The sequence below is a fragment of the Arctopsyche grandis genome, chromosome 5 (assembly GCF_051622035.1).
Source record: "Arctopsyche grandis isolate Sample6627 chromosome 5, ASM5162203v2, whole genome shotgun sequence".
In the NCBI taxonomy this organism is placed as follows: domain Eukaryota; kingdom Metazoa; phylum Arthropoda; class Insecta; order Trichoptera; family Hydropsychidae; genus Arctopsyche; species Arctopsyche grandis.
Window position 1 is genome coordinate 4,190,120 of NC_135359.1, and position 288,358 is coordinate 4,478,477.

Here is a 288,358-nt window from a genome sequence, read left to right on the forward strand (position 1 = left end):
TAAAAATAAAAAAAATAAATATAACATAATAACATCTGAGCCCAATTTTTGATTTTTGCAAAATGCATAATATATCTAGTATAATACATATAGACAAACAAATGAAAAATTAAATAACAAAAACTAAAATATGACTAAATAGGACAATGCATAATTAAACATAAAGTGATATAATATAATTGGAAAAAAAATATATAACAGAAATAGAAATGGATCAATCAATCAAGACTCTCCTGATGGTAGTCCTGAATTGACATACCGAATAGAGCAAACCCATTCAGCTCCCTATTAAGCATACGATAAACACGCTGTAAATAGGAATATTTTAGGGAATTGGTTTTGAAAGGATTAAGTGAAAAGAGTGCAACGTGTCTAGAATACCTAACTAGGATCCTGAAACCAACCTTACTCAGTAAATCAGAACAATCAAGGAAACCATTTAGGACATTAAAAAGAATGTACCATCAGTGAGTCGTCGCCTGACAGAAAGATTGTTAAAGGATAGGATTTTTAAAATATCGGGAACAGTAGTATGGGCGTAGGTAGGAAAATGGTAGCGTAAGGATTTAATACATTTTAGTTGGACTTTTTCAACACAATTAATATGGGTTAAATAAAAAGGTGACCAGATAATTAAATTCATATACACAGTGGCGGCTCGTCCATACGCACTGCGGTACTGCAGCACCCCCAAGGAAATTGATAAAAATTTAATATTGTTACGTACGCCGTGGATTGAGCGAATTGTACTTAGACCAACGGATATCTGTTATCGGTTAACTAAATGCATGCACTTACTTCCAAAGATTATATCTGGACTCAGTAACTAAGTAACTAAGTGCATTTAGGCTAAACAATGACCGTTATTAGTTATTTCTCAGAATCGGTACGGGAAGACCCAATATCTTGGAAATACATATCCGAATACGTGACTATACAACAGGTAAACAGATTAGGCGTCCTGAGAGATCTACCCTTTATAAGGCGGTACGTAGGCGATATAATTCATTCTGGACTTAGCAGTGACACTGCGTGTATCTCCTGAATCATCAATAAATGCTGTGAAACGACTGTTGGCTTTTACTTGGATCCTCCACCCACCCCTACGCAACAATATTATTATATACATAAATGTATGTATATTATATGAAAATATCAATATTATTTAAGCGTGTATTAAGCTCGCCCGCACACCGATACATCCAATAATGATCATACATCGCGGTACTAATATCAGAAAGTGAGGCATTGTTTATGATTTTGTGCAGTACGGTTTTCGATGGAATATGCCGAGTGGGCGAAGGAGGGGCGCGGGGGCAGCTAGAAGCTTGATCGGTACTGCACTCCCAACAGTATTCGACACGCTCTCGAAAAAAGACAAAAAAATCAATTTTATAATGAAATAAAATACATATAATCATTTTGATGTTAATAGTAAAATATAATCCAAATAAACATTTATTTTTATTTTTAATCAACCGCAGCACCCCCAGATATCTTATCCACGAGCCGCCACTGCATATACACAAAATCTATTATATTATATTAGTATACATGTAGCCGACGTATATATACATATGTAGGTCTGGTTATTGAGACAGTTCAAAGACAATGGACGGCTATTTAAGGTATTCGCCTTAAAACATAAGAAAAAGAAAAGGTTTTTCCGATCTTTTAAAGGGAAGTCTCGCGACGAAGAGGACGAGGAGCGAAAATAAAAAAAATTGCCTTTCTTCTTTGCACGTAAACGGGGTTATTCGTTTAAAAGGATAATTTATCGGGTGGTGAACGAAGCCGCAAAGAGTGGGAGGCTCGGTGGGGTTTGGGGGAGTTGAATTTTAAGATACGAGCCGGTAATTTGTCACCTATTGGTAGGCTTTGCTGCGGCAAATTGACTCTTACTCCGTGCGGTAATTATCCGCATAAATTTACATCAATTAATCTCGATTTTGTGTGCAGTAATTCGATCCGAAACGTCAGAATTACCGCGTATAAAATAAATTTCATGAACTATACTCTTACACAACGTGGGAACAAAGGGACTTTTTTTTCGAAAGCCTACATATACCTACATATATGTATATCTCATAAACTCATAATGAAGGTAATAAAGTATCCGCAAAATTACCTTCATTCTCTTCACGGCGTAGTTAATTCAAACTTTTTTGTCGAAAGCTAATTAAGGCATAAATAATATTAAGAATTTTATTTTACCACCATATCATAATTGAATGAATTATATTTAATTGTTTTATTTGTAACATGCTTGCCAGTCTGCTGTGAAAAAATAAATAATATTATTTTTTTTAGTGTTTTTAACGTAAAATTTCTGAGCATATTTACATATTTATAAGTCAGCAGCATGACTTGGTTGTTGCGTTGATATTAAACAACGAGAAGTCACCGGGTTCGATCCCGTGAGCTGACTGTGAGTGAAAAGAATTTATTCTGAGTATAATCTTTAATGTTGCTGGTTAGACTTGGATATTTGTGACCCAAAGTCGATCGTTTCCTATCAGAATTTGCCAATTTACCTGATTTTATTGTTGAAACGGTTCCTCCATCAAATTGGCAAAAACTATCCTACCCACTATGTCACCACTATTTGAATATGAGTTAAAAAATGTATTATCTATATTATAAAACTAAAATATAGATTCTTATATATACATGCTTATACATACATATATCTGATCATAGTGACGCGTTAGAACATTCTGTAAGGTCACTGTGGCTAATATGTAAATAAATAAAATAAAAATTATGCGCATATTTGTGTTATAAATTAATTACTTACTTTTTGATCAATAATATTTTTGAAAGCCTTTTTAGACAAAAGAATTCTTTTATATGAATAAAATGGACTGATAAATATTTACCGTAAGACTAAATTGAAGCTGTATGCGAAATTTTAATTCAACTTTCGAACTTTCATCACGGATTAACTCGAATTTCAAAAACATCAATGTTTCATTTACAATTAATTTATTCAAAGTCATTTCTTTATATAAATTAATTATCTTTGCTTTGGTTATTACGTGTTTAATTTATCTTCATTCATAATAAGCAAACAATTATTCCTAATATATACTTTTCAATTCGTTCTCTCTCTCAATTCCTGTTTAATTAGAAAATTTAATTTTTAGATGAAATATATTTTGAATATATAATTTTCTTTAAATAAATAAACGAAATGCTTTCTAGTTAATTAAAGCTAAATATTTAATCTAAAACAAAACACACACAATAAAATTAAGCGATGTAATAAATTCAAATACTGCATATAACAATATTTTACTACACAGGCGGATGTGATTGTATCAAAGTGAATAATTCAAAAGGCTAATCGCATTCAATTAGCATTCAGAAATTAGCACAACAAATAAATTTTGATAAAATAGGACGTTTTACTATCTAAACGGCATACAATAATTATAAGAAAATTACGTTCACCGAAATTTATACCGAGCGCGTTTCACGCATTTTTACTATCAATATATAACGCAAAATCATATCTGAATCAGTTAAGAGCATTTTCCCCAATACATTATAATACACATAGTGATATATTGAACAATGTACGATTCGCTTGATGTATAACTTATACTTTGATCATAAACGAAATCTTGAAATTCCACTTGAATCTCAAATGCAATATATGAACCGCTGAAAAGCTTCATTATATTTTGAGAGCTTCTATTATTAATTTCGATATTATATCAACCAGTCTATTCACAAGTCATATTTGTGGTATAGTTTCAGAAGTATATATGTAGTACTAGATATAATATTGACGCATTTTGTGTATTGAATAATTACGTGGATGAGTTTAATTAAAAAAAAATAGGAATGCGTGTTTATTTGTTTACGTCATTCACTCAATGATGAATAATCTTCTTTAAAATGATTTGCAGGTGATTATAATGATAAGCTTCGTCATTGAAGCAAAAATCGTATCGATTGTAAATTCAAATGTGTTTTGAAATTAACTGAGGGATTACATTGTGGGTTACATAGACCAATCAATAAACTGATACATTTCAGCTGAAAATACAATGAAGAGATAACTGCTGTTATTATTTATTTAAGTTAAAGTTTGGACCATTGTAGCATTACAGGAGTCCCTAATGCGCCATAATGGTCGAAAAAATGCAGATAGATGAGAAAAATAAAAATTTATACACAGAAAAAAAATACATTTAAACATAATCATAAAAAAACAATAGCAGAAAAAAGTAAAAATATAAAATAATAATAAAATACAAAGTAGGGAATGTCTTGTGCCTATAGCCAGCACCAATATATAAGAACCAGCCGCAAATACAAAACATCCCTGCGAGGCCCAAATTGAAGAGAGAAGATCAAAATTCCATATATCACATTAAATTATGAAAATAATGATCAGTGCAGGCTACCAGACAAATAGATTAAAATAATATTCGATAATCTACGCTTATTGAGGTGGAGAATTTTTTGTATATATTTTGTATGATAATGAATATGTACATATGTATGTAGGTATGAGTAAAAATTGAGTGTATTTAATATTTAATGAATATCTGAAGCCAAATAATAAAATTAAATTCAAAAGATTCTACCTTATGTATCCATACAATAGAATACATTAATAAATTATTACGATACAAAAAAGATTTTTCATCATTTATAAATCGAGAGTTAATATTATATTTTGTCTGCATACTTAATACAAATATGAATTGTAAATCCTTCGAAGTATTGTCTATTGTAAGCTGGAAAATATTTATGTATAATACTTGGGCTATTCTCAAACCTTTCTTTAATCTGTAATAACAAAAACAATCAAACAAAGAGTTTTATTTAAATTTGAAAGATATTTTCAATTGTTACAAGCTTTGAGTACTACAAAATCCAAATGTTTTATTAAAATATACTCTGTTGTTTCTTCGAGGCCCTAGGCAGTGAATATTATCTATTCATGATCGGATTACTTAATTATTAGATTTACATTAAAATCTTCTTATAATTCCAAAGCAAGAAAAAAGGAAGTTTATAGAAAAAAAAAACACGGTATCTTTTTTTTCAGTTTTTCTTTCCCTATTTTTATTTTATAAAACTCTAGTTGTTTTACCCAGCTTCGCTCAGTATTTATAAACAGCTTAAACATGGCGAATCTAATAGTAAATATTCATTTGTTTTTTTATTAAATTTATTTAAATCGAAAAAAAGATAATACTCAATCATATCGAATCGTCGTCATAAAAACTTTGATTTGTTTTTCGATTACCAACAAACCTTACATACATACATACATACAAAGTCTCTTTCACTGTATTTAAATCAATGTATTTCCAGAAGCCAAAGAACACGAAATAACAATCAATTAATTAATCACGGAATTAATCCATTGAGAAATCTATGGATTTAGATTTTGTACATAATTTTTACAAATTATACACACAATAAATACCGAAGATTCGTGACAACAGAAAAGATGATTTTTGTCAATTTTAAGGAACCGTTTCAACAATGATCTGATAAAACATACACGCTACCATTAAGCCACACTGTTGGCTTTTATTTTATTTTATTTATTTATTTTAACAAAAATCATATAATCAAGCACACTCGTCTAACAGATTGCTCCAAAGCGACGAGTGTGCTAAAAAGATTAAGAAGTACAATAGTAAAAAATATAAGTTAAAAAACAAATTAAAACAATCCGCGAGGAATGGGAGAATAACTGAATGCCACAGTTCTAGCCAAAGGAGTGTGAAAAAGGGGACGATGGCGGGTCCATATCACACTCTCTGGAGCATGAAGGCCCAACTCAGCCAGGATAGACGGACAGGAGATACAGCCTCTAAATATGGAAAACAAGAACTTGATGAGGGCAACACTCCTCCTGTGGTCAAGAGAAGTGTAGCCAACCATACCCATGATGAGTTTAGAAGGAAATAAGTATGGGTAAATCCCATATTGCTCCTTATAAAGCAGTCTGAGAAATCGTATTTGGACAAGTTCAAGCTTCATAGATAGAGACTTAGTGTAAGGATTCCAGATTATAGAGGCGTATTCCAAGATACTCCTAACTAAAGCATTGTACAGAAATCTCAAAACAGCGGGATTATGGTAGTATCGAGAATTACGAAAGACAAACCCAAGCATACGTGAGACAGAGGAACACACAGAGTCGATATGAACAGAGAAATTTAGGTCACTCTGGAATGCAACCCCAAGATCAACAGTTAAATCGATCCAGTTCAATAAAAAGTTACCAACAAGATATGGAAAGGTACGATCGGGGGTGGATCTGGATCTGGAGTAACACATAACCTTGCACTTGGAGACATTAAGAGGCAAACAGTTGGTTAACGACCAATCATGAAGAGCATTTAGAGGGCTGGACAGCAGCACCTTGTCCATACAAACGTACTATTCTTCTCCCTTACTCAATTATGGCACTAGAGAATATATTTTTTAATATGCTATAGATATCCACCATTGGGGTGCATCTATCGTTTTATTTTTTTGATTAATTATTTTTTAAAGGAGCCAGGAGCAGCCAAAAATCTATAAAATCGCCTCTTTTTTACACCCACGAAACGAGTCCAGCGTGCTTATTTAACGGTCGATTTTTAAAAAAATACGCCAAAAGATGCACAGAAAATATCTTTCTCATACCGATGATGAAATTTTTTTAAAAATTGGTCCAGTTTTGGAGGAGAAAATAGTAGAATACGAAAACTCGATTTTGTCAATTTAAAATACGTTTTATCTGGTCGAAGCGCAACTGTCGCATTCACTCTATATATATATATATTGATATATATTGTCGCATTCACTCAATATATACATACACTCAATATATATATCGAAGAAAGGAACGGTAACAAAATTAAGGTTTCGGGTGTACAGCCCTCTTAAGATCATCTTGTAAAAGCTCACAAGAACGTTCAGAATCGAGACTCAAATAGAGCTTTAAATCATCAGCGTATAGTGAGAAACGACAATTGACCAGTTTAATACTAATATCATTTACAAATAAATTTCTTTTTGCAATCTTAAATTTCTATAGTTATTATTTTGTTTCTTTTCTGTTATTTTTTTGACCATTGTGGCGCATTAGGAATTCCTGTAATGCTACAAACTTAAATAAATAAATAAAGCAATATATATACGGAAAAGAACTAAGCATATTTTTAAGATTTTATTGTCAATTTTAGCCTATTATTTGTAATAATAAAAAGCATCATATTCACATCTGCTGATATGCAGGGTCAACGGAAAATCTACGGTCTTTGGTCGCATTTTCCGAGCGCGCGTATGCAGCCGCGTCAGCGTCCCACCGGAAACGACACTCGCAGCGGAAAATTCTCCAGCATCCAGTCTGATTCTGGACTCCCACCGGTTGGTTACTACTACGAATGTGGTGGTGAAAACGTGTTTTGCACATCTGCACCAGCACGCAATCGCAGATCGCAGCCTCCAGTCAGTTCGGCGCGGAGCTTCGCCGAAGCGCCAGGCGTCGCTCGCCCCCGCACAATCAACACCACACAGCGAGCGCGTTGTATTCAATTCGTAACCGACACATCGCACATTGTAATCAGTGACTCAGTGTTATCGAAAGCCGGCTTTATTTCCAAAAGTTTTTCCAGTTTTTCGCGTTTGTTTTTGTGCACTTTCAACCGAGGAGCTGTTACGATGCATGCGTCGAAGACAATGCACAACTTACAGGAGATGCACTTTCGGGTAAATTGCATTACATATTCCATAACACATCTATAAATAATACATAATTCAAACTTGAAGATTTAAAAAGACAATATTTGATACTTATTTTTATTATTCCGAGCACGTTTTCCGTTGACAGGGGGGGTTGCGTATAAATTTTCCGGAAGACACCTTTGAAAATAGTGGTTATGAGATATTTCCTATGAACAAAGTGTAACTTAATGCTCCTGCGGACTCGTAAGTTAAAATATACGGTCACACTATCGCACAGGGCTTCCCAATCTTGGTACCGCAGACAAAGGTGTTCCCCCGTGTATAAATCGCCTATAAATCAAAGCTTTAGCAACGCTATATTTTCACTACACTAATATTGTATAAGTTAACTGAAACTTCCAAGCATAATTCACAAAATATTACACCACACTAAAAAAATATAATTAAAAGTAATAAAAAAAAAACTAAGAAAGGTCATTTTTCAGTACGACGCGGCTTCTTTTGAATATTTAAAACGCCGCTATGAAAAAAGAGTGTTTACATTTTTAATTAAGAAAAGTTATCACCTACGCTGATGGTAAAGTTTGTTTTGTAACATTTCAACGCCCGTTTAAATATTCAAAGACGTTACATCGAATAAATTACTGATAAAAAAAAACTAAAACAATTGAGCGACAGATACAATGCAAATCTGTCTGTGTTGTTTTAAAAGTCGTCAGTTGTTTTCATCGAACAGTATTTTTTTTTTTAATTCAGCGTGCAAAATTATTTTCAGTACAGTACAAAGGAAGACCGTTGTAAAGGTGTATACAGATATAGTAAATGTTGACATTATGGATGCTGAAATGATCATAAAAGCGACTTCAAAGCGAAACTTTAATATTTATTTGTTTAAAATTAAAATGTGTTGCTTTCTGGGACGCGCTAACTTGTCGCTTTGTATGAAACAGAGTCGAGAGCTTTTTTAATTGAATTATTCAGGGAATATTTTCAACATTTAAAATAAATTCAAATGCACACTATGATAGTATAAATATTGATAAATCTATGTATTTATCAATATTAAAATTTGGCTACAACATATTTTTTATTTTAAATTAAAACTTTGGATGATATCAATGCAGAGGATTTTAACCAAAAAAATTGTTCTTTCATTAGCGTCGTCATATTAAATTTTTTAGAGAAAAGCACCCTTCAGTAGTTTTACGATGGCTTCTGGACTGGACAGATATGATAGGGTAGGGGTTGGGATAGATATGTATATATGTAAGTACAGAGAGGAACAATGAACTATTGAATAAGGGGAATTAATATTTCGTTCAAACTTTGTATGAGACCGTTCCGATAACTAGCTGAAAGGAATTATGATTTTAATGACATTTTATAACAATACATTTATGAATTAAAGGTGGAAAACTGCTATGAGATTATATATAGAAAGGCGCAATTATTTTTTGGAAACCATTAAAATTACGATAAAATAAATTAAACTCGGGGATTAGCAATCTTGATTTTAGTATCAACCAGATAATGAATTATAATTTGCTCCTGTTTCGATATTTTATATTTTAATGCACATATGTATTTTCATTTATGCAGAAAAAATTGGATAAATGTATTTACATTTTACTATTATTGTACTACACTAGTATATTATTTGGCAAAATAGTTACCATGAAGTCATTTTAGTACTCCATTATGCAAATATGTACTTAAACGTGATATTCAATACACGAATTTTTAATTACTAATTCATTATTCGGCTATTTTGTACGTTAGAATTTTTAGGGATGTAAAATTATCGTTGGAATTATTAGTGATATAAAAAAATTAATTAATTAATAAAATTTTCAATAGATGGCGCTAAATGCTCGGAGACTTCTATTAGCCTAGAGGAAACATTGTTAGCAAACAGTATATATAGAAGTTTTTTCTTTTGTTATTATATTCGTATGTTTTGTTGGCAGTGTTTTAGCTGTGACCTACATATTATATGTATGTCGAATTTAAACGAATATTATAGCACGGCAAGCGTTAACTAACAAAGACACACAGAAAAGCGATAATATATATATATATATATATATATATATATATATATATATATATATATATATATATATATATATATATATTACATTATAGCCAGTAGTATAGCTCCGTCGTAAAGCTTCTGCTTAACACCGAGAGGCGATTGAAAAGAATTTTACTGAGCATATCTGTAGTGCTGCTGGTCAGACCTGAATATTTGTGACTCCAGGTGGATCGTTTCCTATCAGAGTTTGCCAATTTTCTCTGATTTCATTGTTGAAACGGTTCCCGATTAAAAATTGGCTAAAAACCTTCCAACCTACTATGTCACCACCATTTGAGTATGATTAATGTACAATAAAATTTATATACAATTAATAGATGTCTCGTTAATTTTTGGGTTTTCAGTGTCTCGTAATTCAGCGACTTGTGTAATAAAAATGCTGTATTGTTTGTGATTGGCCAGGAAGGCGCATTGGGCTTAGTAGCTTTGTAGAAAATGTAATAAAAAAAATAATGATATATATGTATATACGCCTCTAGAATTTAGTGTAGTAATAATATACACACATAAAGTATTTTTCAACAGGGTAACTGGGAGATTTTCATGCTTCGGAAGAATTTTTTTTTAGCTTGAATCAGGATTTGAACACTGAGCTGGATTATACAGCTTATAAACTGTGTATAAAAAAACAAAATTGCTGTAAAGAGACACTGCTTTATTGCCGTGTACGTTTTTTTTTGTGTCGAATGGGATAAGGGAAATAAAAGCGCAGGTGAGACGCTACACAAAGGGATAAACCGTAATCGGAAAACATTCGAAAATTCAACCAAACACTGCTTACTCTTGCTTTATTTTTTCCTCTCGTCTCCACTCTTTTCTTAGGTACATACATGGGTCCATTTCTGTCGTGTCTTTGTCGAGGGGTTCAGCGGGGTACTTTTGTCCAAAATTGAATTTCTGTGTTAAGCCCCGTTACACACATGTGCGTCCATTAACGTTTCGGATTCGACATTAGCCTCGCCGAATCCCACATTAGGCCGCACGATTTTGATCGTCCAGGATTAACACAGTGTGTAATTTCTGGGACGAAGGCGTCTGCTTCGAAATCCCGGTGTAATGTTAAATCGACGGCACGTGAATTCGCACTTAAACATTACGACTGCGATTTCGTGACCTTTGGCTATGCTTTCGACGATTAAACGGCCTCGAATTATTGCTTGTTTCGATGGCCGGTTTATGGCGGCAGGCTGAGTGGATAGCGATCAGATGATTATTTATATGTATATATATATTATCACTAGATCGCGAAACTTCTCAAGTCTCCAATATTCAAAAGACGTGATTGTTCTGAATCGAGTGTATATTTTTTGATTTTTAAATGCTTTTATTATTACAAAATTATGTTCACAATACATATTATATCTATTTTAATAGCTACTGATCTACTGATCATTTTCTATTTTACAATTTTAATTTAATTTTGTTATTAATCATAGTATTATATTATTCTAATAATGTACAGCATAATAGGAAAAAGACCTCAAAAACCTATTCACAATTCTTATAAATGCTCATAATACATCTAATACATAATATTAAGACTCTCTAAAGTCGATGACCTAAAGCAGATTGTGTTTAGGTAATCTGTGTTTATACCTGAAGGGTATAGACATTTTGTTGTAATCACCGAGACTCTTCACAAGTGTTAGTATGGTTATTAGTGATTATGTTATATAATCTACTGGTTAGTTTGTTAGTAATATCTGTAACAAACGGAATATTATTTATGGCATGCAGTTTTTTTTGTTAGTATATATGGGTATATTATAAAGTATTTTAGGGATTTATTTTGTATTACTTGGAGCTTGGAAAGTTTAGTATTCGAAGCATTATTCGAATCGGGTGTATATGATTAGTGATCTTGGTGTACTTTTTGACAGTAATTTGACATTTAAAAACCATATTTTAAATGTTGTCAATAGGTCTAACCAATCATTAGCATTTGCAATCAGGCAATTTAATTTGTTGTTTAATGATTTCACTCTACAACTCTTTTGTCAGGTCCATTTTGGAGTTTAACTGCATAATTTGGTCACCTAACAAAAGATTGTATATTAATTTATTAGAAAAAGTTCACAAACAATTCTGTCGGTTTCGCTATGTATTATAAAATGTATGGATACTATCTTTGGTTATATCCAAGCAAATTTATTTTGGGAATGACGGGTTTAGTCAGTCTTGAATCTCGTTGTCGTTTTTTATTATTACGACACATTTTCTTTGTTCTTCGTGGAAATATTTATAATCCACCAATTCTTAGCGAATTCACTTTCTATACACCAGAAAATTATTTTAGAATACGCAAACCTGTTCTGTTTTCGCCAATTATAGCGAAAACTAATATTATTTTAAATACTTATTTGCACAGCCATAGGGTATTTTAAACATTTAGCTGATCAGACGGATATTGACATATTTAATATTACTATTGGTCGGTTTATAGGATCCGTTCAGAATATTGTGTTTCCTTAATATTTACTATCTTTTCTAATTTTATTTTCTTTTATTGTTAATTTTATATTATAAGATTTCATTATATGTTTTTATTATTTAATTTACTTAAATGGGTTTTTACCTGTATAAATAAATAAACAACTATCAAGCGTTACTCGGGAGGATAGAGGTTCTGGAAGAAAAAAACCTTCAAAGGGCTCCATCCCCATTCAAAAAACGATTCTATTTTGAAAACTGTGGAATTGCATTGCGGAAAAACACATTTGCCTAGTGTTTTCCTGCGTTGAAAGTTGAATGTTAGAAAAAACAATTTAAAGGACTCCGACCAATTCCAAAACTCATAGACCGTCGAATTGCTAATGCTTCTCATTGACACTTTCAAGAAATCATAATATAATTACCTTAATTTACAATATTAATAACGAAGACCTTATAACGAAAAAGTGTGCAAGAGACTTGGGTATTATAAAACATCGCAAACTGTCATTTATTGAGTATTTTAACCATATAGTCACTAACTGATATAAGCTATTGGGATTTATCTGTCGAGTTGCGAAGCCCTTTAAGAATCCGCATACTCTGATATTGCTCTGTAACAGTTTGGTTCGTAGTAATATGGAGTATGTTTCAGTCATATGGTCTCCTTATTATCAAACCCAGATATGTAGATCATTTAAAGACAATTCAGAATCGTTTTCTGCGCTATTTATCCCATAAGACTGGTCTTGTAAGATTGTTGCCAACTTCTAATGACAGATTCTCTTTTTTCAAGATCGCTAGTTTGTCTCGTCGCAGAAGGGTTTCTGATTTGTAACTTATATACGATATTGCTAATGGTATTTATACAATAAACATCCACAGAGACATATGTATATGGAGAGAAACCCGGTGAATCTTGAGATATAACAATAACTCAAGATTTTGCGAGAGAAATGAGTAGGGAAAGCCAATTTTGCAGGAATCGTTTCAATGAAAATCAGAAAAATTGGCAAACTCTGATAAGAAACGACCAACCTGGTTACAAACCAAGGTCTAGCCAGCAGCAAGCAGTGTGACCATAGCAAGATATAACACTAGTCCATGCTGCTGGTTCAGTAACACTGTTCGACAAATGACGATTTTATCAAAAATACCAAATACATACATACATATATTATAGTGGTCTCCGTGACGGGCCGGAATGTAAATTTACCGAAAACGCAAATATCGAAAATCGAAAGATCTTAAGTCGAAAGATAAAAAAGGGTGATGGTAAACGGTACATACTAACGTACATACTCACTTAATTTGCGCGAGCAGGATACAACAGGAACAAGAGGAACAGGCTTTTCCTCCCGTATTCTGCGCGCGCACATTAATACGGGAGGAAAAGCCTGTTCCTCTTGTTCCTGTTGTATCCTGCTCGCGAAAATTAAGTGAGTATGTACCGTTTACCATGCACCCTTTTTTTTGATCTTACGACTTATGATCTTTCGATTTTCGATCTTTGCCTTCCGATATTTGCGTTTTCGGTAATTTCACATTCCGGCCCGTGAGGTAGACCCATATTATAGGTATAGCATTTCACCTCGTTGCATGAACCGTAAATAATTCTAATATTTATATGACTTGTTTACTCAATATGTATTTCATTTCATTCTGTATTGGAATATTTGATTTGATTTCAATAAACACAATATAATATAAAGCAAATATTACATATTTGCTTTTCATTCAAAGTATGAAAGCTATTGAATGTAACGTAAGGAAATCTGGTATACAAATACATACTACAAAAAAAAATACGTATTAATGTTTATATTTATTCAATAATATGTATATATATACATACATATATATTTTTTTACTTATTTTATTTCATAGAACATAAACACTCGCCTTTACAGATCGCTCCAAAGCGACGAGTGCACTTAAACAGATACCATACAATCAATATATACATATAGGTACATAAGCATTTTATACAATGTGAATTCATACAAACATCCATAGTGACATCTATTGAGAAATTTTTACTGCATTTTATAATCAAATTGGCGAACCTCAAGACGCTGAATAACTCGATGTTAACGAGAGAGATATGAGAGGAGATGCCAATTTTACAGGTACCGTTGAAATGAAGATCGTTGAAAAAAATTGGCGAACTCTGATAAGAAACGATTGACCTGAGGTCAAAAACCGAGGTCTGGTCAGCAGCGGGACTCTAGTAGGACTCAAACCCGTGACCACTCTGCTCGTAAACATAAAATGCTAATTACTAGTCCACGCTGCTGTTTATTATTGATATTATTGTGCACAGTCTATCGATTTCCTCTGTGCATATATCAATGGATGACATACCTATGTTTGTACACATAGTAGATAAGCAATCAATTAACTCTGGATTGTGGATTACGGTGCACAGCTTCATAGATTGTTGATGATGTAGTCATTTGAAATATCCCGCACTTAATTGAATTTTCCGATGGAAAAATCCGAAACAAGCATCGTAAAATGCGAGGGTCGATTTCCTTTTCCGATGAAAAGGGCCAGTATTAGGTCATCCGAGGACTTTCAGCTTCCAGTAGCCACTTCAAAACGGTTAAGGAGCTTAACGGTAGCCCCTTCAACAAACTGAGATTATTTCCACGTATCGTCGATAATACGATATAAAATTCGCGTTATACTGTCGAAGTTTATTTTTTTGTTTCGGAAAATACCTCGTAAAAGATAAGAGAAACTTTAAGAAGGTTCATAACAAGAACTGTGATTTTTTTTTACCTTATATGAACATATTGTAGAGATAAAAATAATATGCTTAAAATAATGGCGAATATCGATCCAAATGAAATATTGCTTGCATATGATCATGCAAAGCGTTGGTTTCTTAATGAATTAGAATAAAATATAAATTTAATCGATTTTAGATTTTTTGTAGATCGTTTTTACAAGTACATAATCAACGCTTTGCAGGCAACCTTCACACGACTCATGTTTAATGTACAAAAATGTAAAATAAAATTATATACATTGTTATATAAACATAAAGTTTCAACAACTGGAAGTGATGATGTTACTCGAAGCTTATGAAAATAAACTGGGATATTTTCTGAAGCAGTTTGAATGCAGCTGTACAGTTTTCATAAAAGATATCAAAATCGTTAAAGTTTTGGCAAATATCCATCGACAAAAAGTCGTAGAATATTCTTGTACCAAATCCTATCCTACTTCTTAATACATATTACGTATAATAGATTATTATTCATTATTTTTATTAAATGATTTCAAACATTTTGATTTTTTTCTTTTGAAGCATTCAATACTTAAGAATTAACCATAGTTTGAACAACAACTTTAAGAGTTTAAAATTTAAATAATGCATGGCTTTTTACATGCAATATGTAATAAATGAATAGAAAATATTGTTGTTGCCGTAAATAAATAACATTTATTAGTATTAAATAAATATTAAGTAAATAAATAACATTTATTATTCAGGTAAGATTAATTTTTGTTTTTTGTCATTCTATGTATACGTCTTTTAAAGTGTGATGATTATTTATTTATTTATTTAAAGTTTGGACCGTTGTAGCATTACAGGAATTCCTAATGCGCCACAATGGTCAAAAATATAACAGAAAAGACAAGAAACAAAATAATAAATTAGACATAACAAAAACAAAACATATATATACACAAACAACTAAAAATAATAATTATTATTATTATATATCAAAGAGTTTCAAAATTTGTCATCCGGACTGACCGAAACCAATCACGACAAGCAAATAATACACCACCACTACGTCGATCTACTCTATCGCGACGATGCAGCCTCCAGGAAGAATCAAAAAGTTCAGCATCAAAAAATGATGAAGTCAACCATGTTTCCGTTAGTGCTACCATATCATCACAAATATGTAGTAGAAACGGCTGAATTAAACGCAGCCAGCTTTGTCCTGAGACCTCGTGCATTTTGGTAATAAATTACCAATTTTCGGTCTCCCAGTTTGGCGCGTGACTTTCTTTGAGACAAGAAATGGCAGTTTTGATTGAGCCAACGGAGGTTGAGCCAATGGAGACGAAACGGAAGAGGAAGCAGAAGAAGAAGCCAACACAGTCACAACAGAATCACGACTATCAGGACCATTTGAGCAGGCAGATGTAGGAGAAGAGGCAAACATCGACGTCACTGCGACCGTTTCCATAGAAGATTCACTAATACTTGCAGACGTAGTTTTAATATCAGGCTTCAAACATCTATATAATGATATAATGCCTTGATAAACATGATATAATGCCTTGAACAGAGTGGTCACGGATTCAAATCCCACTGGTTTCTGCTGGTCAGAATTTGGATTTTTGACTCCAGGTCGATCGTTTCCTATCAGAGTTTGCCAATTTATCTGATTTTCATTAAAACGCTTCCAACAAATTTGCAACCGTACCATTTTTCTCGCAAAATCTCGAGTTTTCATCAATCTTGAATTTCGATGAATTGTATTGGATTTTTCAAATTTACAAATTTGGCCATAGATGTCTCCGTAGATGTTAATCGATATGCATTTACTGAATTCCGCTGAATTGTTTAATAAGAGATAAAAATGACCACTAACACGAAAGCCATGTGAAACGTAAAGGAGGTATGTAAAAATGCTGCAAATTTACAAATTTGACCATAGATGTCTCTGTGGATGTTAATTGATATGTAATTATACTACATAGTATCAAATATACAATTTTTCTGGCCAGCAAGGTGTATTGGAACTACCTGTTAGGCGTTCCTGGTATAAATTTGTATATTGTATATGGTATAAATCTATATATGTATATACAAATGAATGTCTGTGTGTGTGTGTCTCGAATAGGCTGATAAACCACTGAACCGATTACGATGAAACTTTCAGGATTTGTTGTGTGCATGTCCGGAAAGATTACTGTGAAAAAAAACGGGAACGGAAACGGGAAAAACGGGAATGAGTGTCATTGCAACGCAATAATTTCAAATGTGTTCGCTACCTGCGTTTTTCCGACAAATGGGAACGGAAACGAAAACGGGAACGGGAACGGGAACGAGAACGGGAACGGGAATTGCATGCGTTATTATGGCATTGCAACGCATGCAGGGGTTCAGCTATGTAGTTGTATATAAAAATGAATGTCTGTTTGTCTGTCTGTTTCGTATAGGCTCCTAAACTACTCAACCGATTACGATGCAACTTTCAGGATTTATCGTGTGCATGTCCAAGAAGCTGACTGTAAAAAAAATCGCGCAAAAAACGGAAAAAAGGGAATGAGTGAAATTGCAACGCAATAATTTCAATTGCTTTCGCGTCACGACCTGCGTTGTTAGGGTAAAATAAATAAAAAATTGAATAATTTCAAATGTGTTCGCTGCCTGCATTTTTCCGACAAATGGGAACGGGAACGTGAATGAGAACGGGTATGGGAACGCAACGGGAACGGGAATTGCATGCGTTATTGTGGCATAGCAACGCATGACGGGTTCAGTTAGTAAATAAAATAAATAAATCGACACTACTACTTGCACTGTTCAAAGCCCACAAAACGTATACGTAGTATTTAATCTTGATAAATAATTTGCAATTTATTTATTTATTTAAATAATTTTAGCTATTAGCTAATTTAATTATACATGAGCACACCCATGTGAAAAACACCCCCAGCTGTCTTCTTTTTTCTTACTCTACTTACAAACAATTTGTCCTTATTTCTAGTATAAAAACTATGTCTGTATTACTTATCGTATAATCATTAAAGTACTTGGGTAATAACCTACGATCTAACTTATAAACAAAACACAATGTACTAAGATTTAAACTAGTTCTAATACTCATCCATTCCAATTCATCTAACATACCTCTAATACTTCAATTACGATAACACTGCAAAATATACATGGAAAATGATCAATTTATAAACAATACCAACAGATTATCCAAATACCAAACATGCACTAGCCCAAAGTGAATCGGAAATGCGCTCGTTGTTACATAGGCATGTAGCTTGCGGAATACTCTACGTACAAATTAGCCTCATCCATCATTTCCCAACAGCTGGGTGGGGTGTATCTTCAATGGGAAGATGAGGGTGGCAGTGGGTGGCTTATACATATTACAAAACGTCCCGTCTTAGTCGGATCGTGGCAGCTGAAGCTTCATAATAAGTTTAAACTACCCGACAAAAGATCTATCCGAATAGAAACTTGATAGCGGATAAACGGCGAGTTGTATCGCAGGCCCCTTTACAGTAGCTTTCATTCAAGCCCTTTGGAAAGACACGCACACATACAAAAGTGTCCCACACGTGTGTGAAGGCATATTGAGGTTTTCCTTTAGAAATATGGCTTTGTATAATAAATTTTGTGACGGATTTCACGTGCGAATTCACCGAAAAATTCGATTGAAAGCGAACGCGTTTCGTGACTGTACCTACCAGATAGATCAAAATCATTTACTTTGATGTGATAAATATTGTATCTCGACTATTGCGGACAGACAAAAAGCACCCTGACATAACCATCCCGACATAACCACGCGGCAACAAAATCGCCTCAGGAAAAAGCGCCCGGGGACCAAAATTAATTAAAAAAATGAAATATCAATTTCGACTTTGAGTTTCGTGGGAATCTTCAAAATAAAATCTTTCTCCGATTAAATAGTCGCCCCCCAGTGTACATATTTCCAAGAAAATTGACATCAAACGGTGCCAAGAAAAACTAAGAAGTTTTATAAAATCAATAATGACACTAAGTGTACGTAGTTAATAATAATCCACCTTTCAGGTTGACAAAGTGATAGATGAGCATTTGGACCTGTTTGATTATCATGTTGAGCTGGTCAGTTTCACGATATTCAACACGATTCTATCTTATTTAAATGAGATGAATGATTTCTAATTTGTTAATGTTCTTATTTTTCAATGTGAAACTGGTTTGATGCATTGAGGCAACCTTTCAGGTCACATTGGTCATTAATTTATTATTGTCATTATTATTATTTATTTATTATAATAATAAAATTAATTGATTTTGATTTTTAAATGCATTTTATTATTACTAAATTATGTTCAAAATCTTATATATATTTTAATAGCTACTGATCTACTGATCATTTTCTATTTTACAATTTTAATCTAAATTTTGTTAGTAATCATAGTATTATATTATTTTAATGTTAATGTACAGCATAATAGCAAAAATAGTTCAAAAACCTATTTAAAATTCTTTTATAAAATAAATAAATATATACATTGATTTCATAAATTTTACGTATTTTAGTTTTTCGATAAATTAAAACTGTGATCTCATTAAAAATAAATATATTTTTATTAAACATTTTAAAATTTGTGGTATTAATCTTATTATAGGATTAGGTGTATGTATATATGTGTTATATTTCTACAATACCATTTTAATTAAATTTTTATTTAACAACTCGTAGGATACAAGAGCATGCGTCCCGATGCGTTGCTTAAGTTGACTAATGGATTATGCTTTAGTTATATTAATCACTTCGAAGTCCAAATCGATATTGATGTTTTAATTTTTTCATATATTCTGGCATGGTTTTATCGTCGAGTGCTTTTTGCTGAGGCGGTTTTGTCGGCACCCGGTTTTATCGCCGCGCGGTTATGTCAGGGTGGTTAAGTCGGGGTGGTTATGTCGGGGCGGTATGTCGGGGTGGTTATGTCGGGGCGCTTATGTACCGATTTTAACTGGACATCGTTTTACATGAGATGATTTACAATTCATTAAAAAAGTGTAATAAAAAGTTTTTTTGATAAATTGCAGAATATATATGTACATATTTATATATCAAAATGAACATAATATACTGAATCTCGCACCAAGATACTGTATTTGTCAGAAACCAAAAAAAAAAACAAACAACTTCTATCCACAGTGAAGAGTAAAAAAAGACCAAAATTTAAATTTTTGCTTTTAATTTACATACATATATAAGTACCCACCTTTGTACAAAAGTTAAATGAAATGAATACATTTAAAACAAAACTTTTAATATAAGAAACAAAGTGTATATACATACATAAAATATGTATGTTCATATGTACAAAACGAGTTCGAATTTTCGCATGATCACAAAACTTCATCTATTGTTACTACATACATAGATAAAGTAAAAAGTCAAAGTATGAAATAAAGTACAAGACCTTAATATAATTTTTATAGTCGAAACTTTGAAAGATTATTTTAAACTTTCAGGTGTAACTATTATGGAACACTATTTCATCTTCTTATACTTTCCATTATAAAACAGCGCTATTAACATGGAAAACTCGCTGTCGACGTTCTTAATATTAAGGTAATCCAAGCTCGATAAATCAGCTCAGTGAAATTTCCCTGCAAATATTTAAAAAAATTCAAAATATAAAATCAACACGCTATGAAAAAATGTTTGCGCTCGATATAATACTGTTTACATAACAAACCTTCACATTGAAATTTATTTTTTTACAGTCGGTGTTTTTAAGCCAAAAATAATATTTATCTGTATTGTTAGTGCGCTGGAGTGTTCGATAAAAATGATGTGGAGATATTTGGTCCATGGGGTATATGTATATTTTTTTTCTCCCTACACTTCCAATGCTTTTTCGTCGCATGTTAAGAAAAAAAATGAGAGCTTCTATAGTTATCGCGAAGTAAACAACAACAAACAGGATATATCTTGACTATAGAGTGTTTTTACTATTTTTTGTAATTATACATTTTTTTCAGATACGAACAGAGAAGATTCAAAAACGAGTTAATCAATATAAACGAAAAATTTTTCTCAAAAAAACGTTAAATTTCTCTGAATCAAGCCTCATGTTGTAAAGAAAACGCTCTGCGTTATTAAATTTAAAAAAAATAACTTACACGCAAAAGGGTAAGTTACGTCGCGGCGAATGAAAAGCGACAAGAATTTTCTCATACCTTTCTGAAAGTAGAGAGTGGAAAATTTTCCGAAAGATACTTTCCATGAATTATTAGATTGCTATTTATCATTTCGCCTTGTTTATATGACGTTTACGCGCGAAACATGCCCCTCTTTAAGGCCATTTAGTTAATACCTCTCAAAAGTATAAACACTACGATATTATATTTTTTACACGACGATTTTCACCCCCTGGACCAAAATTGAATTACGAAACTCGCAGAACCAAAGCTGAAAAAGCTCGCAAAAAATATATTCACACAACTTGATGAACAATCGAAGGCTTGTACGCCCCGAGGCGAGTTTCAAGTTTTGCGGTGAAACTTCTATGAGAACATTTGAAGACATGTACATACGTATATAATACACATATATATGTATGTATATACACAACCAAACTGAACTTCCGGACGCCTAGCTTATTCCGTTTCGACGGGGGTCATAAAACCGAGAGAATTCTAAGCGAGGCCTCGACATCCGGAAAACTTCAAAAGGTCATCTAACCGGGTGGCAAAGTCATAATTTCTCTAGTGAATGTGTTAAGTGTGCGTGTGTGTGTGTGTGTGTGTGCATCCGTTATTTCATTACTCGGATGAGGAAGTCAAAATGGAGCTGGAAAGTCAGTTTTAATTTGGCTTTGGTCGTTTAGTCTTCGCGCGCGGGGAGCTTTTGCCTTGAATTACAAGGTGGGATGATTTGCTTAATTAATTCAGAATGCATCTACGACGTGACGTGGTTTGTAGAGTTGTGTCATTGAAAGCTGACCTGTATCTCGTTAGCTTTGTGGTAAAATTTCAGACCAAGCCCAAACGTTAATGCTTCATTTAAACCGAATAAAGCGGACTCGTTCGTTTCGGATAATAAAAGTTTCATACTGTACAGTTGATCGTATGGAATTATACACGCTTAGCCTTCGTCGGTTTCCATTAGCTCCAGGATTTATTCCAAAGTTTTAACGTATAAATAATGGAATAGCAAATTAATACTTTAAACGCAAGTTTAAATTGAATTGAGAAAGTTTGCGGTCCATCTTTGCCCTTTAAAATTTTGTGAAAGTGTACTACGACTTTCAAAAGTTAAATTTCTTAATTTAATATTTAATGTAAAGAATTATTTTCACTATAAATTTAATGTTTTTAATTTGGATTCATCTTAAACTGAATAAGAATATACTGCTTATTGATTAGAATATATAAAAAATAATAATATTTAAGTATAAAATTTGACTAATGAAAGCAACAAATTTGACCCGTGAGTATTCAGTTTATTTTATTTAAAATCATCAATTAATATACATTGTTGTGTGTAAAAATTAAGCATTTTCTGATTTTGTTCTATAAAAATAATAAAAAGGTATATTTATATTATTTGTATATACTCAAACAATGTTCCAATCCATTCCAATATACATATATCTATTATATTTTACAACATATCTTTATTTAAAATATATCTAATTCCGATTATTGTTTTACCTTAAAAAATAATCGGAATTAGGAATGCTGAAATTTTCCATTTGAATATTGCAATTTTAGAACGAAATCATCAAACCAGCAACATATATTAGTGGTGAGCGTGTAATGCTTTCAACAGAATGGTCACGGGTTTAACCCTTGGAACGGTACTAATGGCCAGAACTTGGTATATAACTCCAAGATCGATCGTTTCCTATCAAAGTTTGCCAATTTACATGTTTTTATTGAAAAGATATCTTGAATTTTCTGATTTTTGAAATTATGCAAAAGCGTTTGTCAAATTTATCAATAGATGTTTATATCATGCTGTGCTAAATCGCTCTATATATTGTTTATCGAAGACGCCTGGCCATAGGCCTTCCTTGTATATATGTACATACATATATTAGACATATTGTTGCATAGGGGTGGGTGGAGGATCCAAATAAAAGGCCAAAGTCGCTTCATATTATTTATCGGGTGATCAAGGAGATCCACGCACTGCCAGTGCTCCGTCCAGAATGCCTTCATATGGCCTAAGTACCTGCTTATAAAAGGCAGGTCGCTCACTGCATCTTCCTTGACGCGTTTGTTTACCTATTGTTATAGTCCAGATATGCAGTCCCACGGTCTCACGCTGCCAGTTCTGAGAACTCTAGTGGGAAGCAACCGAATGCCGTTACCGACCACTAAGACCATTCAGGGGTTTCCATTGCTAGCCGACAGCACTTAAGCCTGGAGATAATCCTTGAAAACCAATTATAACGGCGGCTCCTTTTAGCATATACTACAATATGTTTAATAAATTGAAATCAAATTTACTTATCTTCTATTATATACATTGTTGATGAATGTGTGCTATGTATGTAAATCTACTGTTTTCAATCTTATTTTACTTTGACTTGGATCGTAAACTACAATTTTTTTACTTTTTTTTTAATTTCACCAATCCAAGTAAGGCAGTCTAACTACACTATTACTGTTTAAATTTCAAATTAAAAACAAAGTTTTTTTTCATACCGTATATGTATGTACATATAATATTTCCAAATCCAAAATAACGATCGCACATCATATATATAGACGGTAATCTGTGTGTGTGTGTGTGTGTGTGTGTGTGTGTGTGTCTCTCGCCGAACATAATGAATGAATCGATAAATACGATAAATTTATTTTTCGACGAGACGACTTTGTCGCGACTCGAACCGATAACCCCAAATAGCCTGAATATAGGTCTAAATTGAGCTAATGGTCACGAACATCATGCCAAATCCAATTCTTCATTTTGCCTTTTTTTTTAAACATTAATTGAAATATTCCTTCTCGCCATATAAAAATACGTAATTTTAATAATTTCATTTAGCGAGGTTTTGAACCATTTTTTTATGTATTTATTTTCAATTAAATTATAATTATAATTTAAATTATTTATATTTTGACGATATTCGAGAAAAAAATTGATTTCATTCACCGTGGGCGCCGGGAATCGAACCTCGGACCCTCCGATCCAAACGCAATGTTCTCATGAGCCCGCACCACACGCCATATCCTCGCCCAAAATACGTGTTGTAAATACACATCATATGCATATGCACTTAATTTGTTATGTGGAATAATAATATTCAACGTTACGAGGCCAATGACCGTTTGTGTATAATCGGAAAATATTACATTTTGTTAACGTTAACTTTAAGAATTGAAAATTATTACAAATAAAGAATTGAAAACTATCTATGATAGTCTACAAAAATAACGGTTCTGGTTCCAGATTTTTTTTTTAGTTTTATACGAGTATATAATAATTTTATACCCATGCGATGATATTTCATCGGGCTATTCACTAGTACTACATATAATTCCGATATCATTTCAAATTATTGTTAGTACAACCGCCAACATTTATAGCACCGCTTTAACACACTAGAAAGTCAATGCAATTTTTAGCACACCCAACTATGCATTGAAATGCATTCATATTGTGGACAAGCCTTAGATATGCATGGCGCTCACATACGCACAAAGGGAACACAAACCGTCTGTCTACTTGTTGCAACACATTTGCGCAAATATGGTGCATTAATTTTAATGGGTCCATATATGTACATATAGTACATGATATGGACGTAAATTTCAATCGGACCATACGTTTCCAAATGTCATTATTGTTTGTTACCGAATGGATATACATATGTATGTTGCAATTACGTGTGGCAAATTTTAAATGCGGTAAAATATTGTCGACACAAAAATAGAGTCAAACAGCTGATCTACATATTTTGTAGAATGGAGTAATGAATGTCATTCAGTGCAATTTATACCTAGTTAGAACCCAATTTAATCTATTGAAATGTGTATAAATGTGATTAAACATGTACGTACATATGTATATTTTGTTTTGAATTTGTTCGTACGTATACATTACAAATGTATGTACAAATATCTCCCTTTTCTAGTTCATCACAGTATGATTCACGCACGGACTATTCATCAAGGACCATTCATCAAAGGGACTGTTCAACAAGACATTGTTAGTTAAATACCTATTCACCATAGCATTCGTTCACTGATTTACATAGTAAACCTTGAAAAACACACTTTGCCTACATTTTATGTCAAATATACATACATCATATGTACCACGACAGGAATTACTCCAAGGCGACACATATGGTTAGATTATTACTTTATCTATGTACGTAGTAACAATAGATGAAGTTTTGTGATCATTCGAAAATTCGAAATCGAGATTTTGACTGATTCGAACTCAGAATCGATCACTGATCAGGTTTTCATGATCTAGTAAAAATCTGTGTCTGTGTGTCTGTGTATTTTGGGAATTTTTTGAACACCGTTAGTCCTATCGAACTGAAGCTTAGTATCGGTTACGGAAATTCTTATCGATACGACGTAAATTTTTAAGTTGACCGGAAATGGTACCTCCCCTTATAGGTATGCTCTTTTTTTAAGTTTTTGAATTTAATTATCTCCAAAACCGCTAACTGAATCGGACTGAATTTTTTTTACATTTAATAGAAATAATAATCTTCATAGCCTTATATTTTTATCTGAACTGGAAGTAGTACTTTTACTCTGGGGAATCAAGGTTTTTTATATTTTTCTCAGAAAATTTTTGATTTATTGAACTGAAATTTCATATCTAGAAGTTTAAGCTTAATACCAAGTTATGTATAAAATTAAGTAAGCATCCGGCAACCGGAAGTGGCAGTTTACTCTGTGAAGAAGAGCATGTGTGCTCTTCACAAAAAAATTCAAGTATAATTCGTGTATCAATGTGATGAAAATAGAAAAAAATGACTAAATTTAATAAATCGGAAGTTGGAATAGTCAAAAATGTTGTGACCGCGATTCTTTCCACACCTCTGAATGCTGAAATCAAGCTGAAAATTTATTTATTTATTACGTGAATTATTTTTATATAATTTTTTATTACATATATCGCTGAATTTCGAGATGCTGTAGAACACGGAATTAAATATTAATTAATTAATTAATACACACATTTATGGATTTAGACTTGTACATACATGAATTTTTACATATTGTACATAAATTAAATTCAGATATTTGAGACATATCGGGTAGAATGGTTTTTGCCAATTTGATGGAGCCGTTTCAACAACGAAATCATATAAATTGGCAAAATCTGATAGGAAACGATCGACATGGCACGTGCCTAGTCTGTTGCCCCTTTGAGCCGACCCTGACAATGTATAGTATAGAGGCTACCATGAAATTAATTGAACAAAATTAAAACTTTATAACGCAATAAGTTGAATATACAACTTTTGAGCAATGATTCATTTTTTTAAATGAAATTCGACTTATTGATAATTTTTATATAAAATATTGTAAGAATTGTAAATAGGTTTTTAAGCTCTTTTTCCTATTTTGCTGTACATTAACATTAGAATAATAAAATACTATGTTTACTTACAAAATTAAATTAAAATTGTAAAATAGAAAATGATCAGTAGATCAGTAGCTATTAGAATAGATATAAGAACATACATACATAGTTTAGTAATAATAAAAGACATTTAAAAATAAAAAAAGTAATATTATTGATGACATTGAAGCTACAGATCATAATGAAAACGGCAACATGAAAAACACACATAGCCAAACGAAATTTGCTCAACACGACCACATCCTTCATTACAATACATATCCATTATACTCGTATGTAGTCGCGCCTGAGAAGACTTGCAAGAGACATCTTTATTGGATCCAACGCGGATCTAACACAGTATATATTTTATATATATACACATTATTTGCGGGCATTTATTTGCGGCGAAACATCAAAAGATATTTATGTCTGGGGAGGGGAACGGGCACCATTAAGAATTTCAGCAGGGCACGTAAGGGATGGCGAATATTAACGCACAGCGCAGACACAAGAAATTAAATACCGTTTATTTTCTTAGGTCACGTTTGGCGAGACGTGACTTGCGACCGCGAAACAGTCACTACTTACGGCCCACCCCAGTTTCAGACGGATTGATAACAATTAGAAGCTACCACGCACTTCCCCACCCCCCTCCCAAATCCTCCGTTTAATCTTGCTCTGTTCGCTTGGCCTGTGACGAAGGGGGTTGTTCTGGTCTAATGGACCCCTTTCCCCCCTCACTTTTATATATATTTTTTAATTTGATCCGACGCTCATTTCGGCGGAGTAATTGCACGCATTAATTGCCAGTCTGGTGTACCGTCGGGTAAAAATGGCACGCGCTGTTGCAAAGCTCTCAAAATTCCTTTTTTATGGCGATGTGAAAAGTCACCCTCTTTGCGAATTATGTATATTAGAGTGGTCCTCACTTCGGCAAGAGTTTCTGATTTTCCAATAAGTGCTAGTACTACTCTTATGTTATGTATGTCTATAAAGATGTAGAAAAGTTAATATTGAATTGTCAATTAATAGTAAAATTTCAATTAATTTTCCTATTTAGAATTTGAATATAATAAAATTCGATTCGATTTTGATTATAAAATTAAAATTTTACTACTAAATATTTTATTTTTAATTCTACATGCTAATTTTATATTTAGTTTATAAGAGCTAGTCTCTTATGCTATGTCTATAAAGATATTTTGATTTTTAAATGCTTTTAATTATTACTAGATTATGTTCAAAATACATCTTATATCTATTTTAATAGCAATTGATCTACTGATCATTTTCTATTTTAAGATTTTTATTTTATTTTATTTGTAATCATAGTATTATATTATTCTAATGTTAATGTACAGCATAGTAGGAAAAAGAGCTCAAAAACCTATTTATAATTCTTGTATATGCTCATAATACATCTAATACATAATATTAATTAAAGACTCTCTAAAGTCGATGATCTAAAGCAGATTGTGGTGTTCAGGCAATCTGTGTTTATACCTGAAGGGTATAAACATTTTGTTGTAATCACCGAGACTCTTCACAAGTGTGTTAGCATGGTTATTAGTGATTCTGTCATAAAGTCTACTGGTTAGTGTGTTAGTAATGTATGTAACTAACGGAATATTATTCATGACATACAGTTTTTTCAAGTTAGTATATATGGGTGTATTATGAATTGGATTTATTTTGTATTATTTGGAGCTTGGAAAGGTTAGTATTCGAGGCGTTACTCCATACTGGTGAAGCATAGGTTAGTAATGGTAATATAAATAGAATATTATATTATATTGAAATAGAAAAGTTAATATTATATTGAAATAGAAAAGTTAATATTATATTGAAATTCTAAATTTTTTTGCACTATTCTACATCTCTATGATGAAATTATCAAATTAAAATTCTAATAATTACATTCACCAAGAGCATAATATTATTGAGCAACAAAAAAAAATACTAGAGCAAAGACTAATCAATGTTTACTAAATTTGACTCACTGAATACAAATATGACAATGATTTTGGTTGATTTAATGAAATGCGCAATTTTTACAGATTTAGCGTCTTTAACTCAAAATTTGATATAGTTATGGCAAAAATGAGTATTGGAATCAATAGTGAAGTGTTTTTTCTATTGATTGCCATTTATTTTTGCTTTAAAATATGAATAATTAATTATTTAGCAAATTTTAAAGGTCATGGGCCAAACTCAGTAAAGATTGATTAATCTCTGCTCCGGTAAAAACGTGATTTTTTGTTGCTCAGTGTAATTATCAAAAAAAAAAAATCAAAAAATTTCAGCAAAGTGAGGGTCACTATTATATCATATATTGTACAAATGATACTGGAATAAATACATAATTATTTTTAAAATTTAAATTTCATGCTACAATGAATTGCTGTATAATTTTCAATTATTATTGCAAGTAAAGCCTCCATATATCGATACTAAATAAACAACGAGAGGCGACCAAAATTTGCCATTATTACATATTTGATGTGATTGGTATTAATTAAATTCAATTATGATGATTGAATAATTAAATTTATTGTATACGTGTCTATGTAAAACTGTGAAATGAATAATATCGCTTGTTTCAAATCCACTTACAAATATATGTATTATGATATATATTTGATAAATATGTATTATTTATAAGGCAATAATTACATCATAAAACGGTTAAAATTAAAGCTAACATATGTATATTATATAGGTTATATAATAAAATACTATTAAAACAAAAATTCACATTATATTGATGGCTATCAGATAAAATATTATATGATGTTATATTTTGTACACTAAACTTATGTAATCATTCTCCAATATTAGAGATATATTTTTTAAATCATAACTACCAAAGTAGTAAAAAGAAAAACATGATAAAATAAACGATAAAAATTTTATATGGAATTTATATAATAAATAAAAGGATGAATCTAGTTGATTTTTATTATGGTTCAATTTGAAAGCTATAAATTTTGCAATGTGCGTGAATTCTCAGTTACTCGCGAAAATTTTAGTATCATAGAGATGTTATATAAAACGGCTATTATTCAATTCTATTTATATTATGTTTATGTACATGCATACATATGTACATATGTTTGTATGCTTATTTTTATTTCCAAAGTGACGAGTGCACTTAAGCAGATACAATACAATCAATCAATACATCAATACATCACTACATACAATTAATATATAATGCGAATTCATACAAACATCCACAGTGACATCTATCGAGAAATTTTTGCAGCATTTTATAATCAAACTGGCGAATCTTAAGACGCTAAATAACTTGAGATAAGCAAGAGAGATAGAAAAGGAGATGCCAATTTTCACATTTTTAAAATCATTTTCATACGAATCCGCGAAATTCGAGATACAGAAAACTCGAAAATTGTGAGAAATAGGTAATATGAATATGAATTCTATTTTGATTTTGATTTTTAAATGCTTTTTATTATTACGAAATTATGTTCACATAACATCTTATATCTATTTTAATAGCTACTGATCTACTGATCATTTTCTATTTTTCAATTTTAATTTAATTTGGTTAGTAATCACAGTATTATATTATTCTAATGTTAATCTAAAGCATAATAGGAAAAAGAGCTCAAAAACCTATTTACAATCCTTATAAATGTTCATAATACATCTAATACATAATAATAATTAAAGACTATCTAAAGTCGATGACCTAAAGCAGATTGTGTTTAGGTAATCTGTGTTTATACCTGAAGGGTATAGACATTTTGTTGTAATCACCGAGACTCTTCACAAGTGTGTTAGTATGGTTATTAGTGATTCTTTCATAGAATCTACTGGTTAGTTTGTTAGTAATACCCGGTGAGTAAACATGCGTTGAATATTTTAGATAGTGAGACTAAAGCTTTAAATGGAAGTTGTTTGATTGTGATGTTATCTATTGAATCTCGCCCAGGTGCCTTTTTATTTTTTAAATTACGTATTATATTTTGGATTTCACACGGATGCACCAATTTTATATTTTTAGTACTGTTAGTGGGAGTTTTTGTGATGATTTTAATGGACCGGTTGACTTTATTATGCGTTGGTATGTGATTGTAATGTTGTGTGAGTGTGTGATGTTTTTGGAAGGATTTTGATAATAGTTCTGCTTTGTCGCAATCACGCATCACTGAGATTCCTGCATCATCTAATGGAGGAATCGAGTTTTTTGTCCTGCGATTTGCTTTAGCTAATTTCCATAGAAAGCCATCAACTGAACTCAATTTTTCTAATATGAATTCTATGAAAATGAGATCTCTGATAAGAAACGATTGACCTGGAGCACAAACCAAAGTCTGGCTAGCAACGGAACTCTAGTGGGACTCGAGCCCGTGACCACTCTGCTTGAAAGCAAAATATGCTAATTACTAATAAAAACCGCATAGAATACATATTTTATTTTGATTTTAAAATATGCAATAATATACAGTTATTTGTAATATAAACAGCTTATCTAATAGTAAACATTCATTTATTTTTTTTTATTTATTTGAATCGAAAAATTAATATTCCACGATATCGATATCGTTGTCATAAAAAAAAATGATTTATCTTCGATACTCCCAACCAAACCTTACATAGTTACATACAAAGTCTCTTTCTAAATTATATTGTTGCGTAGGGGTGGGTGGAGGATCCAAAGAAAAGGCCAAAGTCGCTTCACAGCATTTATTGGTGATTCAGGAGATACACGCACTGGCAGTGCTCCGTCCAGAATGCCTTGATATCGCCTAAGTACCTGCTTATAACGGGCAGGTCGCTCACTGCATTGTCGACGTCCGGTTATTTCCCTATTGTTTAGGCACGTACCCGGATATGCATTCCCACGATTCAAGGCACTCAGTCCCATACTATCACACTGTTAGTTCTAAGAAGGGACCGGGTGCCTTACTAAGCCAATTCGGTGGTCTCCATTGTTTAGCCTACTTGCACTTAGCCTAGAGATAATCCTCGAAACCAATTATAACGGCGGCTCCTTTTAGAATATGCTACAATATATTAGATTACCTATAACCTGCATACATATATGTATATATTTTATTTTAAAGTAAATATTATTTTTCAATTTGTTACAACGAAGTCTATAAAATAAATCTTTCCTTGATCAATATCTATAAAAAATAATTGGGGTTTGCCTTAATACTTGGCGACGTACATACATACATATGCACATACGTATTTGTAAGAATCGTAATAAGAGTTTTATGGGCAAATAAAGACTTTCCGTTTAAAACCAAAGCACTCAATTGAAAGCGAAACTTGTAATTGACACCATTAAACGGCGTCTAAAACATTAACACACTAATTGCCCGAAGAAACATGGTTGAATATCAACCATCTAGGCGGAGAGATTGCAAAATTTGCGAAAAATTAATTTCACACTAACGATAGTTTCACCTTCGCGAGAGGCTCATGTGGGATTCGTCGCACTTTGAATTTTACGACGGTTGTGTAAAAAAAAAAGTTTCACCTTCCCTGAATAAAGTATGCGGCGAACCGTGGCACGAGGCGTTGTCCTCGTTTTGGCGCGGAATTTTAAATTTTATTAGAAGGACGTGCCGTTCATTACCACTTAAGGAGTTGAGGAAACTTCCCGGATAAGCGGTTGACACTCAGAATATATAAAAAAGGAGGAAAAAAAGGAGACACCGCCATGTAACGGAACTGGGACGATTTTCCGCTCATCTTTGATGAAATCTGCGGAAATTTAATAAGAGTGCTTTCTTTTTTCCTTTAAAAAAAAAATCTACAACTTTATTCAAATAATACAGTATATATGTATGTACATATCGATTGAAACGTTTAATTGTTCACGAATGGTGGCTATTTATTTTTGTCCCATATATCAAGGGTAATATATAACCCAGTTCGGTTATAACGTCAAAGTTAATACGCGTAACGATGTAATGGATGCTAATAAAGTGAATTTATTTCGTTCGGCCGTTTTATATTTTATTTAAGTCTCATTTTAGTTATATGTATGTATGTATATAGGGGTTCCAAAAAACCGTCCGAAAGAAAAAGCAGGTTTTCGGTTTTTTTACAAATAAAAAGCCGGTTGACCGGCTTTCACCGGTTTCAGAAATTTAAAATTTTTATATCGAAAAAATTTGCAAATATACATATTATATTATGCGAAAAAATAATTTCTTATAAATTAAATTGAGTCATAAACATTATGAACTTTCATAAGATCATTATTATATATTATTATTAGAAATATTACAAATAATAAAATTTGTATTATATATCAAAGCCGTAAGTAAAATGGTAAATGATTTAAATAAGCAACTATCGAGAATACAAACATATGTATGTTAAAAAAATAATGTCTTACTTCGTAGAAAAACTGTAGTCGTGAAATCGTGAATAAGAACACTGCTGAGATGAATTTGTGTCCTAAAACGTAATGAATTATGAAATATTTCCACCTATCAAAGTTATTTATACAAATATGTATGTTCTAGCTTAGAACAGCAAAAGCTTTTCGAACTATTGCAATTTTTGGAAACTAATTAATAATAACTTACGATAACGTTTTCTATACTTTTTTATCCGAACACGCAAAAACTACAAATTATGTATGTAAAACCCAATTTGTCGAAATTTTGAAAGGCCTTGTGTGGGTTATTGAAACTACTTTCAATAATATTTTATTGGTTTATGACCTGAACTTCGTCCGTAATTCAATCTCAAAGCCACCGCTGAGTGCTGTACCTTTTTTTGTTGTTCAAAGAAATATACGCCTATTAAAGAAGAAAGTTTGGATATGCACATTTCTTTTGATCTTTCATAGAAATTTGAAATTTATAATTGTTAGTTTTGAGGAAAAAAACATGAATAAAATAGCCTTAACCTTAAAAAGCCGGTTGATCGAGCCAAAAAAGCCGGTTTTCGGTTTTGGCTTAAATCGGCTTGGAAGCCCTAGTATGAATAATATAACGTACATATGCTATATAGAAACGTGAAAAAGATCACATTTCATTTAAATCAATATATGCGTTTGTTTCCAACATATGTACTTTTATATGTATGTATGTATGGACTGCGAGCGTTCTTTTTTATTTTTTTTCATTATAAACGGTTCTTTTAAAACCATTAGAACTTTTATTCTTTAAGGAAGTTGTTGATCATCAATTTTTGCCCACGTCACACGCTTTTTTTTCGCAGAGGTGATTAATCTTATTTTTGAAAAAGTTTATTGTTGGATTCTACGGGAGAACGTATGGAAAACTTTGCTTGAATTTAATAACGTCAAGTTTTCCTATTCATCATTCCCTCGGACCGAAACCGCACAATGATAAATTTAATATGAGATAATCAAAATTTGTTTTATCACTGGTAGCCGACACCATTCGAACAGAATTGGACATCCGGAAATTATAACAACGGATGAATCAGATTTTCTGTATAGTCTTTAATTTAAAAACACATCACTCGAACGCTATTTTCGATATACATACATATAATAAACAAATACAGTTTCATCGAAACTTTGCTCCTAAGAAATATTTTATCATAAGCTTCTTACCATAAAGCTTACTTTTCATTAAGCTTACATACTTACTTACATTCATGTTTTAATTAAGTCTTTATATGTAATTTATAATTTCGAAAGAGACTTTGTATGTATGTAAGTTTTGGTTCGTAGAATCCGTGACGTTAAATTTGATAAAAAACAAATGAATGTTTATTATTACATAGATAAGCCATGTTTGTGGTTAAGTCAAGTTGTTTTTATTACAAATACTGAGCGAAGCCGGGTAAAAACATTAGTAATTTATAATTATGCAGATAAAAATGTACGTACATGTATGTCCATGTTTACGACTACTTTGGTTTATATTCTGCTTTCAACTATTTGAATCTAAATTAATAATTTTTCATAATAAAATATAATTTTTAATCAATTGTAAAGTAAGTTTTACTTATTTAAATGTGATAAAACATTGTATAGGGTTAATTTTAAATGTAAAAACATGTTTGAAAGTCAATAGTTATGTGCATACATATATGCATGAGAGTGTTTTTAATACCGTGTAATTCAGCACTGTTGGAATTATGCACATTTTGAATATCATAAATTGAATTTTCCGCTATAAAACAACGCTGAAGTATGCGAAAATTGTTGGAAAATTTAAATTTTAAGCACAATAAGCGAAAATTTTGCACAATAAAAAGAAACAACTATTTTTTAATACATAACATGGAATATTAAACACACAACATTGCAGACTGGCTCTCGTTTCAAGGAACTAAATTAGTATTATATTTTGAAGCTTCAATACGTCATGGAAAAAAAAATTTGAAAGACAAGCATAAATAAACTAAAAAAAAATAATATTTCATCCTTATATGGGCATGGTTACCCATTTAAAAGGTTGATAAAAAATTGCAACCTTTTAGTATTGAAACACTTTCAATAAATTATGTTGATTTTAGATTCCTAGCAGAAGATACCTTTACGTATAAAATAACAGTTTTCAAAGAAAAACGTGAACCACTCACTGTGTAAAAGATACTTAGTTATACAAGCGGACTAAGTACTAAAATTCACGCTATTTTTATACGATTTATTTAAATGAACTTTAGTTTTCAAGACATTTTCCAACACCAAAACAATATTAAACCACTTACTTCAAGAAAATCTTTTGACATCACAAGTGCACTCGATTTTCCTCTGACACCACACTATACACAAACATGTACATATGTATTACAGATTATACTATTGAAGCTACATCAGAGACTCCGCAACGTGCATAATATATAATATATTCTACATAGATAACACATACATACATAGCAGTATCTCCATGTCACGTTCCATAACACAATATAACCGGTGAATTAAGGGGCGTGATTGCGTACTGGCATAGCTACCAAAGCACGTCATAATTTACTTACGCAACAGTACGTAATCATGGGGAGGACAAATCGAATTTGCCACAACCGAGACACACCAATCAAACACTCCTTTCTAGGGGATAATATTGAAAGCATACCCTGCCTATGGAAGTCCGCGATGATCCTGCGAAACGCGAGCTTGATCCCCGTTTCAATTTGCGAAAACAACACGACCAGAATAACGATTATCTCCGATTTCACGTGCAAAGTATCCTCGGTAAACACGCATGATTTGAGGCTGGAATTATTCATTCCGTGGGAACAAAGAGGCGAAGATTGTATCGTGACTTTTTCGTTTCAGATTATATTATGATAAAGGGACGGTGCGTGGTGCGGTTTATTGCCTACAATCAACTGTTAGGTTCGTGGTTCGTTTTAATCATGTTTTATTATATATATATATATATATATATATATATATATATATATATATATATATATATATATATATATATATATAATATATATAAAGTGGGTGCTAATGTGAATTAACATGGTGTTTATCGTTTGATATCCGCATTTGAGACATAATCAGGTCATATTGGCTATTTTCTGGGTTGGCGTGAAAATATCCAGTTTCTAGAAATCGGGGCTAAAATAATTTTATGACGAGGTTGATTAATTGGTAAAGGCGTGATATTTTAATATTCCTGTCCCAAATGGGCTTTTAACAAACTGCATATCTAAAATATAATTTCGAAAGAAAATTTGTATGTACAAATGTATAAGTTTTGGTTCGTAGATTCCGTGACGTTATCAAAAAATCAAATTAATAAAAAAGCAAATGTATATTTGAATAAACTTAATAAAATGTTTAATATTAGATATTAAAAATACAGAGCAAAGCCGGGTAAAACCACTAGTCTATTGTATAGGTACATACAATACATTGTCAAAGTTCAATCAATTTTCCTATTTGGAATTTGAATGGAATAAAATTCGATTTTGATTATAAAAATATATTTAGTTCTACGTGCTAATTTTATATTTATTTGATACCAGCTTTGTATTTAAAAAATATACATAAATACATAGTAAAATTATGTATATTTAACTTGAATGAAGTTTCATTAATTTTTAAAATCGTTTAATCAAATTTTTTACTCATTACCGTATTTAATAATTCTAATGCAATTAAATATCAAAAGCATACAATGAAAATTCAGTAAGCGACATACATACCATACATATCTCGTTTGATTTTAACGTTATTACATTATAATAAAACAATAAATATTTTAATATAATTTTGATGATTGTTTATATATTTACTAGTTTTGTGCCCGTTGATTTTAACGGGTGGTTTCGGAATGAAATTGATACACGAATTAAAATAATGTTGTATGTTATAGATAAATATAATGAATGAATGTGTGTGTGGCTTTGTGGATGTTTGTATGTGTGTACGCTCTCGCGCAGCGCATCTGACGCTGACGTCACCCGTTCCAAGTCTGGTGCTCAATATCAGGAGCACATGTCAGACGCTCCACATCCCCCCCCCAATTCCCCACTACCCCGCTTCCCCGCGTCTCCTCGACACGAGCGGATGTTTAAAATTCTCCCATTGATCATAACGATTCGCAGTTGCTCTAATTGGCCAAGAGTTTTAGTCCACGTGGACCACTTCACGCTGATTGGTTGTGTGCCTCGTTCACGTGTATTTATTTTATTAAATATCTCTAGGCACAACACATAATTGTGGCATATACTGGTCGACGCTTCCGCCATATACCCACGTCCACTTTTATATTTATTATTATTACATTTAAAAAATCCTCACATTAATTCGAAAAACATACACAACTACGAGTGTGTTTCTAATACATATTAGAAATAAATTACTTTACTAAGTATCATATTTAAAAATTCAGTCAATATTGAGAATGAAATTTTTTATTTGTTTGTGATTATTAAGAATATATGTATGTGTGCTAACTAAGGCTTCCAATCCCGGGATCCCGGTGTTTTCTGGTACCGTGAATCCCGGTGCTGAAACTAGTCTGAATACCGGGATTACGGTGCTGGCAAAATTTATTTTTAAATATTATTTTTACAAAAATAATAAAGAAAAAACATAAAACAACATTATATAATGAAAAATGGTGGAATGAGCAATGACAGTCATAGTCCATTTGTTTTATTTGACCCGTTTTGACGCCGGCTTGCCGTTCTCACGAAATGGCATCAACGGCCTGTATTGTGTCGCAGATTTTATGCTCAACTGCAATGATATTTTGACTAATTCAAACTCAGAATCGATCACTGATCACGTTTTCACGTGTGTCTGTGTGTCTGTGTGAGTGTCCGTATGTGTGTCTGTAGGTCAGTGTATTTTGGGGATTTTTTGAACACCGTTCGTCCTATCGAACTGAAACTTAGTAGCTCTCTTTTTTACTAGCCACTTTTCAGCTTGCTTTCGATTTTTTCGTCTGACAATATTTGGGTTCTTATCCACACTCTTTTGTGTCGATGAATGATTACTAGACGGTACAAACTATTTGTAAAAAACGAATCAATGAATCAAAGTGATGTTTTTTTACTTTATTTGATTACATTAAAGGATGTCTTTTATTTACTCTTAGAAATCTAGAAATGGATGCGAACCTAAAATTTAAAGAATGTAGCCAAACTCTCAAAACAAAAGCGCCAATATGAGGAGTATTTTTTGCGTGAAACATCGGGAGAGTTTGCAAAATGCAATTGAACGGTTTTGAAATAGGAAAATATGCAATTGAACAATTTTTTTCTTTTTTTGTTATACATTTGATTCCCGGTGCTAGCACCGAGATCCCGGGATTGGAAATTCCTGGCATCGAAATCCCGGTGCTGAAGTAATCTTCCGGGATTGGAAGCACCAGTGCGTACCATTATATTTGGATATAAATATAAATATTAGGACTTGAAGTTGATGAATACTTTTTAATTTTCCATGATCATTTTACACCTCGCAGAAAATTCGATATTATTCAGTTAAAATCTCTAGAAAAAAAATCTCGTTCTATTGTAAATTAAATAAAATATATATGCACTTTATATATAAATATCATAGATGACCGTTTGATTTCCAAATTTGTGGAAAAGTTTGCGAAAAGTCACGGAACGGAAATGGTCTGTGCGTTCGCACACAACACCCCCGAAAAACTTTCACACTTTGAAAGCATCGATGACGCAATATTTACAAAGTTTTGTACAAATTTCAACTACGTGCCCTCGAGGAGGGGCTCCGAAAGGGTGTCAAGGGAGAGCCGGGAGGGCACGTTTCAAATTTGAATAATTTCATATTTTCCGTGAGGCAAGTCGGAAAAGGTGAGTTTTCCCGAGAGAGCGGCGCCAGATGATACTCTGTCTGTCGGAGGGGGGATGGACACGCACACTTCATGATTTTTGATAACGAATTTCAGGCCTTCCCAACCGGTGAATCTGCGTGCTGACCATCTTATGTACATACTTCGGTACATGTATATATGTATGTAGTTAGAAAACGGTCCAATTTGCATGACCATCTGACGCCGAGGACGTTTACGAGTACAGTTTTGAATGCGAGATGTCACATTTCTAACATTAATTTATATACAAAAGTCTACATTCATTTTGAATGTCAATTCTATATATACATAAATATATATATATATATATATATATATATATATATATATATATATATATATATATATATATATATATATATATACATACAAATATAGTTATAAATATACATAAGTATGTATGTTTAATAGAATAGGTGTGTAAACGGTTATAATATAAGTAAGTAATATCGGTATTATTTGCTTGTATTATAATAACGATTATTGATATATAATACGATTTGTGTTAAAAGATAAGTACGTTATAATAGCAGACTGTCTGTTTTATGTATACGTATTGAGATATGTAAATTTTCACACCATTTGGTTGGAGACAAAACTTTATAAACGTATTACTTATGATCCAACGGATATCAGAAAGTTATTTGATGTAGTTGAATATTATTTTCAAGTACATTTCAAAAAGATTTATATAAAAGTTGGAAAATAAAATAAAAAAAACGACGTTTTATTGGTGTTTTAAAAAATGTTCATATTGTTTTTAATTATATTTTCAAGATACATTGTGACTAATTGATCCTTAATTTTGTCTTTAAATCGTAAAATAAATAAGGATAAAGAAATATCATATTAAACTATTTGTATGGTCGACTTTGAATACAAAAATAATTTTTTTTTTGGTAAACAACGAACGTTGATTGTGTTGTATTGTGAAACGTTTCATTCTTAATAATAAAACGTATACGTATCTTGAATGGTTCGGAGTTTTCTCAGAAAACAGCACGACAAATTGAAGTCGTATCACATTAAATAAATAGTGTCAAACACAAGAACGACGCATGGTAAGCGAAAAAAATATTTTATTTATTAAATACAAACACGCTTGAATTTGAATATGAAAGTTCTGCGGATGACATCGAATCAAGTTTTCAATTTTTTTTATTCACTTCATTCAACTGACGTTAGTTTTCACTGAACGTGAACTGAAAACAAATTGTTCACATTCTCCCATACAGAAAAAATACATAAATACAATATAAAAAAAAACTACATAATGTGATTTAAAATGAACCTTTCAACGGATCGTTCAGAGGACGTTTAGAGAGGGGTTCGATTGTTCTAATGAAGAATTCGGACTTTGTAAATGTTCCCATTTCACCCTCGGGAAAATGAGCTTAACTGTAGTGCTGTATTGGCTATTTGCATTAATGCTTACCGTTGGGTTCTCAAACATGTGCGTCCGTTACATTAACTGTTGAAATTGTATAAACTAATGCGAAATATCCGTAAGTGTATAACTTAACATGTGATACGTATGTATGTATGTATATATACGAAATTATATTCTACGTATGTATGTATGATTGTACCCACATACATTGTAGGTGGGCTTCCAATGTCGAATTTTGGGGTCGAAAACTTGATTATATAAATATATATTGCCGAATTATTACAATATGAAATGTCTGAAGATTCTTGAATATTTTATATCATACGGTTTTTTCATGTCGGATATTTGAGTGGCACATTTATTTTACCGCGCAATGAATTCGTTTCATATTGAGAAAAATATACCTATATATATATATAAATGATAAAAATTTTATGTACGTCAATATCAGGATTTCTTAAGAATAATTAAATCTTATATGCTTAACATAAGTACATATGTTATATTTTAAAAAATTAGGATTTCTTTAGATTTTATTAGATTTTTTCGTATAAAATGTTCAAAGGAATTTGAGGTCAATTTATCAATATATGAGGTGGTGTTAATCCAATTTTCTGTTCCCAACACACTATTTCTGTTTGACTTAATTCACTAATTGTTATCAATTATTTTAATTCGATTTGTCCAGAATCTTTGAATAGCAGAATAGTCGTATTAATAATGGTATCAAACGCAAAACATTATATTTAATGTTTGGCGAAATAATTCTCGAAGTGAAGAAAAGTGGAACATATTACAGGCCACCAGTATTTAAAAATATTGTTCAACGCAAAAAAATATATTTAATGTTTTGCAAGATATTTCTCGAAATGAAGAAAAGTCGACTTGTGCCACTTTCAATTATAACGGCTAATATTATTAATATAATGAAATTTTTATTGATAAAATTGAATTAAACACCAAATTCGATGGTTCTAAATTGAAAACTGTAGATTCGCATTCTAAGAAAATGGCCAAAAAAAACACAAATTCAGTCATATATGTACGTGGATATTTGTAAATTTTTGCTATCAAGTTAAAATATTTTAATGTAATTTACCATCGAAAAACATACGTATATACGTATATATATGATAGTTATTTTATCTCTATTTGCTTTATTTCATTCCGTCACAGATAATAAAGCAAATACAGTTGAGATATGTCATTTTCAGAAGATTTCATTGCATTTAAATCTGTCAAAAATGGTTGAAGTGAAGCAGAACCACTCAATATCATCTTAATAATCATATTACAAGTACATACTATAAAAAACATATGTACTCAGTTGCTTTAGATCGTCGACTTTCTAACTAAATAGTAAACTCTAAGAACATGAAAACTTCAAAAACAAATCGTTGGATTTATATAACTTTTCTAAGTACATCCTTTTATTTTATTGTTTCCTCTTGCGATGTAGACAAACCCCTTGGGCCCATCATCTTTGCCGAACAAGCATTTTAAGTAAATAAAAATCTACGGTTATTAGAACGAGACACTCGATATTCTTTAGTGTTAGAAAACATAAGCCAAGTTCAGATCTGAAAATCCCCTCTGGGGAAAGCCTGAAATGGCAATCAGTAATAAAATATTTAGGAGTAACGTTCGATAAAGGAATGAGATGGGCACCTCACATTGCGGCAGCGAAATGCAAAACGATGAGGAGTATATCCTCAATATACCCAATGCTTAATCGCAATAGTTCTTTATCAACTCAAAATAAAATAAAATAATATCACGCGCTCATATTACTATAATTAACCTGTGCTTCACCTGTATGGAATAACGCCTCGAATACTAACCTTTCCAAGCTCCAAATAATACAACATAAATCCCTAAAAATAATTTATAAAACACCCATATATACATACTAACTTGAAAAAACTGCATGCCATATATAATATTCCGTTTGTCACAAACATTAATAACAAACTAACCAGTAGATTATATGATAGAATCACTAATAACCATACTAACACACTTGTGAAGAGTCTCGGTGATTACAACAAAATGTGTATACCCTTCAAGTATAAACACATTACCTGAACACGACCTGCTCTAGATCATCGACTGTAGAGAGTCTGTAATTAATATTATCTATTAGATATATTATGAGCATTTATAAGAATTGTAAATAGGTTTTTGAGCTCTTTTTCCTATTATGCTGTACATTAACGTTAGAATAATATAATACTTTGATTAATAACAAAATGAAATTAAAATTGTAAAATAAAAAATGATCAGTAGATTAGTAGCTATTAAAATAGATACAAGATGTATTGTGAACATAATTTAGTAATAATAAAAAGCATTTAAAAATCAAAATCAAATATGTACCCAGTTGATATTTTTATTTATTCTCAACACAAAAGCAAGTACCAAATTGTTGTCAAGTGTGTTGTAAGATATTCATACATATTATACACGAATGATGAAAATCACTTTATAAAATAACGTGCAAAGGAAACTTCTGAAATCAAATACCATACTCCACTACACGAAGAAGAGCGTTTTAGCTTAATTCGGTTTTTAATACATTCACGACGTTTCCGGTGTATTATTACAACCTTTTTCAGTATGTAGACGTTCCAGAGCGCACTCTCGAAAATAAACTATATTTGTCGAGTTTCTCGAGCCCGAAATTCCACAAGGAATATGAGCAAAGAGACCCGTTGTATACGTGTGCACAAGATCGGTCGCATTTTTGTCGAGTGGCTTTCATAGAGTGGGGTCTGAAAGACGCTCTGAAAGCACCCCGTTACGTATTCATGGCATTTTTAATGAGAAAGATTGTGCAACAAAGAAGCTGACGGCTGGATAAGTGAAAATATAACAGGGTTAAATTGCGAATGTCAAATTTAAAAATGGCCAATACTGCACGTAGTTCTATATTATATTTAACACAACATACATATATGTAAGTATGATATATAAGATAACGTATCTGTACAGCCCCAACTTAACAAGGATTCTTTTTACTTTCCGTTTTGTACGTTGAATTTCCGTCGCTGTTGCTCTTTTCATTTTAAATTTAATAACAGATAAGAGCAACCTTTGCGTCGGCGGTTAAAATGTGAAAACTTACAAAGGCCACCATCGTCAGTGAGATAACAAATTAAAATACAGATACATTTTATGTTATATTTATATGTATAAGGTACATATATATGTATACCTATGACAAAATATTTACTTAAAATGTACCTTAAAATTTACAATTGCGACAATTTAATCGTATTAAACTAAACGTAAATACATATAATGGCCACTGCTTTTTTTACGAGGGCGATTGTAAAATTCTCCCCACTTTTTACTATGTAGCGTCGAATGTTAATTTTACAGGCAATTGAGTTTTATTGTGAAAAAAGCTAAGATAAATTCTCGAGGCATCCGTTTTTATTTCTTTTTACTAAGGAATCGTCACCAAAATGCCTTTAAAAAATTATTTACACACACATACAAAGTATAATAATCTGTTAAATTCGTTTATATGTATACGTATAATTGATTTAATTTTTCAAATTAATAGATAAATAAAATTCCTAAATTTTCAATTCAACCAAACATATGTACATATGTATAAGGTAACAAGCGATCCCAGTCAGCTTTATTCAAATTTCAGAGAATGGCTTCTATTTTCAATTCGGAAAACATTTCTAGTTATCTTTTAGATGAAGCATCTGAATATTCATCTATCATCTATTATTATTATATTAATATTAATATTCATCTATTATTATTTGATTTAATTTTTTGAAACTAAATGAGAAATGTCTTATTTTGATTTTTTATTCCGTATTTCTGTCACCAAAGATCAAAGTGGTTCTTACATTTTTGTACGGGTTTTCACATTGATCTTCGTGATTTAAAAATACTTAAATATTATAGCTGCAATTTGAAACACTTTCTGGAAAGCCTTTACAAAAATTTAAAGTAAATAATTATGATAAATCCAACCTACCAAATATTTTTTGTTGATGATTTAGAAATAAAGCCCAGGAGTTGGAGCTTTAATATTTGAACTATTTTAAATACAAATCAATTTTATTCACATTTTAAAGCAAAAATAAAAAAGTAAGACTAGGTCAATGACGGTTTATTTATAGAACGAGATTGTATGAATCTCGAAAAAAATAAAAATAAAGATACGAATATATCCTATCCATTTCGCTGCGCCATTAAGTGGCTCTCACTAACCGTAACAAATTTCCCAAGAAACGTTGCCCGAAATGTATTCTGATTAATTTAAAAACGTTAAGAGATGAAAAATTTCAACTTTCACATGCGGAAAACATATTAAATAAGTTTGCAGGTTGTGAAAGATGCTCCTTGTAGCAATTTAACGAGTATGTACCACCCAACCGGCAGTTAGTACTTGCCCTCGAGAGGACTTCTATACATGTATGTATGGACGCAGTCCGGCTATTTTAATTAGATTTTCTCCGTTTTCCCATTTGGCTGAGAGCTACTGCCATGTAATTGTATAATGTAATCAAGTACAAGGGTGCCCTGTGGAGAATTTTCCGCAACCTTGATTGCGCCTGGTGACCTTAAGTTTATTAAATAAAATTTTAAGTGTGAAAACTTGAAATTCTGATGAAAACGCATACATTTTCCATATATTTCCCCATTGCTATTGCACATAGACTTAAGTGCAACAGCACATTTATTTATTGAAAAATCAACAGGCCTCAGATGTAGAGATTCATAAAAATAAAGAATAAATATAACGAAATAATATCTGGGCCCAATTATAGATTTTTACAAAATACATAATATATCTAGTACAGACAAACTAGTGAAAAATTATGTATAGACAAACAAATGAAAAAGAATAGAATAAAAACTAAAATATGACAATGTATGTATAATTAAACATAAAGTGATATAATTTAATTGGATAAAGAATATATAATAGATATAGAAATAGAAATGGATCAATCAACCAAGACTCTCCTGATGGCAGTCCTGAAGTGATGTAATAATATTTTTGTTTTATATTTAATGAAAATAAATCTTGATTTATAACCCACATAATACAATTCGGTGACCGTATACATTAAAGGTGTTAAAGAGTGAAATCCAAATATGTAAGAGGGTAAAGTAGAAGCCTAATCGGTTTTATATACATACATATTCGTAATATAAACCGCTTAAACATGTTTATTCTAATAGTAAACATTAATTTGTTTTTTAATTTAATTTATTTGTTAAAAAATGCTAAAAAAATAAATTTAACGACAGACAATCAGAAATGAATTACACACACACGCAACCAGAACTGAAAAAATAATCCTGATCTGGAACTGAAAAATAAATTCGGAACTAGAACTGAAACACAAATCCAGAACAGGAATCTGGAACCGGAACTGAAAAAGGAATGCGGATCCGGAACTGAAAAAGGAATTTGGATCTGGAACTGACAAAGGATTAAGGATCCGGAAATGACAAAGGAATCGAAATCCGGAACTGGAAAAGGAATCCAGATCTGGAACTGAAACAGGAATCTGGAACCAGAACTGAAACATGAATCCGGATCCGGAACTGAAAAAGAATCAGGATCCGGAACTCAAACATGAATCGAAATCGAAATTTGAACAGAAAAAGAACCGAAATCGATATAGATATCGTCCTCATAGAAAATTAGATTTTTTCGATAACGTCACGAATTCTATCATCCAAATCTTACATAAATTAAACGTTACAAAGTCTCTTTCGAAATTATATATTAGATGATACGGAAATTTAAGATCTCAAAATGAAGATATGCCCAGAATAAAGTAAACAGTTGGTAGCCCATATTTTACAGATTAAAATGAGTGTCGTTTTAGTAGATACATTTTAAAATATCAAATCATTTCATACTAAACGGAAATGTTTCATTTGAAAATTCCAGCAGGTGCGGGTGAGATTTCCGCATTTCGTCTATGTACAATACAATATCCAATATGAAACTTTGTAGATTGTATAAGTGACACTCTAGCTTTTCCTTTTATTTACGTTGTTCTCTCGTAACAAATTGGAAAACAGTTTTCACGTCTTACATATGAAACTCTTTACTCTTATACTTAGTCTTATGCAATGCGAAATTTCTAACTTTACAGTGAGATACATATTTCGATGTTTTGTTTCGCTTTAGAGTTGAGAAATCTTGAGCAGAATTGCGACGAAAATACGTTCGAAGGCCACTCATGGACATCTGGGGAATAAATGCAGATTTCTGGGAACGCTATCTCAACGACTCTCCTCGAAAAGTATCCTGTTGCAGGATTACGGGAACGAAATCCGAACGTTTCCTTTTCCCAGAATTGATCCATTTGCATTTCGAGTTTTGACCTTTGCTTCGAATAACGCGGATAAGATTTTACCAACCATCTCGTCCAAAGATAAAAGCTTCCGAATTACGTAATATGAGAGGTCGATTTTATTTCTCGCAAAATTTATGCTAAATATTCAAGAGTCGATTTGCGAGCAAACACACAAAATGTCGAGAATGATGTGTTAATTTTCCAGATCGTTAATCTTCCACGCCTACATACATCACTTATCAAAATTTCATATTGATTTTCAAACAAACTCTACGTCATGTGAACGTACGAGTTATACATACATCCATACATATATACATACAAATGGAAAACAAATACGAACATTTAATTAATACATGCACAACTGTACGATATCTTAACGGAATCAAGACGAAAAAGTATGATGTGGGTTGAAAGTCAGAAAGTTATAATAGGGGTCGTGTTTTCCCATGTGTTTATTTGAGTTTGAACCCCTTCGGCAATCTCATCAACACAATACATTTTTATTTTATAAATAGCGTGTGTATATACATAGTGCTTTATATTGACATTGCCGTAACTAGTAAGGGATGTGAACATTGTAAACAGAGTGGCAAGTAAACACCGTCGAATAGTAAAGTTAACGCGCGGTCGTGACAAAATTTAAATATTCATCCATTAACATTAAAATTTTGACGAGAGCAACACTCCACTTTCTCTATGTTTAAAACGATCAAATTCAAACGAATTGATGCAAATAGATGAAATAACATGCAAATTATTCACTCTTGCTTGACTGACTTTGATGGAAAATTTAACCGTTTCATTATTATGCTACAATATTATCTATAAAGTCAAATATAAACGTTGGAAAATCCGAGAGGAACACCTAAAACCCACCATTTATATAAAATCTTCCGTGAAACTTACATATATTTATTTATTTATTAAATATTTATTATATATATTTATTTATTATATAATTAAAGCACCACAATGGTCAAAAAATATAACACAAAAAAAAACAAAATAACAATTAAACATAAATTAATACATAACGAAAATAATATACTCATCAATTATACATAAAAAAAATACATTTGAACATAAACATAAATACATCCATACATAAACATAAAAAATAGCATTTAATAATAACAGATAAAGTAAAATATCAAATAAAATATAGCATAAGGAATGCCTTGCACCTACAGCCAGTTTCAATAAATATGTAAGAAACAACTACAAATACAAAACATCCCTGTAAGGCCCAAATGGAAGAGAGTTAATCAAAATTTCACTCATAAATCACAATCAATCATGAAAACAATGATGAGCGCAGACTACCAGATAAATGGGTTAGAGTAATTTCCGACAATTTACGCTCACTAAGGTGGAAAATATCGCATTCAGTCTCGGCAGCAACGATTTCATTATAAAATATGCAGTATGAAATAAGACTTGACTACAACTAAATGTATGTATGTATGTATGTTATAATTTGTATTCTGGCAAAAATAAAAATAGAAGTAATACTACAGAAAATAAAAAAAACTTCTAAATATGTATAGTATATACATATTGTATATATTTAGCCATAGTGATAACAGAAAATCTAACAGGCACACACCAATTCGCCTTCCTAACCAATTACAAACATTGCAGCATTATTTTTATAATGCATATAACGCATATAACATAATCTATCAATTCAAATTAATAGTTAATTAATTAATTTAATAAACAGAGAGAAACTTAAATCTAAAATAAAGATAATAAAACAAATAGTTAAACATAACGCAATTAAAAGTTTCTTCAAATAGCATGAAAGATGAAAAATGGAACTTGCTATGAAGGCCAATAAAAAAGAACAAAAAATAACAATACAAAAAGATAAATAATGACAAATTCGTAAAAAATAGTAGAAAGTAATAGTAGATTGGTGAGTAACAGTAGAAAATTAAGCAAAAATGATTAAAGTAAAAAACAAAAGAAAAAAAGAAAAAAAGAACGGGTTAAAAAAAAACAATCTTGCAAATAAGTTCCTAATAGTAATTGAACTGTCATTAAATAGGTCAATATTCTCATCTAAGCCATTGTAAAAATTGCACACTCTGACGATATAAGAGTTTCGACAATAATTAGTGGAGGCAATGGAAGCACGCAAAAGGGACCATTTTCGTAGGGACCGATTTGGTACATATAAAGAAAACTTACTTAGGATAACAGAGCTATCCTAAGTAAGCTTTAAGTCGATGTCACCTCGTAGTATCCGTGAAGGTAAAGTTATATCAGCTAAGTTGCGTCAATAATACAAGGGAAGGATATGAAGCCTACGACATTGGGATTCGTAATTTCTTTTCTTTTATATTAAATTTTAATGACAAATACCTAAGAAAACGTTTTTGAATAGCTTAAATACGATCAATATATGTAAATAACGTAATGAGGGTTCCAAATTTGGCTGGCATACTCAAGATGGCTACTTATTTAATTAATTAATTCTTTCGTAGAGACATCAATGGATTTAGACTTCTACATAATTTGATGGAGGAAGCGTTTCAACAATGAAATCAGATAAATTGGCAATATAGACTGTGTATATGAACGTAAAATCGGTATTTACTTGGCTGAAAATTTTTATATCAATAAGTCTGTTTTTTCTGTTTGGAGTTTTGAATAAGTAAAATAAATTTGAAAAAAATGTATATCTGCATACATATGTATGTATATTCAACACTTTAGTAAGTAAAATTTTGTTTTAATTTAAAAACGATTCAAAACAAAAGTGAGAATTTCAAAATTTGATAATGAATAAAATTGTTTATGAAAATTTCATTAAGAGATTTGTACTATTTGTTAGATAGTCAAGAAAAATAGAAAAGAAAAATATTTCAAATGTTTTCTGCAGCAATATAACAATGTATATTTGCACCATGCGTGAACGTTTGGCCGACGAATGCTTGACCGAAGAGACATTAGACCGATGGACTTTTGGCCAAACGGAAAATAGGATAAACGGACATGTGGCCGAAGGAATGGACATCCCACCGATGGACTTTTGGCCGAGCGAACGGACATTTGACCGCTTGTCCATCGAAATTATTCAAAACTCATTGAAATCAGATGCATTATTCAGAAATCACCAAGATTTGATAAATTTAAACAATTAAAAATTTCATTCGGCCAAAGAGTCCATTTGGCCAAATGCTCGTCCGCCAAGTGTCTATTCGGCCAATAGTCCATCAACCATTTGCAAATATCGAGATAAAATAAGCTTTTTGTAAAAAACTAAATGTATGTAGCTTATTGTAAATCATATTGACAATTAGATACAACATAACTTCTTATTGAATACTTATCTCGCAGATAAAACCAACTGAGGAGATAAACAGTGAAATGTCAGATCTGACATATTTGGCCAAAAATCAATATATATCGTGTATTACCTTACAAGAAGCTACACGCCAAATTTGAAATTTTTATATACATATGAGAGTTAAAACTATAAATATTTATATATTAGAGAAAACGAAAACCTATAGAGCAAATTTTATAAAATATAGAGTGAATTATAGGCGTTAAAACAATTAAAATCTGAAATGGCCATATCAAGGCGAAAAGGTTGAAGATAGATTATGGTAGCTTGCCGTACCGTCATAGATATCACCGTACCCGAGATTCTGGATATTTAATACGCATTGTATACGATATTTTATCTCCAACGTAATGGCAGACGATACATTTACGTATATTGATGACCAAAATGAGCAATATGGCAAAGTATGAAAACGATCGGATAAGAGATAAAAATGACCACTGAGACGAAAGCCATGTGAAACGTAAAGGAGGTAAGTAAAAATATCGAAAATTCATTTAAAATTTTTAATAAAAACCAAAAAGAGAACGTATCCGATGAGTTTTATTTCATTAGTTTGTTTACATCAAATATACAATATAGAATATAATTACAAAAGAAAAATAAAAATATGTGCGTAAGCTGATTATGCGCGTTTTCTCCATGAAACTCAAGAGGATATATTAATTAAAAAATACCTCACTTAAAACTGTCGTTCGCACAAATAAATAGGCATGCAAACGTTGTTCGATCGAGGTAATGAGATTACTTCGGGCAAACAAGAACGTTTTAAAACATAAGCTAAAATTTTAGCCCCCGTCTCTGACCGAGACCTACAAATTTCCCTCGCGTAGGCAAAATTGTGCACGCTAAAATATTCGCAAGCGAAAATTCTTCCGGACGACATTAGCTACAATATTTATACATACAGATATTAAACGTCAGTGTAAAATTGCAACTCGAGCACGGTCGTCGTTTGAAACGAAGAAACGTCGCCGTTTGAAATCTGAATGTATGTACATATTATTTGCGCCAGTCGCGTTCAAACGAAACATTTTACTGCAATACGAAATAAGGGCCTATTCAATACAGTATGTACATATTTATGTATACATACATATTTTCCGTCGCGGTCGTACGCACTCGTTCGGAATAAGTCCATCCTTTTTCATTTCGAACGTATGCAAAACGTATGCGGAAAATATCGTGAACGAAAGCCATATTTTCAAAAACCGAATCGTTGAAATCCGAATGAGAGGCGTATGAAAATATGATACGTGGGAAAAAGTCCCGCATAAATATAATGCGAGCTGAGCTATTTTGAAAATAAATAATAAACAACATATTCCATTGAAATTTCGATAGTGCGAGATTTTTCTGTGTGCATTGAGTTGCATTTTTGAATTGTAAAGTAGCCCCCGAGAGTGCAGAGCTACATAAGATGCAATAAATTTCATCATCACATTTTTGAATTTAAATTTAAAAGCACTTGGGATGTTTTCAACTAGTGATTCTGTAATAAGGAAACGAAGCAGAAAACGTAAAATTATTGACAAATTCAAATGAGGGTGAATATCTGAGTTACTCTGACCATACGTTCTATATTTAAGAGGAAAGTCTTTTATTTCACTGCTCTGTCCTCCAGATATATTTATATTCTAAAATTGCCCTTTTGACCTTTATTTTGTAATATGGACTATCGCTAAAAATATTAACGGCAAAAATATTTAAAGATGCAATTCACAGATTTTATCAAATCTGTATTGAAGACACAGAGCAACAAAAAAAATTCCCGGAGCGTAGATTAATCAATCCTTACTAATTTTGACTCACTATGACAATGATTTTTGCCAATTTCTTTCTGTTACATTTACAAAAATGCGCAATTTTAACAGTTTCTTGGTCTTTACAGTATTTATTACATATTGCTAGTCCGAAAGTGACCATAGGAATCAATATTCGGATGTTTTTCCTATTGATTGTAGCTTTCCAATGCTTTAAAACACTGATAAATGATTATCTAGCGAATTTTAAAGGTCAAAAAATATACTTTTTTTCCGTGATGTTATTATTATCATTTTATTTCGCTAACTTTTCACTTTGTCACGTTTATAAAGATTGGTTTTCTATCTCAATATTTTGTTTTTATAGAAACGAACGTTAATATCATTTAAATTTCAATACTGTGCAATAAATAGATTTCAAATTCTAAATTTTGTATCCTACTATTTTATAATAAATGTTATAAACTTACAAAGCGTTTTTTTATGTTATTAAATGATTTTTTATACGTCGTTTGTTTTCTCTAAAAAAATATGGTCACCGTAAATATGATAAAAGCTATTTTTTAGAATAAATAATATGTTCGAAATATTTTTCCAGAAGTTACTTATTCACTTTCATAAAAATGGCCACGTATGTATGTATATATATATAATTTTTATACACAGAAAGGTTATTTTGCTTAAGCAAACACCGAAATAAAGTAATAATATTATTTTAAACAATATTTATTTTTTAAACAAAAACGTTCAACAAACAAACGGTTTCGAAGTTACAAAATGGAGTTTGGCGATTTTATTCGAATTGTTTTTGTAGATTGCGGCCCGACCCAACTTGAGCTATAATAAAAATTCAATGAAATGTTAAGACTTTAGCTATAATAAAAATGTTCGTATTGAGCCCAGGGGATACAGGTATACTAATAATGGGAATATAACGACGTATTCTTTGTTAGATATCTGGAAAAAATATTCCGTTATAAATAACTGCCTGCGAACATGTTCATAATCGAACGCATATACATATGTACATACGTACATGTAATACTCGTAACGAGAAAAACAAATCCCGGTGAAAAAATATTATTCTCAATGGTATTGAGTTAATCCAACGATGAATAAAAGACCTTTATTTATATTAAGCTCAGAAAGGAAAATAAATCAGCATTAATCTTCGACGACGATTAATGCTGATTTATTAATCGTCGTCGGCTTACAGCATTAAGACGACGTCTTTTCATACGTTCCGAAAATGGGATTGTCGAATTTTCAATATTCGCCACGTCCATTTTCGCTGCAAGAGTTTGGTTATAATTTAAATTGAAAATGCGAGTCGACCTTTTCGCCGAACAAAGGATTCTAGTCAAAATGGAATCAGTTGCCCAACTTGAAATAGTAATTACCGGTGAACGAAATTAAGCGTGGAAAGACCGAGATTGCCATCCACTCTAGGACTTTTCGCATCTCTACGAAAATTATTTATCAATTTCCCAATTAGCGAAAACCCAGCGTTGAGTATCAAAAATATCGAGTTTCATTCGCAGAGGCTAAGTAGCTGCCCGAGTAATGTACGAAATGTTTTGAGACAGGTGTATCTATATTTAGGTTTGACAAAACGCGATTTTGAAACCACTACCGGATGGTAAGCCAAATTTTGGTAGTTGGCAAACCCGGCTTGGGTTGTGCGGCTTCACTTTGTATAATTTACATGAACAATATATTACTTTGTTCAAATCCGAGCGAGTGGACATACTAGAAAGTACGTATATGTATGTATTTCCCATGCAAACATTGCGTTGGAATATTAGAAAATCCCTCATAAAGGTTATTCAATTTGAAAGTTCTATTAATGAAATTTGCACAACTTGCTTAATAAACTGTTTCACATTTAAAAATGAAGGTTGCAGGATCCGTTCATATAAATCACACACATTATAATATATTACATATATACAAACAGATACACATTTGTATCTAAAATAAACAAAATACCATGTAGCTTACATCGAAATATCAAATTTAATGTATTACAAAATACTTTTTAAATATGTATGTACATACTTATCTAAAATATTCAATGAATAATATCAGTTTAATCAATTATTAACACTATATTTTGTCTGTAGATGAGATCCAAACCATTTTAGTAATATTCATTGTATGTTAAAGTTTGAAAATAATTTAAATATATCAATGGCATAATTAAAATACGCTATTATTTATATGAAAATCATCGCATGAGGGCAATTCAATGTACATTCACATACTTCTATATAATGAAATAAATTTATAGCACTTACAAAAGATAATTTCAATCTACAATTTTTATATTACCATGCTTCACCTGTATGGAATAAAGCCTCGAATACTAACCTTTCCAAGCTCCAAATAATACAAAATATATCCCTTAAAATAATTTATAATACACCCATATATACCAACTTGAAAAAACCGCATGTCATAAATAATATTCCGTTTGTTACAGACATTACTAACAAACTAACCAGTACATTATATGACAGAATCACTAATAACCATACTAACACACTTGTGAAGAGGCTCAGTGATTACAATAAAATGTCTAAACCCTTCAGTTATAAACACAGATTACCTAAACAAAATCTGCTTTGAGTCTTTAATTACTATTATGTATTATGGGCATTTATAAGAATTGTAAATAGGTTTTTGAGCTATTTTTCCTATTATGCAGTACATTAACATTAGAATAATATAAATACTATGATTACTAACAAAGTTAAATTAAAATTTTAAAATAGAAAATGATCAGTAGATCAGTAGCTATTAAAATAGATATAAGTTGTACTGTGAACATAATTTAGTAATAATAAAAAGCATTTAAAAATCAAAAAATATTTTGACGTAATTAGCCATACCCAAATCAAGCCTGAAAATATACATAAAATGTAGCACAGAATAAATCTTAAACAATAACAAACTATTCCTCATATCTATGAAAGTCGAATGGGTTAAAAATAAAAATAAATATTGCGTAAAATAAACAAAAATAATACGTGAGAGCATTATCACATCCGTGCGCACAGACCTAAGTTCGACCGTTCATGAAGACCAGACAAAATCATTGAAAAAAATTGAAATAATTCTCGACCATTCTAGATACGTTCCACAACATAATTATTATACAATATTAATATGTATTCCATTTTTTTACAGACGCGTAGCCAGAAAACGCGCACCGTGAAATAATGATACACACGCAGAGGCAATGGACGGCGAAAACAGAATTATACTCAACGTGGGCGGTATAAGGTGAGCAACGTCTTGTGCCACTTCACTTAACTCCAACACACTTGAACTTGAATTTATTTAACGTGTAAACACATATATATAAATATACATATGTATGTATATAATATATACATACATATGTAATATAAACGTGTGTTTTTTCTCGTACGTAGGTACTTTCGACGCATCGTCATCCACCTTCGCAAAGGGGGATCAAATATTAATATATTCCATTTAGAAATCCCGGCTAGCAATCCATCATACCCAAATTACGCGTGATTACCACTCGACACTTCAGATCCGCAAACAACTCGGAAAATTTATAATAATAAAAAAGAATTACGACCAAAATCCGCCCACTTCCGATCTGTATGCATTCACGGTTCGTTATTTGTGGGTGTGTATGAAAATTTAAATAAAGATTAGAGATACATTAAAAATTGTGAATAAATATACATTTTTGATTTGCATACATTTACATATAATATTTTAAGATGATTAAAGTATATTATCAATAAGTAAAATATATTCTTTTACGTTTCAGTAAAAAAATCATCATATCGTTAAAAATGAGCATAGAACGAAAACCTATAAACTGGTCTATTGAATAAACGAGAGCATACGGATTTTCGTAATTTTAAGCAGTTTTTTGTCTGGGAAATAAAATATTGGCACATTTGAAAACTAAATTATTCTTCCTTGTAATAAAATGGCAATTTTGTCACATATAATAAATTTATGTATATATGTAAGTTTTATATAATTTAATATTCAGAAAATGAGCTTTTACTGTATATGAATGTTCATATTTACATATATGTATAATATAAACGTACAAAGACAAAGAAATTTTACACTTAACGCATTAATAATTCAATATTACAAAAACTCTTAGCTAATCGACTTTCGTTGTATGCTGATGACATATTTTCTACGAAAAATTGATAAATACATAATTCAGTTATTTATTAGGCATTTAATCATACCCCTTAAGATTATCTGTATATGTACTTGGTTTAAAAAAAATAGATATTTCTTTTATTTCATTTTATACAGTTAAAAACCCATTTCAATACATCGTATACAGATAAGAATATCTCATTACGAATGCTTAATTTTCTGTCAAAATGTACATCAAGATCACAAATCTCGATTTAGAAAATATAAAATAAATATAAATATAAACTCGATTTAGAAAAAACTCACTCATTGAATATTGAAAAAAGTTTCGCGATCTAGTGAAAGTGATCTAAAATATCAATAAAATTAAAGTTAATATGAAGTTTCCATCAAAATTTTATTACAAATCACCACTAATTTTACACAAATAAATCATTTTATTACATTAGTTCGATATGATATGTAAAATAATCTATTATGTTTTGGTACACCTTTCCAAAATACGCTCAAAATCGATAAATACAACGGAAATAATTAGACAAATTAAATATTGCCACTTTGGAACAATAATTCATTTAAGAGAGATATGTACGTATTACTTACATACCAACGAAAGGTCGCATTTATAAAATAATGATTCGGCTTCCGGAATGCTAATTAAAATTAAATAAAGCGTAAACATTTCAAATACAGCTTTGAGCGCTTTTAATAAATGGCCTAATAAAGATCAATTAAATCGGAGCACCGTTCAGAAACCTGAGCCTATAAAGCGCATTTAAGCCCTTTATAAAACAATATTTATGTAAGAGTGGTCCTTAATTTAGCGAAAAATTGTACCTACACATATGTATGTATATTTAGGTTCGAGATTTTTATTTACATATGTTATATTAATGATTGTCTTATGGCCAATTGTGTCAGATTTGACATTTGGCGGTTGACGTCTCTTCGAATGGGGGTGAATTTCAAGTTGCAAATAACTACTGTGTGATTTGTACCGATTGATAAATGGCACTAAAACTATTTCAGATACATCTTACCTCACCGGTGTGTATAGTTTCGTATAGTTTCTTCAGTCTGAAGTCTAACCTAAATAATGTTGGGTCCATTCATAGTATTGATTAACTTTTCTAAACTTTAACCAAACTTCAAAGATTTGTTTTAACCTTTATATTAATGTTGTGTTTTATAATTAGTAATTTAAAAATGAAAATGTTTTCAATTTGAAATCATTAGAAGAAAGCGAACTATGTACTATACCACTAAATATACAAATAACACAAAGCGAACAACTTTCATTCGCGAAATCGCAACACGTAAATATTAATGACATCGTAAATATTAACGCGTTATAATAATTCGGAGCGAGTTTTTCCAACGCGCGAGCTTTCGGTTTCGAAATGTCAACGCTTTTAATTGAACACGTAAGCGAAAAATAGGCGATTAAGTTTTATTGCGGGACGAAAATCCAATTAAAAATAACATCACCGTATTCATATATTCTAGACATCGATGACCATATCCGAACCGGTTATACGGGACAATTTTGTATGTACATACATACATATATTCGATAATAATGTGCATCGGAAAATTTCCCATTTGCATTCGGGAAACTGGTTCATTCCTTTCACATAACACGGCCAGTTATATTGTTATATAAGCGGGGTGTTTGGGCTCGTCGTAAATCCTCGCCTATCTCAGGCTTTGGGTCTTATTAATTATTATCGGACGGTTTTGAACGCCACGCGTTGAATTAATTCGGCGGAAAATCGCGACGATATATGTATGTACCTAACATACAACAGACAACTAGGCGAAAATCTGCCACTGCTTAAACCGTGATAAATATGCGGTTTAGACGATGGAAAACAGTCACCCTCACCTGTCTTCCTCACATGTACACAGTACACAATACAGGGTGGGACGGGAGAAATAAGACAATTAGTAGCATAGACATGGAGACTGCGCTTGATAAAATGTTCTATTTTGCTAGGGCTTAATTTAAATTATGATAAAATATTATATTTCAATTTGAAATCAATGTGTGTGAGAAATTTCAAGAACATCAACCGAGTGAAAGCTAAGATTTTATTTAAGTTTGACCATTGTGCCTTTACAGGAACCGCTTAAGAGGGCTGGACAGCAGCGCCTTGTCCATACAAACGTATTACACTTCTCCCTTCCTCAATTATGGCACTAGAGAAATTATTTTTTAATATACTATGGATATCTACCATAGGCATGTTTCTATTTTTTTATTTTTTTGAATAGTTATTATTTTTTATAGGAGCCACCAAACATCTATAAAATTGCCTCGTTTTTACATCCACGAAAACAGTCCAGCGTGCTAATTTAACTGTTGATTTTTAAAAAAATAAGAAAACACAAACATAGAAAACATCTTTCTCATACCGATAACGAAATTTTTTTTAAAATTGGGCCACTTTCGGAGGACAAAACTGGAGAATACGAAACCTTGATTTTGTCAATTTAAAATAGGTATTATCTGGTCGAGGCACAACTGTCGCATTCACTCAATATATATATATATATATATATATATATATATATATATATATATATATATTTTTTTTTTTTTATTTTTTTTTATTTCATACCAGGAAGGCATTACAGGTAAAACCCCAATGCGCCTTCCTGGCCAAATTACAAACAATACAGCATTTTTTTATTATATACATAAGTCGCTAAATTACGAGACACTGACTTAAACTCGACAATTAACGAGACATCTATGAATTGTACATACATTTTTATTGTAATATTTACATTAATCATACTCAAATAGTGGTGACATAGTGGGTAGGAAGGATTTTTTTAGCCAATTTTTAATCGGGAATCGTTTCAACAATGAAATCCGAGAAAATCGGCAAACTCTGATAGGAAACGATCAACCAGGAGTCACAAATCCTGGTCTGACCAGCAGCATTACAGATATACTCAGAAAAATTCTTTTCAATCGAGGTCAGCTCAAGGGATCGAACTCGGCGCCTCTCAGTGTTAAGCAGAAGCTTAACGACCGAGCCACGCTGCTGGCTTATATATATATATATATATATATATATATATATATATATATATATATATTTATGATATATATTGTCGCATTCACTCAATATACATACATATATATCGAAGAAAGGAACGGCAACAAAATTAAGGTTTCGGGTACCCAGCCCTCTTGAGAGGGCTGAACCCCAGCGCCTTATCAGACTTCTCCCAATTACAAACGTATTAGACTTCTCCCTTCCTCAATTATGGCACTAGAGAAATTATTTTTAGTATGCTATTTATATCCATCATAGGCATGGTTCAATTTTTTTTTTTTTTGATAAATCAAAAAATCAATTAATCAAAAAAATAAAAAAATAGAACCATGCCTATGGTGTATATCCATAGCATATTCAAAAATATTGTATCTAGTGCCATAATTGAAGAAGGGAGAAATCCAATACGATTGTATGGACAAGGTGCTGGGGTCCAGCCCTTGCGCCACAATGGTCGAAAAAAATTGTTATATAGGGTGAGAGTACATATGTATAACAAATAAGATGTAATTACAAGTATGTTTAAGAGTAATAAATATTTGCAATGCGCAAGTAAAATAAGATCACACATTAGCACAAAAAACTGCGTACAATCGCTTTATGTATAATAATCAATAAATATTGGACATAGCGCTTTTGGACATAGTAGTTTTTTACAGCACGATCTCTGGGTTTTTTTTTTTCTTAAATTTTAGAAAACCAAACTATTTTGGAATGGGGTATATGTAGTTTGGTTCTCAAGATGGGTTAGAACTGCGATTATCGACTAAAATCATAAATAAATTGCATCATGCCAATCATGCATAAATTTTCAAGAATATCGTAGAGAAAATGTTCGCACAACATTTCATTTCACGTTTAGGAAATGTTGCCAGGTTTTCTAGAATGCAATTTCACCTTATGAGAATATACACTCAAAGGAGAAAATATACGTTCAACTTATCAACTAATTAAAACTATTGCAAAGTCAAAAGATATCATCCGAGCTGAAATTTTACAAATTTCAAATTTACGACAACCTGACTAGTAAATACTACATACACTTTTCAGTTTAAGTCCATTTTTAAGTCACCAATCGTATGATTGTTTCCAAACCACCCGGTATATAAATTTATGTATGTACATACATATAATAACATATCCAACAATATGCGTGTGTGCGTTCCATGAGAACTGAGCTTAATTAATATACTTGCGTTTACTTGATTACGACGTGCCCTTTAGAAAGTCAGAGCGCTTCATACGCCTCGTAAATCAGAATTTATTGTATTATATAACATATACATAAAGTATACGTACACAAATATATACTAATAGTATTCATTTCGGTAATGTGTGTTCAGTGTGATGCGAATACGTCTCTCGCCATTGTTTGCCGTTATTTATTTCAGGTGCAGCTGGATAACCTACCGTAAAATACTAACGAAAATAAAACGAGAAAAGTTATGCGAACAATTTAAAAGATAACGCTAAACGGTATTCGAGGAAACGCGAAAAATGTCTTGATAGCGCTTTGCTAAAAAAAATAAAATAATTTTTTTCAGCTTAGAAGAAACGGTTAATAAATTTTGTTTCACTGTCAGTATTTTTGTGCCATGTTTTATTAAAAAATAATAATAATATGTGTTTTGTTTGCCCGAAGACAATTCGTTGTATATATATTTATGAGTTTACGGAATTCGTTTGTGTTTTTTTAAGCCGTAAAAATAATGAAATTCACTTAAAATAATAAAATGCTTAAAATATATGAAATTTGTAAGAAAGAATACACTCTAAGCCACAAAGAATGATTGTATTGTGAAGTAAAAATTTCAATTAAAACTGATTAATTTATTTAATCAATGGCGTTGACAGATAAAAATACAACTTGCAATGCCTGGCTTTACCTGAGAATCTATTGAGTATTAATCTTATTGAATCAATGAGCCTTTATATTTGAAAGTGGCGAAAGTCCAATTTTCAGTTCCAAAAACACTATTTCTGTTTGACTTAATTCACAAATTGTGATTACTTATTTTAATTCAATGTGTGCAGAATCTTGGAAAATCAAAATAAACGTATAACAGACCACCAGTGCTTTTAAATATTGTTAAACGCAAAAAATGATACTTAATGTTTTGCGAGATATTTCTCGAAATGAAGAAAATTGGATTTATGCCAATTTCAATTATAACGGCTCATATGTGAAATTTAAACTAGTTTAAATAAATTGATAATAATTTAAATTTATTATCAATTTAAAAACACATATGTATAAAGAAATACTTTCAATTTATATATGTACAAGTATGTATATATTTTGATTTATTTTATTTTTACATACATACTTTTATTTTACTAAATTGGGATGGTTTTTGCCAATTTGATGGAGGAACCGTTTCAACAATGAAATCATATAAATTGGCAAACTTTGATAGGAACCGATCGACTTGGAGTCAAAAATATCCAAATCTGACCAGCAGCATTAGAGATTAGCACGGAATCGAACCCATTAACCTCTTGGTGCTTAACATCAAGGCAACCACCGAGACATACTGCTGGCTATAACATAAATATGTATGTATGTACATTTGTAAATGTATAATATAATATATGTACACACACACACATATATATATATATATATATATATATATATGTATATATATATTTTTTTTTTTATCGTACTAGCTGTATTACCCGGCTTCGCTCGATATTTGTAATATAAACCGCTTAAACATGACTAATCTAATAGTAAACATTTTATTAAATTTATTTGAATAGTTTTATTTTATACAAATTTATTTGAATACTCATTTTTTTTTTTTATTAAATTGACTGTCACGAACAAACAAACATATGTATATAGTAAGTCTCTTTCGAAATTATATGTACACCAGAATGCGGCGCCTGGGCCCTTGCAGCTACGCCTACTAGGGTTGAGACCCCTAAGGCTTCGCCCCCGGCGCAAAGGTGGCTTCGCCCCTGGGGACTTCGAATCCTTTGAATCGAAAAAAATCGAATTGGCGCCTATTCATCGAAAAAAAATACGAACCATCAAACGAAGGTTACATACATACAAAGTCTCTTTCCAAATTATATATTAGATTGTATATAAAATTGGTTAGTTGAATTTATCAAATTATTTTTCATTTTGTACAAGGTTAAACAATCTTACACAATTTAAGTGCGTCATTTTTTATTTGTGTATAATTTATTTTAAGCATGTATTTTTTATATGCATAAAACGTTTTCAAGTATATAATAACAATTTTGCAGCACGCAAAACCATAAAACTTCACATTTAAATTAAAACTTATATTACGTTCAAGCTTTTTTACATTAAAAAAATCCGCCGTGACGGATCCAATTCCGCCATAACAAACAGCAACGGAACGTGTGAAAATACACACGCAGAGTAGTTTTGAATTTTCACCGCCATTTTCCCAAATCCAATTACACGCACCACACAGTCCGAACACACTTGGGAAAATCATTTTCACGTACGCAATTTCTGCACACGCGTTGTCGGGATTTATCTCACGTTGTTAGCGGCAATTATTTAGATCTGGCCGGAAAATTATCACAGACGGGAAACCGTAAATTGGCCGACGGGGGCCCCGCCTCGGGGGCTACGCCCCGAAGCTGGCACCCCACCGTCGAGTTTTCCCGGACGTCCGGCGCAAAAGAAAAACACCACCGAACAATTGCGGAAAAACCGTCGACGGTCGACGGCGTCACGTGGAACCAAAATAGTACACCATTAGCAGCAACGTCCAGTAAGTGAAAAAACGACACCAAAAGACAAAAGCACTGGTTTCATATGAATTACGCTTTCCACTATGAAATATACGAAGCACTTCAGATTCAAACTGCTCCTGACGCGGAATCACTTAAGTGAAATATTATAGCTGTCTAATTTCGGTCTAGACTCGGCCTAGAGTGGGTTTCATATATCACGATAATTTAGTACAGGAAAATTCACCACTCATACTGCTCGATGTAAGAATAATGGACCATTTCGTAATATCATATATGAAGCAGTGCTCATTAGCTATTTTACCGTCTGCCATAATTATTTTCTTTGTGATAGAGGTTGAGCTTTGAGAGGAAAGACTGGAAAAATAAAAAAAGACGTTTCAAGAATAAACCTACATTTACATATATATGTACATAAACGAAAGTATTTAGAAAACAATTTTCTGTACGAATCTTTATATACATATGTAAATTAAAATTATATTTGGGATTTAACAAATGCAAACTTCGTATTAATGTGAATATAATTTTAATTGTTCTACCTATTTAATTTATTTAATCATGAATTTTCCTAATTTTAAATACAATACAAAATAAATCCTTAAAAAATAATTTATAACCCACCCATGTATACTAACCTTACACAGACATTACAGACAAACTAACCAGTAGATTATTTGAAAGAATCACTAATAACCAAACTAGCACACTTATGAGGAGTGATTACAACCAAATGTCTATACCCTTCAGGTATACATAAGCACAGATTAACTAAACATAATCTGCTTTATATCATTGAATTTAGAGAGTGCTTACTTAATATTATGTACTTTTTAATGATAATAATACATATAAACTTTTTTCCCATACGATAGGGAGAAAAGCGCGATCCCCATCGTCCATATTAATAATATAAAGATAATAATAGATAATTTGAATGACGGAACAAACATAAAAATAATGATAACAATATATAACATTCAATATATATATATAATATAACAATATATAACAATATATAGGCATTCCTTATGCTATATTTTTTTATTTGATATTTTTACTTTATCTGTTATTATTAAATGCTATTTTTTATGTTTATGTATGGATGTATTTATGTTTATGTTCAAATGTATTTTTTTATGTATAATTGATGAGTATATTATTTTCGTTATGTATTCATTTATGTTTAATTGTTATTTTGTTTTTTTTTTGTTATATTTTTTGACCATTGTGGCGCTTTAGGAATTCCTGTTATGCCACAATGGTCTGTTAAGAATAAAATAAATAAATAAATAACAATAATGACAACACAACATGTATTATATTCAATCAATTATAACATATATTATGAGAATTGTAAATAGATTTTTGAGATTTTTTTCCTATTTTGCTGTAGGTACATTAGCATTAGAGTAATATGTATAATACTATAATTACTAACAAAAAAATATATAAAATAGAAAATGAAAATGAATTGAATGAAGTAGTAAGATGTATCGTGAATATAATTTAGTAATAATAAAAAAAATACAATTGAATATTGTATAACAAAATCTTTCAGTACATAAATGTATTCGAAAAAAAATCTGCTTTGAATGCTTCTTTTTATATACGAAAAGACTTCATATGTAATTAAAATTAAATTAAGCAAGTGTGTTGTAATTTGAAAATAATTTTCATGGCTAGACCCATTTTAAAAGTTCATTATCACCAAAATGTGTAGGAAAATTGTAATGGAATGTGTAGAATTTCAAACCGTAAACAACTTTTTGTGTAGACGTACATAAATATGTACATAGTTCTGCATAATTTAAATTATTTATTTAATAATTTTGTTATATTTATTGTTTGTTTTTATGAATGTCTACATCTGAGACCTGTTGATTTTTCAATAAATAAATAAATAATGAAAGTCACACAATTTTTTGACATACAAAATAACTATATAAAATCTAATGACAGTAAATACAGATAGCTATCATCTCCTTCTCACTTAAATTAATAAGTTTTTTTTCACTTATTTTCACTATAAAAATACAAATGTGTACATGTCGAAAGATACGGGTTTCCATTACCTGGAAGTTCTTTGAAAGCTTAATAATAAAAAAAAATCGAATACATAATTAGAAAAATTGAATTTTCAATAGTGGAAATACAGCATTATATTTGTATTGAAAGAGCATACATACTTTTACAATATGAACGTACGAATTCCATTACGCAAGAAAATTCTACACGTAACGCTTATAGAAGCACTCAAACACACATCCGCAAATAATTCGATCGAATTTTGATAACCGAACGCAATAATTTCGTGTAGACTTTTTACGATCGTGGCGTGTCGTAAATCTTTCGCAACATTTGAACCGTTTATACGCCAATTCGAGTTTTGGCCGACGACTCTAATTAATAGTCCCGATAGACACGTGAAAAAGGCAAACTCGTATGTGTACACATACGAGAATATATTGCATTTTATTTCGAGCTTTTAACAGGGTATTGTATGTAGTTGAAGCTTAAAACTCGTCTTTGCGCGAAACTTTATTCGGCGGTTAGTGTCGTGTTTATGCGCCTGTTAAACGGTGAAAGATCCTCTTATAACGGTATCGTATATAACGAGATTTTGCAGCGTCAACGGCAACGTTATTAAAATTTGACTAATCTCGGATTATAACAAAACGTGCGTTTTAATTGCGGCCTTGAAAATGCGAACGTAAATTTGGCTGAAAGCTTTTAGCCCGGTGATCAATAAAATTTCGCTATTGCGAATGCATTGCATACTTAGAGTGTGCCTAAAAGTAACAGGAATTTTTATTTTATAAATCGTAGGATCAAAAATCCATATTGGGAATTTAATCATAATTACAGGACTTCCTATTACACGTAATACTATTATTCTTATATTTTTTCCGATTCTCGAAACAGGGTTTGAAACACTTCAAGTTTATGTTCTTTTGTGCTTCAGTCTTCCTTCAGTTTAGCTTCGTCCACATTTTAATACCGTTTTTCTTTCAGTTTTATTTTCATTCAAGGGAACAGTATAAATTCACACAATGCTAGATCCGTCATAATTATATAGAGGGTGAAAAACAACGGTCATTTCACTTTTTGCCAAAAAAAATTGCGCATCGTGTAGTTTATACAGATATGTAAATTTATAGTTTGTTTAGTATTGTACTCATATTGAAGTTAACTTATTGTGCTTTTTTGGGTCTTGGAAAACTGGATCATTTCCACATGCTTGATTGTAGCTTTATAAGCTTATTGACGCATTACCAGCAGAATAGCAGAATAGACTAGTGGTAGCCAGACCTTGGATTTGTGACTTCAGGTCGATCATTTCCTATCAGAGTTTGCCAATTTATCTGATTTTCATTGAAACGGTTCCAAAAAATTGGCAACCTTACCCATTTTCTCGCAAAATCTTGAGTTTTCAGGAATCTAGAATTTTGCTGAATTGTATAAAATGCTGCACATTTACGAATTTGACCATAAATGTCTGTGTCGGTATTTATTGATATTTATTTACTGAATTTCGCTGAATTGTTTAAAATGCTGCAAAATTTACAAATTTGACCATCGATGTCTCTGTGGATATTAATTAATATATATTTATGTACTTTGTAGAATACTCATGATATTTGTATAAAAATGTACAATTTTTTTGGCCAGGAAGGCGCATTGAGGTTACTTGTTAAGCCGTCCTGGTAAAAATTAAAAGATAAAATACGAATTTTCCCAAATAGAAAACAATGGAAGTGCTATTTATTTTTTATTTATATAGCAAACTGCTAATGCATATAACAGAAAATAACAACTAAAATTATAAATCATCTTCCACAAAGGTATCCATTAACACCCTTCAAGAAAGCATCAATGTTATTAGCACTTCTAATGCTTTCAGGAAGGGCATTATACATTTGAACACCTCCTGCAGTTTTAGCTTTCTTAACTCTACCTATGTATAGTTAATTTATTTATTGTTATAGGATATAAGTTTGAGGGGTTCCAACTGTTTTGATAATTGTGAAAAATGTAGATATAAGACTACTACATATGTCTGACAAGGGATCTTTTCAAGGGTGTTTATAATATAGAAGCATATTATTGAACACATAATTTGTATAACAAAAATCCCAGTTACTTATTGTAAATTGTGAAATTGAAATATTTTCAGCATATTTTCTGATATTATTTATATATTGTGACACATTTTCGTTTTCTTTTTGTACGTAATGTAATAATAATATTTTGCAGTGTATTTTTGTATTTAAATTTCGACAACGCGAAAAAATCCTTTGATATTAAAGCGTAATAGAACCAGAGCGTAAGAGAGGGAGGGAAAGTTCATTTTGAACGAACCAAAATTTTGATACATTTCTTCGACGAATTTTTTTTAATACATTACTTTATGTAGAAGCGAAGAACGAATACGACAGATTTCTTTGAGAATGGCGACTGATGCGTTTTTATTTTTCTGCTTTTTGCAAAGCTATATTACACACATATAATATTTATATTGGTATTTGAAAAGCGGGCGAAGGCTGTGGAAAAAGTATTGTATGTATATAAGGAATTGAAAATATGTATCGGTACATAAGATCATGCGAGGAAAATGGAAATTCTCTTACAGAAAAGAAAAACGAGCTGCCGAGTTGGCGTTCCTTTAGAAAACATATTAAAAGGACTGAAGCGGTACAGTTCAGTTCGGTTACAAAGAATAAATACCCAAGTTGAGAGTATGGACTGAGAATGGCTCTTTGCCCTTCTAAACAAACAACATTTCTTAAATAAATACTGACACATTCACACTCTGGCACGGTGAGTGTGAACACGGCTTCGGAATGGATTGAAGAAGAAAATAGGGACATGCGGTATTTTTAAATATTTACATGTGCTCGAACGAACGTCGAAAATTCAAATAACGACAGTCTTTGATGAGGAATGAAATCATTTTGCATATTATTGGAAATTTAATTGACTTACAAGTGAATCTGCATCATTTACTATTCATCTTCTGATTATTTCAGGGCTGTTTGCTGAAGATCGCTTGAACACATACATACACTTATATACACTTCACTGAATTTACTTAATGTTCACAATTTCACAATACACGCACTGTTTGATTATTTGAATGTTAAAAATTATTTATTTTAAAACAAATGAAATTTTCCAGGGAAAATTTCGTTGCTTTATTCAACAACTGATTTAAAGACATAATTATATTGAAAATTACTGAATTTTTAACTGTTACTTAAAGCGCACTATTGATTATTTATGTTTTGTGACACAAACACCTTTATATGTTTCAAATATTAATGATTTGACTCGAATAACGGACGATTAAAATTTTAACGTTGTTCACAGTTGTAAGGTAACCTGGCAACTAACAATTATTTATAGTTCAATCGTAACACTTTATTATTTGACCATAATCTATTTCAATATATGCAAACATATCTTTCAAGAGGATAGGTTTCCTTTGGTTAATTTTTGGATAAAATATTGTATGGAACTTTGTATGCTCGTTATAACGAGGAAAGACAGAAACAGGAACACGTGGATAGAGTAACGAGATTTAAATTGCAATGGGCGGACCACGTGGCTAGAAGAATGGATAAAAGGTGGACAAAATAAGTGCTAGAATGGTACCCGATAGAATGCAAAAAGGTGAAAGTAAGACGGCAGGGAAAATCGGTAGATGAAATTAGGAAAGTGTGTGGGCTGAGATGGATGAGAGTTGCGCAAAACAGTCGAGTGGAAGCGTGTTGGAGAGGCCTTCATCCAGCAGTGGATAGTGAGCGGCTGTAGTGATGATGATGATGATGATAATGTAAGCGGTAGTATATTTTTGAGCGAATACTCTTTTCTTCCCACTTGTAGAAAAAGTATTGCCGACTTGTAGAAAAAATTGTAGAACCATTGATATGATATAGATTTATAAATAGATGCTTCGAAAGGAAAATAAACACATTTTAAGCTTTATTGATCTCTTTTTAAGTGTCGTCATACTTAATTTTAATCTGAACAAGCTTAAAAAAAATATATCAAATGCGGTACGTTTCGGCTTGTTAAATAGCATAGATTTGGAAAATTTTAATATAAGCCTAACGTATAATAAAAAAAATAGACGTGAAATGCTACATATAAATAGAACTGCTTAAAAAACTCGTAAATACTTACATACATACATACATATTTGAAATAAAATCATGTTAAAATTTTAAATTATTACACATGGAAGCACCCACTTCAAATATACTTCCATAATACTATTAAATACGTACACTATATAACAATATTAGGCAAAATATGTAAAGTTTGGGTCACATCCGACCCGTTTCTTGAAAGGGTTCTTTGAAAAATCATAAACTTGAACATCTTATTATGAAATATATAAAGGTGTAAACTTTCATCCAACTTTATAGCCCTTCTATGTAAGTTTTTTAATTAACTCCACCAAAACATATATCACATGTATATTATAGAATCTAGAATATACATATGATATGTGTTTATCATATGTATGTATATTATAGATATATCTACGATATAGATCAACACAAGTTACTCGTAATTATTTAAGATATGCCAACATTTTGACACAAATCAACTGTCTGAACGTCGCACAATTAAAATCTATAATTTAAGCGCGTCTCCGCATATTGCGCATTATTTGCAAATTAATGTTTGCCACGGCGTGAAATTTGGCATATAAAATGTATGTAATATTGATATGAATGAATATATGGTGGTTGTATGAAGTGTTATATCCAACATAAATAGCGGTTACTAACGGCTAGTATGCTAGCAACTATTAAACAAGATAGTAATTGTTATTTTTGGTGGAATTTCGTGTAAGTTTTTAATCAAGTATTTGTATTAGAAGTATATAGAATGAAGAATTGATTTTAGAACGGAAATCACATGATGCGAAGTCATTGTTTGCGCTATCTTTATTTCACGATTCGGCGAAACGAGTTTAATTGGAAAGCTTTGAGGTGTGTATGTATGTGTATATGTACTGTAAAGGTGCGATATTTGGGCCGAGGAAATGTGTGAAGTTAACGAATTTATATTTAAATATATCCAGAGATTGGTTGAGACGTATCTTGGTAGTGAAAGTGTGGAAAAAGGAACGATTTAGTGCGTGTTCAATCGAGAGCAGAAGGTGTAACGAGAATTGTGTAAGGGTCGACAACAGGTCACGTCCCTTAACAACGGCGTGACGTTTCTGCAAAATATATTTATTCAATGCTACTTAAGAACAAGGGACCGGAAAAAGTGGGAAATTTAGCCGTACAGTTTCGCAAATACGATACGGCAAAAAAAAAAAAACATTCCAAGCTGTCGATGTTCGATTTTATTGCGTCTAATTGGAACGGCATTGTGTGAGGGCGAGTCGATAATTGTTTTCAATGTTGTTCTATCGGTCAATTGTTGCTTTATTAATTTGCTTTTAGGATGGGAAATTCAGCTTAATTCGACCCATATCCAAAAAAAGTGATTAGGATATATAAATGACTATTATTTTGAAAACCAAACAGCATACTCGTACCATGATATTTAAAAGAAATTTTAGGTGATTGAAAATTAAAAAAAAAACTAGTGGAAAAAACATTTCCAATAAGAAAAAATATTTTTATAAAATTCTCATAGTGCTGTGGAAGTAGAATAATTGAAAAAAGTAAAAAAAATCGCATTGATTTTGAAAATGTTTTTTTTTAATGAACAGTCCTTCCATTTAAAGATTTAGTTCTTAAGAAATTCATTCTTTCAAATAATATCTGGGTTTGTTTTGGATAACATTTGATTTTGTCGCCGCGCTATTTTGTTTTGCGCGGTTTCGTCGAAGCGATTTTGACTCCGTGATTTTGTCCCGCGCGGTTTTGTCGGGACACCGCATAAAATATGGCATTAAAAATATTGAATTTTTATAATGGATATTTTTCAAATGAACTGAAACGCTTCTTATTATTATAACCCTAAGAATGCAAACATAAATCTATTAATGTATGTATGTATTTATTTATTTATCTAAGACATGGGTTTGGAATTCATTAAATACAGTATATTTTTATTTTATTTTATTTTAACATAGATAAAGGAAGGCTTGACAGGAAGACCTCAATGCGCCTTCCTGGACAATTAATTACAAACAATGCAGTATTTAATGAATCACTGTATTTCCAGAAGCTGAAGAACACGAAATAACAATTAATTAGTTAATTAATTGCAGAATTAATCCGTTGAGACATCTATGGATTTAGGTTTTGTAAATAATTTTTACAAATTATACACACAATAAATACAGAAGATTTTTGACAACAGGAAAGATGATTTTTTGCTAATTTTGAGGAACCGTTTCGACAATGATCAGATAAAATTGGCAAACTCTGATAAGAAACGATCGATTTGAAGTCACAAATACCCCCAAATCTAACCAGCATTATGGCCGATCGAACCCACCGATCACTAGGTGCTAAACATACACGCTACCATTAAGCCATACTGCTGGCTGATTGAGAGAGCAGATTATGTTTAAAGATACATATATGCGTTGCCGACAATTCAATATACGTTTATCTATGTACAATTCAACCTAAAATCTTTGCTAAATATATACCTATCTAATCTATAATTTGGAAAGAGACTTTGTATGTAAATATCCTTGGTCGTCGTCGTCGTCGTCTTCGTCGTCTTCGTCGTCGTCGTCCGTAGATCGGTGACGTCATCGAACACGTGATTCGATTTTTTTTTTTTTCGATCCATGGGCGCCGATTTGTTTTTTTCGATTCAATGGATTCACCCCCGCGGGGGCGCAAAGCGAGTAGTTTCATGGGGCCCCGCCAGGGGCGCCACAAGGGGCGCAGCCCCGTGGGGCCCCAGCCTCATGGGGCGCAGCCCCATGGGGCTCAAAAGGGGGCGCCACGAGGGGCGCAGCCTCATGGGGCGCAGCCCCATGGGGCTCAAAAGGGGGCGCCACGAGGGGCGCAGCCCCGTGGGGCCCCGGGGGGGCCCAGCCTCATGGGGCGCAGCCCCATGGGGCTCAAAAGGGGGCGCCACAAGGGGCGCAGCCCCGTGGGGCCCCGGGGGGGCCCAGCCTCATGGGGCGCAGCCCCATGGTGCTCAAAAGGGGGCGCCACAAGGGGCGCAGCCCCGTGGGGCCCCGAAGGGGGCCCGGGGGGCCCAGCCTCATGGGGCGCAGCCCCATGGGGCTCAAAAGGGGGCGCCACAAGGGGCGCAGCCCCGTGGGGCCCCGGGGGGGCCCAGCCTCATGGGGCGCAGCCCCATGGGGCTCAAAAGGGGGCGCCACATGGGGCGCAGCCCCGTGGGGCCCCGAAGGGGGCCCGGGGGGCCCAGCCTCATGGGGCGCAGCCCCATGGGGCTCAAAAGGGGGCGCCACAAGGGGCGCAGCCCCGTGGGGCCCCGAAGGGGGCCCGGGGGGCCCAGCCTCATGGGGCGCAGCCCCATGGGGCTCAAAAGGGGGCGCCACAAGGGGCGCAGCCCCGTGGGGCCCCGAAGGGGGCCCGGGGGGCCCAGCCTCATGGGGCGCAAGCCCTAATAGGCATTAACTAAGGGGGGCGAAGCCCTAGACGGCAATTAATCTTGGGGGCGCGGGGGGCGAAGCCCTAAAAGGCAACTGATCATGGGGGCGAAGCCTTAGACGGCATTTAATCATGGGGGCGCGGAGGGGCGAAGCCCTAAAAGGCATTAACTAAGGGGGGCGAAGCCCTAAACGGCAATTAATCTTGGGGGCGCGGGGGGCGAAGCCCTAAAAGGCAACTGATCATGGGGGCGAAGCCTTAGACGGCATTTAATCATGGGGGCGCGGAGGGGCGAAGCCCTAAAAGGCATTAACTAAGGGGGGCGAAGCCCTAAACGGCAATTAATCTTGGGGGCGCGGGGGGCGAAGCCCTAAAAGGCAACTGATCATGGGGGCGAAGCCTTAGACGGCATTTAATCATAGGGGCGCGGAGGGGCGAAGCCCTAAAAGGCATTAACTAAGGGGGGCGAAGCCCTAAACGGCAATTAATCTTGGGGGCGCGGGGGGCGAAGCCCTAAAAGGCAACTGATCATGGGAGCGAAGCCTTAGACGGCATTTAATCATGGGGGCGCGGAGGGGCGAAGCCCTAAAAGGCATTAACTAAGGGGGGCGAAGCCCTAAACGGCAATTAATCTTGGGGGCGCGGGGGGCGAAGCCCTAAAAGGCATTAACTAAGGGGGGCGAAGCCCTAGACGGCATTTAATCATGGGGGTGCGGAGGGGCGAAGCCCTAAAAGGCATTAACTAAGGGGGGCGAAGCCCTAAACGGCAATTGCTCATGGGGCGTGGAGGGGCGAAGCCCTAGAAGGCAAAGGCTCAGGGGGGCGCCGAGGGCGAAGTCCTAGAAGGCAAAAAAAAAATTTGATTTTTTTTTTTGATTTTTTAAAAATTTTTTTTTTAATTTTTTTTTTATTTTTTTTTTAATTTTTTTTTTTGATTTTTTTTTTATTTTTTTTTTTATTTTTTTTTTTAATTTTTAAATTTTTTTTAAATTTTTTTTTTTTTTTAATTAAATTAGCTTAGTCATGTTTAAGCGGTTTATATTATAAACACTGAGCGAAGCCGGGTAATACAGCTAGTCTAATCTATAATTTGGAAAGAGACTTTGTATGTATCCTTGGTCGTCGTTTTCGTCGTTTTCGTCGTTTTCGTCCGTAGATCGGTGACGTCATCGAACACGTGATTCGATTTTTTTTTTTTCGATCCATGGGCGCCGATTTGTTTTTTTCGTTTCAATGGATTCACCCCCGCGGGGGCGCAAGGCGAGTAGCTTCATGGGGCCCCGCCAGGGGCGCCACAAGGGGCGCAGCCCCGTGGGGCCCCAGCCTCATGGGGCGCAGCCCCATGGGGATCAAAAGGGGGCGCCACAAGGGGCGCAGCCCCGTGGGGCCCAGCCTCATGGGGCGCAGCCCCATGGGGCTCAAAAGGGGGTGCCACAAGGGGCGCAGCCCCGTGAAGCCCCGAAGGGGGCGCGGGGGGCCCAGCCTCATGGGGCGCAGCCCCATGGGGCTCAAAAGGGGGCGCCACAAGGGGCGCAGCCCCGTGGGGCCCCGAAGGGGGCCCGGGGGGCCCAGCCTCATGGGGCGCAGCCCCATGGGGCTCAAAAGGGGGCGCCACAAGGGGCGCAGCCCCGTGGGGCCCCGAAGGGGGCCCGGGGGGCCCAGCCTCATGGGGCGCAAGCCCTAATAGGCATTAACTAAGGGGGGCGAAGCCCTAGACGGCAATTAATCATGGGGGCGCGGAGGGGCGAAGCCCTAAAAGGCAACTGATCATGGGGGCGAAGCCTTAGACGGCATTTAATCATGGGGGCGCGGAGGGGCGAAGCCCTAAAAGGCATTAACTAAGGGGGGCGAAGCCCTAAACGGCAATTTATCTTGGGGGCGCGGGGGGCGAAGCCCTAAAAGGCAACTGATCATGGGGGCGAAGCCTTAGACGGCATTTAATCATGGGGGCGCGGAGGGGCGAAGCCCTAAAAGGCATTAACTAAGGGGGGCGAAGCCCTAAACGGCAATTAATCTTGGGGGCGTGGGGGGCGAAGCCCTAAAAGGCAACTGATCATGGGGGCGAAGCCTTAGACGGCATTTAATCATGGGGGCGCGGAGGGGCGAAGCCCTAAAAGGCATTAACTAAGGGGGGCGAAGCCCTAGGCGGCATTTAATCATGAGGGTGCGGAAGGGCGAAGCCCCAAAAGGCATTAATTATGGGGGGCGAAGCCCTAAACGGCATTTAATAATGGGGGCGCGGAGGGGCGAAGCCCTAAAAGGCATTAACTAAGGGGGGCGAAGCCCTAAACGGCATTTAATAATGGGGGCGCGGAGGGGCGAAGCCCTAAAAGGCAACTGATAATGGGGGCGAAGCCCTAGACGGCAATTAACCATGGGGACGTGGAGGGGCGAAGCCCTTATCGGCAACTGATCATGGGGGCGAAGCCCTAGACGGCATTTAATCATGAGGGTGCGGAGGGGCGAAGCCCCAAAAGGCATTAGTTAAGGGGGGCGAAGCCCTAAACGGCAGTTAATCATGGGGGCGCGGAGGGGCGAAGCCCTAAAAGGCATTAGCTAAGGGGGGCGAAGCCCTAAACGGCAATTAATCTTGGGGGCGCGGGGGGCGAAGCCCTAAAAGGCATTAACTAAGGGGGGCGAAGCCCTAGACGGCTTTGAATCATGGGGGCGCGGAGGGGCGAAGCCCTAAAAGGCAACTGATCATGGGGGCGAAGCCCTAAACGGCAATTGCTCATGGGGCGTGGAGGGGCGAAGCCCTAGAAGGCAAAGGCTCAGGGGGGTGCCGAGGGCGAAGCCCTAGAAGGCAAAAAAAAAATTTGATTTTTTTTTTGATCTTTTAAAATTTTTTTTTTTGATTTTTTTTTTGATTTTTTTTTTATTTTTTTTTTATTTTTTTTAAAAATTTTTTTTTAAATTTTTTTTCAAAATTTTTTTTTAAAATTTAAAATTTTTTTTTTTTTTTTAATTTAAATTAGCTTAGTCATGTTTAAGCGGTTTATATTATAAACACTGAGCGAAGCCGGGTAATACAGCTAGTATAATATAAATTCAGACCAAAAAGTGGTAGTAATGAAGCCAACCGAAATGGAATTAGACCACCGTTGAGCGAAATCATAGATTCGCCCTCTTAATAGACGCGAACACAATACATTCCAATTATGAGAATCACTTGTGCATACATAACGCTAATTCGCAGGTTTTCATAAGTAGGATTTATCGAATCGAGTAAATTGAAATGCGGGAAATAGCTTTTGTCACCGATCCCTTCAATCGTACGAACCTGGTATATACATATGTACATTTGTATGATCTTGCATCCATGTATGCGAATTCAGAGTTGAAAATCATAATCGATACTTATCGAGGTATTGTCGCGAAAATTCCACTCGCTTGGTGAATTTGTTTTGAAAATTCCGTACGTTACGTTCCGCGCGTGAACCGCATACAAAATGCTTGATAAACGAAATGCTTTGCATACTGTGCATTATATTAGTGTTAGAATGCTTTTGTTCGGAAAGAATATTCCAAACATGCGACTTGTTCAAAGTAAAAATTCGTCAATGTTTTTAAAAATTTCGTCTTATTTGGATATATAGTGAGTGTTCACTTCATGACTTGCGCTCTTTAACTCATCCGCAAGGGTCGTTAAAATAAGCTTTCTCTCCTCTCCCACTCTCTCCCTCTCTCTCTCTCTCTCTCTCTCTCTCTCTCACCCCCATCTCTGTGTTTAAATTTGAATCTATTAAATTTTATATGCGATTGCATTTAAAAGTGAATTTATGACTTCATATTGATATACGACGGCTCCGTTCAAAAACTTGAAATCGCATTTAAACGGCAATTTCCGTTCACAAATTTAACGATCGATTTTATGGACATCTCTTTGGTGTTGGCAAATATATTCCAGAATAGAATTCTGCAGAGGTTCTGTGCCCCAGTTAAATTGTAAAGAAAATGTGCAAATTTCGCGTATGCTGTGATGCGAATTATGTACATGCTATGATGCGAATTATGTACATGCTATGATGCGAATTATTATATTATGTTTTTAGACCGTCGAAAATGTTCGTATTCGGAAATTAATAAGCTTTGTATGTCCACTTTTGTTTAATAATTAAACAATATATTATATTATATTTAATCAAAGAATCTAAATATTGAAAGGTTGAAAAAAATATATTATAAAGTCATATGATTGACGGACTATTGACCGAGTGGAAACTTGGCCGACGGAAACTATGTCAAATGTAATTAATTGTTTAAATATATCAAAAATATTAAAATTTTAAGAAATATTAAATAGATTTATAAATAATGTTTCCATTTTTAGTAATTTTTGGATGATTTCGATACGAAATTATAAATTTTTATCGTTTTATATAATAAATAAGCATTTTTTTCAAAATAATATTTGTATATAGTAATTAGTAGACGATAAAAACGATGTTTAAGGAACTTAATGGGCTAGTGGCAGCTAGCAAAAATGTGCGTGCGTCATTATTGAATATTGTTTTATTTTCATTTTTATAGATACTCGTTCAACAAAGCAAATTATATTATAATTAAAATAAATTAGATAAAATCTGTAACAATATTTTGTTTTTATTTAATTTTTCCCTTTTTTATCGTCATTATCATTTACAGCTTTGAAATAAATTAAAGCAATCGGCCAAATGTTTGGCCAATAATCCGTCAACCGAATTTTTAACCTGTTACCCGGCGAAGCCAAGTATATTATAATATAAGTTTTATAATATACATATATAAGTTTTACCCAGCGTTGCTTGCGCCTATGAAAGTTGATTTTCAACCTTCAAATGTTGGAAAGCGGGAGACCGTGGAAGTGCATATGTATAATCCATGCATACATATTATATGTGTGTTATTTATAAAATTAATATGTTGCTTGGATAAATATATTGCGTTTGTAACTGTCTTTATGAAAATATATGATAAATGTGCACGTTTTGTAAATTTTATGTAAAAATAATACGATATGAAAACAAACTGATCGGTTTTAATCCCAACATACATATTCCTTGGGTTGCAAAATCAAAACAAACGCGCCAAATTGAATCTATTTTGTGTTTCAGTATACATACATACATATATTTACATAACCAAATAATATTTTAATATAATAAATTCATATAATAGTTGTTGATGGAAATTTTATATGTGTACATAGTTACGTTAACGAAGCAGTGTTTGTATTAGATGTAAACTAAATACGTACATACATACATACATATGTACATATATATGTAAGGCACAGGATTGTTTGTTCGTGCTGGAAAAGTCTACATTGTCTGTTTTTACATGTAGGGTAGGTTTGTCTTTCTTTTTTGTTTTTTTTCTTTTACATCGTAACATTCGTGTCACCTGTGCGTCGTTTTTCCGTATGGCCGCGTTTAGCGTGCGATGTCCCAATTTGTGTTTTTCCCGGTTATACGTTTGGGTCTCATTTTCCCAGCCCCCAGGGGTCCGAAAGCTTTCGAAAATGGAGGCTGGAAACGTCTGATGATTCCCACAATATTATTTTAACCTACGTTTGCGGCCCAAGGCTCTGCGCGAAATCGCTCGCTGCCTCGTATTTTTCACAAAAATAGAAACGATTCTGTATTCTGAAAGTGTAGTGCGTTTCGAAGATTAAAGTAACGCAATCAACGCAAGTAAGAAATATTGTAAATAAATTCGGGACGTTTTTATAATAGGAGCGTGTATAAATGTAATGGATTTCTGGTGAATTTTATCCAATGTTGCGAAAGATTTGTTTTAACGGTTTTGATGCTTTATTACGTAAATAAATCGATAGATTTAGAGATTCTGCTTATTATTATTTTAAATAATAAAAATTCGAATTCATATACAATACATATGTAATATGTGATTATGTGAAAGAATCACTAATAACCATACTAACACATTTGCAAAGAGTCTCGGTGATTACAATAAAATGTCTATATCCTTCAGGTATAAACACAGATTACTTAAACACAATCTGCGTTGGATTTAGATATTATGTATACAATTTATTATGAGCATTTATAAGAATTATAAATAGTTTTTTAAGCTACATATTTTTTCTATTATGCTGTACATTGACGTTAGAATAATATTATCAAAATCTAATTCCCAACAAAAAACAACATAAAAATGTAATATAGTAAATGATCATTAGATCAGAAGCTATCAAAATACATAGATATAAGATTTATTGTAAAATATTTATGTTTGTACATATCTTAGAAAATATACATTCATATATCGTTCACATGAATTTTTATTCACAAAAAAATAATACGAATTTTTAGCAGTGTGCTTTTTTCCAATTGAAATAAAGTTTTTGAATCAAAATAAAGCAAATAGTTATGAATAGATTTTTCCTTATTAACAAATTAGCGAATTTATATAATATTTTGGTAATTCACCGTTATTTTTTCAAAAATACTCAGGATCTAATAGAGAGCTTTCGGAATATTACGGGGGTCCATAATGTCTAGATTGCACCAATTTTTTTCCCAGAAATAAAAATATCAAATCGCATTGTTTAATTCATTTTAAAGTACAAAACCAGCAGTGTGGACTAGCGGTCAGCAAATCATGCTTTTGAGCAAAGTGGTCACTGTTCGATTCCCACTAGTAGTAAAATATGTTAAATTGGAATTAAAGTAATATGATCAAAAAAAAAAAATAAGCAATTCGTTTGTAATTATACGTTTAAAAATATGGGAAGAACCCACCTTGATCCTGATCGTATTTACTTTATGTACATACATACATATACATATACATATATACGTACTGTCATGTTCCAAAACGCAGTTTATATATTTTTTAAATTACTTGGTTTTTAAATTTTGGTTACATTTATATTATCGTTAGATATATTCGAAAAAAAACAGATTTATATAATTATGGAACGATGATGAATTTAAAATGAGATAGACGTAGAATTTTGTTTCACTAATTAACTTTGGTTCACTTTGTTCTGCTGCTGTGCTGACTGTCACTTGCGGGGTCGATATTAATGACAACCACTCTCGGAGTCTCGATGGTGATGACTAACTTATGTGATCGAGTCGTGATCCATTTAAATGATTTTTATCTTTTGGGTTAGGCAAAGTCTGTCATTCCTGGGTCGAGCAAAGTCTGGCACTCATGTCTTATCTAACTATCCCTTTACAGGAATTTTAATGGACTTGTTACTCACGTTTATTAATGTGAGAAAGTGAATTCGATTAGTGTGGGAACTACATTGATAAGCGAGGTATGAGGTTTTGTGATGATGAAAAAAATCGTCCTAGAAATTGGATTGATATGTTTTTACAGTAAATAATAAATACAAAGTGACGTATATTATTTTTTTTTTAATTCCAGATACGAGACTTACAAAGCCACTTTGAAGAAGATCCCGGCGACGAGGCTTTCGCGGCTGACGGAAGCTTTGGCCAACTACGACCCCATCCTCAACGAGTACTTCTTCGACAGGCATCCGGGTGTGTTCGCCCAGGTGCTCAATTACTACAGGTACCTACAGGAGCTTGGAATTCGATCGTCACACATCTCAGCGGTCGCGACATGACGGATAAGGGGTGGAAAACCGTGAAATGAAAAATTGCCGAGCGTCACTTTGGACCCATATCACTTCGTCGTCATCGACGATATTTCGCATTGCACGCGTGTAGTATTTTTCACCGGTTTTCCTCGCTCTCGATTATTGCGCTCTTTTTCGAAATGCCACACACACATTTTATACAGGGTGGACTGTAAGAAGCGGAGTGATTTTCTTCACGGAGAAAATTCTATGAGTCTTTTCTACAATTCCATATTCCAAATTCGATTTTTCATTTTTGAAATTTTTTCATTGTATACTTACAATTCGGCATTGGTGTTATTGGATAAGTGGCTGTCTTTGTTATGATTTTTACTTACCTCTTATTAAGTTCACATGGTTTTCGTGTTAGTGGTCATTTTTTATATCTCTTATCTCTTATCCGATCGTTTTCATACTTTGCCATATTGTTCATTTTGGTCATCAACATACGTTAATGTATCGTCTGCCATTACTTTGGAGATAAAATATCGTATACAATGCGTATCAAATATCCAGAATCTCGGGTACGGTGACGTCTATGACGGTACGTAAGGCTACCATAATCTATGTTCAACCTTTTCGCCTTGATATGGCCATTTCAGATTTTAATTGTTTAAACGCCTATAATTCACTCTATTTTTTATAAAATTTGCTCTATAGGTTCTCGTTATCTCTAATATTTAAATATTTATAGTTTTAACTCTCATATGTATATATAAATTTCAAATTTGGCGTCTAGCTTCATGTAATGTAATACACGATATATGTATATTGATTTTTGGCCAAATATGTCAAATCTGACATTTCACGGCTAAAAGTATATCTCTTCACGGAGTTTTGTCTGCGAGATAAGTATTCAATAAGAAGTTATGTTGTATCTAATTGTTAATATGATTTACAATAAGCTTACATACATTTAGTTTTTTACAATAAGCTTACATATGTACATACATCACATACTTTATTTATTTATTTATACATTATTTTTAGTTATCAGCTGATTTTTATAATTTTCCTTTCTTCAATTAACTTTTGCGTTTTAAAATACATAGTAGAGAAAGTTTGAAAATCTAAAATTGTATGTACCTTTTATTATTTAAACCTATTGTAAAATTTGAGCTCATTTCTATGGCTGAATTTCAGAAGTTCTATGAAACTTTAGTATTCAATCCTTCCAGTTTTATGTTCAATAACACTGTTCGACAAATGACGACTTTTTTTTTTGGTTCAGATACGAGATATAATTTTTCTTATAGATCTATGCCCAGTGAACACAAATCTGGTAATAAAAAATGTTGATTGGCTCGAGTTTGTATATGTGTTTTTTTAAATCGCGCAATTTTTCTATATCTTGGTGTTGTTCGGTCGATGTGTCAAAATCTGTCAATTTCCTGTTCAAAATGAATATTGGAATCTATAGTCGGGTATTTTATCTTTCATTTGTAGTACTTTTCAGTTTTCAAATCTCTCTAAGTAGTCGTCCAGTTTAAATCAAAAGTCAAAAGTATGTACGTATTTTCACTTAGGATTTTTTCCCACTGTTAATAATATTTTATATTGAGTATTCACTATTTTCTACATTTTTTATTACCAGATTCATGTTTACTGGGTATAGATCTATAAAAAAAGTCATATCTCGTCTCTGAACCATTTTTCGTGTCGAACATTGTAATCTTCTGTTCATATAGCTTTTTAAAATATTCTGTTTGGAAAGAATTCAATCACTAGATTACTTTGTTTTTCTCAGATTCTGCTATATATATGTATATACATAAATAAATACACATCAATTTGCGACGACACATATTTATTTATTTAAAATACTATGAAGGAGCGGCATGGCATGGACCCAAGGGGCGTAAAAAACAAAGAAAGAAAATAAAATATTTAAACGCATATATGTATGTAGAAACAATAAGAATAAATAAAGTAAAGAGAAAGAAAATATGACTGATAAAAACCCATTTATTTCTATAAAATCATCAAGTTTACTTTTACGATTGTTTAGGTTACTGGAAGCTGATGATTCATTAGATAGACTTCTCCAAACTTTAACCACTCTATTAGAAAAAAAGGAATATTTAACTTTTTGTACAATACATACATATATAGATATATCTTTTTGAAGACTGAAAGTATGACCTCTCAGATGAGTGCTTTTGGTTTAGTGAAATGTGTTTTTAAATATTTTATATGTACATATGTATGTATGTTTATACAAAATGTATATCAATTATGTATTATCTGGCCACAGTGTCATTTATTTGTTTATTTGGTTAATACACAAGTATATTGGAGTAGCCTGTGAAGACACTGGTATACGTTTATTGAAATAAAAAATAAAGTATATTAGGAAGTTAATTGTAGAGCAGTTGTAGTGGTCATTTATAATTTTGTAACCTTCGATTAGATCATTTTTTCCCTTTCCCTTTCATTTTTTTCGGCTCCAATTTAGATTTATTCAATCTTTTCAATCTCGTATCGTATGATAATCATTTAAGTTTGAAAGACATTTTTGAAATACTTTTTTGAACCCCTTGAGTACATATGTACATGCATATAATATCCTTTTCAAAATGAGGATTCAAAATAGTACATACATACATCGTACATATACAGGATTTCATTCCAGATTGAACCTGCTTCATTTCAAATTGATCTCTTTTCAATATAAATTTGAAATGAAAAAGGGTCAATTTGGAATGAAAAACCTATATTAAAATTCTAATTTAGGTCTTATGATTTCAAAAGCTTTGGCCAAAAGGTTAGCACTGGGAAAATAAAAAAGCCTCGGTTCTTTCAAAAAGTATGATCTTCAAAAAATAGATTTTTTTATCTAAATATAATATCATGTGCATACATGTAATGTGCAGACACATGTCATATGTCTTTTTTTTGTGCTATATTGTGGATAAAGTGCATGTTAATGTACTCATAAGATATTCATTGTTGAATATTTGGTATTTGATACGTGGAATGAGCTAAAAAGGGGCACTGCATTTCTATTATAGAAAAATTCTCCATATGTTATATTTTTCGCTGAAAAAAGGCATTGCTCTGTTACTTATGGTTCCACCCAGGCTGTGTACGAAACCAATGGGGGTCAGTTTATACATTTCTTTATATGTATGTATGTATGTACATACATATATAGTTTGCGGATCGCACCCTGCGTAATATTGCGACCGTCCCTTATCCGATGAATGCTGCTAGACCCTTTGGCTCACTAAATCATAATTTCCAATCATACGGGTATTTCTGACCGTCTCGAACAACGGGAAAATGTATACATTCGTGTGTGTGTGTGTGTTTCTAAAATTCGACTTAATCCAGCGAATTTATGGGGTCGGTTCACGAATTTTCTTTTTCGTGTTTTGCGTATTATTTTATTTTATTTTTTTGCCATCCGTCTGTCTCACTTTGCGATCGCGAAAATAATTTGAATATTGGAAAAAAAATCACGAAAATAATATAAATTGGCTTTTAGTATAATTGGAATGGAAATCAACATAGTAAATTGTGTTTTTATTCTACTCGCGTACTCTCATCTTGTTTTACTTCAACGGAGAGTCTTTGAATTTTTTTATACTTTAATAATTTTTTATTCAAAATATAATATAAGCAAAAAAAAATCCAATTACATTTTTATTTTTATTCGAAAACCAATTTATGTATGTATATTCATATATACATATATATTATAGGTATGTACATATACGCAATCGTTTTGTATGCATAATGATACTTCAAAGGCAGAATTGTCTTACATCTTATTATTAGATTTGATTCAATTTATAATTCACTTTTAAAATTTACAACAATCCCCCAAGTATCAAAAATTCTGTTTCATATATAATATTGTACAGGTATAATGAAAAAATACGTTAAAATGATGTGTGTATATTTACAGTGCATGTGAAAACTTTCGGAAAATGCGTACGTTCATAAATTCTTATTTACACATGTTTGGTAGAAAATAAGCAAAGTTTCTCTTCGCAAAAATTCTTGAAGCTTTCATATAGTCGTATACGTTTATATGTATATGCACATATATATAAATACATACATGTATGTAGAAGCTTAACAATGAAAAATGTTCTGTGGCAATTTTCAATTTGAAATCTGCTTATCGAGCGTGCCTGGCCTGGAGGAGAACTCATTTTTATACATTGGTCGTTCATGCTTGCGATTTCAATTCAACAATTGCACTCTGCGATGCTAAAACCCACGCAAATTTTATCTTTAAGATGAATAAATACGTGCGATGTTTGTATATATTTTTAATGTATATTTGCTTCCAAGCATAACGGATTTTAGCTTGTTGAATATTTAAGTGAAGTGTTCTTTGGAAAGGATTTTTCTTGGAACTCTAATTTTGTTCTTCTTGCTAAAAGTGTGGCCCTTTGCAGATCTACCTTGACATTTACGATTTTAATATTTTTCCGAAAAGTTATTAAAATTTCATCGTTTTATATTGTTGAATACGAATTTTCAATAAAATTTTATTTAGTCGTGTTAAAAATCCGCTACATATGTATAATCAAACTGAGACTATTGATTTGTATTGTGTTTTTGTGGCATCATGATTGGGGGTCAATTGTGGTCTTATTTATTTATTTTATTTAAATAGGCACACATACAGAATAAAATATAAAAAGAAAGTTGTATAATGAGACAAAAAATAATAATAAACATAAATAAAAATATAATATTCCATTTACAGTGAGCACCACATGGTGATATAAAAAAGTAAAATTACAAAAACATCAAGATTTTAAAAAAAAGAAAAGAAACAGATAAAGAAAAAGATACAGATAAAGTAAAAAAGAAAAAGAAAGACTATAAGGGTGAAGAAGCAAATCAACCACATATTATTTTCTTCACCTTTGTCCTAAAAATACTAAAAGAGTCTCTAAAGAGGTCAGGACAATCATCTAAGCTATCGTAAATACGGCATATACGAACGATTGCACTATTGAAAGAGGTGTTGCTTTGACAAATAGGTGGATAAAAAAGATTAAATATTTGGGTCTAATCAAAAGCATTATTCATAATTTTTCTATTGAATATTTCTTAAAGAATATATGTTCTCTATATTTATATAATTAAAAGTTTTCCAAAAATATAATTACTTTTGTAGAAATTTTGATTAGAATATCCGACCCTGAGCATATTTTTTGTAAAAATTAAAAATTTCATGAATATTTTAAAATAGTCTGCCGTTCGATTCCGTTATGATTTTATTTTATTATTATATTTGAATTATTTAGCTTTGGAAAATTGCCAAAATTTGCTGCCACAAAGTATTACAAAGTCTCACTTTTTTACGTTTAACTTGTATGTTTATTTTGTGAATTGCAACACCGAAAAACAAGTTTTGACTTATTTTGTATGAACATTGATTGAAACATAACTTTTCTGATATTTTTTTCCCGCTGAATACGAATATGATAATGAAATATATAATACATCAATCTTATATTATAGTTTTGTAATGTAAAATACAATATTTCCCCTTTTAGGAACTTCATAGAATAGGGTACAGAGTTCGTAAGTGGAAAAAATCATGTTGAAATATAACCTAATTTCTTTTTAAATAAAGTGAAAATGGAAAATCCCTGCAGCAATAAGCTCTGATAACCAAAATTAATTTATTTTTTTACAAATCATGGAAAGCATTCCGATTTCATTAGAAACGGTTGATCTTGATTATGTAATCTAAATTTTGCCAGCAGCGACAGACACATTCGTAGCTATAAAGAAAATCTCGAAGAATAATGTTCCGTTAGTTGTATTTGTGTGAAACTAATAAATTAGCTAGATAATTCAATGACAGAACTATCCTAATATACTGGAACTTTCACTAATATATTAGTGAAACGAATGAAAGATCTCCTCGATTACAGCAAAGTGTCACTTCCCTTTAAGTATAAACAGTGATTAATACAACACATTTTGATTTATGTAGATCGTCGACTCTTTAGAGCCAATAAATTTTAAATATTATAATATACTTACATATGTATAAAATGTGATATGAAGATTTAATTAGAATTGTAAATCGGTTTTTGAACTATTACTGCAATATTGACTTACTCGTATATACATACACTAACATTAAAAATACCTATAAGAACATTAGAAATATTGACAATTAGGTGTTATTGCATCGGTAAATATTATACTAGAATATAACTAATCCGATATATAGGTACATTTTAAATCTGAGGCTCTTAAACTATCGGCTATGAAATATTTTTAACAAAAGCATGTTTGAAATAAATATCATTTTGGGTCTACTACCTTTACATATCAACTTTAGTATGCGATCTACCTTCACGTTTTTACTTTAATATGCGGTCTCACTCTGTCTCAGTTCTCGCGTGTGACAGTGAGACTGAATAATACCGACCCTAACAACCTAATCTTAAATGAATAGGGCCAACCCTAACTTAACCTAACCTTACCTAAACTGACCCTTAAATAAATAGGTGTTGGCTGCTAACATATGTTTTCTTGTAAAAATATTAATGAAATAAAGCATAAAAAAAAATATCTTAGCAGCAAACACATATTTATTTAAGGGTCAGGTTAGGTTAGGTTAGGGTTGGCCCTATTCATTTAAGATTAGGTTGTTAGGGTCGGTAATTTCTTCAATATTTGATTATGGGGCGGCTGGAAAAAAATATAAGAAACAGGTCGTTGCTACGATACAAATAAAAAAAAATAGTCGACTGCGATTCAAAGGTAGATCACATGCTAAGATAGACCGCATACTAAAATAGCACCAATCATTTATAGTACCTTTCTAAAGAGTGTTTAAATACGATTGGGTACTAACATTACTTGTTTGAAAATTTTTTTCAATGATAATCTAATATATAGCCAGCAGCATAGCTCGGTCTTTAAGCTTCTGCTTAGCGTCGAGAGGTACCGGGTTCGATCCCATGAGCTGACCTCGATTGAAAATAAATTTTCCGAGTATATCTGTAGTGCTGCTGGTCAGACCTGGATATTTGTGAATGCAGTTTGATCGTTTCCTATCAGAGTTTACCAATTTTCTCTGATTTCATTGTTGAAACGGTTCCCAGTAAAATTGGCTAAAAACCTTCCAACCTACTATGTCACCACCATTTGAGTATGATTAATGTACAATAAAATTTATGTACAATTCATAGATGTCTCAATAATTTACGAGTTTTTCAGTGTCTCGTAATAAAAAAAAATGCTACAATGTTTTTAATTGGCCAGGAAGGCGCATTGGGGTTATCTGTAAGGTCTTCCTGGTATATATGTAAAAATAATATAATTTCGAAACAGACTTTGTAAATATTGTAAAATTTAAATAAAATAAAACTATTCAAATAAATTTAATAAAATGTTTACCATGTTTAAGCGGTTTATATTACAAATACCGAGCGAAGCTGGGTAAAAGCGCTAGTATAATATAAGGGCGAGTCAGGTACTTTTCTTGTCTTGATTTGGGCTAGGTTTGATTTGAACGCAAGACCTCTCATATCGTAAAATATTGTTTGACCAGTGAGCTATGTTGTGGTTTCTTTATATAAACGATACAAAAAAATGTGGGTTTTTTTTCGGTGGCATCGATAAATCGCAACACACCCAACGAGGGATTGCTTTCAAGGGAAACTGCGGAAGGGATCAGAAACACTTCCAACATTTATGAAGATGGTAAAGGGAGGGGCAAAGGGAGAGGTCTGAGTTTATTGTGAAGTTCACAAGACATCCCTCCGGTTGTTGTTGCTCAGTCATCCCCCCGGGGGAGGTTGGGGCATGACGCTCTTGATAATCCGAACTGAACCTTTTTTTTTTTCGTTTGCACCGGCTAAAGCTCTCTCACCTTTCGATGGGGGAGCTTTTGTTGCAGAATTTCGCTGGTTAACTTTTCGCGCAACGGTATAAATATTAATTTTGCGAATTAATTGCTTGAATTAATATCAAGCCGTTTTGTATGTTCTATGTACGAGCCGTTTTAATCCCCCGGTGGAATAATTAACAGCACTCTTAATAATTATGATACCTTCTGCTCGAATGCCATGGTATTGGGACGCAGTTGGTATACGGATGAAATAATACGACGTCTTGGTGAATTATGATTGTATAATTACGGCCGGAGAATATACCATTTTCTAGCTGGAGCCCGGAGGATGAAAATTAGCTCGGAAAATGTGATTGTACGATGTTGAAATTTCCTTTGAATTAATAACTTAAATCGATTGATACTTCCGTGATGTTTCAGTGTTGCTCTTACTCTATCCAATGAAAATGGAATATGTTAATATAAAATTTGAATGGGATATGCTAATAATAATAATCATTACGCATATTAATATGGGTATATATATATATATATATACATATATACATATATGAATATTGGAGTAGTCCTAATTTTTCTCCGAAAAAATGCTTTGTAGAAATTTATTAAATTTTTGTCCATGTGAGACATGTATGTTCATACATATATGAAATATATTAATGAATTATGTATTTATTAGCTCTTATTAGGAGCAAATTATACGTAGTATAAAATACATATTTAATTAGAGCATTCTTTGGGAGTATAAATTTATAAAATGGATCATTTCGAATATACTTCATTAATCCATTGTGAACATTGTGATGAAGTATCAAGTTTGATAGATATAAATTAAAAACTGTAGATTCTCGTATCAACCTAATAAAAATCAATACATTTTGATTGAAATTTAAGATTTAAATGTTAATGGGATTGATTTAATATCCCATATGGTTTAAATAAAAAGGATATTTGTTTGATGTTCAAAATGTCAGATAAACACATTTTTATTTCTGAACGTTTAAATTATACTCAAAGAATTCAAAGCAAATCAATCAAAATCACGATTTTTTACGACCTTGAATGTTTATTCGCGTGTAAGTTTTATGATCGCACATTTATTTTAAAGTGAAAATATCAAAAGGGAATTCCCAAACCGATTCGTTTGATTTAAAAAAAAAACACTTTGAAGCTTTTCACCTGTATTTCTATATATAAACGTGTCGTTAAATTTGATAATAGAGTGCCAAAGTGGTGCTTTTGTGTCACTTTATACGTATATACATAATAATTGATCGCTTCCAACCAAAATTAGATTAGACTGACCCAAATTAAAGAAGCGGCCGCATCGAAAATAATACGCAAATTGACTTGCAAAATATATATATTTTAGGATATTAAAGGGCAATTTCAGAATCGCATTCCAGAATCAATTGGGGCGAAATGGTTTTGAAATAAATTAAAGAAGCTTTTGGCACCGAATCGAAGCGGACCGCAGTGCGCGATGATCCTCGAAATTAGACCGTTTCCGAAATTGTAATTTATCAGCAATATATTATAATATATAAGGGAACATTAAACGGGCAATTTGACACCGTTATTGAAGATCTAGAACGGTGGAAGCGAGCGAACGAACCGTTCTCCCAATTTCCAAGTTAAATTTTGTGCTCCTCCCGATTCCTCGACGGTTAAATGGAAACGAGCTTGAGCAGTTTTCGCGTGGATTCATAAAAATTTCAATGATTTACTACTTGAAGACTATTTGTCAAATGCAAAACTTGACCCGGATCACGCTCGAGAAACAATGGGGAGTCCTGCTCAAGGAAAATTATGCTTCTCTTTGGGTCTCTTTATATTTTTCTCTCCGTCTATATTATTTTCCCTCTGCGGGGATGGAGGGATTCCTTCTGCTCGTTTTTTTCACACCCTTTCGCGTACGAATGAATGTTGTATTTTTTTTTTTGGACCGATGGGATTTTTTTACATAAATAATGTATCGTGATGTGAGTGGCGTGTATGTGGAAAATTTCACGCGTGACATTTTACTTCGTGTTACGTTTTTTCGAGTTTTCCCCAAAGGAAATTCGAAGAAGCATACAGCAGTAGCATTTCCGTTCATTGGAAAAATACATCGCTGAAGAATTAATGGTGATTAAAAATAAAAAAATCGACATTGGTGATTTAATAAAGGATTCAATTATATTTAAAGTAACGTGATTGGTTGTTTTTTTTATTTACGAAAAATGCCTTTCAAATCAATTTCTGGTAAAATATAGTTAAAATTTATTAAATTTGTGGATATAATGATTTATTATAGGTTTTTCATTCAAAATTTAACCCTTTTTCATTTCAAATAAAACCTTTATAATTTAAAATTGACCCTTTTTCATTTCAAATTGACATTGAAGCGGGGTCAATTTGAAATGTAAAAGGTTTAATTTGAACTGAAAAAGCGTCAATTTGAACTTAAAAAGGGTCAATTTGAAATGAAATAGGGTCAATTTGGGGTGAAAAACCTGTATTAATAATAATATCTGTAATTCCAAAAAATAGATACAGGATACTAACATCTGTATTTGTTACAGTGAAATTATAACGGAAGTTAAATTATAATTTCACTGATGTTACAGCGAAATAATATCCAATTACATTTTCACTGGCCCCTATTAATGAAATTATAGGGCTGGATGTGGAAGGAAACACATCATGATATCTTAGCAGCCAACACTAATTTATTTAAGGTTAAGTTAAGGTTGGTTTCATTTATTTAAGGTCTGGTTTGGTTAATTTAAGGTTGATTTTATTTATTTAAGATTAGGTTTTAGGGTTGGTTGTATTACAAATTCACTGACATTGAAAAGTGAATTTGTAATTCTATTGTTATATCCTTATTCACTGCTTGAGTCAATGAAATTATAATCTCTGTATATAATATAATATTATGATAGAAAACTGTCTCGTTCTCCGAAGAAAAAGGTCTTTCAGACTGTGTTTCTTAAAAGAGGGTGGTGGCCTCACGTTAAAGGTTTTATAGACACTTTTTGTAAACATTTGTATATTATTTTACCCTTTAGAACTACTATACATACATATTATAGATAGATTGAAACTGAATAAGTGTTTTAAAATGTAAAAAAAAATGAAACTGCTAAATGACAAAATTAATATAAAACAATATAAAAATTAATTGAAAGATATATTATTTTGGAATTACTTAGATTATAAGTTGTTGTAACGTTATATAAAAATAATCAAAATCCTTTGACAATAAATGAATTTATGATGTACATAAATATGTATATAAGAAAAACCACTCGTAAATCTTTCGTGAGCGGGAAAAGTGCCTTGCAGATTAGCTACGCCATGGACATAATAATTCGATTCAATTTCCGAAGAATAAAGTAATTACGTAAGAATTAAACTTTTAAGAAACGAAAATGAAATTATTATACACGTCGAAAGCGATGTACTTCTCCTTAAATATTGAAGAGAAAATCTTCCGAAAGAAAGTTTCTTTTAAAGCGCACATAAAAAAGCACAGAGTAAGTTGAGCAATATCATCAAACTTGATGAATATTATAAAGGAGGTCAAGTTGTGAGAAAAACAACTTCGTAATGGAGGCAAAGTGAAATTTTGCACGCTGCGTAGATTCAACGGCCACGTGGTATACCTTGTTTTTCCATCTTGAAACAAACACACACACACGTCGTGCAAAAAACGGCATGGTTTTTCAAAGGAAATGCTATTTAAGCCACACTATGTATTATGCGAAGGATGTAGAGTCATACGTAAGCCCCTTACGATGGGGGAAAAAAACCCAAATGAAAAATTATACGTATTATGTACCTACGTATATAGTATGTATGTATGTGTAGTTTGATATTTGCACCGTTCGCTCTATATTTCACGTTACACAACATTTCAATTACTCGTAATGGCGGTCGGTATCTTTTCGACGACTCCTATATATTATTACGACGTCACATCTGATGAAAAAACAAAATTCGGTCTCGGGGACTTAATGGTCCATTATGGTCACCGTAGGCCGAAGGATAGTCACCCTAATTGTCGCAGAAAGCCGACACGAAAGTCGTAGGAGGTTTTTAAGTGCGGCCTATTTAAAACATGTCCCTTGATTTATTTTGTGAAAATGTTTAGAATAGTTGAATTTAAAAATAAACTAATAAAAATATTTCAATACTATTGAAGACGTACGAACTGCAATGGCTTTTAATGTATGAAGATTAATATTTATTTATTTGTCCTGAATGTAAGTCGACAGTTTTTTTTTTACCAATTTTGGTATACCATCTCATGGTACTATAGTCCAGACTAAAATTCGGAAAAAGTTCAATTTTTATCCGTCTGCAGTTAATATAACTAACACATTTGGTAATAATGACTAAACTTTGGTTAGTTAGTTGGGATCGTGTTTTATATAAATTTTAATGTTTTTTTATGCAAATTTACGATTTTCAGTGTATAACAACCAGATTTGGTGTTCTATCTCAAGTTCGTTTACTTTATGTCGTATTTAGATAATGAAATATTCTGAAAAAGTTCCATTTAATATGTTTTGTTTCCAAATATGTAAGCAATGTTTTTATTAACGTTGAACAATGTTAGTATATGATAAAAACGTGGGAAAGTATAATATAAGGTTCTTCTGTATATACATAGGTATAATATAAATATGGTTAAACATATATTTCCTCGTATTTTATATCAAAAGTGAGGCCGTATTACGATCAAATTGAAATAATACACATTTGTAATTATTGTCGCGTATGTTTGTGTTTATTCTTATTTTTTTTTTTTTTTACGTCAACCGACCGACAGGATATCCTCGGGGGAAAGTTTGGAAAAAACTTGGAATCGTTTTCTTTGTTCGCATCACCAAAATTTCCGCCACCGAAAGGAGAAAAAAAATTCGGATACAAAAATGAAGCGCAAAAGGGAATCGAGTCCGAGCGTTTTTTTCTCCTTTTATTTTCAACTTATTTAGGCTGTGCTTTGTCGGTAAATACTGAATAAATACATGAATTAAGTTCTTTGAAGACTGTGTAGAACAGAAATAAAGTAACCACATCCTTTGTAAAAATTAATGAATTTTTAATACACGAAAAATATTTACAAGCGACTCCGAAATTTTATCATGCGAATATTGTGTGCTGAAATATTTTTCGGTAATTTGCACATATGTATGTTGTCAACGTCGTATTCGTGTGTGGGTGTCCTTTCATAAAATGCGGTAAATTATTCATTAAATATCATAAAAATCAATTTACGGTCGTTTTGTCAGTTGAAGGGGGGAAGGACCGGACGGATGGGAAATTGATGAACATTTTTTTCCAGGACGAAACGCTTTACGCCAGAGAAAACTTATTAAAATTTTAATTGAAACAATTTCGTCCTCGCTTCGAGTTTCGCCTAATTTGATTATTTCGTCAAACGTTTTTCATCGATGTTTTCTCACGGCGAAATAATATCGAGATCAAAGCGAGCCACAATAATACGGTCTCCGCAATCTCAATTGAATGAATCGAATTACATTTTTATATCGTTGAACAAACGGCTCTTCGTTTATGTATATAAATTGAACAATGATGTACATTGTAGATAGTGTTTTCTGGACGTTAATTTGTACTTTGATTCATTTCACAGTATCGACCTGTCGAGATCAGACATCTTGTAATAATTAATTGAACCGACCATTTAGGTAATGTGTGCACTTAACCGAACACTTGACAACACATTTATGATATGTGAACACCGTAGAAATAATGTATACACCCTATATTATATGATACACTATTAAAAGACTACACCACTCATTAGATATACCTACAAATCATAATTAATCAGTATTTTTACATGATTTTTAATTAAACACGACTAATCTTTTTATATGGTTTATATTTTGTAGTTTATCTTTGACCTATTTCCAATTTCGTGCACATGTATTTTTAATTAAAATACAACAAACTATCAAAAGTTGAATCGATCCCAAAATGTATCAGTTAACAGAAGTCCAGTTGGATAAATGATATTTGCTCATTTAGTTACCATATAAATTGATAAAATTCAGTATTTTCATTATAAACGTGTGTGAGTATGTCATGTTTAAACCACGTTGTTTAAAAATGTTTTTATTTCAAATTCTTTATCAATAACTCCGGTAACAGAGCAATTTCATGGTAAATTCAGTTAAAATAACCTTCCACTATCTTATATAATAAATCTGAAATCCGTATGGAAATATGTATAAGTATTATGATTATATTTATAATTTGGCGACCTTATTATAGGAAATTTTCCATAATACCACTGTTATATTTTGTATAGAAAAACAAAAAAAAAATTTTTAGGTTCATGTGTATACATACATAGATGGGGTTAATTTGTAGATTTTTTGACTTTTTTGCGGTGGAAAATGTAAATTCGTCATTCAGTATTCGGCCCGAGGCGTTAACCGGAAAATTCTGGACCTAAACGACCGTTATTATTGGCGTTTTCTGTCTGCGCAGTTGAGCGTGACGATTGCGTTTGCAAATTGACGACCCCTGACCGTTTGGCGTACGAAAGAGGGTCGCCGGTGACCCTAATTGATGAAACCAAAGCTAAAAATATATTCTATAATAAAAACTTTTAGCAAACTACTCCGGCTTCAGATGGTGGAAATTATTTGTATGTATATAAAAGTATTCTGGGAGAAATTGCATTCGAATTTTATATATAATCTTGTGATAAAAGTTTGAAATAATAAATTTAATTGGACTGAAAATATTGAATATTTTGGATCGAATTGAATATTGATAAATGGATCGAATATTTTGACTACAAATTTTTGTGCGTTTTTTTATTACCAAAAAGTATAACAATAACAAAACAATATTTTTAGCGGAGTAAGATTATGATCTTTATGAAATTAAGATGAAATTTTATTTATGGATTATGATTGATTTTTAAATGCTTTTTATTATTACTTAACTATGTTCACAATACATCTTATATCTATTTTAATAGCTACTGATCTACTGATCATTTTCTATTTTACAATTTTAATTTAATTTTGTTTGTAATCATAGTATTAAATTATTCTAATGTTAATGTACAGCATAATAAGAATAAGAGATCAAAAAGCTATTTACAATTCTTATAAATGCTCGTAATACATTTAATATATAATATTAACTAAAGACTCTAAAGTCAACGATCTAAAGCGGATTGTGTTAAGGTAATCAGTGTTTATACCTGAAGGGTATAGACATTTTGTTGTAATCACCGAGACTCTTCACAGGTGTGTTAGTATGGTTATTAGTGATTCTGTTATATAATCTACTGGTTAGTTTGTTAGTAATATCTGTAACTAACGGAATATTATTTATGGCATGCAGTTTTTTCAACTTAGTATATCGAACTATGGCGATTAAATATTGGGTGTTAAATATTTCGCTGCCTCAATGTGAGGTGCCAATCTCATTGTTTGGTATGTTTGTATGTATGGCATAGAATGAAAATGTATCCATTCTTTTATCGTAAGTAATTATTATGAAAGGGAAATAATTACATTTCTTTAGGGAAAGGAAAAAAACAAAGAAATTTATTTAACGTGATCAATCAGCAAAGAGTGATTAATTGTAGCGCATAAAGCGCTTTATGATTTTTTTAAAACGAAATCACCAAAATGTGATTTACCCCCATGTCCAAGACGGTTAAAAAATGCGAGCAAAACCGGCATTCTCTTGTGTTTCTCCGCGAATAACCGATGGGGGGGAAAAAAAGGTAGACAGATCTGACAAAAGCCGATAAATATTGTGTAAGAGAGGCGTACAATTCAGTGCGTACTTCTTTTCGACTTCTAGAGGATAATAAATAAAAAAGAGAAGCTTTTTCATATAAATTTACTTCGAAAAATGTTACCGTGTTCGCGGTCGATCGAACGCATGTTAAGAGTTATCGCGCTCTCTAGGTTAACTGAAAGCTTTATTTTTTCGAGTTTTTTTTTTATTATTATTTGAGAAATGACACTGTAAAGACTTTATTTCATCGCTCAGACGTATCGATCACGCAAGAGTGACTATGGAACCCGATAAAAAATGAGCGCGCAATGAAAGAACCGAATGGATAGGCGAGGGCGTGACAGATGAGATTTTCCTCACTACTTTTCCACGGAAAAACGCCTCATAAATATTATACACTCCCCCTTCCGCATTAAAATCCCCTTCACTCGGCGAAAGTAACCGGTTTTGAGGGCGTTTGCGTACTTACATACATAATGTAGGGTAATTTAATTTTCGGAGTGAATTATAAGCGCTTGATAACTTGTAGAAGTTAAGTAGTTCTTTAGTAAGTTTGTTCGCCAGATGGTAACCGGTTATAGTTTGTTTGGTTTATTCGCTTCCTCATAAATCAATATCCGACAAAAGTTTGCACGCGTTGGCAAAAATACTACACAAGGGCTCGTACAGATGGCCTCAGAAGTGAGACAGTGTTTTAGCGAAATTTATTTTTGCTGAAAACGTGACGATTCCTACTACATGAATATCAAATCAAATACATAATGTATTGTTCGGGGGTGTAAATTCACTCAAGTTTTATCTCAAAATTTATATTCAAATCTGTTACGTTGTAATCGCATTAATAATTTATTTGAAGGAGTATATATAAGGCTTATGAATAGTTTATTATTACATTTTTTGTAATTCTATTAGCCTTTCCACAAAGTTCGTGCGTATTTCGAGCAGACATTTTGCAGATTATGTTTAGAAAATATATATATAATGCTATTATAATTTAAAAACTACATTAATTATATTTGACAACTAAAGAATTTGAGGCAGCTTCCAAGATAATTCCAGAACAAATTTTGAGTTTATATTAAAAAAAAATAGTCTGGATATCCACCATAGGCATGTTTCTATTTTTTTTTTTGTTATTAATTGTTTTTTGATTTTTTGATAAATCAAAAAAATGAAAAAAATTATAAACATGCCTATGGTGGATTTAAATAGCATATTAAAAAATAATTATTCTAGTGCCATAATTGAGGAAGGGAGAAGTCTAATACGTTTGTATGGACAAGGCGCTGGTGTCCAGCCCTCTTAAAAGGTATTTGAAAATAAGCTTATTGTAAAAAACTAAATGTATGTAAGCTTATTGTAAATCATATTAACAATTAGATACAACATAACTTCTTATTGAATACTTATTTCGCAGATAAAACTCAGTGAAGAGATATACTTTTAACAGTGAAATGTCAGATCTGACATATTTGGCCCAAAATCAATATATATATCGTGTATTACCTTACATGAAGCTAGACGCCAAATTTGAAATTTATATGTACATATGAGAGTTAAAACTATAAATATTTATATATTAGATATAACGAAAACCTATAGAGAAAATTTTATAAAATATAGAGTGCATTATAGGCGTTTAAACAATTAAAATCTGATATGGCCATATCACGGCGAAAAGGTTGAAGATAACCAAACCGTAACCAAAATTGTGGATATTTCATACGCATTGTATACGATATTTTATCTCCAACGTAATGGCAGACGATACATTAACGTATATTGATGACCAAAATGAGCAATATTTCAAAGTATGAAAACGATCGGATAAGAGATAATAGATATAAAAAATGACCACTAACACGAAAACCATGTGAACTGTATAAGAGGTAAGTAATAATAAGTAAAAAATTGACCGCTTGCGGATCGATCACAGGACAGACAGATTTTTTTTATTTAATAACTTAATATGCCAACATGCATGCGATGATATTTCGGTACAACACTATTATGTATATATTATTATTATTTATTACTTTTTCATATTATTTTATATTATGAATCGTATAATAAACTAGCATGTTATACATATGTACATACATATACATGTACGTTATAATCGTCAGGAAAAGTTTAAGAGTGGCATTTTTTCGTGAAGTTACGACCTGTACGTAATCTCTTCGCGGGAACGTGGGAAATTTTGTGTTTTATTTGAGTAGGATCCGATTTGACGAGTCTCGTACAAAGAGTGCTCAACAGACAAACACATTTTCAAGTGAACACACGTATCGCTTTGTTGCAGAACCGGAAAATTACACTATCCGACGAATGTTTGCGGTCCTTTGTTTGAAGAGGAGCTGGAGTTTTGGGGCCTGGACTCGAACCAGGTGGAGCCGTGCTGCTGGTCCACATACAGCATACACAGGGACACGCAGGTAAACTAACCCACATACATAATGAGGTATTTATAACTACACGAGTCTAACAATAGTTCGGGCCGGAATCGAATTGTCTTTTATAAATTACGGTAGTATCGTTTCGGGTGTATTCATAAGTAGTACACATTATAAATAGGCGTTGCTGAAGATGGTCTTGCTTTCATCCCACGTTGGAGGACTTTGGATCTTTGGCCGGGCTGACGAACGCTTGTAAAACTGACGCTTAGTTCTAAAACTTGAAATCGAAAACTTTCTCCGCATACAAGTACTTAAATCCATTAACAGAATGCTCAACAGTTCCCGCGAAAACTTTTGGCACTCGCTCCCAATTCAATGTAATTGAATTTAGAATAAATTACTTTGAATATGTATGTATGAATGCGTAAGTGAGCTCTTACATGTGTAGTGTTTTGCATCTTGCTATTTTTTTAGTTCAAGTCCTCGACTACAATATGATTTTGACTACAATATGATTTTGACTACAATATGATTTTGACTACAATATGATTTTGACTACAATATGATTTTGACTACAATATGATTTTGACTACAATATGATTTTGACTACAATATGATTTTGACTACAATATGATTTTGACTACAATATGATTTTAAAATAATAATCGATCTGCATTGCTCGTGAATTTAATCAAGGAAATAAGTCGTCGGAAGGAGAGTGCTTTTTATGTAATAGTATATTTAATTTTAAATGACGCCTATAAAATTCTGATCGGATGAGATGAAATAATTTATATTTGCAAAGTACGTATTACTTTGATTGCTTCTAAGAAATAACTGTTCGTTTTTTCTCAATTGAGTTCATTATGTGGGTTTAATTAAAAATTATTATCTTAAGACGAGTTTTTTTGACGAAAAATGTCATGTTTTACATTAAAATAGGTCATTTTGGCCATCTCACATTTCATGAAATATGTAAATTTTTTCATTTTTTTTATATTCACATTAATTATAGATACTCAGAGAAGCCTTCAACGATTTTTATTTTCAAAATTATCACGGGAACATGAAAAATATTACGATTTTTTGAAAAGGACGCTTTTTATATACAAACACCCTATGCGAGCGCCGCGCTCTTTGTATGGAGATTTTCGAGTGAAATGGCGACTTTGAATTATCGCCAATGAGTTAAAACTCATTAAAATGGACCCAAAAAAAACATAAATAGATTAATATTGGGCGTTAATTATTTAAATTGAAAAAAACAATCGAAACTATACTAAATAAGTAGTTATTTGCAAAGAGCCGAAATTTTCGTCGAGATCAATCGATTAGTTAGAGGCACAAAACATAAGTCGATGATTTTCTTTATTTAATATTTCCTTGATACGACGCAAGTTTTCCACTAGGTTCATCGATGGAAATCCATTATTCGCTATTTTCACTCTGACTTATTATGATTGCAATGAAAATTGAAACGATATATTTGTTTTTTTTAAAGCTTAATTATTTACATAAATTTTCAATCAATATAAAAGGGCATTACAAAATCTCTCTGTGATATACAAAATTGTGTCCTGGATGGTGTTCTTGTTCATTGTTAGGTAGTATTAAGACATTTATTGACGCTAGTTTATGATTTTAATTAAAGTGACAATCACCAAAGACTGATGTTTTATTAACTTGAAGGGTTTTCATTCAATTTTCAGACGCCATTCAATTTATACAATGTATTTATACAAAGTCAACAAATACTTCTCAATATATATGTAGGTACATATGTATGTATGTACTAAGAAATATGTATATTTCAGATGTAAAAAGTATTGATAATTTTTTATATAAAAATGTAACACTAACATTGTATGAATTTTGACGGAATTATCGTTTTTGCAATATAATTACGCTTATTACTTCCGCTATCAATCATTTATCGCAATTTAGCTGGCTTAAAAGATTAGAAGCTAATGCTTTGATATTAAAAAAAATTTCAAATTAAATAGCTTATTAATATATGTATATTCAAGGACTAGACGAAACGTAATCCATTTTCACACGATCTGAAACGGCATCGTCAAATTGGCACAGGACGTCGTACCTCGTCAACGTAACTAGGTTTTGGGCTTTGGCGGATGTCCTTAATCAAGCCGCATTACAAAAGGACTATTAAGGGCCGATTGTGTCCCAACCGGACGAGATGGTTCATTCCAATACAATTTCGAGACCTCCTGCGGAGGAGAATTACCGGTGCTAATTTTGGGCACACAACAGTTGCGTGCTCTAATCTGGTCCGCTTATTTCGGAACAAAACCGAGCTTTGTTACGTTTCACCCACCTGGATAACCATGCCTATCCAAATGCGGAAAAATCCGCACAAGTAGGTGTATTTTTCACGTCAAAATGGTTTTAATTTAAGTTTCTTCATCTTTCTTTCGAACGTTGCATCAAGCCGTGGGAAAAGTTTGAGTTCCGTTCCCATTCGGAAACTTTGTCGAATTTAATATTCGCCGAGGTTGTCTGTTTTCACATTGTTTCTTGCGAATGCAGTGACGTATTATTTGCGTTAGAAAAGTATTTTTAATCAATTTTTAATAAAGTAAACGTCTCTTTTTACTGTCGAAGATAGCGCACGATGTTTTATTGTCGTCAATTTCATACACGCGAACTATGTGGGCCCTGGCCGAATGACCCTTATGGCTCTTTTATAGCCCCCTTTTCCTCGTTGATAACAAGATGTGGTCTTCAGGGCAAATTAACCTTAAAAAAGACGAGGAAAAAGTCTCTAAAATATCTCATTTCTCCGTAACACTCTTCGCAGCCATATGTACATATACTTTATGATACGTTTGAATGTCCCGAAAAAATGTTTGTTCCGTATATGTACATATGTACGTTGAAGATGTTCGTAATAGAGTGTGTAATGTATTGCTCGTGCTGTGTGTGAAAATCTTTTTGTTATATCAACGAGATTACCCTCAGACATGTCCAAGAATCATGATGGATGTGTAATCGGGATATTCATTCTGCGGATACAGAATAAACGCGATTTCCAACATTGATTAATTGTTCTCGAATTGCGGTCTTACTATGAACACGCTGTGTAGATAACAGTGTTTCTGTAATGTTTTTACAAAATATGAATACAATCGAATTGAAATATGTATGTATTTCTTGTGAAAATCGAGCTAAGCTGCAATCAATATGTACACTATTTATAACCCAGTCTTTTGCTGATCGGCGTTTTACGAGATCATCTCCAGATTTTCGTCGATAAGATTCGCCGAATGAGATTGCGTCATTGTGTGATTTCGTTTGGTATGTTTTTTTTTTATTTTCAGAAATGACGGACAAGTCTATTAGTAATACGCATATGCCCTGTAGATCACAAGCAGTGATGAAGTTCGGCTGTCGAGTGATTGAAGTTGTAATATCAAAATCGTATTTATAATGTGGTATTGTATCAATGAGGAGTTTACGAATATGTAAAATCACTTTAAAAAGTTTCAAAGAACATCAAATTAAAGAAAAACATTAAAAATGTCATAGTATGAATATAAAATACTGTGATATTGATTTTGACGCGTTTTTATTTATAATTTATTTTATTTTTATTTCAATAGAACATGTACACTCGCCTTTACAGATCGCTTCAAAGTGACGAGTGTACTAATACAGATACAGTATGATCAATAGAGTTAATACAAGCAAAGTGCCATCTATGAAGAAATTTTTGCAGCAAGTTATTAATGAAATTGGCGATTCTCAAGACGCTGAATAACTTGAGATTTGCAAAAGAGATTGGAAAGGAAATTCCAATTTCCAGGAATCGTTTCAATGAAAATTATAAAAATTGGCAAACTCTGAAAGGACACGATCGATCTGGAGTCAAAAACCGAGGTCTAGCCAACAGCTATTAGTTGGAATCAAACCGTGACCACTCTGCTCGAAAGCACTATATGTTTAGCATTAGTCCACGCTGCTGGTTATATATCACAATACTTGTTAATGATCATGTCACCTCTTATTTTTTGTGCGATCGGTTTTTCCTTCAGTCGTTTTATTTTATTCTAATTTTACACAGTTATAAATACAAATTAAGATATAAAAAAAGTGTTTTCCGTGCTAAATTTAGCTTTAAATGTTTTCGGTTAGTTATAAAATGAATGGTCAGAATAACAGTAATATAAAGACCAAGTTCGTATGAATATATAATACATAGTTACTAACCATTCAATGTTGTTAATAGCTGACCAAAAATTTACTTGCTATTTTTAATACTAGCTTATACTATAGGAAGCATTAAAATTCAACGGGATAATATTCTTGGCACGGCTGTAAAATAAATTACACAACAAATGTTAAAACGGCATTTAATGTCAAATTAACATCTGTAAAATAGCTCGCACGACAGAATCGGCGTTCGCCCGGAAAATCAAACGTCAAACGGGTTGCCAGTAACAAAAATAAAATTTTTCGTTTCAGAAAAATCATAACTAGTTAAATTTTCAATGGGTAATCATAATATCTTAGTAGCCAACACTTATTTATTTAAGGGATAGGTTAGGATAGGTTAAATTAGGGTTGGCCCTATTAATTTAAGATATGTTTGTTAGGGTTGGTATTTATGTTTGTCAAATTTTTATTTTTATTACTGGCAACCCAGTTGACGTTTGATTTGCCGGGCGAAAACCAAATATACATATCTGGCGAGCTATTTTAGAGAGGGGCATTATTTTTATTTGCCGGGCCGATAAATGGTACCCAAATTCAACTATCAAAATTATCTTGAATACATATGTAGGTATGTATTATTCTAATAAAAATGAATATTGCGTTTATTCATTACTAGTTTTATGCCCGTTGAAATTTAACGGGTGCTTTCGGATAGATACATAATTTAAAATAAAGTCACAATATGAATAGTAATAATTAATCGGAATCTGAACTGAAACAGAATCGGTTATGCCAATATGCAGAATCGAATCGGTTATGCCAATTAAATTATGCAATAAGAAATAATAATAAATTAAAGTCGAAATCCGAATTGGAATCGGATAATATGAAAAGTACGTATTTGTACATCGCGTGACGTAAGCAAAAATGTATGTTTAATTAAAAAAAACCAATACCCACAATTATGTATGTATAAACAAACCCCGGTCATTGACCTCGCAACCTTTAATATTATAAATTACAAATATGTAGATGCTCTAGTCGTACAGGAGTAGGTTTGATCCCGTGATCTGGAATTAATGTTATTTTTCAAATATTGTTAAAATATAAATTAATTTCAATTAAAAATATATATTTAATTGTTTAATATGAAAACAAAAAAAGGTTCGTTAAATAAAATTATTATAATTACCTATTTTTATATGGCGAGAACGAAAAATTTCAATTAACGTTTAAAAAAAAGGACTATTTGAATATTGGAATACGATGGCGTAATTGGTTAGTTCGCCGAACTCGGATAAACATATTTTATTTATTGAAAAATCAACAGGATGTAGATTTGTACATTATAAAAAACAAATAGTAAATATATAATCTATGTAACATCCGAGTCCAATAACAGATTTTTACAAAGATTATAAAAAAATGAAAAAGATAAATATAAGGAAAACAAATGAAAAATAAAAGAATAAAGGCTATAATATGACAAAATAGAACATTGCATAATTAAGATATAGTATTAAAATATTGGAAAAAGGTTATAAAATAGAATATAAGAAGAAATTGAAATTTACAAATATAAAACAAATGAAAAAGGTAAATACAAAATAAACAAATGAAAAGGAAAATAATGAAAGCTATAACATGATTAAATAGCACATTACATAACTAAACTAAAGTATAAAAATATTGGAAATATTGGAAAAAGGCTATAAAATAGAATAGGAGAAGAAACCTATAAGAGGATATATGTGTTCGCGGGTTCACCGGTTCGATTCCGTGGCAAAGTGTCAACGAAATTAATTATAGAATAGCAATAGCAATAGCAATAATATATGAAATAAAGAATAGCGTATTTATATATGCTCGTAAAGTTACCGATATATAATGCTATTATGTAGATTGTATGTTCGATATTTCAACTACGTAAAATAATATTTTTTTCTAATAAATTTTAGTATTGTGTATCACTTTTGTACCACGATACACATACTTATAAGAGATGCGAATATATATGTATGTACATACCTAGGTGTATCAATTGCGGTTTCTGAGAATTTACTCTAAAAGCTAAAGGTACATGGGCCAGCTCCCCATGGGCTGGAGAGAGCTCTCGATGTGCCCATTCCCTCTCCTTTTCGTTCTGTCATAATATAAGCTAAACTATATATTAACCAGGCCGTAAAATAAGAAAATAATATACCCTTATATTGATCGGAAACGTGTGCGTATAGCTATACGTAATATTCGGGATGGAACCACCCCGCCAATAATGTCTTAATAAAACATTTTACGATACAATGTTTTTGTACGACTCTTATCGTTGCGTGTTTGCCCACATAAGTATTATATTTATGCTTTTATACGCAAATAAACAACGTGTTTTCGGGATTACGGATAGTGGAACACGTGAAAGGTTGGCTTTATGTAATCAAAGATTCATGTTTGTCGTAGATTTAGCGGGTCGCTGGACGTTTTTACCCGGATCTAATTTTTTTATATTATGCGAGAGGGTGCCCAAAAATGACCGGAATTTTGATTTGAAAAAATCTGTGTTCTATTAAATTCTTTCATAATTTAATCACCCTAGAAAGGACTTTTAGTTAAACGTAATACTATTTTTTCAACATTTTTCCAGGTCTCAAAACAATTCTGGAACTCATCAAACTTTTGTCGTTTAGTATATCTGTCGTTTAAATTTGAGATAACTTTGTAGTGTTCAAGAAGTTTATGGGGAAAAGCCACAATCAAGCAGGTGGTAATCTTCTAGTTTCCCATAACCCAAATACCCAAAGTAAATGAAGTTCAGTTTGAAGCTCTTTTGTTTTTTTAATTCATTTTATCTGGAAACACTGTCAAGCATCAGTAATATTTTAAGTTTTGACGCAATTGCAGAAACAGTCTCGAATTTTAGCAAACAATAGGTTCTTGTGCCACGACAACGCACTTGCACAAATCATGGAACGTGTAAAACGTTAGACTAAAAAACCAATTTTCCATTATCTCGATTTGCCTTATCTAGAACTTTGTGATTTATTTTGTCCATCAAATAAAATAATCTTCGATATGTAGGATGACAAAAACTTATGGTCCTTTGAATATTATAAAATTATGAAAATGTTTAATTGGATAGACAATTAACAAAAAAATCCGGTTATTTTTGGGATACATTTCTCGTATACTTAACGTTTGGCTGTTGTTGTCCTTATCTCAGGGATTTTGCACACGTTTAGCTCGACAGTGGTTATCTGGTGTCCTTTGTCTCGGTGACTTACAATCTTAAAGCTGTCGTCTGTAATCTGAGCTCTGATCGCATGTGTGTGTGTGTTTGTGTTTATTTTTCCGGGAAAATTAAACGACTTCGATTAGGGTATTGGATATTGGTCACAAATCACTGGAACGTGTCGTGTTTGTGATCCGAATTGGATACCAACGTGGACGTGGTCGTTCAAAGGAAGTTTCTGTAAATATTGTCGATATAATCCAATAAATTGCCGATGAAGAGTCGTGCCAGTTTAAGTAGTGTGTCTAAAATGGATTTGAATTCATTGAAAGCAATTTTTTTTCGGAAAGTCTTTGTCTTGAATTTTTCGGTTGATTAAATGAGAATTTTCTAAAGAGGATGATATAAAAATTCGATTAGTGTAACGTTGTAGGTTTGCGAGTGCATTCATTCGAAGGAAATGTCTGTTTGAGTGTTTCAGTTTAAATAGAGTTAGTTAATGAGGGGAAAATTTTGCATGCCGAGTTTTCGTGAAAGTGCAACGTAAGAGATAAATTTACGTCTATTTGAATTTTAAACGTGGAAGATTCTGGCACAATTTTATTTTTAATAAATCCTAATTAACATACAGCAGTGTTTGCTGTAAATTGTCTACTTTGACATAATGAAAGCAATTATATAATACAGTCAAAAGTCTATTCAAAAGCAAAATTCAATGTAATAATTAAGGTTATTCACCAGGAAATGTAAGCAATCAAGAATGTTTTGTCAGAAGTTGATTTTCGATTCAGTCATAGTATTCACATCGTGTATACAGGTGAAGTCAATTAAAGTCATTCATTGAAAATATTCAATTTATTTAAGCGTAATGGATTTTTTTGATAAATATTCGTGTTGCGGAATGAATGTATCTCGATACTTTAAAAATACGTACACGTCAGTTTTGAATACATAGATGAATATAAAAGTTATGACAACCTCTGAAAAGTCTGAAAACGAGATTTTCAGGCGCTTTGTTACGCGTCATTTATTTATTCGACGTTCGTACTTGCCATAGTACCGCAAATGGAGGACACTGAAAACGAGAAAAATCCGTGACATTCATATAAAGGAATATTTTATGTTTGCAAAGCAGATTCCTTGAAAAATTTTTAAACAAAAAAATTAATTCTTTTTTATATGTGTTTTTACATATATTTTTTAATTATAAGTGCGTATTAGGGTAGAAAAATTAATTATGTTAATAAGTATGTGAAAATCGTCAGCGGTGTGTGATTATGTATTTACTTTATACGTTTTAATTACACGTTTCCATTAATTTTTTTTCAATTGATATTCAACAGGGGTTTGGTGTTTTGAAAAAAATTTATTTTTATGAAAGACTTTTAAATTTAATTAATTCAATTGGATACTGCGAGTGAGTAACTCTTGAAGAAGGTACCGCTTCTTTCTTTGCCGAGCAAAAGTCCGCGAATCCGCGAATGAAAGCCTTCGCTGATCGACCGGAAAAGGTCCGCTTTATTACGTCAAGATTTTTCCTTTCAAATGTACCGAATTCATTTTGGAGAAAATTTAGAAAATCGAACGCAGAAGTGGAACATTTTATTCCTACTTTTGTACTCGTCGAGCGGAACAAAAACTGGCGCGAGTTTTTCTTTATAAATTCGACCGATAACCCTATTTACTACGGACGAGCATATGTGCCCTTGCTAAGAGGACCTTTTCCAGAAATTTTCGAAATAAAAATCAAGTCTGAAACGAACACCCCCATTAATTACGTCGAAGTTGAAAAAAAATAGCAATTTGCTACCATTTCGATCAAAATTGAGCATTTGATGTTGCAATCCAATCTAGCTCTAGAAACTTTTTTTGCCAGTAAAAACCAAAGTCAATTTTTTCATGAATTCGTCTCTATCTATTGGTATCGATCATTTTGACGTATCTGTAATGGAAGATCTCAAATTCAAACGGTATTTTCATATATTAACCAGCAGCGTGGTCTAGAGGTGAATGTTGAATTATTTCGTACTTGATGTTACGAGTTCGATTCCCCGCTGAGTCTCGTTGTTGGCCAGACCTTGATTTGTCTAGGTCGATCGTTTCTTATCAAAATTTGCCAATTTTTCTGATTTCCATTGAAACGATTCCTGTAAAATTGGCGTTTCCTTCCCAATTTTCTGTTGCAAACCTTTAGTTATTGTTATATCTTAGGTTTCGCCATATTGATCACCATAGATGTCTCTGTGGTTGTTTATCGAATATAAAATTCGTATTGTTACATGAAAGTTATTCATCGTTATTTATCGTATTAATACGATGTTTGTAATATATGTATACTGACCATAGATGTCAGATATTTAGATTTACATGTATCTATGTAATAATTATGTGGACCAGGAAGGCGCATTTGGGGTTTACCTGTTACGCCTTCCTGGTATATTTGTATATATGTACATATGTGAAAATATGTATGTAAAATAAAAATAAATAAATAAATAAATATATATATATATATATATATATCTATATATATCGCTAATTATAATATATATATATATATATATATATATATATATATATATATATATATATATATATATATATATATATATATATATATATATATGTATATATATATATATATATATATATATATATATATATATATATATATATATATATATATATATATATATATATATATATATATCGCTAATATGCACCCTCTCACAAATCGACGTACTTATCTACAAGTAGCGTGCGGTGACTTTTCAACCAGAGGATGCTGTTCAAAAAACGACCAGTTTATTTTTTTAAATTTTATTTTATTTATATTTATTAAAATTTCTTTGATATGTTTTCGTTTTTGAATGAATATTCAATATTAGTGTGGGTTTTGGGCTCTTAACAACTTTTTCATTATATGGTAGAGAAGCAAATGTCCTTTTCAGTACATTTTTAATTAAACAATTGCAATTTTTATTAACAACGGCGTTAAATCCACTTGCATTGTTACTTTGTCTATCTATATTTAGAGCCATAATAAATAATAATTTAGGACGTAATAAATTACAATAAAATAATAAAAGTAAATAACTTAGGACGTAACGTACGAAATATCAATCAACGAATCAAGCGAAAGTCCATACATAAAAAGCGAATCAAGTCCATACATACGCAACAGGAGACTGCTTCCAGGGCAAGTGTCGCGCGAGCGAGATGACTGAAGAGTCGTCTCACTCATGCGCATACGCAAAAGTGAGAGCTCAATTGTGCGCATGCGTACAAGATTTGTAGAGAACTTCAGCATCCATGGTGATGCGAGCTTTCAACGGGAATGCTTGTTTTGTCAATTTTGGATCAGACAAAAAATCGTATATGTATATGTATCATAATCAAGTAATCAAAAATGAATGAAAAATAAATAAAACTAAGAAATTCAGAAAACAAACCGTATGAAAATATTTTTGACGTAAATTTTAAGGAATGCGCAGCATCCACATCATCCATGGACGGCACGCCACTGGTATCTATGTACGTAGTTCTGTGTCAAAAGTGTTATAATATGCTTTTGGTTTCATTTAAAATTGTTAATTTTGTCAAAATAATCTAAGCAGACCTGACTCGGCGCAAAATTGAATTTAACTCGAGCGAATTTCATAGTTTAGCATCGAATTTGAATATATTCTCATTCGTTAGAAAGTTTGTTAGAAAATTACAGCTTTATTTGATTCATATGCGAGGGGTTTTAGTGACCCTCGTCACATTACGGGGGTCCTAATCACTTTACGCATTTATATATACACACATATGCATATGTAAACTTTAATGTGAGGCTTTATTTGAATGTAATTAATGTTTTGTGTTCTGTTTATTTGTTTCGCAGACGACGCTGGCCATTCTGGACAAGTTGGACATAGACAGCGAAAAGCCTTCCGACGAAGAAATCGCAAGGATATTCGGCTACGAGGAAGCTTATTTGGCCGGAGAGCTGTCGTCCTGGCAGAGGCTCAAGCCCAAAGTTTGGTCCTTGTTCGATGAGCCGTCAAGTTCGACGGCGGCCAAAGTACGTACACGTTTGACGTTTAATTTGACTTTAATCTCGAGAAAGAAACCTCCGACGAAGCTTTGAGTGACGTAATAGTCGAGCTATTCGCTTTATGTAATATTGAGCTTCCATTCATATTAAAAGGGAGTCAAAAAAGATGAATACATATTTCAGCAGGCGACTTTTACCCATTTTAAAGGTACCTACGGATACGGATATTTTACCAACATATATGTATGTATGTAAATGTTCATGGGTATTAGAGTGATTAGTTTTCTAATAAGTACATGCATAGTAAAAAGTTAATTGTAAAATTATTTTCGTTTGGATATATGGAATAAAAAATCATTTTAAAATTTCGTCACCGATAGATCCAATAGGATTTTCTTTTAGAGTAAGAATGAATTGCTTACACAAATATGTAACCTTTATATAAAGTGGCATAAGTTTACTTTACTTCATTTCAAAGCTTTAAATATAAACTTTTGCGTTTAACAATATTTAAAAATACTGGTGGCCAGTAATATGTTTATTCTGCTTTTCCAAGATTCTGGACCTATCAAATTAAAATAAGTGAAAAAAATTTGTGAATTAAGTCAAACAGAAATAGTGCTTTTGGAACTGAAAATTGGACTACCCCCACTTTTAAATATAACGGCTCATATACATACATATATAAATGGCCTTGAATTGTGTTTTAGGAAAAAATAAGACAAGTAAAGTGACAGTAAAATTTGAAATCTTTGGTTATGAACAAGAAATTTTTAAAATATCAAATCACGCTTAAAATTTGATCAGAAATCGATACTGACCACAAACTAGTCAAATTATCTCACTATCACAAAGCCACATTTATTAATACTAATATAAATACGTAGATATAATACATTTTATAATAATATACGTATCCTACGTATTTATAATAATAATATATATAAATACGTGGATATAATACATTTTATAAACTTGGTCGAAAATAATTAAACATTGGTATAGTATAAAATAATAAGTTTATTTTTTGATTTGGTGAAAGTATACCTACATAAAGTCTTTAAATAAAATAATAGAATCTGATTATTAATTAAACGTAGTCTATTGTGATCATATTTTTGAATTACATATTTAATTATTTTATACATTTAGTACATAATAAGTTATATATGTACATTCATAGGTATGTAAGTAAGAATTCGGTTGAATAATGCATTGAAATATACCTTCATAGATGTATGTATATTGAAGCTCCCGTGCAAATGTGTAGTAAATTCGTTCTTAATGATGGGATTGACGTGGAAAGTTCACACAAAAACAAAGTCCGAAAATAGAATCTCGAGGAAAAACTTTCGGTTTATCGTTTTCCGAACTTTAGTATGGTTAGACTAGAAGACGATATCTTTCCGATTGACGACTTCCAATTTCAGCTGTTGATACGTCCAGTCCCAAACAATGTCAGGCGTTTTTCCATTTGCCTTCGGTTACGTAATATAATATATATATATATATATGTTTTTTCCCCGGGCGTCTTATTTGGATTTACGCGAATTCAGCCAACTACGCCATTTTCCGGCACATTTAAGTCCTCTCCGGCTGTCGCGGAGTAAACGGTCTCTCGACCCTTTGGCCGTGTGACCTGAAAATATCATAATTATTGTTATTAAGCATTCCTCGGCTAGGGTAGTGGGGTACCAGACGTGATCCTCATGCTAATATAGGGGACCCCAGCTTCCGGTTAATATCTCTGGAGCGTCCCCGGGTACGATTTTCCGGTATCGTGCGTTGCACTTTGCATATTTGATCCCGCAGTAATTCACGGGGTGAAAGTTTTCGCCGTTCTTCACAAGAGTAATTTCCGTTGTGAATTGTACTTTTATATATATATGTATGTATAAAATAATTCCATTACATAGAAAGTTTTACGTGTGGATATTTTTCAATCCACGATTTATATGTACTAAAGTTGAATGTAATTTAAAAAAAAAATTTCACTGAATCTTATTTTTGACACAAATTGTTATTTGTCATTTTAAAAATTCTTTTCAATGAATATTAATAAATTAACTTCATAAATACAAAATTGTTATTACGCAGAGTGAAGTAATTTTGAAACAGAAAATATTTTATTTTTATTTTATTATTATAATAAATACATAAAAATTAATAAATAATAATAATTTAACAAATTAATGACCAATGTGACCTGACAGGTTGCCCAAATGCGTCACACCAGTCTCACAAAAAAAAAACAAGAACCGATATGTGAGTGATTTTAAAATTTAATGCATCATTATACAGCTATTATAAAGCAAAGGGAATAAAAACAACATCCTCGGACAAATTATGAGTTAAAAAAACTGTTGAAAATGTATATTTTGAGGAAATTTCGGACGAAATACTAAAAAAATCGTATTGTCCGTGCGGGCACATCTAGAGGCCGTCATTAATGGAAAGAGAGCGTCTACTAAATAATATATTGTTATTTAATTTTATCATGTGTCCATTGCCTTTCTATTTGAATTCATAGAAAAATATATACTGTAATATTATTTTAGCTAGAGACATTTGAAATACATATAAGAAAAATGCCCTATTGTGCATGTTTTTTTTAAATTCGTATCTCGCCTTAATTTAAAAATATAAATAATCTTTTTTAATCGTAAAACATTTTAAATAGTTGAAAGCAAATAATAAAACCAAAAAAACTCGTGTATAGCTTCATGTTTTTAAAAAAAATCGAAAACATCGAACAATTGAAAGTGATGCGATTTCTCTGCACGTTACTGTATAAGCTAGTTAAGAATCTATTACCCAAATATTTTAATAATCATATAGCTAGGAAAAGAGAATATATACATAATTATATAATAAGAAATAGAAATAAATAAATTAAAGGCAGAGTTAAGAAAGCAAAAACTGTAGGAGGTGTTTTCCACAGAGGTTTTCCAATTCTGACAGCATTAGAGGTGCTAGTAACATTGGTGCTTTCTTGAGGGGTGTTAATGGATACCTCTGTGTAAGATAACGTAATTATGTATATATGTAAGTTTAATAAAATTCTATGTTTGGAATTATATATAATATTTTTTTTGGGATATAATTTTAGTTTTGTTAATTTTGTTCACTATGTTATATTATACATAGTTGTTAGTTATGTCTGTCTGTGTGTGTCTCGAATAGGCTCCAAAACCACTAAACCGATTTCGATGGAATTTTCCGGATTTGTTGTATACATGTCCGGGAAGATTACTGTGAAAAAAAATAACCCAAAAACGGGAACGGAAACGGAAAAAAACGGGAATGAGTATTATTGCAACGCTATAATTTCAAATGTTTTCGCTGCTTGCGTTTTTCCGACAAATGAGTACGAGAACGAGAACGGGAACGGGAACGAGAACGGGAATGGGAACAGGAACGGGAATTGCATGCGTTATTGTGGCATTGCAATGCATGTCGGGTTCAGCTAGTAAATAAATAAAATCTAATTAAAGTTTTTATGGATATGTATGATAATGGTTACTAACCAACTGAGTAGTAAAGCCAATATTGAATAAATTGTACATACGTATAGAATAGTTTGAATCGAATCATCAAATTCGAACATGAAATGTTTGATTATTTGCGATGAAATAACAAACTGAAACTGATTTTAGGGTAAATTTCCTATTAAAACTTGAGTCGTGTTTTTGTAACGGTTAGTATTTAGTTCAAATTTATTACTTATTATTGTTGTTTCAAATAGGGTTTGTTATTCATCCGATCGATGCGATTATTTAGCATTATGCCCACTCATTTTTTCCGAGATCATTTCTCGGTTATAATCGCATTAGCTTCTAGTTATTGAATAATTGAAATTAATTAAATTTCCAAATTAAACCGAGAGCGATGTACAAGGAAATCTCTCATTTGGGATTAACATAAAATTTGAATAAATTCGCAAATTTTGCGCCGCATTTTTTTTCATCGTGCTCCATATATTTATATTTGGTTCAATTTGAATATGTATTTATGAGCTCAATGCGAATAAAATGAAAATGGATTATAAACGAGCGTACGAACGTTATATTCAGTACGGGAACAATTTATAATGCGGAATCGATTCGACCGCATCGATGTTTATTTAATGATGAGATGTTCTATTAATGAGATTAGGTCGTCTTAATCGCATCGGTCGCAACGCAAGTGTATAAAATAATAATTATTTCCGTTTGTGTGCGAAAACTTTGCGTGTTACTAACGTTTATACATTATTTAGGAACCCTTGCTAGAAACGCCTAATTGGAAAGGAATCGCAGTAACAGGAAATGCTTTTAATGCGGTATTGAACTTCACGTATAACTAATTTTTTAATTTTATTTTGGTTGTAAGAATCACTGACGTCGATATTCAGAGTAATTTAAGTATGAAACAGTTTCGAAAGAATCCCGTTTTTTCTTTTTTCGACTCGAAAGATGTGATCTTTTTGGCGACTTTTTCAGCTTCTTCTCTCCGGCTTTTTAATTAAATATCGGGAACGATACGTATTTCAAATTCCTCTTTTCGTTTCGCGATGAATATCGCAGAATCAGATCTGAAACAACGATTAAACGAACATAAACGTTTTGTTGAAAATAATTTTTATTCAGTTGAAAATGAAGCTGCGACTTGTAAATGGTAATATGACGACTTTTTTTGTGATTTTCGATTTCCTTATTAATTTTAATGTATTTTTTAACGAGGACTTTCTTTCTGTTACGTGTGCCAGTCGTGTCAGGCATCTTCCCATTGTTGAAAAATGTACGCTTTTCAATAATTTCATTATAAGATTTTTATTGTTAAATATATATACATATATATTATATAGCATACATCATTGTCGTCTAACAAAAGATGGTTGATCAATGAATGAACGCAGAGTTTCAATTGTTTAAGAACACTGTTGTAATTTTGAAACTCAAACGATTCAATGGCTCTCGAATACAAAAGGTAGAGGAACGCAATTCTTTCAGATCCTTTTCAGTATCTTGCGAAACTATACTATCCACGATCATTCCACTTATTTGAGTTTGGACCTTTTTAACTACTTTTTTATTCGAGTTCGTATATGCGTATAATTGTTCATTTCATTATACTACGTATGTATATATCGCAGCTATAAATCACAGCGAGTATAATTATCATTATATCGACATATTGACTCATAGGCTTTACTTTATATGTATAGGGCATGATGAAAACCACTAGAAAATATATGTCAAAGGTTTCAATGCCTTTTCTTTCAAGTGGTGTGCTTGAAGCATTGTCTAAACTCTTAGATATGCATACATAGGCGTCACTTTTATCAAAAAATGTATGTCTCAGCAAAATGGAAACAATATAAATATTTTTTTGGATTGAAGTAGATTTAAATGTACATACATACATATAGAGAATTACGTACGCCACAATTTCATCGTTTTCATCATTTGCTTAGTGAATATCATTGGAATCGACAATTGTTTGATTGTTATAGTTAGTCAGTTAAAATTCATACGTTTTTGAGTATCTTTTCCAAAAAATTTCATTTTAAAACAATTTAATAGTATCGTATTGAAAATAAGTGAAAGTGAAAGATTTTTCCAACAGATTTAAAAACATCTTAAATGTTTTAATCGTTTGTGCGAGAAGGAATGTAGAGTGCAGTTTGGCTGTCATATTTGGAATATTTGCAAGACTGAACGATGACGATGCCATTGTAAAATTGATTTTTTTTTATAAATTAATAAACAAGTAATATTACAGACTGGCGTTAAGCCACTAGGTTAAACTACATAATTATTTTAATTAAAAATCATAAATTTTATTCTATTAAACCATTACAGTAACATTGATATGCAAAAGATATTCCTAGACATACATATGTATATTAATTTAAAAAGCTATATATTTTTGTATAAATTCATGAATTAATTAATTGTTAATTTCGTGTCCTTCATTTTCTCGAAATACAGCGATTTATGTAATATAAAACGCTGCAATTTTTGTAATTACTTTTTTCTTGTTTTCCTGTTAGGCTTTCCTGGTATATATCTATGTAAAAATAAAAATAAATTAATATACTATAACAGAAATGTGCAGATAATAATTCAGCAAAGACAATTATTTTGATATGTTGTGGTTATAAAATCAAATACTCAATAAGAGGGAAATGAAAAATTGGAAAAACTTATTAGTATAATATTGATATCAAAAAGATGACACACAGACAAAAATGTATCAATGTGGAAAGGAATGCTATTTATTGAAGTCTTGGATATGTGTGAATAAATGAGTATTTTATAAAGTGGACATTCAAACACTTTCTAGTTTTTTATATAATCGAACTACAATATATACGTATATTTCGGTCGGATAATGAAATCATCCATATGAAAAGTGAAACGCGAGATGGGAAATTTATGAATCCATTTTGCGTGTTATAAAAAAACCCTCCCTACCCCCTTTGGTGCCTTCGGCCCGATAGATCTGCGATACGTTTTCTTTTTTTTTGGTAATATTTTTTGAGCGGCTGTCCTTCGAGATCCGCCCTTTCTTATTCTCTTTGTTGGGATTTCTCAGGCGAACGGGCTCCGAATGTAGAGTGAGAAAATCAAATTAATGAGTCGACGGCCCCCATTGTACGATGAAATGTTCACCTGACAATAGCGAGGGAGAGAGAGAGCTTCGAGTTCCCCCATGTTCGGGAAGGGGGATGCTGCGGAAAAGCGTCGATCGAAACCCCTCCGAGAGAAAGTTAAAAATTAGACGAACATTGGCTGTACAATATGTGTGAATGTATCGTCGCGATATGAAATACATACATTGTAGGTTCGTACGCGCCTTCAGCGTCGTGAAATATCGCTGTATAAATTTCTTTTGTGGTCCAAAAGTGAATACGAACATACCTACCCGAAAGTGAAACACATAAAGATTACGAGGCAATAAAAATATAAAAGCTTCGTGTTCAAATGCGTGCCGAATATAATATTGTGTACAAGACGAACATGTTTCGTACATTTGATCTGTGGGAATTGAAACGTTTTATGTATTTCATTTTCTTTTCCGTTTAATTTTTTCGGTGTTGGTTTAATTTTATTTATGTACATATGTAGATGTTATTTAAACTTTTATTTACCGACTGTTAAAAATTTATCGTTATCTAAAAAATAGGATTAAATAACTACTACAAATACATTCATGTTTTTTTATAATTTCAAAGTTTTAATCTATTATATATATATATATATATATATATATATATATATATATATATATATATATATATATATATATATATATATATATATATATATATATATATATATATATATATATATATATATCTATATTTATATATATATATATATATTTATATATATATATATATATATATATATATATATATATATATATATATATATATATATATATATATATATATATATATATATATTTATATATATATATATATATATATATATATATATATATATATATATATATATATATATATATATATATATATATATATATATATATATATAATCATCATTATCATCTATATATATATATATATATATATATATATATACATTATTATATATATATATATATATATATATATATATATATATATATATATATATATATATATATATATATATATATAATCATCATTATCATCTACAGCCATTTACCATCCACTGTTGGATGGAGGCCTCTCCAACATGCTTCAATTCATCTCTGTTTTTCGCCACACTCATCCATTTCAATCCTCACATTTTCCTAATTTCACCCATCCATCTTCCCTGCGGTCTTCCTTTTACCCTTTTGCATTCTCTCGGGTACCATTCAAGCACTTCTTTTATCCATCTTTCGTCCATTATTCTAGCCATGTAGCCTGTCAATTGCAATCTCTTTACTCTATCTACATACTATGTCCACTACCCTCGTCATACTTCTCACCCACGTCATATACATATGTACATACATATATATATGTAGGTATAAAAATGAATGCATGTTTGTCTGTCTCGTATAGGCTCCTAAACCACTCATCATATTACGATGGAACTTTTAGATTTTTTTGTATGCATGTCCGGAAAGCTTACTGTAAAAAAAAATCACCCAAAAACGGGAAAAATGGGAATGAGTGGCATTGCAACGCAATAATTTAAATTTTTTTCGCGTCGCGACCTGTGTTGTTAAAATAAACAAACAATTGAATAATTTCAAATGTGTTCGCTGTCTGCATTTTTCCGACAAATGGGAACGCGAACGAGAACGGGAATTGCATGCGTTATTGTGGCATTGCAACGCATGCTGGGTTCAGCTAATTAGCATATTAAAATAATAAATAGCATTAAAATAATATTGATCTATTCTTGGAAAAAAATAATTGCGTTTGAGCAAATTTAATAACGACAATTAAAAACAACAGTGAAATTCCCAAGGAAAATGATAGGTATCAGCATGACATGACATTCGATATCTCAGATATCGTTTTATTACATTTTTTTCTAATTAAATTAGTAGCTGAAAGAATTATAGATATAATATTTTTCTCTCCGATATATTTTGGTCAAATATGTTTAGGTTGTACTTAGGTTATAATTTCCACAATGTTTATCCCAAGATTCTTTCGATACATACATATGTACGTTTTTTTTTGACGTCGCCCAAATTGAAACAAAGAATTCATACAAAATCTAATAAAAATTGAACAAAAAATGAAAGCTCACGTTTATATACATCTAGTGAGACATAAAATAGAGGTTTTTTTCGAGACAAATCAATCTTGCAAAAAGTATTATATAACATATGAAAGATATTATTGAAAACCATTGTAATTTGAGTATATATTGTACATAAATATATGTATTATATAGACTAAATTTATAAATATTTTGTTATTTTTTAAAATCAATTGCTATAAATATAAAAATTGTGTATTATTTCTGTTAGTCTAATTAAGGTTTTTTTTTCGTTTCGTTTATGTTTGCGAAAAGAAATTCGTTATATTCTATACAAATGAATGCTTCGATTCAACAGCTCGCTGTTGTCTCTTTAAAATATTCTCAATTGATCAAAGTCAATTTCAAATTGTATAATAAAAACGTTTCACTCGAAATCGAAGCCTATCTGAAGCGCGATTGGTAATTAATTAAAGAAACACAAAGGAGTGTTCATAAATACGTATATAATACATAAATTGGCGAGGTTCGGATTTGATCAATTGATTTTTATTTTTTTCAGATAATATCCGTCATTTCGGTGTTCTTCATATGCGTGTCGGTGTTCTCGTTCTGTCTGAAGACCCATCCAGATTTGAGAGTGGAGTCCTTGTACAATCCTCTAATAGAGCAGTCTAACTTCACGTCGTCTTCTAATTCGACCAATTCGACATGGTACGACGAAATGGATTCGAGAGTGCGAATCGACGGCAAAAAACCGTTGGAGAAGAACTCGATGTCGAAAAGTATTCTCGTGGGAAACTTGACCGACGAGGGTACACTCACTAGACTGAGGGTGAGTAAGAGGAGTGGATCACCCGCTTATGGTCCTTATGGAAGGAGCAATCAGGAGAAGTTTCGCTTCCAAGCGGCCAATCCTAACAAGTGGCAGGAAAACTATGGTCAACCTCACAGAGCCTTCTTCTACGTCGAGCTCGTCTGCAATGTCTGGTTTACCATCGAGCTGGCTGTCAGATCAGTGGTGAGCTTATTTTTTATTTTCGAAAATTTACTACCTCTATCGTGTTTTTTTATTATTAATTATCAAAATTAATTAATTCATTAATTATCTCAAAGTAATTTGGAATACATGTACACAAATGGTGTTCAGTCAAAACCGCTCGGTACATAAGCGCCCTGACAAAACCACCACGATGGTTCTAGGACCTTACCCCCTCGACACATATACCCCCCGAATACATATCCCGGTCAAAAACCCCCGTTAATAATTAATTAACTTTAGCCCCCCGTGCATATAACCCCCCCCCCCCCACCCGTCAAGGATAAAAATATTTTATAAAAATTGACAGTATCTTTAATAAAAAGTCAGTATCAATGCTAATTTATTTCAGATATAAAAATACAGATATTAATAATACATATATCAGATTCTTTATAAATAATCAATAATAAAAATCAGTAATCAATAATAATAATTTAAAATATACAAAACTCCAAAATCAATTGTATTTTAATCTCTTTTTCTTTTCCTTTTCTCGATTTTACAAATTCCAACACGGATAGTCTAAAAATATTTAAAATATAATGATAAAATGGTGACTAAAAGTCTTTTAAATTGATATTTAATCTATTTACAACAATAGATTGATATTCAATATTTTATTTATTTATTTTTTATTTTTTATTTAATTTACACCAAGAAGGCCTAACAGGTAAACCCAATGCGCCTTCCTGGCCAAAGACAATTATACAAACATATATGTACACCATCCATATATACACAAATACACATACATACATACATAAATATAAAAATACACATATATACATATACATACATACACACCTACACATATATATATTCACATATACATACATAAACATATATATATATATATATATATATATCATCATCATCATTTACAGCCATTCGCCATCCACTGCTGGATGAAGGCCTCTCCAACACGCTTCCACTCGTCTCTGTTTTGCGCAACACTCATCCATCTCATTCCGCACATTTTCCTAATTTCGTTCACCCATCTTCCTTGCGGTCTTCCTTTTACTCTTTTGCCTTCTCTCGGGTACCATTCAAGCACTTCTTTTGTCCACCTGTCGTCCATCCTCCTAGCTACGTGACCCGCCCATTGCCATTTCAATCTCTTCACTCTATTCACTATGTCCACTACCCTTGTCATATTTCTCACCCACGTGTTCCGCTTCCTGTCTTTCCTCGTTATGCCAAGCATACAGCGTTCCATACTTCTTTGAGTGCATTGGATTTTATTTTGCATCTTGGCGTTCAGTGTCCAAGTTTCACATCCATACGTCATCACTGGCAAAACGCATTGATCAAAGATCCTTTTCTTCAGGCAGAGTGGCATTTTTGATTTAAAAACAGCATTCATCCGTCCAAATGCACTCCACCCTAATTTCATACGTCTCTTTATCTCTTCATTTTTACTACCAGACATGTCAATTATTTGACCTAAATATAAATAACTATTTACTACTTCTACTGGTTTATCATCTAAGGGGATGCTATCAGGCATGCAATAACTATTGAACATTAGTTTAGTCTTATCTACGTTAATTTTTAATCCTACTTTTCTACTTTCCCTATCCAGCTGTGTTATTCTGATAAGTAGGTCAGCTGAATCACGAGCTACTAAAACTATATCGTCTGCGAACCGAAGGTGACTCAAAAAGCGACCATTGATGCTTACTCCGGCTGTATCCCAATCCAATTTCCTGAAAACTCCCTCAAGCACCGCATTGAATAACTTGGGCGAGATTGTATCTCCTTGTCTTACTCCTTTTCCTATGCTAAATCTATCTGTACCTGAAAAAATTTTAACCGAAGCTGTGGCATTCTTATATATTGCAGCTAACAGTCCCACATAGGGTTCCGGCACTCCCTGTGTTTTTAGAGCGTTAAGTACTGCATTATGACTAACTGTATCGAAGGCTTTCTCATAATCGACGAAACCTAGGCACAATGGCCGTTGATATTCGTTGGCGCGCTCGATTAGTTCGCCAACTACTTGGAGGTGGTCCATTGTGCTGAAATTTGCCCTAAACCCTGCCTGCTCTATAGGTTGGTTCTCGTCGAGGATATTCTTCAGCCTTTCTGTAATAACCTTCGTGAAGAGCTTGTAGACCGCTGAAAGTAGACTAATGGGTCGGTAGTTCTTGATATCGCTTTTGTCGCCTTTTTTGTGTATTAAAATGATAGTTGCGTTATTCCATCCTTCTGGTATAGCTTGGTTCTGGATGCATTTGCTGAAAAGCCTAGCTAAGATATTAATTAGGGGGGGGCCGCCACATTTTAGTAAGTCAATGGGAATATTATCTTCCCCTGGGGTTTTACCATTCTTTGCAGTTTTTAGCGCGGCCTCTACTTCGCTAGGCAATACTGCAGGAACCCTTTGGCCGTGTGTCGATTCCAGAGTGGGGAATTGGCCGTTGTCGTTCTCGTATAGTTTTGCATAGAACGTGTAAACTCTGTCTATGATTTCTTCTCTATTCCTAATTATTACTCCGCTCTCTGATCTGATTGCGATCATTTGGTTTTTGCCTAAGAAAAGATCCTGTTTGCACTTTTTCAGGCTGCGGTTATTCTTAATGGTATTTTCTATTAGCTTGCTATTAAAATCCCTGACATCCCTGACTATTCTCTTCTTAATTTCCTTATTTACTAGATTGTATTCTTGCTTATTATTATCCCTATCTAAATTCCTTTTATGCTTAATTAGGTTTTTTGTTTCCGCTGAAATTTTGCTTAATTTAATCTGTTTCCTGAATCCACCTAATTTCTTACCTGTTGAGGTTAGAACCGAACTAATTACAGTGTTCAATTCCTCGATGTCTGCTTCTGGGTTTAATTTCCCGTATCGATTTCCAAGTTCGAGTTCGAATTCCTTTTTCCTAGACCTTAGTTGAGCGAAATCTGGAGAGTTACTGCATCCTTTTATTAATTTCCTACGTTCGCAATTTATATTAATGGCCATCTTGGCACGGACTAATCTGTGATCGCTACCTATATCTACTTTACTTAAAACACTAACGTCTTTAACGGAGTGCAGGGCATTTGTTAGGATGAAATCGATCTCGTTTCTGTCTCCTTTAGGACTCTCCCAAGTCCACTTATTGTTGGTGTTTTTCCTGAAAAATGAATTAGTGATGAAGAGCCTGTTGTGTTCTGCGAATTCTATGAGGCGATCGCCTCTGTCGTTTCTTTGGCCGGTACCAAAATTGCCTACTGCTCTTTCTGTGTTTGCCTTTTGTCCTATTTTTGCGTTAAAGTCGCCCATGATTATTTTAAAGTGGTGGCGGCTATTATCGTATGCGCCCTGTAGTTTTTCGTAGAAGTCTTCTATTTCCTCGTCTGGGTGGCTAGATGTGGGGGCGTACACTTGGAAGATTTGACAAGTGTACCTGCTCGAGATTCTTAATACTACATAGCATATACGTTCCGATATGTCGTTTATTTCTATAATATTTCTTTCTATTCTCTTATTGATAAGAAACCCTACTCCTCCTATTCTACCATTTGGTAGCCCTCTCCAGTAGAGACAGTTACCACTTTTTAGGATTATTTGGTTTTCCTGTTTTCGTCTTACTTCGCTAAGTCCTACTAAATCCCATTTGATACTTTCTAGTTCATTCTCTAATGCAAGCACACTTCCTTCACTCGATAACGTTCTTACATTGTACGTGGCTAAATACAGGTTTCTATTAGCTAAGCTATCATCCATCGTCACTCTTACCTTGTTGGAGGTTTGGATATTATTTTTCTCGCATTTATCCAAGATGTGTTGAGAAAAAGGCGGTACTTGAGAGAGATTTCCATTCAAGGAGTGAGTTCTTACCGCCATAGACTCTTCTCTGTGGTCAGCTTTGACAGATAGTCATCCTAGGTATAACTTGGATCACTTATGAGTTATTACATGCCATTTAACAGGGTTACTTTGTAAGTGAAAGTAGTTAGTTATGATAATAATAGATTAGCAATTGTTATACTACTTTTTTACAGATCTTTTTTACAGATCTTTATCGTGAGACGCCTCTTTGGAGACAACGGATTTATATATGTGAGTGCGGTTTGCAATTTAATATTTTAATAATAACTTTAGTAAAGAATATAAAATTACACGAATTACTTTAATATAATTTAAATATGAAAAAGAACTGATAGACAGTTGGGAAACACCGTTTCTGTTTGCTATTATTCTATTAAGTAAAGTTCGTTAAAGATTTTTGGCTGGAAGCAATTATGTGGAAGATTTATTGCTTCTGTGGGACCGACTTGACTGGCGAAGGACCCTTTTTTTGTATTCAGGTAGGGAGATGTATCTCGTTTGACACCGATTTGACACAAAAATTAGCACAAAATTTTTCGAAATAACTGATATAAAACCGCTTTTTACGACCGATTTGCTGTTTATTTTTACACTTAAATTATACTAGGATGCAATTAGTAAAATAAGTGATTAGATGGTTAAGTTAAATTTCGTGCAATAGCCAGGTTTAAGCGAGTAATAGCGGGAAGAACGCAGAAGCACGTCTTCCCCGCATGACACGAAAGACCGAACTCCCATATATATATATATATATATATATATATATATTTATATATATATATATATATATATATATATATACATACATATACACATACACATACAATACATATGTACATACAAACATTATACATGCATATACACATAAACACATAAATACACATAAATAAAGATAAAATACTCATATATATAAAAATAAAAAATAGCATAGATATATAAATAAAGATAAAACCAATATACATACACATTATGCTAAATAATAAAATTACAAAATGAAAACAACATGTGTAAATATGTATGTAGCTAGAAGTCATTTAAAATATGCTGCCTGATAGAACTGTATGATGCAGTAAAAACATCAAGGCTCCCAGAAAGCAGGTTAAATAATCGAATGGCTCTTGAAAGGGGTGAGTCATCAAGCACATTAGTTCTGGCCCGAATAGGCAGGAATAGAGTTCTGGAGCGAGATTATCTCAGTTTCTCAGGTACCCTAAGTTTAAGATTACACAGAACTTCGGGAAGATGACATTCACCCCTTAGAATTTTTATAAGAAGCTTACCAAGGTGATTGTTTCTACGTGAAGCTAAGGAGTCAAACCCCAAGGAGCCCATGACAAACTTACTGGGAAATAAGTAGGGATAGCGCCCAAACTCTCTCATGTAGAGATAGCGCAGAAATTTTCTTTGCACTCTCTCTACCACACTAATACTTTAGTTTATTTTTAATTATTAATTATTTATTACTATTTTTAAACAATTTTTATCCATGGCGGGGGTTATTTGCACGGGGGGTAAATGTCCAGGGGGTTTTTGGCTGGGGGTATGTGTCCGGGGGTACGTGTCCAGGGAGTACATGTCCGGATACCGTTATTTCATATTGAAAGTAAGATAACTCGTTAAATGTGGCATAATTAAGAGGCTAATTTTTGCTTATAGTAATCTAGATATAGTTGTTATGTTATTCTTAAAATTTATTAAACATCTCAACATTCACGAGTATATTCATATGTTACACTTTACCAAAAGCAGTAATTTATTTCAATCATTTGGTGCTCTCCGTCTTGTGTTTCACCGGTCTGAAAAAAAGCGTAAAACATAATATCGGATGTTTTCCTTCGAATATAGCTCATTTAATTCGCCTCTGAGAGAATGATTATGGTGATTCTTTCTTGTCGACATTTCATATAGGGCTTTGTTTCCTTCCCCCCATAAAGCTACTTTGGTCCCAAAGGACTCAATTTTTCTTACGGGTCGTACAAGAATGTTCCGCCAATTTTTTATCTCTCTTTTTTGCCCTCGACATTAATTTCGTAGACTCTCAATTAATCCACGCCGAATTTAATTTTGTGTTTCTAGGTCGCGCCGAATATCATCGAGTTCGTCAAGTCCCCGGTCAACGTGATAGACTTCATAGCCACTTTGAGCTTTTACATGGACGTCATAGTAGAGACCAGCATGGCGCAAAAGCTCACAGATAAAACTGACATCTTGGAATTCATCTCTATAATCAAGATTCTGAGGCTGTTCAAGCTGACGAGGCATTCTCCCGGTTTGAAGATCCTCATACACACCTTCAAAGCTTCTGCCAAAGAGTTGACTCTTCTCGTTTTCTTCTTGGTTTTGGGCATCGTCGTCTTCGCCAGTCTCGTCTTCTATGCTGAGAAATTACAGGTATGTGTTATTGTGGTGATATTTTTGTTGGCACTCTCTGTATATCGCGATCGTTGGATTTGTATCGGTGAGACCAATTCACTCAAATGAATTGCATTGAATGTAATTGCATCGGGTGCGAATTGTAGCCGGATGAAAAATCAATGAATACAACTGTACCGTCTCTTCTTCGTTTTGAAAGTTCTCAAAGTCAAATAAGTATCTTAGAATTAATTTAAATATCGACTATGTTTTTAAGATTGGTTTGTAATATTTATTTATTTATTTAATCTTTTAATTTATATCAGAAAGGTATAAATAAAAGGTAAACAGGTAACCTTAATGCGCCTTCCTGGCCAGAAATATTGTATGTTTGATACAAATATTATTTAGTATTATACAAAGTAAATCAATACATATCAATAATATCCACAGAGACATCTGTCTAAATTGTAAATTTGCAGCAATTTAAACAATTCAGTGGATTCAGTAAATTCAGTAAATATGTACATATCAATTAAGATCCATAGATACATTTATGGTTAAATTTGTACATTTGCTGCATTTTATACAATTCAGATAAATTGGCTAACTCGGATAGGAAACGATCGATCTGGAGTCACAAATATAAGGTCTGGCTAGCAGAAACCAGTGGGATTTGATTGATTGAACCCGTGACCACTTTGTTCAATGCAGTATATGTCAACCACTAGTCTATTTAAAATCGTTTATGAATTACAGTGTTATATTGTGTTAATATTCAAGTTTTAAATTATGCAACTATAAATTCAGACTAAAAATAGTACAAAATTATAAATTTTATATGTGATAAAACGACAAAAATACTTTTTTTAGAATTAAAATATATATTATTTTGTTTTTGAATGTATCCAATGATTGTTTTTGAATGTATCAGAGATATTATTTTATTAGTATATGTATATGTACTACATACATATGCAAGGTATTATTTTACCATAATCAATACTCGGCGATTTTATAAATAGAAAGTCTATTTGTTGGAAACCATAGCAAGTGCCGAATTAATTGAGTGTAAAGAAAGAACGAGTAGTTTTAGGTCGAGACCGCACGCTTTCGATTTCCGGCGTTGCGGTGTCGCTTTTCGATTTTTCCGGCTTTTCTTCGGTCGGACTTTCGTCGGTGCCCTTTGGCTTATCGAGTGAAAGCTCGCGAATCAAATTTACTCTTCATTCGTGTTATTGAATTCAATCTTCTAAGTGCTTCGTCCTGGCCTGTCGGTCCATAACAAACAAAAACCGAAATACCTGGACGCAGCTTTCACCTTCACCCCTCTTTCCCTTTCAAAGTATGTTTCACTTTTTTTTTATTATTTTCCAACAATCCCCTTCTCTCATCCCCTTGTACCGTCACCTGAGTGTTTTTTTTTTTTTTTGACGCTTTGTAGGGATGGCTATATTAAAAGCTTGCCGAAATTACTTTGTTTATGCGAGTATATGTATGTATGTGCATACATGTGTGATTGTGGTTGTGTGATTATTATGAATTTTATATTAAACGCGATTTAGAGACACAGGATTGTGAGAAAATGGGTTGAAATTGATTTCTGAAAATTTCCAGTAAAAATCTTTATATTTGTTCAATCTGTATTAAATTTTTAAACAGTGAATCACTTCAACAATTCATTAAGAATTTTCAAATTTGAAATTTTTGCTTTGAATTATCTATGTATGAAGTAAAATATTTTACTGCTTAAGTGGCATTTGTTCTCGGAGAATTTTCTCCTTTCAAACTTTTCGTTTTTCCATTATCTTTTTGATCACTTTTCCATTTTCCTACGTTGTTGTAACAACAAAAACTTTTAAGTTTTTATTTTTTCTTTAAATATAAATTTACTTTTTTAATTTTCTACGTTTCTAAGGAACACCGCGCACACACATATTATATATTATACAAGGTTAAATATAGCAAGCACATATTCTCTTGCATGCTTAAAAATTAAATAGAAGCCTCCGCCAAAGCACAATATAACTTCGCGTATTATACGAGCTACGACTTAACTTTCAACATTGTATATTATATTATATATACGCACATACTACAATATAACAGATATATACGATATAAAGTTTAAGCTTCAAACTTTTTTGCACTCCGGTATAATCTTCTGGAATTTATTTTGGTGTGAAAGTGAAAAAAAAGGCGATTCTTAAGCAATTCCTGAGTCAGCAAAGCTGCCAACGAACCGAACCCATCTTAAAAAAGCTCTTTTTGAACTCAAGAAATAATAGTGTCTCTTTGTGTAGGATGAATAGCGTATTTTTAAAGACGGAAAGAGGTAGATTTCATAGTAATTTGAAATATAATTGCAACAAGATTCGTACCTAGATTTACTTAGTAGATAGGTTTCATAAGATGGTGCCCAAAACGAGACAAAGAACTGATTCAAAATGAAATTATAAGCTCTGGAAAATTAAAGCTTACATTAAATATAATGAGTCTTTGAATGGTTTTTTTGTAATACATTTAAGTTATCCTTACTTTGAAATAAGAATTTGCATCCTATTGGGCTAGGATTATATTAGGCCGAGTTTGAACTTTCTTTGCTCAATAGCGGACATTTTCGATCAATGACGGTGTCGTAAAACTTGGACGCTGGATGCTCGAAGATTCAGTGCATTCAGAGAAGTATGAAACGAAGATTGCTTTGAATAATGAGAAAAGCACGGGTGAGAGGTATATTGAAAGGTAAAGGTATTGAATAAAATTGAACTGACAATGGATGGGTAATTTATACATACGTGTATTTATTTAAGTTTAATTTTGAACCATTGTGGCATTACAGGAATTCCTAATGCGCCACAGTTAAATAAGAAAAATAAAAATATATAAACAGACAAAAAATACATAAAAAAAACTTCGTCACACGATAAAATCGTTTCTATGAACTAAGAAGAGGTTAGTAAAAACGATAGCATTATAAGTAATAATAGCAGATAAAGTAGAAATATCAAATAATAAAGTACAAAGTAGGGAATGTCTTGCACCTATAGCCAGCACCAATATATAAGAACCAGCCGCAAATACAAAACATCCCTGCGAAGACTAAATGGAAGAGAGAAAATCAAAATTCCACTCATCCATCCATCCATAATGATGAGCGCAGGCTACCAGACAAATTATTTAAAATAATCTCCGATAACCTACGCTCATTGAGGTAGAAAATATCACACTCACAATCAATAGTAGTCTTGGAATAGGAGCCATTCGATAAAGAACTGTGCGAGCAAGAGGTACAACTATCAAATGATGATGTCTACCATGCACATAATTATTAGGGACATAAAATCCCAATTGTTCCAACAACGACGGGTTTGACGTATTACCACGTAGAAGTTGGAGAACAAAACGAATTAGTGAGAAGTTTCTCCGAAGTTCAAGGGAATTATACCCACGCATGCCCAAATGGAAAGGAGTAGGGTAGAGATATGGGCAATACCCATACTATTTCCTATATAGGAAACGAAGAATTGCACTTTCTCAATTATAAGAGAGTGATTTTCTTTAAGCGGATTCCACACAATCACATTATACTCTATCTTGCTTCCCACAAGCGAGTTGAAAATAAAGTGAGTAGGCAAAGACAAAGAAATGAAACTCCAATAGACATTATTGAAATAAAATGTGAGGTATATAAAATTTAATGTCTGTTTGTTTGTTTGTCTGTCTCGAATAGGCTCCTAAACTACTCAACCGATTACGATGGAACTTTCAGGATTTGTTGTATGCATGTCCTGGAAGCTTACCGTGAAAAAAAACCGGGATAAAACCTCATTATAATAATAATATTCGAAATTACGATTTTATCGACGTGAAAGTATGAAGCGCCAGTGTGTTAAAATTAAAGAAATGTATACGTTGGTAACTAACTTGCGCTCACGCATGACAATGTACACGTACATCACGTACCACTCATGTATATATATATATATATATATATATATATATATATATATATATATATATATATATATATATATATATGTATATATAGATTGATCTGATTGTATTTCGTGCGTTGTAGCGGAGTTATGGAGACGTACCGTGTAATATTGCCACAATTTATTTATTCGTAAGGTAGCCCTTCTATTATTATAACATTTCTCTGAATTCCACTGTCTCAAAAAATAATATTCTTATATTGATATACATATATAATTCTTGTCTTATTTTGGGTGTCTATATATGTATGTATAGGATGATCTCTATGTCCTTCATTTTATATTCCGTTTGATGTGAAATCGAAAGCGTACAAGCCTATGTGGGTGCTTGTAACTATTTCTAGAAATTGTTGGATCTTGCGCGTACCTACATATTACATGTAGACACGTGGAAAGTTTACATATACACGTTATCCAAGCCGGCTTTCTTGGATTGCTAACAATAGTGGTGCGGTTAGACAAGTAAACTATACGAGAAGGGTCTTGATTTCGCCACCAAATCCGAACCACAGCCAATCTCGAATTTGCAACGCGAACACGCCAGTTAGTACTCTCACGTATCCGTTAAACCCCACCGAAATAACCGGCTGCTAAAACAAACAACGCAACTACCTATGTATACAATAATAATATTTACAGTGCCTGCGTGCGTATGTATATCGTGATATCTATAATATAATTCGAAAGCGTATCCGTTTCGGATGAACATTCTGCTCGCGAAAGCTGTGCAATTCCTCTCGTACTGAACACGCACACGTAAAAAGGGTACGACAACAATATAAATTTGCCATACAAAAGGAGCACGAAAGCCTCTGAAGATTTAGTGGAATGCAGGCTACAAGCGAAGGTCGCTTTCACGAAATACGACGACACTATTTAGGAACTACGTATTATGGGGTTTCGGAACACGGGTGCGTATCCCTTTATCGCCCTATTCGTTATTGAGTGATGAATATTGCATCAGCTTTGAAGTCGTTTCGAGCCTTTTCCGAATTTATTTAAGCATTTTTTTTACATATCAGTACAAAGAATGCCTTGTTGTGTATTAATTCAACGGGAAAAATTTATGCTGATGGTACAATTGATGCTGTATTGAAATAGCACTATATGTGTAGTGCGTCAGAGAAACGGGCGGTTTTTAGAACGCGGTCAACGTTTAAAACTTGACATTTTTCTGATGAAAAATAAGAATTTTTATCGCGGTATATATTGCATTTTATTTTATTATTATCACATTTACGAAACGGGGTTAGATTTCAGTGCAACCACGTCTGTTATCTCGAATGGGCATAATTCGTTTAATGGCGTCGCGTCGCGTTGAAAGCTTCGTTTTCTTCTGTATAATCGTATTTTTATTTTATTGTGCAATTAAATTTCAACGTAGAAATGTTCATTAATATTTTAATTATCTTGATATCGTCAATAAATTCATGCAGAATTAGAATATGAAAAATTACTCGTGACGTTCTATTTTATGTTACAGTTGAAGTATATTTTCAATTGTAATATACATACATATTGCAACTGGCGTCTTAGGTCATTCATATTCGAATAAAATTCAACTAGTAAATTATATTTCTACAAATTTCAATATTGTGCACCAGTTGTAATACAACAGTTGAGTTTTGAGCTCTGATGTTTTTACGATTGATTTAGAATTCAATAATGCGTTAATATTTGCTGGGCATCACGAATGAAAGTAATGAATACCGTATTACGATAACTTTAAAAATGCTTTTAAAAGAAAAATCTGACTTTTCAACTCGATTTAGTAGTTGAGTGAAGTTTTAAGTAAATTGGTAACCTAACCTGTTACCAATTTACATATACATAGTTGAACTGTGCTTTCAGTTGTAATATATTTTGACCAGTTGGAATATAATTAGCCATATGAATCAACTAACGTGGGATGGACGGAATATATTTCAGATTAATCAGATAAATTGGCAAACTCTGGTAAGAAAAGATTGACTTGGAGCTCAAATATCCAAGTCTGACCAGCAACATTACAAAAACACTTGTAAATAAATTCTTTTCAATCGAGGTCAACCCAAGGCTGGAACTCGGAGACCTTTCAGCTATAAACGCAACCACCGAGCTATACTTCTGACTTGTTTAGCTATACTACTGGTCGTTTCCTATCAGTGTTTGCTAATTTCTCTGATTTAATTGTTGAAACGGTTCCCGATTAAATTGGCTAAAAACCTCCCTACCTACTATGTCACCACTATTTGAGTATGATTAATGTACAATAAAATGAATGTAAAATTCATAGATGTCTCGTTGATTTGCGAGTTTTCATTGTCTCGTAATTCATCGACTTGTGTAATAAAAATGCTGCATTGTTTGTAATTGGCCAAGAAGGCGCATTGGGGTTTAGCTGTAAGGCCTTCCTGGTATAAAATGTAATAAAATAAATATATATTTTTTTTACATATTGTACATAAACCAAATTCAGATATTTGTGACATAGCAGGTAGGATGGAATAGGCCAATTTGATGGAGGAAGCGTTTCAACATTGAAATCAGATAAATTAGCAAATTCTGATTGGAAACGATCAACTTGGAGTCACAAATAAACAAGTCTAACCAGCAGCATTAAAGATCAGCATGGAATCGAACCCGGTAGCCTCTCGGTACTATTCATAAATGCAACCATTTTATTTTTATTTATAGCTGAAACCTTTTTTATGTAGATAGTGAAAAACCGTCATCTACGGCATTCAGTGGCTATTAATTTCTTTTCAATTTTAATTTTATGCATTCAAATGCATGCTGCACAAGTTACATAAGATGATATTAAACGTGTTCGAATGATTTAACTTACATATCTCCCAGTAATTAGTTCTCGAAGTTAACCACGATGCATAATATTGTAGTTAAAATTGAGTCTACAAACGTGCGACATGCGAACGTTAAACTTAATCTACAACTAGAAAATACAATTTAGTCAACACGAGACGTTAACAATTATACAAACACACACACACACACACACATGTACGATATTCCGTGCAGGCTTCGTTTGCTACGAATTTAAATTCTAAATGGGCTACGACGACAATAAACGTATGCGAAAACCCTTTAGATACAACAACGACGCCATATTCGCAAATACATGCATACAATTGCGGACTGGAAAATTCCGTTTCGCGCGGTTCGAAGATTTATTCGGTTCCATTACGATTTCCGCTTCATTTGAAGTGAACATTATGAATTCATAGATGTTTCTCGTAGTGCGCTCTCGACAACATATGCGTTTCATGAATCTTGAATGGAAAAATCTTAGCGAAAGGAGAACTTTTCGTCAGATTACTCCAGCCGTGTCGAGACGTTGGGAGTGATTTCATTTATATTTGATTTCCCCTCTTGGCGAGAGTGCACCTCGAAAAAGCATCGAACACACCGGAAAGAAGCTCGATAATTATTTATGAAGGAAAGAAACAGTTTCCGTATAGTTTCCATCGCGGGACAATTTACTCGGAAAAGTCGAACGGTGATATATCACGCTTGCGATAATTTGATTTTCACTCTGTATTCGTAATTATTTAGAGCTTTTGATGATTCGGTCGGCTTTTGTATTATTCCGAGATACGCCACATTTGGTGAGAGATTTTCCACTTGCGAAAGCACACACTTTTTATGTCGGCTGCTGCCAAATTACAAATAAATGCGACCCTCGTACGCGTCGGCGAAAATTCCAAGCATTTTAAACGAACCACTACCAGAATCAGCTCTAATTATACAAAGTTTCTCAAGCAAGCGGTTTCCGACTCTAAAAATCGATAATTGAACTCGTTCACTCCTAGTACCTACATACATATATCTCAATCTGGATAATCTCGTTTAAGAGGTGTTCCATTGTTGGTGTTTAAATTTTCGTAAATAAAATTGCATGGTTGGAATGTTGGGAATCTTTAGTTTCGTTGAAAGTGGATGTTTTTGTGAAGCTTTGCTGGAATTCAAATTCAATAAACTTTTCAACCCTCCACACGTAGCTTTGTCGGAAACAATTCGGCATATCATTGACAGAAAGCTTACGAGCTTTGGAGAGATGTCAATACTGAAAGCTCACACAAATTACTATTCATTTTCGTTTAGTTGGAGATGAATGTGTATATAGAGTAGGATTTGGTATATATCAAAAATTGTTTTTTTTCGGTGTAAATTTGGTCATGTTATTTGACCTACAAATGCCTACAAACCAATGTCTATGCCTACAAACCAATTAATTTTCAACAAAAAATTCGAAAAAGTATGTGTTTTTTCACTATTTTGATAATAGTTTAATGTTTTTACCATTTAATAAAAATAAACGCTTAGTGTTCACCTATTGAAGTTTATTTAGGTCGATTTCGATAAGTTTTGACTAAAAAACGTGAATTCAAAGTCGGCGTTTAGCTCGAAACTCCCCATACAAAGTGCGCCATGCTCGCAATGAGTATTTGTATGAAGAAGCGTAGTTTTCAGTCGACTCAAAAAATCGATTTATTCCATGTTCCCGACATTATTTTGAAAACAAAAGTAGTTGAAAATTTTTCTGGGTAAATATATTTTATTTGAACACAATAAAATACTCATAATGTATACTAATTTTATGAAATATAACGAGGCTAAAATGACCTATTTTGACTAAAAACATGACATTTTCCATCAAGGTAATTTTGCTTTCCTTGTATTTCGTAAAATTCGTAGATTTTTGGGTATATTTTGTGTACAAATTATAACATATGTGCATACATATTATATAGTCAAATGTACATAATTATCATCATTAAAATTATGCCAAAAATGCTTGATTGCTGTTGAAAAAATCGTTTTTATTTATAGTAAAATAGTCTAATCTTTTCATATATGTATATATGTCTAATATATTTCCATCATGAAAAAATTATAAGATTTCTTATATTATACATACATACATACATATGTACATAAGTATTATATGAGAAATCTTCGTGAACTCGAAAATGTTTTAAATTATAGCCGTTAGAATTTTTTTCAGCAATTGTGTTGGTCTTTCCTTAATTCATTTTTATATTTCATAGAATGGACCTTCTTTTGCTGAAAAAATAGATTTTTTTACCAATTAAGTAAAAACTCCTAAGTGAAAGTTTCATAATGTGAAGAAAACAAAAAATCGTATCCATTTAGAGTTGAGACGTTATATTAATTGTTTTATTATCTTTCTCCATTCTACAAAAAAAAAAAACAAAATACAGCATTTTATAAATGTGCTATAGAAGAATTTCTTTAATTTACTGTATTTAACTATAATTTTATTTTACTAACATATTGTATAATATTATAATACACGTATGTAAAAGCAATACGTGAAACGTAAAAGAGGTGTGTAAAAATGACCACAGAGCTATACACTCTCCATTGCAAAGTATAATGCTGCTAGTTTTAAACCTAGATAGAAAATTAATTATTTAATAAAACAAACGAGCTTTCATCATGTAATTTTATTTCAACAATCACCTTTTACAAAACTCGTCGTCCTTTTGCGAAACAAAGTCGAACAGACGTATCAGGCCGACCAAACGGCCAAAGTTCGATCAAGTCTGCTTTTCAATTAAAAAGTGATTAATTATTTAAACGTGCACATACGAGCTTTCACCTTTCGTAACCCCCCCCCCCCCCCCTCCCACATCGTCACGTATATATATATAATAATACATTAACGTGATATAAAACATTCGCTTTAATAAATTCGCCGAGTGTGTGTGCTAAAAGCAAAAGTTGGCCGGCCGCATTTTAATTTCGTCGAAAGTTATTAAACGTCCATTTAACACGAGCCGGGTTTGGCAGCGGAAGTTGAGCGTGAAACGGCGGTTCCGGTCGCAAGAACATCAAATGAATCAGAATATTCGTTCGAACAGTGAAATTTTCATCCCGGCCCGTTTTGGACGTGGTTTTTCCTGGCGGTTATAGATTTTCCCCGAACTAAGTGGGCGTGACTCCGCTATGTCAATCTAAATGCAAAAATCTTCATATATATAAGTATATGTTGTCAGTAAAGCACAAACATATGAAGATGGACTGATGAAATTCTGACTGTGAGGGGTGGATCTTCACGCGATAGGGGTTCGACCGAATGTGCACACTCTAATCGAGTCATTCGGAATGCACGCGTATGTATATATAAAATATGTTTTTTCATTTGTCAAAAAAATCTGTCATCCTTCTGTCAATATCACGTTAAGGAAAGAACGCATCATAAGTTGACGTTAATAATTCTACATATTAAAACAAAACCTAGTCAACTCTTTGTTAGTACATAAAGAATAATATAAATTTTCAGCTTGATTGATACAATGTTGTTGAAAAAATCTTGTGGTCACAACATTTTTGACCTTTATAAAAGTAAAAAATCCCACTTCCGGTTTATTAAATTTGATGATATTTTTTTATTTTCATTACATTGATACAAGGATTATACTTGAATTTTCTTGTGGAGAGCACACATATTTAAAGGGTCGAAAAAATTAGAGGAAAAAAAATCTAACTACATACTATGTACTTCTATGTAACATTTCATTTAAGAGTAAACTGCCACATCCGCTTGACGGGTATTCACTTAATTTTAAAACTTTAAGATATGAAATCTCAGTTCAATACACTAAAAGTAAATTTCAATTTCTTCTTATATTCTATTTTATAACCTTTTCCAAATATTTTAATACTATAGTTTAATTATGCAATCTTCTATATATTTTGTCATGCCTTTATTCTTTACTTTTTAATTTGTTTTCCTTATATTTATCTTTTTCATTTTTGTAAAAATCTATTATTGGACTCGGATGTTACATATATTATTTATTTACTATTTGTTTTTTTATACATATCTATGTACATCCTGTCTGTTGATTTTTCAATTAATAAAATAAAATAAAAAGGTTTCTGAGAAATACATAAAAAAACCTCGATTGTCTAGAGTTAAGGTACTACTTCCAATTGAGGTAAAAATATTTTATTTTTTTATTTTATTTTATTTTATTAATTGAAAAATCAACAGACAGGATGTACAGAGATAGGTATAAAAAAAAACAAAAAGTAAATAAATAATATATGTAACATCCGAGTCCAATAATAGATTTTTACAAAAATGAAAAAGATAAATATAAGGAAAACAAATAAAAAAGTAAAGAATAAAGGCATGACAAAATATGTAGTACATTGCATAATTAAACTATAGTATTAAAATATTTGGAAAAGGTTATAAGATAGAATATAAGAAGAAATTGAAATTTACAAATATAAAACAAATGAAAAAGGTAAATACAAAATAAACAAATGAAAAGGAAAAGAATGAAAGCTATAATATGATTAAATAGCACATTACATAACTAAACTAAAGTATAAAAATAATGGAAATATTGGAAAAATAGAATAGGAGAAAAAATGAATCAATCGGTCAAGATTCTCTTATATTATATTAAAAATATATATCAGTATATGAAATGTATAATATCTATGAATTGTCAATTGATCCGTTAATGTATGTAAAATATCTAATGTCTATAGCTGCTAGATGAATTTTAATAATCCTATTAATAGTTTCATACATATGTATATATTTTATTATTTAATGAATTATAAAAAAATGTTTATATTTATCTAATTCTAAAAACAATCTTTCAAATGATTATAATATAATATATGTATGTGCATATGTACATAAATATATACAAAGGGCTGGATAAATGATAGGACAATGTTAATTACATACATATGTATGTATTTACATTATGTAGGTAGATTTAGAAATGCTAATTTTATATGAAAATATTAAAAGAAGTTGAGTTACTTTATAATTTCAATTTGTTGCCTATAGCTATAGGTATTCCCCTATCGACTAAGCCTTACGTAATTGTGATCATTATTTTTGAATATAAGTAAATTCTTATTGCAGAAGAGCTTTACAATTTTTATATTTACTTCAATGTCTTCTAAATCCGACAAAGCTGACACAAGTTGTCGTCACGTGAAGAAAGCGACGATCTTGCACTATATCGAGTGTTTTATTATTTCTATTTTCGGATTGTGTATCATCAGCCAGTAAACAAACTCTGAATCAATTTTCGATGGCTGAAGTAGCTTTTTTTATTGCTTTATATTGTATACGTGTATTTCAAACTGTTTGCAAGAAATAATATACAGACGGATTCATGACTAGTAATACATTTCACGATCGTTCTTAGAAAATAAAATAAATTAGCTCTCACCAAATTGTACACATAAAAACATTCGAGATCTTTTGATCAATTTATTTATTTGGTAGCCATTCGTTCATTTGTTACAGACGGGGATTTGTTACGAACAACACTAATTATTTAGTTCTTTTTTAGATGAGTATTAAGACAATACGGTAAATAAGTGCTAAATTTTATATATAATACCCAAATTACATAAACATATATATAAATACGAATTTTGACTCAAGCAAAGTTTAGTGTCTTCACTGGTAAGCCATAATAAACTTGAATAACACCTCTACTAAACCTAAGTTAATACTAAACGCTATTGAACCATAATAAACTTGTATACTAATAACTTAACTCCAAACTTCTACGCAGAATTCTCCAAAATCAGAATATTATAGAGTCTAAACTATTTTTATACTACTAAAATAGAACAATTTAAATAATATATATTTTGTTATTTTATTTCAATCGAACATAGAAATTCGCCTTTATAGTTCGCCCTAAAGTGACGAGTGTACTGATACAGATATAATACGAGCATTTAAACAATGCGAATTCATACAATCATCCAAAGTGACATCTACGGAAAAAAATTGCAGTATTTTACTATAGAAATTGACGAACCTCAAGACGCTGAATAATTTGAGATTTGCAAGAGAGATTGTAAAGGAAATGTCAATTTGTAGGGACTGGTTCAATGAAAATCAGAAAAATTGGCAAACTATGAAAGGAAACGATCAATCTGGAGTCATAAACCAAAGGCCTGGCCAGCAGATACTAATGGGAATTGAACCGTCACCATCCTGCTCAAAAGCATAATATGCTTATCACTAGTCCATGCTGCTGGTTATATACATATGCAAGAGGGATAGAAAAGGAGATGCCAATTTACAGGAAACGTTTCAATGAAAATCAGAAAAATTTGAAAACTATGAAAGGAAACGATTAACCTAGAGTCACTAACCATGGTCTGACCAGCAGCTGCTAGTGGGAATCGAACCGTGACCACCCTGTTCAAAAGCATAATATGCTTACCACTAGTCCACGCTGCTGGTTATATTGTACATATACAAGAGGGATAGAAAAGGAGATGCCAATTTACAGGTACCTTTTCAATGAAAATTAGTAAAATTGGTAAATCCTGATAAGAAACGATCGACCTGGAGTCACAAACCAAGGCTGGCCAGCAGCTACTAGTGGGAATCAAACCGCGACCACCCTGCTCAAAAGCATAATATGCTTACCATGCTGTTGGTTATATAAATATATATCTACCATTAACCCAGCAGTGTGGCTTAATGTTAGCGTGTATGTTTAGGACCAAGTGATCAGTGGGTTCGATCAGCTATACTGCTGGTTAGATTTGGTGGTATTTGTGACTCCAAATCGATCGTTTCTTATCAGATTTTGCCAATTTTATCCGATCATTGTTGAAACAGTTCCTCAAAATTGGCAAACAGTCATCTTTCCTCTTGTCACAAATCTTCTGTATTTATTGTATGTACAATTTTTAAACATTATGTACAAATCTAAAATCCATAGATGTCTCAATGGATTAATTCTGTAATTAATTGTTATTTGGTGTTCTTCAGCTTCTGGAAATACAGTGATTTATGCTATAATAAAATGCTGCATAGTTTGTAATTAATTGTCCAGGAAGGCGCATTGTGGACTTCCTGGTGTATATCTATGTAAAAATAAAATAAAATAATAATAATATCTCTATTATATACCTTAAGCATATTATGCTCAAAAGCATAATATGCTTACCACGCTGCTGGTTATATATATACATATACATATATCTACCATTAACCCAGCAGTGTGGCTTAATGTTAGCGTGCATGTTTAGCACCAAGTGATCAGTGGGTTCGATCAGCTATACTGCTGGTTAGATTTGGTGGTATTTGTGACTCCAAATCGATCGTTACTTATCAGATTTTGCCAATTTTATCCGATCATTGTCGAAACAGTTCCTCAAAATTGGCAAACAGTCATCTTTCCTCTTGTCACAAATCTTCTGTATTTATTGTTATTAAACATTATGTACAAATCTAAAATGGATTAATTAATTGTTATTTGGTGTTCTTCAGCTTCTGGAAATACAGTGATTTATTTAATAATAAAATGCTACAGTGTTTGTAATCAATTGTCCAGGAAGGCGCATTGGGGAATTCCTGGTGTATATCTATGTAAAAATAAAATAAAATAATAATATCTCTATTATATACCTCGAAAACCTTTTGACATTATACGCATGATATAATGAATGTTCGGTAAACATCAGATATTTTTTATATTAATATTAATGTAATGGCTATGTGATCTTACCTATCACCTTTGCGAACGTAAAACAATATAAAAATAGAATCGTACTTTCATTACTTACGCATCAACCATATTTGCGTCATCTTTAATAATATCAAATTCCCCACCCCAAATTGTATATTACACAGAATTATGTACAAGAAAACGCTCATATCGATTACAAAATACACGCATATACCTGGAAAACATCATACGTCTACAATGTGACACATATCACGTATACTGTTGACTTTTCCTCGCGTGCGTGCATAATCTCGTCGAGTTGACGTCAAATGCAGGGGCAAAAGCTTCAGATAAAACAAAAAGCATTGTGCCATTCTCTATCGGAAGCTTCCGGTGCTGATTCTGAGAGTCGACATGCAAAAGCATGAGACCCCGACATTACTATGAATAATTCATGGCGACTTTCGTTTCGTCGGGAAACTCTCCCCGAAGCGAAACATCATCAAAACAACCCACGCTTGTTTATCAACAATAATAAATTCCAGGGTTTTTCCTCACATTCGGTGTACTTTTCCAACCGTGACGGTTATTTACGCGCCACTTCGACAAAGTTTGACTTATTCGTTTCGGATACTTGGTTTTCTTTTCATATATACCCCTCGTTACATAATTCATGTCTCGGGCATTTGTCGTCGTTACGTTTGTGCGCTCTCAAGATTATCTTTACTGTCATCTTATACTTACGTTAATATTATCAGCGTGTGTAAATGTAGTCCTTTGAAGGTAATTTTCGTTTGAAATCAGCTCATTTTGTAGACCAATGACCGTTCTGCCAATAAACCGATTCTATTTGCCGATGAGTGTTGCTAAATTTCCGTTGGCCGGAAGTGATCGTTTACTCTGTTTGATTTTGTATTAAATGATTGAAATCGCAACACAGCCTATTTGCGAGGGAAAATTTGTATGATTAAACATGTTTTCCTTCGTTTAATTTTCATTCGATATTATTTAAATATCGTATTTCAAATTACCGGCACAAAAAATTTAAGGCGAATATGAAAAAAAAAATTTTAATTGCTTTAAATTTTTTAGAATAATTAATTTAATTTTCAAACATATTCAATGAATATTAAAAATTGATTGTGTAATAGGCAATTTATTGTAATAATGGTATACAATGTATACATACTATATGTACATTGAACATATTCAATTTTAATACTAATTTCGCAATTATACTGCTTTAAAATGCTAATTTTGGCATTGAAAAAGATACATTTGGTAAAAAATTTGTCATTTCGCCTATTTTTAATTTTTATATTGGATTTTTGCCATATTAAATGCTATACATATATAATTTGATCTGCATGGAAAATATTTATATTGTAATATGTACCTTTGTATGTATGTATGATATATTTTTTTGATTGGAAAAGTATGTTACTATTATTTTATTTATTTATTTATTTTACATAGATATATAGGTATACCCGGAAGGCCTAACAGGTATACCCCAAAGCGCCTTCCTAGACAATTAATTACAAACATTGCAGCATTTTTAATACATAAATCTCTGGATTTCGAGAAGCTGAAGAACAGGAAATTAGCAATTAATTAATTAATTAATTAATCCACAGAGATATCTATGGATTTAGACTTGTATATAATTTTTGACATATTGTATATATGTAAATCAAATTCAGATATTTGTGACATGCAGGAAGGGTGATTTTTGCCAATTTGATAGAGGAACCGTTTAAACAATGAAATCAGATAAATTGGTAAACTCTGATTAGAAACGATCGTTTTAAAGTCAAAAATATCCAAGTCTGACCAACTATATTAAAGATTAGCACGGGATCAAACCCAGTAACCTCTCGGTGATTAATATATACGCAACCACCAAGTCATACCACTGACTTTAGATCTAATATAAAAAAAAATATTTTATAATATTGCAACATTGTGAGACTTATTTATTTAATTATGTATTGTAAAATCAACAGACAACACATGTAGAAATGCATAAAAATAAATGTAATAAAATAAAATAACATCTGAGCCCAATTAAATAACATCTGAGCCACAAACAAACGAAAAGGAAAAGATAAAAAACTAAAACATGACTAAAGAATGAAATACAAGATTGAAGCAACTGAATTTAAAACAAGATTGAAAATAAGTGTGTTTCTCAGATAATATTTAAATTTTTTTGATAACTAGGTTGCAAATTTCAAAGAGTATCTTTTTACGATCCATTTGTTTTTATTAGAAGCGATTTCTGATACTAATTTGTTTATTATTAGTAAATAATATTATATTTATAAGTGGATTGTTTGGATGAAGCCGTATACTTTAAAGTCTTGTATCAAGTCTGGCAATGAAATCTATTGAAAATCACTAATTAGGGTATTCAAAGTGAACCTCTTCAGTTTCGAATAATTGATTCAACCTTAACCTACTAGAGAGTGAACCGAATTGCCCAAACTATTTAACTCTATTAAACGTATCGGGATTAGATCGTATCTCGTCCGATTCGTGCGAGGCAGAATTGAAATGCCCAAGTAAGTAGTTTTCGAAATCTGGGTCGGAACAGTCGTAAATTTGACAAAATGAACGAATTTTAAAGTTCTATATATTTTTCAATATCTAGTTATATTTGTTCGTCCGAAATATGAGCGAGAAATTTGCCAACGCTTTCGCTATTATTAAGTGCTTTTATGTGTTCCCCGACGAAGCTTATTTGTTGCGTAGTGAAGCGAAAGCTGTCTGCAAGCTTTTACACTGCCTTATTCCTCTGTATGTGTATATACATATGTAGTATAGCTCCTTACTACATATTGAATTTATTTTATTAAATTTTAATATTGTATTAACATTGAGGGAGGGGGACGATATCAAGCGCGGGAAGGATTCAATTTAAATATTGTACAAAAACAGCGAAGGGAAAAATGACGGTGAAAAAATCCACACTCGGTTCGCATTTAAATGGAAAAAAGTATTTTCCGACTGAGCGCGACTGGAATTTGCTCACTCTGTCGCATAATTAGGATTTTAAATTATGAATAACGTACGGAGGTTGAATAAAAAATGACGGCTTAAAAGTGAATTTGGCGTCCGTTCGTTTTTGTTTTGTTTCCTCTCGTTCACCGGCCAAGTTTTCAATTTAAATTTGCGTTCGGAAAATGCCACCGAAAAAAGGTCCTCGTCCAGGATTAAGGATTGAGGCCACTTCCGGCCAGTCGTAATGATCCCGATGAAGGCTTTTCCCAGCTTAACGAACTTAATTTCTTGCGTGTCCTGTTGCTCTCGATTAAGTTTACAACCGACGGATTAGCCGCAACAAATAAACCGCTTACGAAAACGTCGTTGAAAATTTCAAAAGCCTATCCCGTTTACCAGGAAACTCGCCCGTTTACTAAATATACATACATACATACATATATGCGTGTACTAAATGGGTGCTGCGACAAATGGCGAACATCCAAAAGGCCTACAGAGATAAATAGTCCGAGATGCGAAGTCCAATCTTAAACGACGAAAGGCTATTTGTTCGCATTCACGTGTAGATATAAGGCGATATTTTATATAGGAAGTTCTGGTATGATAATGAGCTAGGTAAAGCTCAATTTTAAATATATAAAATCATAAAATGTAAAAATTTATTATGATCACTTAATAATGTAGGGTTTTTTATTCGTTGTCGCATACAGAAGGTTAATATAAAAGCTAGGCGTCAGAAAGTCATTTTTGCGACAAAATATGTCATTTTGGCCTCCTTATATGTCACGAAATTCCTAAATTTATTGGGTAGTTTTTATATTAAAATTAAAGCTGTATACCCAAGGAAGCTCTAAACAAATTTTATTTTCATGAATTTTATTTTTAACATGAAAAACATGATGATTTTCTGGAATTGACGCTTTCTCCATACAAATACCCCTTGCGAGCGTGGCGTTCTTTGTATGGGGACTTTGGAGCGAAACGGTGACTTTGAATTCTCATTAATCGATCAAAACTTATCATAATCAACACAAATAAACTTTTATATGTGAATTTTTAATGTACATTTATATTTATCATTGTTGAAAGCACAGGACAGGACACAGGAGTTTAAAATCAATGAAGTTTTTATTTATCGTTCCCTTGATAAGATAAAAGCTTTCCACTACGTTCATTGATGAAAATCTAAAATTCGCATTTTTCGCGGCGGCCTATTACGCAATCATCCATTATACATATGATTATAAAAAAAATTGAAATTACATATTTATCCTTTTAAAACCAAAAATATTTATAAAAAAAATCTTTTCATCCATAGTTATCCACTCAACACTATCAAATTTGCTATACTATATCTCAAGATACTCCAATTTAGAACCTTTGGAACAGTGCAAAGTTCTACATCACAGGATTCCCATACAAAAAAAAATTATAAGCATCAATTTTGATCAACTTTTTCATGGCGTAACTAAAGAAGTTAAAATAGTTTTGGAAGGGCTATATTTTCAATATAAGTACATATGTAGAACCGTCATACTTGATACAATGTCGGAAGGGTTTTTTTATAATTTTTAACCGCCAGAGCAATGCCGGGCAACTCTATTAATTAAATAATAAATAATAATTTTATACAAACGAAACTTTAATACAATTCCAAAGAGGTCTAAGTGGCTATTTCAGTATATTTTAGTGAGGCCTATGAAATTTACATACTATGTTTAAAAACTTACAGATAGAAATTGTCGCGAATTTAAAATTATATTTAATAAAAATCTTTATTAAGATGCACTGAAAATGGCGCGTTTAAAAAAATCTAAAAATCTAATCTAATATTTTTTTACTTCGGTTTTCAGTCGTTATTTTACGACCATGAAGTTCTGTTGAATAAATTCGTTGCTAAGCTGAATTGTCATTAAGTAACAAGCAATAAAACTAGCAATTAGATAGAACGTACATATCTTGCACCATAAGACTAAAAGATGTTTTAATTAAAAGTTTAATTTTAATTTCAGCTCGAATTATTTCCATTTTCAAGTTTTTGAGTGTCATCCAAACGTTCATTCAAATGAAGTCTGACGTGCGACTGATAAGGCGAAATAGCTTTCATCAAACTACCCTCCCACTTAACCCTTTCATTTATTTAATAAACTCTTAAAGTTAATTTGAATTCATAAATATTCATTTTCACACAAATGCTTGCGTAATTTTACGATCCGCACATATGTATAGTCGTTGAAATAATATTGTCAATGTACGTACATACAAATATCAAGACTTTTAAATAGTTTTGCTTGAAATTTGACGTCATGTAATTAAAAATAAAATATGCAAAGCATCAAAAATGAGTCTGAAAAATGCAATTTAGCTGCGAAGCTATAGAGTGCAAGTTTAGTCATAAAACTTTTCAAATTAGCGCCGTCTAAAGTGTTAACAATGTTCAAAACGAAATTTGAGTTATGCAAAACTCATGCAAAACTCGCCCCTATTTACCGTCGACCCTTTCATTAAATCTTATTGTGTTTCTTCATAGCCTCAAAAGCCAAAAAAACAACTAAATTCACGGGACATTCAAATTTTATTACATATACGAGTTTATAACCGAGCGACGGGGGCTAAAATTGTTCCAATTTGCAGAAAGTTTTCGCGGAAAACTTACGCGCAACACCACGTAATCTATCATGTGAACACTAAAACCACTCCCACTTCTAAATATCTTATGAATATTTAGCGTACGAAAACGAAAACTCATCCCTTAAGTGCTTGTAAAACACGGCAGTTTCGCAAGAACATAATACGTCGTCAACCCACCCCTTATCCACCCCTCCATTTAGTAATCAACATTAATTCGAAGCTCTCATAATGGCTATTGTGCTCTTCGATCTCGATTGTGCAAACAGAGTTTTAGAATAATAGTGACCGCGTTCTCTATTCATCTTTTTCCATGTTGAAGCGAAAAGGAAAAAAAAAGCGAAAATAATAGCCCGGTGAAGAAGATGACGGAGGAAAACCGCTTTATGTATGAAATATGTTACAATACATAGTACAGATAATTGCTTAATCAGTTAGAGCAACACGCGAGCTTTGCGAATGAAAGGTTGTCTCGATTTATTGAAGGGCTCTCAGCGCAAGGGCATAAACCCTTTTCTCTTTCAGTAGGACCCTCGTCACAATCAAACTTAAACAGTTTCTTATATATATCTATTGTATATACACTTATTATTCCCTACCCTTTGTCTATTTTCAAGTAACGTGCTCTTCAGTTTCAATATTCGATACATTTTTACGTGTCGGATGTAAATTTCTGAACGAGAATTCTGAACAAGTTAAATAAGAATGAAAATTTTATTCAATACTTTGTGAAAACGAAATTTTCACTGTTGTGTTTGTTCAAATTTGAAATTGAACCTCTGTGAACTTTGAAATATTTTCATATCGTAATAATAACCTACCTGTAGAATACGATACATCATAAATATATTTGTAACATAATAATTAAATATACATACCTATAATACAATAATAGGTCATTTTGGCCCTTTATATTTCATAAAATTCGAAAATTTTTCGGCTATTTTTTGTGTTTAAATTAAAGTATATACCCATGGAAAATCACGACAATTTTTATTTTTTTAATTAATCACGGAAACATGAAAAAAATTACGATTTTCTGAAAATAATCCTTCCCTTACGAACACCCGTTGCGAGCGCGGCGCGTTTTATATGGGGAATTTTGAATGAAACAGCGACTTTGAATACTCGTTAATCATTCAAAAATTATAATAATCGACCCAAATAATCTTAAATATGTGAATATTGAGTGTTTATTTTAGTATAACGTTAAAAAAATCAAAACACTTATTGAAAAAGAGAAATTTTTGTCGAGATGAATCGATTGATTGGGGTACAGAACTTTGTTTAAAATTAAAGATTTTTTTGACGTTTCTTTGATACGATTTTTCTATACGTTCTATCGATGGAAATCTAAAATTTACGTTTTTTGCTCTGGCCTAATACACATTTATGTATCATACAAGGACACATATATGTACATAAATACATTTCCGATTGCATCCTAAAGATTATAAAAAGTAAAAAACGTTTCAGTTCATTTGAAAAATATCTATATACTGTTTGTAAAGAAGAGAAAATAAGAAAAATATAAGAATTTTGTAATCGTAAGAAGGCTTTTTATAATCTCAAAAATCTAATGCCAGAACGGTAGTATAATTTAAGATGAGAATTTGCCTTATATTATAGATATGTAGTATTAAGAAATGATGACTATTTTTTATCATACGGTTTTCCTTTATTTTGTGATTTCAATATGCAAAAACTTCAATTTATGTAAAAACGTGCTATAAAACGAATATACTAAGTACATAGTGAACTCAATTGCATAATTCGCAAAGTAAATAATTGCGTGATTCGAATTAACCTTTGAACGAGTGTCCCGAACCGGGGTCGAGTAAGACCCCAGTATTTTTTAATCAAAATACAGCTTTTCTCGATACAAATGGGTTCAATATATATCTTATTAATCATCAACATAAAGAAGTTTTAGTCCTATAGCATGTTTTTGACTATTTTTGGATTAAAAAATAACGACAAGCATCAACATGCAAACGCACATAGGTACGGCCAACAGGCGACTGCATGACTCAATAGCCATGCGCCAAAAGCAAACGAAACAATAGCTAACGAAAATATAGCTGTCTCTTTCTCTCGCATTGATTCATCGATCAACAAGAATATGCAAGCGAACAGTCAAAAACATGACATATGGCTACCGCCTTTAAATCTTACTTTGGAACGTAGAAATGTATAAATGTATTTTTTACGATGTACCCCTTTTCTAAAACATACAAAATCTATTCAAATAAATTTCTTGTAGTTCATTCTAGGAATACAAGAAATATAGAGTGTATAGCCTTGAAAACCACATAGTCATTATGATAAACGTAAAAATTGGGGCACTTGCATACCCCATTTCGGTGAGGGAGGGTTAATGAACGTTTGATTTTAATTCATTCAAAAAGTATCCGAATATATATTTCAAAATTTTATTTTTATACTATACGCATATGTGCCTATTGAAAGTACCTCTATATTTATACGTGTACATATTTTAAATTAATTTTCTCATATGTGATATTTCATATGTTATATGCCGACGTCTTACTTTGAAACGCGGCAAATTACTGTTAACGCAGTTTGGAAGTTGCGAACAAAACTTGGATACTCGGTTCGAAATTTGATAAATGTCCTCAGGCTCCTCGTATCCTCAGAGCGATAAATGAACGTGCTCTTGAAGGTTGACACTTCTTCAAAAGCCTTTGATAGCATTTTGCAAAAGCATTTTGTTGATATTTCTCATTACGAACGTACGTACACTTAAATGGAGTCGCACTTTGATAATGTGCACCACCTTTTGACGCTTATTTGAAATACGTTTTAAAATATTTAAACGTCGCGTTTAAATTATTATTATAATTATACAGTTAGTCTATGATGTGATTGATATTTCGGCATTATTTGAATGTTGTCGTTTAGAGTAACTTAATCTGTTGTTTAATTGGAATAGTTACTGCTGTAGTTACACTATACAGTTTCTCTGTTCGTGCGGTTCGTTAATATTATAAATAGAATTAACTGCAACGTTTTATAGATTATTAATTTGCATAAAAGCGAGTTTGCGGTTTTGAATAATTATTTTTGCAGGTTATTTTGAGCTGATAGGAGCTCAGGTTGAGCCTTGTATTGGACGTGAGCGTGAATATATCTACGAAGCGCGGCGACCCATTTGCGGATTTCAATAGTACGAAAACGATCTCAAGTCTCCAATTAAACCTAACGAGGGTTGAAAGTGACATTATATATTTTAACTATAGCCTGGTAAAATCGACGTATACGTATATATATACTGGGTACGTGGAAAATTACTATGCGCATGCTGGAACACCTGCTAAATATCACCAAAGTGCTCTATATGTATGCATACGTATATAAGTGTATATTATATAATTTAAAGGATGATCCAACTGTTATGTTGGAAGCTTTATACCGTATGTTTTGAATCTGGAATTTGTATTGTATCGGAAGGTTTGATTTATGACAATTTTAAGTGGAACAAAATTAACAGTACGTCTTCGTTTTCAGACAATTATAGGAAAGTCTAAATTTTTGTAATAAAAGTGTATCAATCTTCAATCAGAGAGACGAAATATGATTTTTCTAAGTGGAATTTTATTTAATTCTCATATAAAGACAATTTAATATATTATCCCTATTAATTCAATTCAGATTCGTGTAAATACGAGTAAATACTAGAACGAGCTTTTAGTTCGCAATTTTACCGATTTAAAATTCAGCACACTTCCAATTAACCCTTCTAAACGAAAACAAAAAATAGTGTTGCCAAAAATTTATCTCAATAAACATGTTTTAATGGAAAATATTCAATATAAAATAGTATTAACAGTGGGAAAATATCCCAAGTGAAAATACGTACTTTTGACTTTTGATTTAAACTAGACGACTACTTAGAGAGATTTGAAAGCTCAAAAGTATTACAACTGAAAGATAAAATACCCGACTATAGATTTCATTATTTATTTTGAATAGGAAATTGACAGATTTCGAGACATCGACCGAACAACACCAATGTATAGAAAAATCGCGCGATTTAAAAAACACATACATATATCGCCGAATATCAAGCCAATCAAAATTTTTTTTTACCAGATTCGTATTCACTGGGCATAGATCTATAAGAAAAGTCATATCTCGTCTTTGAACCAAAAAAAAGTCGTCATTTGTCGAACAGTGTTATTGGTAAATACTTTTCTTTTCAAATAGCCTCAAAGAAAGTAGTCAAATTTTAACATTCAGATACCATAAAGATTTCCGATCAAAAATATGTTCTTTGTTAAAAAAATATTTCAATATCGGATTAATATATCTACATGTGTATAATGCAGGTATGGTATATATTTTTCGTTGAAAATAGAAAATAAACGTAGATACCTAGCTTCGAATAAATCTTTCTTCAGATAACGACTCATTTAACAGGTCTTCGTTCGTTCGTATCATTCACACCCGTTTCACTCTCATATATCATATTTTCCTCTGACGCTTATTATTTATCGCTTCTTCCGAATTAATCGCATAGGATTTCCACTTTGTGAAGTTCCAGTTTCGATTTGGGTCATTTCGGATTGCGTTCGACGCAGTATAGTAAACAGGAACCGAAATCATTTCTCAAGAGTGGCGGTTTTTCGTTCAATTTAACCGAATGTATGTAATTTAGCAATCTCTCGTGCAATTGACCCATAAACTGTGTATTCGTTTGTAATACTTTTCTTATTTTTTTCAATACGCGTTATTAGATGTGGAGTATTGTTCGGCAGAGACGTGTATTGAAAGGCAATTTAATATCGATATTCAAAATAAATTGAACGCGTATTGAATCAATATTAAGCTCTTTGTTGTTTTGGAGGACATACACTTATGTTTGTATGAATTTGGTACCTTTAGTCGAACGATAAATGTTTTGCTTATTTATCAAACAATTTATGGAAAAAGAATACAAATGATACAATATGATACAAAATTATTCAGTTATATTATACTTGATTTGATTTCAGTTGAATTGATTTCAATTGAAAGTCTAACTAAATTGCTATATTACGTATATTTGGCTATAAGCAACATACATATTGTTGCGTAGGGGTGGGTGGAGGATCCAAGTAAAAGGCCAACAGTCGTTTCACAGCATATATTGATGATTAAGGAGATACACGCACTGGCAGTGCTCAGTCCAGAATGACATGATATCGCCCACGTACCGCCTTATAAAGGGTCGTTCTCTCAGGACGTCTAATCTGTTTACCTGTTGTATAGTCACGTATTCGGATATGTATTTCCACGACATTGGGTCTCCCCGTACCGATTCTGAGAAAAGCCTAATAACGGTCATTGTTTAGCCTAAATGCACTTAGAGTCCAGATATAATCCTGGAAGTAAGTGCAAGCACTTAGTTAATCCGATAACAGATATCCGTTGGTCTAAGTGCAAGCACTTAGTTAGTCCGATAACAGATAACCCTTGAACGGTCACATAGTCTCTGGGATTCTAGTCGCTTAGTCCGCGGCGTACGTAACAATATATTGCTTTTAATTGTTGTTATTAAGTTTTTTAAACCTTTGATAACTAAGTCATTGAATTGTGAAACTGACATGAAACTATTTTCGATTAATTCTATTTTATCATTTTAATTAGAAAGTGCATAATTAATTCTTTTCAATTACTATAGTGTTGTGATTTCTATTAATTGCAAGTATACATACATACGTATATGTATGTAAATATTGGTTTCGTAAATAAATTATTCATATTATTAATGTATACAAAGATGAAGCTTTGTGATCATTCGAAAATTCTAGCTCGAGATTTTGACTGATTCGAACTACATAAGAATCGATCACTGATGACGTTTTCATGATTTGGAAAAAATGTCTGTCTGTGAACTGAAACTCAGTATCGGTTTCTAAAATGCTAATCGATATGACGTAAATTTTTAAGTTGACCGGAAATTGAACCTCCCCTTATAGGTGTCCTCTTTTATTTAAGTTTTAGGATTGAATTATATTTTACCTTAACCGGAATTAGTACATTTAGTCTAGATAATCGAGGCTTTTTATTTTATTTTATTTTATTGTTACAATCAATATACACTCGTCATTACAGATTGCTCCAATGCGACGAGTGTACGTTTAACGGTCAGAAATACAATATACATATACAATCAGAATACATAGCATATAACAATTAATCAGAAATAATAATCATAGAGACATCTATGGATTATTTTTAGATTTTGTGTACAATTTGTATACATATAATAAGTACGAAATTATAGAGATGTCTATAGAGATATCTATAGATTTCAGATTACTGTGCATAATTTTTACAAATTATACACAGACAGATTTTTGTGACAACAGGAAATGATCTAATACCAATTTTTCAGGAACCGTTTCAGCAATGATCAGATAAAATTGGCAAACTCTGCTAGAGAAACGATCGATTGAGTCACAAAAACCCCAAACCTAACCAGCAGTTTGACGATGACTCGAACCTTTGGTCTCAGTGGTGCTAATTATATACGCTACTATTAAGCCAAACTGCTGGCTGTTTTTCTTAAAAATATTTGGATATATTGAACTAGAATTTTATATCTAGAAGTTTAAGTTTATCATCAAGTTACATATAATTTGGTTAGCACCCGCCAATCGGAAACGTATCAGTTAACTTTTGTTTTTTTTTTATTCTTCAAATTAGATATATCAATTTTTTTCTGTAATAGAAAATACTACGAATGGGTCTAAAAATTACGTTATAGATGTGCTTAAAAAAACTAATGTGACATCGTTTGTTTTATAGGATTTCGATGAATGGGTCCTCCGAGTAAATGGTGCAAAAAATTTATACCCTTTCGTTTTATTTTTTGTTGTGCGGGGCTTTTGGACACAAAGGAGCCAGTTGAGAAATTTGTGTTATTCAAAAATGCAATTCGTTCCCAAATAAATATTAAACTAATTTTAGAATTATTGAATGTCGGACTGAGAGCGGGTTAAATTTATTCGAAAGTCTGTGCTCAAAACCATACAACCTCAACCGGCTGTGTTCTTTGGAAAGTGGCCAAGAGTAAACCGGAACAAATGGTCTTTGTCCAAAGCTCGCATAAAGCTCGCTCTCTCTCGGCAGAGTTTAGATTTGGCCATGTTTTGTTCACTCTCCGAAAAGAACGTCATTTTTCAGTTTCGTGACACCTGTCGCTGTCATTTTATTTTTGACTCTGTACGAATTTCAAACATGTACCGATGGTAAAATGCGATTGAGGCAATTTATATTTTATGTTTGACTCTTGTTTTGCACTGGGGGTTGAATTTTAATTTTTGTCTCAGTCTAAAACTATTCTGACGGATTAACAAATATTGAGCGAATGGGTAAAGTTTGCACAAATTTCGATTCACCCGACAACAAGTTAGAATTGAAATTAAAATGTTGACTATTTAAACTGCCTATTTTGCATATTTATATATAATTTTACATATATTAGAAGTTATGATTTGATTGTTTTCGAAATAAAACTTAGAGATTGATAATATGAATACACAGCTTACAATACTTCAATTTTACGTAATATGCATTTTACATACACACATACCTAAATAAAATAAAAAAACCATGTAAATATTTTGATATTTATATAATTTTAAGTTGGACTTTGTATAAATATTTAAAGCTTTCAGTCATTGTACGTTTATTTAGAACACCTCAAATATGAGAGTTAAAATATTCATAGGTGTATTTTCGGATTATACACAGAAGAGCTCTGTGTATTTTTATTGCATGGAATTTATTCAAGCGAACTGAATTTAAAATTATATTAATCCATATATATAGAATATTTATATATAAGGGAGTATACGTAAGTAACCAAAACTTATTAAAACACCAATATATGGTATCATAAAATAGTCACACGTGTTTAGTTACAAACCTGCGTAAGTGTAATACATATATGAATGAAATAAAGCAAATAAAAGTAATTGGAATCGTATTTTCAAGAAAACTTTTCCATATTTTAATCACTTTCAAAGGATTCCTTGTTATATGTAATTTCTTTGTTCTAATATTTTTTTCAGAACTAAAAGCAGTTTTAGAACTCCTCAAACGTTCTTTGTTCGAGACTGCTTTGGGAACTGTATAAAAGTTAAAGCAAAGGTATTATATATAATGGCGAATCCATGGAAGGTAATTAAAATGCAAAAGTGTATTATAATTAAGTGTTTATTAATTAAATACACAATTTTCAGAACCAAAATTCCGTTACTTTTGGATATATCTGTGTAATATAAATTTGTATGCAATACCCACTATTAAATATCATTTTGATACACACATTTTAAATGATTACATAAATTAAAAGCTCATAGGTGAAATTCAATACGTGTGATTATTTTCTGATGTCGATTGTTGGTTTAAATTTCATTATTCACTGCACATTCAAGCCTTTTGGTAAAGCGTTAAATATTTATAGAAACTGAGTGCATTGAAACGTGCATTAATTTTGCAGCTAATTAAATTGTATGCAGTTTGAGTGGATAGTTCTGGCGAGGAATTTCCGCCGTATATCAGAAAGGTTTAAAATTAAAACAGATGTGGACTATTTTCGATTCTATACTATTCAGTTTAAGTTGCCGTTAATCTGGCTGTTTTATGGTGGCGTGCTCTATCCGAATTCGAAATGATCTGTATGGGGGGGTTTATGGTGTTCAATACCCCCTTGGACTATTTCAGCCCTTCGACGACGAAAGGGTCGAGTATTTTGGGGAATTAGCGTCGGATCAATAGAGAGCTCGATCGAGTGTTTGCTCGAACAGCTTCGAGTGGCCTCTCCTAGATTATTTTGTGCAGGGTTGAGGTGAAGTCGCGAATCTGCCGTACACTGTCTAATGTACTGTCGCTAAAAAAAAAGTACTCGAATGACAGAAAGACGAAAGGCAGTATGATAAAAAAAAAACTGAAATAAAAATAGCGTAACGGGGCGTCTTCTTGGCGACGTTGATCGAGTGTGTTACTTTGTCGGGGTGAAATGAGCTTTTCTTCCGAGCGAATGACACGTTGATGCGCGGTCGATTGAAATAATAATAAAAAAAAGCTCAGATCATTACAATCTAGGGTGTCGACTGTCGAGATTATAAAAAAAATATGGCGACGGGGTTTTTACGCGCTTCCAGACAGAAACGACGATTTTTTGCGTTCGAATCATTCATCAAAAATGTATATTGTTTGGCAGTTTGTGATTTTCCTTTATTTTTGGACGAGTTACGTTTTTTATGTATATACTAGCTTTATTACCCGGCTTCGCTCGGTATTTGTAATATAAACCGCTTAAACATGACTAATGTAATACTAAAGATTTTATTAAATTTATTTGAATAGTTTTATTTTATATAAATTTATTTGAATACTCTTTTGTTTTTTTTATTTAAACTGAATTTTTTTTTTATTAAATTGAAAGAAAACATTTTTATGTACATACATATATACCGATGCGGTGCAAACGATCGAAAAGCGTCAGACAGACTGAACCACAGATTAACGACAAGTGTACCTTATGCGTGCGCACTGCTCGCACTTACACAAGCGAGATCTACCCGAAGACCCGACATACCTACCCTGTATACGTTCTGTGCTTCTGATACTTAAGTTCCGAATTTTCCCTTATTAAATTATTAAAATCTCGCCAGAAAGATCCAACTCAATTTTAATATTTGCATCTGTGCACATCGAAAGGTTACTCGTCATCTGATGTGCAATTTTTCATTCGTGAAGTCGAGAATTGCGTTTAAAGCAGCCATCTAGTTAATCTGTGGTTAAATCTGTCTGGCGCTTTTCGATCGTTTGCACCAAACCCATATATACACACGCGAAAACACACAGTAATACGTGGTACGTGTTTTTTTTTTAGATACTTTTAAACATGCGAAATAATCGCAGCACCATATACATACGTACATGATACACATTCCCATATACATGGTACACTGTCCCAAAATCATCCCCTAGAGTGTTTTGGGTGATATTTTTTCCTTGCTTGACTGTGATCGATAACGGTGAATCCTATATATTTTTTTGATTTTTAAATGCTTTTTATTATTACGAAATTATGTTCACAATACATCTTATATCTATTTTAATAGCTACTGATCTACTGATCATTTTCTATTTTACAATTTAATTTAATTTGGTTAGTAATCACAGTATTATATTATTCTAATGTTAATCTAAAGCATAATAGGAAAAATAGCTCAAAAACCTATTTACAATCCTTATAAATGTTCATAATACATCTAATACATAATATTAATTAAAGACGCTGTAAAGCAGATTGTTTTTAGGTAATCTGTGTATATACCTGAAGGGTATAGACATTTTGTTGTAATCACCGAGACTCTTCACAAGTGTGTTAGTATGGTTATTAGTGATTCTGTCATAGAATCTACTGGATAGTTTGTTAGTAATGTCTGTAACAAACGGAATATTATATATGGCATGCAGTTTTTTCAGGTTAGTATATATGGGTGTATTATAAATTATTTTTAGGGATTTATTTTGTATTACTTGGAGCTTGGAAAGGTTAGTATTCGAGGCGTTATTCCATACAGGTGAAGCATAGGTTAATAATGGTAATATAAGCGCGCGATATAATTTTATTTTATTTAGCGTTGATAAAGAACTATGGCGATTAAATATTGGATATATTGAGGATATACCCCGCATCGCCTTGCATTTCGCTGCCTCAATGTGAGGTGCCCATCTCATTCTTTTATCAAACGTTACTCTTAAATATTTTATTACTGGCTGCCATTTCAGACTTTCTCCAGAGGGGATTTTCAGATCTGAACTTGGCTTATGCTTTCTAACACTAAAGAATATGGCGTCTGTTTTGGTTTGATTAATTTGAATTTTCCACTTTGTGAAGTGTTCAGTCATTGTTTTAATTGCAAATTCAAGATTTTTAAGAATAGTGTCTGGTTTTTTGCTACTTGTGAAGCAAGCTGTATCATCTGCATATAGGGCATATATCCTATATACATATGAAGAAATGTAGGAGAAATTGTCGGTTTCATATGGATATTATGGTTGCACGTCGCATTCTGCACGTGCAACTACACCCGAATTCGGTTTGGGAAACACCCACTGTTTACTGTCACAGAACATACACTGTTTACAAGCCGTGGTGTTCGTGATGTTTCATACCAATCAGTGTGTTTTCGCATTTATGCTCGTCATTTCAACTAAACGGCTTTTGCATGAATAGTCGTTGGCTAAAATTTGCACATGTTGTATGATTTTATCAATGTGTCCACAATATTGCCTTTTAAGTATGACTGGTGTTTTATTAAATAGAAAGATTTGGATTTTTTAATTTTTACAAAAATTAATCACGATATATGAGCCCTTATATATTAAGTCAAACAGAAACACTATTTCTGTTTGACTTAATTCACAAATTGTTATCGATTATTTTAATTCGATATGTCCAGAATCTCGGCAAAGCTAAATAAACGTATTACAGGCCACCAGTATATTTAAATATTGTTAAACACAAAACATTATATTGAATGTTTTGCGAAATATTTCTCAAAATAAAGAAAATAGACTTATGCGACTTTATAATATATATCGGCGACTTTATAATATAATGTATGTACATACAGACTAACCTTTTTTGGAGTTGTTATGAGAAATAACTTGAATTGGAAAACAAATGTGTTAGATTATATTAATTTGTACGGTTGTATAATATCTTGAATTATAAATAATATGTAAAGCCTTTAATAAATTACGGAACGTTGGTGTTATTATAGGAATTAAATAAAAGTATACGTTATTTAATTTAAAAGGGGATTTATCTTCCATTAAATTAAATTTTCCTTTTTGATTCAATGGGATAAAAAATCGTCATGAATGATATTCAATGTAATATATGGTGAACGGAAACTCTTAAGAGATTAAGCGTTGCCTATATTCAAAACGAACAAACGTCGGTGAAAGCTTTCGGCTATAAAAACCCAAATTGTAAACTTTATATTTTTAGTTTAAAGCCTTTTTTTGTTGCCTGGCAGCACATGTGTGTATGCGTCATTCGACTCGGCCTGCTTTAGAGTTCGATTTTGAGAATTATTCCAAAGGCGTCCATCTGCGGTCTGATTGGGGATGGGCGGTGAGGGGGTTGTTTGGTTTTATGAAGCCGGATAAACGAGAGTTGGGGCATTAAATCCGGTTTGATTGATGAATCCGGATGATTGAGCGTTCGAACCCATCGCGTCGCGAACGAAATTTGTTGCTTTTACGCGCGACGACCGCATAAAACCGAGAGAATGCAATAAAATGGTCAAACTCGATGTCGTTTCGACGCGAAATTTACATACACACGAGTGCGTGTACAAAACGAGGACACTGAGTTGAAAAATATTTCCCCCAGGGTTGGTATTTGAAATGGAAATGATCCTAATGAAGCGACAGAATAGAGTTGCGTCGCTAATTTGCACAGAGGCGAAAAGTGAATGAGTTTCAAATTTATGTCAGTGGATTTGTCGAGGTGAAATTAATTCCCGAAGCCTAACAAATACGAAGAATTAAATTGTGAAAATGAGGGTGCGCTTTTGTCGCACTCGGAGACAATGGAGGAAATTTTGGAGAAAATAAAAATCGCGACGGCTGAATCGCTTCGCAGGGGGTTTTTCCGGCCGGAAAACGCATGACAATAACGGAAAAGCTTTACACAACCGAATGTGGGTTCAATGTTTTCAATGCGGATTTTAAATGGAACGATATTCAAATAATAGATCTCATATGTAGAATACTTTTTACATACATATCATCTATGTATGTACATATGTGCTATATACATATGTATGTAGGTAATTATTAACCATTTAACTATTCAATAAGGAATTACTTACACATGGGTTCAATCCCGTGAGATGACTGCGATTGAAAAAAATTATTCTGAGTATAATCTTTAATGCTGCCGGTCAGACTTGGATATTTTTGACTCCAAGTCGATCTTTTCCTATCAGAGTGTCTGCCAATTTACCTGATTTCATTGTTGAAGCGGTTCCTTCACTATTTCACCACTATTTAAATATGATTTCAAAAATTTATTATCTATAACTTGTCTTGCTAATTTTCTTATATATAGTATTTGTATTATGCTTATATAATTGATCATAGTGACGCGTTAGGGCATTCTATAATGTCACTATGACTAATATGTAAATAAATAAATAATAAATTGATAGTTCATGATTTGACTTACATAATTTTTTCGAGCTAGAAAATGAGCATGAGGTGAGTAAAATCTGGATTTTATTATTGATAAAGAAGGAAATAAAAGGAAAAAGGAGATGTTAAGGTGAAAGCTTTTACTACTTGGTCCGATTCAAATTGAAAAACCAATATCAGATATAAAAATACTTGAATATTTTATAAACTTTGGTTTATTTTAAGATGACTCGAACTTCTTAAATAAAATCTAAAATATAAACTTGAAGTATTCAGCCTTTTGGATGCAATTGAAAATCAAATTCATTCAAAAGTTCAATTTTTTTTATAATTTTATCTTAATTTAAAATAAAACTTATATTCTTCCATTTGGAATGGTTGTTACATGGATTTTAAAATAATATTTTTGTTATTATTACCTATTCTTTTTTGAATGAGTGCGAGTTGTGTTATACTTTTAGTACCTATTCAATTTTTTATTTTATTTTATTTTTACTTTTTGCCTATTTGCCACAGTGACATTACAGAATACTCATTACTATTTGTCAGTGACCCAAAATATAAAAAATATAATATAATAATACAAATAATATTGTAACGTTGGAACATGGGAGAGAGTATCCACTGTCTAAGTACATTCGTGGATGAACAATAGACACCCCGGATTAGACTAACGAGACTCAGTAATGCCCGAACAAAGGATACGCTGGGGTTCTCATAGAACAGGGCGAGTGCGGGTAGACCTATGTAAGTGCCTAGACAATAGACACACCAACGGATTGCGGATGCTATTCTAGGCAACTTTTCCTTTATAAGGAGGTACACACGGTAGATCAATCATTCTGGAGCGAACGGTAGTTACGTATGGATCTGCTGAATCGTTGAATACATGCTGTGAAGCGACTTTGATCATTTGGATCCTGAACCCACCCCTACGCAACTCCACATATAAATAAGAATACAGACATATAAGCATAATAAATACTTTATATAAGAATTGGTGAGACTATGTTATAGATAAAAAAAATTTGAAATAATATTTAAATAGTGGTGACATAGTGGGTAAGATGATTTTTGCAAATTTGATGGAGGAACCGCTTCAACAATAAAATCAGATAAACGTGCAAACTCTGATAGAAAACGATCGACTTGGAGTCACAAACATCCAAGTCTGATCAGCAGCATTTAAGATTATATTCGGAATAAATTCTTTTCAATCGAGGTCAGCTCACGGGATCCAACCCGGTGACCTCTTGGTGCTTAGTATCAACGCAACCACCAAGCCATGCTGCTGGCTAATTAGCTAATTAGCTGTTCATAATATTGTGTTAATTTAATTTTAATTCATAATTATTACATATTGTGATTTTCGTTGTTTCAAATTGGTTTATAATTTAATGTAATATTATAGTTAAACATTGATACAATGTCTATTTTGATGGCTGTTTGAATCTATTGATATGCAAAGTCGATAATAAAATGCTTGAATGAATTGGGTAGTATGTAAGAGTTTTCACAGATATATAATAATAATATAAAAAGGTCGAAAATGTTTTCGTTCAATTTAAAGTTTTCGTTCGATCTTTTGTAAGGACCAAAAATGGATCAAATTCGACTCTTATCCCCTACTTATCTCCGTCTGAAGCTCTTGCCAGGTACCCCAATTAAATTCGACGCTTCGTTTCGCCAAAGTTGATCACCTTTCCAAACGAAACTTCCATCTTCCCGAGGAAGAGTATTTGCTCTTCGTTGATAAATAAAAACTTTTAATTGTTGAAATTTCGGCCCCTGAAAATAATCACGAATCCAAACATCCCATCCCCGACAAAAAGCCCAATGATAATAATAAAAAAAGATTAAAAGCGTACCGTTGATATTTAACAAACTGAATAATATTACATACTAGCGGTATTTGTAATACAAACCGCTTAAACATGACTAATCTACGTAATAGTAAGCATTTTATTTAATTTATTTGAATACTCATTTGTTTTTTATTTTATTAAATTGACTGTCACGAACAAACAAACATATGTAGTAAGTCTCTTATGAAAAAGTATATATTTTATTTTATTTTATTGTTACAAATAAATATACACTCGCCATTACAGATTTGCTCCAATGCTACGGGTGTACGTTAACGAAATACAGAATACATAAACAATCAGAAATCAGAAATACAGTAATACATACATATACAATCAGAATATATAGCATATAACAATTAATCAGAAATAATAATCATAGAGACATCTATGTATTATATTTAGATTTTTTTTTGCATACAATTTTTATACATATAATAAATATGAAATTATAGAGATGTCTATAGAGATATCTATAGATTTCAGATTACTGTGTATAATTATTACAAATTATACACAGGCAGATTTTGTGACAACAGGATTAGATCTAATACCAATTTTCAGGAACCGTTTCAGCAATGATCAGATAAAATTGGTAAACTCTGATAAAGAAACGATCGATTTGGAGTCACAAAACCCCCAAATCTAACCAGCAGTAGCGAGGACTCGAACCTTTGACCTCAGTGGTGCTAAATATATACGCTACCACTAAGCCAAACTGCTGGCTGTATACGAAATTATATGTATACGAAATTATATGTATACTGGGCCCCCTAGGGCTTCGCCCTCGGCACCTGCGCCCCTCGAAGCCTTCGCCCTCGGCGCTTACGCCCCTTGGCACTTGGAATCCTTTGAATCGAAAAAAATCGAATTATTTGTTCGATGACGTCATGGATTTACGAACCATCGAACGGAGGTTAAATACATACAAAGTCTCTTTCCAAATTATATATTAGACTAGCTGTACCCGGCATGCATTGCAATGCCACAATAACGCATGCAATTCCCGTTCCCGTTCCCATTCCCGTTCTCGTTCTCGTTCCCGTTCCCATTCGTCGGAAAAACGCAGGCAGCAAACACATTTTAAATTATTTAATTATTTGTTTATTTTACCCTAAAAACATTTGAAATTATTGCGTTGCAATGCCACTCATTCCAAGTATAGGAACGGATACGTGACGAACAGACAATCATTGATTTATATAGATATATAGGATTGTTATGAGTGGTACGTAATGTCAGGTTGGTATGAGTAGTACGTTATGTACACGTATTTGTACGTTGGCAATGCGTGCGCGCAAGTTGGTTACCAACCTAAATATTTCCTTAACTACACACTGGCGCTCCATACTTTCGCGTCGATAAAATCGTAATTACGAATATTATTATTATTAAGAGGTTTTTTCCCTCTTTTTCCACAGTAATATTTCCGGACATGCATACAACAAATCCTGAAAGTTCCATCGTAATCAGTTCTTTGGTTTAGGAGTCTATTCGAGACAGACAGACAAACATTGATTTTTATTACATATTACATACCTCCTTTGCATTTCACATGGTTTTCGTATTAGTGGTAATTTTTATATCTCTTATCTCTTACCCGATCGTTTTCATACTTTGCCATATTGCTCATTTTGGTCATCAATATACATTAATGTATCGTCTGCCATTACGTTGGAGATAAAATATCGTATACAATGCGTATCAAATATCCACAATTTCGGGTACGGTGACGTCTATGACGGTAACGGCAAGCTACTATAATCTATCTTCAACCTTTTTGCCGTGATATGGCCATATCAGATTTTAATTGTTTAAACGCCTATAATTCACTCTATATTTTATAAAATTTGCAGTATAGGTTCTCGTTATCTCTAATATTTAAATATTTATAGTTTTAACTCTCATATGTATATATAAATTTAAAATTTGGCGTCTAGCTTCATTTATTTATTTATTTATTTTTTACATATATACCAGGAAGGCCTTACAGGTAAACCCCAATGCGCCTTCCTGGCCAATCACAAATTACAATTACAATGTAGCATTTTTATATAAATCACTGAATTATGAGACACTGAAAAACTCGTAAATCAATGAGACATCTATTAATTTGACGCAAATTTATTTATTGAACATTAATTAATAACAAATTATAGGTGACATATCGTATAGGAGGCATTTTAGCCAATTTTTTCCGGGAACCGTTTCAACAATGAAATCAGAGAAAATTGGCAAACTCTGATCTGAAACGATCAACCTGAAGTCACAAATCCAGGTCTAACCAACAGCATACTCTGAAAAATCCATTCGAGGCTCGGACCCAGGGATCGAACAGCTATACTGCTGGCTATGTATATGCTTCATGTAATGTAATACACGATATATATTGATTTTTGGCCAAATATGTCAGATCTGACATTTCACTGCTAAAAGTCTATCTCTTCAGTGAGTTTTATCTGCGAGATAAGTATTCAATAAGAAGTTAGGTTGTGTCTAATTGTTAATATGATTTACAATAAGCTTACATACATTTAGTTTTTTACAATAAGCTTATATATATATATATATATATATATATATATATATATATATATATATATATATATATATATATATATATATATATATATATATATATATATATATATATATATATATATATATATATATATATATATATATATAAATAAGATACTCACCAAAAAGGCTTGAAAGTATTGTAAAGCCAAAAAAATAAAGCTGGCAATGTGAGGACTACACTATTGTATTAACATACATACATACATACATATATACACATGTAGATATAATTTATATCCTTGTACAATTGAACCGCTCCTCGGAGACTAGATTTCATTTCGCATTTCGTATTTTCGCAGGATAATCCGGATAACCAGTTCAAAAGCATACCGCTGGGGCTATGGTGGGCTATAGTGACCATGACCACCGTCGGCTATGGAGATATGGCCCCAAAAACTTACGTGGGAATGTTCGTCGGGGCTTTGTGTGCCCTGGCAGGGGTGCTCACTATTGCTCTCCCAGTGCCAGTTATAGTCTCCAACTTCTCCATGTTCTACTCTCACACACAGGTCAGTATTTTTATCCGTGTTTGCGAAAGGTTTTACTATTCATTTTAACGTATTCCGAGTGCTGAGTGCTGAGTGTTGGCGGCTGAGCGAATTTACATGTCGAGAGTGAAATTTAAACGAGGGCAGCCGATGGCCGATTCAATTATGAGCCTGATCGATGAAGGGTCGTAGGCCGTGTGGATAGTTCGCCTTTAAATTGCCTCCATATAAATTTTCCAGTTTCGGCCTCTTAAACGGCCCAAAAGATCAATCGCCCATACCTGCGTTCAATCTTACGAGAAAATTCGCTTAAAACTTTGCAAAGCCTACGTCATCGTCGGTCAATACTAAATTTTCACGCTGAAACTGCTGTCTACGTACATATGTATATACTGTCACGTACCAAAACGCAGTTTATATATTTTTTTAATTACTTGCTTAACAAACCAACATTTCTTTATTATTATAAAAACATTACATTTATGTTATTGGTATATCGTATATCAATATATCGTCGGTTAATGCTAAATTTTCACGCTGAAACTTCTGTCTACATATATATAGGTACATACTGTCACGTTCCAAAACGCAGTTTATATATTTTCTAAATTACTTTGTTAACAAGCCAAGATTTCTGTATTGTAATAAAAACGTTACATTTATGTTATTGGTATATCTCATATCAATATATCGCGAGTCAATGATAAATTTTCACGCTGAAACTTCTGTCTATATATAAGTACATACTGACACGTTCTAAAACGCAGTTTATATATTTTTTGAATTACTTGGTTAACAAACCAAGATTTCGTTATTATTATAAAAACGTTACATTTGTATTATTGGTATATCGTACATCGATATATCGTCGGTCAATGTTTAATTTTCAAGCAGAAACTTCTATCTATATACTGACACGTTCCAAAACGCAATTTATATATTTTTTAAATTACTTGGTAAACAAGCCAAGATTATCGGTATCGTTATCGGTATATCGTATATCGATATATCGTCGGTCAATGCTTAATTTTCACGCTGAAACTTTTGTCTATATACTGACACTTTCCAAAACACAGTTTATATATTTTTTGAATTACTTGGTTAACAAACCAAGATTTCTTTATTATTATAAAAACGTTACATTTATATTATTGGTATATCGTACATCGATATATCGTCGGTCAATGCTAAATTTTAACGCTGAAACTTCTGTCTATATATGTACTGACACGTTCCAAAACGCAGTTTATATATGTATGTTTTAATTACTTGGTTAACAAGCCAAGAATTCTTTATTATAATAAAAACGTTACATTTATATTATTGGTATATCGTACATCGATATATCGTCGGTCAATGCTTAATTTTCACGCTGAAACTTCTGTCTATATACTGACAAGTTCCAAAACGCAGTTTATATATGTATGTTTTAATTACTTGGTTAACAAGCCAAGATTTCTTTATTATAATAAAAACGTTACATTTATATTATTGGTATATCGTACATCGATATATCGTCGGTCAATGCTTAATTTTCACGCTGAAACTTATGTCTGTATACTGACACGTTCCAAAACACAGTTTATATATTTTTTGAATTACTTGGTTAACAAGCCAAGATTTCTTTATTGTAATAAAACGTTACATTTATGTTATCGGTATATCGTATATCGATATATCGTCGGTCAATGCTTAATTTTCACGCTGAAACTTCTGTCTATATACTGACAAGTTCCAAAACGCAGTTTATATATGTATGTTTTAATTACTTGGTTAACAAGCCAAGATTTCTTTATTATAATAAAAACGTTACATTTATATTATTGGTATATCGTACATCGATATATCGTCGGTCAATGCTTAATTTTCACGCTGAAACTTATGTCTGTATACTGACACGTTCCAAAACACAGTTTATATATTTTTTGAATTACTTGGTTAACAAGCCAAGATTTCTTTATTGTAATAAAACGTTACATTTATGTTATCGGTATATCGTATATCGATATATCGTCGGTCAATGCTTAATTTTCACGCTGAAACTTCTGTCTATATACTGACAAGTTCCAAAACGCAGTTTATATATGTATGTTTTAATTACTTGGTTAACAAGCCAAGATTTCTTTATTATAATAAAAACGTTACATTTATATTATTGGTATATCGTACATCGATATATCGTCGGTCAATGCTTAATTTTCACGCTGAAACTTTTGTCTATATACTGACACGTTCCAAAACGCAGTTTATATATGTATGTTTTAATTACTTGGTTAACAAGCCAAGATTTCTTTATTATAATAAAAACGTTACATTTATATTATTTGTATATCGTACATCGATATATCGTCGGTCAATGCTTAATTTTCACGCTGAAACTTCTGTCTATATACTGACAAGTTCTAAAACGCAGTTTATATATGTATGTTTTAATTACTTGGTTAACAAGCCAAGATTTCTTTATTATAATAAAAACGTTACATTTATATTATTGGTATATCGTACATTGATATATCGTCGGTCAATGCTTAATTTTCACGCTGAAACTTATGTCTATATACTGACACATTCCAAAACACAGTTTATATATTTTTTGAATTACTTGGTTAACAAGCCAAGATTTCTTTATTGTAATAAAACGTTACATTTATATTATTGGTATATCTCATATCGATATATCGCGAGTCTATACTGTCACGTTCCAAAACGTAGTTTATATATTTTCTAAATTACTTGGTTAACAAAACAAGATTTCTTTATTATTATGAAAACGTTACATTTATGTTATTGTTATATCGTATATCGATATATCGTCGGTCAATGTTTAATTTTCTCGCTGAAACTTCTGTCTATATACTGACACGTTCCAAAACGCAGTTAATATATTTTTTGAATTACTTGGTTAACAAACCAAGATTTCTTTATTATTATAAAAACGTTACATTTATATTATTGGTATATCGTACATCGATATATCGTCGGTCAATGCTAAATTTTCACGCTGAAACTTCTGTCTATATATGTATGTAAGTACACGTTCCAAAACGCAGTTTATATATGTTTTAACTACTTGGTTAACAATGCCAAGATTTCTTTATTATTAAAAAAACATTACATTTATGTTATTCGTATATCTTATATCTATACATCGTCGGTCAATGCTTAATTTTCACGCTGAAACTTCTGTCTATATACTGTCACAACATGTAACAAAGTTGAGGATAAAAAAAAAATGGCTATTCATTTAGCAAAAGCTTCGTTGTATCTCATTTTCTTTTTATCAGCATAAATAAAAATATATACATATATTATCTTATATAAACGTTTAAATTTCAAAAAGTAAAACTTGTTGCTCGTGGTGAATTTTCGTCGTCATACCATTCCAGAGGCATCTCACATTTAAACGGTCGCGGTAGATCCAAATAAACTCCGCACAGATAGTCGGCAAATTGTTTCGGCAAGTTTTGGCTCTCTAGTCGGAATAATTTTCGCATTGTTTTCATTGTTCGATCGGTCTCGTCCTGCGGGAAATTCACTCCCGGTGTTAGCCCCCGAGTTCAATCAAAGTTTCTGCAGACGCTAAACAATATAGTCTGACACGTGTCGTTCGTTCCCTTTGCAATATCGGCGCAGAAATGTTGTCGTTGTCCCCGTATCCAATAAAAGGGCTAAAAAGTTATAGAACCGCTTTTCCGAATGTGTCACGGTCCACGGCTTTGTGTCACTGATTGATGTGGGGGAGGGCCTTTCCACCCGCTTATTCGACATACGTCTATTTCACACACGTATTCGTACACTGTCTATTAATTTCATTTCCATATACGAACATATGTATATATTTATTATTTTACATAAATATATACCAGGAAGGCTTGACAGGAAAACCTCAATGTGCCTTCTGGAAAATTAATTACAAACAACGCAGCATTTTTATTACATACTTCACTGTATATCGTGAAGCTGAAGAACATGAAATTAACAATTAATTAATACATTGAGACATCTATGGATTTTGCCCAAGATCGTTTAGAACAGCGTTTGTCAACTTTTCAGACCTCACAGACCACTAAATTCATAATTTTGAATTCCACGGGTCACTTACATATATTTTATTTTATTTTACATAGATATATACCAGGAAGGCTTGACAGGAAGACCCCAATGCGCCTTCCTGGACAATTAATTACAAATAATGCAGCATTTTATTATCACATAAATCACTCTATTTCCAGAAGCTGAAGAACACGAAATAACAATTAATTAATTATTTACAGAATAAATCCATTGAGACATCTATGGATTTTAAATTTCGTACATAATATTTACAAATTTTTCATACAATAAATACAGAAGAATTGTGACAACAGGAAAAAATGATTTTTTGCCAATTTTAAGGAACCGTTTCAACAATGATCAGATAAAATTGACAAACTCTGATAAGAAACGATCGATTTGGAGTCACAAAACCCCCAAATCTAACCAGCAGTATAGTGGATCGAACCCACTGATCACTTGGTGCTAAAGATATACGCTACCGGTAAGCCATACTGGTATATGAATTTTTTGAACAAGACATATGTACACTAATTTATAAAATAATGATCACAAAACTTCCAACAGATTTGAGCGAATCGATATAATAATAAATTTGAAATCATTTGTAGATAATTTTCATGAATTATTCATAGCACTGAGTAACAAAAAATCACTTTTTTTTACCGTAGTGGAGACTTATCAATCGTTACGAAGTTTGAGCCACTGATTTTGAATATGACAATTTTTGTTGGTTTTTTGTTTTAGATTTATTTTATTTTTATTTTTACATAGATATATACCAGAAAGGCTTGACAGGAAGACCCCAATGCGCCTTTCTAGACAATTAATTATAAACAATGCAGCATTTTTATTACATAAATCACTGCATTTCGAGAAGTTGAAGGACAGGAAGCTAACAATTAATTAATAAGTTAATGAATTAATCCATTGAGACATCTGTGCATTTAGATTTGTACGTAATTTTTACAAATTATACATACATTAAATACAGAAGATTTATGACACCGGGAAGGATGATTTATTTGCCAATTTTGAGGAACCGTTTCAACAATGATCACATCAAATTGGCAAACTCTGATAAGAAACGATCGACTTGGAGTCAGAAATATCCAAGTCTAACCAGCAGTATACCGGGATCGAACCCAATAATCACTTGGTGCTTAACATACACGCTACCACTGAGCCATCCTGCTGGCCATGAGATGTTAGCGTTTAAATTATTTTTACATATTTTAGGCTTTTATGACCTTCGACTCAAAGTCTGAGCAATCACTCTTTTTTTCTTATCGTAGCGGAGACTTATCAATCGTTACGAAGTTTGAGCCACTGATTTTGAATATGCCAATGATTTTTGTTGGTTTCTTGTTTGAGATTTATTTTATTTTTATTTTTACATGGATATATACCAGGAAGGCTTGACAGGAAGACCCCAATGCGCCTTTCTAGACAATAATTTATAAACAATGCAGCATTTTTATTACATAAATCACTGCATTTCGAGAAGTTGAAGAATATGAAATTAACACATAATTAATTATTTAATCAATTAATCCATTGAGACATCTATTGGTTTTTAGACTTGTACATAAATTTTTACAAATTGCATATACAGAAGATTTGTGACCGCAGGTAGGATGATTTTTTTGCCAATCTTAAGGAACCGTTTCAACAATGATCACATAAAATTGGCAAACTCTGATAAGAAACGATCGACTTTGACTCACAAACATCCAAGTCTGACCAGCAGTATATTAAATATTAGCCCGGGATCGAACCCAATAATCTTTTAGTAATATGGGTAATATGTACATATATACATATATTTAGTATGAATGTCATTCGAGAGCACTTTCACGAGATTTCCATAAGTGAGAAAAATCTTTTACCATCGACATAAGTTTTCCAATATACATAGCTACTACAAAGAGTCATTTTTATAAATGAATTTTATTACCATATATTTACATATTTACCCACTTTAGTAATACGACTGTCGTTCTACAACATTTCCATAAGTACATAGAATATAATATCACCTAGAAAGAATTATTAATACTAAACGAAGCTTAGAATACTTAGACGTAGATGTCGCGCTAATTTATTGATTGATTAATTGATTGATATATTGATGTATTTAATCTAGAAACCGTTAGTACATATGTATGTCTATTTCTGACAGTAACTTAGTATTTAAACATGCTTAAATTTCGATTACAACTTCGATATCATTCTAGCTACGATATTAACTTTGACTACGACTCCAAATCTAGTTACATAACTTGATTATATTTTAATTCGGTTACGAACTCAATAATGATTCAAACTATGTATGACTTTAAAATAATCTTATTGAAAATGTGGGTTCAATTCTAACGTAGACTCCAGTTACGATACTGACGTCAATTCTGTATTTTACATACATAGTTTATTAGAGTGCGATATCAAAATATTCAATATTGACATATAAGATTGTAGTTTGGAGTTTGGAGTCAAACAAAAACACCGAAAATTCGCAATTTTGAATCTGATTCAACAGCCACGCTTTAAACTGCGAGAAAATATAAAACTTAATATTCTAACGCTATCGGGTCCTTTCTTAAGTCTCGTTCGCTGTAAATTTTTACGATTTTGAATCTCATTCGACCAAGTCAAGTATACTTTTAAGTCTGTTTATTCCGCTTTGAATACTGCGAGATGAGTCGTTACTACGTAATCCGCTCATTGGCTTTATAATTTTTTTTTTATCATCATCCGTATACATTTTTACATGTTTTTTTTTATATACGTGGGTGCGTAATGCAAAGGTCGTAAAGGACGCATTACACGGCCATATTCCGACGAACAACATTGTCAAGATAAATAGCATTTGTCGTGAGACTTGACGTTCAGTGGGATTACTTAGGATCAAATGTCACGGTGTTGGCGCGTCTATGAAAATGATGGCGTTTCCCAACTTTAATTCTGTGGAATTTTCCAATTTTCATATATAATATTACGCTCGAAATATTTTGAAAATGCCAGACGTCTCAAAGTTAGCATATTAATAAAATTTACCATTTTATTATATGATATTAGATGTGTTGAGATTTCCTTTTTCCACAAAAAGTACTTAGGTCTTTCAAAACTATTTCACCACCTTTTGAAACATGGTTTTAATTTTCATAACAAATATATATTAAAAATAATTCTAGCCAGCAGCATAGCTCGGTCGTTAATCTTCTGCCTAGCACTGAGAGGCGCCGGGTTCGATCCCATGAGCTGAATCGATTGAAAAGAATTTTTTGGAGTATATCTGTAGTGCTGCTGGTCAGACCTGGATATTCGTGACTCCAGGTCGATCGTTTCCTATCAGAGTTTGCCAATTTCTCTGATTTCATTGTTGAAACGGTTCCCGATTAAAATTGGCTAAAAACCTTCCTACCTACTATGTCACTACTATTTGAGTATGATTAATGTACAATAAAATTTATGTACAATTCATAGATGTCTCGTTAATTTGCGAGTTTTTCAGTGTCTCGTATTTCAGCGACTTGTGTAATTAAAATGCTGCATTGTTTGTAATTGGCCAGGAAGGCGCATTGGGTTTACCTGTAAGGCCTTCCTGGTATAAAATTTAATAAAAATAAAAAAATGATTTATTTTATTCCAACTTTTTTTTAGCGGATTAAATAAATACGTATTACTTATGAAACGCAAGTGATTATTAAACATTAAAGTATTCCTCGTTCATTTGAATAGACCCCTCCTTAAGATAATGGGACTTCATATTGTATTGTATGTTGAAAATGAAATATATTTTTCCCAATACAATAAATTTGCAATTACAATACAATACAATAATCTTTTATATTGTACTTCACACATACGTTCATATGTATATATACAAAGGTATATGTACTTGGATAATATCCCAAAATGTATCTACCTTTCAGTCGGGCTTCACCCAATCACGCTAATGTATAATTGTATATATGTATGTACATACAATTTGTATATAAGCTGTCTTATGAAGACTCAATCATTTTGTAAAATAATATTTATTTATACATATAATATTTGAGCCACGATCAATCACTACATAAATTGGTTATGAACGTTCTAATTAATCATGATTAAGATTATATATTTTGACGTATCCCGTGCAGCTATAGCGCGCCTTGATCTTAATTTGAATAAAAACATATGTACAAGAATCGTAGGTAAAACAATAAAATAAAATAATATCTTTAAAATAAATATTGACAGCATCAAAGGCATTATATAAATTGTACCTCAATTTAATTTCTATCAGTCATTACATCCGATTCAAAGAGTACATCAGATCGAGTCAATCAGTACAGTAAATAATACATAAACAGTTCATCGTTTCAATCTCAAATTCAAATTAAAGTGTTCTTCGAATATGTATATGTAAAATATAGGTACATGCTATTGCTTACCCCCCCCCCCCCCTCCTCTACTTAATGGCCAAATATATTTCATTTCAGTATTGCATTGCATTTTGGTCATGAAATACAACATTGTTTTTGCGTATAGCGGTCGGTAAAATTTGATTTTTATTTTTGGATAGTTCGGATATAAAATACGTAAGTTTTTGATATTTCTAATTTATTTAAGGAATACGTATGTATGTAAGGAATACCTATGTATGTTAAGGAATACCTATGTATATATTTTATATTAATGGAAATTTATATTTTTAAGACGAATTTTCTTAAAAGAAAATTCGTGGAATTCTTATGGAGAGTAAAACTTACAGTAACATTATAAAAGACAAATAGTTAAATAAAAAATAATTTAAAAAATAATAAACAAATTATTATACAATTTTACAATGAATTACATATTCTACGAATGCCACAGCATCCTCGATAGCAAGTAAGTCTCACGTTATGGTGATAGTATAAAGTTTATCTTTTAAAATATAATGTAAGGATTCAGTGTTAAAAGAATCTTTTTCATTATAACTGAAGCTTTAAAAATATAAATGAATTAAAAATAGTAAAGAAATATTGATTGAGATGTTGACTGAATCGTTATCATTCTAATTAATTAAAAAAAAACACCCACACACAAATAACCCCTGAAACGTTACAGCACATGTGTTTGAAATTTAAAAATCTCAAATCCATGTATCATTATCTCTCAGAGTCGATTTAAAAATTATAATAGCCAGCAGCATAGCTCGGACGTTAAGCTTCTGCTTACCGTCAAGAAGGTGCCGGGTTCTATCCCTGAATGAAAATGAATTTTTTAGAGTATGCTGTTGGTCAGACCTGGATTTGTGACTCCAGGTTGATCGTTTCCTATCAGAGTTTGCCAATTTTCTCTGATTTCATTGTTGAAACGGTTCCCGGAAAAAAAAATTGGCTAAAAATCCTTCCTACCTACTATGTCACCACTATTTGAAAAATTTGATTGAGTTACAATAAAAATGTATGTACAATTCATAGATGTCTCGTTAATTTGCGAGTTTTTTCAGTGTCTCGCAATTCAACGACTTATAATAAAAATGCTGTATTTGTATTTGTAATTGGCCAGGAAAGCGCATTGGGATTTACCTGTAAGGCCTTCCTAGTATATATGTAAAAATAAAAATAAATAAATAATAAAAATAATACCAAAGATGAACTCAACCAAATATTACATGGAATATTGATTTTTCTCGCTATGTTTATACATTTATTTTACACAATTTTATTTTTAGTTGTGGAATTTCACGTTCGGCGACAAAATCGCATTACTTTTCCTAGACTGGACGACTTGAAATAATTTCCTGTCGACCGACGAGGACAGGAGAAGAAGCGTGAAAATTTCCAATAACCGTTTGAAAAGTCGACGTTATCTGATACAAAAATCAATTTTACGGGAATATCGTATGCCTTTTTCCTATTGATTTAATTTATACTTTGCCAAACCCGGCGGAATTTTCCGCTCGGTGAGAAATTGCTCGTCATCGATTCGTCCCGCGCTTTGTTTCCTACACTCAAAAGCTTTCAAAAATAATCTATATGCACACATAGGCTTACACGATACAGATAGAGAGAGAGCTTTCGTCCCAGTACTTTGCTTTAGTGCAGTTTCGATACTAGTATTCAATGGTGTTTGTGGCGAATTGTGTACATTAATCTTCGTCACGGTGTCAACCGCAACACCGGTTTCATTCATCTCATTGTAAAACAACACAATGGTGCTAACGCATTGAGACGTTGTATGTACTTCGTGGGTTGTAAATAAAAATATGGTCATTTTTATTTTTTTAAATACACTGCCTTTTTTCGCGTTATTTTGTGATAAATTTTTTTTAATAAAACCACGCTAGAAGCTTCGCACGCGCTTTTAGATTTATACGTTTGTAAACAGCTCGGTGAAAATTGGTATCTAGTATACATATATAGGTATTATATTCCAAAATAAAAGTATAGGTCGTATTTCGTAATATTAATGAAAAATACATTTGTCTGTTTTCCTGTCGAAATTGACTTCGAATGTGCTGTAAAAAACCTTATTATCCTTTGGACGTGCAAAACATTCTCTCATAATCTTTTGATGGCTTCGTTCTTTCGTTTTTTTTTTTTTGCAAAAGAATGAAAAGCTTAATGGCTTTAATAACGGCTTGTCGTTCATAATGATGAGTTTGTTCGTTCGCCAAGAACGAGCTAGTACACTTCGTAAAAGCATTAACCTGAAATTAACGATTTAGCCCACGGTTAAGTTCTTTTATGGAAATATTGAAAATATTCACGACCGAAAATTCGAGCGGAAGTTCGTCGATAATTTCCGGAGCGGAAAATATTCAGGGTTTCGATCTGTTTGAATGTGTAAAAATGCGAACGATCTAATTAAAAACGATGTAGGTATTATCCGTTCGGCGGATTAATTTAATTTTTATTGAAAAATCAACAATGTGAAAACGACTCGCTGGGGAATCTGAATCAGAAACTTTTCAACTCGTTCGACGGCCCCTACACGCAATTCGCATTTGGATTGATCAAAAATTTTCGATTTTGTGCAAATAACAATAACGGTATGATGAGCAATTCATTGATCTCATGGGAAGCTCGAAAGTATATAAAAAAATACATGGAAAAAATCACTGAAAGATTTCAATAGAAAGAACCCGCATTCATTTGAGAAAAGTTCTTTACCTGATTGCATTTGAATTGAAAATGTGATACAATTCAATCTAATCATTCGCTACATTTATTGATTAAACTATTCACACGTTGGTTTTAATAACAAATATATTCTACATAATTGAAAAATTTCAAATGAAAGTCATACTAGACAAAACTTCATATATTTTTTCCCACAACTTTGAAGCACTGACTGTAAATCAACAAGCTCTCTGATTATTCTTAATACTAAAAATAAGATAAAAGTATAATTGTGAGAGATAATATATTTATCTTCGCGCATAAAAATAATTATGTCATAAATACGCATACATCTAATTTCAAAGCCATAGCATTTTGATAAAATTTTTCAAATATCTATGAACTAATTGGTATTTGAAGTCATAAAATTAATTTTTGACAGATCATATTAGCAACTCCGAGTGCCAACCATCCAACTTCTCAAGTTATCTACTACTTACTAAAATGAATATACGTATTGTAAATTAAAGCTCAGGAACTGACGCTTTATTAATATATGAAACAAAATTTAAATAAAATAAAATACATCATTTAATTAAGTCAAGAATCGAAGCACATACAGGCGGAGAGTTTGAATAGAAATTGGATACGGAAATAAAAATTATGGAAAAAGTATTACAATATAAGGTGAAAGTAATACAATTTTCAATACAAGAGATAAAATTCAATTTTGGATTTCATCAGGTGAATCTAATAATTTTGATTGTTTTCCTGCCTTAGATGAATGACTTAAATTTTAAAGTAGATGAAATTCCAGTAGTTTTAAAGTAAATTTTAAAGCCATTATATGATTTTTGAGCGAGTAATATGGCAAAACAAGCTATTTTTGTCTTACTTCCGTTTTCTACATCCTATTTGTGCGAAGCAGATTTTTTTTATTGTGCTGCAACGGTCAAAATGCAGGAACAAACTCGACGCTACCCCACATATAAGAATTTAACTCACCTTTATTGTGCCTGATATCAAGAATATTTGCGATTCCAGGACTAAAAATCATCAAAGTCGTTAAGAGCTTTGTTTACTATGCTGAAATAGATAATAAATGTTTTAATAATATATTTTATTTTATATTTACTCAACTTTAAAAATAAGCTGAAGTGTTTCGTAAAAAAATTCCGGCTTTATTAAGTGTTCCATTGCATAAAAAGTTTGCGAAATCCTGCTCTAGAGTAAAAGTATTTACTATTTCCAGTTGAGGTTAAAATATTAAGCTATAAAATTTATAATTTATATTACATACAAAATTCTGATTTACTTAGCGGCTTGCTAGATAATTGAATTCAAAAACTTACATATAATTTAAACCTCCCCTTATATTATATGTAGGGGAGGTACACCTACATATGTATATGTAGTATATGAGGAGGTACCATTTTCGCTCAACTTACAAATTTGAAAAGAAAAACATCTTATTGATAAGAATTTTAGTAATTGATACTATGTTTCAGTTTGATAGGACGAACGATGTTCAAAATACACAGACACAAACATTTTTTCTAGATCAAGAAAACGTGATCACTGTTCGATTCTGAGTTTGACTCGGTCAAAATCTCGAGTTCGAATTTTCGCATGATCACAAAACTTTATCTATTGTTACTACGTACATAGATAAAGTAAAAATTCATGTTTATCCATTTTATGCATATATCTGACACATTTAAAACAATGTGGCTGACAGTATAATACAAAGTTTAAAGCACATATGCAATGAATTGATACATGGAATTGAGCCGCTATCTGGCAATCCTCACAGTCATATTTTCGTACACGTCGGCCCAAACAACAACTTATTACAACCAATAACACCAAAGCAGGGGTGGCAAACCTCCTCGGCGATAAATTGCGCCTCGTACCAACGAGAGTTTCATTGTTCACCATGAATATTGAAAAACATCTGTCTTGCCAGCAGACTAACCCCCCATCCTTATCCCCGTCGCCACTTTCTTTCGTCGAATATTTCAGAAAATAAATAACAATAAATAAATAGCACTTTATCATTTAATTTCGAACGTCAGTATAAATCATTGAAATAATGCTTTCGGACATTTCGCAACCCGTAATGCCCGAGGGCTCTAAATCAATCCGCGTTAAATGGTTTTCTGCTCGCATTTTTTGCCCTTTTTTTACATGTTGTCAAAAGTATCGTACATATGTACATATATAGCTGTATATGAGAGAAGAAACTTGTATATATGTATATTATAAGTTGATCATACTATTAAACACGTGTTGCTCTGAAAATGATATTCAATTCATTCATGAAAATTTATTATACATACATATTGTATATGCTTCTTATTATAACGAACTTAAATAGGCCATTTTATTTCAAAATATATTCATTTCACATGTAAATACAATTCAACTATCTATGTATTTAAAATAATGTACATACATACGTATCAAACAAATCCTTCAATTTTTTTTACTTTACTATATACAATAAAGTAAATACGTAACAATAGATGAAGTTTTGTGGTCATGCGAAAATTCTAACTGGATATTTGACTGATTCCAATTCAGAATCGATCACTGATCCGCTTAGATGGTTTGGAAATTTACGTCGAACATTTATTATATTTATTTATTTATAGTCCTTTCGAACTGAAGTTTGGTATAACAGAAATGCGTATCAATATGACGTAATATTTTTATCAGAAGTGGTACCTTCCTTTATACGTATACTTTTTTTAAGATATTTTGATTCAATTTTATCAACAAATCAGACTGAAAAGTTTTTTAAAGTAATAAATTTCATACCTTAATAATTTATAAATATTTTACCTCAACCGGGAGTAGTACTTACAAGCCTCTTTTTACTAGTTTCAAGGTTTTTTATGTTTTTCTCGGAAACCTTTCAGTGTATAGAGATGAAATTTCATATATAGAACTTTAAACTTAATACTATAATTAATATATTCAATATTTGTCAACCAAAGGTGGTAGTTTAATTTTATTCGATTTTTCATTTACTATTTTTTTTGTCGATTTCAATATGTGTGCTCTTTATGAGAAAATTCCATTATAATGCTTGTATTAATGTCATGTAAATAAAAAAAGTCTACAAGTTTGATAAACTGGGAGTGGGATATTTTCCTCCTAGAAAAGTAAAAAATGTTGTGACAACACATTTTTCCACACTACTGAACGTATCAAGCTTAAAATTAATATTTACATTTTTTATGTACGAACTTAGAGTTGATAAGGTTTTGGATAGTATTCGTAAGCCGGAAGTAGTCATTTTTTATTAAAACAATATTTCATTATTTTATATTGACTTTTTAAATTATATCTATCTTGATATTTTATCGTTATAATACATAAATTTAGTGATATTGAGTATTTTTTTAATAAAATCCGACAACTGAAAGTTTTCTAGTTTGTATTCTTGTTTTTCTTATCTTTACAAGTCAATTCATCTGATATCAAATTTCTATTATAATTAGTTATACACACTATAAAACAGATAATCGCAAAGTCAAATTTGATTCATCATATGAGCTGTTATATATATGTATATGTACATAAGTGGCGGAAATCCAATTTTCAGATTCAAAAACACTATTTCTGTTTGACTTAATTCACAAATTGCTATCACAGATTTTAATTCGATATGTCCAGAAACTCGGAAAAGCAAAATATACATATTACAGGCCAACAGTATTTTTTAATATTAATAAACGCAAAACATTATATTTAATGTTTTGCGAAATATTTTTATAAATGAAGAAAGGTGTACTTTTGTCACTATCAAATATTTACTTTTTAAATGCTTTTTATTATTACGAAATTATGTTCACAATACATCTTATATCTATTTTAATAGCTACTGGTCTACTGATCATTTTCTATTTTACAATTTAATTTAATTTGGTTAGTAATCATAGTATTATATTATTCTAATGTTAATCTACAGCATAATAGGAAAAACAACTCAAAAACCTATGAACTATCAAATATAACGGCTCATATGTACATACATATGTATATAGAAATTTGACTTGATATTATAGGCAAATCTCAACAAATCTTTGTATGAATTATTGTAATGATGTGCTTTTTATTTTTAGTCTCCATAAAGACGAAATCTTTAAAAGGCATCTCTGAAAATAAGTACGCCCCCGCAATAAGAAAAGGAGTAAATAGATCGTAAAAGAATATGTACTCGTATATCAACGATTTATGACCATGTTGTACTTAACAAGTTAATGTATCTACAGCATCTAATTAAGTAGAACGTCAATTAAACGTGAAATTATTCACCATTAAAGATTGATGAACGATCCATCACTCGGGGCAAGGACGAGAGCGGTCGCCATTTTGTTTTTAATACGATAATTAAAACGGAATTTGTTCTCCGAGCATCCAAAAGTCGAAAGTACGCGAAGCGTCGATGATTGATGACTTTTCCGCTACCGTTCTCCTCATATCAGTTCGTTAAACTCCGTTTTGCTCCATTCCGAAACTCCCGAAACTAATTACTTAATAGTCGTGTGCGACACTGACGTGTAATCAGAATAGAAACTGTTGCTTAGGAAGCTGGGGATTTTCCATTAACGGCGCCGTTATTCGACTCACGGCCCCCGTTAAAATACTCCACACTTACCTGTTTACGATCGGGTCTCGTTTATTATAATAGATGCGTGTGAAATTCAACGGTCAATGGGGTGTGACTTTTTCTCAGGTGGAGGGCTTTGTATTTTGTAAGATGAAAAGCCAATTTATAAATATACGTATGTGGAAGCAATTACATTTATCTATATCTATATATGAGGGGTATAAAAGCAAAGGTATCTATGTCTACACATAGGACATAGATCATAGGCACCTTTGCTTTTATACCCTTCATATATAAAATTGAATGTCTGTCTGTCAGTCTCGTATAGGCTCCTAAATCACTCAAACGATTACGATGGAACTTGCGGGATTTGTTGTATGCATGTCCGGGAAGCTTACTGTGAAAAAAAAACCTCTTAATAATAATATTCGTAATTACGATTTTACTGGCGCGAAAGTATGAAGCGCCATTGTGTAGTTAAGGAAATGTGTTTGTTGGTAACCATGTTACCAGTTGGCTTATGACGACACGGTGTTGAAGAGACGTTGTTGAGTTCCAACCATCACTTGAAACGGGAACGGGAACGGGAATTGCATGTCTTATTCTGGCATTGCAACGCATGTCGAGTTTAGGGTTGCCAGATGGTATCCAAAAGGAGGACATGTCCTCCTTTTCCATGTTTTGTCCTCCCGTCCTCCCTTATCTACTGTAAGTCCTCCTTTTTGCTAAACATCGGGCGGGACTGGTGGGAGGCGAAAAAGGGGGCAGGGCATGATGATTTAGTTTCATGCATTGAGTTCTTGAGCATCAGAGGTGTAGAGATTGACGATGTTAAGCTACACGATCAATTTTGTAACTTGATTTCATTTTTTAAATCAAAATCAGATGAAGATGAAGCATATTGTGATTTGAAGTTGCACGAGCAGTGGACAATCTACTTCAAAACTGTTAAAAACATTGAATGTTTTTCAGAATTGCTCAAGATCTGGGAGTTTTATTTTTGTATAAGCGCACATAACGCAAATGTGGAAAGAGTTTTTTCACTGATTAATACTCAGTGGAGCAAAGAGAGGAATAGACTAAGTGTGCAGTCAGTTAAATCTTTAATTCTTACTCAATACAACTTTAAAAACATGACATGTGAAGATTTTTATAATTATTTGTTAAAAAACCAAGAACTTATTTCCAAAATTGGCAGCTCAGCTAAATATGATTAAAATAAAGTAAAATAATATAAAAAATTCGTTTAATTTCTGAATGTCCTCCTTTTTTACAGAAAATCCTCCTTTTTAGACCCATCTGCCCTCCTTTATCAAATTATCATCTGGCAACCCTAGTCGAGTTCAGCTAGTATGTATGGGTCTACGTGACGAGACAGAATGTTAAATGACAGAAAACACAAATATCGGAAGGCAAAGATCGAAAATCGAAAGATCTTAAGTCGAAAGATCAAAAAAAAATGGTGCATGGTAAACGGTACATACTCACTTAATTTGCGCGAGCAGGATACAACAGGAACAAGAGGAACATGCTTTTCCTCCCGTATTCTGTTCCTTTTGTTCCTGTTGTATCCTGCTCGCGCAAATTAAGTGAGTATGTACCGTTTACCATGCACCCTTTTTTTATTTTTCAACTTAAGATCTTTCGATTTTCGATCTTTGCCTTCCGATATTTGCGTTTTCTGTAATTTAACATTCCGGCTCGTCACGGAGACCGAGTATGTATGTATATATGTACATAAAATACAATAAATTCACTACCAAATTTTATTTTTGATACTGGCAACCCATTTAAAGTTTGATTTGCCGGGCGGACTCCGATTGGGTCGTGCGAGCTATTTTAGAAATGTTAATTTGACATTAAATGTTGTTTTGACATATGTATGTATGTCATATAATTTATTTTACAGCCGTGCAAAAGATATTAAACCGTTTTATTGAAGCGATCAACCTTGTTTTAAGATAATTGACTTTAATGATACAGAGCAACAAAAAATCACGTTTTTGAGTTACCAGAGCAGAGACTAACCACTCTTTACTAAATTTGACCCATTGAATTCGAATATGATAATGACTTTTGTTGGTTGGTGATCGCTTACGAGATAAGAACGTTAAAAAAAATTCGCGATTTTTACAGTTTTTTGGCTTTTGCGGTCTTTAACTCAAAATCTAGTATTGCTGTGCTCAAATTGAGTATTGGAATCAATAGTCAGATGTTTTTCCTATTGATTGTGATATTTCATTGCTTTAAAATACTTATAATTAATTGTCTAGCGAATTTTAAAAGTCAAAAATATTTATTTTTTTACGGATTTTGTTTCCGTGCTATTTTTCATTTATTTGGCAAATTTTTTATTTTACCACGTTTATAAGGATTGGTTTTCTATTTCAATATTTTTCTTTTTTAAATCCAATCCCATATTTTTCTTGTTGAATCCAAATTTGTAGTACAGATAAAATAGTAACGTATTGTTGCGTAGGGGTGGGTGGAGGATCCAAGTAAAAGACCAACAGTCGTTTCACAGCATTTATTGATGATTCAGGAGATAAACGCACTGCCAGTGCTCCGTCCAGAATAACATTATATCGCCTACGTACCGCCTTATAAAGGGTAGATCTCTCAGGACGCCTAATCTGTTTACCTGTTGTATAGTCACGTATTCGGATATGTATTTCCACGACATTGGGTCTCCCCGTACCGATTCTGAGAAATAACTAATAACGGTCATTGTTTAGCCTAAGTGCACTTAGAGTCCAGATATAATATATATATATATATATATATATATATATATATATATATATATATATATATATATATATATATATATATATATATATATATATATTTTTTTTTTTTTTTTTTTCAATATTTCCATTATTTTTATACTTTAGTTTAGTTATGTAATGTGCTATTTAATCATATTATAGCTTTCATTCTTTTCCTTTTCATTTGTTTATTTTGTATTTACCTTTTTCATTTGTTTTTTATATTTGTAAATTTCAATTTCTTCTTATATTCTATCTTATAACCTTTTCCAAATATTTTAATACTATAGTTTAATTATGCAATGTACTACATATTTTGTCATGCCTTTATTCTTTACTTTTTAATTTGTTTTCCTTATATTTATCTTTTTCATTTTTGTAAAAATCTATTATTGGACTCGGATGTTACATATATTATTTATTTACTTTTTGTTTTTTTTATACCTATCTCTGTACATCCTGTCTGTTGATTTTTCAATTAATAAAATAAAATAAAAAATAAAATAATCCTGGAAGTAAGTGCATGCACTTACATAGTTAATCCGATAACAGATAACCCTTGAACGGTCACATAGTCTCTGGAATTCTATTCGCTTAATCCGCGGCGTACGTAACAGTATGTTAAGCACATTTTTTAACAGCATAAAAAATCAAATATTAAGCTTTCGGTGCGTAAATCCAATAAAATGAAAATAAATGTAATAAAATTCGGAATATTTCCCATTTTGACTTTATTCATTTATATACTCCATTTATATACTGCAAAAAATCCAGTTTTAAAGTAGGCGTTGTTCGTTGAGTAGATTATCGATAAGGCGAAACTTAAAAGAGAAAAGAAAACGCAGAAGAGTTTTCCTTTTAATTATCCACGCCGACAGAAAGGAAAACGCGAAAATCGAACAGACTTCGATTATTGATTCAATTAACGGCCGTAACTTGTTTCGCTTTGAACTAGGTTTCAAAATTCAAAATTCATAAAACTTGAACACAGTTAAAAAGAAGGAGAAAGTTCGCTAAGAAAATTCTACAAGACGTCGAATGAAAAAGTTTACATCACATAAATTATTTTTTAACATTTCATATATTTAGCCAGCAGTATGGCTCAATGGTAGCGTGTATGTTTGGCACCAAGTAATCAGTGGGCTCGATCCGCTATACTGCTGGTTAGATTTGGGGGTATTTGTGACTCCAAATCGATTGTTTCTTATCAGAGTTTTCCAATTTTTTTTTATTTTTTTTACATATATACCAGGAAGGCCTTACAGGTAAATCCCAGTGCGCCTTTCTGGCCAATTACAAATACAAATGCAGCATTTTTATTACAACTCGTTGAATTAAGAGACACTGAAAAACTTGCAAATTAACGAGACATCTATGAATTGTACATAAATTTTATTGTACATCAATCAAACTTCAAATAGTGGTGACATAGTGGGTAGGAAGGATTTTTAGCCAATTTTTTTTCCGGGAACCGTTTCAACAATGAAATCAGAGAAAATTGGCAAACTCTGATAGGAAACGACCAACCTGGAGTCACAAATCCAGGTCTAACCAACAGCATACTCTGAAAAATTCATTTTCATTCAGGGATCGAACCCGGCACCTTCTTGACGCTAAGCAGAAGCTTAACGACCGAGCTATGCTGCTGGCTAATTGGCTTATTTGATCATTGTTGGAACGTTTCCTCAAAATTGGCAAAAAAGTCATTATTTCCTGTTGTCACAAATCTTCTGTATTTATTATGTGTATAATTTGTAAAAATTTTGTACAAAAATCTAAATCCATAGATGTCTCAATGGATTAAATCTGTGATTAATTAATTAATTGTTATTTCGTGTTCTTAAGCTTCAGGAAATACAGTGATTTATGTAATAATAAAATGCTGCATTGTTTATAATTAATTGTTCAGGAAGGCGCATTGGCGTCTTCCTGTCAAGCCTTCCTGGTATATATCAATGTAAAATAAAATAAAATACGTATAATACGACAAGGTACTAGTTATTTCAGCCTCCGGATCAACCCGCCTGAAAAATCACGTCGTTAAAAAAATGCATGCGAATTTTCAGACCGGAAGTGAACAAACGAACGAAATGTCGTTTATGTATAACGTACACGTATACATTTGTTACTTTATTTTTTTGAAAAATGTACAATTTGTAGCATAAAAGTGGGTCGGCAACTAGCAAATGGCTATTTGTATACATATACATACATACATGTACATACCTAAACTGACACACGTACAACTGCGCATAACAGTTAACAATGGAAAATGTTCGGTGATTTTCCACATCTCGCGAAAAGCTCTCTGAATTCGTGCACCGCACTTGCGGTATTTATTTTTTACTTTTTTGTCATTCCTCTTCTTGCATTCATATACGGGGAAAACGGGCACAATAGATAAAATAGCATTTATTCCACGGAAAAGCCGTTACCACACATCACGTAGGTTCGAAAAACAAAAGTGCAGATTAACAGGGCTTAAATCCTCGGTTTGAAAGTAGGCCATTTTTGAACGTGTGTGTGTAGATTCAGGAAAAAAATTCAAATAATCCATAAAAAACGGGAAACACTACTGAGAGATGTAAAGTCATATTTGAAAGTGGCTGAATTCCTATTTTCAATTAAAAAAAACTATTTATGTTTGACTTAATTCAAAAATAGTTATCACTTATTTAACCCTCCCTCTTTTTAAAATTTAAATTTAATTTGGTTTTCGCTTTTGGTCCGTGATTTGCATATTTTAATTATATAAGTTTGTATATATGATGTTGCAACATCAATTTTTTTATAATGATTTATTTTATAATATAAATTGAATTGCTCAGAAGCAACCGATGCGAACTTTAATAATTGGATTTTATTAAAACATATAATTTCTCATCTAGATTTGACAATTGTTTGTACAAAGTTCTCAAATTCACTAAAACAAAGAATAAAATACTACTGTATGAACATTGTAGTTGATCTACAAACAATTAATGTATTTTTATGTTTCATTATTAGCCCTACCTCACCGAAGTGGGGTATGCAAGTGCCCCAATTTTTACGTTTTTCGTAATAACTATGTGGTATTCAAAGCTATACACCCTATATTTCTTGCATTCCTAGTATGAACTACAAGAAATTTATTTTAATAGATTTTGTATGATTTAGAAAAGGGGTACATCGTAAAAAAATACATCTATACATATCTATTTTCCAAAGTATGATTTAAAGGCGGTAGCGATAAGTCATGTTTTTGACTGTTCGCTTGAACATGCTTGTTGATCGATGAATCAATGCGAGGTTATTGTTTTCATCGCTTTTGGCGCGTGGCTATTGAGTCATGCAGTTGCCTGTTGGCCTTACTATGCGCGTTTGCGTGTTGATGCTTGTACGGACGCCAGGGGCTCTCAATCGAGAGCCACCTGATGTCGTGATGTGTAGATAGCTCGGTGGTAAGCGTGGGCGGGGCTGGCTTCCTCACGGTGTGAACGATAGCTGTAGGGGCTGTATGTATGTGTATGTGTATGTATGGATGACCAGTGGCTGTGTAGATGTTGTAAATGTTGTCATGCAGTCGCTTGTTGGCCTTACCTATGTCCGTTTGCGTGTTGATGCTTTCCATTATTTTTTAATACAAAAATAGTCAAAAACATGCTATAGGACTAAAACTTTTTTATGTTGATGCATAAAATGATTAATAAGATATATATTGAATCCATTTGTATTGAGAAAAGCTGTATTTTGAATTTAAAATACTGGGGTCTTACTCGACCCCGGTTCGGGACACTCGTTCGATCTCGACGCTCCGTCCTTCAAAGGTTAAATTCGATATGTCCAAATTCTCGGAAAAGCCGAATAAACGTATTACAGGCCACCAGTATTTTTAAATATTTTTAAGTGCAAAGCATTGTATTTAATGTTTTGCGAGATATTTCTTGAAATGAAGAAAAGTGGACTTATGCCACATTCAATTATAACAGCTCATATGTACTAGGGTTTCCAACAGGTCTCTTTTCAAGAGTACATGTCCGCTTTTTTGCTTGATAAAATTCTTTTGTTCTCTCTCTTTTGTTAAATATGCTCAAAATGTTCTCGTTTTTTGATTAGGCAGACAATTTTTTTTGTAATGATTAAAATAATCATTCACGAATGTTTTTATAATAAAATAAGCATCTAGTTTCATTTCGATCAATCGAATTGCAAAGTTCTAGGATTATTGAAAATCAACGAACGATATTTGAATATCTATTAAGGATATTGCAAGAAAATTTGAAAAATTTAAGTCTGATCAAACCAATGTGTCTTTTATTGAAGACTTTAAATAAATTAGTGATAACTATATAATTTACATTACACTATATTTTAAAACAAAACAAATACTTGATTTTGAATTGAAGGTCATAAAAGCCTAAAATCTGTAAAACAAAAAAAAAAAAGCTCATATCTGATAGCCAGCAGTATGGCTCAGTGGTAGCGTGTATGTTTAGCACCAAGTGATTATTGGGTTCGATCCCTCTATGCTGCTGGTAAGACTTGGATATTTCTGACTCCAAGTCGATCGTTTCTTATCAGAGTTTGCCAATTTTATCTGATCACTGTTGAAACGGTTCCTCAAAATTGGCAAATAAATCATCCTTTCTGCTGTTACAAATTTTCTCTATTTAATGTATGTATAATTTGTAAAAATAACGTACAAATCTAAATGCATAGATGTCTCAATGGATGAATTCATTAACTAATTAATTAATTGTTAGTTTTGTGTTCTTCAACTTCTCGAAATTCAGTGATTTATGTAATAAAAATGCTGCATTGTTTGTAATTAATTGTCTAGGAAGACGCATTGGGGTCTTCCTGTCAAGCCTTCCTGGTATATATCTATGTAGAAATAAAAATAAAATAAATCTTTAGCAAGAAACCAACAAAAATCATTGTCATATTCAAATTCAGTGGGTCAACGATTGATAAGTCTCCGCTACGATAAGAAAAAAAGAGTGATTGCTCAGTGCTATGAATAATTAAAAAAAATTATCTTCAAATGATATCAAATTTATTATTATATCGTTTCATTCAAATCTATTGTATAAGTTTTGTAATCATTATTTTACAAATTAATGTATAAGTTTTGTAATCATTATTTTACAAATTAATGTATATTTTTTTCCAAAATTCATATATGTATGTATGTAAGTGAGCCGCGAAATTCAAAATTATGAATTTAGTGGTCTGAAAGGTTTGCAGCTACTGTTCTAAACGATATTGTGCTAAATTTTGAACTACATACATACTTATGTAATTTTTAATGCCAAGCCTTTTTATAAATTTTTAATAATATTTAATCTTTTAACAAGATTTTAATTTTTTTTACTTCCCAGTTGGCAACACTACGTATATACATAAGTACATATAATAAGACAATCCTGATTATTTATTAAATATTAACTATTTTTTCGATGTACATATGTATATAGTGTTCAAACTTTACTCTGGAATGTGTTAAGTATCGTTGAAATATTTAAATGATGAGAATTGTTTGAAAACAACTTTATTTAATAGCACTCAAAGCTTACAAACAATCCTCTATTATGCTCAATCATGATAAAAATTCATTATTACCTCATACTACATCTATTAGTTTGTTAATTCAGCATTGTAGTACAAGAGCATTGTTCAAAAGTATGAATAGTATCATAGTTTCAGACTATTTCGCTCTTTATTGATCTGTGGCGTTCAATTTTATTTAGGTCAAACTAATTTTAATGAATTACTCACACAAACTAATTGAATATTGTAAAATATTTGGCTTTGATAGTTGAGTGAGGATGATCGCTTCAACACAATATAAATCAGTTGTCAAATGGTTATTGAGTAAGGTATTATGTACGTCTTGATGGTACATTTATTGAATACATATCAATTGTAATGATTCATTGCTATTATGGTGGTTAAAATAAGCTCTTCTGACATATATTTATTTGCACAATGTCTTCAAATTCATTGAGATACTCCATAAAAATAGCTCACAGTGATGTAAAGTTCATACACTATACTCAATCAAAAGCATGTATTCATCAAATTTCGCTCTTTATTTTATTTTATTTTTATTGTATATATACCAGGAATGCCTAACAGGTAGACCCCTATGCGCCTTCCTAGACAATTAATTACAAACATTGCAGATTTTTATTACATAATAGCCAGCAGCATAGCTCTGTCGTTAAGCTTCTGCTTAACACCGAGAGTCGCCGAGTTCGATCCAATGAGCTGACCTCTATTGAAAAGATATCTGTAATGCTGCTGGTCAGACCTGGATATTTGTTACTCCTGGTCGATCGTTTCCTATCAGAGTTTGCCAATTTTCTCTGATTTCATTGTTGAAACGGTTCCCGATTAAAAATTAGCTAAAAATCCTTCCTACCTACTATGTCACCACTATTTGAGTATGATTAATGTACAATAAAATTTATGTACAATTCATAGATGTCTCATTAACTTGCGAGTTTAAGTCAGTGTCTCGTAATTCAGCGACTTGTATAATAAATAAAAATGCTGTATGGTTTATAATTGGCCAGGAAGGCGCATTGGGGTTTACCTGTAACGCCTTCCTGGTATAAAATGTAAAAAATAATAATAAATAGCTGTATTTTAAGAGGCGGAAGAACCCGAATTTAGCAATTAATTAATCCATAGAGACATCTATGGATTTAGACTTATACATAAATTTTTATATATTGTACATAAATCAAATTCAGATATTTGTCACATAGCCGCTAGGATGATTTTTGCCAATTTGATGGAGGAACCGTTTCAACAATGAAATCAGATAAATTGGCAAACTCTGTTAAGAAACGATCGACTTGAAGTCACAAATACCCAAGTCTGACCAGCAGTATTAAAGATAAGCACGTGATCGAACCCGATAGCCTCTCAGTGCTAAATATAACCACAACCACCAAGCCATACTGCTTGCTGTATTTGTATTTGTTTGTTTTAATATAGTTTCATAATACTGTTTCAGGCTAGATCTAAACTTCCGAAGAAGCGTCGGCGTGTATTACCCGTAGAACAACCCAGGCGCAATAATAGAGAATGTGGTGTATCTAACAGACGTATGAATGCCATAAAACACAACCATCCGGCTGCGGTGAAGGATGCCGTGGCAGTTCCAGGGAGTGGTAATGGTGCTAGGACTAGTGATAACATTAAACCAATTATTTTAATCATGACAAGTATATAAATTATACATTGACTAAATTTCAGGCAATGTCAACGGTATGAATGTGATAAGTTTGGCTCTGCAAGGTCCTTCGGTGGCTCTCGTGCGAAATCCAGTAAACGGTGCTACGGAGGATATCGGATACTCTTACAATCATCCGTTACAAGCTAGAGGTCCTACTAGTGAGTGTTTAGATTAAGGCTGTATGTATTACTGTTAGTATAGATTGTGATCTTAAATGTGTTTGTTATATTTCAGATGATATTATTACATCTCCGCCTCAAGCGATATCGTTGGCATCGCTTCAACCACCTCTGATGAATTTTCCTCCACTTCAACCCCGACCTGCGACTACTGGCTCTATGGATCTGATGCTTCCGCTTCAACCAAAGCTCTTACCAGGTTTTAATATGCATGCGTCTCCGCGAGAGACTCGGTCCGAGCCGAAGAATCTTGGATTCGAAGAGGGAATACGCACAAAAATAGACCACCTGAATCAGATTAGCACCGATTCGTCGACGTTCAAAGAAGAAGACGACAATTCTTCTCAAGATCCTGCAACGGAGAGTGACGTCAATTTGATATATGCAAACGACGGTATAAGTTCAGAAGTTCATAAGGTAGAACGCGAGATAATAATAGGCAAGGAAAGCGTTGAGACTCAATCGGAGCCGATCTATCCTAAGATTGATGAAAATAAGCTGTCGTTGATATCCGAAGAGAGCAATACGGATATATCTCAGAACGACACTGAAAATGAGAATGACATTGGTTCGATATCCATAGACCAGTGCAAAAACTTAAGTCAGCTCAATATCGACGACACGAATGACAATTGTACGAAGGATCCCATGGATGAAGTCAATTCAAATATATTAAGTGTAGTGAATTGTGATAGCAGGGTGGTCGACGTGGAGAACATAAATAAACTATATGATAACGAGTGCAACGAGGACAGTGACGTGTCCTTGAATGAGAATGTTTCGCAAATATATGGAAGAAAGGTCACGTGAAATGATGATCGCAAATGTAATAATATGTGAATACCGGGGTCCATTTATGGTATGATATATGTACGTGTATCTGAAACTGTTGATAGATGTATCGACGAACTAAACTCAACCGCTGAACGGCATATACATTTAACTTATTGATGTTTGTACATGTATATGAAATAAAAATATAATTTTAAATAAAGAAATAAATAAAATAGGTTCTTAAATGGTTTCCGTTTGTCATGTCAATTGAATTTAAATTATATTATTCGGAAATTTTTTGAAAATCGAGCATATCTTGCACTCTATCGGAACATTCATTTGAAAAAAATTACAATTATACTATACATATTGTAGATTTAAACTTTCTAAAGGAGAAAATAAAAAAAAAACCAATGATTGATTGTACGAACTACAATTCGTTTAAAGCATTGCAAAATCGATATTTATATATGGTGATTATGATAATTCAATCTCATACAATTTAAATACGACTGAAATTTAAATAAAAGACTCAAATTTCAACTGTGCCAAATATACAAAAAAAAAAAATGGCATAAAATATTCAAATAAAAATTTCCACGGGAACTATAATTGCGTTCGACTTCAAAGTGTATAATTTAAATTTGACATTATAAATAATTATGTAATTTAATGTATCTGTAATAGAATTTATCCATGTCCACAGAAATATGCAGAAAACCAAATGATTGTATCAGGCTTCTTAGTATTGCACAATTGTTTTAACTGTGTCGTATCTCTTTTGCACTCTACAATCCTGTAAAAATCATTGCGATACAATAAAATGAATCATCACCGTCGTTTTGATTTAAAGGAAACATATCAATGTGAAAAATATATACGATTGCGATGACAACGTTTGAAATATAACCAATATAAAATAATAATAATTAAATCGGAAGTTATTATGAATTTCTTTCCATAGTTGTAGAAATATTTTTAAATAAAGCTCTTATTAAAAACTAAAATAATTCAATATTTTAAAATAAATATTTAAAACTTTAAAATTTACTCCATCTCGTGCCAATAAAATGAATTGCAGGCCAAAATCTCAATTACAATTTTGTTATCACAAAAACATCTTATTAATAATATAATAAATATATTTTATTTACATGTGTTATATTATAGCGAAATATTGCATACATATTATGTATTTGTTATTGATGTTTTCAATTAAAAAGATTATTTTTTTAGATTAGAATATGTGCATTTTTGATTATATTTGTTACCGCCGTATGTATTATGTAAAAAATAAAACACAATATGAAATTGGATAGGACTACAGATTGCATATTTGATTTTTAAATTGTTAGTGATAAATTGAATGTGTATTTCGGCAGTTAAGCAGTGGGCCTAATATATTTATTTTGATTTAAATCAATGTATATTTTTATAATGTTCCTCAGTATATGAATTATACGAAATAAATATGGATAAATACATGTCTACATTTTTTTATTCGTCCCAAACGGAATAAGTCAACAACGCCCTGAACAATTTTATAATGTAAGTACACATCGGCAAAAGTTATTTATTAATAAATAAAAAACAATGACTACTTACTCTATATATTTATTAAAATTTACATGACAATGGTGGCGGAACAAACGCTCATTATTTGAAATATAACAATTCATTCAACATATAGAGCTACAAACAAACCATAAAAATATATCGACGATAAATATTTTCAAGCAGTTTACTTGTGGACTAAATAACGTGTGAACAGGTGACCGGTATAATTTGTATTAAATAATAATCTACGCCTTCTTGGGATTAGCGATCCTGTCGAACTCGGCCATTTCCTCTGCAATAGTAAACAGTATTAGAAATAGCAAATAGGAATAAATTCGAAATGATAAAAATAAAGATAAGTATACCCTCGTTCTTCTTCCTCTTCTCTTCGCCGATTCTTGCATCTCGGATGGCCTTCTTCTTGGCATCCTCTACCCGGACGAAAACTTCACGCTTGGCGAGTCGGCTCTGGTGTCCGGCTCCATACAAGATACCGGCGACCAGCAAGCTCCATCGTCCGAACTGAAACACGTAGCGCATATAAAGTTACACACTGAAGAACGAAAGTTCACATATGATATAAGCACGGGTGAAACCAGTCGAATTATCTAAAAAAAACATCTCGGATAAATGTACCACTTTTTCAAATATGACATAAGGCGGGTGTATGAAAATGATCATTACATAAGTCACGGTTGACACATAACCTATAAACTGAATTGCGAGCTGCAGGGCCGGGTGAGGAAGTGGTGAGGATTTGAAGATATGAGGCAATGGTGGGTTGGGTTTGAGAGTGTTTTCTCACCTTGATGAGTGGGGAGACTCGAACGGGGGGACCTAAATCAGCCATGTTCACTTTCAACAGGAATTACACGATTACTAGCCGGAGAGCCAATTGACGTGCTAGACGGAGACAAGCACTGCTGCCAACGTTTGCACGCTGGATGTTAATGTCAAATCGATTTTCGAATTATACGCATGTACATGCCTTTATAATTCGAAATATCATCATCTTTTGAACTTTATTTCTAAAATAATGAGATTAACCCTCCCTCACTGAAGTGGGGTATGCAAGTGCCCCAATTTTTACGTTTTTCGGAATAACTATGTGGTTTTCAAAGCTATACACCCTATATTTCTTGTATTCCTAGAATGAACTACAAGAAATTTATTTTAACAGATTTTGTATGATTTAGAAAAGGGGTACATCGTAAAAAAATACATTTATACATTTCTACGTTCCAAAGTATGATTTAAAGGCGATAGCGATAAGTCATGTTTTTGACTATTCTTGCATATTCTTGTTGATCGATGAATCAATGCGAGATAAAGAGACGGCTATATTTTCGTACACCATTGTTATCGTCGCTTTCGGCGCGTGGCTATTAAGTCATGCAGTTGCATGTTGGCCTTACCTATGCGCGTTTGCGTGTTGATACTTGTCGCTATTTTTTAATACAAAAATAGTCAAAAACATGTTATAGGACTAAAACTTTTTATGTTGATGTATAAAATGATTAATAAGATATATATTGAACCAATTTTTATTGAGAAAAGCTGTATTTTGATAAAAAAATACTGGGGTCTTAAGAGTGCAAGGCAAAATCGGCTTACTTATACATTAGAGGCCATGACGATACGGCGCAATATTGCTTACGTCGTATGGTCGAGTACTTGCAATATGAATGCATACACGTGCATTCATAGCTACGCGTCAGAATTCAAGTCAGCAAAAATGTTTCGACGTTTATCGACCGAAAAATTATGTATAATCGCGCTGTTGTTGCAAGAAGAAGTTCAAGAAGGCAATAAAAAAGCACGGAGGTGTTTTGATGTGCATCCCATGTTAAAAAATAGAAAAACCGAAGGAGAGTTTTGGACACTGTATAAGGAGCTTGTGGATAATGGACAAATTTTTTTTAAATATTTCCGTAAAAAATTAAATTTTTTTTTAAATATTTGCGCCAAAACCATCTCGAAAGATTGAACAGCTGTCAACTGTCACTATCGATAATTGGTCCAAAACAGCAAAGCGGCAGACTCATGGCACGTAATTCGCGTGTATATTTCCACGATGGCCAAAAAACGGATACGATACGTTGACGGATGTTGCTGTAAGGTATGAACAGGAAATGTCGGGTACTGCTGTAAGCCTGCCGTGGCGTAAACGTGACGGTTGGTATGAATATACCCATACAAAATGTACCAAAGAATACTTTTCGTACGGCCGGATACCTGCTGAAGTCGGTACGTGCGGACTAGGTATGAACATACCTTACATCGTAAAAAAAACTTTTGTTTTTTCTTGTATTTATCCAAACCAATGACCCGACGTCTCTAACTTATACTCTGATTTCACAACCCTGATTATAACCAGTGCCGTTATCTAGCGGGTTTCCTGGGGTTTTCGGAAATCCGTTGTTTAAACATTATTATTCCTGAAAATTGAATCGATGAATTAGAATATTTTCGAGAATTTTATTAAACCTTTGAGAAATGAGATAGAATTTATTCAACCTTTGTGCTAAACCTAACTGCGAAAGTGTACAATGAATAATATAATGTTCCGAAATATAATATACATAGTACCTGCAGGTAGTGGTTTTCCCCTTTTCAGCTTCAAATTACAACGTTATGTTTTAATACATAGTTATGTTGACTCGGCGCTGGTCCTTAAAATAATCCAAAGAACCCATTAGTGGCTAATAACCCTAAGATTAAGAACCATCGCCTTGTGTTACAATCTTCCGCCGGTCTACGAAACGACTGTAAATTGTGGTACTTTATAATATAATTCTCAAACGGCTTAGTGAGAGAATTAGTTCAAAAGCTGAATAATGGATAATATTTCAAGCGATTATGCATTTACTAAGATGAAATAAATTGCTAAAAAACTGCACAGACGCTGTAAAACTAGATTGCTCGACCCCTGTATGTATGCAAATCTGACACAAAATGTATATATGTACATATTTTTAGTAGTATATATTCTGTAACAAGTACATATAACCAGCAGCTTGGACTAGTAGTTATATACTTTCGAATATAGTGGTCACGGGTTCGAGTCTCACTAATTGTTGCCAGACCTTGATTTGTGACTCTTTTATCAATTTGCTGCAAATTTGTCCATAAATGTCGCGCAAACTTCTTAACATCTCGAAATTATATTAAAAAAAATGCTCTGAAAATGTAACTTCAAAAATTTATCCATATGTGTCTCTGTGATGATTCCTTAAAATTATTCTAAAAATTATATATCGATGTTTGTTTTAACTGGCCACGAAGGCGCATTGGGGTTTATCTGTTAAGCCTTCCTGATATATACCTATATATATGTATATATGTAAAAATAATATAAAAAATAGTCAATTGCCAATATTTGTCATGGATATCAAATGATTCAACAGTGAACTAATCGAGATTTTAAAGTAATTCACTGGTATTATAATGGTTCTACATATTATATGCACATACATATATACATATTTATGTATTTATATAATATATACATTTATATATGTATTTTATTATCTTTAGGATAATTTGGAAATTGAGGTACGTATTATTGATTCCTTACAGCTTACAGTGACCGATTTTAAATTTCAAATAATACTCTAAAATCAAATTAAGTAAACAAATGAATCGATTAGCAACGCCTAAACAACTGAAATATTACATTATTTAATTCTAAAGATATACACCATTTTAATATTTTCTTTCGTTTAATTATTAATTTTATAGTGTTTATGGTAATACAAAGTGATTTATGTGAGTGTTTGCTAATGAAGTGTGTATTTAACAGAAAGTGTTGATAATATAATAGTGTTTTAAAATGACTGAATGGATGTTCGATCGACCAACGCTGAAGAAAGGTCGAAAATCACGAATTGACACAATCCAGAAGTGATGCAAAGCAGACTCTCTAGGGGGAGACAGATTCTACAGTAAGCCATACAGAACTAGGTATGTACATATGATTGATATGAAAGCTCCAGCATGAGACTTACGTAAAATATACAAGCAATCTCATTCACCCCCCCCCTCACTTGACCCGCGATGACCAATTACATTTCGTTTCAGTTTCGCATTGCATTTTGGTCAAGAAATACAACATTGTTCATTAGTATTTATCTACACTCTTTCGATCGTTTTTTTTTACCTTTCGCCACCCTCTCGCTATGTCAGATTTTAATTGTTTATTTATTTATTTCATACCAGGAAGGCATTACAGGTAAACCCCAATGCTACTTCCTGGCCAAATTACAAACAATACAGCATTTTTTTATTATATAAGTCGCTAAATTACGAGACACTGACTTAAACTCGACAATTAACGAGACATCTATGAATTGTACATACATTTTTATTGTAATATTTACATTAATCATACTCAAATAGTGGTGACATAGTGGGTAGGAAGGATTTTTAGCCAATTTTTAATCGGGAATCGTTTCAACAATGAAATCAGAGAAAATTGGCAAACTCTGATAGGAAACGATCAACCAGGAGTCACAAATCCTGGTCTGACCAGCAGCATTACAGATATACTCAGAAAAATTCTTTTCAATCGAGGTCAGCTCAAGGGATCGAACTCGGCGCCTCTCAGTGTTAAGCAGAAGCTTAACGACCGAGCCACGCTGCTGGCTCGGTCGTTTAAACGGTCGTTTAATTGTTTAAACGCCTATAACCTTTTTATCTATATATTATATATAGCCAGCAGCATAGCTCGATCGTTAAGCTTCTGCTTAGCGTTGAGAGGCGGCGGGTTCGATCCCTGGGTCCGAGCCTCGAATGAAAATGGATTTTTCAGAGTATGCTGTTGGTTAGACCTGGATTTGTGGATCAGAGTTTGCCAATTTTCTCTGATTTCATTGTTGAAACGGTTCCCGGAAAAAAATTGGCTAAAAATCCCTCCTATACGATATGTCACCTATAATTTGTTATTAATTAATGTACAATAAATAAGTTTGTGTACAAATTAATAGATGTCTCATTGATTTACGAGTTTTACAGTGTCTCGTAATTCAGTGATTTATATAAAAAAAATGCTGAATTGTAATTTGTAAATTTGTAATTGGGGTGTACCTGTAAGGCCTTCCTGGTAAAAATGAATGTCTGTGTGTGTGTCTCGAATAGGCTCCTAAACCACTGAGGCGATTGCGATGGAACTTTCAGGATTTGTTGTATGCACGTCCGGGAAGATTTCTGTGAAAAAAAAACGGAAAAAACAGGAATGAGTGTTATTGCAACGCAATAATTTCAAATGTGTTCGCTGCCTGCATTTTTCCGACAAATGGGAACGGGAACGATAACAGAAACGGGAACGGGATCGGGAACGAGAACGGGAACGGGAACGGGAATTGCATGCGTTATTGTGGCGTTGCAACGCATGCCGGTTTCAGATAGTATTTTATAAAATTTGCATTATATGCTCTCTTTATCTCTCTTATATATTTTTACTTCACTCGTAGTTAATATTTATCATTATTTTAAATTATTTTCAAACAATATATATCATACGAAATCACTTGAAATTTTCCAATTTTTAACGGAATCTCATTTTCATTCTAATGATTTGGTATTTAGATTCAATGTAATTATAGTTCAGAGCGTGGGTGGTTGTTTTAGTGCATCGTCTCAAGTAGAATAAGGAAACGGAATAGCGAAGTGTGCGTCATATATACATAATAGTTCGATATTTTAGACATTAGGTAAATAATAACTCAACATTAGAACACTCGCCTACCCCTCCAGAAGGCTGGGGAAGATTTTCTTTATTATTTTTGTTGCATGGAACATCTGTTCAACGGAAGCTGGCACCGCTCCAAGAGACTATCTGGTGCTGGGATATGTGTTTTTGATTCTCTCCGATATCCACGAACGAAATAATCGTAAACGGCACGAATTTAATATTATTATAACGCGAAGATTTCACGATAGTATGATTCCAAGTTTTATGCTCGTTTTTACGACGACTTCCGACGACTTTCACTATTCGTATTATTCGCCCCTTTCGACTCACTATTTCGATGTCGTTAAACAGTAAAAAAATTCTACGCTTCGTATCGTATGAAATAAACAATGCGTCATTAAAAACGTCCCAATTTCCCTTTATTTAATTTCCGATGGTGGATATTCACTAAAATTTTAATGCTTCTCAATATATTAAATTGAAACTTATGGCCATGAATTTTCAATTTAATACATAGATACATATACAGTTTTGCAGAAAAATATGAAAATAGTACTCTCACTCGAAACTCAAGAGTGAGAGTACTATTTTCGGTTAACCCTTTGAGTGCTGACGTCTATTTTGTTGAAAGCCTGCCACGCTGAAAATTTCACCGACATTTCCAACTAAAATTATTTAGAAATCCAATAGAAAGCAGGTATGAAAATTGTAGCTAATCCAAACAAACCCTAGATAACTACCGCCGAGGATTTCGAGATTTGTGAAGGTATGTTTAGACTCTCTAATATATCTTGCAACAATATAAAATAAACAAAAACAGTCTATTAATGAATGCATTTTTTCCCAAACTAGTTCCATCTTCATGATTGTTGTTAAAATGTAATGCTCACAATCTAAATGCCAAGCCACAATCTAAAATACTCAGCAGTTAGGGATTTCCATTGGGAAATTCTGCTATGGTTATAAATTCAGAAATTTTGCTGTAAACCAGTCTTTATAAACGTTGACAAATGATTAAACGACCCATGTTCAATGCTACCTGGAAAGGCTTCACGGGTAGTATTCTTGTTTACTTTGTACATGCTCAAAATGCAATGCCTATCGGGGGTTTTCAGGCCCATGGATTTGTTGGAAAAACGGCGATTGGCGTTGCTCAGCATTCAAAGGGTTAAGAAAAAATATTTAAGATACCATTTTCTAAAATTTCAATTTCAATCAATAATATTGACGATAACTTATTATATTGACAATAATACTGACCGTGTAAGTTGGAAATATTGATAGTTTGACGTATTAAGTAAAAATTAAACACAGTATTTCCTATTTTGTTGTACATATATATTGAATATTTTTATACAATTATATTTTCCCATGATGATTTTACGGGCTGCCCCTGAGTGACACCCATTGGTATTAAACTTGTACATACATATGTATATAAATTGCTATAAACCACTGCTTATATTATATTTTCCCATGATGTTTTTACTGGCTGCCCTTGAGTGACACCCATAGTAGGTATTGAACCACTGCTGTGCTGCTGGCTAAACAGAGATAGAAGTTAATGCGTCAGTATTATTGACGTCAGTAATATTGATCTTGTAAGGTTCTTAATATACACTCACACACATATTTTTAAGACCATAAAAACGTGATCAGTGATCAACACTAGATACGAATTTTCTCATGTTGATCAACAGAACTTAAAATATTGATACACATACATATAAATATGTACCTATAAAACCAGGGCGATGCAGTCATATATAGTATATTTGGCTGAAGTCAAAGTGGTTACAAATTCAAGTGACTCCAACCCCGACTTCGCATTGAAATCGCATTCATTGATTAAATTTATTTGAATCGAAATATTATTTAACGACCGACCAATTAGAAACATTTTTGACCAATTCAGCCAATCAGAAACGACTTTGACGTCAACCAATCAGAAACGAAATACAGACGCCGTTTTGGTTGTATATATAAGATGTAAACAAATTTTGAATAACTGACTTGAGTGACTTTGAATAACTGACTGAACTGAGAGTGACTTACCAATACCCAATGTGTGCGGATCTGAGACAAGGTGTTTGTGTTTTTGCCTTTTTCTCATGTTTGGGGAAAATTTAGTGAGGCATGATATTTGAGAAATCCATTACGATAAATGCGTGCATTTTATATGTTTCATAAATTTCCTTATGAATAAAAAAAAATATTAATTTTTGATTTTTAAATGCTTTTTATTATTACGAAATTATGTTCACAATACATCTTATATCTATTTTAATAGTTACTGATCTACAGATCATTTTCTATTTTACAATTTAATTTAATTTGGTTAGTAATCATAGTATTATATTATTCTAATGTTAATGTACAGCATAATAGGAAAGAGAAAAAAAACATTGAAATATTGAACAGTTTATGATGTACACCAGCTCACTATTTTTTGAACATATGTATGTATATGCGGCATTCTGTATGAGTTAATACTGCAGAGTTTACCCCGATGGGTAAAAAAAATAAATTTTACATTTCAAAATTTTCAAGATTGGAGTCGGTTTTAGGAGTCGGGGTTGGTTTCAGGAGTCTGTGTTTGTTTCGACGACCCAACAGCCCTGGTATAAACACACCATGCTAGTTTTCAGCGTTGCATTGGCATCTTGCGTTAGTTTTGCAAACTATTACATTGTTCGTCCACACTGGTCACCGCTAATCCACGCTGTGCGAGCGGCACTCCCGTTTGATTTATTTTTTTTATTATATATTATATTAAGTACATACATATAGTTTCATTTTAATTACGTTCCGCGGGATTAACGCCATAATTCGAAGGCGTTCATTAAAAACACAAATTCGCCGAGCCGTCGCGTCGACCCAAATTGAGTTTTCGCGTCCCACGGGCGACATTAGCGAGGCGAAAATCACCTCAAAATACCATCCCCCGCTCCGCCCCTTCTCACACCGATCCTCCGGTATTCTTTCGCTTCCACGCGGCTTTAAATCGCCTCACCTGAGAAATTTCGCAACGCGGTAGCTTGTGTTTAAGTAGCCCATAAATATTATCTAAGGCCTCGTGGCCCCGGCTTCCTTCCGGGCCCGTATAGGGAATTTTCCCCGAGGTGGTACATTAGCCCCGAAGACCCTCGACGTGTACATTTTCTTCACATTTTGCCCCCGAAAGGATACGTCTTTTGTCAATTCAATTTCATCACGCGATGTCTTTGACGATGTAGAATATTTTAACAATTTAACAAAAAAATTATATGTCTTACACATATGTACCTACATATGTATATACATATTTGCTAAGGTCTTTTAATCGTTTTCCATACGAAGCGTCCGCTGGCATGCCTAAAAAACAATAAAAACATGAGAATATTGGTCCTATAATAGGTGTTCCATGCAGAACGAGATTCCATACTATGCTCACGGGCCCAAAATTTAAAATCTTCTTAACCCTTTGACTGCTACAACAACGATAAATCGTTGTTTTGAAATCGGCGAAGATTGCTACGACGATCGTTGTTGATCGTTGTTGTCGTCATTAATTGTCGTATTTCAATACTTTCTTTGCCAGCGCATCAGTGGCACGAAACATTTTTTTTATATACGTATTTATATTTATTTTTCAATTAAGCTTTATAAATATTTATCAATTTTTTAAAAGCTCTTCAATTTCGGGTTCATCATCAAAGTAAATTTCGGGTTCGTTGTCAAAGTCATATAAGGAGTTATTACTTGGGAATTGATTATTGTCGATAAATTCATTTTCAGAATCAGTAGAGCTGCTGATTTGTCGAGTTCCTCGGCGAGGAGCTATTATTTCGCTTTCGTCACTTTCACTGTCCGATATCATTTTGCAGAGTTAAAATAAATGGCAAAAAACAATAGAAATCCGCTTTCAATTATATAGGTCACGAATTCGTGCAATCAATCAAATGCAACTGAAATGCATACAAAATGTTTATGATACATGTTGAAAAATTATTTGATTATTAGAAACTTCGCATCCTTGTGTGTCTCGCTCACACATACACAATTAAAACCAAGAAAGAAAGAGAGAAAGACCGCTACCTGTTTCAAATGTATCGCATGTTTTAACAACGACAAATACATCGATGTCTAAAAATAGATTATTGAAAAAAATAATGCGTCGGAAACAATCGTCAAAACTTATTTAGTGTATATATGTAGGTATCTCTTTCGCACGCACGCATGTAAAAGCAAGACAGAAAGAGAGAGCGCGAGTCCACAACTGCTTCTTAAAAATGTATATAAAGTATTAAAAAAATTACGCGAGTTCGGCGAAGCAAGTATGTAAAAAAATATATTATATTTAATTTTTTATAAAGTAATTACAAATGTTAGCATTTTTCGCTTGGACATTGAAATACCTCGTAGCAGCCAAAGGGTTAAATGCGTATTTTATTTTATTTTATTGTTACAATCAATATACACTCGTCATTACAGATCGCTCCAATGCGACGAGTGTACGATAACGGTCAGAAATACAATAATACATATACAATCAGAATACATAGCATATAACAATTAATCAGTATAGAAATAATAATCATAGAGACTAAATAATAATCATAGATCTGTGGATTATTTTTAGATTTTTGTGTACAATTATTATTATAGATTACTGTGCATAATTTTTACAAATTATACACACAGATTTTGTGACAACAGGAAATGATCTAATACCAATTTTCAGGAACCGTTTCAACAATGATCAGATAAAATTGGCAAACTCTGATAGAGAAACGATCGATTTGGAGACACAAAACGCCCAAACCTAACCAGCAGTTTGACGAGGACTCGAACCTTCGACCTCAGTGGTGCTAAATATATACGCTACCATTAAGCCAAACTGCTGGCTATTGTAAATTAATGTTTCAATAACAACGAACGTTGCACCGATGCAAGGGAGTTGAATCCAAATGAACTTTGTACAAAACCATTGCGCTACAAACGATTGGAAATCAAGCGGGTGCATACTTATTTCGCTGCATGCTCATTTCATACTTTTGTCTCGGCTTTTGCCATTTTAAACTTGCCAGAAAGATCCAACTCATCAATGTACATCGAATTGTCATCTGCGCAACCCCATGAATATCTCGTATTTCGTACATGCTGAAATTCAAACGGTTAAAATTCAATCGAAATGAGCATGCAGCCGGGTGGTTTGCAATCATTTGTAGCAAACCCGATATATGTATGTAGTTATGAGCGAAAGCCAGCAGTATAGCTAAGGATTGCAATTTACTGGTAAGCGGTGAACATTTTTTTCCCATAACCGATATACTACTATTTGCTGGTAAATGAAAAAAATGCTTCGTGGATTAGATGACTAAAAAATTTATCCGAGTATTTCTGCAGTGTTGCTGGTCAGAAATGGATATTTTTGACTCCAAGTGGATCGCTTCCTATTCGAGTTTGCCGATTTATCTGATTTAATAGGTGAAACGATTCCTCATCAATATTGGCAAAACCATCTCACCTACTATTTGGCACCACTATTTGATTTAGAATTTATTATCTATAAATTTATATACGTACAAGTTTAATACCAATATACCATATGTGGGCAATACGTAATAGCATCATTTTGAAGACGGTTGCCAATAGCCAGTAGCCTTGTTTGTTTGACTTTCCGCCCCCCACTCATTTTGTCAGATATTAATTGCTTCAACGCCCACAACTTCATCATGTTCATACTATATCTTATAAAATTGGCATTATAGGTTTTAATTATCTCTCATATATATATATTTTAATTCATTTAAATATATATGGGGTCATGTGCTTTATTTTTAAATATTTGGTGTTTGGTTTTTAGGACCCGAAATAATTATTTAACCACGACCCAGTTTCATTCTCAACGGCTGTATCCTCTCGTATATGTACATACATATATAACAAGAAAAATCGCTTGCTGCGATATTTTTGCAATTTTTAACATCGGCAATGACCGAATTGTTTAGCCTCAGTACGATTCCATAAACACGACGCGATCAAACGTAGACAAATAATTAAAATCGCACTTCAATGCTCGCGTCGTAAAAACCTAAAGGAAAATAAATAGTGAAGTCTGCGTGTATTTTAAAAGGTAATTAGGTTATGATTTATTAAAATTGCCATTTGTTGAGTGCGAGTTTGGGCGCTTTTTTGCAATTCTTCTCTCTCCTTTTCCCCCAGCTCGTTCTCAATATAATATTTTCGCAATTGTTTCGCAACACAAAACAATTTCATTAAGCAAAAAAATGTAGCGCAAATAATTATATTTTCCCCTGTTGAATTTGTGCTCTTTTATTAACGCACACCTCGCACACCAGACCAAATTCAAATAAACGAACACTCATTCGAATTTTCTTTCGCTTTCATCACGAAATACAACGGCTTCGTTCAAAGTGTCGTTTATTTTGTTATTGAATTTGTTGTGAGTTTCAATATTGAACTACACGTAAAAAGTAAAAAGTTAGCCACGAAAAATTTTTGAACAAATGTTGTTTATTATGGAATACTAGTGGTTTTCCAGTTGATTTCAACGGATGGTTTCGGAAAGGAATTGATACGAATTAAAATAAAATCAATATAATGTAATTTAATTTATAGACACGCGCATGTATTATAGTAGAATCTTCGTACGCACCAAGCCAACGAAGGGCACCGCAGGCCAACTTAGCTGAAACCAGTAGCGTACAAAATATCTAAATAAAAATTAAATGAAAAAATTTAAATTAAATATCAAAATTAAAACTATTATTATATTAAAATTAAATTCAAATATCAATATAAAATTATAATTATTATATTAAAATTAAATATTGAAAGTTAAAACTCAACATACATACACAATTTAAATAAATTTTCGAAATTGAGCTAAAATTAACTGACTTAAAACGTTTTGACTTACGAAGATACGCACTGCGATCGAAAAAAAATTTTTTTTTTCACTTCGTCAAAAAGTACCGCTACTACTCACTGCCAGTGTATCATATAATAGTATGCGTGATCTTTCAGTGTTCATATAATCCGCGATGTCGTTGGCAATATGCCAATATCAAAGGCTTTTTTTTGTTCTTCAATTGTTTCTCTCGTCAAAATGATAATAGACTATTTTTTTGTCTGTGACAGCCGGCTGTTTTTTTCGGGTTGGGACATGTCGGGCGCGATCGGAAAGGTGGAAGGTTCAAAGGTGCTCAATATCAGGAGGACATTTTAGACGCTGTACACCCCCCCTCTTCTTCGTTACCCCGCTTCACTGCGTCTCCTCCACACAAACGGTCGTCATGCCACATCTTTATAGCGGATGCTTAAAATGCATCCATTGGTAAGAATATACCGTCGTTGCTCTAATTGGTCAAACGTTTTAGTCCACGTGGAACACTTCAGGTTGATTGGTTGTGCGCCTCGTTCGCGTGTATTTATTTTATTAAATATCTCTAGGCACAACTATCCTGGATTTCTAAAATTTGTTATGAAATCTCCATACTGGTTGACGCGTCCGCCACATACCCACAAACAAACATACATCGCGTCCGTTTTTATATATATTATTATACAATACATTTTAATAGTAGACTCTTTAATCATAAATCACACAATGAAGTATGTGTGGCTTATTTTTTTTGAGGATATTCTTGTAGTAGTTTTCACATCATTGATTTTCTCGATATACGAGTATCTGTATGTGTGTATGGCGTAGGTAGTTTAATTAGGGGGATTATGCATTAGATTCCTTATTTCCCATTCAAATTAGAAGAAAATTCCATTAGCACGTGAAACGAATGAGCAGTATAAATGGAGGTTTTGCCATAATGTACGATAAGTACAATTTAAATATTTAAATGATCGAATTAATTACGGAAACACACGTTAAGGTATTATACTATTCATATGATTGAATATTCAAGAATTGGATCTGAAAATTTACAGAGTTGATTGTGTACAACCTCGAAGCTACATAATTCGATTTAAAATTAGATTATTATGCTGTAGTGAGTTTGACGAAAGTCTGATAAATCGATTTTGTCAAGGTTATTAATTTAATTTACAACACTACAAGTGATGTTATGATAAAACACTTTCGAAAATGTTTCATCAATCTGATATATTTCCCTTCAAAGAAAGACAATGTGCCGAATATGAAAATATATAATAATATATAAAATATGTCATAACAAGCAATGTATCCTACCTCGAATATGACAAGATAAGCTTTATCACTTTCATTCCATGCCAAAAAAGTACTTTTTCAATCTCCTAAAATTGTTATCAAGGTGTAACGATAAAAAAAAAGTAGTAGCGTGCCCTCTGGTAGGTACCCCTACTTTTGCGCGACAGACAAAAGCGCCCCGACATAACCACCTCGACATTACCGCGCGGCAACAAAACCACTACACATTTTGAAATTTATAGGATTATTCTTTTTATACGATTAAATGTATGTATTGTATGTATTATATTTCTACAATATGTTACGGGGACAAGTAGGAGATGGTGTAGAAATATTATAGTCACAGTTTTTTTTATAAGATCTTCTTTAATAGTAGTAAGTATACACGAGATAAGTTTGTATTACACGTTACTAGTTAGTGGTTACTAGTTAAGTCGTCTAATCGCGAGTCACTAGTTAGACGGTTCAATTGTAAGTCAGTGATTAGTAAGAGACGGTTCGATCGCAAGTAACTATGTATGTATGTAGTAATCACAAGTTACTAGTAAGGCAGTTTAATCGCAAGTGAGGTTCAATAGATCTAACATGAGCATTTATACACAAAAGAATGATAAGCTTTAACCAATCACAGAATTTTGGTAAATAACAAAGTGATTAAGATACAGAGCAACATCCGTGTGTAAGACAGTTTTAATATTTGATTTATGTATCCTTTGAGAGTATCGAGACATTTTTGAGTAGAAAAACAATTTATCATAGAGATAAATAGAGATAATAATATTTTAGGGTTTACACGTATCTTGGGACAAAATGGAGCTATAGCAATAAAGATTATTAAAAGTAATACTTTGTATTTCAACAGGTCATTAACTGTGTCGTCTTATATAGCAATCGTGTTAGAAACTCGCATAAATTATAATAGATAAGAAGTTAAGTAGATAGAGTTGATCATAAGTAGTTAAAAATGAAACAGATGTTCAAACTTAAGGTTAAAGGGTATTATACATAAGTATATACATAGGTCGTAAGATCCTACCACATAACATCCCCATCGTTAGATTAAACATATGGCGGGAGTGCCATGTGATTTAACAATAAAATTAAAGTATTTTGTATAAAGTTTTAAGAATTACAAACATCGTTATAAGAATTCCATGTGATCTAACATGTAAAGTAATAAAGTATTATATAATCACTTAATATAATTATTATAAAAGTTAAGTTTTTCAAAAGACTCTAATATAAGATGTTACAAAAATAGTAATTGTAAATGTACATGTTATTGAAACCTCTTTTTTTTTTTTTTAATATACAAAAAATTATAAAAATATTGATTATAGGAAAAATCACAAAAATATATAAATTAATCACAAGATTAATAACTATACTATATCAGAAATAGTAAAAGTAATTACATGTTTAAACCTATAACAATAAAATTGTATAAATCAATTGAAATAGTAAAGTTGAAAGAATAATAATGATTTTGTATTTGTTTACAAAACTTAATGAAATGAAAATATAATATACGAATTAATAGAATATAATAATCGTGTAGGACTTTTACAATTGGTATAAATGTATTAAGTAAGAATTCAATAATATTTTTCTTCAAGTAATTAGTATTATTTTGGTTTATTTGAAATCTATAACTATACTATAAATTAGAATAATATATTATCCTTATTAAACATATATGTATATTCAATTAAATCATTGTTTTGTTACCGAGTTATTCAAGAATACAAATAACAATAGTTTTTACTTCTTTGCTAATTATTATATCAATATATTTTTTATTCAATCAAGTAAGCAAACGGTTTGTTGAACTGCTAAATACAAATACAAATTTTAAAAGTTTAAGAATTAAAGATTAAATTACATTATATAATTTTCAAATATAAAGTTTCAGTAAAAGTATTTTATTATATAAAACATTATAATTATTAAGATTAAAAGTTTATTTACTTTTCTTAGTAAGGTATTTGTAACCTTTCAATAAGAGATTGGATTGATAAAAGTTAAAATATTGATTTCCACATATGAAATCAAATTTTATAATTAGTTTCAAATGATAATTTCATTTCAAATGTGTCTATAATATAATATACATAATTGTTCAATCAAATCAACGTCTATAATATAATTGTTCAATCATTTTTTTTTCTAAAACATCCATTGAATTTCAACAGGCACAATAATAATTCATTAAAATGATAAAATAATGTTTCTGAATTATATAATATAAGATTTTTAAGTATAAACTTAAATTGTTTAAAGATTTTTTTTTTTTTTATAATTAAGAGATTACACAAATTAAAAATACAAGAATAATAGTTATAAACATTAACAATAATTAATAAGATAATTGAGAAATAATGACAACAACAATAATTAATACGATGGTTGGAAATCGCTGAATTAAGTAGATAAAGTAGATAAAGAATTGCTACTTTCGAAGAGGAATTCGAATAGTTTTTTTATTTAACGTGTTGTATATAGCGTTAACTTTTCGAATATAATATTCCATTACATTATTCTATGATGTATGGTATATTTTATTTTTGATGTCGTCAATATGTGATGACAATATACGTATATGAATAAATTGTCATTGCATTAAAATAATTCAAAAATCTTTTATTTATCAACAACTTTGTCTTCTTTATTTTTATATTATTGATGTATACATGAGAGTTCAATAATGTTATACATATTTATTTTTAAATATTATGTTCATAGTTCTGTAATAGAACTAAATTAATTGTTATTTTTAAATTTCTTTATGTATTTTGCTGGTTATCGACATTTATAAAATATTAATAAAATATAAATTTTAACGTTGAAACTAACATGTCGATATTAAACTTTTGGGTATCAGGATAAACTGATTTAATTAAATTTAAACAATTTAATTAATTTTCAAGTCATATTTATTTATAAAATATAAAATATTTCATGGGATTCACTGTTATAATAAGATTTATATTTGTTTCTAAGAAATTTACTTTTAGCTTTAGATTTCGGTTTATTTAGGTTTTTATAACTATGTTGGTTTACGATTTATATTAGTTGTATGTAGATTGCGAATGTAAATGGTTGTCGATTTCTTACAATCTTCTTCTCGAAATTTCACATGGTTTTTTATTTTATTTATTTTTTATTCTATATTATTTAAAATCAGAAATTAATTTATTTTACGATTTACACTTGCGTATACATACATATGTATGTGTATGTAGTGTATAAGAACATATCAATTACGTAATTTATATGTATATGTAATTCTATTCTAATCAGTTTGTTTATAATCCGTGTAACGAAGGTGTTATATAGTGATTTGAAATAGTTCGACTGCAAATGTATGTTCGTTCAAAAGAATAATTTATTTTTTAATTGACAATAAGTAGTTTGAATACATTGAAAAGTTTTACAACTACTGTCAAAATTAGATGTGAAATCTATTTTTCGATTAATCTAATACATAAATTATTATATAACTTTAATAAGTGAAACGTAAAAGAGGTTAGTAAAAATAAAGAAATTTCAAATTGTCTGTTGCAACAATTTATTATTGATTATAATGATTCTTAAAAGAATGAGTTTATGAGTATTAACTATCATCATTTGGAATAGTTTACGTTTTCGATTTAAGTAATTGAATTTTTTTTTTATTATTATTATTTTTTTTTAATATTTCAAAAGCAATTAGTAATATATTTTTTAATTCTTAATTAAATAATATTTATAATAGTAGTTTTAATTATTCATAATCAAATTATTCAACTCACGTCTAAGTTGTAATAGTGAAACTGAATTCTATATTTTTAAATATGTATAGGTTGTTTATAAATTTTATAAACTTAAGATTTTTAAATATATATATTTGATAAGTAAGATTTTCCATAATCTTTTATTCTTTTATGATGAAAGATTTTACACTGACCTTTCATTATTAATCTCAAGACGATAATAATTTCTTTATATTCGATAATATATGATTCGAGTATAATAATTCGATTATAATTCCTTTATAGTATTTTAAAATATATTTGATATAATTTTTTTTTTCATAGATAGTGATAATTTTAATTATTTATAATTTGAAATAATACATTTTATTTCTTCAACAATATAATGCAATGTGCTGCATAATATATGATCCTTATGATCCAAAGAGATTCGTCAATCTTAATAAGATAATTTCATTAGTTCATAAGTTTGGTAATGAAATTTTAAAATTCGTAATAATTTAATCTATGTAGTTCTGATTCCATTATACCATTATATTATATCTGATTCTAATTCCATTATATGGACATACGTTATATGTACGTAGTCAAAACAGTAGTGTTGAAGTTAATTTTAACAGATTTATGAACTATATTATAATCGTATTCTTCTAATAATGATTTCTGTTTCTTGGACCTAGATTCAAGATCTTTGATTTAAAATAGCTATTGACAAGTGATTTATAACAAATGTGAATTTTCAACAGATGAAGAATGTTCTAATGTTGAATAATTCCATTATTCTTATTTTATTTTTTTTTAGAAAGTATACATTTATGTGAAAAGTAGATATTTAGATATCTTACTTTGTAATATGTAATATTACTAGCTTTGTTAGTGAAAAGAAAAGAGTTCAGAAAAATAAGGAGTTATAAAGTACGAAATTAGTTAAAAAAAAATATATAATTTTGTTAATCTGATCACTTCAATAGATTTTTATTTATTTAATAGAGATGTGAGGGTTTAAATGTAACTCATGAAAACTTAACATTGGATTGAAGATAATAATAATAAGTAAATAATCCTAGAGATATTATAATAAGCATCTTTCGCGTATTTGTATTTTATTTTGGAGAATTCGAATTTGTCGAATTATATTTTATTCCTTTCATTTTATTTTTCAAAATGAAATCCAAAAATGATTATCAAGTTGATACATATTTATTCCTAAGTATCAGTAAGTCAATTGATACTTCTATCTTATCTAATATAATAATTTTAAGTATCTAATAGAAATAATTTTTATTTATAGTATATTTATTATTTATAACTTCAAATCAATTTTCAAATTTTTTTTTTTTTCATATATGCATTTAGTATACATATACATATTAATAGTATTGTATAGATGAGAGGGATCGTATAACCCTATTTATACGATAAATTATTAATTGCTTCAAAATAATCGTCGATATATGCAAATAAGTTGCTTGTCGATATGTGCATCGATATTACATATATAATATATCCTTCGTTTATTATTAATTGATTCGATATATGTATGCTTAAATAATATTTAGCATAGTATAATATTTAAATCCTTTTTTTTTATAACTAATTAATTGCTCTTATGAAATGTTAATAATAGCATACATCACTGTCTGTGATATAATTTAATTCATAATTGAAATTTTTAACTTTATCTGACAACTTTCTGCTTGAGTTTCTTAAAAAACAACATGTTTTTTTTTATTAAAAATAAAATAATAGATCAAAACAATAAATTAATTTGAATCTATGTATTTATGTTGATGATTTAAAGTTTAGTATACATACATGTAGAATGTACATACATATGTCATAAGTGATTTTAAAAAGAGAAGACTAGTCATAAATCGTGATATTATCTAATTTACGATTCTTCCTTTGGGTGTTTCCATTATCAGTTTTGTTATTTTTTTTTTTTTTAGATACTTCCCAGATTAGTATTCGTCTACGGGATTTACGGTTTTACTTTGATTATCAATTTCTTATTTCGGAATTACCGAACTCAATAACACATTTTCTATGAAATAGTTAAAACGAGTTGGTTTGATATATTGTCGATACATACAGATAGTTAAATTGTCAGTTAAATGCATTCAATAAAAATTATTTATTTTTTTATTCTTGATAACATGTTCGCATTCATGTTATTTAAATTTCCGTTACAATATCGATTATTGCGATGTACTTGAACGAAAGTGACATGATTTTTAATTTTTATACTTCTTCGAAGTAAATTTATTTTTCTTTTTATTTTTACCGTAGGTTTGCATAACGTTTTGTTAGTGAATCGAACTTCATTTATAAATTCATATTTATTATTATGTTCACGTATTTTCATTTTCTTATTTATCTTCATGTTAATAGTTTTAGTCATTTTTATAATTAATTTGTTGAAGACCATATCTTTTGACAAATTAACGAATCCATTTTTAACATAACGTTCAATTATTTCTATTTTATTTTTAATCTTCAGTTTAAAATTTTTATCATTGCTCAGGAACATATCTTCTGGCAGTTTGACTTCTTTAATGAATTCTTCTTTTATATTACGATTAATAATTTTCTTTTTAATTTTCATCTTTTTATTTTCATTTAAACGATTGCACAGGATTTTATCATCTGGCAATGTAATTTCTTCAATGGATCCTTCATTAATAATATGATTAATTATTTTATTTATATTTTTTATTTTCGCCTTTTTATTTTCATTTAAACGATTGCACAGGATTTTATCATCTGGCAATGTAATTTCTTCAATGGATCCTTCATTAATAATAAGATTAGTTATTTTATTTTTATCTTTTAGTAATTTTAATTCATCAATAGATTCATTATTAATTATTTTTATTTTCGCGTTTTTATTTATATGATTGCACAGATTCACATCTTTTGGCAATATTATTTCATTAATAGGTTCTTCATTAATTGTTTCATTTTTTATATTTTTATTTAGGCGATTAGTATCATCTATCAGCGTATCATCTATAAGAGTATCATCTATTAGCTTATCGTTTACTAACGATTTTGATTCATTAGAATCAGGAAAAGATTTTGATTCATTAGAATCAGGAAAAGATTCATGTAAATTTTCAATAATGTTTTTATCATCGTTACAAATAGGTAAATTGGGTAATAATTCATTTTCGATAGACTCTGAATATGAATCAATAGCAGGCGAATGTAATTTTTTTAAATGAGATATCGTATTCGAATTTAAATTGACTGATGACGATTCGGTTTTATGTTCGATTGAAATATCGTCAACATTATCATCTTCTATTGGAAAAACTGTATTTTATTTTATTTTATTTTATTTTATTAATTGAAAAATCAACAGACAGGATGTACAGAGATAGGTATAAAAAACACAAAAAGTAAATAAATAATATATGTAACACCCGAGTCCAATAATAGATTTTTACAAAAATGAAAAAGATAAATATAAGGAAAACAAATTAAAAAGTAAAGAATAAAGGCATGACAAAATATGTAGTACATTGCATAATTAAACTATAGTATTAAAATATTTGGAAAAGGTTATAAGATAGAATATAAGAAGAAATTGAAATTTACAAATATAAAAAACAAATGAAAAAGGTAAATACAAAATAAACAAATGAAATGGAAAGGAATGAAAGCTATAATATGATTAAATAGCACATTACATAACTAAACTAAAGTATAAAAATAATGGAAATATTGGAAAAATAGAATAGAAGAAAAAATGAATCAATCGGTCAAGATTCTCTTGATGTTAGACCTGAATTGATGTAGGGAAATACCAAACAGATCAACCTCATTCAGCTCTCCGTTAAACATACGATAAACGCGCTGCAGATAAAAATATTTTTGGGAATTAGTATTGAAAGGATCAAGTGAAAAGAGTGTAACGCGTCTAGGGTATCGAACTGGGATTCTGAAATTAACCTTATTCAGTAAATCAGAACAATCAAGGAAACCATTTATGAGCTTAAAGAAGAATATAGCATCAGAATGTCGTCGCCTGACAGAAAGATTGTTAAAAGAAAGGATTTTTAAAATGTCGGAAACAGTAGAATGGGTATAGGTAGGAAAAAGGTAGCGTAAGGATTTAATAAATTTAAGTTGAACTTTCTCAATACAATTAATATGGGATAAATAAAAAGGTGACCAGATAATTGAGGCAAATTCAAGGTGAGACCTTACAAAGGAAAAATAAAGTAATTTTAGTACATAAGGATCATTAAAGGGTTTTGTTGAGCGGAGTAGGAATCCAAGAGATTTAAATGCTTTGTTGGTAATAAAAGAAATATGTTCAGAGAAATCTAGTTTATTATTGAGTATTACACCAAGATCCTTAATAGAAGATGACGTGTTAAGGATTGAATGATTTAATTGATATTGATTAGTAATAATTGACTTATTTCTAGTGAAATTTAAAATAGAGCATTTTTCTAGATTAATAAAAAGATCATTATTTAAGAAGTATCGAAGACGGTTAGAGTATTTTTGGTATAGTCAAGTATTGCTCCACTTGCTATTAAAAATAGGTAATATTCCGTCAAAAGGTAAATTGAATTTTTCTATTACTGCTTTATGAGCATTATGTAAATATGTGACATGACGTCTACTTTTAATAATGGGGTTTTCTTTTTTCGGACTTCCATGATCATATGAAATAAACGTATTTTGAATTCTTAATATTTTTTTCTCGATATCAAAGCCATTACCTTGAAAAATGAAATCAGCGCCAAGAACGCCGTTAAAATCTTTGTTAAAGTTGTTATTAATTAATTGGAAAGAGAATGGTAAAATATTATTATTTTCTAAAATTAAGTGAACGATATCACGGGAATATTTATTTTGTGATATATTTAAATTTTCAATTGATATGAATGAAAAAGAATGAAAAGGGTTAAATAAAAATTTAAGTTTTTTATTATTTGCTTCTACTGCGTCTATTTCTATATAATAGTCATAATTAGAATTAATTATTACTTCGTTAATTTTTTCTGGATTTTCTATAAATGATAAGTTTGAATAAACAGGTTCATCGATATATGTCGATTTTTTTAAATTTGATTTGGGTTTTCTATAACATCGTCGCGAATATTGATTCGAATATTGTCGTGAATAATAATTGTTGTATGCCATTTTACAAAATAAAATATTTAAATCAACACATTAAAATAATACAATAAGGGTATAGTAAAGGAGAAAAGGTTTAGGATTAGGAGAAAAGAAATAGCCTCTTATCTGAATTTTTGTTGATGAAACTGGATGATGATATACACATAGTGCTGGATCTGCTTGGATCTCGAGTTGTACTCGTACGTGCTGCTAGTTCTGCGTCACGGACTTGCGATGTCCTCAGAGGATGCACCGTTTCCTTTGAAGAATATATGGTAGATCTGCTTTCTCTGCATACGGTGAATTGGCTCTGCACACTGTCTGCTTTCTTGTCAGTTGTCCCGTTAGAAGTTAGAAGTCTCCGCTTAGAAGATTCTGGTAGTTGGATTTTTCGCTAGATTTTAAGGATGAAAATCCACCTGGTCCACTTCGAAGTTGTCTATACAACGGTTGTTCCTTCGTTTAGTAGTGATGTCCAGTTGTTCAGCTATATCCGCACCCGCTGCCACCAATTTTTATGTTACGGGGACAAGTAGGAGATGGTGTAGAAATATTATAGTCACAGTTTTTTTTATAAGATCTTCTTTAATAGTAGTAAGTATACACGAGATAAGTTTGTATTACACGTTACTAGTTAGTGGTTACTAGTTAAGTCGTCTAATCGCGAGTCACTAGTTAGACGGTTCAATTGTAAGTCAGTGATTAGTAAGAGACGGTTCGATCGCAAGTAACTATGTATGTATGTAGTAATCACAAGTTACTAGTAAGGCAGTTTAATCGCAAGTGAGGTTCAATAGATCTAACATGAGCATTTATACACAAAAGAATGATAAGCTTTAACCAATCACAGAATTTTGGTAATAACAAAGTGATTAAGATACAGAGCAACATCCGTGTGTAAGACAGTTTTAATATTTGATTTATGTATCCTTTGAGAGTATCGAGACATTTTTGAGTAGAAACACAATTTATCATAGAGATAAATAGAGATAATAATATTTTAGGGTTTACACGTATCGTGGGACAAAATGCAGCTATAGCAATAAAGATTATTAAAAGTAATACTTTGTATTTCAACAGGTCATTAACTGTGTCGTCTTATATAGCAATCGTGTTAGAAACTCGCATAAATTATAATAGATAAGAAGTTAAGTAGATAGAGTTGATCATAAGTAGTTAAAAATGAAACAGATGTTCAAACTTAAGGTTAAAGGGTATTATACATAAGTATATACATAGGTCGTAAGATCCTACCACATAACAAATACCATTTGAATTTAAAAGTCTGAGAATTAAAAACAAATATGGTTTTGGTAAATGTATTTATGTATCTGTGGCGTGCTGTGGAAATTTTTATTTTTCTGTCGTACAGTTTGTAGGATACAAGAGCATACATACGTTGAAAGCGGGAAATTACTAATGGATTACGCTTTTGTTACATTAATCATATTTACGCTTTAGTTATATTCTGGCGTGGTTTTGTCGCCGAGCGCTTTTTACTGGGGTGGTTTTGTCAGCGCGCGGTAATATCGGGGCGGTTATGTCGGGGCGCTTATGTACCGAGCGGTGTTAATTGGTCAGTGGTTCATATAGGTATGATTTTTTTCCATCGAATGTTTATCGAAAAACGTGTCGAATGATAATAACAGTGTAATTGAGAGGAAATGGGTATGGTGAGGGGACGGTGAAAAAATTGCGAGAAAATTCCCATTAATTTGTCCCCTATTTCCACCCTATTCTGGCTAATTTCATTCAAATAAAGGTATATTAGTCCTCGTCGCCGACTATGCTGTACGAATTTATTCGCGAGAGAGGAAAAGCGACCGCGACGTGCCTCCTCCCTTTCTTCATTCCCTTCCTATCGGACCTGTTGCTTCGCCAATAAATTACGATGCGTACAACTCTATATGATAATGGGGAAGACAGACCCACCCTCCTTCGTTTCCGTTTCGACTACATTTTTTTTTTCTCTCTCCAAATGATAAAATATTTTCTTGGGCAACGGTTACGAGTGGTCGTAGAGCACATACGACCGCTTAACGTTAGGCTGGAAAAAAAAATCTACGATCGTAATGGACGGCCATTATGAGAGTGTAGACCACTCTCGATGTATAAATGCTTCTATGGCGTATGTCGAATTTTTTTTTTTTTTGGTTACCACGCAGGTATTTTGTTGTAATTTAGATTTTGTGGCGTAAAACTACTTTATTGAAAGGCTTTTGCTAGTTTTTGAATAGTTATTTTTAATATATATATATATATATATATATATATATATATATATATATATATATATATATATATATATATATATATATATATATATATATATATATATATATATATATATATATATATATATATATATATATATATATATATATATATATATATATTTATTTTTTATTTATTTCATACCAGGATGGCATTACAGGTAAACCCCAATGCGCCTTTCTGGCCAATTACAAATAATACAGCATTTTTTATTATATAAGTCGCTAAATTACGAGACACTGAAAAACTCGCAAATTAACGAGACATCTATGAACTGTACATAAATTTTATTGTACATTAATCATACTCAAATAGTAGTGACATAGTAGGTAGGAAGGTTGTTAGCCAATTTTTAATCGGGAATCGTTTCAACAATGAAATCAGAGAAAATTGGCAAACTCTGATAGGAAACGATCGACCAGGAGTCACAAATCCTGGTCTGACCAGCAGCATTACAGATATATTCAGAAAAATTCTTTTCAATCGAGGTCAGCTCAAGGGATCGAACCCGGCGCCTCTCGGTGTTAAGCAGAAGCTTAACGACCGAGCCACGCTGCTGGCTCGGTCATATATAATATATATTTTTCATTTATGTAGAATCTGGTTGTAAGGAGGCATAGGCGGTACAGTAAAATGAGACTCATTGGGTGGATTAAAATATTGTTTTTTATTCAGAGATCCACAAAGAACTGTTCTTCTAAAGCTAAATTCTTCATTATTTTGATTTATATAAAGCTTATTTTTTATATTCGATGAAAAAGGTTCATGAGTGATTATTAAAAACATTGTTTTTAAAAAACTATTTTTTTACTACAGTTTTTTAATACTTATACTAAAACTAACTTCTGGGTCAACGCAGCCTGTACATAAATATGCTGGAGAAAATTGAAACTGATCAAAGCAATCAGAAATTGTAGAAACAGATTTGGTTTTGTATGTATTCGCCGATGACTGTCAAACAAAATCGATGACGCAATACTAAAACTTACATATATCTGGGCCTGGTTTGCATTACAATTTTTTATAACAAAAAGTGTAGAAGCACTTTCTACTTGCTATTTCACTATTTCAACAACGAAGTTTTGACAGCTCTTATTTTACAATTGTGAGATGACAAAAACGATGTGAAATGAAAATGGCTTTTGAAATCTAGTATGATAAAAGGTTCGTAGAATATCGCAGTTCAAAAGAAACGCTCTCAGTCCAAAATAAATCTAAAAAGTCGAAATCAGAGAGTTGAAAACAAAGATACATAGATGAGATCGAAAAGAGAGACATCTAACTTGGTCAAAGAACGGACACCGCATCGGCCATTTCAATTTATAAAAAAACATATTTTTATAATTCATTTTATAACCTATCAGTGAATTAAAATATATATGTGATAATGAGGGCCTATAATGAAAAATTTTATAAGATACATATAGTGATAAAAATATGAAGTTACACTCTTAGACGTTTTTAAAAAATTAAAATATGACCAAACGAGCGGGTGGCAGAAATAAAACAAACAAGCAAAGAGTGAGCTGTCACCGAACCTGGAATTTTCAAATCTTTAAACATGTTAATTACGATTATATTTTACGATTGACTTTAGCGGACACAATTGAAATCTCTATCGGGGGCCAAACCTTGCAAAATGGCAAAGTTTCAAAGCGACCGGAAGAGTTTAGGCAGCTTATCAGACTAATAGACGAAGTGAAACTAATAAAAACCTTGTAATAATAAAAAATAATACATACATAACATGTCGAGGTCATTCAAAATCAATAAATTTATTTAAAAGTTCAAATTAATTAACTTACATAAAGTACAGGCTTCATTGGATTTATTCTCGTAAATCAGTCAAAACTAATAAATCAAAATAAATCGTTTGAATTGACATTGCTTAAAATCGATGATATTTTTTAATTCAACGTTTCCTTGATAAGATGAAAGTACTTTGTAGGAAATCCAATATTTTAAATTTTCTCTAATGTATCTATAGGTATAGAACGTTTGGATGTACATATATACGGGCTTTTATTTATATGTTTGCAAAATGAGTCACCCAGAGAGTTCATACGAGGTTACGTCTAGTAATTTAGGCAAGGTACAATTAAATTTTTCGATAAACGTACAAGAATTCCCTTTGAAATTTTATATAACAAATACATATAATTCATCTCAAAATGTACCTATTTAATAATATATGGATGTATATCCATTTTGATGGTAAAATAATGTTTACATATATTCCATTAGTTATAAGTCTGTATGTATGTATGTATGTATGTGAGGAGTCGATGAAAGTACGGTCATATCTGGTTGTTGAGCATTAATCTAGTAGCACATTGCTACTAGATTAATTAATTGGACACGATCAAATAAACCCAAAGTGCATTTTACAATTAGTAAATATTTTCAATATAATATATAGATATTTTGAAGGTAGCTATTTCTTTGCTTGCGTGCGAAAAATCCATCGAGGTGTAAATAAGCGTAAATTTTATCGGCCGTATTAGACAGAGTGCAATTCTGTGTATTCGTTAAAGTTAACGACATTTTTCTGAGCCGCTTAACGACTCGGCATTGATTTTTCCGAATGAAATGAATGTGACCGTGACTATCGATTGCTATTTCGTGTTGACAGTTTTTAATGAAAATTTCCTCAATACACAGCTCGATTGCAAATAATTGGCCAATCATCCCCCCCCCCATTGCTGATCTTCGAGGTCGTATTTTATTGATGGTGTGTTATTATATGGGTCATTATACGCTGATTATAAATTATGTCGTATTGTTTGGGTAAATTAAAATTCAATATTGAATATCAATGGTTAGATATTTTCTTGGGAAAATGGAAAATTTTCGGTGATGAATTTCATCAAATGAATAACGAGTAATTTTCGAGAATGGTTCGAGTAAATATTTACGCGACGTTATGAAAAGGTCATAGTCGGTGACGATTTCATGCGAATAATATTGGTCGAACGTCGTGAAGGCACGTCGAACTGTCTTTATTTCATTTGCTGTGTAGATATGAAGATTAGAGTTTTAGTACATGTATGGAGAAGTTCGTGTAGAATTTTCGTCGGGACTTTAAGAGGGCTGTACACCCGAAACCTTAATTTTGTTGCCGTTCCTTTCTTCGATATATATTATATATTGAGTGAATGCGACAATATCTATCAATATATATATATATATATATATATATATATATATATATATATATATATATATGTATATATATATATATATATATATATATATATATATATATATATATATATATATATATTTATATTTAAAAAAAAATTTCATCATCGGTATGAAAAAGATATTTTCTGTTGCGCGTATTTTTTTTTAAATCGACCGTTAAATAAGCACGCTGGACTCTTTTCGTGGGTGTAAGAAAGTGGCGATTTTATAGATGTTTTGCGGCTCCTAGCTCCTATAAAAAATAACTAATCAAAAAAATAAAACGATAAATGCATTCCAATGGTGGATATTTCTAATCAATTATATTAAGAGAAATCTAATACGTTTGTATGGACAAGGCGCTGGTGTTCAGCCCTCTTAATAACACTGTTTTTTGGTTCAAAGACGAGATAATACTAGAGATCAATTCAGATTCGTGTAAATACGAGTAAATATTAGTACGAGCTTTTAGCTCGCAATTTTACCGATTTACAATTCAGCACACTTCCAGTTAACCCTTTTAAACGAAAACAAAAAAAAAATAGTGTGGCCAAAATACTATTCCAATAAACATGTTTCAATAGAAAATACTCAATATAAAATAGTATTAACAGTGGGAAAAAATCCCAAGTGAAAATACGTACTTTTGATTTAAACTGGACGACTACTTAGAGAGATTTGAAAGTTGAAAAGTACTACAAATGAAAGATAAAATATCCGATTATAGATTCCAATATTCATTTTGAACAGAAAATTCGTCGTGTTTACTGGGCATAGATCTATAATAAAAACATATCTCGTATCTGAACCATTTTTCGTGTTGAACAGTGTAATACATACATATGTCTGCGCTGCGTCGCTTAGTGGAAAATCGAAGTTTTTCCGAAATCATATTCCAAGAAAACGTTCAATAAATTGAAAATGTAATACTCGAGGGTAATTTAATGAATATGCACGTGTTTCGGTTGTGACGTGTCTAGTGGTTTGGTTTCGCGATGACGCAAAACATGATCGTTTTGCAATAAAACGACGTTGTTAAAGTTTAACACTGATTGATCTGCCCTTAAGTTTAATTGAAATCACACTGACGCACTTCCTTGTTGTATGTATTTTATTGCACGTTATTCCTTTCTTGGCATCCATAAAAAATACATATTCGTTTTATGATCCTTTCAAAATTGCATTCCGTTTTATGTCCGAGCTCAGAATAAACTTTGGGGTTTTTTACGAGATTACAATTATCAATAGGCGGAGTGCGATTTTACTGTTTTTATCTCTTCCCCATTTAACAGCCTCCGTACAAATTTATTATTCTATAGCCTCTCTAGCCTCAATCGTTCAAGTTAAAATATTAGAGAGATGTCTAATTTTCTTTGTTATTGGTGAGATTTCAATGATTTAAATTTTAAACAGCAGGATGAAAAACTGTTGTGTGTGCGAGCAGAATGAATCCATGTCCAAAAGACATGGAATTAAGACAACGAAATTCAGCTATTATTAATAAATAAATATGTATGTATTAATAAATAAATATGTATTCGACCGTTTGATCTTTCTGATTTTCATTAGATTACTGGCTTTTTATTTTATATGAAAGTGTGGCTATTCGATAATTACTCATGTGGTTTGATTACATTAAGGAAAATTCTTTTGAATAATCTTATTTTTCCTTATTTTCCTGGCATGTTGCCCATTAATTCGAATTTCGCAAGTTATCTCTCTCTCACCGAGAAATTTGTCCTGAATATATTTTATAATGTATTAGAAGGCAGAGAGTCTATTTAGAGCTCATAGGAAAAATTTAGTAGGATATTATGATTTTAGATATTTTTATTATGCATATGTACATCTCATATATAATTTCGAAAGAGACTTTGTACGTATGTAAGTATGTAAGTATGTTGGTTGGTTCGGAATCGAAAACAAGTCGAAGTTTTTATGACGATTCCATATATATTTTTTTCGATTAAAATAAATTTAATAAAAAAACAAATGAATATTTACTATTAGATTCGCTATGTTTACGCTGTTTATGTTAGGTCAAATACTGAGCGAAGCCGGGTAAAGCAACTAGTACATATATAAATCTGAAGTGGAACTAATGACCATTAAATCTAATGCATATTAGGAAAAGCCGGAATATGTAAAGAAGAAAATAAATAGTTTTATTATATAACAAATAAAACTATTTATTTTCTTCTTTAAATCAGTACTCGAATATGACTCGATATATTCCAGTTTTTCCTAATATGCATTAGATTTAATGGTCATTAGTTCGACTATAAGTCGATTCGATGTAGACGAGAGCCGAGCATGCTATCGCATTCGTGAAATGTGTATTAATATTGATAACTAGTGTTGTGCCGTTTATTTCAACGGGTGGTTTCGAAAAGGAATTGAAACACCAATAAAAATAAAGTTAATGAAATTGAAATGACTGGTTTCGGAAAGAAATTCACTCAAATAGTGGTGACATAGTAGGTAGGAAGGATTTTAGCCAATTTTTAATCGGGAACCGTTTCTACAATGAAATCAGAGAAAATTGGCAAACTTGATAGGAAACGATCGACCTGGAGTCACAAATATCCAGGCCTGACCAGTAGCACTACGGATGTACTCAGAAAAATTATTTTCAATCGAGGTCAGCTCATGGAATCGAACCCGGCGCCTCTTGGTGTTAGGCAGAAGCTTAACCACCGAGCTATGCTGCTGGCTAAATGTTACATTTTCAATATGTACATACATATATGGGTGTGTTTAATTTAATTTAATTTGGTTAGTAATCATAGTATTATAATATTCTAATGTTAATGTACAGCATAATAGGAAAAAAGAGCTCAAAAACCTATTTACAATTCTTATCTCTTATTCTCTCATAATACATCTAATACGTAATATTAATTAAAGACTCTCTAAAGTCGACGATGTAAAGCAGATTGTGGTGTTTAGGTAATTTGTGTTTATACCTGAAGGGTATAGACATTTTGTTGTAATCACCGAGACTCTTCACAAGTGTGTTAGTATGGTTATTAGTGATTCTGTCATAGAATCTACTGGTTAGTTTGTAATGTCTGTAACAAACGGAATATTATATATGGCATGTATTTTTTTTCAAGTTAGTATATATGCTATAAATTATTTTTAGGGATTTATTTTGTATTATTTGGAGCTTGGAAATGTTAGTATTCGAGGCGTTATTCCATACAGGTAATGCATACGTTAATAATGATAATATGAGCGCGCGATATAATTTTATTTTATTTTGAGTTGATATTTCATTTAATTTTATTTTACAAAATCAATTAATCAAGCACACTCGTCTAACAGATTGCTCCAAAGCGACGAGTGTGCTAAAAAGATTAAGAAGTAAAAAAGGAAAAAATACAAGTTAAATAAACAAATTATATATACAAATATACAAATTAAATAAGGAAAAGATAACTAAATAAAACGTGAAATCATAATTAAAAAAAACACTAACTCAACCTTTCTAAATGGTCGCGACCTCCATAACTTAGGAAGTGGTGCAGAGAATGAAGAGAGACGTGACAAATGTCAATGGCACCATCCAGTGAATTTAAGAAACGGAGGCCGCGAGGAATGGGAGAATAACTAAAAGCCACAGTTCTAGCCAAAGGAGTGTGAAAAAGGGGACGATGGCGGGTCCATATCACACTCTCTGGAGCATGAAGGCCCAACTCAGCCAGGATAGACGGACAGGAGATACAGCCTCTAAATATGGAAAACAAGAACTTGATGAGGGCAACACTCCTCCTGTGGTCAAGAGAAATGTAGCCGACCATACCCATGACGAATTTTGAAGAAAATAAGTATGGGTAAATCCCATATTGCTCCTTATAAAGCAGTCTGAGAAATCGTCTTTGGACAAGTTCAAGCTTCACAGATAGATACTTAGTGTAAGGATTCCAGATCAGAGAGGCGTATTCCAAGATACTGCTAACTAGAGTATTGTACAGGGTCGAGAATTACGAAAGACAAACCCAAGCATTCGTGAGGCAGAGCAACACACAGAGTCGATATGAACAGAGAAATTTATGCAATCCCAATATACATAGAACATTTTTAGGCAGTTAATTAGAATGAATAATTTAAATTGACGATTTTTATTCTCAGTCCCAAGACACAAATCTTTCAGATGAACAATAGTGACTTTTTGAATTATCACCTTTGCGCCCCAAGGTCGGGCGCATTGACGAACATTTAAAAAAATTGCAAACGACTGAAGTTTTAAACGTTTTTATCTCAATTAATTTCGGGGGAGAGACGCGTGAGGGGATGGAGGATGTGGCTGATGGGAGCGGGGGGGGGGGGGGGGGAAAAGCGTCTTATATCCGGTTCGACCGGAAGTGTCAGTGTCGCGGGGTAGCGTAGTGGTGGTGCGTCCAAGTGCGGGTCCGCGGCCACTTGTTCGTGTGCGCGTGCGCGTTGCAGCCGCCAATACACGCTTTGGCGGGCAGTTGCGCGAGCGGCCGCCAGGTGGCAGCACGCGCTCGCCGCTCGCATCGTGCGCCGCCACTGCCCACTCTATTTATCATATATCTCTCACTCCCCGTACGTACCGCCGCTGGACGCGCGCGCGCTCCGCAAACCTCGCGCCACGTCTCGTGCCGATATCTCGCGCGAGCCCCCCCCCATTCCCCGTTCACGCGTGGTACTTGCTCCTCTTCCTCTTTTCGTACACGTGTGTGTATGTTATTTACGTACCCTACGTTTTGTATATTTCTTTTCGGTTTTAGTGCCCGCCAAAGTTTTAACGTTCGAATCGTTCGGGATGAAAGTGTGCCCCATTTAAGTCGTAGATTGGCTAAGAAATGCATGTTTGAAAAGTTATTATTGTTTTTTTTATTTTTAATGTTCAACTTGTATAGTTCATTCAAAAGTATACATACTGTGACAATTACTGGTAAATATAAATTTATAAAAAATATTTTATTGCAATTGAATTCTGAATACGATTGAAAGAAGTTGTGCTACAAATATTGACGGAAAAGCTCGGTTATTTTTCAGATACTTTACTATTGCATATATTGGTTCCATGTTTAAGGGGTTTTTATTACAAATGCCGAGCGAAGCCGAGTAAAAACACTAATAAATAATAATAAACGATCAGTAAACAGTAAGTGTGCCACATTTAAGTCGTACATAGATTGGCTTAGAAATGCATGTTTGAAAAGTTATTATTATTTTTTCTTTTTAATGTTCAATTTGTATAGTATATTCAAAAGTATATATATGTACGTACATACTATGACAATTAACGGTAAATATAAATGGTGTAAATTTATAAAAAATATTTTATTGTCATTGAAAGAAGTTGTGCTACAAATATTGACGGAAAAGTTCAGCTATTTTTCAGATATACATACTACATATCTAATATACGATAAATATAATTTAGAAAGAGACTTTGTATGTAACTATGTATGTATGTTTTTATGTATATAATTATCGTTGGTTCGTAAATCCAACAAATGAATTAATGAAATAAATTTAAATAAAATATTCAAATAAATTTAGAAAAATGTTTACTATTACATAGATTGGCCATGTTTAAGCGGTTTATATTACAAATACCGAGCGAAGCCGGGTAAAAACACTAGTAAATATTATAAACGATCAGTAAGCTGTTGTTTTTTTTATACTTTTTTTTTAAAGATTATCCATTGTTAAGTAGTTGTTATAATTAGTTTGATTTATTCAAGTATAGTTATTGACCGATATAATTAAATCATACATTTATTTTAGTTTATGAAAGGAAACATTTAAATGTTTGTTATTTCACATGAAATACTATTTGATTAAACAAATTTTGATTTTTTATTATTGTTTGAATTAGTGTTGATAATATATTTGTATGACGAATGAAATGGAAATTAATTTTGTAGATGTAGATTTATTTTATATAATAAACTTTTTAAATATATGAATATAGGCTTTTTTGTTCGAAAGTAATACATATGTATGTATATTTATTCAATGAATTTAATTAGATACGTAGGTATGTTAACAAATGGTCGCTATACGTGAAGGTCGTTAGTCAAAATCCTGAAAAATGGGACGTATGGTCGCCCGAAGCTAAAATTGTGACACATATTAATTTTATTGTAAGCTTCTTTTTAACCCTTTCGTTCGTTTGCCCGCTTTGAATCCCGTACGTGTCGATTTAATAACTTTATAAAAATTTCATTTGATTCCATTTTCGATAGTCAATTTTTCTTTGGGATTTTTAACGTCATTGTATATATTATAAATAATAATGAAACGAAAAGAAAACCAGAAAAATATGGTACAGTAAGCTATGTTATACATATTCTAGGTGTACTTCATGGTAAACTGGCTCTTATTAGTGTGTTGAATAAATTTACTATTAGTGTATTGTTGTTATGGTTAATAAAATAAATTAAGGGTACGTTTGCACACTACGTTTATTGAATTTTACATTACCTTTTACATTGGTGTACGCTAAAAACGGGGTTAACTTCCTTTCAAATAATCCCTCATGCAATAAATAAATCATCCTTCTTTACAAATTCCCTTCTAAATCGCCAACCCGCTTAGGGTCAGCTTGGCCTCCGGTCCATGGGCCAGGCTCGAATCGGAAATTCTCAAATATTACAAGGGATTAACCCTATGAGGGTTGCGTCGCGAATTGAACACCACGTTATGCTCGCGAGTCGTTGGAAAATGCTCCATTTCACCTGCTCCATTATTTACACGAAACCATGTCGATTCTCTTTTGGCATTTCTAAATAATATACTCGACGCTACTGAAATACATTTCCAGTGATACTTACGGCAATCTTTATACCAGCGTTTATTTCAATATTTAAAAAAAATCGCCGTAAAAAGATTCGGTATATTTTTTATATTAAATATTCGTCGGAATTCCTTTTGAGAAAAAAGTTTGTACGGCAAGCTTGCCGAATTTCCTTGCAGTGAATTCCTCTTGCGGATGATTCGCAACTTATCCGAATTAAAATTGAATTCCGTTAAAATAACGGGCACACTTTCGATTTTGAAGGTCATTTAAATAAAAAAATTATTTTTTGGCACGTGTAAAAAATTGGCCGTTTAATTGGCGAGGTCGAATCATTAAAAATTTATATTAACGTATAAACGTATACAAACACACACACACACACACACACTTGCATCGAAAATTCGTGTGTGGAAAATGTAAAATTTTCCACGGCTTACGTGCAGCTTTCAGCGTTCGTGTAGCAAACGATACAGTTGCAGATAAAGTCTGCGAAAGAATCGAAGAAAAAATTAAAAATAGTTGACAAAATCTAATCCAGACGTGAGAAGGTTAACATTTATCATTGTTCCAGTACTTTTTTGATATTCTCACACATTTTAATAGTTAATGCTTGTGATCACGAGGATTTAATGGATAACACGTGTGGGTAAGTTACATTTTATGTCATAAATGTTACAATTCATTTCTTTTTATTACTACTTATTACATGTATTTTTGAGAAATATGTATTTAGTCTAGCTTATTCGACGGAAAAGTGATTTTTCTTTCCATATCTAGGTCACGGTAAGAAGCCTTTTCGTATGAATTGATGAAGAGGTGGTGTCCGTAACATCGTTCTTGTTCTGTATTTTGCTTCTTTTTTTTTAATATCAACCCAACACGCAAAAAACAGACGTTGATTGACGTCTGACGTAAAGGAATAATATTATGGTTAAAAAACGTTTACAAAATATCGACAGGTCGTACATCAAGGGATCTGTCGCACTCCAAGAAAGGATTTTGACGTTTAATTAGTACTCGTTTGGAAACTGCGTTTCGTCTTTATATTGAATTCGTATTTTTGTGCGAGACTTCACGCTCGCTGTTAGAGAAAGAAAGTCCGATAATATACGTGTATTGTAAATATTTTATAGCATAATTACGGTTGCGCGACCGTCTCAAAGTTCAGAAAGTACTAGAGTATTCAATTTGAGTTAATACGCTTTAAATATGTATCTATTTGAAATTTTCAACGGGCAATCGCGACGGAAAGCACGTCTACCGAATGAGGTTGAATTTATTCAATATAATAATCACGCGATTTCAAATTTCCGATTGAATTTTTATTACAATTGCGGCATTGGAGAAAAAAGCGTACTCCACGGAAATATTTTCAGAAAAATCGATTTCAAAACAAATTCTCGTTTCAATTTTTGTTTTATATAAAGTACATATTCAAATATGTAACGTTACAGTTTATATCGTACTAGCTGAACCCGCCATGCGTTGCAATTCCAGAATAAAGCTTGCAATTCTCGTTCCCGATCCCGTTTCAATTGATGCTTGGAGCTCTACTAAATCACTGGTTTCGTGGTTACCAACGAACACATTTCCTTGAATACGCAATGGCGTTTCAAACTTTCGCATCGGTAAAATCGTAATCACAAATATTATTATTAAGAGGTTTTTCCCATTTTTTATTCACAGTAAGCTTCCCGGACATGCATAGAACAAATCCTGAAAGTTCCATCGTAATCGGTCGAGTGGCTTAGGAGCCTAAAAGAGACAGAATTGTGACATTTTACCGAGAGAATAATTATGTGTACATAGGTCACTATTAATCAATAATAAAATAAAATAAAATAAAGCTTTGAAATACGTTTGGAGTATTTGATTTTTTATTTTTATTTTTTAATGCTTTTTATTATTACTAAATTATGTTCACAATACATCTTATATCCATTTATATAGCTATTGATCTACTGATCATTATCTGTTTTGCATCTTTAATTTATTTTGGTAGTAATCATAGTATTATATTATTCTTATGTCAATGTATGTACAGCATTATAGGAAAAAGAGCTCAAAAACGGAGTATGAAGTAAAGACTTCATCAGAAATTGAATACAAATTTTATATTTTTAATGATCTATGTAATCTATACTGTTCACTAATATTTTGTTGCTATCGTTCAAAGCGACTGCAGTTCATTAAATTTAATAACCATGCCATATTTATTGATATATTCTTATTTTAAATTGCTATTAAAATAATAATGAAAATATTTATAATTAGAAAATGGAAATATTTAAATTCCTATTAATGTGAGTACCGCATGGTAATATAATAAAATCAAAAAAATACAAAAACATGACAATGAATCAACCACAGATTTGCTTCTTCACCTTAGCTCTAAAAGTCCTGATAGAATTAGAGAATAAATCAGGGCAAACATTTGTACAACCGTAAAGACGGCATTACCCGTGAAATTTTACAATTAAATGAGGTATTATTATAAAAATGTGGTGGATAAAAAAGATTTGAACATGTGCTCAACCGATTATCGACTAATGGAAACTTTTCTGCGACGAGGCAAATGTTAAATTATGTATGTATTCATCATATTCCTTCTAGAAGCTGAACATTTTAAATTTATTTTAGAGTTAATGTACATATATTGATTAAATATGTAGATATATTGCTCTTTTGACATTTCGGCATTCAAATTTTACATTGACGCGATTCATCGAAGCGTTTTCGATTTAAATCTTAATAAGTTGTTCGGTTTTCAAAGCTCGTCTCCACGGTGACGCTTCACCGGATGGTTATCCAGTTGTATTAAATATCAAATTTTAATATTTTCGACGAATTTGATCCGTGCTTTTACGGTGCGAAAGGACGATGAAATTGGGGGGTCTCGATTTCGAAACGATTTTGCCAATTTGCATAGTCTTAAGGTGTTGTTGTCCCGATCGACATCATCTATTTCGGTGTGCTCTCATTTGGGATAAGGCCCTTTCCTTTCATCCCTTCGTGAGTTTTGTCCTAAATATCGCCGAAGGATATTTAATTTTGTACATACATTTATGTATATATATAATAATATATGTATTTTCGAATAGTGTGACAGCTCGAAAGTGTTAAATCGACAAGGCTATTGAACTATTAAATTATGTACATGCATTCGAAATAAAAATAAAATTTTCAATGTCCGCTGCTGTAAGATTTTAGTCGTATTTATAATATTAATTGATTATTTATTTCGATATCACTTGCTTTAGAAAGTATTATATCCACTTACGCAGTATAAATATCCATACATATAACACAAAAATATTCCTCTTTTTTCATCTCTTCATATTTAAAGCTTTCAGTAGCAATGAATCGTTATTAAAATTTGATAATGTTTACAAGCGCTTAAATGTGTGATTTTCTCAAATGCTCAATTTTTCTTCATTAACATTTGAAGGACGGAAGGTCGAGATCGAACAAAGTGTCCCGAACCGGGGTCGAGTAAGACCCCAGTATTTTTTAATCACAATACAGCTTTTCTCAATAAAATGGGTTCAATATATATGTTATTAATCATTTTATACATCAACATAACATTTTTTTAGTCCTATAGCATGTTTATGACTATTTTTGTATTAAAAAATAACGACAAGCATCAACACGCCAACGCACATGGGTAAGGCCAACAGGCGACTGCATGACTCAATAGCCATGCGCCAAAAGCGATGAAAACAAAAGCTTACAAAAATATAGCTTGTTCTTTCTCTCGTATTGATTCATCGATCAACAAGAATATGCAAGAGAACAGTTAAAAACACGACTTATCCCTATCGCCTTTAAATCATACTTTGGAACGTAGAAATGTATAAATGTATTTTTTTACGATGTACCCCTTTTCTAAATCATACAAAATCTATAAAAATATATTTCTTGTACTTCATTCTAGGAATACAAGAAATATAGGGTGTATACCTTTTGAAAATCACATCGTTATTACGAAAAACGTAAAAATTGGGGCACTTGCATACCCCACTTCGGTAAGGGAGGATTAATTCTATATAGCCAGCAGTATGGCTCGGTAGTTGCATTTATTTTTAGCACCTAGAGGTTACCGGGTTTGATTCCGTGTTAACCTTTAATGCTGCTGGTCAAACTTGGATATTTGTGACTCCAATTTGATCGTTCCCTATCAGAGTTATCCAATTTATCTATTTTTATTGTTCAAAACGCTTCCTCCATCAAATGAACAAAAACCATCCTATGTCACAAACATCTGAATTTTATTTCTGTAGTTAATTAAGTCTAAATCAATAGATGTTTCTACAGTTTTATTAATTGTTAATTTCGTGTTCTTCAGCCTCTCGAAATAAAGCGATTTATGTATTAAGAATGCTGCAATATTTGCAATTAATTGTCTAGGAGGATGCATTGGGGTTTACCTGTTAGGCCTTCCTACTATATATCTAAGTATGTAAATATAAAATAAATAAAAATACCATATAAAAAATAAGAATAACTATAAGTAATGATAATTAAGGTTATTCTTATTTTTTAAAACAGATAATTCCTCTAAGGCTGTTAGTCTTAAATAATAAACGATAACAATTATAAGTATATTTATAAAACTCAAACAATGTTGTAAAAATTAAACGAGAAATGTTCGACTTGGATTTTATGGCCATTTCATTCTTAATAGATGCTTTAAAATTAATCTATACCATTAAGAAAATTAAAATCATAAACAAACCTGATACAATTCTCATTGTACTAATTGATCAATTTATTTAATTTGTATTTAAAAATGAGCATTTTCATCCATTTTAAGATCAAATTTAATTTTAAAAATTGACAACGGAATACAAAGATCTGTCATAATTGAAGTCTCGATAACTTTCGACTGTAAAATACACATAATGTAACCAAGCAATCGTTCGTTGAATTTCATCGATCGGATGTGACGTTTATATATTTATAAAGTCATCATCTAATATTTGACCTTATGTCAGAGGTCGCGCCCCAATTTGCATCAGACCTTCGTTATAAACGCAAATTAACGCATACTTTCGCCTCATTGAGAACAGCTTTAATTTGCGTGGAAAAATTTCGACTATTTCCGGCAAACAAGCTACAATTTCCGACCTATTTGGTAGACACATTCACTATAAAAATTGTCAAGATCACATTAAACCGCCGGATTAAATTTATTTCATACACTTTGATTTACGGTCCTGTTTTACAACACTAGGTAAGTGATGTGCAATTTTATTACAGACAATGTTTGCGCACGCACGTACAATATGACACGAGATGTTGTTCGAGTCGATAAATCTATTTGAGAACCGTGAATGCCTTATCGATTGCCTTGTGGAATTATTCCGGTCTTCTATGTTATATTCATATGCGACGTCGAGTGTGTATTGTATCGTATGTGTACATTTGGCTTCGAACAAATAGATGCTTTCAATAACCCTTAAAGTGCCTGGGAGTGTGATTTTCCTGGAAAAACGATAGTGATTTGTGCGGTCGACGGTATTCGTCGGAAAATTTGCGCGCAGGTGAAATTTTCTAGACCCGCTGATAAACGCTGTTGATAAAACTCTGCTAAATGCCAACGTGGTTTGGTATGAAAACCGGGTAAAATTTTGCAAACGATAAGATGATGAGTGCCGGTTATTTATATAATAAGCTATTAACAGCTCGGAAGCTGCTCTTGCATGTAGTGCATCATTTGACAGGTATAACTCTGGATGTATTTTATATATAATTGAAAATTTCAGCATTCAATCTACATATTTGTATATTATGCATTGCATTTTCGAAGCATTGGTTGTTTGTTTAACCTTCGTCTTATCTTATCTGCTTTTTGCATGCAATTAACTACCGAGTTGTGACGTGTTTCGGTTTCGACGAGGCAATTAAGATTATATATTTTGAAAGGGTTGTGTCATTGTTTGTTTTAGTGTGTTGATGATTTCATATTGAATATTAGTAATAAAACGGATTTGAAAGCTTTCGCGTTCGATATTGGATACGAGGCCACCAATTGGGCTAATGTAAAATATTTTGCATAATGTGTTCGCATGCACTGATTAATGAATGCAGTTTCATAATAACAAAGAAGTTGGAAATTGTTTGAAATTTCAAGTAAATCTATTTAAATGCAATTCTTTGTTTATTTGTGTGTTTCTTGGATTTTTTTTATATTGTTAGACTTCTCAAAACAACATTTTAAAAAATTCCCTATTTAATTGATAAATAGATTCTTCGATAAGCTTATACAGGATCCAAATGCTTTTGAGAAGTTTAATTATTAAGAATAAAACTTTAGGCTTTAATTTTTTTTCGTAATACAAATTTGGCTCGATATTTAGAAACGTGCATAAACAAGCATATATATATATATATATATATATATATATATATATATATATATATATATATATATATATATATATATATATATATATATATATATGTATTATGTAGTTGTTGATTATCTATATGTATGCTACTTACTAAAAATAGCTTAGTGAGCTATTGGTATTTATTCAAAGAGAAAATGTTTAGACTAAAATTTTGGTATGTATAAATATTTAAATGGTGTTATAATAATTTAACGTTTAGAAAAATATTGAAATTTTGTTTTTCGTCTGACTTCATAATATATTAAATATATTAAACATCAAGATATTCTTCAATTCAACTATTGCTTGTTTGATTCCTTGCATTTTTGTCTAATACTTATCCAATCTGGTAATAAGAAAAAAAAGAGCCGCTATAATTAATAGTGGCACACGTCCACTTTTCTTTTTTCGAGAAATATCTTGCAAAACATTAAATATAATGTTTTGCGTTTAACAATATTTAAAAATATTGGTGGCCTGTAATATGTTTATTTTGCTTTCATGATATTCTGGACATATACAATTAAAATAAGTGATAATAATTTTTGAATTAAGTCAAACGGAAAGTGTTTTTGGAGCTGAAAATTGAACTTTCACCATTTTCAAATATAAAGACACATATTATATGTGATTATTATAAATACTTACAATTCAATATGTAATGTAGAAGCAAGAAATGTGAGTTTAATAATAAATTAATAATCAAAGAGGGGGAACAAGATTTGCCATACTTGTTATATTCCTAGTAATTTGTTGTTAATTAATAAATGTATGGTATAATTAAAAAAATCAATTATTAAATCATCACGATGAAGTGATATATATTTTGAACCAAACATTAATTCATTACATCTATTAAATTTTCCAACATCGTGTCTTGCATGGTATTATATAATGTAAGAACCTTTGTACTGGATATGTCTATTCGATAGGATAACGATCGAAGAATATAATAAAAGCACTCCAATATAATAAATTCCTTTTTATTATTCCAAAACACAACAACGAAGCAAATGCACGAGCGAATTAGCCATTACGACCATAATCCAGAGCGTAAAGTAGTACCACTTGTGGCGTGCGTCCCCCACCGGCAATCATTTCATACTAAAGAGCAACACGCAACCCCATGATTATTGCAGCCCCGCAAAGGTTTTTCGTGTTTTCAACGATCGTAAGTCGTACGGCGGTTTTCCGACGGCGTCGGTGCATTTTCCGGGAAAAGTCCGCATAGACGCCCACCCCCCGCCTCCTATTTCTTTTCCAGCTTCAAGGTCCACGTGGACACACGTGCCCACGGACTCGTGTGTATGCCCGGCTACACTGAGGACGTATTGTGTGTCGTAAAACTGAAACTGTAATTTATTTAAGGGTGCCCGCGATCGATTTGAAGCTCCGCCTCACGCAAACCACCCCTGGCACGACACGTCTGTCACTATGTGGGTCGCGAAACAGTAGTTCGACAGCCCTTGCAACGATATTGACCCTTGAATTCGGTGAATTAAGTATCATTGATTTTTATCGCCTTTTTATTTTGATTTTTCTTCGATTTAAAATACTTATATATGTATGTGAACAAAATAAAATTATATAATGTATGTACATACGTACCCACATTAAGGAAATTCAATTTTTGTAAAAGGGATTGTTTTTGTTTGGAATGGAATTTAAAAGATATTCATTCGTCATAAATGTATTTATGATTAAAACAATTATCAAAGTATATAAATTTCCGCTTAATATTTAGATTGAAAAATCGGTCCATAGCACTAGCAGAAAGAGGATTAAATAAGAAAACAAACAGTCAGAATGTTTTCAATAAAGACTGCTATTTATCTTTATTTTTGTTTAAAAAAAAACATAAATGTGTTGTTAAATATTTACGAAATTGAATTACAATTCTTTAAGTTAAGAAAATATTGGAAATGCGATCTAATTAAGACAAAACTAACACAAATATTTCAGTTCTAAGTTATATACTAACGTATATAAAAAACGTATGTATGTATTTATATGCTTGTAAAATTCTTTTGAATGAGCATTATGCCATTAATGAATTTTAAATTGTATATTTTATTTAATGATATTTAAAATTGTGAATTCTTAAGTAAATTATATAGTAACTGATAGTAAATCTATTTAAAAATTTCAACAATATTATTCTGTTTAATTGAGGCCTTTGCGATAACAGCAGATAACAAATTCGCTTATAGACCAGTTTGGAAAATACCATGCGTTCACGTTTCTTTTGTTAAGAATTGATTTTCCAGAACGAATAGAACTAAATTGTGTTTATATAATATAAAGTCAAGGCAATGACATGTCAAAATTTTAATAAAAATCAAAATTTTACCATTTTGGTCAGCGATGTAATAAATTGAAAACGAATTTCATTCCGATTTCCATCTACAATTTTAAGGCTTGTAGGTCGCTTGTTGGGCAACGTTGATTTTGGATATACCTAAAGAGTTATAAAGTCATTTTATCATTGCAAATTTAATTAAATATAGTGACTGTAATAGAACAAAGTCTAAACAACGCGATGAAGTCAATATCCGGCGGCAATAAAAGATCAAAGTGATTGTTTCCATTGGATACTTTGCTCATGAAATTAGACATGAATCAAAATTTGGAGGATGTCTATCAAACGTCACCTTTGACGACAGGTAAACGTTCGGAAAAGTTTTTTCACGAATATAATAGATTATCCAGGCCACCCGTGTAAATATTGAAACGCCAACAATCCTTTCAACTTCAATAATACGTCAAAATTTCACAACACATAAACATTGCGTATTGCGGTTTGGTTTGAAAATAAATTCAAATTTGACTTTCGCCACGTTTCTAACTACCGATGGTGTTGCTTTGTTGTTCGATAGTGGTCTCCGAGAGTCGGACTTCGATCGTGACTGGGTGTATTTGTCGAATTCGCAACATCGAAACTGAGCTGCGGCAAACAATTTCATTTTCGAATTAATCAAATGCAAATTCAACTCTTGTGAAACGTTCCGAAATTTAGCCCTATTCAAAGTCATACCAAAAATACCTCCTTCCTGAGTAGCTTATGCAAATTAAACGAAATATATAGGTCGACATGGACCTACCGTAAGTCATCACTTTGGCCCGAACGAACGTGATTTATTAATTCCACGCATTTTTACAATGTGATTTTTTTTATTATTTGAATTCTGTACAAAAGGGGCACACAAAAGTTACCGGAATTTTGGTTTAAAAAATCGAGTATTCAAAAAAACGCCACAATAATATAACTACCACCAAAAGGACCTCTTTATACGAAATACCCTTGTCTCAAATTTTTTTCCAGTTCTCAAAGCAGTTCAACTTTTTAGTATTTTGCGTTTCCGTCGTTTTTATTTCTTTAACCTTTTCCATATATTCAAAATGGTTTCCATTCAGATCCATTTTATTTCATGGGAACAGAAAACAATATCAAATAGTTCTAAATCATAGAAAAGTTAGGAAAAAAGCCGTTTTTCAATTAAGTGTTTGATACATTTCTAAACAACTGTTTTAAAACTTAAAGATAAAACCCCTAGTTACAATTTTAAATTGAAACTAATAGGGTCCTCATATTTAGTTTCACTTGACGTGCTTTTATGTGCCTGAAAGATTTCTACCTGCTTGATTTTCAATCATTGGAATAGTTTTAGCAACGAAAAGTATAATTAACCAGCAGCGTGGACTATTTAGTGGTTAGCATTATATGCTTTCGAGCGGAGTGGTGACGGTTTGATTCCCACTAGTAGCTGTTAGCCAGAGGTTTGTGACTCTAGGTCAATCGTTTCCTTTCAGAGTTTGTCAATATTTCTTATTTTCATTGAAGCAGTTCCTGTAAATTGGCATCTGCTTTCTAACCTCTTTTGCAAATCTCAAGATATTCAGTAACTTCGCCAATTTCCAATAAAATACTGCGAAAAATTTCAACCTAGATGTCGCTGTGGATGATGTTTGTATGAATTCGCATTGTATAAAAAAATGCTTGTATTAATTGTATTATAGTATTGTATCTGTATTAGTACACTTTGGAGCGATCTGTAAAGGCGAGTGTATGTACATGTTAGAATAAAATAAAAAATAAAAAAATAATGTTGCGTACACTCTTAAAATAAACATGTGTTTGCTGAATTTGTGGAATTGGATTTTTTTGGTAAAATGGAATTTTCTCAATTGAAATTGGAATTTTTCTTGAACAATATCTAATGCGAAGTTGTTTTTAAAGATCGTTAAATTATGAAAGTGTTACATACAAAGTTCCGGTTACTTTTGGATACCTCTTTGTTCAAATAAATTGATTTTATGTCAAGAATCGACCGGCTGAAAAGTAAACGAAAAAAAACGCGCGTTGCGAAAAGGCAGGAAAGAAGTCGCCTTTGAGGAGCGAGGTTTCGCCGGGTTTAATTATTCATAGTTTTTCAGATCGAAAAATGGCGTTATCTTTGGTATGTGATACTCCATATTCTCGACCAACCCTTTCATTGTGTGTGGGTGTTGCCTGACAAGAGGGGCATCCTTTGAGGCGGTTCGACCCGACCTTTCAACCCCTCTCGGATAAAGGAAAATACTAGTTTTCCACGGCCAAGATAAATACGGCGCGTTTAAATGGCTATAGGCCGGATTCGGGATAATATTTAATAAAGATATCACGGCCGAACTTTGTGCGCGTGTTCAATAAAATAATAATCAATGTCGAGTAAATATACGTAAGTTTATGTATGTTTGTGTACGGAAATTACTTAGACGTCTTTTGTATTATTTCAGTGAAATTGTCAATACAGAAACGTGCAATTGACCAATTTCTGTGATTGTGTGTCTAAATATTTAAGTTCTTTATACAACCTTGTAACACGCTAAATAAATGGCTTTGTTATATTGAAAAAAGCATTGATATTGTATAATACAAAGTATGTATATGTATTTTATATAACATTACATGGATAATACATTATCTTTCTTCGAGATAAATGTTTATTTAAGTAATGTTATGTAAGTACAAAGTAAAAATTCTTCTGCATTTTTATTTATTCCTTTGTATATAAACATAAAGTATATTTTAAAACTTTTATACACTTATCTCTTATTTACTGTTCTTTATCGCTTAAAGATGATGTTAATGGTTCAAATGGTTCCTTTTCAAGTGGGTTTATCCTAGTTCATATTCCAGTGATGCTGGAGTCTTTACACCTTATTTTTATCATCAAATTTCATGTACTCTTAGTCTTACAAACTAGACTTCTCACCACAAGTACACTTAATCTTTTTTTCCCCAGACTTTTATTGAATTATTAAGATTGATTGATTTTTTTTTATTTGATAATGTTATGAAAAATACGTATATCGTATCGATAATTAATATCAAATATGTTTCTTCGAGAAGGCGAATAATTGAATCGAAATAATCTAGGTTGCATTTGACAAAATTGAAATGAAATTAATCGCTATCGCTTTCACAAATGCCCCTTTTTCAAATAAGAACAATTCAACTTTCATTTCGGATTAATTACTTTTCTCCACTTCAAAGAAGCTGGAGAAAATCCTGTAGATTAATTAAAATGCTTCGCACTTCTCCCTTCCACTCATCTCTAAAAAGGTTAATTTTAATTTTACAGGTGTCTGAGTCTTATCTATCGTTATTATTTTAAAATGAAATAAGCAACAAAAATGTATATCAAAGTAGGGCTTCCAAGCCAGTTTAAACTGAAAGGAAAAAGCCGGGTTTTTGACGAAAACCATTTTGGTTTTTTGACTTTTTAAGGTTGTCTTTAATTCGTGTTTTTTTCCTCAAAACTAACAATTATAAATTTCTAATTTCTATGAAAGATCAAAATAAATGTGTATATCCAAACTTTCTTCGGGAATAGGCGTATATTTCGTTGAACAACAAAAAAAGGTACAGCACTTAGCGATAGCTTTGAGATTTAGTAATGGACCAGGTCATAAACCAATAAAATATTATTGAAAATAGTTTCAATAACCTACACAAGGCCTTTCGGCAAATTGGGTTTTCCTTCATTTGTAATTTTTGCATGATCAGGTATAAAGGTATAGAAAAAGTTATCGTTAGTAAGAATTCGTTGTTGTTAATTCGTTGTTTAAGTTAAAACAGATGTGTAAAATAACTTTGAAAATGGATATACAATGTATTTCATAGTAGACGTGTGCGAACACAAATTTATCTCAGCAGTGTTCTTATTCACGATTCCACGATTATAGTTTTTCTACGAGGTAAGACATTATGTTTTAATATATTCTTGATAGTAGCTTATTTAAATCATTTAGTTATTTGTGTGTATTCAGGATCTACCATTTTACGGCTGTGATATATAATACAAGTAATAATAATATATAATTATGATCTTATAAAAATTTAATTTATAAGCAATTATTTTTTTTCATAATATAATATGTATATTTAGTATTTTTTTTTCGATATAAAAATTCAAAACTTTAAAACAATTTTAATTTTTTGAAACCGGTGAAAGTCGGTCAACCGACTTTTTATTTGTAAAAAAACCGAAACCCAGCTTTATATTTTGGGCGATTTTTTGGAACCCCTAATATCGAAGTATAATGAAAAATGTATACACGTTAAGCTCGACGATCGTTTACTATTAATTTCAAGGTTGATTTTATTTTATACGAAACAATAAATTTTACCATTTTGATTATAATATAATGAGTTTATTATGAAATTCAGACACGTCGAATGAATTGCCAATTAAATAAATGCTGGTCGTTTTATACACGTCTAAAAATGATCTTTAGCGGGTGCAAAGGGTTAAATATATCGTTGGAATTATTCTCCTTGACATAATCTGATCTATACACGTCTTGGGTCCAAAACTCCATTTCCTTTGTAAAGTGGGAGTGTCAACTCGCGCAATTTAACCCACTTATGTCTCTCACCCTCATAATGCATATCCCAGAAGATTTAGTATCGTTTTTTCTTGGAAACTACAGAGTTTTGAACCTTTGGGAGAGCGATTTGCTTCGTCTGGGAAATGTAATCGGACGGCATTTGCAATAGTCCTGGCCAGTTTCGTTTCAATCGTAGTTTTACACCTCGTTGGTCTCTTTGTGCCGAATCGAATTTCACAAAATACATATATTTAGGCACGTTTGACTTTGACCGAATATACATCTATACATATCTTGATTTGGAATGTGGAAAAAGGGATAAAAACGAAATTCGCGACACGATTGTTTTACTGGATGACGTTGAGTACGGTGAACGTTTATGCTTTTTTGTTTTAAATATACATACATACGAGTGTATGTATGTACATATGTACATACATATACATAACTATTAGCCTTTTTTCAATTTACATTATTTTTTCTTTCAGTAAAGAATTTAAAAAATCAAAAATTTGTGAATTCAGTGGCTTAAAATATTACTATTTTACAATCTTGATCGTGAGAGGAAAAGCCGAATAAATAAATATAAATAGAGCAAAAATATGAAATAAAACAAACTCGGTCTAAAAATAGCCACTCGCTTTGAAAGTTGTTAGAATTTTTATATACATACGTTGTGAAACATTTAGCATTACTTTAAAGGTGATATTAAAATAATCACTTTCAAAAGTAAACAGTTTTAAAAATAATTATTAAAACTAAAATAAACGCACTAGGAAATAAGTGTGAATTTTGGGAGACAATTTACAATTCACACTTGAAGGATTGAATTTTTTCATCATATGTAAGTAAGGATATTACAATATCTTCCATTATATAAAGGTGGATGCTTATCTATTTGTTTGTTTTTTCACTATGCAAATATACAGTTAAGATACTATAAGATCCACCAAATGTGGTGTGGTGTACCTTAAAGTACTCTTATTTAAATCTTCTGAAAAGTTGTAATTCTTAGCATTTTTTTCGACATTCGCCCATATTTAAAATGATCGTTTTTTTTAGCTAGCTTTGTCATAAATTAAATAACGATAATATTTTTTGCTATCAATTTTTGAAATATCTGAGAAGTGATTATCTGTCTGATATCTTTATTTTCATAATTGAATGTATGAGTGGAATTTTGATCTTCTCTCTTCTATTTGAGCCTCGCAGGGATGTTTTGTATTTACAGCTGATTCTTATTTATTAGTACTGGCTGTAGGTGCAAAATATTCCCTACTTTGTATTTTATTACTTGAAATTTTTATTTTATCTTCTATGTATTATAATGCTTTAGATTTTTTATGATTGTGTATAAATATATTTTTATTTTTCTCATTTTTTTCCGACCATTTTGGTACATTAGGGATTCCTGTAATGCCACAATGATCCAAACTTAAATAAATAAAACCGTTTTTAAAATCTTAGTCAAAATCTACGAGTTTGTACTTAAATATAAATTAAAATGAACAAACCTTAGAAATTTCAATATTTTACTCCTTATTTCACATTCATACGTGACAATTAACTTGAAATTTATGTGCGAACGTACATATAAAAAGTCTTTCGAATCGAAATTTATTCAGCAATCGAGTCGATTAAAACGAAACGTAATACCATTAGGTTAAAAGGCTGACTTATTTATGCACTTCAGTATTTTATCGGCGTATTTAATTGAAAGTTGCGTGTGCGGTGGCGGTGGCGAAAGGGTCAAGAGCAACAGCCGCCATGTGTGGCCGATATTTCCGACCCAGCTATGATTTATTCTCAACAGATAAGGCACACAGCCCTTGAATTAATTTCACCTCAACGATAGACAACCTCTTTTTTCTTGAATCGAACGACACCAGATAAGAATGATGTATGGAAATTCTACACGAGAGAAATTGCCAGCCGAATTTGAACGGTGGTGGATTTTTTTTATTGGGAATTTTTCAGTATTGAAAACTTGCTTTCTCGTTTTTTTTTGTATTGTCGTTGATTGATGCTTTGAATTTGAACAATGTCCGTATTGTATGCGACGAGTGAGTGTCGCGTGTTTTGATGCATGCCAGGCAGTTTTCCGCAGTCGCTAATTGAAGCGCAAATAAATCCGCGCATCGCTTTTCATTCGCAGAAAAATTTGGCAATTTTGACAGCTTCAAAGCTTCGTTATAATTAACGGCTCTCCATATGTCAGTTTTTGGCTTTTGGTTTTTGGCTGTCGGCGTTTGATCAATTCCACGGTACAAAGTGTTCAAGGCTTTATTGCAAAACTGCAATATTGATTCGATGTGTTCAATTAAATATCTAGTTTTGTTTTATTTGTTTTCGATGGGATTGAAATTGGATGTTTTGTGGAATTGAATGGCCCTGTCTGTCGGTTGTGAATTTACGTTATTTTTTTTTTGTTTCTGAATTACAAAATGGATCTATATTTATTACGAAAAAAGGCAAAATGTCATTTTTAAAATGGCATTCTTCTTTTTCATCATTACATTTTATGATTAATACGTCTCTAGTTATGTCTGACTATTTATTAGATTTATTACTTGATATTGCCAATTTTCTAAAGTCCTAATCAATTTATCATTTAATTATTGAAATATAATCTTTAAATATGTGAATATAAAATAAAGACAGATATATTATGAATTTATAAATAAGAAGATTGTTAATTCACTGAACTGTTTCAATTAGAAATATTTATATATAGTTGCATAGGTACATATGTATGTAAGTATATTGTGAAAAAAGTTCTGAATATATTCTTATAGATTTCTGATCACAGCTTCTAAGGAAAGCTGCTTGTGATGGCTTTTTGATGAGTAAAAGATCAGTGGGTTCTGTTGTCAATATTTTTCTTTCGAAAATTCGAATAAATTCTGTTGTAGATATTTTTCTTTCAGCTTATTGACGCATTATTCTTATTTAAGTATGAATTTAAGACAATGTTTAGTATTATTATTTTTATTTTTACTAGAATAATAAATATGTGGATGCTTTTAATGTTTTAATTTTGTTTAAAAGTTTGTGTTGTGTTTTAATATTGTGTTTTTCTTAATTGTTGAAAGGTTTCATGATTAAGCGAAGCGAGAAAATAATATTTTATTAACCCAATTTTAATGTGTAAAGCTAATTTATTGCTGATAAAATTATTAAATTGAACTTGATTTATATGCAGAACAAATTCTCGAACGGTAAAATATTTCAATTTTATCGTTCGCGCGTTATTCAACCTTCTATTATTGCCTCGGTTTATTATATTTTCAACGAAAGAATACATAATGAGATCTTTGCTTTATATATGTGTATAGTAAGAATATAATATATTGTACATATAAATATATAGTAAGAAAAATTGTATATTTATTGGCGAATTTGAATTAACTTCCGGTCGAGAGCCCCGCGGGGCTACAAATCAGGATCTCGATATTATCGTTTCGAGAGCGGAAAAGGGGCGCAAATAAAGTCGAGCAATTATCAAAACCTTTGTGGATTTAATTAAGAAGTACCTTAATTCAATTTGTAGTCCATCTCCCACCCGGAGGCTGTATTGTGGGTCATTGTAGTGGAGACATTGTGTCTCCGAAGGCGCGAACGATAAATCTCTTTGGACCGAAAATGCGCACTTTCCGCCCCCCACTAAGTTATCGGGTCTGTCGGCTTCAAAGGGGTGCCGCGAGAAAAAGTTTTATATTCGCCGGTGAATCGTTTTTATTGTTTTGTGCGTTGTAAGCTGTACTTCTTCAACTTTTTACGGCTTTAATCCGCCTATTTCGGCTTGGCGAAACTTTCGCCAAGACGCTTCCGAAAGTTGCAATGAATTGTGTGAGAAATTTATATCGAATTCGAGAACTTTCGTCCTGACCGAGCCATTCCGATCTCACCGAAGTATTGCTTAAATATACAAATTTTGAATATTTTAGACTATACAAGTAAACTTTGCATGTTTCACTATATCAAATGAACAATTTACAACGTGTTTTATGAAACGATTTTTATTGACGTGTTATTATATAATATGTACTACTTAAAGTAATTAAAAATGAGCTTGTACATACATATTTAATTGCTCAGTAACTAAAAGTGGCTTTTATCAGTCAATACGTGGTCAGTAAATTCAATAGCATATATAAAACAATACATTAAAAGTTAGTAGATATACATATGTATGTATGTACGGTCAATAATTATAATTTATATGGAAATTAGCCGATTGTTCAGTATTTTATACTAAATAGTAAGTTTATTTTGATTATTAGTTCTTAATTTGATACACAAAGTTTTATTTATTTTCTGAAGGCAAAAAAACGTGATTGATTACATAATTTTATATAATGAACATTTTGATGGGTCCAGTAAAAATTAGTGGTTGATCACACTAACAAATTAACTGATAAATTTCGGAAACAGATAATGACTCAAATTCGATGAAAAACCTAAAAATAATAATTGGCTTAAAATGTAACTGCCATAGAAATATCTAAACTAAATGAAAGACTAAAATTCATAACATCAAAGGAAAATTTATTGAAAGTTTACCACAATTTTCAATATGTTTTGCTTCCATAAAGAAAAAGTGATTTTAAAACTATATATTTGTCATTTTGTCTCGTTTAATATCAAACAATTTTATTTCACTATCGCAAAACTTTTATAAAATCGTCTGGGAAATTTTTCTATATATAACTTCAAATTATCTAGATTTTGAAATTATGTGTAAGTGATTTATCGATTGGAAAAAGTTACATCGTAATTGCCTTAATAATAATAGTCGAACATAAAAGAAATATCACAATGGAAGCTTTTGGAGCAATTCGAAACGTTCTACAGGGAAAATAATATATGAAAAACGATTTAATCTCCTATGTTAACAGGAAAAAAATGAATTTATTTTTCAAAAACACGTTTATGACGTTTACTTTAAGCGTTTGAATTGTAAATTTGTTTGATACTCCGACACAATTTTACTTAATTAATAAAATATCTATTTAGTATAAAAGCGTTTCGTTTACATTTTATTAAAATTGTTTGTGTTTTTAATGTATAGATAATTTAAATATTTTAATATACATATAACGTAAACATAATACTAAGCATAATTTTACAATTTTTAAATCAACGAAACAATATTGTTTTATTATTTCATCAACATAAAATAATTTTTTTCATACATAGCGAAGGTAGCCAGCAGTATGGCTTAATGGTATCGTGTATGTTTAGCACCAAGTGATCAGTGGGTTCGATCCGCCATACTGCTGGTTAGATTTGGGGGTATTTGTGACTCCAAATCGATCGTTTCTTATCAGAATTTGCCAACTTTATCTAATCATTGTTGAAACGGTTCCTCAAAATTGGCAAAAAAATCATCTTTCCTGTTGTCACAAAGCTTCTTTATTTATTGTGTGTATAATTTGTAAAAATTATATACAAAATCTAAATCCATAGTTGTCTCAATGGATTAATTCTCTGATTAATTAATTAATTGTTATTTCGTGTTCTTCAGCTTTTGGAAATACAATGATTTGTGTAATAATAAAATGCTGCATTGTTTATTATAAATTGTCCAGGAAGGCGCATTAGGGTCTTTCTGTCAAGCCTTCTTGGTATATATTTATGTAAAAATAAAATGAAATAAAAGTGCAAGGCATATTCAAAAAGCATATTTATTATTTAAATTCATCCACTCATAGGTATATGAACATATATATAAATCATTCTTTTCATTTTAAATCAAAACGTTTTAAAATTTTTATCCTCTTTTTTATGTAAAAAAGGCAATAAGGGAAATATTGGCGAATAAGTCAACGTACAAACGAATTTTCCGGCAATTTTTCCACTCGGCGAAATACAAACGTACGATTTTTCTTCGGTCTCTATAATTACACGTTTTGCACGCGCGTCCTTTGTTACAACGCTAGGATTAACACTAAAATATTTATGGGACCCTTTGTGGGTGAGACCTTTGCCCTTTCGGTGAATATCTTACAGGACGTTTAAGGATTGATACAGAAACACGACAAAGCTTTTTACGATTTTTCCTCGCGACTCACTCGGTGGCGTGGCGTCGCCTCGCAACATTGCGAATTTTTCAGACACTTTGAGTAATCAATTTTTTCGTTCGTTTTGAATATTTTATACGCACACTCACGCCTCGATATATGTATGTATAATATGTACACGTATTAATATTTGATCGGTCTGAATTAGTATAACGCGAAAAATTTGTTTAAATTGCTCACGCAAGTAGTATTTTGGACTTGGCTATTCTGAGCAATCCAAACAACATTCACATTGATCGCATATGCACGAATCAAAATGCTAGCTAGCTATGTTTACGTTAAAATAGATAAAAGAGCACTGGTGCAGCTTTCGACTGAAGCAGGGGATCTCACACTACTATTCGTGAACCGAAATTTATTTAACATAGATCTATAGGTACATACTTGTGAAGATACATATGAACATATATATATATATATATATGATTAAACGGTTCGTGAAAATAAATTTGGGATTATCTAAATAAAAATAATATTAATATTTTTGAATATATATACAAAGCAGCTATGTACATATGTATATGTATATGATAACTAATTGAATTCGAGATTTATAATTAGTCCACAGTATGGCGTTAAATTTGTACTGAAAATATAATATATGAAATGTATGTATTACCTTTAAAAAGAATTGGATCGAAATGAGCTGTTATTTTGGGAATTAAATAAGAGTATATTCTTAATAGGATTAAGTTTGTATAAAATTTATTTATTTATTTTTAATTTCTACCAGGAAGGCCTTACAGGTTACTCCAATGCGCTTTCTTGGCCAGAAACATGGTACATTTGATACAAATGTCTCAGTGGATTAATTAATTATTTAGTAAATTTCGTGTTCTTATGCCTCTTAAAATACAGTGATTCATGTAATAAAAAATTCTGCATTGTTTGTAATTAATTATCTAGGAAGTTGCATTGGGGTCTGCTTGTCAAACTTTCCTGGTCTACATTTACATATCTAAATAAATTAAAACAATATAACGAATAGATCGAATTTTTTCAGATAGTTTTGTGATTGCAAAAATATTTGGAACTGATATTTTTAATTTATACCAGGAAGCCTAACAGGCAACCCCAATGCGCCTTCCTATTATACAAAGTAAATACATATCAATTAATCCACAGAGATATCTTTGGTCAAATTTGTAAATTTGCTGTATTATTTTTAAACAATTCGGTGAAATTCAGTAAATACATATTAATTAATATCCAAAGACACATTTATGGTCAAATTTGTAAATCTACAGCATTTTATACAATTTGGTGAAATTCGAGATTGAGAAAACTGGAGATTTGTGAGAAAATGGTTAAGGTTGCCAATTTTTTGGAACCGTTTCAATGAAAATCAGATGAATTGGGAAATTCGATTTTCGAAATTTGAAAAACGATCGACTTAGAGTCACAAATCCAAGGTCTGGCCAGCAGAATCCAGTGGGATTTGAACCCGTGACGACTTTGCTCAAGGCATTATATGCTAACCACCAGTCTATTCTGCTGGTAAATACATATGTATGTCTATATTAAATGACTTACAAGGAAGTACTTAATAAATAGAGAATAGATTTATTGATTAGCTTTGGTTGAGTCGTTCAGTGTGAGTTCCCTTTAATCTTAAGCTGGCACTGATCGCTTTGTTTGAGTTGTACATATTTATTTAATTTATTATTTATAATAATAATAACAATAAAATGACCAGTGTGACCTGACAGGTTGCCACAAGGCGTCACACCAGTTTTACAAAACAAAAGGAAGAAAATAACAAAATAAAAACAATAAAAATTCCAATCATTCGTCTCAAACAAATAGTCTCGTGTTGAATCTCAAGAAATTAACTACATAATCAACATTACAATTGAACAGGTCCAAATGCTCATCAATCACATTAAGGAACCGGATATCCTTAACAAGAGACGAGTTATTGAAAGCAGACGTTTACGCAGGAATAGGTTGGAAAAGTAAATGATGACGCAAAGCTCTACCGCATTCAGGCGCCGAAAATTTAAATTCTAATAAAATCGAATGGTTGTCGATTCTTCCCTTTAATACTCCAAAGAAATATGTACAACAATAGTCTAAGATTGTAGATATTTCTTAAAAAACTCCTCATTATTGTATGTAGTGTATTCAAATCGAATCCGACACCTTTGTATTATATTGATCCTTTTGGTTGTCACTTCGTCCTTTTGTCAATTATTCACCATTTCCATTGTCAAACGCTACAATAATCGAGCACAATACACAATACTTTCGTCAAACATTCCGAGAATTGATAAATGTCGATAAAATTCGACTGTGTCACACCTCCTCATTCTGTTGTTTAATATAGTTTTAATTTTTGACACAGATCTATTTCGAGGATGATATTACCGAAAATATAATCCGACGTTATCTCTCGCATATCAATAATATGTATGTCGTTGGATAAAGTAGGAATAATACAAACAATTGGTCGCTTCAGTAAAGTTTTGTTAAAATGTATGAAAATAAGAATGACCAATAAACGAAAATATTGTTTACTATATGTTCAACAACAATTAAATGGATTATATTTTGTTAAATGTATTTCTCGGGGTTTTCAGTTTAATTTCGGGTAATTTTTTCAATAATTTAAAAGATTTACAATATGCGAGGAAGTCAAATGAAAAAAATTTGCATTAATCAGTCTTGATTAAGGGGAAAAGCGTATCTGAAGTACTCCTGGGCTTGGTTTGCTTTCACTTTTCGTCGCTTGATTATCGTATCGTTCTTTCCGGTCCGATTTCCTTCGAATTTCATTATTTTTCAACGCACTCTCGCATCCGTTCGAGCATTTTCATTTGTCCTTCGTCTCTAGAAAAGCCCAAAGAAGAAGAGGAAATTTCATACGAGAACGAGCTTTTTTTTCACTCTCTCGCCGCCTCTGTTTATTTTTCCTTCTTCTCGGCTCCACACAAAAACGGAGTCGCTAATTAGTCGTAGTCGGGCACGAAAATAAATCACGATGCTCCCTGGTCCATTGTATTTCGATTTTTTGTGTAGATATACATATATTTTGTTCATGTTTTATATACACATATTCATACATATGTACATACATACATATTGAGAGTTATATAACGTTTTTTGTATTACATATTCACTGAAAGCTAATTCAACAATACGTCGAGTATCTTTTTATCAAATTAAGTATGTATGCGAATGTGTGGATGTAATATATGTACATTTGTACGTTTGAAAGAGTAAATTTTCAGATGAATTTATTCAGTTTCATATTTACATTAAAGGTTAAAACTTGATTCTAAAGATACACAGTAAAATAATTTCGGTAAAACCTCACGCGATTTCCGAAATTTGAATTTCATAACTCCTCAAGTGAAATTTAACTGTACTTTTGTTAAGCAAAATTGTTTTCAGGCGTATTTGTGTACGTGTTTTTAAATTATGTTTGTTTTTTAAACTAGCATTTTTTTACGTATTGATAAATGAAATTAAAATAAAACATTGATTTATCCCAGGGTCATATAAATTTCGAAGTACTTGATATTATTGTAGATTTTAACATTAATTTTACATATTTATGAGCGTACGTACATTTACAAAAATGAATGTGTGTTTATCCACTATATGTATGTAAAAACCTATAGTTTTCAATTAAGCACACCAAAATTTATTATAATATCTCATTGCACTAAAACTTAAGCCGTAGAATACACCATTTTCTGAAAAAGTTTAATTTACCATTTTTAAATAATAATAAATACATAATTAATATGATGCTATTTATATTCGAACCTATTTTCAGCATTGAATTTAATGCAATTTATTAAATTCAACGACGTTGATAGGTTATTAAATTATAGATTTTAGTTTTCGGTCTATAAACCGATTAGAGATGTTTTACGATTGTCAATTTCAATAGCCGTAAAAGTGATGTTTTGACTTTATGATGACATTTTTGTTATAGTTTATTATATAGTATATTCATATGAAAATACAATGAATCACAGGACATACATACATACAAGTAGAGAAAATCAAAAACACTATGGTCCTTATCTAAACCCTTATGGAATTTTATTTACCGAGTATGCAATGAAAGTTGCTTATATGTTATATATTATAAGTTTTGGTGATGATTGACATATTTTATGATTGAACGTTATATTTTTTTCAAATTTTTGTCCAATAAAATAATTTTAAATTGGCCATTTTGGAGTTATGAAGCCATAAATATCAACTGTTCATTAAAAATGTTGAAGGTTAGTTCAAAATTAATTTCAATAAAGTCTTTTTAGCATGAAATAAATTAAATATTTCATTTTAGTTATATAAAAAATTCAAATGTTTAATTCGTAGAAAAAAATTCAGTCAATATTGAAAAGTTCCATTTTCGATTTGAAATTTACAATATCAACGACTCCTCATTTTTTTCCTCTCGCTTAACTAACTTTTCAATACACTTTTTTCGGTCGCCGCTAATAACCGATCTCGATCCGTAATCCGACCATTACGGATTATTTAAATATTTGACTTCGACTCGAAAATGTCAAATGAGAAAAAGGTAAATCGAAAGATCTCTCACGCTTCAGGATTTCATATTCGAATATGAAAATCGTCGCATATTGACAGACATAATGGAATTTCCACGAAATCTATGAACTCACACACACATAAATATGTATGTATTTTAGTGCGTGCGTACGCACGTGTCGTCCCTGTCCGGATATTCCGGAAAATATTGTTGCTCGGCGTATTCTAGCGTGAAATCATTAGTCAAAGCGAACACGGGAATGATCACGACCGGAAAAGCGTCGCGCGCCAAATCGATGGAAAGCGATTGCTCAAGAGGGCATTAAACACGGCCATGCCCCGACGGTTCGCAATTTTGAATAGGGCTAAATATAGGAGGGGTGACATCTAGACAATTAACGCTTTAATATCTAAAAATATTAAAAACATATCTTTTTTTTATTCCAGACGTAATAATTCAAACGAAACTCATTGACTGCAAATACGAATATGAAACGTAGCAATTGAGGCAAATTTTTCGGATTCAATCATATTATAAATGAGCAACCAGAAACGTGGACTAGTGGTTAGCATATTATACTTTCGGGCAGAGTGGTCAAGGTTCGATTTCCACTAGTAGCTGTTGGTCAAACCTTGGTTTTTGACTCCAGGTCGATCGTTCCCTTTCAGAGTTTTCCAATATTTATTATTTTCATTGAAGCAGTTCAAGTAAATTGGCATCTCCTTTTGAAACTCCCTTTGCAAATCTCAAGTTGTTCAGCGTCTTGAGGTTCACCCATTTATATATATTAAAATGCTGCAAAAATGTCTCTATATATGTTTTGTATGAATTTTCATTGTTTAAAATGCTTGTACTATTGTATTTTATCTGTATTAGTACACTCATCGCTTTGGAGTGATCTGAAAAGGCGAGTGTACACGTTCGACTGAAATAAAAAAAATAAAAGTATGTCAAATGGTTGTCGCTTAAACATTTGAGTAATATTAATCCGCTTACATTAACAGTTTAGTAAATGTAAGATTTTTCAATATAAACACTTAGATTCGAATGATCCGTAGATGAAACAAGAGATGCAAATGTTGGATTATTATACATATTTATATGCCTGTCTGTGCAATTCCGATGAAGTTTTGACTCTCGACTAAAATTTTTATATATATTTTTATTTAATTTTATTACATTTTATACCAGGAAGGCCTTACAGGTGAACCCCAATTCGCCTTCCTGGACTATTATAAACAATACAGTATTTTATTTTATTACACAAGTCGTTGAAATTACGAGACACTGACTTAAACTCCCAAATTAATGAGACATCTATAAATTGTGCATAAGTTATATTGTACATTAATCCTACTCAAATAGTGGTGACATAGTAAGTAGGAAGGAATTTTATACAATTTCTAATCAGGAACCGTTTCAACAATGAAATCAGAGAAAATTGGTAAATTGTGATAGGAAACGATCGACCAGGAGTCACAATATCCAGATCTGACCAGCAGCACTACAGATATACTCGGAAAAATTCATTTCAATCGAGGTCAGCTCATGGGATCGAACCCGGCGCCTCTCGGTGTTAGGCAGAAGCTTTATATAAATAATATATTATTATTAATATTAATAAAAATATCAATAACAATATAAATATCTTCGGATATAACAGTTGTTCTTGCCGTTTAATTTTGAATGAAATTTTATGTACAAAAAACCGGTTAAAGGTGAAAAAAGTCGCAGTGCGGCCGTAAAATTTCATGAAAACGACCACCAATTATTTCCAGATGGTAAGTTTCAATTTTTGATACAGTGGCTGGTTCGCGTGCAGTTTCTGCATGTTTAAACACACATTGTTTCCAGTCAGGCTTTGCGGGCACTTAAAACGTGAGAGTGCAGCAGCATCACCACTCGAACGGGTAATTCTAGTCGTGAAGATGAACGCCACCACTTCAAACGTCGACTCCATTCTGCAAGGTTAAACCCGCCTCTGCAACTCTCAAATGCTAAAATATGTATATATGTTTGTAAACAGTATATTCGTTATGAAATAGCAGAAGAAAAACGGGCCGAATTCTACAAAAATAATATGACAAATGGTTTTAGGAGATATTTGGATTCGTCGCATGAGAATTAGAAGGATCCGTTGCAATCTATTGGAATAGTGGCAGACGTAATCAGAATTATTGATGCTATTTATCTTTAAATTTCTTAATCCTATTTATGGTGAAACTGAATTTTTAAAAATAAAAGTCTCACCAAATGTGGTTATTAAAAGAATGTGAACCTGTATAATTAATATTATAGATTTATCGATAGAGTGGTATATAAGAGTGGTTCTTACATAGTCGATTGATTGCTAACTTTTGTTCCTGATGGAGGACCCCATAGATAAGGATATTTTAATGAAATATGTTTTATCTAGAGTTTGTAAAATGATTGATTCAATTTTAAGAAGAAAAACAAAGCAAGAAAGCTAGAATGCTGCATGTCAAAGCTGTTTTTATTAGATAACTAGTGTTTTTTCCCGTAAATAATATTCCATTCGTTACAGACATTACTAACATACTAACCAGTAGGTTCTATGACAGATCTATCACTAATAACCATACTGACACACTTGTGAAGAGTTTCGGTGATTACAACAAAATGTATATACCCTTCTGGTATAAACACAGATTAGCTTAAAACAATCTAGATCGTCGACTTTAGAGAATCTTTAATTAATATTGAGTATTAGATGTATTATGAGCATTTATAAGAATTGTAAATAGGTTTTTGAGCTCTTTTTTCTATTATGCTGTACATTAACATTAGAATAATATAATACTATGATTACTAACAAAATTAAAATTAAAATTGTAAAATAGAAAATGATCAGTAGATCAGTAGCTATTAAAATAGATATAAGATGTATTGTGAACATAATTTAGTAATCATAAAAAGCATTTAAATATCAAATTTTACTCTTCACACGGTCATGAATGGGAATAACAAAACTATAAAAATGTTTGCGATAAGACAAGAATTCCAGACATTGGTCATAACAAGTCGATAAGAATCGACTACATATAATCCGTAGCGTAGTATAAAGCGATAGTAAATCGTAAAATCCGATTCAACGAGTACAGTATAGTCAGGACATCAGACCAAGTCAGTCAATGCCAGCAGCATAGTTTAGTGGTTAGCGTGTATTGCTTTTAACTAAGTGGTCACAGGTTCAATTCCTGGCCCGGTGCTGCTGGCCAGACATTGGATATGTGACTCCAAATCAATCGTTTTCAATCAAAGTTTGCCAAATTTATCTGATTTCATTGAAACAGTTGCGACGAATTGACAACCTTTGCCTTTTTCTCGCAAAATTCGAACATTCAGCATCTCGAATTTTGCGAAAATAGGATTTTGAGCTCTTTTTCCTATTATGCTGTACATTAACATTAGAATATTAAACAGAATGCCGCATATACATACATATGTAAATATATTCAAAAATAGTGAGCTGGTTGTACATCATAAACGTTTCCTTAAACTGTTCAATATTTCCTATTATGCTGTACATTAACATTAGAATAATATAATACTATGATTACTAACCAAATTAAATTAAAATTGTAAAATAGAAAATGATCAGTAGATCATAAACTATTAAAATATATATAAGATGTATTGTGAACATAATTTAGTAATAATAAAAATAATTTAAAAATAAAAAAAAACAACTTTAAGGAATGAAATCTTGAAATATTTAAAATAAATAAATAAAAATAGCGTCGGACGTGGGCTTTAATTTTTTTTCGAACGCATTCAAATGTTTCTAGATTCAATATTATTAAATTTCGAATGAAACCGTATGAAATTCTCGAAACATGTGATTTCTCAGGCACAGCGTGAGCATGCGCGAATCCGCATGCTAACGTGAGCGGCAACGTTAACAATCCCCCTTTCTCTCTTAGGTAATTTATTCTATGTGAAGGTAATGTAGTGCCTATCACACACACATGTCATAAATTACCGGGGTGAGTTTGGGGGAGGGCGCTTAACGCCCACCCCGTTTAATATATGAAAATTTGGCGCGAGACGACGCGTAACTAACTGACTGACTTAACGGCCAAATTTTACCCGCGCAAACATTCCTACAAGGAAATTATTCTCGAGCGTCTACTTTACGCGGTTTAGCGAGGAGAATTAAGCGCTCCGTTATTAATTTTATCTCGATTGTTATCTATTTATCGAGGCTGGTTTACTTGTTTGCTTGCGCTATGAATTGATACAGTAGGCAGTTTGCTAATTTTACGTGTAAAATATAATATTTTGCTACTACACTTCGGGTGGTGCTGTTGTAGGGTGGTCTATGAATAATAATATCGTGTTGTTGCGTTTATGTGTGCTGTGATATGAGGTGCTAAGGGGCTAGTAAACAAAGTGAAGTGAGCGTGAAGTCTTTTTAAAAAAAATTTAGAGGGAGATGATCATCTCTTATCCCAAACGTACATATATGTGTATAGTATTTTTATTTAGAATAATTCATACATCATCGACAAGATTTCATATTGTGTTTGGTCTGCACATTTTTTTTAGTTCATCTGCTTCATATCCAATGATTTTCATCAACATTTATTTGAAACCACCTTTGTTATATATGTATATTTATATATTTTTTCTTTTGAAGGTTTCGAAAAATTCTTGATTCTTTTCCTCTGGGAAAAACTCTCCAACTTTATATATATAATATATCTATTTGCGAATATTTTGCGACCAAAAAAGTTTATCCCTACATAATCCATTTTCGCCATTTAATTTTCCTTCAATAATTAACATGGGTAGGTCTAATTTCTGGTTACGGAAAATATGACTAAGTCCTTTGTGTCTCATTTACTCGCCAATTCTTTCCTTTTTTAATTATCCTTCAATGAAATTCGTCAATAGATACTTTGCTATTTCATGGCATCTTAAGAATTCTTCTCAGGCATTTTTTTTTGTTATTATACATATATCCATAGCAATATAAGTTTTAATATATATAATTTATATAAATACGTAAGCTATAAGCTTTAATCTATAAGCTTTAATCTATAAGCTTTATGCTATAAGCTTTAATCGCATGGTCATAACAAAATTAAGAATAATACATTATCCTATGAAACAATTCAGCATTTCAGTGATATTTTATTTTTATTTTTAATTTACAATTTATACCAGGAAGGTCTAACCAGTAGCCCCAAATGCGACTTCCTGGTCAGAAACATTGTACATTTGATGCAAGTATTATTGGTATTATTATACAAAGTAAATACATATCAATTAACATCCACAAAGATATCTTCGGTAAAATTTGTAAATTTGCAGCATTTTATACAATTCAGCGAAAGTCGAGATCGCTGAAAACTCAATATTTGGAAGAAAATGGGCAAGGTTGACAATTTTTCGGAACCATTTCAATATAAATCAGATCAATTGGCAAACTCCGATAGGAAACGATCGACCTGGAGCACAACCCAAGGTCTGGACAGCAGAAACCAGTGAGATTTAAACCCGTGACCACTTTGTTCAAAGCATTTTATGCTATTAACCACTAGTCTATTCTGCTAGTATATTTTAAGTTTAGATCTTATTAGATTTTGGTTCATTTATCTTCATTTGGAATTTCTGGTTATAATATTTTTAATGCATCTTATAGTGATTTACTTACTTGTTGTCTAATTTCAATAACCTAAAGTTTTCATGTTTCCTTTATTATTTGGGTCCGATTATTTTTTTTAGAACCACATACATACATATATGTATATATGAAACTAGAACTAAGACTATATATGTATATACGAAATGCGACTAATATAACAAACACATTAACCTAACCTAATCTAACCTAGCCAACACATAAACTATTAAAATATAATTTCATGTAGCAAACGGATTTTTAGAATCTTTTACATATAATAGGAAATAAAAAGTCGTAATATTCTAATTTTCTACTTTATTACAAGGTTTTTATATGTTTCACTTCGCTAATGGTTCAGGCAATATTCCTACATTCTTCTGATCAGTTTGAAACTTTGCCATTTTGAGCGGTTTGGGCACCGATAGAATTTTAAGTACTTAATAAATAGAGAAATTTAAATACTTAATAAATTTACTAGTATATTCTGCTGGTAAATACATATGTATAACTGTATTAAATTACTACAAGGAAGTACTTAATAAATAGAGAAATTGACATTTATTGATAAACTTTGAATGAGTCGTTCAGTGTGATTTCACTTTAATCTGAAACTGTCACTGATCTCTTTGTTTGAGTTGTACATACAAAAATAGTCTAAGATTTTAGACATTTGTTCAAAAACTCCTCATTATTGTATGTAGTGTATTCAAATTGAATCGACACCTTTGATTATATTGATCCTTCTGGTTGTCACTTCGTCCTTTTGTCAATTATTCACTATTTCCATTGTCAAACGCTACAATAATCGAGCTCAATACACAATACGTTCGTCAAACATTTCGAGAATTGATAACTGTCTCTGCCACATTTGGCGGCGGGAAATTCGATTGTGTCACACCTTGGCGACGTTTCCTCAGCGAGAATAACTTTTTCTTCGTTCGAAGGCCCCACCTACCCCTGTTGAAGGGGCGGCCCTTTCAAATCCACTTTAGAGGCAACTGTTTGAAGAGGGACTTGACGTGCAAGCCTCATTTGCATTCGTTGTTGTAGCAACTCGAGCCCTCAACCCTTTCTTACCTTCAACATACATACAGATGCCCTGTCATAAGGTCAAAGTCAACACCGTGGAGCCGAATAAAAAAATTATGGTAATAATGGATAAATCGATTTAACTCATTTTCCCCATTTTAATATATATATATATATATATATATATATATATATATATATATATATATATATATATATATATATATATATATATATATATATATATATATATATATATATATTTATTTATTTCCCACTGCCTTTTTACAAGGTATGTTAGGATTTGACTCACTATCTTCGAGAAGAATTATTGCCATTTCCAAATATTTCTTTGGAGTATTAAAAGGAAGAACTGACAACTCTTCGATTTTATTGGAATTTAAATTTTTATCAAATGGAATTTAAGTTTTTATCAAATTTTTATCGTCATCATTTACTTTTCCAACCTATTCCTGCAAAAACGTCTGCTTTCAATAAATCGTCTCTGGTAAAAGCTTTCCGGTTCTTTAATGTGATAGATGAACATTTGGACATGTTCAATTATCATTTTGATGAACTGGTCAGTTTCATGAGATTGGTTTCAGTGTCAGTTTCACAATGGTCAAATAAATAAATTATAGTTGTTAATTATTTTCATGAGTATTAATATTGTGCAGAAATACGATTGCAAATTTGAAGCGTACTGCAAACGTATCAAATCGAATCGGTTTTTGAATAACCCTCCCTCACCAAAGTGGGGTATGCAAGTGCCCCAATTTTTACGATTTTCGTAATAACTATGTGTTTTTCAAAGCTATACACCCTATATTTCTTGTATTCCTAGAATGAACTACAAGAAATTTATTTTAATAGATTTTGTATGATTTATAAAAGGGGTAAATCGAAAAAAAATAATTTACATTTCTACGTTCCAAGTATGATTTAAAGGCGGTAGTGATAAGACATGTTTTCGACTGTTCGCTTGCATATTCTTGTTGATCGATGAATCAATGCGAGAGAAAGAGACAGCTATATTTTTGTAAGCTATTGTTTGCGTCGCTTGCATGTCGATACTTGTCGCTATTTTTTAATACAAAAATAGTCAAAAACATGCTATTGAACTAAAACATTTTTATGTTGATGTATAAAATGATATATATTGAATCCATTTGTATTGAGAAAAGCTGTATTTTGATTAAAAAATACTGGGGTCTTACTCAACCCTGGTTAGGGACACTCGTTTGATCTCGACTCTCCGTCCTTTAAAGGTTAAAACTACTTGGTTAACTACCCAAGATTTCTTTATTATTATTAAAACGCTACATTTATCTTATTGGTAGAATTTAATTATGGAACGGAGAATTGAAATAAGATGCGTAGAACTGTTTCACTTTAACTTTGCTTTTCTAACTATTTAACTTTGTTCTGCTGCTGATGTGTTGACTGCTACTCTCGGAGTCTTTTGGTGATGACTAAAGCCCGGACCCAGACGGTGCCGTTCATTGTTCAAATGTTGTAAATGCATTGTTAAAAGTTTGCCGAACCTTTTTTACAAAGCATTTACAACAATTGGACAATGAGCGGCGCGTTTTGGGTCGGTACTCTAGTGATGACTGACTGTCACTTGCGGAGTCGATGGTGATGACGTACTTAAATTCTTAAACAGTAAAGAGTTTAAGATTTTAAGATATACTATAAAACATTTAAGATATACTCTTCTTTAAAACAATGAAGTTTTGAAGACATGTGTCTTACAATTTTGGGTCCTTCAAAGGTTAAATAAAACTCCAATACTAAATCGGTAAAATTAAACATTAATATTAAAAAAATTCAAAGCTAAAAAATGGGTTATACTTTTTTAACTCATAGAGGGATTTTAGTCTCACCGTGTACGTACTCGAATGTGTGAAAACAAAGAAATAAATCATTTTAAATACATATTTCACTGTCAATGTTCAAAAAACAAGGAAAAATGCGCGAAACACTATACGCGGATAATCATTTGTCAATGTCAACAATACAATGAGTTTTGCGCGCGGAACTCAATCGAATCGGCGTTATTAAACGTCGCTTAGGAACAATATTAACGATTGCTAATTTCCACCGGCTGAAACGATCTCCGTTATATAAATACGAGCCGTGACAATTTGTCGCCGTTAATCGTTAACGGTTTCGCGTAGGCGTCTCGTTGTTTCGTCACAATGCAGAATCTCGGCCATTAAGCTCGTCGCACGAGGATTTGCTCCAAACCGTCGTGTCGGCTTGGATTTCCTCGCAATTAATTACAACGTGCGAATGTGTGTCGTATAGTAGGCAATTTAACAAAATCATACGCTACAGTGACCCTCACCTCGGCGGTACGAATCGCAATTCCGAGTGACGAATTTTCTGTGTGAAATGGCTTTCACACTGAAAGCTCTCTTTTGTGCCGTTAAAAATGAGGTACATCGTGTTTAGCGACGCGAAATTGTTTTACTGAAAAATATGACTCTGGTGTTGCTATGGCGACAGCAGTGCCTCAAATTAAAATTTGGCAAAAGGATTATGCAAAAACTTTCGAAGGAAGCTGCAGTTTGTCTAAAAGCTTTTACTGTATATCACAACTATTTTTAAATTGTTTTAATTTCTTCTTTTCTAATTATACCTCCTTTGTTCTACCTTCTGCCCGCACAGTCTTTATCGAATGGCTCCTATTTAAGGCTTCCAATCCCGGGATCCCGGGATTCCGGTGTTTTCTGGTACCGTGAATCCCGGTGCTGAAACTAGTCTGAATAGCGGGATTACGGTGCTGGCAAAATTTATTTATAAATATTATTTTAACAAAAATAATAAAGAAAATACATAAAACGACATTATATAATGAAAAATGGTGGAATGAGCAATAGTATATTCATAGACCATTTGTTTTCTCTGACCCGTTTTGACGCCGGCTTGCCGTTCCCACGAATTGGTATCAACGGCCTGTATTGTGTCGCAGATATTGTGCTCAACTGCAATGATATTTGTAGCATATTTTGACTGATTCGAACTCAGAATCGATCACTGATCACGTTATCACGTGCGTCTGTGTGAGTGTTTATATGTATGTCTGTACGTTATTGTATTTTGGAGATTTTTTTGAACACCGTTCGTTCTATCGAACTGAAACTTAGTATCGGTTACTGAAATTATTATCGATACGACGTAAATTTTTTTCAAATTTTCAAGTTGACCGGAAATGGTACCTCCGATTAAAGGTGTTCTTTTTTTACTAGCATCTTTTCAGCTTGCTATCGATTTTTTCGTCTGACAATATTTGGGTTCTTATCCACACTCTTTTATTTCGATGAATAACTAGACGGTACAAACTATTTGTAAAAAATGAATCAATGAATCAAAACGATGTTTTTTACTTTATTAGATTACATTAAAGGATGTCTTTTATTTAATCTTAAAAATCTAGAAATGGATGCGAACCTAAAATTTAAAGAATGTAGCCAAAATCTCAAAACAAGAACGCCAACATCAGGAGTATTTTTTGCGTGAAACATCGGGAGACCTTGCAAAATGCAATTGAACGGTTTTTAAATATGAAAATATCCAATTGAACATTTTTTTCCTTTTTTTGTTATACATTTGATTTCCCGATTGGAAATTCCTAGCACCGCAATCCCGGTGCTGAAGTAATCTTCCGGGATTGGAAACACTACTCCTATTCCAAGAGCTATCCGACATCTCAATGAAATCGTTGCTGCTTAGCCTGAATGTGATGTTTTCTACCTCAGTGAGCGTAGGTTATCGGAGTTTATTTTAACCTATTTGCTCATCGTTATTTTCATCATTGAATGTGATGTATGGGTGGAATTTTGATCTTCTCTCTTCCATTTGGGCCTCGCAGGTTTGTTTTGTATTAGTGGCTGGCTCTTATATATCGGTACCGGCTATTGGTGCAAGGCATTCCCTATTTAGTATTTTATTATTAGATGTTTTTACTTTATCTGTTATTATTATAATGCTATTGTTTTTTGTGATTATGTTTAAATGTATTATTTTGTCTGACTATATATGTATATATTTTTATATTTCTCATCTTTCTGTATTTTTTCGACTACTGCAATGCCGTATTGTTCCATTTAATTATAGAAATCTAAATTTTCAATTAAGCGTAATTTTTGCTATTTAAAGAAACTGAGATTATCTTTATAGTCATTTAATTTATTATTTTTATAAGTTTTAGTTAGCCTTCGGTGCATGAACATCAAATATTTTATTATTTTTGTATCTTGCTTCTATTTTTGTTATACACAAAAATTATAAATTCTGAAAAAATATGTAATTCCTTGACAATATTAATAGAAATTTTGGACGCGCAACATATTTTTACTTTATCTATGTAATTCGAATTCAAGATTTTCACTGATTCGAACTCACAATCGATCACTGATCACGTTTTCATGATCTAGAAAAATTGTGCGATTGTGTCTGGGATTTTTGAACACCGTTCCAATTGAACTGAATTTTAGTATCGGTTACCGAAATTCGTATCGATTCCACGTAATTTTTATTATATATAGGGAGGGGGGGGGCAATTTTTTTTCGGAGCGTCCCATTTTAAGTCCTGAGAAATATGGTCACCCTACCATTGGTTGAGAGATATTTTTAGTTCCATTGTAACTTTTTTTTAGTTTTGTAACTATTGATAATATGAACATATTTTATATTTCTAATACGTTAAAAGTATTTGGTGTCGGTATTTTATAAGTAAAATTGTAGAATTATGTTGAGTTGGTTTATGCTTATAAGTTTTTAAAAGAAAGATTATAATCAAAATTTTAAGGAGAGTTTGAAAATGTTAGTAAAAAATATATAGGTAACAGGAAAAAAGGCACGTTTATACTTGAACAAGTTATTACGAGAAAGCCTTATTATTTCGATATAAATTTACTGAAAATAAGCGTAAATAAAACAATGCTTTATCTATTGAAGCTTCGTACAAGTATGTATATATTGCTTAGTAAAGCAAAAAGGGTCAACATTGTTTACGTTATGAAATGCTTCTGAATAGATGAAAGGATTGAAGGATATGTACATATGTACATAAAACTAAATAGTATGTAGATGAAAAATAATACTGTCAATTCAGTGCATGCCTCAAACACACTTTCAAAAAAAAGAAAAATCTATTTCACATTCTACATTTAATATTCAAAAACAATTTAATTGTGTGCCTTAATATTTAATGGTTTTCGGTATGTTTATAAAAGAATTTCGTGATTTTTTTGAAAAATTTCATCAATTTTTTCCACTTTGTGTTTTATATAAAACACGCGTAAAAAATGGTGTTTGGGATTCCGAAAAATTTGTTGGATACGTGCGTGCGATCAATATATCGAATTAGGCTATTGTTTGGTTCGAGTTTTCGTAATTTTCCGACGGTGCCTGTGTGTCACAAAATTTGACACTAAACAGAGACTGGCTTTTCGTATGTTGAACGCTCGTCAAAGTGCGTGAATACATTATTCATTTTCGTAAAAGTGTCCAATCCCAACGGTTTATTTACTTCGGCTCCCTTTTTATATTGGCATAGGGAAAAAATACTTTCCACCAACTATTCTCCATACGAGACATTTTACTGCTAGTGGGAGGATGAGTTTTTGTTTGAAGCTTTTCAATTCGATTGTCATTTTTACACCCTTGACAGCTACCGTGGAGACCGTTTTATTGGGCAGAATATATTAAGTTTTTGAACGTTGTCCCCCTACAGTGAATTCTATTTTTGCACGAAACTTGCCCTTCTCAAAAACAAACAGATCATCCTTTGTATATGAAATTCATATAAAGTTTGAATCAAAATATCGATGGAATTTTTTTCAATTTATTTATTATTTATTTTATTTTATTTTATTTTACATAGATTGTATACACCAGGAAGGCCTAGTAAGTAGACCCTAACACTCTAATTTAGACCTGTTTAGGTTTTGGTCAGAATTCGTAAACTGGAAGTATTATTTTTTTTTAAAACGATATTTCATTATTTTATTTTGGCCTTTTAAATTATTTTTATTTTCTTGATATTCAATGCGTATAATAATTATGGTAATTTTAAGTAATAAAAAAATTTCGAACAAAATCCGACAATTGTGAGTTTCCCTACATTTGCGCTCAATTTGTATCGAAAATGCTCTCATAACCGACATGTGTGTACGTTTATGTATATTTAATTATTGAATTTTGTTTTGTGACCTTCTTATATTCCTCAAATAGATAGATAAAGTCATGGGTTGGTTACAACTTAATTTTTTCGACTATTGTGGCGCATTAGAGACTTTTATAATGCCACAATGGTTCCTACATTTGCGCTCAATTTTTAACGAAAATGCTCTCTGTTTTGTGACCTTCTTATATATATATATATATATATATATATATATATATATATATATATATATATATATATATATATATATATATATATATATATATATATATATATATATATATATATATATATATATATATATATATATATATAAATAGATAGATAAAGTCATGGGTTGGTCACATCCGAATTTTTTCGACTATTGTGGCGCATTAGAGACTCTTATAAAGCCACAACGGTCCAAGCTCTTTAACTTAAATAAATAAATCTTCCTTTCTTGTTTTATACAAAACTACAAATGTCAGCTTGTGTAAAAATAGTCCTTCTCAGTTTAACAGTTTTTATATTTGATATATTTTTTAATTTCATTAATAGCACAAAAAGAAATATGACGTGACGAAGCGAAAGTTTCTCGTAATAAAGTTGTACTCAAAAGCTTACAAGCAACTTTGTACGGAAAAGCTCCGAAACTTTCACACAAGCCTGTCATTATTGCACTTAACCCGAATTTTGGAAAGCTCCGGTCTCGGAACGTCGAACCGCAAATTAGAACCGAAATTTGAGCCGCTTCCCGCCGCTGATAAATTTTCCGACGGATAGCAGAAGAAAAAATGAAAATAAAAGTAGCACGTTCGAATTTTCCACATTCATCCGCCGTATGGATCTTTTATGCCTCGTATAAATTGTCCTCGGAAGCGTAGAAACGTCGCTGGGAACCTTCTCGTGGACATTGCATCTGGAAATAGCTTTCGAGACACATTTTACGGCTAGGTCATGAGCGTAATGTTACGCGCGTGAGTGTGTTATATTATTACATAATATGTGAAAATTTGGTTTCGCAACAACAGTTTCGGGTTGTGACGTTTCGCAAATTAAATGTCGCGTTCAATTAGAGCTTATTACAGTTCACGGCCGCTTTGAAAGCTCACGCTAATAAAGCAAGACTGTACTTTCGTCCTCTGTTTGTTTTACGTATCGTGGAAAACGAGGAAGGATGCTGTGACGACGAAAATCCTTTTAGATCCGACGGGAAAATGCATTTTTGCATCTCAACGCGTGGATTATTATAACGTGTATCCTCTGTGAGAGATGCACTCGCTTCTCTCTCTCTCTTTTTCGTTATGATAAAATATGTAAGACGTTTATTTTCTGTTCTGCAAAATGACAAAGTGTCTCATTTTATTATTTTCATAATGTATGTATAATATAAAGTACGGTATGTGGGATTCGTTTCCGTGAAAAATTATTATTGCTTTCATAAAAGTGTTTTGCATATTGAGTGGTTGAAAATATGCAAAGAATTTCAAACGTTTTTTTTTCGTAATGCGGAATTGCTCATTTCTTTTGAAAAATTTGACTTTGGTGCAAAAATATGACATTTTTATCGTCAATCTTCATATGGCGGCCAAATTTTTTATAATTATCTTGAATTGTATATGTAGAAGTAAATTCAAACTCAGTTATTACGACACTCTTTATTAAATTCAAATTGATAATTCTATTATATTATATCACTTTATGTTTATTCAATTATATTATATCAATTTATGTTTATCCAAATTATATTATATCACATTTGGTTTAATTATGCGTTGTCCTATTTAGTCATATTTTAGTTTTTGTAAAAATCTTTAATTGGGCTCAGATTTTATTTTTTTATATTTATTCTTTACTAGTGGTTTTACCCGGCTTCGCTCGGTATTTGTAATATAAACCGATTAAACATGACTAATCATATATACAAATTCACTCATATAAAATCGTCAAAAATTCATATATAGTTTCACGAAAAAACTAAGGCTAGTTCCAGGTCTAAAATTAACATTAATAGTAACTAATAAAAATTGTAATGTAATGATATTTTTTTTTCATTTTAAAATAGCTTAACTTTTCAAACATCAAAGTAATATTTTAATTAAACTGCAATTTTATATCAAAGTCGGCTATTGCAAGACTCGGGGGTATTTTAAAAAAGTGCAATTATAATTGATGAATTAAAATTCGCATATATGCATGTTTTTTTTGTATGATCTTTAATCTTTAACTCTTCTGAGAATGGTATTTTTTTAAAGAAAGTCAATACTAATCAATGGTTTTTCTTAAATTGGGCTTTCAATTAGAGCTTTTCGCATATTAATTTCTGAAAAGTTGTGCGCTGTGTATCCAGATACTTATATAGCTGGAAAATTGTGTGGGGAAAATGCTCAAATCAAATTGGTATGGTTACATTATTTCTATAAAGCTGTTCGCTCAACAAGTAAATTCAAATATAATTTAACAAATTATTAGTGAGTTAAGAAAAAAATAGATCAAGAAATTGATCTGGCATATTAGGCGCAATATATTATATTTCGATGGTTCATAATGATCAACAAAAGTTTTATATGCATGTAGCCAGTGTATTTATATTGTATGCATAAGCTTTCAGATTTGTTTTTATAATTTAACAATGTGTAGTTTTACTAGATTTATTATATACGATTTTGGGTCAGGTATTTACTGAAGTAAAATTACAAAATATGTAGAAAATTTAATACGCAGTGAATAAATTATAATAAACGATACACCCACCGAGCAGCGTTTGACCCAATTATACTATTTACAGTTGTGCTTTGATCGTCGTGTATAATTACGATTCATCCGTGATATCATTAAGACATTTCATGAATCATTCCGTTCGAGTGATTCCTTTGAATCTTAGTCTGTTTTCGTTTACGATTTTCATCGGCACGTTACCTCTGTATTAATACAAATCCAAATAAAAATAAATCATTTACCGCAGCGCGGATTAGACCATCCGTGGCGCACGGGATCCTTGAGGGGTTTCTTTGTTATCCTTTAATTGTTTCTTCGCCTCATTTCCGAGATCATAAATCACACATATCAACCTCTGTCTTTAATAATATTGCCAGCGGGCGTGGTTTACTACCATTACGAGCAACTTTGCGTTACATTTAGTCAAAAATGAGAGCCGTTTTCCTCCCCCCGGGAAACTAATGACGGAGAAAAGCATTGACGTGGGAATTAAGTCGAAAAAAAGAGGAAAATTCAAGTGAGTGCTGATACTGAAAGTTAAGTATTCGGTCAAATGGACTCAATAAGCGGCTGCTGCGATGTGGAAGTTGTAGTGGAAAATCGTCTAGGGTGGTAAGCAAAGTGAATGCTTTCCAGCTTGCGCAAGATATCCCATGGGTAATTTCGCGTTGGGAGAACGAAGCCGGATATATTCCGTATTGGAAAAGTGCATTCAGCACATATTAGATATAATATATATGTATGTATGTATGTACGTATTGTGATCTGGTTCAAGATTAGAATCTTCAGTCGGGGCTTTCTGGCTCGGAATTGACAACTCTATAGACAACCGTTACTACATATCTGGCGTTATCTTTTTTACTTTTAAAGCAAAATTTTTCTATGAATTATAAATTATAGTAATTTCAATAGTTTTCCATTATTTTTCTGTGGAAATCATCAAGCAGCTGCTTTCCTGAATGTAAATATTTCTTTTGATCTCTAAGTATGGTAGATCGGTGAAGTGCCACTTCTTTGGTTAACTAATCTATCAGCAATATACGTACGTATGTACATATTTACGTGTCAATAACTTATTTAATATGAATCAAATATCATGAAATAGTATGTACATGTATATAGAGGTTTCGGATACATTTCTAAAATTTTGATAAAAATGTAATAAATTCAAAAATAATCACATTTAAATCATATTAGAAACTATTACAACACTTCAATTATTTTGTAAGATTGAATGCTTAAACGATATGCTATGGTTATAAACTTATAGGTCGTATTATTTAAAAGAAAAGCATTTTATACAGGGAAAATCTCTTTCGAAAGTTTAAATTTTATTTATTTAAAAATACACAGAGAAGGCGGCAAATTCTAAAGTTAAATAATAAAATAAAAACAAAATATTCATAAAAGTAATAAGATTAAAGAAAAAAAAGTAAACATGAGAAAAATACGAAATACCAAAAGATAGAAAAATAATAATAAGAAACGGTTACATAATAATCGGTTACATAAACCAAATATATAGAAAAGATATTGGAAAAGTAGAATTACAAAAATCTTTTATATAATATTTAGGAAAGACATCTACATTGCTTGTTTTTAAATATATTAAGGTAATCAGAATTTCCATTGTTTGAAAGACTATTCTAAACTAAAACCACTCTGTTTGAAAAGAAGGATCAATTTATTCGATTTTTCATTTTGGAGTATGAGTGTTTTCATTGAACGTAATGAGTTTGGATATACGACAATTATGATGAGTATTTTATTAAGTCGCCTCTTATTATTCTCGTCTCCAGTGTGTTGAGATTCATTCTTTTCAACCTCTCGTTATAGTGATATGAGTTCAGAAGGTATATTTTAGTTCTCCTTTGTATCCTTTCGATAAATATTTTTTAAAAAGACGACTCCATATATTAAAAAGATACTCCATATGATAAAATTTTTATTTAATTTGTATTATACTTTTATTAAGATGCATTTTTTAAAGAAGACAGCTCTTTTCCTTTTAAAATATAACACACTCATATGAACTTAGGTACAATTCATATGAGCCATAAACTGTAAGTTTCATAACGCGTCTAGCCTTGTTCTGTGCTGAAGTAACATCGAAGTACATACTTTCCGTCAGGAAAATTGTTCTCACGTATATTAAAATTTTAAACTATTTTTTTTTATTTCCTAAGAAGTAAATGTATAGGTTGAGATTTGAAACTTACTATTATATAAAAGTAGGGCGAAAAACTAGTTTTGAACCTCAGATTGAGTGGGCTTTCGAGCCAAATAGACCGAATGGACGTGATTGAAACTTCTTCGCCTGAATTGATTTTCTACGCTGGACTTTCAGGTATGTCAAACCTGTGCGTACCTTTTCCGTTTACGTATGCGGTCCGCATTTGAGCCCCCCTGGCCGCCCCATTAGAGCGGCTTTTTCACGATGATAAATCGCTCCCCGTCGCTTTATCGTCGACCGTTTCGACCTGTTTTCACACGTTTTCGTGTTCAGAAAAGTCTCCGAGCGTTCGCTGGAAAATTCGCTCGCACCTCTCACCTTCTGCGGAGATGTAAGGAGTGTCTGGAGATGGCGAAAAAAAAGTGTAAAAGATGGCGCAAAGACTGACCGAGAGTGCCGCGGGAAAGTGGATATTTATGACTGGGAAAAATGGATAGAGAAGGCACCCCTAGGCCGACACACTATTACTATGGCACTATATCATTTGAGTACAATTCATAACTGTGTGAAATTTTACTGTGTAGTGACAAATAGATATAAGGACTGCTTATAAAATACTTGGTATATGTACATTATGACGGTATATCTTTTCTTTCGTATGAATACTAGCAACGATAATAAGTGCATACATATGTACATATGTGATAATGTTATGCTTTATTCACATGACCTATATATTTCACTTGAATCCTTCTACTTCTAACTTCTACATTCTCTAAGGTACTATTTGAGTATGCCTCTCATCCGTCTTCTGTCCAATCTTCTAGTAATTTCCGTTTCAATCTCTGTTCACTCCAATATGTTTCTTTCATCAAACTTCTGATTCAATATGTTTCAGTTTCTATTACCATATCGTCTCATAATCACGTATATCTTGATATGAAAAGCAAATCCGTAATAATTAGTTTTTAATTTAATACTGATTTATTTTCAGTAGTAGCAATATTCGGCATGCAATATATGTATGTATGAGCCGTTATAATTGAAAGTGGCAATTATTGACTATTATTTTAATAAATATCTCTCAATACATTAAATATAATACTGGTGGCGTTTAATACGTATGTACAATATTATGCTCTTCCAAGATTCTGGACATATCGAATTAAAATAAGTGATTACAATATGTTAATTTAGTCAAACAGAAATAGTGTATTTGAAACTGAAAATTTGACATTTACATTTGAAAATTATGATAGTCAAACAGCTCATATGTTTACTCATATAAGACTTTGACTTTGTCTTTTTGGTTGTCAAAAAGAACAATTTTCGTGGGGATGGTTCCAAAGCTTAGTTTTTTTTCTTTTAGATATGTAGAACAAACATGAACAATAGAAAAAACTTTTGAATGACGTAAAAACTTAATCGACTGCTTTCCAAAATCTATAAATTTCAACATATTTAAATTATGTTCGATGTTTAAACATCTTAATGTTAAATGGTTCAAGAAACAAATAATGTTTTTCAAATTGATGATAAATTTTCATGACTAAGTATCGTTTGAATACTGCAGATATCAAAAAAGAATTTGAAAAGTGTCTGTGTATATATTTCAATAATTATATATTAATATAAATTAATTAAAGCTTTCATTTTTTCATTATTTCATTTTACACTGAATATCGTCAGGTTTTTCTGCCTCACTTTGTTTTCAGTTTGTTATAGATATATCATACATAATTGAACCTAATCACCATGTACGTTTCGCTTTCGTAATTTCAACAATTTGACTACACATGTAGTAATATATCTATGTATATTTTCAAATAAAAACAAATAAACATATGAGCATATGTATATATTTGTATATATATATATATATTCTCCGCTCTATCTCGATTCGTTCAAGTCAAAATTAAACGACGAACAACACGAACATTGTACGGGGTGAAACACTTATCGTCGTGATTATCTACACGATTTCGGTCTGAAAATATCACCCCTCTCTATTCGAAATTGTATATAAGACACACAATTTTTTTTTTATAGCAGACGCCTAATGAGAACGGCCTAATTTTCCGATAGCGTGCCGGAAAAAGCAGCTGAAAAAATCGAACCTATCAGGCGTCTCGTTTATCTGCGAGTTTTCTCGACTCGACGGGTTATATTTCGTGGTTATCGTATGTACCGAGGGAAGGCTGTGTGTTTTGTATATTGCAAATCGCTTATTATGAAAATAAGTAAATTTGTCGTTAATAGACTGCCAATGTTTGCTCGGGGAAATTGTATTTACAGAGCGATTTTCCAGTATGTTGAGCTCAAATCCGCATCGACCACGGACAATGAAAGCTTTTTTTATGTTATATTTTTAAATAAAGCTCCACATGATGAATAAACGTAAGTACATATATATGTACGTTCTAAGAGGAAAGCCCTTTTTGCATATTTGATTTCGCTTTACGTGAGCGCACTATGTGAATTTACTTAAAACTACCGTTATGTAATATTAATTTCAGCGGAATATTTGTCGTTGTATAAATTTGCGTTTGGAATATAATTTTTATATTTTAATACATATTTATTTGTGATATGATATTTATGTATTTTAATATACATACCTATATAATAGCTAATGTAGATTAACTTGTGCAAAAAGATTTATACAATTGGAGCATAAATCGAAATCGATATACATACATACATATGTGTATTTGAGGATGAAATGCTTTTTCGCCTCAAATATGCTTATATTGCTTACATGTGTTCTATTTTCGTATTTGTTTAATATTTATGCTAGTTTTGTTTTTTTTTATTATATATTTTTTTTGTTTAGCCGTAGTAATGACTTGGAACTATATACTCTGTAAAGTCATTATGGCAAATTTGTTTTAAATACATTTGTAGATTGGATATACATACATTTTCAAAATATCATCTAATTTACTATACCTATCCATTACATAAATAATCTAAGGTGTGATACATGTATATAATTAAAACAATGCAGTTTTTAAATATTTTTGGTTCATCGATATTGAGATTGATTAAATTAATTTATTGTTTGAATATAAATTAAGCCGACAGGTTTTTCTGTATATTAACTAACTGACTTAGATAATTATTTAAGATATTAAAAATTGTAAAAAAAATAAAAGAAGAGCCATATTTTATTTTATTTTAATAAACATATACCAGTATCTTCACAGGTTACTCAAATATGAATATAAATACATATACTGTATATGTACATATATGTATATATGTATAATACCTACAACAAATTCTTTCCTTTTCTTTGTATAATCTTTCACTTTCATCTCAACATCCGATAATTAAAATTCAACAAGCGATATCTCAAATTAATTAATGACATTTATGTTTTAATTATTTTTAATAAGAAAGGTGTGCTTTCTCATGAAAAAAATTAATAATTTTATAAAAAAACCTTCAAAGAGCGTCGACCCTTCCAAAACACGATTTATGGTTCAATATCGGATTTTTATAGCAGAAATACATATGAATTTTCACATTTCAAGGGGTTGTTTGAATTTCTAAAAAGTTTTATTAGGATGATAACGATTCAGTGAACATCTCAATCAATATATATATTTTATTTTTATTTAATTCATAAATATATAATTCTGTTTTCAGTAACTATAATAGAGATTATTTTATTTTTCCCTTACATATACTTTTTTACTATATCTAGTATATTCGGAAAACACTTTTGAACTTGATATTGAAAGTCAAACTTGAAACGATGAACTTTGGAAACGCGTAGTAGATATGTATGTATGTACATATCTACTACGCGTTGATGTACATATTGACTTGGAGTCACATATCCAATGTCTGGCCAGCACCACCAGGCCAGGAATTTAACCTGTCACCACTTAGTTAAAAGCAATACACGCTAACCACTTAACTATGCTGATGTCATTTACTGACTTGGTCTGATGTCCTGACTATTCTGTACTCGTTGAATCGGATACCATGATTAACTGTCGCATTAAAGATGCGGTTTATACATATGTATAGTCGATTCTTATCATCTTGTTATGACTAATGTCTGGAATTCTTGTCTTATCGTAAACATTTTTATAGTTTTGTTGATTACATAATGGAACATATATGATACAAGTCATGTTATTTAAATACTTTAATGTAATGGAATCTGATACATCGCAATAAATAAATAAAATATATCAAAAGTGCACCTTATACTCGATACGGACCGATATCCAATTCCAAGGGTCTATTGGGAAGGGTGGGTTACAGGGGAAGGCACAGAGGGGGAAGACGCACACGTGTGAAAAATTGAGGAGCGGTGTGACCCCTCGGGGCACCCCAGATGGGAATATTTTAGAAGCACTGAATAGTAACCGACACTGTGACGTCAATGAATAAATAAAACGAGCCGCCGGCCACACCGGGGATTTCCGTATGGCGACACGTGCCCAATCCAGAGTTGCCACATTTGCGAAGGGAAATCCCCGAAAATCCCCATAAGCTTCGAGCGAAATCTCCCTCGGCGATTCTGCTAAAAAAATATACCAGTGTAAACAAATTTTTCGTACAGAGGTATGTACCTACATATGTATGCACTTGTATACTTACACGCTATGGATCCAATTTGTTCGTACGTTCGTTCGGTAAGTGTTTTTATTTCTGCTGCAAGGCTCTCGAATGAAATCGATGTAATTTTCGTACGGAGGGGATGCGTCTGAAGGGGAGGGAGAGGGGGGGAAATATGAAAATGGAAAAATATTGTAAAGCCGAAAAAATCTGGACCCATCTGTTCGATTCATCGCACCCTCAGGAACAATCAATTTTCAAAAAAGCTTTTGCCGCTTGATTGCAAAGAGCTTTCTGCGATAATGGGTCTCGTTGCTCGATGGAAACTTTGGGTAATGTACGGCCCAAATCGAGCTTAAAAAATCTTGCGTACACAGCTTCCTCGTTTTCCCATGTATCTCAAATGAGAATCGTTCATTGTGCCGAAAATAATGAACTGGAACCGAACGATTTATGTTAGAACCATTAGATTGTAAGTCAGTGGAGGTTTTTCTTTTTTGCATTTTTTTTTTATGTAAATTTATGTAAATTCTTAATATACATAATGAAAATTTTGAAGAAGACGTGAAATTGGACTTTGAAATGATGTTGTAGCATATGATTTGCATATTGTGTTCTATTAAAATTTGCTCTTTCTACATATGATATTATAAACGACACATCTAACGTGACATTCTAAGCTTTTTAATTAAAATGAAAATCCTTAAAATACTCCATGGCATATTCTTGAAATATTCGCTTTGAAATATGTCCCAAGAGTTACAAATCGACAACGGTATGATGCATCGCCATCGGGGATGTTGGAACAACGAAACACACTTTAAAATATGTATAGACTTACAAAAAGGTTCATGTTAAGATTTATTTTCATCTCACACGCGGGTTAAATTTAGATATGTATATTATAAATCTGACCAACTTTTTCACAGTTTACAAAACCGTTTATTTTATAAATAAATTACTGTTTATGCTAGATAATTTATATATACGTATAAAATAATCTATTCTGAAATGTTATCTTATTATATTATATATGATACAATAATGAAGTATATGTGATATAAATTCCATTGGATCCGTCTTGTTGAAGTGTGTGGAATCTATGAACGATTTGGGTATCATTTTCGATCCTCAACTCACCTTTCACAACCACATCAAGACGTTTCCATTCGTCGACTCGGATTTGTCTTGAGATATGCTCGTTTGTTATCCAATGCTTCGTCTTCGCGCTTGCTTTTCAACTCGCTTGTGAGAAGCAAGCGACATAGAGTATTATGCGATTGTGTGGAATCCGTACGAAGCAAATTACTCTCTAATGACTGAGAAAATGCAAAAAGCATTTCTTCGTTTTCTATATAGAAAATAGTATGGGTATTACCCATATATCTACCCTACTCCTTTCCTTTTGGGCATGCTTGCGTATAATTCCCTTGAACTTCGGAGAAATCTCTCATTAATTAATTTTGTTCTCTAGTTTCTACGTGGTAATACGTCTGCCAGTCGTTGCTGAAACAGTTGGGACTTCATGTCCTTAATAATGTGCGTGGTAGACATCATTATTTGATGAGGTAGACATCACATAACTCCTGCCCACACAGTTCTTTATCGAATGGCTCCTATTCCAAAGAGTTAACCGATTTTTCAATGAAATCGTTTCTGCTAAGCCTGAATGTGATATTTTCCACCTCAATGAGAGTTATCGGAGATTAAATTAGATTATTTGTATGGAAGCCTGCGCTCATCATTATTTTCATAATTTAATGTGATTGGAATTTTGATCTTCTGTCTTTCATTTGGGCCTCGCAGGGAGGTTTTGTATTTGCGGCTGGTTCATATATATTAGTGTTAGCTGTAGATGCAAGACATTCCCTATTTTGTATTTTATTATTTGATATTTTTAGTCTATCTACTATTTTTATGTCACTAATAATTATGTACGAGGTAGACATCATCATTTGATGGTTGTACCTTCTGCCTGTACAGTTATTTATCGGATGACTCCTATTTCAAGAGCTATCTATTCGACTTATTAATGAAATTGTTGCTGCTGAGCTTGAATGCAATATTTTCCATCTCAGTGAGTATAGTTTATCGGTGATTATTTTAACCTATTTATCTGGTAGCCTGCGCTCATCATCATTTTCATAATTAAATGTGATGTATGAGTGAAATTTTCATCTTCTTTCTTCTATTGGGCCGCATTAATTAATTTGAATGTTTCCACACACACAAAAACGTTTCCTTGTAATGTAACGAAAAAAAGTCAAAATTTCACTATCGTAATTAATTGAATACGCATTCGAGGAAGTCAAAGCTCTTATCGGATTACAATCGTATTAACGTGCCATAGTACATAATTTCTCGTTTATCAGTATGAAATTACTACGAACATTAATGAGAATTCGTGTCGACTCATACAAAAATACGTCACATTCATAACACACGTACATTGTATTTTTAAGCTAATTTTTAATAAATAATACCACAACAATGTAACGTATGCACGCTCCTGAAATTAATTTAATTTGTCTATTAATTATTCATTTACTAAACGTTTTGAAGTTGGACTGTTAGCAAATTGTTTGCAAATTGCGGTTTGTTCGCTGCTAATTTCAGTGCATTTTCGATAAGTATCGTACAGTTGGGCAGATTTCTCTTTCATACTTTATGATAAAATATTAATTTAAATATTCTTGAGGAGTGTTTTTTGTGTCAGAACAGCATTCTACGAAGTGCTGTGAGGCTAATGAAAAACTGCACGACAAATGACAATTATGTAGGTTGGCGGAGATTTTATCGTCGCACGTAATTTTCATGTGGGAAAAATATATCAAGTTGTCCGTCAAAATGTGGAAACGCTCCCAATGTTATAATACAACTTCTGAGTAAGGCTTCGCCTATTTCAAAGGTTTCCAGCCTTTTTAACCACCGACCGACCCTTCATAAGACCAATTTTGTCTTAGTGGCCGCCTTTTCCAAAAATAGACCTACATTTATTTTTATGGACTGATTTAATGAATCGATTATTTCACATTTATATGTACATACAAAAAACTCTATCTGAAATCGATTGGTGTTACTGTTTTTGATATCGATTGATTTATTTTAATCGTTTGAATAATATAAAGGAAATTGAGATAATACGTCGAACAAACCTTTAGTATACATATATGCATACTTTCAAGCAATTTATAAATAAATAAAGTTATTTATATAAATATTATAAAATCATAAAGAAAGTTTCTAGTCTATTGTCTAGTTAATGGAATAAATAGTTACAAATTAAAACGTACAAGTTTCGAAACTTTCAGCAGATCTTCTCAATTATTATAAATATTTAATTCGAATTATTCATCTCGTTTCATCTTAAGTATTAATCCGAAATATTAAATAAATCTTTAAACACTAAGCTTTTCTGTTTACAAGTTTGATCCTATTTTGATAGAACAGAAAATCTCTATAAAAATGCACTCACTAAAGATGTTTAAAATCTAAAAATGTTTACAACAAAAATATAATCAAAGTATTAATGTGCGCGCGCAGAATACGGGAGGAAAAGCCTGTTCCTCTCGTTCCTGTTGTATCCTGCTCGCGCAAATTTAGTGAGTATGTACCGTTTACCATGCATCCTTTTTTTTTGATATTTCGACTTAAGATCTTTCGATTTTCGATCTTTGCCTTCCGATATTTGCGTTTTCGGTAATTTCACATTCCGGCTCGTGAGGTAGACCCACATATTTGAGACACAATAATTCGTGCTAAACAAAACGACGTAAGAATAATACATACTGCTCGAAATTTCGCGAGGTTTCGTATTCTCCAGTTTTCTCCTCCGAAATTGGACCAATTTAAAAAAAAATCTTCATCGGTATGAGAAAGATATTTCCTATGTTTGTGTCTTCGTATTTTTTTAAAAATCAACCGTTAAATTAGCACGCTGGACTCTTTTCGTGGGTGTAAAATCGAGGCGATTTTATTGATGTTTGGTGGCTCCTAGCTCCTATAAAAAATAATTGATCAAAAAAATAAATAGATAAAAACATGCTTATGGTAGATATCCATAGCATATTAAAAAATAATTTTAACTAATGCAATAATTGAGGAAAGGAGAAGTGTAATACGTTTGTATGGACAAGGCGCTGGTGTCCAGCCCTCTTAATACTCGTATGTACATATTCCAGTGTAATTTTGAAAGCATTGGAGGCATTTTAAGATGAAATGGAAGCAGTAGGAATGTAATATAAGAATGGAATATAAAAAAATGGCGTAATTTAGAATCACAGAGAAACGTGCTTCATTTGCCGTGTCGCAGTTGGTGGAGATTTGAAATATTTACGATTCAGTTTCGCAAACCATAATCTCGAGATTGTGTATGTTTTTAATGTATTTCGTAATATTATTTAAGAGGCTGCGTAAGAAGAGATTTGCTCGCATAACCCGGATCGTAACGCAGCACGGGCACGCCAGCTGCCCGTTGTCCCGCCGAACTTTGTTAATAAACACCGAACTTATTTTCGTTCAAATTTAATAAAACACGCGGAAAAGTTCTTCACGCGGCAAACAACTCTGTTTACAACTGTGTTTTATCATACGAAAATGATTTAAAAGCTTTTTCCCTCCTCCACCATCTTCTTATTCTGCGAGGCGAGCGCGTAAACAGCGCGTCCGAAATTTTCGGCCACGTTATTTATTAACTGTCGGAAAAGTGAATACTTTCCATTCCCGAATAGTTTCGTCTTAGACGGCTTTAACGTAACCGATCGCGAATATCCCTGTTAATCGATTAATTTGATCTAAATAAAAATTCAATTAAAGCACTTAAATGAGCCTGTTTATCTTTTAATATTACCATTATTAACCTATGCTTCACCTGTATAGAATAACGCCTGGAATACTAACCTTTCCAAGATCCATATAATACAAAATAAATCCCTAAAAATAATTTATAACACACCCATATATACTAACTTGAAAAAACAGCATGCCATAAATAATATTCCGTAACCATATTAACACACTTGTGAAGAGTTTCGGTGATTACAACAAAATGTCTATACCCTTCAGGTATAAACACAGATTACATAAATACAATCTGCTTTAGATCGTCGACTTTAGAGAATTTTTAATTAATATTATGTATTTAGATATATTATGAGCATTTATAAGAATTGTAAATGGGTTTTGGAGCTATTTTTATTCCTATGATGCTGTACATTCACATTAGAATAATATAATAAAATAGAAAATGATCAGTAGATCAGTAGCTATTAAAATATATATATAAGATGTATTGTGAACATAATTTAGTAATAATAAAAAGCATTTAAAAATCAAAAATGAAATATTTTAGTTCAAAGTGAAATATTATGCCATATATTTATGTATGTATTATATGATGTACATCTTAAATAGATTTTGACAAAAAAGTTTTTTCCTTTACATGTTTAGTTTTCGATGCAATCAATTAAATAAGATATTAAAAAAAAATAGCAAGACAACTGATACGTGTAAAATTACACAATTATAATCATACATCCATTTCAATGTGATATTAAATTCATATTTAATTTAATCTCATACAATATTTTACATGAACCTACATACATTTTTTCTACGCTCATAAATCATACTTTATTTCATCGTCATCATTTATAAATTTTTCCATAGTCTGGGCTACATCAATCCATTTGCTCCACATATTCTTCGTTAGCCTTTACTGTGTTCTGCTTTATTTCCGTATATACATTCATATATACACTCTCTTGGGTATCATTCAACTACTTGTTTCGTCAAACCTTCAAGCTACAAGTGTTCTGCATATCTTGCCATTTCAATATCTTCACACTACTCTTAGTTTTTACCATTACATAATTACCAACTTTTACATTGAATTCAGTATCCAAATCTCACTATTATTAACAAAATAGTATAATTCGCATCTGTATGTATTCTTCTTATCTAAATTTTCGATAAGAAATCTACAAATCGTTTAGTTTTTAATCCTTTTATTCTATCTATGAAGGGTAGATATGAATTTTGTGTAAAAATCTGAGCTTTTGTATATTTTCACTTACAGATTAACAATATGAAAATTAAAACGGTGAAATTCTATATATACGTACTTCCAATACTATAAAAAATGGATAAGATTGTATGATTTAAGTTTTTATCGTAAAATTCAATCAAATTGAATACATTTTTGGAATATTTCTAGACTAAACGATGAAATAAAGCGTCGTAACGTTACGGCCAGCTTGTCTTATGAAAATTCCAATATTTTTTAATGCGAATATTGAAAACCGATTTACGATTAATAAATGTAAACATACAAATATGATGTAAGCCGCAAAAAACCAACGCGCATACCTTATATATTAAAACATAATATAATAGATAATAATATTAAATCAGAAACAGGCACTCACCTGATTAATTCGGTTGCGAGGAACGTTACGTAATATACGAAGAACCTACCTGTGTATAATATTTTACCAAATATAATGTATTTTATATAAAATTTGACATGTAAAAATGTTGTGACGTGTTCGTATGTTGTACAAGATATGTATTTAAACTTCTAGTTGAAGTTTGACATGAAATCAGTGCGCCTTGGTAGGTACGAAGCGAGCACAAACAATTAATTATAACTCTTTTGATGTGCTTACACTTATTTGTTTTGCACGGGAAATGCCTCAAATTGACGGTTTGGAATACGTTAACTTAACAGGCATTCATTTCCCGTAATTAACGCAAATAACAATATTCAAACACACACGCGTGTATTTCGCATCGCGTCTCGAGAATGGAAAATAGAATTAGTGTCAAGGATCTGTATAACGATCACACCTGGGGAATTCAATTTTGAGACGATATTTTCCTTTTATACGTCGACAATCGGTCTGAATTCTTGAAAATTGACGCTCTCCATTGAAATATATCTCGAGATCGTTCTAATTAGGTCCCGTTGTCGAGGATTATTATTTGATGATCGATGTTTTTTGTTTGGTTGCTTTGCCTTCGCTCGACCAATTTAATTAGTATATAATAGGAGTGGGATTCCTGGAATTTTTGTAATATAGTGCGTTGTTCAATTTATGACTCTGAAGTGGATGGTTGTTCAATTTGTTTACGGCGTTTCATATGAATAAACAAACATGCCAATAATATTCATCCATACATCAAAACAAAGGCAAACCTTTTGTAGTGGTGTTAGTCACAATTTCATATATATATTATGTAATTTCATATATATTCATATGTACATATATATATATATATATATATATATATATATATATATATATATATATATATATATATATATATATATATATATATATATATATATATATATATATATATATATATATATATTAAATATACATATGTAGAATTCTCTAGATTCCTGGAAAAGTATAATATATTCAAGATATGAAATTTCAGCGTTTAAAAATTTTGTGTTCATTTAATATAATTTACATATCGATGGTTTTTCCTTTCAAGTATACCACATAAATTACCATGACAGGAAAAACGTGAATTATTTAAGCATCTACAAACTTAAAATTCGATACAAATTCAAAAATGGACATAAAATGTTTGTGCACCAAGCCATCGATATGTACATAATAATGTAATATGTAGTATTCTTCTTCTTGTTATTTCGATTATTTGAAGATATCCGCATCGGTCTTCAGCGGCTCAGAACAGCTCTTCGGCGCTCATATCGGTCCACATGTGCATGTTTCGAGCCAAGATAACTTTTTCCTGCCAATCCATTTATTTCCTTCTATTTTCCCCATGGTTATCAAATGGAGAAATTCGTATTTTGGACCCCGTATCATGTTTCCGAGGTACTCCATCTTTCTCCGCTTGATGACAGAAACAAGTTACCTGCCTCTCCCATCATGCCGAGGACAGCTTCGTTTGATATCTTTTTGGTCCACGGAATCTTCAGCATACGCCTGTAGACCCACTTCTCAAAAGCTTCGATGCGACTGATCATCTTGGTCTTCAGAGTCCACGTCTCACATCCGTGTAGTAATACTGTCCAAACCGGTCTCCGTGACGAGCCAGAATGTAAATATCAGAAAACGCAAATATCGGAAGGCAAAGATCAAAAACCGAAAGATCTTAAGTCGAAAGATCAAAAAAAAGGGTGCATGGTAAACGGTACATACTCACTTAATTTGCGTGAGCAGGATACAACAGGAACAAGAGGAATAGGCTTTTCCTCCCGTATTAATGTGCGCGCGCAGAATTAAATAAAAATAAAATAATAAAATGAATGGTATTGTTGCGTAGGGGTGGGTGGAGGATCCAAAAAAAAAGCCAAAGTCGCTTCACAGCATTTGTTGGTGATTAAGAAGATCCACGCACCGCCAGTGCTTCGTTCAGAATGCCTTCATATGGCCTAAGCACCTGCTTATAAAAGGCAGGTCGCTCAGTGCATCTTCCTCGACACGTTTGTTTACCTATTGTTATAGTCATGTACCAGATCAGCAGTCCAAATGTCTCGCGACCGAATGCCGTTACCGACCACTACATCCATTCGGGGGTCTCCATTGTTTGCCGACAGCTGGAGATAATCTTTGAAAACCAATTATAATGGCGGCTACTTTTAGCATATGCTACAGTTTGTTATTATACGGGTAATTAAAAGCTTATTTTTCTGTACACCTTTGACTGTGGTCACGGATATACATATGTTCATACATATGTACCTAGTTGAAATTCGGCGACTGTTTGGCAATGAATATATGTATGCATGTATTCGAGCAGGGATAGTTGATGTGGGCTCGCGGTCCTTTGTGTTGCAGTTATGCACGCTACCCTTTGTTTGAATCCACTTCCGCTTCCGGGCGGGAAAAGTTCACACACGTGTGTCCGATCTGACTCGCATGTAAAGCTCGCATGAGAGCTGGAAAGCTTTTTTCCGGGCTTTCATCTCTCGTGACGCTCTTCCTGTGAGGGATTTACGAGTGGCGTTCAAGCGACGTACTAAATAATAATATTGCAGACATTGTTCGTTAGCGCCGTTGCAATTATGGCATACCGCTTGGGAAAACTCGGGAAATTAGTCGCGACTCGTTATGTAACATTCGTTTTATTTCCTCGTGTGCTTTACGCTAATGTTTGCGGTTACATTGTACAAGATTAAGCGATTGGATTATACTTATTATAAATTGTGGTATTATCCAGAGATTCATATGTACATACTGTCACGTTACAATGAAAGATTAAAAAAAATTTCTTTTTTTTAACCCTCCCTCACCGAAGTGGGGTATGCAAGTGCCCCAATTTTTACGTTTTTCGTAATAAATATGTAGCTTTCGACGCTATACATCCTATATTTCTTGTATTCATAGAAAATTTATTTTAATAGACTTTGTATGATTTAGAAAAGAGGTACATCGTAAAAAATACATTTATACATTTCTACGTTCCAAAGTATGATTTATAGGCGGTAGCGTTAAGTCATGTTTTTGACTGTTCGCTTGCATATTCTTGTTGATCGATGAATCAATGCGAGAGAAAGAGACAGCTATATTTTCGTAAGCTATTGTTTTCGTCGCTTTTGGCGCGTGGTTATTGAGTCATGCAGTCACCTGTTGGCCTTACCTATGCGCGTTTGCATGTTGATGCTTGTCGTTATTTTTAATACAAAAATAGTCAAAAACATGCTAAAGGACTAAAACTTTTTTATGTTGATGTATAAAATGATTAATAAGATATATATTGAACACATTTGTATTGAGAAAAGCTGTATTTTGAATAAAAAATACTGGGGTCTTACTCGACCCCGGTTCGGGACATTCGTTCGATCTCGATGCTCCGTTCTTCAAAGGCTAAAACTACTTGGTTTAACTACCCAAGATTTCTTTATTATTATTATTGAAACTTTAAATTTATCTTATTATATCTTATACATATATTACATTATTTGCGTTTATTCTTTTTTCACGTTGACAATGCACTAACATAATTATAAAATTTTACCCTTTGTTCAAATATTAATTCATTGCTATTGTCTAAATATTAATAATACATATGAATTTAAGCATTTAAAATGTGTCTAATTGATTGTTTCAGAAGCAGCAATAATGTGATCTTCTAATACTGGTAAGTATAATATATAAAAGTTTCAATAAAAGCATTGAATTTTTAATAGGCTAATACATTATTCCATAGTATCGTATTATTTACCTATGCGCAGTTAAATTTATGTCCCACTCTCGTGATAAATTCGCTTTAAACATACGCACATAAAAAGTGTTCAGTTTCATGTACGCCCATCATTATAGTCATACGACACGCGACCGAAATCTACTTTTGACATTTGTTTATTTATTTATTTGCCATTTGGCAAGCGGATAACAGACGAAGCGTAAGCTACGAGCCTTTTGCGAAGTCATTGCAAAATTTTTAAACGTTAGTTTGTTTAGTACGTGTTTGAATTTTCGCCGGGGATAATCGCGCGGTCGGTTGATATTTTCCGAGAGGGGAGGTTTTTCCGCAACGACCGGCCGGGTGGGGAAATTCGATAATTGGTTTGCGTTGCCGCGCTGTTTGCTGTGAAAACACTGCGAAAGGGAAAATCGCCGAAACGTTAGTGGCAGAGTTTTACTAGCAAATTGACATCGCGAAAAGCTCGCCAACGAGCTCGCAGCCGTCTTCGGCATAATTAAAAACCGATCAAATGGCGAACCGAGTAAACTCGAACGGGGTTTTTGAAATTTATACAATTTACAGTTGGGTTTTCATTTTATTTTTATTTTTTCGTCATTAAATACAACATTGTTTGCGCCTCTTCGTTTAATTACGCTTACTCTAAACCTTAATAGCTTTTTTCCGATTTTTGAAAGCTCTCGAATGCTTCTTAAATTTAGCTGACATTCTTTCAAATTCTAAGGTAAACAACTAAACAGGTAAACCCTAATGAGCTTTCCTGGCCAATTACAAACATCAATAAACAATGTTTACACATACAGTACCACAAAGATGAAGTGGGTAAATTTTATAATATCAGAAAATTGTGTTCAAAATCAGTGTTCTTGTAATAAACTTTTTACAATTTAAAAAAATATTCTGTAGTCAGGTTCAGCAGATGAAATTGTAAAATTATTTATAACTAGTGGTTTTACCAGGCTTCGCTCAGTATTTGTAAAATAAACTTAAATATATTAAAATATATACATAACTGTTTCAGCAGCATTATCATTTATAAAGAAATGTATTTTTCACAAAAGAAACGATAAGTTCACTATAAAATTGATTTTATATATTATATTGCCTTCCAATTATTATTTTAGCTGTAATAGAAACGAAATATTAATAAATTTAATCATCAAAAAATTTGACAAATTTGTGCAGTATCAAACATTGATCACGCTTTCATGGTTTTTAAACAATTGCATTTTCGAGATAAATATTTCTGAGGTTAAACTTTTAAACTGAAGCTTTTGCTTTTGGTTTATTAAATACTATTCGTTACGTTCTGATTTTTCCCAGGTTTTATATCAGCTGAATGTGATATCTTACTTTTAGTCTCCTCTTTTTATTCCTTTGGACTATTTAATCCCAGGCGCTCAATAGATAAGCTGAAACAAATATGTATGTACATATGTATATACAAACCAATTTCAGAAATTTTAGGAAACAGTATTTTTTTCGTATTTTATTTTTGTTTGTGCTACACTTTTTAGTTTATTTCATAAATAAATTGGAATTAACTAAAAAAAAAATATTTAATCGATTTTCCTACATTCAATCTGAACGAATCTGGTTATATTTTAATCAAAGTTTTAAACACGTTTTCATAAAATCTATACGTGGATTTTCCAATTTAAAATTGTATTCAAACATTTTACTTTTTAAATAATCTACAGAAAATTCAATTTACCTATAAAATGTGTTGAAAAATAATGAAAACTCTTAAATTCGAATATCAACAGTATGGAATAGTACAGATGTGTCAAAAATTATATGTATTTTATGTAATATTATATACATACATATGTACTTACTGGGAAAGATCGTGTTATCTGTTTCTTAAAACTCAAGGGATATATGTATGTAGTTCGGATTTACAATATCATTATATTTACCAACGAGTCTAACAATTTAAGTTGTTGACAATGGTACATTGTACATTCATACATACCAGCAGCTTAGACTAGTGGTTAAAATATTATACTTTCGAGCAGAGTGGTCTCGGTTCGATTCCCACTAGTAGCTGTTGACCAGACTTTGGTTTATGACTCCAGGTCAATCATTTCCCATCAGAGTTTGCCAATTTTTCTGATTTTTATTTAAAACGGTTCCAACTAATTGGCAACCTTACCCATTTTATCGCAAAATCTCGAGTTTTCAGTCCATTGATATAAGATCCAACAACAAAGGTTCCACGAAAGAAGATCCACCCGATAGAATGTCCACCTGATAAGTGATCCAGACGATAAAAAACCCAGATGATAAAACCGAAATAAGTCAAGTAAACGATGATAAGTCCGACCGAAAATCGTTCAACCGGTTAAAGGTCCAGCCACAAAAAGTCCGAAAATAAAATATAAAACATAGATAAAGTAAAAAAGTAATAATGTTTGATAAAACGCTCCATATTTAAATCGGATATGGAGTCAATTTGACTCGATACTCGATTGAACACTCGGCGAATGAATCGAATTTGGAGTCAGGTGTGGTCAACCGGGTTTAAATTGTTTTAATTAATTTCCGAATATAATAATAATGTTAGATTAAATGCTCCGTGATTGTATCGGATATCCAATCAGATGTCATCAATCAGATTCTAATTGTTTAAATTACTTTCCGATTACAAAAAATAATTACGTTTAATTAAATAGTCCGTGATTGAATCGGACATCGAGTCAGGTAGTGCCAACCGGATTCAAGAGGTTCAAATTATTTTCCGAATACAACAAACAATAATATTCGATTGAACACTCGGTGAGTGAATCGGATCGTGAGTGATTTTTTGTGGCTGGACCATTAACTGGTTGGACGATTTATCATCTGGATCACTTATCAGGTGGACATTCTATCGGATTCTTCTTTCGTGGAATCTTTGTCGTTGGATCTTATATCATTGGACCTTATGTCGTGATACACTATACTAGCCATTAGTCTATTCTCCTGGTTGATGAAATGAAAAAATATATAAATATATATACATGATGATTTATTTGAGGCTAATTTCAAATGTATTAAACCAATTTTAATAATGGTATTCAAATGCATTTTTAATTTAATTAAACTAAAATTTTATTTAAAAACAATTTATCATACTAAAAGTCTTAAATTATAATAGGATTTTATGTCCTTTTTCGTAATAATATTGTCGTAGCTTTCAATGTAAGTCTATCGACATTTAGTGTGACGCTTAATTCGTTCGTATTCAGCATTAAATTTTTCCATCGCAATTGGAACATTTTCAGATGGAAATTTTTACAAGTGGAAAAGTTTCATCGCAGAATTTAATTTCTGTCGATTTTTGGCAAAGAATATCGCGTCGTACCGTTTGACTTAAAGCTGCTCCTGATTAAAAAGAGCGAGAACTGAAACGACGAGGCAACGCTCAGAGATAAGGCGCGAAGGGAAATGAACCATTTTCGCCGACTCGATGAAATGCCGCATTTCGGTCGTCCTTTGTCCAACGGCCGAGGGTGAACTTTCAAAGGGATGGTGGAATAAAAAAAGTGTACGAAGGCTCATTTAAGAATGGGATAAAGCCGCAAAACGGATTTGCCCGAGGCGAAGGGTTCGCGGGATGCGAGAGAAGAGTTGTCGCCTCGGGGTCCGGATTCGGAAAAGTCCAGCTGTTTTTATGTGTATATTGTAAATAAGGATTTTTTCAAAGCAGGAACGCGTCAAAATATTCGCGGAATTCGCAAGTGAAAATATAAGGATTTATGTCGGTCGTTTCTTTCGTCTGAAAGTCGAACAAGTCCATGTTTACATCACTTGCTTTTTATTTATGAATGAATATAAAATACGTATTGAACAGTTTTGTATTATTTTTAAACCTCATTTTAATGCCAAACATCCAAATATCTCAACTCAAAAGAATTCTCATTCATAAGCTACTTAATCATCAACAACTACATACATACTGAATATCTCAATTATTGATATATTTACATACATTCATATATATATAATACATTTAAGCATTTAAAAATCAAAATATATATAATACATATTCGTTTCATTTAAATAAAAATATTAAATAAAAAATTATGGTAATATCAAATAAAGTAGAAAATTAGAAGATTACGACTTTTTATTTCCTATTATATGTAAATGATTCTAAAAATCCGTTTGCTAAGTGAAATTATATTTTAAAAGTTTATGTGTTAGCTAGGTGTGATTAGTTTAGGTTGATTTGTTTGCTATATTAGTCGTATTTCGTATATATTTATGTATAGTCTCAGTTCTAGTTTAATATTTGTATATATACATATATATATTATTATATATGTATATGTGTTCTAAAAAAATAGTCGTATCCAAACAATGAAGAAAATATGAAAACTTATTGAAAGTTATTGAAATTATGTATATGTATGTACAAAAAGTAAGCAAATCACTAGAAGATGGATTCAAAAAATTATAACCAGAACTTATAACCAAATGAAGATAAATGAACCAAAATTTAATGAGATCTAAACATAAAATATACTAGCAGAATAGACTAGTGGTTAATAGCATATAATGCTTTGAACAAAATGGTCACGTGGGTTCAAATCCCACTGGTTTCTGCTGGTGAGACCTTGAATTTGTTGCTTGAATCGATTGCTTCCTATCAGTTTTCCAATTTATCTAATTTTCATTAAAACTTTGGCAACTTTACCCATTTACTCGCAAATTTTGAGTTTTCAGTTATCTTAAATTTCGTAGAATTGTATAACATGCTGCTAATACACAAATTTAACTATAAATGTATCTGTGGGTGTTAATTAATATGTATTATATTTATTTTGTATAATACTAATAACACTTGTATCAAATGTACAATGTTTCTGGATAGGAAGGCGCATTGATGTTACCTGTTGGCCTTCCTGGTATAAATTAAAAATAAAATATTGAAGCATTAAAAACTACATAAAATGATGAGAAATGAAAGGAGAAAAAAATCAGAAGAAGAAATATAAAATTCACATAAGAACTTAAAAATTTCGAGATATACAATAGAAAGTGAGTTCGAAATCATTCGAAAATGTATTCAATGGTATTAATAACAAAATATGTCATTAAATGGACTTTTTTAAAGATCTTACATATATATTTTCATCCAACTTTTTATGGATATAATTTCAACGAACTATATTTCATTCCATTGGTGCATTTCCGCAAAAAAAAAACATTAAAATGATTTTATTCCGCTTTTAAAATAAACCACTAACATAACCAACACATCAAAATGCAAATGGTGACA

General features: G+C 32.0%; 2 protein-coding genes across 2 annotated transcripts; one reads left to right on the forward strand and one right to left on the reverse strand.

Annotated features, from left to right (window-relative positions):
- Nucleotides 1-7,473: 7,473 nt before the first annotated feature.
- Nucleotides 7,474-190,548, forward strand: LOC143911702 (potassium voltage-gated channel protein Shaw-like). Its single transcript, XM_077430707.1, has 11 exons — nucleotides 7,474-7,731; nucleotides 54,879-54,974; nucleotides 79,591-79,740; nucleotides 97,732-97,864; nucleotides 109,108-109,287; nucleotides 118,516-118,974; nucleotides 124,889-125,203; nucleotides 163,255-163,464; nucleotides 188,986-189,142; nucleotides 189,228-189,365; nucleotides 189,442-190,548. The coding sequence occupies exons 2-11, from the start codon at nucleotides 54,931-54,933 to the stop codon at nucleotides 190,194-190,196; spliced, it is 2,541 nt and encodes an 846-aa protein (XP_077286833.1). The 5' UTR covers nucleotides 7,474-7,731; nucleotides 54,879-54,930; the 3' UTR covers nucleotides 190,197-190,548.
- Nucleotides 190,549-191,633: 1,085 nt separating this feature from the next.
- On the reverse strand, nucleotides 191,634-192,663 carry ATPsynE (ATP synthase, subunit E). The gene is made up of 3 exons (XM_077430694.1): nucleotides 192,523-192,663; nucleotides 192,083-192,239; nucleotides 191,634-192,009 (listed from the first exon to the last, which is right to left on the reverse strand). The coding sequence occupies exons 1-3, from the start codon at nucleotides 192,565-192,567 to the stop codon at nucleotides 191,963-191,965; spliced, it is 249 nt and encodes an 82-aa protein (XP_077286820.1). The 5' UTR covers nucleotides 192,568-192,663; the 3' UTR covers nucleotides 191,634-191,962.
- Between the last annotated feature and the right edge of the window lie 95,695 nt (nucleotides 192,664-288,358).

What these genes read in the sequence shown, in the direction of transcription:
- LOC143911702 (XM_077430707.1), top strand. Translation starts at nt 54,931, where the DNA reads ATGGACGGCGAAAACAGAATTATACTCAACGTGGGCGGTATAAG. An exon ending in CAGGTGCTCAATTACTACAG is followed by an intron (nt 79,741 to 97,731) that starts GTACCTACAGGA and finishes GCTTTGTTGCAG; the next exon opens with AACCGGAAAATTACACTATC. An exon ending in TCTATGCTGAGAAATTACAG is followed by an intron (nt 125,204 to 163,254) that starts GTATGTGTTATT and finishes GTATTTTCGCAG; the next exon opens with GATAATCCGGATAACCAGTT.
- ATPsynE (XM_077430694.1), bottom strand. Translation starts at nt 192,567, where the DNA reads ATGGCTGATTTAGGTCCCCCCGTTCGAGTCTCCCCACTCATCAAG. An exon ending in GAGTCTCCCCACTCATCAAG is followed by an intron (nt 192,240 to 192,522) that starts GTGAGAAAACAC and finishes TACGTGTTTCAG; the next exon opens with TTCGGACGATGGAGCTTGCT. An exon ending in GAAGAGGAAGAAGAACGAGG is followed by an intron (nt 192,010 to 192,082) that starts GTATACTTATCT and finishes TTACTATTGCAG; the next exon opens with AGGAAATGGCCGAGTTCGAC.